We start from the raw sequence: 259,489 nt of genomic DNA on the forward strand, positions 1-259,489 counted from the left end.
AAGCGCAGCCTAGATTGCATTCTTAGGCACTTCTTTTGTGACGAAAAATTCTTAGGTACTTAGATCTAATCATACTATCGCTGAGGACCTATAAGCTCGTTGGCGGCAATGTTATTTACCTTATGGTGGCCATAGACTACTTATTTGTGGACAAGGATGCATATGAATTTGAGGACCTATATGCTTGCATCTATTTGCTGTCTCGGGCTAGAATCAGTAACACGTACTCCCTCTATACCCAAAAAACCTGACGTTTAGGACAACGACACGGTCTCCAAAACACAACTTTGACTTCTTATTCATCTAAAAATATTTATCAAAAAGTGATATATGTATACTTTCATAAAAGTATTTTTCAAGACAAATCTATTCATATAATTTTTACATTTTCAAACTCAACAACTTGAGAGTTATTCATGATTTATATTCTCAAGGTTTGACTCAAACCTTGTCCTAAACGTCAGATTTTTTGGGTATGGAGGGAGTAACGGGAGGAGTAGCTTTCATCCAAAAGAGAGCATCCATGGTTTATGGGGAGCAGATAAGCCTTATAATTACCCAAGATGCTCTTTGTAGGGAATGGTGGAGTACATCAATTTGAACTAAGTGGCCATTATTGTTACGTGTTCTACTTAATTAGCCATTGGTTTTTACGGCGAGAGAGATACGCCCGTCTCCGTGCTTCCCTTTAGAGAGCTGACAACTTGACGCATCTGCAATCAAGCATCCTTCTCGGCAGCAACTGCATCTGCTAGTGTGCACCTCTAGTCACAAATACACTCCATAATAGGTATATATATTTTTAAGATTATATAGTACAACTCAAACACTCACAACGCATACACACTCACCACTATGAATACGCGTACGCAAACCCTACTCCTGTCAGTATCTTTGAAGACTGAGTCAGCAACTCCTCGAGATTGACGAAGGCACCACAAACACCTCACTGTCGACGGAACGTCGATCGTCTACCAATGAAAGCAGGACCTAAGGTAGGTATATATGCTAGCCAAACTTTTGAAACATCTGCTATCAACAACTTCTATTTATTTTTTTTCTTTTGAAAAGGATGCCAGGAGACCTAGCGGTTTTATTAAAAAAGATGTGAAAACAGATAGAAAAAACAAAACATAGCTACGTGAAAAATCTCCTGGGCATCCTCAACCAGATTACATATAGCGTGCACGTTTTCTTTAAATACTTTCATAATTTTATGATTTGATAAGGTTTACAAACATTTCATATTATGCAGTTGGGCCCCCTCCTTTTATTTCGGCAGATATCTACTTTGAAAAATCACAAAGGAAAGATCCTGCAAAATAGACATTCTTATTGTCTTGGCTATAAATATTTGATGCAGTGAACTTGGTTACCTTTTTTTTTTGAAGAAAACTTGGTTACCATTGGCCACTATATATATTTTCTAGTAAATAATTATAATATTTAGTAAATGTTGGGACTTGCTAAATATACTTTTCAAGACAAATCTATGCATATGATTTTTATGTCCACAAGCTAAATATTTTAAAAACTTTGACGATCAAAGTTTCAGGAGCACGATCAGATCTTGGCAAAAAGTGTTAAACTAGCATTCATATCGGGACGTAGTAGTATTTATATCTGTAGTTGTCAACGTGCGAAGGCATGGAGTAAGGAGCACACATAGTAGTAGTGTCGACCATCGTATAATAGATAACTCCATATATATATATATATATTGTCACAGCGGCGACCTGTTTATTACTTCTCTGTAGAGTTCGATTTTAAACAAGGGTTTGATTGGATACAAAGCTGGACTAGCTTAGACAGAATCCCTTAGGCGTTCTCCAACGGCACCCCGTATCCCTCCCCCCACCCTACGTAGGGGGGCTTTGGGGGAGCGAGCCCTCTAACGGCTCCCCCCACAGCTCTCCCTATATACAGGGTGAGTTTCAACTCCCCCTATATCTCTAATCACACCGTTTCTTCGCGATATTAATCTCGTTTGAGCCCCGTAACACGATGATAATGCGTATTATGACAGTACAAATATTGTATGATTTTTTAAATTCAAAAACGTTAAATAAATAGTTAGTTAATGAGTGATAGTATATAGGGGGAATAGATATGAGGGGAATGGTTGGAGAGAAGGAGTTATAGGGGGAGGAATTTTTTAGAGAGAGATAGTAAAATATAGTAAATAGTACGTCTGGGGGGAATTGGATGGGGGAATGGTCGGAGAAAGACTTAAGGCCTTCTCCAACAAGGGGCGATGTCGCCGGCTAAAGCAGTTTTTTATTCAATCAACAGTACGAAAAGGTTCTCGCTAGCGGTGAAGTAATCGTCTATCTCATAGCCCTTTCTCTCTCACGCACACACTTCACGATGCTCTGCCGCGCCAGTTTCTATTCCCTCTCTCCTCCACGTACACCAACGACATCGCCACCCCTTTGGAGGAGGCCTAATATCTGAAATAGAAACGGTTTATCTCTTCTTATGAAACCAAAAATTGATTGGGGGCAACCTCCTCATCCAGTGCACAACACACGCTCTAAATGTCAGATATGAAAAAGACCGGGTGGAACATATAAATTTATCTCCACCGGCCCTGCGGATACGTCAATCCCCTGGTTAATTAGATTTATACCCGTTTGTTTCAACTTTCAAAAGATTTTTTTAGTCCCTGTCACATCAAAAGAAATCTTATCATTTAGAAGTATAAAAAACATGTTTATAAAACTTTTTCTCAGATGAGTGCTAATTCGCGAGATGAATCTAATGAGGGAAATTAATCTATAATTGCTACAGTGATGCTACAGTGATCATCCACTAATCGTGAATTAATATACATCATTACATCCGTCTCGCAGTTTAGCACAGAGGTTATGTAGTTAGTTTTATAATTAATATTTATTTAATACTTCTAAATATCAAAAAAAATTGATGTAACAGGGTCTAAAATTTAATCCGTAGATCCAAACAACCTTTTAGTAGATCGTTATGCAAACCAAACTGTGTGCTGCGATGAGCAAATCAAGCCGCTGTGGCGCTATCAATGGCACGAAGGCAGGAACGTGCTCGATTTATAGTAGGAGACTTGGAATTTCGTACGATGACCTGGGGCAGGAAGCCGCTGTCGACTTATAGTAGGATAGTCGACGCTAGTCCCAGTTAGTTGTAGTTCTCACAATCTTAACACACGAAAGCGCGTCCACTCCCAGGCGATTCCCTGGCCCCTCGTCGCGCCACATCGCCCAAAAAAACAGCGGCCGTCCGATCGGGCCATCCAACGGCCACGGGAGCGAGCGGGGTCGCGAGCTCGCTGCCGCCGCCTTCTTCCTCCAGCTACGGGCCGGCGGCACGCCCCAGCACGGGAGTGGGCGAGGTCGCGACCAGGAGATCCGCCGGCGAGAGGCTGCGGCGCTCGCCACCGGATGCAGCTTCTAGATCGAGCCCTCCGCCTCGCAAGCCGCCGCCGCCGCACCCTCCACCTGCTGCTCCACCCGCGGACCTCCGCCCTTCGCCTCCGACCTCCAGCTCCACGCAGGCATCATGGCCCCCGCACGGGGGAGGCCCAGCCCCGGCATCGCTACCCAAGCTGGGGTCGCCGCGAGCGACTAGAAGTTTCCCGTCCGCCAGAATCCCCTGCGTGCGGCCTCCCCCGGGCTCGGCGCGGGCGGCCTGCAGATTCGGCAGCGCCGCCCTGGCTTGGTCTAGCCACGGCGGTGCATCCTTGGAACAGCCTCGTCGCAGGCGATGTCAAGCCTCTGCGGACCTTGGTAGCGGCAAACCCATCGCCGACCAACCCAGCCGCCTAGTAGCCTACTGCCTACAGCCAAAGCAAGGTCAGTGCCTCTAAATCTCAGTGCCTCTAAATCTCAGTGCCATCACTGTACGCACACAAACTGTTCGATCAAATGTCTCAATGCTCTGCAAGCTTACTTCTTTGACCTTTTGCATAAGAAGAAAATAATAGTTTCCAATGTTCTTCCTAAATTGGATTACAATGATGGCCTTGCTGACAGCAGTGCGCCCAATTTGAGACCTCTGCTTGGCAACTAGACATGTCTTTTGTTTAAAAAAAATTACTGTGATGTCAAGTAATGTGGTGGTTGCTTCTTGCATGATCTTTGTTTTTCAAATGTAAGAGAACAATATGTATAACTGGGTATATGCAACAAGTTATTTGTTGATACTCTGTAGTCCATGAATTAACATATGGTAAAGGGGAAAGTCAACCTTTGGTAAGAATGTCACAATAGATATGACGGACAACGCTAAAATTGTTTGATTAATGTTTTTTGTCAATTCAGTTTCTTCCATTGTATTTATTTCAATTGAAATCATGTTCTTTTGCTCTATAATATGGTATTTGATTGTGCTCGAAGCATTGATCCCTCCTTTACCTTGCCATGGGCTAGAACCTCAGCGGATAACTACCATCAATCTGGGTATTCCTTCTCCTTATTTCATGAAATTTTTTCCTATACTGTGCTATGAACACTTATTTATTTAAGCTGACTTTTCTAACTATTTTTTTAATAGGGGCATTCCAATAAATGAATCTTTTGAAACCTGCTTAAGGGCTGTTCAGATCCTGCCTGTAAGTTTTTTTTTCCCTAGCATGGCTAATGTCTTCACTTGTCAGTATAAGAAGGCCAAGCACTCTACGATTGCACTAATGCAGGCTGGTCTTGCAACTGATGCAGTGCGAGAGTGTGAAGAGCTGAGAACTCAAGGTATTGTTTTTATTTGTTGGAAGAATTCCATTCTCTTAGCTCACCAAGGTTGGCCAGATAACAGAAGCGGTTTATCTATCCGATATTTTCCAAGTGCTATAAAATATGTTACCAATAATCAGACGTACAACAGCCGGGCCAGAGAAGCAGACATTATCATCTGTTCTTGATATTCTATTTTGTACAACAGTTTCTGCTGAAACAATAATTGAATGCAAAAGCAAGTGAAACATGGAAATTTTACATATGCGATGAAGATCATACGTTTCAATTGTTCTATATGATTATACCGAAATATCACCATTATGTATCTGAACTTCCCGAATAAGTGTAGTTTCCAACCAAACAAATCTGAATAGGAATGAGTTTTCCAGCAGAACTATATCTGCAAGCATTATCTAATTACTGCATCTCTGAACAATTACATATTGCTGGACCACGCACATGGCAGTTGTGGACACTGAGATGCACTCGGTCAGTTCAACAATTTGAGCCATGTGAATAAATTTCCTTCTGTAAGTTTTAATAAGCACGGTCACTAATTTTTCTGCCATTTGCAATGCCAGTTCACTTACTTTTGTGGGTACGGTATTTTGAACTGCGACAAATCATGGATAAAGTTTGTGTTAAGGAGTAGGGCTCCTAGCTAAACTTGAATGCTCTATTAGTAGATAAACAAGTCTCAGTAGTGCAATGTTCCTTACATGTAAACCATATTTTACATGATGGAGTTACTGTTTCCATCAGCTTGGGTGCTGTCTTTGATTTTGGTGTTTTTAAGAGTTGTTAGAGTGTCCAATCATGAGGTACATTCTCTTAAGAAACTGCTCAGTCTAAGCATGCTTGCCACTTACATTGTTGAAAGTATGGTGATGTCTCACTAATCATTCAAAATTATAGAAATGATATACAGTCACCTTATGCGTGTATCCAATTTTAGAAAAGAGGACGATGAGAAACACTTGATTTTGAGATACATAGTCACCTTATGCGTGCATCCAATTTTAGAAAAGAGGGCGACGAGGAACACTTGATTTCGACAGTGTGATGCATACTTTGAGAAGTGTTGCTCTGCACCTGTTCCACGACAAGCTTCATAATGTTATGATGCCCAAATGAGTTCCTCAAGTCCTCCAGCAATATTCTCTGTCTCACTAACTACTTTCTCACAAGGAACCTGGAGCAGTTGGATTTCATATTCATGGTATTGAATTCATATAGTGATAACCAATTTTGTAGTGAGAATTGCATGTTTGCATTTACTTCACAGGGTACTAAGCTACTAGCTGCAATGATGTGATGCAGGAAAGCGCACCCCTAGATCTTCCTTTTTTGCTTTTGGCTATGACAAGATATGGTTTTCATCCTTGTATGATCCTTTACTCAAAACCAGCACAAAGCACAAGCTATTCAAAGATAGCAACAACAACTTCAATCGCAAATGACCTGTCACAGGCTCCACGCGGCAATGCCGCGCGCCTTTTCTAGTATATATGAAAACCAACTCGCTTGGTGCTACCTACTACCTCTAGTTGTATGTTTTTGCATCTCGGGATCGTACACGAAACCAATGTGAACGTGAGGACATCAAGTAGATAGCAGTACTGATCGTTGTGGAGTAAGGCCGTGTTTAGTTGCGCGTTGTAAAATTTTTGAAAAGGCATCTTTCTACATTTGAAGTACTAAACATAGACTAATTACAAAAATAATTACAGAACTCGTCTGTAAATCGCGAGACGAATCTAGCGAGCCTAATTAATCCGTCATTAGAGGTTATTTACTGTAACATTACTGTAGCAATTTAGCATCTAATTACAGCCTAATTAGGTTCATTAGATTCGTCTCGCCATTTACAGACAGCAGTCGTAATGTGTTTTTTATTTCGTCTAGATTTAAGTCTCCATGCAGTGCCGGAAAAAAATTTTGATTTTTGATTTTTGTAACTAAACACGGCCTAAGATATACTGGTGCTAGCAGGCTAGCAGTTCGTTACTTAATTTGCAGCTAGTAGGTAGGTAGCCTCTGTCTGGGAGACAACGCAAAGACAGGCAAGCTTAAGCTGGATTAGTCATCGCTACAATAATATAACTACGACGCTGGCTGAGGTCCGGGACGTGGTTACGGGGGACAGGAGCCCCGGCAACGGGCTAATCAGTAGTGGTGTTAGCAGTAAATTAAACAACTCCTAATCCTGATCCTGTACAACATGCTGCGAGCTAGTAGCTGTGCATCAAAAGCTACGTACGTACTCCAAACATTTTTAGAAAAGATGATCTTTTGGACAAGATTTGAGTCAACCATTATGAATATAAATCATAAATAACTTTTAAGTTATTGAGTTTGAAAAAATAAAAATTATATGAATAGATTTGTCTTAAGAAACATTTTTATAAAAATATACATATATCACTTTTTAATAAATATTTTTATAAAAATATACATATATTACTTTTTAATAAATATTTTTATAAAAATAAGTGATTAAAATTATGCTTTAAAGATCGTATCGCTGTTCTAAACGTCATCTATTTTCTATATTTTCTATATGAAGGCTAGCCTTGGCGCATGCACATCATCTGCCGCAGCCTGTCGACCATTTCTTTTAACTTTCCTGTTACATCCGCTTGAAGACTGATTTTTTTTTTTTTGCGAGGAAAGACTGAAGATACTGAGAAAGGCACGCAGGTACTAGCTAGCTGCAGGATGAGCTAGGTGAGTTGGCGGCCGGACGGCATGGATGATGTGGCCGGCCGGGCACAGCTAGCGCCGCCCGTCGAGGTGGTGGTCACCGGACGGCCGCAACTACGGCGACGGTAGCTATCAAATGTAGTATGTACTTGCATTGTCGCGTGTATTTATTAGGAGCATCGTTATTGGGCTGCCGTCGCGGGTGACTGGCTCCGACGAGACGTGGCCTCTGGATGGCCGGCCGGATCTGGACCGGCATCCTCTCCACAGCGGATACGATTGAGCTAGCAGAGAGCTGGTCGACGGAAGGAACGTGCCGTTGATGCATTTGTGCCGCCAGAGACGCAATGCCGCCCGCCGTGGAGATCGGGTGATTAATGGGGTGTGTAGCATGTTGTGGTAGTTGTGGAATACACAGTCAGTGCCTGATGAGACGACGACTCCAGCTTTGCCAGGAATGGCCGGCCGTCTCTGGCACGGCAGTTGATCGGCTACCTGATTTCGGTTACAGCTGGGTCTACTCAGCTGCAGAGCTGGGCACAGGCACGGCATGTCTGCTCCGGGCTCCAGTGTTCCTGCGTGCAATTGTTCTTCAGCAGGTTTTGTTTGAGACGATCTTTCTGAAAAGACTATCTGGATTCAATTCGTCAATAGTAGAGACGCCATTCTTTTCCCGAACGATCGCCTCATCCGAACGAACTCGATCGTCCCCTCAACTTTCACTACGACGACGACGGGCATGTCATCAAGTTGTAAACAATCCACGGGGCTGTGTTTAGTTTCGCGAAAAGTTTTCAAATTTTTTCGCTAACTAACACACGTCACATCGAATTTTACGATACATACATGAAGTATTAAATGTATTTAAAAAATATAATTAATTGCACAGTTTGGTGGTAAATGTCGAGACAAATTTTTTGAGACTAGTTACTCCATGATTAAACAATAGTTGTCAAATAAAATCGAAACATATTACAGTAATTTTTTCGCAAAATTTTCGCGGTCGTATAGGACAAGACAGGCGCATGTGCCTGCCGACCCAGCTGCGGCTGCGAGCTGTACATGCCTTCAGTACGGTGCGGGCGAGGACGTGGACGCCCCCGGCGCCGGCGGGGCTGGCGCGATGTCCCTGCTCACCGTCCCCGGGAACCGCTACTGTTGCCGACCCATCGCCCGGCAGGCGCACGCGCCACCGCGGCACGCAAAGGCCCCCGCCCGCCGTGTCTGCGGGGCGCTGCCGGCGCGCGGCAACCATTTATTTCCAGGTGACCTGCTCGCCTGCCTGCCTCGCGCGCGCCCTCGCCGCCTCCTTCTCCGTTCGTCTACTCCTCCTTGGATTCAGTTCCACCAACCTTGGCTAGCTGCAAAACCCCCGCAAACCCATCGATGCCAGCCGGAGGCCGATTGAGACCAACAGCTTTTTCCTCAATAGAAGGGGCTTCGGCGTGAAGGCACGACCCAGCAGCTATCCGAGGAAGGATAGATACCGATATATCGGCTGGTCCCAAAGCCGGCGAGGCGGCGTTGAACGCAATACAAAATCCCTCCTGCTGTTAGGGCCACCGGAGGCAGGGTGAAAGCCCTGATTTCGTAGCGCCTTCGCAGTATCATACCATCAATATCTTGAATATTTATACATCATCCACGACTTTGGCACTACTGAAACTGTTTTTTTTCTTTCTCTTTGGGCCGATCTATGTATGTAATTTCGTGACTCGTGAGAGGGGGAATTGGACCACGAAGAAATTAATTTAAAAACCTTTACTTTTTTTTGCGAGGATTAAAAACCTTTACCTGTTGGTGCTGATCTCAAGATTTTTGCATCGGACTACAAGGAAAATATTTTTTAAAAAGGAAAAAGTTCGATTTACACTCTCGAACTATTGCAAAAGTTCAATTTTCAACTTTAACTACAAATTCGGACAACTTAGGTCATCCAACTGTCGAAACTGGGCAAATTTTACTCTTGGGAGGTTTGCATTTTTTAAAATAAAAGAAACTAATTATACCTAAAAATAAAAAAACTAATTCATTTTAAATCCAAAAATAAAACTAGTACCAAAATTTTGCTAAAAAAAGTAAACTATCTATTATTGCTCCATTTGAATATTAGTTATTCAAAAATAATAGGTATAGCTACAAGCAACCAAATATTATGAACATAAAAAATTAGATCTGAATAACTAACAAGTATTGTGCCAATAGATAGGTCACATTTATAGAAAACTTTTGATGCCCATTTAGTAATTTCTTGACTTAAAATGAATTGCTTGTGAATTTTTTAGTTTATAATTGAATATTTTTAATTCTCACAAAATGGAAAACAACCTTTAAAACCACCTAAAAGGCTAAATTTGTCCGGTTTAAACAGTTGGACGGTCTCTGTTATCCGGTTTTATAGTCGAAGGTTGAAAATCGGACTTTTGTGGTAGTTTGAGAGTGTAAACTGGACTTTTTTCTTTAAAAATACAAGGAAAATAAATCTTTTTTGGCAACAAAATCATTTTTTTCCTGACCACCGTTGTACTAAAGCAAAACATTTCAAGAAACGTGCACACATCTCACGAATGATATATATACCACACGCACACGCACCACAATCATATGGCATGAAGCGTGCCGCGTAAAACATTTCCAATTTTTTTGTTGTCAGCACTGGCGGTTGGAGTCATGCCTGTACCACCAAATCAAGAGGGGGTTTGCTCGAGCAAATTACTAATTTTCTGGAGCGCTGTTGGTTACCAATTGGGTTAAAAGGGATTGTTGTTATGCAACTCATCGAAATACGCCACCAAGAGAAATTCGGATAATAATACGGATCATCCTTGAGCACGATAAGAATATAATGCACTAGGAACCAAATGATTGGCACCGAGCTGTGGCTGTGGATTTACTGAAAAAATATAAATACATACATCATGGCCATTAATTTCCGTTTTGTGAAAAATTACATCTCAAACTAAAAGGAGAAACAACTGGACTAAATCCGAGGAGAAAAACTTATAAATCAAATCCCGGTAGCACATTTTGCGTTGCCATGTTGTCCCTAACGCATGATCACTAGCAGAGAGGATCACGCACATCGTATGCCGGCTAACCTGAATCGCGCCGAAACGAACCGTTTTGCCACTTGCCGCCGCGCACATCATTTCTGTGACTCAATCATACAAACCACGCCTCTTCCATATACGTCCAAACCAATCGCCATGAAATGAAATCGCTCGAAAACCTCTCGCCATACGGGGACAGAGAGGTGCTCGCAATAAAACCATTTGGTCGATCACTCGTTATTATCCAAAAGAAAAAATACAATCCCAAACTCTTTTTCCCCGAAAGTGATATTCCATTTCGTACGTACGGGACAAGCGCTACAAGACACGAACAGTGCCAGCACGGGGCAGGCACGATGGCATCCGCCCTCCCGAGTGCCCCCCGGCCAGGCCATCTATAAATAGCGCACACCCCACTGGTCTTCCCGTCACACAAGAACACGAGCTTGATCTCACACTAGCTAGCCACTCGAGAGCGACCGAGCGAGCGAGGGGGGGGGGGGGGGGGGGGGGGGGGGCGGGAGAGAGAGGCAGAGCTCGCTCGTCACGGGCTAGCCTAGCTAGACGACACAGCCAGCGGCGCGCGCCAGCAGGGAGAGACGACATGCCGGAGGCGCCGGGCGCCATGCGAGAGGCGGCGGCGGCGGCGGCGCCCGAGGCGCACCGCGAGGCGCTCGAGTACATCGAGCGCGTGACGGCGGGCGCGGGCCAGGTGCAGCGCCGCGTGCTGGCGGAGATCCTGGCGCAGAACGCGCCGGCCGAGTACCTGCGCTGCCTGGGCGTCGCGGGGGACGCGCCGGGCGCCGCCGAGGCGTTCCTCCGCGCCGCGCCGCTCGTCACCTACGAGGACATCCTCCAGGACGTCTTGCGCATCGCCAACGGCGACACCTCGCCCATCCTCTCCGGCAAGCCCATCCGGGAGTTCCTCACCAGGTACGCTGCTGCTCGTCGGCCGGCCCGCCTTCGATCGACGTGGTAGCTAGCGACTGTGACTGATCGTCTCGATCTCGATTCGCGCAGCTCCGGCACGTCGGGAGGGGAGCGGAAGCTGATGCCGTCGATCGCCGACGAGATGGACCGGCGCTCGCTGCTCTACAGTCTGCTGATGCCGGTCATGAGCCAGGCCGTGCCGGGGCTGGACAAGGGCAAGTGCATGTACCTCTACTTCGTCAAGGCGGAGTCGCGCACGCCGGCCGGCCTCCCGGCGCGCCCGGTGCTCACCAGCTTCTACCGGAGTCGCCACTTCCTGGAGCGCCCGCACGACCCCTACACCGTGTACACCAGCCCCGACGAGGCCGTCCTGTGCTTGGACGCGTACCAGAGCATGTACGCGCAGCTGCTCTGCGGCCTCGTGCACCGCGCCGACGTGCTCCGCGTCGGCGCCGTCTTCGCGTCGGGCTTCCTCCGCGCCATCCGCTTCCTGGAGAAGCACTGGCGGCGCCTGTGCCGCGACATCCGCGCCGGCGCGCTCGACGCCGAGATCACCGACCGCTCCGTGCGCGCCGCCGTGGAGCGCGTGCTCCGCGCCGACCCGGCGCTCGCCGACGCGGTGGAGGCCGAGTGCGCCAGGCCGTCGTGGGAGGGCATCATCCGGAGGGTGTGGCCCAACACCAAGTACATCGACGTCATCGTCACCGGCGCCATGGCGCAGTACATCCCCACGCTCGAGTTCTACGGCGGCGGCCTGCCGCTGACGTGCACCATGTACGCCTCCTCCGAGTGCTACTTCGGCATCAACCTCAACCCGATGTGCAAGCCCAGCGAGGTCGCCTACACCCTCATCCCCACCATGTGCTACTTCGAGTTCCTCCCCGTCCGCTCCGACGACGCCGCCGCCGACGCCGAGCCCCACCACCGCGACCTCGTGGACCTCGTCGACGTCAAGCTCGGCCACGAGTACGAGCTCGTCGTCACCACCTACTCCGGTGAGCCGTGAGCGTGCCTGCCTGCCTGCTTCATTCGTTCATACTATATTCTCCGGCTGATGAAACAGCTCCCCATCGAAAAGTGTGCTAACCTAGTGCGTGCGTGGCCGTGACCTCGCTCGCAGGGCTGTATCGCTATCGCGTGGGCGACGTGCTGCGCGTGGTCGGCTTCAAGAACCAGGCGCCCATGTTCAGCTTCGTGCGCCGCAAGAACGTGGTGCTGAGCATCGAGTCCGACAAGACCGACGAGGCGGAGCTGCACGCGGCGGTGGCCGGCGCGGTGCAGCACCTGGCCCCGTTCGGCGCGTCGCTGGTGGAGTACACGAGCTACGCGGACGCGGCCATCATCCCGGGCCACTACGTGCTCTTCTGGGAGCTCCGCGGCGGCGGCGCGACGCCGCCCGTGCCGGCGTCGGTGTTCGAGGACTGCTGCCTCGCCGTCGAGGAGGCCCTGAACAGCGTCTACCGCCAGGGCCGCGCCGCCGACCGCTCCATCGGGCCGCTCGAGATCCGGGTGGTCTCGGAGGGCACGTTCGACAAGCTCATGGACTACGCGCTCGCCCGCGGCGCCTCCATCAACCAGTACAAGGCGCCCCGGTGCGTGCGCCCGGGCCCCCTCGTGGAGCTGCTCGACGCCCGGGTGCAGGCCCGCTACCTGAGCCCCAAGTGCCCCAAGTGGAGCCCCGGCGGCGGCAAGCAATGGAGCAGCAACGCCGCCGTCGCCGCCGTCACGAAGGCGGCCGAAATCAATGCTGGAGGGGCGGTCGTCGCCTGATGATGGATCGGAGCTGCTCGGATTTATTAGCTGGGTAAGCTTGGAAGTCGTTAGTGGGAGAATGTGGCCGATCGATCTGAGCCGTGCATGGCAACGAGTGATTATAGCTAGCTAGCTAATCATCGAGTGCGGTAGCTTCATTATTGTACGCGTCGTTTGTCCATGGTGGCCTTTTGTTTCTTTCTCTTTTCTGTGGTTTTGTAATAAAGCTGTAGCAACCTGTGCCCCTTTTGTTTTTATCAGATCTTGGCATGCTGTGTTAGATGTTGATCGCTGAACACTTATCTGCAGGCCGAAGCATCATGTCATCTATGAGGAATAAGAGCAACTCCAACAGATTGATCTTTTTCTTTCCTCTTTCTCACTATATAGGGAAATCCCCTTTCTCAATTTCAACATATATGGAAGAAGTGCTCCAGCAGATTGATTTTCCCCCCATTCTATATAGAAAGGGAGATGTGATGTCTCCCCTTTCTATTGGGGATTGGAGAGAAATTATTGGGGATTGAGAAAAAATAAAGAGAAAAGAGAGATGGAAAATCAATCTGCTGGAGTAGGTTTTTTCAACATCAATCCTCTATATTGAGAAAAAAGTAGAAAAGAGAAAGAGAAAGATCAATCTGTTGGAGTTGCTCTGAGAGCAGATCAATACGATGCCGTTCCGAGATCTAGTTTTTTTAGGGTGCAATAGTTATTTTTTTAGGGCATGCAGGGTACTACAATAGCTAGCCGTGCTAGGTTGGTGCCCCGAGGGATTCAACGTTCAAGTGTGTTATGGTGTGCGCGCGCCGCATACCGTGCCAGCGCTAGTTTTGTTACCGATTTGGGGCAACGTGCTCTGATTTGCTGGCGCATAATGACAAGCTTAACCGCCGGTTAGTACTTGAGCCGTGCATGCTTGGAAAAGCACAACTTTAATCATAACCTACCAGCTCAGCTTTTGCCACCGGCGATTCTGTCCTTCTCCTATCATCTCTTTGTCCTTGTTGAAATTTTTACACATTAATACATCATCCCTTTGAGACTAGAAAAGGTGCATGCTATATTGCCATAGTTAGGTAGGTATAATGTTTGATACTTAGTACTACTGTTCTTAAATATATGATGTTTTTCTGCAAATTGAGGGGGATTTCATTAACTCAACACAAAGTTACAGTCATCTGTAACAAAAGGGGCCACTACCTCTGGAGTATGTCTAATCCAGATATTGGATGAAAGTCCTTGCAAGCATTATGCGCTAGAGCGCTAAGAAATGTGCTGCTGTATTTTGCTCCCTCCTGAATTGTTGTATATGATTTTTATGACAAGCTAATGAGTTCAAAAAATAAATTTGCTCCCTCCTGAATTTGCTGCTCTATTTTCCTTCACTTTCCAGTTGGCACTTCATGTTTATGGCTCTTGCTCCTCGTCTCTCACTTTGCTTATCACTTCTCACGGTTTCCTAACGTGTCCACCCTTCCTAAACTATGTCCACCCACCTATATTTTCTATCTTAGCTTTTCTATCACAATATTTTAGTATTAACATATTTCATGGGTTCAAAAAGGTTTTAAAAGATTACACTAAATAAAAATAAATATGAAAACCTGGAGGGGTAGGGGGTTGTCCTCTCCTCGGTTCGGTAGGTGACCGTGGAGCCGCATGCATGTGAAGCATCAAATAAACGCACCCGCTTTAGAAAGCGGGGCGACACATTGGCATGTTGCCGCGCCCGGCGAGTGCCGAGCGATAAAAAAGCGGAGCGCGGAGTGGGGAGCAGATTCCTGACAGGCACAGCATCGTCTCTGCTCCGCAAAGCAGATGCTGACCGAGCTCGAGAGCTCGATCCATCGGGCGCATGACTTTCGTTCAAGTGGCCAGTCCAGTCCCCTCCGCTGCGTCGCCGATGAAGCACAAAAGCTGCAGTGCGGGTACAAGGCGTGCCCGTTTTTTCACACGGCTACAGAGCCCTAGCTAGGCCGTGTTCAGTTATAAAATTCCAATTTTTTTCGGCACCTGAATGGAGACTTAAATCTAGACGAAATAAAAAACGCATTGTGACTACTGTCTGTAAATGGCGAGACGAATCTAACGAACCTAATTATTCTGTAATTAGATGCTAAATTGTTACAGTAATGCTACAGTAAATAACCTCTAATGACAGATTAATTAGGCTCATTAGATTCGTCTCGCTATTTACAGACGAGTTCTGTAATTATTTTTGTGATTAATCTATGTTCAGTACTTCAAATATAGAAAGATGTCTTTTCAAAAATTTTACAGTCTGCAACCAAACACGGCCCTAGCTACTCCTAGACTTCAACAGGTCCTCACCACGGCAGGCGCTGCTGGCCTGGACTGACCATGACCAGGACAAGAGAGGAGGAGGCTTATCCAAATGTCCAGTCCAAGGGAGAAGGCATCCGCCAAGGACGACGACGCTGCTGCAGGACTGCGGATCGATCAATGCAGTGCAGCTGGTGCAGGGATGGGAGGCAGGCAAAGGCCTCGAGCTTTTGCTCTCTACGGAGCTAGAGGAGCTATAGCCTATAGGGGCGCTAGCTGCCTAGATCGGACATGCATGATTGTTCCGTTTGCTGCCGTTTTAGCCAACAGTATCTTTCTTGATTTCGCCTAGCCAAAAGGGAGCAGGAGCACTATCTACCTGCCGCTTCGCCTTTTCTTTTGCTCTAGTTCGCTTCCCCCGCCGTGCAATAATTTACTCTTGCATCGCAGTAGAACAAATGTGTTTGTGGTGCACTCTGGATTCTGTGAAAGAACGGATATGTCTCGTCCATTTATTTATTTATTTATTTATTATACGCAATGTGTGTACTGTAGTAGGTGCATCAGGGGAATATATCATGGAATGGCTCGTGCAAACGTTTCAATCCATCTTATACATGTATGTTTTTTTTCTAGAACGTGCATGGCCCTGTATTTTTATTATTGCTGATAGTATTTTAGAAATCAACTGAATAAAAGGGAGCAGTTCGATCAATAGTCTTAGATGAAGCCGATGGAGAATTCTGGTAAAAGCCGACGGAGATATAACAGTTAAAGGTGGTAAAGATGACTGTGCGTATCGGATCCGTAATTTACCCATTTATAAGACGAACATTTGCGAAATACATCATCATGTGAATATCACATATCTATATTACCTTAGTAATTGGCCAACCAAATTAACTTTCACATCTGCTCTCGGAGACTAGAAATTACCGCATTAGTCAGAGAAACACATGCAACTATAATATTTCAAATACACGCGGTGTGGGAGGAGTGCACCCTTTTAATTAGATGTGGGAAAGGGAGAAGCATGTATATCGGTATTTTGGCTAACTTTTCTAATGGCAAAGGTTGATAGTTTATAAACTTGGGTACTTTGGGTTAATTTTGAAATAGAAAGTGGTGGATAATACAGAGGTGGTATTTTTTGTAGAAACCTTAATATTCCCTCACAACACAAAAAAATTAGTCCAATCCGATCCGTCACGGTCACCTTATTTAAGATGCACTCCGTGATGCATGCTTAGGCTGTCTCCAACAGCAGACGCATAACGTGACCCCAACCCAAAAATGGGTTGTACACAGTGTTTTTGGGAGACAAAACACACTCCAACGGAGGAGGCAAACCCATGACCCATTTTGCGTCAGAGCTGAGGCAGAACCCAAATATGCGTCTTCGCTCGGTCCTTCTGCGTCTCCACACAGGACCCACCGCTGGGTGCGGACGACCAGAGCCACTCGCCCACGGCCAACGCCGTCGCCGCCGCCGAACGCGAGCTCCCCAGGCCGCCGGGGTTGAGCTACCCCATGTCTGTGCCAAGGTCGAGCTCGCCCAGGCCGCCGGGGCCGAGCTCGCCATGGCCGTCGCCGCCGCCAACCACGAGGCGGGGAGCTGCTGCCGGCCGGGGTCGAGCTCCCCTATGGCCGGGCCGAGCTCCCCCGTGGCCGCGCCGGGGTCGAGCTCCCCCGTGGCCGCTGGAGTCGAGCTCCCCCATGGCCGCCGGGGCCGAGCTCGACATGGCCGTCGCCGCCGCCAACCGCGAGGCGGGGAGCTGCTGCCGGCCGGGGTCGAGCTCCCCTATGGCCGGGCCGAGCTCCCCCATGGCCGCTGGAGTCGAGCTCCCCCATGGCCGCCGGGGCCGAGCTCGCCATGGCCGTCGCCGCCGCCAACCGCGAGGCGGGGAGCTCCCCCATGGAGGCCGGGGTCGAGCTCCCCCATGGCCGCCGGAGACGAGCTCGCCATGGTCGTCGCCGCCGCCGAACGCCAGGCGGGAGAGGGGGGCCACCGCGCTGGGCAGCTCCTGCGCCGGGCCGCACCCTTGTCCGTCGGCGCCGCCGCGCCAGGCAGGCCCGTGCCCGCCCGCTGTTGGAGAGGATTTTGCGTTCGCTGTTGGAGATGCCGAGATTTTGGGGCGCAATCCATTTACTGTGCATGACCCAAAACATGGAATGGGTCTCGTTTTTGGGTCTTCGTTGTTGGACATAGCCTTAGTAGATGACACGACAGCACGACCGGAGGTCCATGTCATCGACCCGTGCTGCTGGCGTGGATGCACGGGCGGTAGGAGGACGAAGGGCAGCGCCACGCCGTTAGGTGGCGCGCGCATGTCCTTCCCGTTTGTCGCCAACCACACGGCGGCCCATGCGCGTTCCATGGCCCATCCATCCCCGATCCGTCCAGCAGCAGCCAACAGCAATGATCGCGCCCACAGTGTCCTCGACACGCTCCTCGTGCCGGCCCGGGCGCGCGACGACGCGCTGAGGCACGGCAGAAATTGAAGGCACATCGGCAGCAGCCCGCGCGCCGGGGCAGCACCCGATCCGACAGTGCACGACGGCCGGGGGCGCACGCCGCGATGGCATCGCTGTGCGTGCACGGCGGCGGTGTGTGGTAGGAGGGGGTTGCGTCCGGGCCTCCGGGGCCAGGGGCGGAGACAAGGGGGGGCAAGGGCCAGGCCCCCCTAACATTGCTACAACTCCACATAAAATCTTCTAATCTTATTGCTAATGTTGCTCATTAATAAGATGTGGCCCCCTAATCTAAATTGGCCCTCTATGTTTCAATCCTGTCTCTGCCCGTGTCCGATGTTTCAATCCTATCTCTGCCCCTATCCGGGGCGGTGGCTGCCGCCAGCAGCTAGCCGGCGAGCGCGAGCGGTGTCGTCGCTGCACGACGCGCGCGCAGCCCCTCTGGAATCCGCGTGCGACCACGACGGCGACGCGCACGCGCGGGCAAGGGGGCGCTTGGACATTCCGATCCCGCCGGGGGATCCCGGCCGGCCGACCGCCGCCGGGTCGCCGTCCCGCGACAGCGCCCTACTGGCCCGGGCCAGTTGCCGAACGAACAGCTCCGTTCTGCACGCGCGCGGCGGCACTGCCAAAGCTGGCGTTATTCCTGAAGCCGACAGGCGCACGACCGGAGGGCTCTGCAGACGCACGGGCGCCCGGTGGCTCGACCAGCTTTAATTCGCGATGGACTCATTGACAAGATTAGGAATTTCAGATTTTTCGGGCCCTGTTTAGTTGGTAAAAAATTGTTGATTTTGGTATTATAGTATATTTCGTTATTACTTGACAAATAATATTCAATTATAGATTAATTAGACTTAAAAGATTTATCCCGTGCTAATCAGTTAGACTGTGTAATTAGTTATTTTTTTCAACTGTATTTAATGCTCCATATATGTGTCCGGACATTCAATGTGACGGTTACTGTAAAAAAAACTTTTTGGAAACTAAGCAGATAGCGCTTGCGAAAGGAAGTTCTCAAAGTCTCGACTATGTATGTGGACTGTGCTAGTAGTATTTTTTTTGCGAAAATATTTTTATTTAAATAATGGAATAGTCATATTCCAGCTTATATATCGCAAGTTATCCAGTTCTTATTACAAAATAAACACCAGCGCATCCAAACTAGAAAGGCAAATAATTTTAAAAGCAAAGTTTATTTCTAAACTGTCATCCAGCCATCACGAAAATCTCCATAACGGTTGATGAAATGTATGTACTAGTAGTGGTTCCCGATAATGCTGTGCAGATGCAGATGCAGATGCTGATCCGTGAACAAAAGGCCGTGAACTGTTACTGTCTTTCGAGGCGTTCTCTCGCGGTCACTGTTCAAGCGGTGCTGAATTTTCCAACGCAACAGTCTCACCGCTGTTGTTTCTGTCTCCCTCGTGTAAAATTTTCAGCGTGACTGACAGGGCACGAGGATTTATAATGGTGGCGTTGTGTGGGCCTGCCGGTTCGGCAACACTGCACATCCGAATGGACGCACGCTCAAGCAAGCTAGCCTATAGGCCCAAGCAAAATCGCCGGCCGGGCCTGGAGAGTCTTGGGTGTCACGCCCATCAGGCAGGGTTAGGCCGGCAGGAATAAACATTCACCCCAGTTTGTCAATGGTGAATAGTCCACCTGAACTGACCTGAAGTGATGGTAGATAGTGTCATTCACTGATTCGGATGAGGACCAATCATTCTACCGATCCCAAAAAATAAAACCATCCTGTGCACAAATCGTGCAGCCAAGGATTGTTACACCAGAACGTGCAGCTGGTGCCAAGGTGATCCTGAATTTACCTGCAAAACCAACTGTGAAATGCACGGGGCCAACACCAATAGATGGGAGCCACACGAATCGTATCCATCCATAGCTACCTGGGCCTTGTTTGGTTTAGAGGTGGAAAAAAAATTATGCAAATTTTTTCACATGTTTAATTGCAAAGTCAATAATTGCTACATGCACATAACTTTTCCATATATTTGGTTGCATATGACCCCATCTTTTGAGTCCAGTTTTAGAACTGTAGCAACCAAACACATGGTTTTCTTCCGCAAGAAAACTTTCCCCCAACCCAACCAAAAAAGGCCCTGGTATAGTACATCTGTTGTCAATTACTCCCTCTCTCTCCTCTCTGTTCCAAATTGTTAGTCGTTTTGGCGTTCCAAACAATTAGTCGTTCTAACTTTTCTAGGTGCATATATAGAAAAGCCAGATTACTAATTTGGAACAGAGGGAATACCATTGAAGATTCTAAAAGTCATTTAGACAGATAGTTTGTTTGCATCACAAGTAACTCAAACGGCCAAACCATCATCATCGCAGCTAATCTCCAGTAGACCCGAATGAGGGTCGCATGAAAACATGGAGTACACGGGAAGACATTGCAGAAGCTTCAGTCAGTGACATTGAATCTGCATGTCCATAAGATGTCCAAAGAACTGCACTGCCACAATGGTTTTCTGACAAAGCAACGCGAGACCAAGTAATGGTAAATGGAGTCACTGTCCAAAGAACTGCATCTTCAGTAATGATTGTCTGCCCGATGAACGGGTAACTGCTTACACTATGGGCTATAGCGTTTTACAAAGTTAAGAATACATGTTATGCAGCTTCAGTAATGTTTTAAACTGGTGCCTTCTAATTTTCATAATTGACCTTTTCTTCTCTCCTTTGTAATCTAGAATCTGAATATCGAAAGGTGATAGAATAATGTTAAACCAATTGCAATGCACTCATTGAGTACTTGAATGCCATTGCATTAATACCTAGCAACTGCAAGCAGCCATTTTATTAGGCTACAAACATTCAGTTCCCTGCTTAGGAAGCATATGCATGATCAAACTCTAGAAAACTTCATTTTGCTGTGGAGCTAATATACGTCAATCCTAATACCCAGGGGTGTATTGCTTAACTAGAGAGATTCAGCAGAACAGCAGAAGGGTCATGGAGGGGCGTTCAAGCTATCAAAGCCTGAGAGGGCATTCAGTTGTGCTTTGTGCTTTGCAATCTTTCAGGCTGTGTGGATACAGGTGATTTTGGAGCGAGGAGTTCGCAGCAGTGTAATGGAATGCTCAAGAGACACCATGGATGACTGCACATTCATTTGGGCAAAGTATCCCCATGCAACTGACTTACTGACAATGAACAATTTCACCTTTTTTTCTGACCATGATGAATCATACTTCGGGGGAGAATCCATGAAAGAGCACTTGTTTCAAGTGGTGTTCAGAAAATAGCACCTTCCATAAAACAGCACTATAAGCAACCATGCTCTTCATGAAACAGCACCTGTCCTCATTTTCCCTTTAGTTTTAATTTCCCCCCCACAATTTCACCAAAAGACTGACTTTCCCCACAAATTTAACTCCCTAAAATGCATCTGGTTCCAGAGAATGAGCCGACGATCATCACTAGTAAATGACTATAACTTAAGTGAATGATACACGAGTCAGTGTGGGATTGAAGTGGTGCCATTGCTCTGCAAGATGAGCAGCCGAACCTGGGTGCCATCCAAGGTGACATCCTTCACATCCACGATGCGCGATCGCTTGAACAGTGCGGCGACGGCGGCGGTCTCGATCTGCCGGTCGAGCGCGAGCGCGATGCCGCCGCCGCCGCGGACGGCGCGCTCAGCTTCGGCGGCGAGGCGGGACGGGAAGAGCGCGCCGGAGATCGCCGAGGGGTCATCCGAGAAGACGAGGTCGAAGGCGCCTCCGGAGAACGGGAGGCGGTGGGGGTCCGCGCGGCGGACGAGCGGCGGGAAGTCGACGAGGTCGATCCCGGTCACGTCCACCACTCCCGCGGCGCGGAGCGCGTCGCCGGCGCCCGCGGCGAGGCAGAGAACGCGGGAGGGGGAAGGCGGACGCCGCCAGGGCAGCGGTGCGGCGGCGCCAGCGCGGCGAGAGGCGCAGCTTAGCGAGGCGGCGCTCGGGCGGGATCACGCGGCGGGAGGCCGCGTCGCAGGAATTGCGGGGAGATGGGGCGAGCGAGAGGGTCAGCGCGAGGGAGCGCGGCGCGGGGAAGCAGGAGGCGGATTCGTGGCGCAGGAGGTACAGGAGCGAGAGCGTGGCGAGGGCGGCCAGCGCGACAGAGACGCGCGCGACCAGCGCCTGCGCGCGCCGGTCCATCGCCGGCGATGAGCTCGCGGTGGAGGCCTCAGATTGGATCGCCCTTATTAATCGTCACTAGAAACCGCGCTCTTGTCAGAGCTAACCAGCCCCGGGTCGCCGGCGTGTCCTCCGCCGAAGCCGGTGAAGCGCTGGAGGAGTTTAAGCTTTAAGGTGGCTTCCATCCGGACGGGAACCCCGCGGGCTCGCCATCAACGCCGGATGTGTGCCGCCGCCGGGGAGAGGGAGGGTGAGCGGTTTTGCAAATTACCCCAGATTCGAATGGCGACTATTCTTTGCGATCCAATAAGTTAATTGCACCTGCGACCCCGGAACGGAAGTGCAGCGCCTGGTGATTAGTTCAGTTGTCCAAGAAACTACTTGTATCGTCATGACCTTTTATACACACATGTAAAGACCTTGCTTCAGTTTCTTTGCAGAGGATATTTCAAAGCACAAGCTTGACTGCTTCAGCATGCTGTAAGTATTTCCACGGCATTTGTCTCCCTGGCATTCAACTGGCTATTTTAGCTCCATGCCCTTGTTCACTTGGACAACAAACTTTGGTCCACATTGCATAGGCCCTTGCGAATTAGATGATTCTACTCTTGAAGACTTGAAATTCCTAAATGCTTTTAATGCCCTACAATAACAACCTTTCATCCACTTGAGACTCCCAAAACAAATGTTATGAATACTGCAGTCTCTAATTATAGCAATACACTGTGCTGTTTATCTCAAGAATTAGATGTATGACTGGAAATGATGACTAAAACCCGGCCTCAGTGGCGCGGAGCGCGGAGATAACCGGTGAGACAGGATCGAGAGAGTGCAGGCATCCGTTTGAAGGCGGTCCTCGTAGGCAGGGGCGGTGACAACACTGGGTCGAGCCCCCCTAGACCCCAAAAAACCATGCAGCCCCCCCCCCCCCAATTTCTGGATCCGCCACTGCTCGTAGGCCTCTTGGGCCTTCTACGACACGACTGCGGGTAGTCGCAGACTCGCAGTTACATTGCGACTAGCATTGGTCCCCCAAAATCAAATACCTAACCTTACGTGGTGATCAAATCAATTTGCTTTTCAGCCTTTTCATCACAAAATGGGCTCTTACGAAAATACTTTTTATAACTTGATAAGTTGAGTCCATGTCACATGAGGTCTTCAATTCTTTTTTTAATAAAAAAGTCCGTATGCATTGCGTTTAGGACAAATAGGGTTTAAACATTACAGCACAAATGTTCACATAAATCTTCATTCCTTTGAGTCATGAACTCATGATCGTTCTCTCACCGTGATCATGGCCGAATGGAACTGACTATATTACGGAAATCTGTCTGTGTTAAGTCCGTTAGCTTGATTCTTCTTGAGCTAATCGGAAACATAGGCTCCTAGCAGCAGATCAGATAGCTATACTAGCTAGGCGTCCAGGCGCCCGTGTACACGGCGCCATGGCCTTTCCAGGTAAGCACGAGCATGTCCTCCTCCCGCTTCACGCCCCAGCCAGTCGCGTGCTCGCTCAGCAGGCGCCTCACCTCGCCCGCCGCCTCCTCGTCGAACGCTACGCCCGTGAACCCGTTCCGCCGCATCCGCTCGGCGAGCCTCGCGCCGGACTCGGACCGCTCGGCGCCGTCCGCGTCGTCGGCACCCACGACGCCCTCGATTTTCCGGCCCACGGCCGCCTCGTGCTCCACCCGCCGCGGGCTGTCCCTGGGCGCGGACGTGTCCAGGGCGTCGAACAGGATCCAGTGGAAGTTGAAGCACCCCTCGATGCGGGACGCGAGGCTCGGCGAGTCCAGGTCGGCGTCCTCGTCGGTCACCGTGACCAGGCACGGCTTCAGCTCGCGGACGGTGCCGAGGAACGCGTCCCTCGAGCCCTGCGCGACGTGGCGGACCCAGCTCTGGCAGTTGACGACCAGCGCCTCGCCGTCCCGGAGCGCCAGCGACGGCGGGTCCGACAGCACGGACGCCAGGTCCTGCTGGCAGAGCGGCGGCGCCTGCTTCTTCTTTGGAGACGACGTCGGGCTCGTGCTCGTGCCCGTGCCCTTTCTGACGACGTTGAACTCTAGCTGCACGCCTTTGGACTTGGCGAAGTTGGCCAACCGGGCGCCGAGCTCCTCGTCCGGCACGCCGAGCAGAGGCGGCACGGCGGGCCGGGCGGACGGCACGGTGATGCGGAGCGCCGGCGGGCCCCCGGGCCGCTTGGACAGCATGTCGATGAGCGTCGGCCACTGCATGCCTCGCGTGACGCCGAGGTCGACGACGTGCACGGCGGCGCTGCCCGCCACGGCCCGGAGGATGGCGCCGTTGGAGGCCGTGAAGCCGAACCGGTGCCACGGCGTGACGTCGACGTACTCGGCGAGCTCCGTCACGGACATGGCCCGCTCCCGCGGCGCGGGCGCCGCCGCCTGGGGAGCCCCGGCCGCCGGGCCGCACAGGCGGCACGCGCGCGCGACCAGCGCGCGGAGCAGCCACGACGTGAGGCGCTGGTTGGGGTCCCCCTGGGACGACGCGATGTTGTTGAGCACCCACATGGCCTGCTGCGCCAGCGTGACGTCGTTGGACTCCAGCGCGGCGGCGCAGTGGAGGAGCAGCTGCTGGATGCGCGGGCCGTCGATGAGCGCGCCGGAGAAGCACACGGAGGAGCTGTGCGCCCTGACCCTGAGGCCGCCGGTCCTCAGCTCCTGCTCCATCGATCACCCGGCCTAGTCCTCGTACGGACGTGCCAATGTGCTACAGGATTTTTGGACGCCAAAGCCAAATAGTTAGGGCTGGCTAGGATGGCGACACCTGTCGACTTCGCATTGGGTGGCTGCGGATCATTTCGGGAGATATGGAACCAAACAATCCCTAGAAGAATTAGTCTGCTGCCTGCTTCTAGTTCCTATACTAGTTTGGAGATTGGTAGCATGGAATTGCAAGGTGACTTGAGTGAGAGAACTGGCAGGGTTGAGGTGCTTTGTTCGAAGTTTTGGTTTGCTTGTTGGAATGACATGGGCTATTTATAGGAGTTCTGGAAAGATCCTCCCTCATCCCCATGGGGGAGGAAATTAGATAGCAATTTGGACTCTTTCCATTGGGAAAAAAGACAAACTGAATTATCATTTTAACACCTTTGTCTGATTGTGTCTGAATTCTTGTTGTACTACCAACTATATTTGTACTACTCTAGATCGTGGAATCTTTAGTTGGTCCAGAATTCTTCTCGACCGAATTGGTGCTGACTACTCTACTAAACTAAGCAAGAAAACACACTTAAAAGTGAAACAACTCAATATCAAAGCAGAAAAACAGAAGCCTATGTTGAAATACCGAAGTTCAGACAGCATAGTTTCAACCAACGTTTTTCATGTTTCCCTCAGAAGGGGTGGTTCAGCTTAACGACACTGTAATGAGTTTATGGCATGTACAATGTACTATGTCATTAGTGTTTCTACTGTTAATCTAGATTAAAAAACGGCCGGTGAGAAGGCGACGACGGAGCAGCCATAGCCGCCCGGACTCTTTTGGCCGTTGAGAGCAACGGACGAAGAACTCCGAATAAACTTACCTGGCCTTGTCATTCTCTGCACCCCATTTTCTATGCCGGAGGGGGGCGGGCGTCCCTAGAAACGAACAAGCAAGCAGGGCCAATTCTAAATGGGGTACAATCCACACGAGCGGGCATCTCCGGGCGCTGACGAAAGAAGCTGTTGTTCTCGTCACCCTTGAGCCTGATTGAAACACAGTTGGGGCGTGTCCGTGTCGCTGCCTTGTCGTACCTCTGTCCTCTAGCCGTTGATTTCGACGAGCGCGATTGGCTGGCCAAGAGTGCGGAGGAGGAAACGGCACCGAGTTCAGCTCCGGCGATCCTCCGGCGCCACGTGTGCACTGCTCGTACGTGCGTGCCCATTCTTGTCAGTTGTCAGTCAGGATCAGTCAAAGACACCACCATACAGCATCGGGCTACAAATGATGGAAGGGCCAAGGGCAAGGAGGAATTCTGAAGAACACCTGTCGAGTGCTCGTTCACTCGAACTGTAATCGGGTATGATAAGAGCATCACGTAAAGATGCCCGCTCTGAAACAAATGTCTGGTCTTCCTGCCAAGGAGAAGAAACGAATGTCTGTTAGATCTGTTAAACAACCTGGTGCACACTGAAAGATGTTTATTTTATACAGAAGATCTTGATCAAGCACCTGAATGTTCGGCCAATAACTGACGAACAAAAGCGCCGGGCTTCCGTCAGAGCTCTGATGGTCATGCGCTTGATTGTGGAGGATAAAGGGGCGGGGGGGGGGGGGGGGTGATGGAGAGCCTTCATGCCGAAAGAAACGGGAGAATCCGCATCCGCCTTTCGGAAAGCCGCGACCTGTGAATTTATATTCATCTATCCCCGGAACGAATCATGCATAAGGTCTTGATGCCGCGTCTGAACGGTGACCAAAGCGACAGTGACACTGCAGATTAGCTAGTCAATTCCACAGCTGGCACTTAAGAACATATTACATACATCGTCTCAGGGGCATGGATTAACGTTTAACGCACATGCAACATGCGATGATCTTAGTTAGCTCCTTTTTTCTGCCTCCATATCTTGCAAATTTTTTTTATCAGGAAGGAATATGCCGTCGTTTTCCATTTCTGCCTACTGTTCGAAGAATAATGCTCTGCTCCAATGGCGGGGCGGCGAGGTTCGGATTCTCACTCTGCCTCAGGCGGTGGCCTGGTGGGCATCGTCGGCCTTGGGAACCTTTATCTCCAGGGACCCCTCGCCGTCGTCGAAGTAGGCCTCCACTTTCCTCCACTCGGCGTCCTCCGGCAGCTCCACGCGCCGGACGAAGCCGTGCTCCCACCACCGGCCGGCGCGCCAGTCCCGGCCGTCCGCCGGCGGCGCCCGCCACAGCCCGCTGATGTCGATCACCTTCATCGCGTCCCCGCTGCTCACCTCCACGTCGCATTTCCTGCCACCTGAACGAAGACGGGAGAGCCAAATCAATCTTTTGATCCACCTAGAATAACGCAATGCAACGTGACAGATCGCCATGGTTTCTTGGTTCTCGCAATCGTCTCGAACGCTCTGTGCGCGCGCCTGCATGTCTACGCGCACGCCTCAGTGTGCCACACGCAAACGCAAGGTATATTTGAAGAGGAAAAGCATGTTACTATAGTGATAAAGCCAAGGGAAGCAGGTGGGGGAAAAAGAGGCTGCTGCACACATGACTTCGTGAATGTTGCTTTCATCCTATAGCTTCTAGCTGCTGCTTATTGCAAAAGATTTCTCTGGAAAAACTGTAAAGCACCTGAACTCTGAATCGTGGATGGACGGCACACTACCACCGCGATCTGCCCCCGGTCGCAGCTGCCGATATCCCGAGACGACGCAACCGCAGCAGTAACGCTAACTGGCAGGACTACCGAGTTCTAAAGCTCTGAATTTGAACTACTAAATCGAAATCATCCTATGTCGGGTCATCTGAAGTTTGCACGGGGATCCTGATGTCTGTAAGTCTGTTACTGAACACTGTTCTGAACACTGCTACTGAACAGCGTGCTCGAACTACGTGCAAAAACATGATCGAGCTGCGCGTACCTGGTATGTCAGCCCTGAGGTAGTACTCGGCGTCGGTCTCGGCCCAGTCGACGGCGGTCCTGTCGGCGGCGCGCCGGAGCGCGGCGAGCAGCACCTCGGGCTCGAAGTCCCAGAGCGGGAACGCGTCGGCGGGGTCGAAGAAGTTGCCGAACAGGAAGGGGCTGAACAGGGAGCCCTCCGCGAAGACGGCCCGCGCCGCGGCGTCGGCGCCGGCGCCCTGCAGGAACCCCGCGAACGTGTTCTCCAGCAGCGACATGCGCCACCTGGGCGCCGCCGCGGCGCCGTCGCCGGGCTGCAGCCGGACCTCGATCGCCTGCCGCCCCGGCATATCGCCGCCTCAGGATCTCCCGGCCGGGGGGACAAGCGCGCCCAGAGGGACGCCGCGGTTTATAGGAGAGCGGTGGCGCCGTGGCGGAGGGGAGCTGGCCTTTGGGGAAAGCAGAGGATGGGAGCCGCGATTCCGTTCGGCGTGCCCTGGCTAACGCCCTTGCCATCGATGTGATTCCCGCCTTTTTCCTTTTTTTTTTGCTGATGGAAATAAATGGGCCGTGGGTTTCGTCTCTGGGCTGCTGGTAAACGGGCCGATCCGTGGGCCGTGGCGGTGTCGGCCCAAACCGTCATGATCTTCACGGTTCGGCCCACTTTGCTTGGCTCTCACGCCTCTCTCAAACCAAACGGGCCCGGTGTCCGTCGCTGACGATACGCGCAACCCTAACCCAATCTAGTTTTCCACGTCTCTCCCTCTCGTCTCGCGATGGGGCTCTTCTCGTGGTGGCGGGGGGGAGGGCGACGCGGCGGCGGCCCGCCGGAGCAGCCGGGCCAGCAGGGCGCTGCGGGCTCTGGGGCCGGGGGATCCGAGGCGGCGGCGGCTTCCGGGGCGCAGGGGGCGGTGGAGGTGCGGCGGCAGCGGCAGGCGGCGGACGCGACGGTCTTCGAGTTCGGGTCGGCGGCGGAGTCAGGCGCCGCCGTCACGCTCGCGGGGTACTGCCCCGTCTCCGACGACCTCGAGCCGTGCCGCTGGGAGCTGGTGCCGGCCGCCGGGGAGGGCGCGCCGCAGTTCCGGATCGTGTTCTGAGCGCGAGGAGCGCACCCCGTCCGGGACGGTACCAGGTTCTAGAAGAGGTATAAAGGTGTGGGTGCGGTACTTGGGTGTGTACTGGTAACCAGGCATTCAGTGAATAAAACTTGAGGTACGATTGATGAGTTTGATGATTTGGTTTGACCGATCGTGGTTGTCTGTGCTCGATTTGCGTGCTGATGATTTGATTGCTGCTTCTAAGATGAACACATTAGCCACTACAGGCAATCAGTAGCAGAAGATGTCAAATTAGCATGTCAAAGAGACTGTTTTTTAAGGGTTGGTAGCAGCACCGAAATTTGTGGATGAATTTATAACGTGATTGAAAAATCACTGAGGTCGTGTTTGGTTGCAGGCTGTAAAAATTTTGAAAAAACATCTTTCTATATTTGAAGTACTAAATATAGATTAATCACAAAAATAATTACAGAACTCGTCTGTAAAATATTTACTGTAGTATTACTGTAGCAATTTAGCATCTAATTACAGCCTAATTAGGTTCATTAGATTCGTCTCGCCATTTACAGACAGCAGTCGCAATGTGTTTTTTATTTCGTCTAGATTTAAGTCTCCATGCAGGTGCCGGAAATTTTTTTTGGAATTTGGAATTTGGGAACCAAACACGGCCTGAAAATCCTTGTACAAGTTTTCTGTTTCGGCGTCCTTGGCGGCGTGCTCGGTGATGCGCTTTGGAGGTCAGTCTCCTCTGCTTTTGCGAGGTGGCGGAGGATCTCTTCCCCGATGGTGGGATTCACTTCCGGCTTGTCGGCTTCTTCGCCGGTGAGGTTGGAACCCTTTGCTGGGTTGCGTGCTTCCTTCGTTGGAGCAGGCAATCTCGGCCATTTCCTTCTCCGGCATCGACGGGAGGCGGCCGATACTCGTTCAAGGTTCCAGATGCACCATGGGCGGGCCCGTGATGCTGACTTCTGCGGCACATCCAAAGCTTGGCGCTTCCTGACGGGCTGGGGTGAGGAGTTGCTCCCGGTGGCGACGGCGTGTATCACCGGCGCCGGCGGGAGCGGATGGAAGACGACGATGGGTTGCCTCATGGGCTTTCTTGTAATTTTTCTTTTTTCTGAGGACCCATCTGTAATTGGGGTGTGCACTGTGCGTTAATCAATATCCTTTTCCCCTCGCAAAAAAAAAAGAAATGCTCGATTGGAGTTTGATCTGACCGAAAAGAAATGCTCTAAAACGCGCCGCCTAGATTGCACCTTATCTTCTCTCGCACCGACGCATCCCGCGCCAATGGCCCTGAACAACCTCCTGAACCTTCCTCCCTCCAAGGTCGCGCTCAAGCCCCCTCTCCCGCCTCTCCCGACGCGCCCGTCCCTCTCCGCGCAGCCGCGAGGGACCCCTCTCCGTCGCTCCCTCACCTCCCGCAGCGAGCCGACGCGGCGCCTCCACTCGTCGGCGTCGTCCCCTCCGTCGGACGCCGCGCCCTCGCCGACGCCGCCGTCGTCGAGAGAGGACGCCGTCGCGCAGGCGCGGTCCTGCCTCGCCGCGGCGCTGCAGAAGCCGCTCGGCAGCTCGGTCCCGCTCAAGAAGCTCAAGCGGCAGCGGCAGCCCCGGCTCCGCGCCGAGATCCCCGTCGTCGACGACTCGCCGGCCTCCCTCGCGCGCCTCGCGCTCGACGTGTTCTCGGGCGGCGCGGGCGTGTCGAGGAAGGGCGCGCCGGCGAGGCTGCTGCTCGTGTGGCCCTCGGCCGAGGCGCTGGCGGTGGCGCTGCGGGAGTTCGAGAGCTCGGGGGACTCGGCGACGGCGCACGCGCAGCTGGGCTCGGAGGCGCCGGGCGCGCTGAGCGCCTGCGACGCCGCGGTGTTCCTGGCCCCGGTGCTGGCGCAGGTGGAGCAGGTGAAGGCCGCCGCCGCCGCAGTGGACCCCAAGCCGGTGGTCCTGTTCAACCCGGCGTGGAGCTTCGACGAGGAGGAGGGGGAAGCGTTCGGCGCCGGGGCGAGGAGCTTCCTGGGGTCTTTCAGCGTGGTGTACTCCTTCACGGGGCTGGAGGTGCGGGGCCTGCTGAGCAAGAAGAGGGGCGTGCTGCTCCGGTGCGTCGACGGCGGGCGGTTCGGCGGCGAGAGCTGGGTGCTCATGGTGGAGAACGACGGCGGCGCGCCGGTGGGGCAGGAGTTCAGGGTCGTGTCGCGGCTGAAGAAGCGGCCGACGATAGGCGAGGTGGAGACGATGCTGTACAACCTCATGGCCGCCAACTCGCCGGTGACCAAGTCGGCCAGGTTCCTCAGGGAGATGGTGTCCAATGTGACCGGAGGAAAGGCCAAGCAGTGATTCATCCTGCTTGCATGTGAGGCTGATGGTTTGGATGATTTTTTTCACGGTGTCCTCTGAGGCTGTGTTTAGATAGAGGGAAGAGGGATATTAAAAGTCACATCGGATACTGTAGTATTTTTCATTTGTTTGTGGTAAATATTGTCCTACTATGACCTAACTAGGCTCAAAAGATTCATCTTGCAACCTACATCAAAACTATACAATTATTTTTTTATTTACTTATATTTAGTATTATTTGTTATATTTAATGTTTCGATGTGATTTTGATGTGATGGAAAGTTTGGATGTGTGTGTGGGGGGTTTATGGGATCTAAGGCCGTGTTTGGATGAAACCACGAAAATTTTTGCACTAAAAGACAAATATCCGCATGCAGTACTAAATGAAGTCTATTTGCAAAATCTTTTTAGGAATGGGTGTAATTTTTCGAGACGAATCTAGTGAGCCAAGTTTCATCATGATTGGCTACAGTGATACTACAGTAACCACGCTCAATCATCCTCTAATCGTACGGTCAAATGCCTCATTAGCTAGAGCAACTGCTACAGTACCATAGTTGTGAAAGTAATTTTATAATTAGACTTTATTTAATACTCCTAATTAGTGGTCAAAGCATCATTTCTCTCTCATCAAAACATTTTTACCCCTCATCCAAACATGGCCTAAACACACCTGAATTCCATTGTGCCATGCATGCAACTGCTTCCGACACGGATGAGTGGTAGCACACACATGTACCTGTGTTTGGTTAGTGGTTCATGGCGCATTTGCACAAAAAACCTTGGATGAGGGCACTGCAATCCTGGTGATCAGCAAGCAACTTAGGCCCTGTCAGATCTTTAACCGTAAATCCGTAAACACAAAAAAAATCACATCGAATGTTGGAACACATACATAGAGTACTAAATGAAGTTTATTTACAAAATTTTTTATATGGATGGGCTGTAAATCGCGAGACGAATCTAATAAGCCTACTTAATCTATGATTTGCAATAGTGATGCTACAGTAACCATCCGCTAATTATGGATTAATCATAGATTAATTAGCATCATTAGATTCGTCTCGCGATTTACAATCCATCTATGAAAAAAATTTGTAAATAGACTTCATTTAGTACTTCAAATTAGCAAGATTTCAACGCAAAATTTTTACATGTAAAGAACTAAACACGGCCTTAACTGCTTACTGGAACCATTCCATACAAGATTGTTCTGTTCACACATGAACATGGGACTCAGGTTCATCCTCGTGCAACAAAATGGCAACTAAGTTCATTTCCTCGCGTTGTGACTAAGTTGTATGGATAGCATGAAAACTGAATGATCATATCTAACATTTTATATAACTAAGTGGTTACATTCCAATAATTTACAATAAAACAAATATGTATATGATCTAATACAATCTAAAATATAAATATATTCTTAGTATTAATAAGTTTGTTATAAATGTATTGGTTGCAACTCTAGCTTGTTGGGTGGCAGTTATGTATTGCTTACATGACATACATATCAGGTTGCAATCGGTTTGTTTTCTATTGTTGTGACTAAGGTGTGTCCATAGCGTGAACAATAAATGAGCATATGGCAACTTAATTCAGTGATAAGTAAGTAGTAATAAAAATGTGCACCTGACATGACATGCATTACAAATTGTGACAGCATGTTGAAGTAGATCGCAATTAGTATCTACCATGAGTTGCAATTGTTTTTGTGTACCAAAATTAGCTTCTATGCAGTAATAATTTGGGTTAGCAACTGCATACTAAACTAAGTTGTAACTGAGTAGCCTTCCACGTTGCAACTGTAATTCATATAAAAAGTATCACAATTGGTTGTGTACAACATAACAATAACAACTGTGATTTGAACTCGTATTAAACTGATTGTAACTGATTATTGTGATTAGTTGCAACTCACTTTGCATGAATTGTAACTACAAGCTTAATACATTTTGAAAACAAATTCATAAGATAGCTCTCATGGATCTCATTTTATTCGACTTCTTTTTTTTTCCAACAATAAGCTCCAAACTGTTCGTAAATCGGACTTCCAGTTTTAGAGATATTGCATTTTGACGTTTGAATTATGAAAAGATTTGGTTCTGTCAGATGAGAACATCTAGAAAGGTGGGTTTTTAACTTTTTATAGGAACCATTACATGTTGCAATTATGTAATACATTTGGTTGTAACTGAACTTTAGGGCCTGTTTAGTTGCCAAAAAAAAGTTCCTACAAACATGCATGGAGCATTAAATGCAGTTGAAAAAATAATTAATTACACAGTTTAACCGATTTAGACGAGACGAATCTTTTAAGCCTAATTAGTCCATAATTGGACATTAATTGTCAAATAACAACAAAACGTGCTACAGTACTAAAATTCAAACTTTTTCATCATCTAAACACAGCCTAAGCTAGAGTTGCAGCTAACGTCTACTCGCTCCGTTCCTAAATAACTGTCGTTCTTCCTTCTCGAGAAATGACTTTGATTGATTTTATATAAAAATAAATTAATATGTATAATACATAATTGATATTATTAGATAGATCTTTTAATCTATTTTTTAACAATTTTTTAAGATATAAATATTGCACGTATTTTCTACTAATCGAGTTAAAGTTGTGACACGCATACAAAAATGACAAATAAAAAGGGAAAGAGGGAGTACTTTGGTGGGGAGACAAGTAGGGATGGCAACGGGTAAAATCCGCGTGGATAGCTGTTTCATATACCCGTACCCGCGACCCAACATCCATGCCCGTATCCGCGCCCGCCACCCGCAACGGGCACAAAATCATGCCCGAACCCGCTATCCGCGGGTATCTCGTGCCTGCGGGCACACGGTGTGCCCGCAGATGGGTGCCGGGTGGCCAGGGGAATCCGGCGCGAGCACGGTGCCTGGGAGAAGGAAGGGGGACGGCGGCGGCGTGCGGTCTGGAGGAGGGGATGGCGGCGTGCGCGCTTGGAGGCCGGAGGGGGCTCCATCGCCGGCAGGGAGGAAGGTGGCGGCGCCCGCATGGAGGAGGACTGGAGGAGGAGGCGGTGCCCGCATCCCGCAGGGAGGAGGCGGCGGCGGCACCACCCATACCCAGCAGGGAGGAGGGCAGCGGCGCCCGCACCCAGCAGGGAGGAGGAGGAGACGGCGGCACTAGCTGGGCCGCAGAGGAGCCGAGGGGGTGGCGCGCCGCTCACGCAGGCGCCTGGAAGGGGGCAGCGGCGGGGCCTCCTGGGCGCCGCCAGGAGCAGTAGGACTCGGCGGCCAGGAGTGGATCTGAGGAGGAGAGGTGGGTGGGATGGGGAAACCCTAATTCGAGTTTATATATCCTGAAATTTTTTACCCCACATTTCAGCTTCTAAAGCGGGTTGGCGGATTTACGGGTGCGGATATCATTTTTCCATGCCCGCGAGCAGATACCCATCGGGTTTAAAGTCAGACCCGTGCCCGTACCCGCGGGCACAAATTTAAACCCGTACCCGCGCCCGTCGGATTTACTATCCGCGTGCCATCTTTAGAGACAAGTTGCTAGGTGCATGCGTCAGGTGGTTGTGATCGTTGACACTCGGTTTTTATATCTGGCACGAGATAGGCGCGTAAAACGATAGATCTGTGTGATTAAAGTAAGATGATAAGTCCAATCCGGCTCCCCCCAGCCAAGTCCAAAGCACCAAACGATTCCAACCAGCAGGAATTGGCGGGAACAATGGCTTCCCCTTCGCCGCAGCGCAAGAAGCTCCGCATCCTTCTCATCCCCTTCTTCGCCACCAGCCACATCGGCCCCTTCACCGACCTCGCCTTCCACCTCGCCGCGGCCCGCCGGGGCGTCGTCGAGGCCACCGTCGCCGTCACCCCGGCGAACGTCCCGGTCGTCCGGTCAGCGCTCGCGCGGCGGCGCGGCCATGCCGCGGTCGAAGTCGCGACGTACGCATTCCCGCCCGTGGACGGCCTTCCACCGGGGGTGGAGAACCACTCTGCCGCCAGGGCCGCGGACGCGTGGCGCATCGACGCCGCCGCCTTTGACGAGCGGCTGATGCGGCCGGGGCAGGAGAGCCTCATCAGGGACCGCTTGCCCGACGCGGTCGTCTCCGACGTGCATTTCTTCTGGAACGCCGACGTCGCTGCCGGTCTCGGCGTGCCGTGCATCATGTTCCACGCCATAGGGGCGTTCGCGATGCTGGCCATCTTCAATTTGCTAGGTGCTCCCGCGGCGGAGGCCGCCGGCGGCGGCGTGGTGGCTCTTCCCGGGCTTTCGGGCCCGGACATACGGGTCCCGGTTACTGAGCTGCCTGAGTTGGTGAGGAGCCAGCGACCGGACGGGCGCGCCACGGGAGCCCGGGTAAGTTCAGCGCACAAGAGATGCTTTGGACTAGTCGTGAACACTTTCTTCGATTTGGAGGATAGGTACTGCGACATGTACGTGCGCTATGGGTACGTGAAGCGCGCCTACTTCGTCGGGCCCCTGTCGCTGCCGCCACCGCCGCAGCTGGCCGCCGGCGACGACGGCTCACGGTGCATCGACTGGTTGGACAGGAAGCCCGCCCGGTCGGTCGTGTACCTGTGCTTCGGCAGCTTGACTCACGTATCCGAGCCTCAGCTCCGCGAGCTCGCCCTCGGGTTGGAAGCCTCCGGGATGCCGTTCCTGTGGGTGGTCAGGTCGGAGGCGTGGGCGCCGCCGGAAGGGTGGAAGGAGCGCGTCGGGGATAGGGGGATGCTCGTCACGGGGTGGGCCCCACAGAGGGCGATCCTCGCGCACCCGGCGGTGGGGGCGTTCGTGACGCACTGCGGGTGGAACTCGGTCCTGGAGACCGTCGTGGCCGGCGTGCCGGTGCTGACGTGGCCGATGGTGTTCGAGCAGTTCATCACCGAGAGGTTCGTGACGGAGGTGCTGGAGATCGGCGAGCGGCTGTGGCCGGAGGGTGCCGGGGTGAGGAGCACCAGGTCCGAAGAGCACGAGTTGATCCCGGGCGAAGCAGTGGCGCGAGCGGTGGCCAGGTTCATGGAGCCCGGAGGGGCAGGGGACGCCGCGAGGAGCAGGGTCAATGAACTCTCCGCGAAGGCTCTCGCGGCCATGGCGGAAGGTGGGTCCTCGCACTGCGACCTGCGCCGCCTGATTGATGATCTCATCGAAGAAAGAACTGCTGGCGCAGGGACGACGCCATTGCTGCTAGTCTGATACTCAGATTTGAGCGCATGAAGCGTGTCTCATGTATCTATCTGTTTTCGGTTTTAACCATGGCATTCAGGTTCATCCTCGTGCTACTACCAGCACTGGTTTAAACAGCTCTCGCGTCTTCCTTTTCTTTTTAGACAATGTAATGTAATGGCACGAAAAAAATATGCAGCAGTAAACAGTTCTTTAAAATGAGATTTTATTTGTCTCTGGTGATCAGGATATTTGATTACTCTAATTGCCGTGAGGTTGTCACGCTGAAGCATAATTAAAGCTTGAGAGCTCCTGCTGCCCTCTCAACCCAAATCCTCACACCAAAACAGGTTGCGTTTAGTTCGCGAAAAAACTTGAATTTTGGTACTGTAGCACATTTTGTTGTTATTTAATAATTAATATTCAATCATGGACTAATTAGTCTTAAAAGATTCATCTCGTATGAAATAATTATACTGTATAATTAGTTATTTATTCAACTGTATTTAATACTCCATGCATATGTTTGAAGATTCGATGTGACAGATAATGTAGAAAACTTTTTGAAAACTAAACATGCCCTAAACAGTTTGCAATCACCAATCAGCCATGGCTGCAGCTAAGCAGAGCATGAAGCTGCGCGTCCTTCTGATACTGTTCTTGGCCACTCCGGTCGATCCTCGAGCGGTCGAGCCGTCGAGCGGCAGGGCCCCGAGGCGTGCGGTCTGGTGGGATCGCGACGTATCCGTTCCCGCGCGTGGACGGCCACGCTCCGGGCGTGGAGAATCTCTCCGCTGCCGGAGACGACTCGTGTTGCATCGCCGACGCTGCTGTCAACGAGGCGCTCATCCAGCCGGCGCAGGAGGCGCTCACCTGTTTAGATGGGTCAGACTAAGCAGTATCTGGTAGTACTAGTACTTATGCGAACGAGCCGTAGCTCGAGTGGCACGCTCGCCAGGTGCAACGCGAGTGTCGCACGGGAACCGAGCAAGTGGTGTGCGTGTGGGTGTGTGCGCGTGAGTTTGCTCGATAGGCACACCCCCAAGACTGCTCAGACAGCCTAGTCTGTGTTAAGTCTGGTTAGCGTGGGCATCTAATTTTTTATAAGACTCCCCAGTGTTTTTGGGTGTTTTTTTTAAAAAAAGGCTAGTACTTATATTTTTCTTAGATTTTCGCAAAAAATATTTAACGTAACTTATTAGCACTTCTATTTTATATTTGGATCGACTGCTAGACTGTTTTATATCTGGCATAGGACGCGCACGCACGAGTTTTGCTAAGGTACCTCCCATTACCTCCAATTCCTTCGGTCCAAAAATGCAAATCATTCTAGAAATTTAGGATAGATTAACAAGAAAAAAAATAAATATATTTGCTTCTATATATTACTCATATTTAGCAGCAATTAATTCTTACATGCCATCCACTTTTGAAATAGAGCAAAGTGATTTGTTTTTTTTTGATAAATTTTGAATGCTAAACTATCTTATTTTTAGAGAAGCGAGGAGTAGAATGTTACCTCAAATAAATCGCAGCCCATCGATTCTTGAATAAATAAATATAAAAGTAATTAGAGTAATTAATAGAAAAATATAAATCACGGAATCATGCAGCTCCTCGGTACTCAGAGCATCCCTAGCAGTCCCCAATAATCTTTTCCCAATAACTGATACTGAGAGATGTCTCAATAGAAGTTTTAAAATTATTGAGAGAGTTACTTTTGCAGTTTCCCAAAACTTATTCCAATACAACTAATATATTGAGAGAGCATGAGGTGTAACATTGGAACATTCCAATAGCTATTGGGGAAAGAGTGATGTATTGGAAAACTGTTGGAGCATATTATTTTTCTAATATTTGAAGTTTATTGGGGAATGGGGACTGTGTGAGATGCTCTCACGCATAGAGAAACAGAAACGCCGGCGATCTCGGTTCGCAGCAACTAGGTGTACACGCACCTCCTCCTGACGCACTGAGGAAAACGCCACCCCACACGTGTGACCATGATAGCTGTGCATAAGATTGTTCGCACTCATCATACTCTAAAGTTATCCTCTAAATAGAATATTTCATTCTAATCATCGATATTCTCTCCTCAATACCCGGTTCTTCCGCACCCATTCATACTTTATATTCTTACTCTATATCAACTACCAACTGTGGGACCCACACATTAGTTTTCTTCAACCTTTTTTACTAGCCACCCCCCTCTCTCTTCTGGCGGAGGCCAGCGGCGAGGAGGCAGGGCCGCAGCGGTGAGGCGGGGCAGCCACAGTACGGCTGCGGCAGGGCACCCACGGCGAGGCGGCAAGCGGGCCGAGGAAGGGCACCCGCGACGAGGCAAGGCGGCCGCGGCGGGGCCACCAGGGCGGAGTGGAGGCGGCGGGGCGGAGGCAGCTCGGGGTGGGCATTCGGTCTAACCGAGAGGAACCGAAACGAACCGAACCGAGAATTTTGGTTCTCTAAAAACTGGAACCGATCGGTTCTTATGAATTTTGGGAACCGACCAAATTCGGTCTCGGTTAGTTCGGTTTGGTTTTGATACTAACCGAACTCACCGAGCTGCCATGGGAAAGCTATCATCGCCGTCGCGCGCCCACCGGCTGCCGTCGTCTTCGATCCGCCGACGCCTCACCCTCACGCGGCCGCGTGCCGGCGCCGCCCTGCCTGCTGGCTGCCTCCGGGGCTGGGCGCGTCCGAGCGACGGGAGCTGGGCGTGGACGCCGCCCTGCCTGGCTACCCTCCGTGGCCGGACGCATCCAAACGGCGCGCGCCGGGACCTGGGCGCGGCCGCCCGCCCGCCACTAAGACCTGGGCGTGTCGGGGTCGCCGAGGCGGGGAGCTGTCGAGCTAGGCACGTCGGAGGACGTCGGGGGAGGGCAGGAGGCCTGGAGGCGGGGTGGACCGCTGGAGAGGCCAAGAGGGGCATGGGTGGCGGGGTTGGGCGAGACTGGGGAGGAGGGGCGCCGCCGAGATCCTGGATGTGTGGGAGGACGGGGACAGTGCGTGGGGAGTGGGGTGTTGGATGCGCCGAGACATGTGGGCTAGGGTTAGAATTTGTGCTGGATGGGCTGTCGGTTGGGCCACTTGGGCTTGGTGGGGCTAATTTGTATATGGGTTTAGTTCCTCGGTTAATTGGGTGTAAGAAACAAACCGAACCGAAAATTTCGGTTCCTGAAATTTAGGAACCGAATAGAGAACCGAAATTCTCGATTGCGATTCTTTCAGTTTCGATTCTCGATTAGTTCGGTCCGGTTATCGATTCTCAGTTAAATTTGCCCAGTCCGAAAGGCAGCCGCGGCGAGGCGGCCAGGCCGGGCCGCCGCGGCGGGGCGGATGCGGCAAGGCTGCCGCGGTTGCTGCGGCCTCGATGGCAACAACGACGGTGGCGGTGGCAGGGGTGGATCTGGGCGCCTCTAGCTCGTCCCCAGCGCCTCCACGTAGCGCCGCCCCCTCCGTCCTCCCTCCTCCCTCTGCTGCGCCGAGCTAGTCCCATCAGCCTCCTCGCGCGCCTCGCTGGAGGAAGGGACACGCCGGACGCGGCGGAGCCGGCCCGCGCTGGCCACCGCGGAGCTGGGCCGCACCGGTCGTGGGGCTCCAGCACCGATGCCCCCTTCACGTGGCCTCCGCGCACGCCGGTGCTGGAGCTGCTGCTCGCGACCGTGTGGCGCTCCGTTGTGGCAAAGCTTCTTCTGCGGTGGCCGGCGACGGAGCTTCTTCCGCGGCGGCACCGGCGGCGCATCCTCTTAGCGCGTCGTGGTGGTTGGGATGGCGCGCACTCATGCGGGCCCCACGCCCTGTCAGCAGATACCGTAGCCCTGCACCTGCGCTTGGTATAGCGGATCTGGGATGCTACCGTGCGGCCGTGCGGGGGAGCGACCCCTGCTGCAGCATCAAACGCTACCGCGGAAAGGAGGCTTGCTTTACTGTTCTGCCTCCCGTACCTGATGCGGACAGCCTAATGCAACTAGTTTTCCTTTAAGTAATGTGCATAATGCAACTATCAATTCCATAACAAAAATTGTACTTATGGTGTCATTATAATGTCTCGCTGAACGTGCAACAATCACTCATATGAAAATATTGATTGCCTAATGTCTCGTTGCCTCACGTTATTAGAAGAAAAACATATTTTTGCGTTATTATTAGGTAAAACAACAATGTCATGTTGACGGTTTGTCACGTTACCTCACATTCTTAGGCGTTATTTAGATGCATAAAGTTTTGGGTGTAAAGCACTGTAGCACTTTCATTTATATTTGGTAATTATTGTCCCGCTATGGGTTAACTATGTTTAAAAGATTCGTCTCGCAAATTATAGATAAACTGTGTAATTAGTTATTTTGATTAACTACATTTAATACTACATGCATGCGTTAAAAGATTCGATGTGATGGAAAATCTTGTAAAATTTTGGAACTTTAAAGGGAACTAAACAAGGTCTTAGAAAAAACAAAAGGGAAACCATGTCCTGTTACTTGATGAGGGTGGGGTGGGTGGGGTCTGGGGGATTGATTTTGATTTAATAGGAAGATATTTTACCTATTTTCCCCATTTCTTAAAACAAAAGGTATATTCAATATATTATCTACTAAGAAGTACTCCCTCTGTTCCAAAAAATAAGTCACTCTAGAATTCAAAATTTGTTCTAAAAAACAAGTCATCCTACTATATTTAAAAAATACATGTGCATACAAAAATCAATTAGTACCAAATATGAATAATAAATATGGACAAATATGATTATTTTATATTCTTATTAATTTGTTCTAGAATTCTTTGGATGACTTTTTTTGTGACGGAGGGAGTAATATTCAATAATGGCTCTGTTTGGATCCATGTGTTAAAGTTAGATTGGGTTAGATTGGGACTCATCTAACCCAAAAGCATCCAAATAGGTGGATTAGATTGGGCTAGATGCATCTAACTCATCCAAAAAAACTATCCTCTCCAAGGAGTGCTTACTGGAGTTAGATTGGTATGGCACCCACTTTTTCCTCTCTTTCTCTCCCCTCCAAAGAATCCAAATGATTGGAAAAGTATATTTATGGTTAGTCTAACACTTCTATCCAAATGTCTTTTTTGGTTAGAGTTAGTTCAGAGTTAGTCATGAGTTAGAAACTAACTCTAACTTAGTTAGAGTATCAAACAGGACCAATAATCATCCAGATCTATCTAAATGGACGGTCTACAATCGTTTTCATAGTCATGTCGAAGTACAGTAAAACAATAGATCTGTGTGTTTAAAGAGACTAGTTAGGTGCCCGTGCTAACGCCACGGGTAAATTTTAGAGTACACAAAACAACACATGATCTCTAGTCCAAACTGACAAATATATGTTTCACACAGAAGGAGAGTGTTATTATGTTGATTAGACAAACACATCCATAGAGTAAAATTCATTGAGCGGTGAGGAGTAAAATAGACAGAAAGGTAGAAGTTATGGTGGAAAGAGTCACATAAATTCAGTTGACATACATCAGAATTATGTTTGAGATATAAGACATAATTATAGTGGAGCAAGATCATTTCTTCTTTGCACAGATTTGTCTCATCACACTTACAAAACAAATCCAAAAACAAATCCAAACGATGGAGCATATGCCAAAGCTTCCTAGCTGCTTCACTACTAAAAACATGTGAAACCTTTAAAAAAATTGTGCCTGAAAACTTCGAGATGTTATGCACTAAACAGATTAATTGAAAGTATTGTTATAAGCTCATGCTCTCCAATAGAAATATCGATCCTGTAGTTACTTTATTCATGCACTCAAACAGTGGATTGGCAGAATGGCTTTGATTCTGAACTGCCAATGTGGAGGATGTCATGGTTGGAGTGAGGACGCCTGTAGGGTAAGTGCGGTTTGACTCTGCCTTTTTTTCGCGCACGATACTCATGTTGTTTCCTATTAATCTCTTCTCTTTGTTCATCAGACATCTCATATCGCCGTTTGCGTTGTTGCTTATTCCTTTCTTGCCTCCTCGGCGCAGCAGCATCCACGGCACCGGCTTGATCTGCATATGAATTTAAACTCATATAAATGAACTGACGTCAGTTTACTTAGAAATATTGGCCGTTTAAACGCCTGTAAATTACCTGAGGTTGAGGTGTTGGTGATATCGGTAAGTGTCACGCGTGGTTGTCTCGGCATGTCCATAGTACAAGAGATGCCAATAACCCTGAGTGGTGGTGTGATGACACTGAAAGAAGATAAATTATGAGGAAGTGATAATTTTTCCAAAACAAATGAAAGTCTGAATTATATATGTAGAGGAAGATAGCCAATGTAGGATCCATCCCCTAAATTCAGTAACATGCTTTATACATGGATCATCGGTAGTTCAGAATGACACAAAATGTCAGTAACATGGTTTTTGCAGTTAACCAAAACTGAAAGTAAGAACCTGCCATCTTTGGTTCTTTCATAAATTGATTAGTAGTCGCACTAACTAATTTTGAATTGTTTTAGATACAAATAGCAGAGACCATTGCATTATGGAAGTTCAGAAGGAAAGAATACATCAATTTACTTGAAGCAAAGAGAAACAATACATCAATCTACTTGAAGCAAAAGGAAACAATGCAAGGCAACCAATTAGGCTTAATATCTCTTTTTTCATCTCATACAAGGCATTTAGGCAAGAGATATCCATAAACAGCGATCTGAGTTGATGTCTATTTTCATCGATTAAATAAACTTGCAAACACAATTAGCAAAGCAAGTAGTAATAGGACGGCAAGCACAACTATAACAAGAGTATTAACAGAACGAATACACACGTACACGTTGGAGGGCACGGGCATGCCGACGTCCAGACGATGGTTTCTCACCCGACTTGCGTAGTGTCTCTGGCCGGCGAGCGCTGCACGACGGCAGCAGAGGACATCGGCCGAACGGCGAGCAGCGGATCGTGGCGCCGTTGGCCAGGGCGCCGGTGCCATCGACGAACCGGTCGGAGGCAGGGAGGTGGGCGCGCATGCCGGCCGTGGAGTGTCTCGACACTAGTGGTGCTTGTGTCGGATCTACGTGGCGTACGCAAGGGACTTGGTCATGCAGCTGCCGCAATCGGCCGCGAGGGGGCAGGGTGCCTCGACGGCGTCTTGGGGTGGCTTTAGGGTCTTTAGCTTGGCAGCAGCAGCGGACGGGCGCGGTGCAGGCAGCCGCAGGAGCGGGATAGGCGGGCAGCCGCGGCCAGCGCGCGCGGCAGCAGCGGCCGGCGGGGGAACGGCGTGGAGCCACGGCGGCCGGTGCGGGCAGCCACGGCACGTGTGCGGGGCAGCGGCACGCCGGCGCATGTGCGTCCTTCCTCCTGTCAGATCCTGCGACGGCGGCGGCGAGGTGCAGCTCTCCTCCATCTCCTGCACCACTGTAGCGAGGGCGTCCCTGGTCAGTGAGAGCGACGCGTGCGGCGACGGCCTGGTGGGGGAGGATGCTGCGCCCTGACTGGCGGAGAAGGAGGATGCCGCGCCCTGACTGGCGGAGAAGGAGGACGCGCGCGGCGGCGGGCGGGCGAGGGAGGAGGAGAACGCGTGCGACGGGGCGGATCCGCGAGGGACGGAGCAGCTCAGGCGGGTCCTCCTCCAGCCCGAGCGCCACCGCTCGCTATTGCCGGCTGCCGGCAAGGAGGAGCGCCAGATCTGGGGGACCGGTGGCCGGGTTCACAGGGGCGCGGCGAGGGGCGGCCGGATCCCAGCCCGGCCTGCGAACGGCGGCGAGGGGAAGCGGCGGCCGGACCTGGAGGCTAGAGGCGGAGGCGGGCGCCGGACCCGGAAGTGGCGTTGGAGGCTGTCGCGCCGGATTACGCATCTGCGGCCACGGCGGATTTTTTTTGGTGGGAGCCAAAAGAGGGGGGGCAAGGATGGCATCGGGTCGGGTTCGGTTTGGGTGGAGTGCCTGGGCACCCAAAACCGAAACCCGAACTTGAAACCGGAATCCGTCCCGAACTCCAATTCGGGTTAAAATTCACCCCAAAACCGAAACCCGCGGATACCCGAAACCCGACGGATAATCCAAAACCCAATTATTTTTTTACAAACAAGTGTTCTAGCAACAAAGGATAAGGTTCCTCGCTCCACCAAAGCTCCTCCGCACGACCGCACCTGTGTGCGGGGTGTGGCCGGCTTCTGCCCCTCCGCCAGCCATGCGGGGGCTGGGTGCGGGGCAGGCCTGCCGCAGGCGGCTCCCGGTGCCGGCCGACATGCGCGTGGGGGCGGGGCGGCCGGAGCTCGCGCGAGCAGGCGGCGACTTCGGCGAGACGGGGCATGCGGCACCAGCGAGAGCCGACGGCGGGGCTGGGCGAGGAGGGGCAGGGCCGGTGGCGCCGGCGAGCAGGCGGCGAGGCGGGGCAGGGCGGGCGGCGCTGACGGGAGCCGGCGGCAGCCGGCGAGCAGGTGGGGCCGGCGGCGCTCGCGGCAGCCGGCGAGCAGGCGGGGCCAGCGGGCGGGGGCACTGGCGAGCTGGCGGGGCATAGGTGGCCAGATGCGGTGGCGTGCTTGAAGGAGGCGGCTCGAGGATGAGGGTGAGGTGGAGAGGATAAGATTCCAAGTATATATTGCTAGGGTTGCTAGATGGGCTTTTACTGGGCTGAAGATTTCGGGCCCCAAATGGAGCTCCGCGGGTTATTTCTGGGATCCGCTCCAAACCCGAAGGATTCTGGGTACCCGAACCCGCAAATCCGCGGGACTAAACTAAAAACCGAACCCGAAACCCGTGTAAGCATCTAGGCCCTCTAGGTTTGTTTCGGTGATTAATGACAACCATTATTATGACTAATGAGTTTGTGCAGCTTAATAGATCATTATCGCTCATTTGGTCATCTGTCAAAAGAGGCCCCTTAATTTTTCGTTATTCAAAAAGGCGATCTCGGTATTCAACTCAAATATATATCAAGACTAAGGATCTTTCTAGTTCTAAGTGTCGTAAGGTTGAGAAGGACACTTAGGTTAGTATAGGTTTTATAGTTTTGTAGTGATCACACTAGTAAGAAGGGTTAAGGCTAAGTAACTTGAGCATGGACATGGTCAATTAAAATTGGATGCACACTATGGTCACTCAGGTTTCTAGAAGTTCAAATAAGTGATTTTCAACTTATATCTCAAGAATATTTGGATTTCATTCAAGACTCAAATCAGAAAAGGCAAAATCAGAAAAAGTCTATACACCGGTTTAACCGACGCTCCTAATTTTCTATACGTCGGTTAAACGCAGTTATCAGAGTCTGGACAGGTTTTATACACCGGTTAAACCGACGCGTTTGAATTTAACGTCGGTGCATTAGTCCAGAGTTGGTTTTTCCAGGGTATTTCAAATTCTATACACCGGTTAAACCGACGATGTTTGAAATGAAACGTCGGTGCAATTGACCAGTGAGATGGTTTTTCCAGGGATTTCAGAAGTTGTACTCACCGGTTAAACCGACGATGGATTTGAGTTAACGTCGGTTCAGTTGTCCAGAGACTTGGTTTTTCAGCTGATCAATGGACAACTACACTCACCGGTTAAACCGATGATACGTCGGTTAATATGCCCAAGTTGTAACGGCTAGTTTTCAGAAAGGGCAGTTTACTTTCATCGGTTAAACCGACGCTGGCTATTGGAGGATCGTCGGATTAACCGGCGCTACGCAGTTTTCTGGTAGCTTTTCTCCAACGGCTCTATTCGTGTGAGCTGCCTATATATACCCCTCCAATGGGTCATTTTGCACTCTCTTGACACCAGGCAACATTCATACACTCATATATTGTTGAGAGCCATCCTGAGCTTCATCTTCCACACATTTGTTCATTCAATCATTCAAGAAGCAAGACTAAGGACTTGAGTAGAGAGAAGCTTGTGTCAGAGGCTCGTTGCTCATTTGGATCATTACGCTTCACCGCCTAGAGCTATGGCCAAGATGGGAGGTTCGCAGCCTCACTTCGAGGGCAAAAACTTTGCCTATTGGAAAGTTCGTATGGCCGCATACCTTGATGCGATTGCCCCCGAAGTGTGGTTGGCAACAAAGACCGGGTTCACCGGAACTCCCACCTCGGAGTAATTAAAATGGAATGCTAAGGCTAGAAATGCAATTTTCGAAGCCATTAGTGAGGAAGTCTTTGCTAGAGTAAATGGCTTGGACTTAGCAAGTGATATATGGAAAGAGCTAATTGAAATTCATGAAGGCTCTACAAAAGTTCGTGAACAAAAATATCACTTGATTAGAGCTAAGTATGATTCCTTTAAGATGCTAGCTCATGAAAATTGCAATGATATGTATTCTCGCTTAAATGACATTGTCAAGGACATTAACGCTCTTGAAGTTTCTAAAATTGATAGTGGCTCCATCAATCGCAAGATTCTCATGCTCCTTCCGAAACCCAAGTACAACATCATCAATGCTATGCTTCAAAAGGAGAATCTTAATATGATGGAAGTGAGAGAGCTTGTGGGCGAAATTCGCGCTCATGAAATGGGTATCCTTGGTATGTTCGAAGAGCCAACTACAAGCAAGTCAATCGCTCTCAAAACCAAGGCAAACAAGCCCCGCAAGCTCAAGATGATCAAGCAAGAATCAAGCTCAAGCAATGAAGAAGACGATCATCATGAAAGCTCATCCGATGAAGATGATGATGGAGAACTTGCTCTCATGATGGGAAAGTTCACACGCTTGAATGACAAGATCAACAAGAAGGGTTTCAACTTTGACCCTAAAAGAAGAATGTTCCGGCCATGGGGAGATGTCAAGAATAAAAATTGCTACAATTGTGGAGAAAAATGTCACCTTGCTCCAAATTGCCTCAAGCCGGACAATAGAAAGAAGGATAACAAGAGTAAGCATCGCCATGATTCAAGCGATGATGATGAAGATGAAAAGAAGTACAAAAACAAGAAGCTTGGGAAGAAGAAGAGCCATGACAAGAAGACCAAGCTCTTCCCAAAGAAAAAGGGCAACGCCAAGAGAAGCTTCTTGGTAGAAAAACAAGAGTGGGTGACCGATGTCTCATCAAGCGAAGAGTCAAGTGATGAGGAAGAAGATATCGTCACCATCGCCCCCACCAATGAAGAATCATCACTACCTCCACCTCCCATGTGCCTCATGGCAAAAGGTAAAACAAATGTATGTGAGGAGCATAGTGATAGTGATGAAGAGCTTGACCCTTATGAGTTCACTAACCTCATTAATGAGTATACATCCGTTATCAAGAGGGAAAATGGCAAAGTCAAGATTCTTGAGAGCACTCATGCCAAGTTAGAGCTTGCCCACTCCGATTTGCTTGGCAAGTACAATGACTTGCTCAAAAAGCACAATGAGTCACTTGTACTTGCTAAGCAAGTTGAAGAGAGGCACAAAAAGCTTAAACAAGAGCATAGGGAGTTGGCTCACAAATATCAAGAACTTGAATTTGCCTATGAAGCAATTGACCCAAGTCTTGAGAACTTTGTCAATGAAACTATTGAAAAGGTCAATGCTTCTACTTCATGTGATGACCTACTCATTAATGCAAATGCCACTAATATTGTGCCTGAGCTTTCTCCTTCTAGGGAAAAGGAATTGATGGATCAAGTGGCAAGCCTCAAGAGTAGTGTGGAGAAGCTCTCAATAGGAGAATACATCCACAAGAAAATTCTATTCAACAATGCTCGTGACTATGGCAAGAGAGGTCTTGCTTCATTTCCGGAGCCAACTCAAGGCACCACTCTTTCTCTGGAGATCAAGACTAGCTTCATCAAGGAAGTTGGTTCATATTGCCAACATTGTCAAGTCACCGGGCACCACACTAGGGAGTGCACCTTATCATCTCGCCCTCTTCCCACGTTACCAAAGAATTACTCATCAATGTTTCAAAATAACCATTTTCTTTTGAGTAAAGTGAAGGGCAAGGTGAAGGCCAAATTCATTGGCAAAATCGCTAAGGAGTCAAAGAAGAAGCTCCCCAAGCAACTTTGGGTCCCAAAAGCTCTTGTCACACATGTGCAAGGTCCAAAGCTTGTTTGGGTTCCTAAAACTCAAAAGTGAAATTCTCATGTGTGTAGGTGAACTACAAAGCCGGTGGAAAACATTGGGTACTTGATAGCGGTTGCTCTCAACACATGACCGGCAATGATAGCATGTTCACCTCTCTTGAAGACCCCGGCGGTCATGAACATGTCACCTATGGTGATAACTCAAGGGGGAAAGTCTTAGGTTTGGGTAGAATAGCTATTTCAAAAGATTTATCTATTTCTAATGTCTTGTTTGTAGAGGCACTTAGTTTTAATCTTATTTCTATTGCTCAATTATGTGATCTTGGACTAACGTGTACCTTTGACAAGAATGGTGTTGTAGTAACTCTTGAAGAAGACAAGTCATTGGTATTCACGGGGTTTAGGCATGGCGATATTTATTTGGTGGATTTCTCTTCAAAGCAAACAAGCTCCATGACATGCCTCTTCCCCAAGTCATCTCTTGGGTGGCTTCGGCATAGAAGAATTGCTCATATTGGCATGAGCAACCTCAAGAAAGCCCACAAGAGAGGAATGATCACCGGCTTGAAGGACATCACAGTTGACAAGAACAAGTTATGTAAAGCATGCCAAGCCGGGAAGCAAGTTGCAACACATCATCCCATCAAGACGATGTTGTCTACCTCCAAGCTGCTCGAACTACTACATATGGATCTCTTTGGTTCAACTACATACAAGAGCATTGGTGGTAACCTCTATTGCCTAGTAATCGTTGATGATTTTTCACGTTATACTTAGGTCATGTTTCTAGGCGAAAAGGGTGAAACTCCGGAAGTCTTCAAGATATTTGCAAGAAGAGCTCAAAGGGAGTACAACTCCCCAATTGTGAAGATCCGGAGTGACAACGGCACCGAGTTCAAGAATATGAAGATTGAAGAATGGTGCGATGGAGAGGGCATCAAGCATGAGTTTTCCGCCACCTACACGCCTCAACAAAATGGAGTGGTGGAAAGAAAGAACAAGACACTCATCACCCTAGCAAGAGCAATGTTGGATGATTATAGCACGTCCGAGAAGTTTTGGGCGGAAGCAATCAATACGGCTTGCCATGCATCCAACCGAGTATATCCCCACCGACTCCTCAAGAAAACTCCATATAAGCTCATCAACCGGAAGAAACCAAATATATCCTATTTTCGAGTCTTTGGTTGCAAATGCTTCATTTAGAAGAAGAAAAGGCTCGGTAAGTTTGAAAGTAGATGTGATGAAGGTTTCTTTCTTGGTTATGCATCAAACTCTAAAGCATATAGAGTATTCAATCAAACCTCCGGGTTAGTTGAAGAAACATGTGATGTGGAGTTTGATGAATCTAATGGCTCCCAAGAGGAGGTTGTTGGCTATGATAATGTAGGTGATGAGGAGATTGATGAAACTTTGAAGAAGATGTCCATTGGGGATATCAAGCCGGAAGAGGTGTATGAAGGCAATGATCAAGGGGGAGGACCTTCCTCATCTACACCAAGCACCTCCACGGCACCCCAAGTGGATGAAGATCAAGAAAAAGATGATCCACAACCTCAAGAAGATGTACCAGCGCCAACACCCCAAGTCCAAGAACAAGAAGAGCAAAATGTTCCACCACAAGCACAAGTCACCCATGATCCACCCCAACAAGCGTCCACGCAAGTACCGCTAGTGAAGCATGGTCGCATCTCCAAGGATCATCCAATTGGTCAAATCATTGGTAGTCCTTCCAAGGGAGTAAGAACTCGCTCTAAGCATGCTTCATTTTGCGAATATTACTCGTTTGTTTCTTGTATTGAACCCACTAATATAGAGGAAGCACTTGAGGACTCGGATTGGGTGATGGCCATGCAAGAAGAATTGAACAACTTCACCCGCAATGAAGTTTGGGTCCTCGAAGCTCCTCCGAAAGACAAGAACATCATCGGCACTAAGTGGGTCTTTCGGAACAAGCAAGATGAACATGGGGTGGTGATACGCAACAAAGCAAGACTTGTGGCAAAAGGGTTTTCTCAAATCGAAGGTTTCGATTTTGGTGAAACTTTTGCTCCGGTCGCAAGACTTGAAGCTATCCGCATCCTTCTTGCTTACTCTTCACATCATAATATCAAGTTATATCAAATGGATGTGAAAAGTGCTTTCTTAAATGGCGTTATTAACGAACTTGTTTATGTTGAGCAACCTCCCGGGTTTGAAGATCCGAGGAATCCCAACCATGTTTATAGGTTGCACAAAGCACTCTATGGGCTCAAACAAGCTCCAAGGGCTTGGTATGAGAGGCTTCGTGACTTTCTAATCATGCAAGGCTTCAAGATCGGGAGGGTGGACACCACTTTGTTCACAAAAGACGTCAACGGGGATCTTTTCATTTGTCAAATTTATGTTGACGATATTATCTTTGGCTCAACTAATGATTCACTAAGCCATGAGTTTGCTACCATGATGTCTAGGGAATTCGAGATGTCCATGATTGGCGAATTGACCTTCTTCCTTGGTTTTCAAGTCAAACAATTGAAGGAAGGGACATTCATCCATCAAGAAAAGTATACTAAAGATATCTTGAAGAAGTTCAAGATAGATGAGTGCAAACCAATCAAGACACCCCATGGCAACCAATGGGCATCTCGACTTGGATGTGGACGGTAAACCGGTTGATCAATCCCACTATCGTTCTATGATAGGGTCTTTGCTTTACCTTACCGCATCTAGTCTCGATATAATGTTTAGTGTGTGCTTGTGTGCCCGCTTTCAAGCAAACCCAAAGGAATCACACCTCTCGGCTATGAATAGGATCCTTCGGTATCTCAAGCACACCACAAGCATAGGCTTGTGGTACCCCAAAGGCGCTAGCTTAGATCTCTTGGGATACTCGGATTAAGATTTTGCCGGAAGCCGTGTGGATCGTAAGAGTACCTTCGGGGGTTGCCACTTGCTTGGGCGTTCTCTAGTTTCTTGGTCGAGTAAGAAGCAAAATTCTGTGGCTTTGTCCACCGCGGAAGCGGAATATATAGCGGCCGGTGCATGTTGTGCCCAAATCCTTTATATGAAGCAAACCCTTTTGGACTTTGGTGTGAAACTAGATAGGATCTCACTCCTTTGTGACAATGAAAGTGCCGTAAAAATTGCCAAAAATCCAGTTCAACACTCTCGCACAAAGCACATTGATATTCGCCATCACTTCTTGCGTGATCACGAAGCTAAAGGAGACATATCTCTTCAAGGTGTGAGATCCGAGGAGCAATTGGCGGATATTTTCACAAAACCATTAGACGAGAGTACTTTTGTTAGGCTAAGGAATGAGCTTAATGTGTTAGATGCGACAAACGTCATGTAAGTTGCCATGTCATATAGATAAATGCATACATATAGGACACTTGTTTAACCATGTTAAGATAGTGATGAGCAAGGGTTTAGCTAGAGGTGGTGGTCCACTTGTTTTCCTCTAGGCTTGTAGAAAGGCTCATCATGAAGAAGCTTCCCGTGGGTTCAAACTTGACAAGTAGATCTTAATTTCTTATTATGCATTTCTTGTCATATAGATGTGCACTTCATGTTTACTCTCCTTTCGCATGTGGTTGTAGTTTGTATTATCATTGCATGCGTAAGGATCACAAAGGAGATCACTTGGTGAAAATGAGACTTGTTTCATATACAAGATCTTAATTCATGAAAAGTGAAAAGAGCAAAGTGTTAGGTGCGTTATTGCCCAGTGAGTCATGTCATGATGAATTTGAAGCTCTCTATCTTCAATATTCCTATGACAAGGCTCATACATTTTATTTGGCGCTTTGTCTCGCTTTGCGGCTTTTCCTTGTGTTTAAAAAGAAAACTATTTAAGCTAGTGTGCTATCCTATTTATTTTGAGGGGTAAAGTCGCATATGCAAGTCCATTAACTTGGGTTTAGTTGATTTTTATAAGTTTATTGGACTTAGCATAGAAGAGTGAGCTGAGTGAGGGGTTTTTGGGTTCACCGGTTAAACTGACGCTCAATGGATCTATACCCATCGGTATAACCGACGTTACTAAGTTTCTATCTCAGCTCAGTCAAACCAGGCGTTCAACCGGCGTATGCAAAAGTCAGAACATCGGATCAACCGGTGAACGTAACAATGATCTGACCTATCAATCAACCGGTGCTAGCAGCGTTCAATCGGCGAGTTCAAAGTGCATATCGTCGGATCAACCGGCGTTCAGATGAATTTCTGCTGGAGTCTCGGGTGAACTGCACCGATGAAATCAACCGGCGTTCTAAACCTAAGCATCGGTTTAACCGGCGTTAAGGAAATTCGCGGGTCCCACTTATCATATATGTTTCTTGCCCGCGCCGACTGCCCCTGCTTTCTTTCTCCCTTCACGCCGCCGCCACTACACACCCGACTCCAGCCGCCGCCGTGCGCCCCCGCGGCCGCCGCTGCCGTTCCACGCCATCTGCCTGCACTCCGCCGAGCCAAGTCGCCGCCCGCGCCGCCGCTCACCCACGCTGCCCGCGCTCCACGCAGTTGCCGCCGCTCGCGCTCCGCCCGCGCGCTCCTGTGCCGCCCGTGCACCACCGCCGCCTACGCCACCCGCCCGCAGCCGCGCCTCCACGCTTTGCACGCCGACGCCCACGCAGCCGCGCCTCCACGCCACACGCCGCAGCCGTAGCACACCCTCACCCAGTGCTCGCAGGGTGTTCGAGGTATTGCTTGACTGAGATGGGTCGCGAGAAGAGGAAGGAGAGGAGGTTGTTGTGGAGAAGCCCGTCCGCAAGCGGACTCGCGCAGAGAGGGAGGCCGAGAGGGCCGAGATGGTGGCCAAGGCCGCCGAGGAGCAGGCGTCAGCCCGTGCTCGCCCGTTCGCGATCAGAGAGCAGCCAGCCAGGGGCAGGGGCAGAGGCCGAGGTATGGGCAGGGTCAGAGGTGCCAGGGCCACCAGGGCCATTACACAGCAGACCGAGGGTGATTCGTCTGAGGGGGAGCCGACAGCTGCAGAGTCAGATCACTCAGATACAGCTGCAGATTCAGAGGCAGAGCAGTCAGAGCAGACTCAGGGGCAGAGCACACAGGGGTCACCGACTCTACGACGTTCTAGCCGCACTCGGCAGACGTCCCCAGCAGGAGAGTCTTCACCAGCGACCGAGCGTCGCACTGGACCGAGGACGCGAGGAGGTCACCAGCCACAGGAGCCTCGCAGGTCCGCAGCAGCAGCAGCAGCCCGTAGAGCCGAGGCCCTAGAGGCCGAGCGCGCAGTGTTCCGTATGGGCACTGTTGTACGTCTGGAGCCAGGTGTGCTGCTCCAGAACTTGACCAAGGCCAATGCGGCGAAGGTCAAGAGGCTCAGGTGGAGTGTTGGAGAGGAGGACTGGTTCCCCGTGACCCGTGATAGCAGGGACGACCATAGATTCTGGACACTTCTTCAGGCCAGCTTCTACGAGACCTACCAGAGGCGAGGGCACAGGATCTTTCCGCACAGGGTGCTTGACTGGGTCTCTCTGAGGACAGCAGCAGGGGGAGCAGACGTCAGAGAGCATTTTGCTCACTTCAGAGGCCTGCCCAAGTTACTTCAGATAGAGCAGAACAGGTATATCGAGGACTGGGTCAGAGTATTCTACGCCACAGCCTGGATCGCTCCCGAGCGCAGAGCCGTACACTTCGTGTTTGGAGGCCAGGTCTTTGGTCTGTCGAGGGCGACCATTGCAGGGATACTTGGAGTTGATTTGGTTGATGTCTCCCTGCACGAGATGGTATACGGAGACGCAGATCCACCGCGCAGAGCGATGATTGGCGGGATTGCACCTTCTCACGAGGCGATCTCTCAGTGCTTCCGTCAGCCGTTTCTAGCGTCGTATGCCAGAGTCCCTAGCCTGCTGACCCCAGAGGCGTACGCAGTTCACATGGCCCTCCGGAGGACTCTGTTACCGAGGAGTGGCTACCTAGAGGGGTTTACAGGTCTGCAGCAGCTACTGCTTCTTCACATACTCACTCACGAGCCGTTTGACATTGTTGATTTCATTTTGGCTGAGATCGAGGATGTGATCACTGACGGGATGGGTGTAGTACGTTAGTTCCCTTATGCTCACTGGATCAGCTATATCTGTTCTATGATTGTGCCAGCTGAGTCACCTGTTAGTGCAGTTTACCGTCAGGATGAGGCTCCCGGTTCCCAGTTTACCGTCCGACAGCTCCCCAGGACCGGAGGAGGGGCAGACAGGCAGAGAGAGCTGCCATGGCACAGTTGTCACCTGAGGCAAAGGCCAGAGCAGCACAGGAGGACGAGGTACTGCTAGCTGCTGAGGCACAGCTTCCCGGAGGAGATGATGAGATACACTAGTCTGAGCTTGAGTCAGACTCCTCCGAGGACGCCGAGTACTTTCCTGCAGCACCCGCCAGTCACGACCACGAGGCAAAAGGGTCCCGAGAGCCAGTTCCAAAGTCACCGGCAGCTGCTACTGTTACAGAGTCCCAGGTGACTCAGCCGTCCGAGCTTACCTCTCTACTTCAGCAGCTTGTCACTCAGCAGCGAGAGGATCGGATAGCACAGGAGGAGGCCAGGAGAGCCCATGAGGCTTAGCTTGCAGCGATATAGAGGGAGGCCGCCCGAGAGCATGCTGCAGCCGAGGAGCGTTTTGTCGGGCTTATCGACAGAGTCTCTCAGAGGACAGACGCTCAGTTCCAGCAGATGCAGCAGGGCATGACGGCAATGTTCGGGATGATTACACAGCTTTACACTCACACCGGACTCGCCCCGCAGCAGCCAGGACAGCCAGGATTTCACGGTGTTGGAGCACCTCAGCTTGCAGTCACTCCAGCTCCAGCCCCTACTGCAGCTCCAGCTACTACGGCGACACCGGAGACCACGTTCTTGATGTCAGCACTCCTTGGGTCTGCCGGTCGTCCGCTCTTCTCACCACTACCAGCGACCACACTCTTCCAGGACTCTCCGTCGGTAGTTCAGTCAGTCGCCCTCCCAGTTGTACCACAGACACTACCTTCACGGGGAGGAGCAGAGAAGTCTATAGTTCCACAGTCGACACAGCCGGCAGCTTCAGCACTCACTACTTCAGATGCTGACACTTCTTCTGCTGAGCCGGTTACCACCTCTACAGACCCTCTTCCAGGCAGTGCCAGTACGAGAGCCTCCACGACAGTCACACCCCCAGTTAGCTCCGACCAGCAGCTTCCGTCCGTCACCGAGGGCTCTCCGTCCGACGATGACGACGACGACGACGATCCGGACCGCTTCCTCGCCGTGCCACGGCAGCCGGATCAGTAGCTCGCCTTTTTGGTGCCTTGATGCCAAAGGGGGAGAGAGTCAGGGGGAGTTGGAGTCAGGGGGAGGGTAGAGATAGAGAAAGCTCGTAGTTATCAGGACTTTGATGTTATATGTCATTTGGTGTTAGTTCATGGGTATGTACATTTGACGCTTGAGTTTGCTGTGGTTTGAGACATATCTATGGATTTCGTTTGAGCCGTTGAGCTCTTTGGTCCTTTTTCGAGTTTGCTTGTGGTTATCCTATTTTATCTTTCTCACTCTCTCGTTATTTATGTTTGTGTTGTCATCAATCACAAAAAAGAGGGAGATTGTAAGCATCTAGGCCCTCTAGGTTTGTTTCGGTGATTAATGACAACCATTATTGTGACTAATGAGTTTGTGCAGCTTAATAGATCATTATCGCTTATTTGGTCATATGTCAAAAGAGGCCCCTCAATTTCGTTATTCAAAAAGGCGATCTCGGTATTCAACTCAAATATATATCAAGACTAAGGATCTTTCTAGTCCTAAGTGTCGTATGGTTGAGAAGGACACTTAGGTTAGTATATGCTTTATAGTTTTGTAGTGATCGCACTATTAAGAGGGGTTAAGGCCAAGTAACTTGAGCATGGACATGGTCAATTAAAATTGGATGCACACTATGGTCACTCAGGTTTCTAGAAGTTCAAATAAGTGATTTTCAACTTATATCTCAAGAATATTTGGATTTCATTCAAGACTCAAATCAGAAAAGGCAAAATCAGAAAAAGTCTATACACCGGTTTAACCGACGCTCCCAATTTTCTATACGTCGGTTAAACGCAGTTATCAGAGTCTGGACAGATTCTATACACCGGTTAAACCGACCCGTTTGAATTTAACATCGGTGCATTAGTCCAGAGTTGGTTTTTCCAGCGTATTTCAAGTTCTATACACCGGTTAAACCGACGATGTTTGAAATGAAACGTCGGTGCAATTGACCAGTGAGATGGTTTTTCCAGGGATTTCAGAAGTTGTACTCACCGGTTAAACCGACGATGGATTTGAGTTAACGTCGGTGCAGTTGTCCAGAGACTTGGTTTTTCAGTTGATCAGTGGACAACTACACTCACCGGTTAAACCGATGATACGTCGGTTAATATGCCCAAGTTGTAACGCCTAGTTTTCAGAAAGGGCAGTTTACTTTCATCGGTTAAACCGACGCTGGCTATTGGAGGATCGTCAGATTAACCGGCGCTACGCAGTTTTCTGGCAGCTTTTCTCCAACGGCTCTATTCGTGTGAGCTGCCTATATATACCCCTCCAATGGGTCATTTTGCACTCTCTTGACACCAGACAACATTCATACACTCATATATTGTTGAGAGCCATCTTGAGCTTCATCTTCCACACATTTGTTCATTCAATCATTCAAGAAGCAAGACTAAGGACTTGAGTAGAGTGAAGTTTGTGTGCATCCGTTCTTGGTGATCGGTTCTTGCTCAAGTGAAGGCCCTAGCTTGTTACTCTTGGTGATTGGCAGCACCTAGGCGATCTTGGTGATTGAAGGTGTTTCTTCCGGAGCTTGCCAACGATTGTGGGAGCCCGAAGAAGTTTGTACGTGGCTTGAGCTCCACCACGCCGGGATGGTGAACGGAGACTCTTAGTGAGCGCCCTCGTCTCGGTGACTTGGGAGGTGACAAGACTCTTAGTGAGTGTCACAACGTGGATTAGGGGTGTGTCCCAACAAATCGACACCACGGGAAAAAATCCGGTTGTCTCTTGCCCACTCTTTACTTTCAAGCACTTACTTTCATGCAATTATTCATGTGCTTGATCTTAGAGATCATAGCTTAACTCTACCTTACTTAGTTTCTTATCTAGTTGTATCTTTGTAAGCTTATGTAGTTTGCTTAGCTAGCCGGTTGTTGAATTGAGCCTTACTAGTATTACATAGGTTAATGTTGCTTTACTTTGTTTTAGAAATTTGAAAAAAGGCCCAATTCACCCCCCTCTTGGTCCATCGATCCTTACAACCCGCAAACCCGAAACTCGCGGATACCCGCCCCTAACCCGACCCACTGCCAGGGGGCGGACGCGCGGGCGATGGGCTGACGTGGTGCGTTGAAGCCGCGGATCCATATAAGATCAGTCGTCCGATTGAGTTGAAGCCGCTGAAGAGAAGGTCTCACCCGTAGATTTTTATGAGGTTGCTGTCCTGGGTACACTTTATTGGGTACAGATCAAGTTTGTTATCTCAGCGGGGGACTTTTTTTGGGGTGGCTTTAGAGTAATTTGTTTCGTGCTTTATTGGGTAGACAAGATGGCTCCCATCCGGCTTCTCCAGCCAAAAAGCCCAACGCACCAAACCTTTCCAATCGGGAGTGTCTATCCATCACCCGTGTGAAATGCTTGCACTGCTTACTCGATTTTTTTCACCGTTAGATCAAAATCCAACGCCTCTCCCTTCATCTTCTACCTCCCGACATCCTTCTTCCCCAGCGCTCCTGCCGTACTAGCGCCGGCCGCCCCCCCCGCCGCCACCCATCCGGCGCGGGCGGGCTAGGGCGGCGCCGGAGCTCCGGCGTCGCCCTAGCCCGCCCGCGCCGGCCGCCGCGCCGGCCCCTCCCGCTGCCGCCTCCCGCCGCCGCCCCCTGCTGTTGATGCCCCCGCCCCGGCATCGACCCGACCGCCTTCCTCCACCGCCCGGGCCGACGGCGCCACTGCCGCCGGCCTCGCCGCCCAGCGCCCACGACCACCGCCGGGCCGGCCTGCCGCTGCGGGCCCTCCTTCTAAGGCCGGCGGTGGGCAGCGGCACCCCCCAGCAACCCCAAACCCTAATTCGAACCCTAACCTCGTCGGAGTTGCTCGTCGGAGTTGGAGAAGAAAGGGAGGAAGAGAGGATTTGGAGAGAAAAAAATTGTGAGGAGATGGCTCAAATCACTCAGGTGAGTGATAGCTTTCCCTTTCCAATCAGCAAGAATTGGCCGCAACCACGGCTTCTCCTTCGCCGCAGCGCGAGAAGCTCCGCATCCTTCTCATCCCCTACTTCGCCACCAGCCACACACGCCCCTTCACCGACCTCGCCGCGGCCCGCCCGGGCGTCGTCGAGGTCACCGTCGCCGTCACCCCGGCGAACGTCCCGGTCGTCCGGTCAGCGCTCGCGCGGCGGCACGGCCATGCCGCGGTCCAAGTCGCGACGTACGCGTTCCCGCCCGTGGACGGCCTTTCACCAGGGGTGGAGAACCACTCCACCGCCAGGGCCGCGGACGCGTGGCGCATCGAAGCCGCCGCCGTCGACGAGCGGCTGATGCGGCCAGGGCAGGAGAGCCTCATCAGGGACCGCTCGCCCGACGCGATCGTCTCCGACTTGCATTTCATCTGGAACGCCGACATCGCTGCGGGCCTCGGCGTGCCGTGCATCAGCTTCCACGTTATTGGGGCGTTCCCGATGCTGGCCATCTTCAATTAGCTCGGTGCTCGCGCGACGGAGGCTGCCACCGGCGTGGTGGCTCTTCCCGGGCTTCCGGGCCCGGAAATACGCGTCCCGGTTACCGAGCTGCCTGAGATTGTGAGGAACCAGCGACAGGATGACGGCCTCGCCACGGGAGCCCCGGTATCGTACAAGAGTTGGTTCGGACTCGTCGTGAACACTTTCTTCGATTTGGAGGGCAGGTACTGCGACATGTACGTGCGCCATGGGTACGCGAAGCGCGCCTACTTCGTCGGGCCCCTGTCGCTGCCGCCACCGTCCCAGCTGGCCGCCGGCGACGACGGCTCACAGTGCATCGACTGGCTGGACAGGAAGCCCGCCCGGTCGGTCGTGTACTTGTGCTTCGGCAGCTTGACTCACGTATCCCAGCCTCAGCTCCGCGAGCTCGCCCTCGGGTTAGAAGCCTCCGGGAAGCCGTTCCTGTGGGTGGTCAGGTCGGAGGCATGGGCGCCGCCGGAGTGGTGGAAGGAGATCATCGGGAACAGGGGGATGCTCATCACAGGGTCCTCGCGCACCCGGCGGTGGGGGCGTTCGTGACGCAGTGCGAAGGTGGGTCCTCGTACTGCGACCTGCGCCGCCTGATTGATGATCTCATCGAAGAAAGAACTGCTGGCGCAGGGACGACGCCATTGGTGCTAGTCTGATACTCAGATTTGAGCGCATGAAGCGTATCTCTCAAGTATTTGTCTGTTTTCGGTTTTCCTTTTCTACTGTTTGGTTAGTAAGCTCTAGCATATCCGAGCTTGGCATCAGCGCATGGCGTCTGCAGAAGCTAGATGAATCACTAGGTGTGGTGTAAAAAACTCAAGACCCAATTGTGTTTGGTTACAAAGTGTTTTTTTATTTACAGTGAACTGGTTCTGTAACATGTCTGTTGTTCGTGCTGCTGAATGTGTCGTTTGAGAAGCAGGTGCTGTGTGTTTGCTTTATGGTCTGGTCGCTCAGGCAACATCGCCGACGACAACCTGCAGCCACGGCTCACCGGAGAGCGAGACACCTCCAGCAATCCCAGCTCTACACGCCGTCAGCCTTGCCGCTCATTTTCCGGGGGGGGGGGGGGGGGGGGGGGCGGCGAGGTCGTTCCGCCGTCCCCGCCGACAGCAGCTCTCGCTTCGATCAGGCCAACGATGACGCGGTGCCGGTCGCGGTATGACGAGCCGCCCCCGCCCTTCGCGCACGGCCGCGCGCGTGGCGTGGGCCTTCGCCGCCAGCTCCCGCGCTCTGCCCTTCGCCGCCTCCCCCGCGCCGTGGCGAGCTTCTCGACGCCCGGCGGTAGGCCGTTCACGCCCCTTGTCCAGGCCTTCTGGTCCGCAGCGTCCACCGTCGCGCCGCGGCTAGCAGGTTGCCGACTCTGCGAGCGACCGGGATCGGGGAGTGGCGGAGAGGTCAAGTCAAAAAGGTCAAGCAAGTAATCAAGCCACACGGGACGGGACGGGACGGGAAGTTCCACGCTGGGAAGAAAAAAAAAAGCGGTGGATCGGACGGACGAGGCCGCGCCTCTGACGTGGACGACGCTGATCCCAGCCGCTAGCCTCTCCCGGGCCCGCGAGCCAGAATCCCACCCGCACCCACCGAGGGCCGCGCCTGGCTCTAGCTCCCCCGCGCGCCCGCACCAAATCGACGCCCCGGCGCCGCATGATCCGCGCACCTCGACTCCTCGCCGCGCGCTGGCCATCGCCAATCCTTCGCCGCCCCCGCCGCCGCCGCCTCCTCCTCCCTGTCTGCCCGATCCCGCGTGGCTCCCGCCCGCCGGGCGCCTCCTTCCTAGCGGCCCAAACCCTAGCCCCGACTCCGCGCCTCGGCCCGCCGATGGATCCGACCGCGCCCGCCGCCCCCGCCCCGGCAGCCGCCGCGGGCGCCGAGGCCGAGGCCGAGGCCAACGGCTACGAGGACGCCCCTGAGTTCGAGGACGCGGAAGCTGGGGGCGAGGAAGCGGAGGCCATGGCGACGCCGGCGGGCGGTGAAGAGGAGGTGAGGGGGCTGCCCCTGCCCGAGGAGCTCGCCAGGGGGGTGGTGTGCCTCGAGTGCGAGACGTCGCCCGAGGCGGCGGCCGCCGGGGTTGGCGGGACCTGCCGCGTCTACGTCGTCGGCACCGCTCATGTGTCACAGGTGAGCTGCTGTTGTCAGTCGTAGTGCACCGATGTGAATGTGATGTATCAATATGGTCGACGTCGACGATTTTGTGCATGAGCTGTAGATTTCGAATTGGGTAGTCACAATGCAAGTTCTGCCTGTAGGCATTGCATTGGATGTTGAGAACCCTGCATTTTATACTTCTCGAGTTCTCGTGCGCTTGTGCCGTGGTAATGTTACTTGGGAGACAAATTGGTCCGATTGATCTAACAACTGTAAAAATCCTGGTACGAAATCAGAAGAACGAAGCATGGGGAGCTTGTACTGCATAGCTAAGTGAACTAATGCAGTCTGCCTTTTCTAGTGGGATTCTGTAGTTCTGATGTTTTTCCCCTTTTAACTAAGCCACTGTGCGTGGTATCTAGAGGTTTGAGTGTGAATATAGCGAAAGTACAGAATCAGAACAATTCTTGGCTTGGGTATTTGACACTTGATTTTATTGCAGGAATCATGCGAGCAAGTAAAGGCTGTCATCGACTACCTGAAACCTCAGGTTCTTCCTCTATTTGCTCATCATCAGTCAATTTTGCAAGTGTGGATTTGAGCAGGTTTGCTGCCTGCTTTGGGATGTTTCTACGTTAATTGTTTGATATGACAGGATATTCCTCTTATTCCTTTGCATCTCTCTTGCATATGTAGGCTGTTTTCTTGGAGCTCTGTGCCAGCAGGGTTGCAATTTTGGCACCTCAAAACCTTCAGGTATCTCCACTCAACATTTGTAAGATGATGAATAACCAACCATCTTACTGTTAGGGGCATTCTGCTTGATTGTGTAAAGTTGAGACAAACATTAAGCCAGAATGGTATGCCCTGTCTGGATTGTGAACCATCACATATCTAGGACATTTATGCTTGTGTGTTTTTTGTGTAGTAAATATTTTTACTGGACCCTCCTTATAAATCTTTTAAGTGTATAATCATGGAGATATACTATTTACTCGGAAAACTTCGTGCATTACAGCCTTAGTAATGTATGATTCAAATAGAAGATGTTTACTTCTTTTATTTTCTGGTGTATCGCATAGTTTCCTCTAACTGTTCTCGCAGGTTCCTACTATGAATGAAATGATTGACATGTGGAAGAAAAAGAAGATGAACACTTTTGGGATTCTCTACAGCTGGTTTCTTGCAAAGGTATTGGCAGATGTTTGTCTTCACGGTTAGCAGTATTTCAGTCATTTTCTTATCACATGATATCGTCATTGTCTTTGTTATCCAAGGTTGCTAGCCAACTTGAGGTGTTACCTGGAGCTGAGTTTCGAGTGGCATTTGAGGAAGCAATGAGTTATGGTGGCAAAGTAATCCTAGGAGATCGGCCTGTCCAGGTATGCAACTGCCATGGAGTTTGGTTGTAGGTGTATGGAATGATTATGATCATCTTCTGATCTAGTTGTTTTTGTGCATTTGACATAATGATTCAAACAAAATGGTCATAACTTGGTGCATACTCCACTTTTCTGTTTCTGAAAAATATGAAGTTTTCAAAATGATTTTTGTATAGTGCTGCTTTGATTGATTAAAGGACAGTTGTCGCCTCTTGCTTATTTCATAAGTATTCTGCTATTAGCCTGTGCCATTCCACACCTAATAAGGGAACTTATGTTGGCATTTGACTCAAAGGTTGACATACACCTACTAATGTAGGAATAGCCTTTTAGGAATAGAATAGAAGATGATGCAGTTTAGAGGTTCACCCCCATATTTTTGTTCTTGCTGACTGTAGCTACTTGTTGGCACCACAATTCCCCCCCCCCCCCCCTCACATATCAGTCAATGCTTTTTGAAATCATGGCTTCTGAAATGTGCTACATAATAAGTCTAAGTTTGATCAATGGTTCGTTTCAGTTAGCGACTGGCCAACTGAGACCATCTCATCTCTATTCTTTATTTGTTTTGAAGATCACTTTGAGGAGGACCTGGGGAAAGATGTCACTCTGGCACAGAGCAAAATTTCTGTACTATATTATTTTCCAATCCATTTTTTTACCAAGCCCGGAAGAACTTAATCAGATGGTATGCTGTTCTAATGGTTCATTCCCTCCATGCTACTGTGAAATTTCTCAATTCCCTTGTATGACACTTATATCTTGGTGACATGTGGCCCTGGGCCCTCATGTCAGTGAGACATCAAGGAAGTTAATCTATCCTTTGGAATTTTAGACTAATAAATATACAAAAAATCATTGTTATCGCAATCTTGTTGTAACGACAGCCCTCTTTGTCTACAGTTGAAGGACATGGATGATGTTGACATGCTAACACTTGTTATTCAAGAGATGAGCAAGGCATTTCCTAGTCTGATGGAGACGCTTCTACATGAACGTGATATGTGAGTTCCTTTTGCGCAATAATTTTGTATAAAGCAGCTACTTTTGCAAACTCCAGTGTTATACTAATGGTAATCTATAATTATTAAAATTTTGTCCTCAGGTATATGTCTTCAAAATTGTTGAAGGTGGCAAGGGAACATTCTTCAGTAGTTGCAGTTGTGGGGAAAGGGCATGTTTCTGGAATAAAGAAAAATTGGCAACAACCAATTCAGGTTTGTCTTTCTGAAGGAAAATATTACAAACAGCTTGGCATATAACATATAAGTATGTACCATTAGGAATAGGGGAAGTCATCATGATTTATATTGCCTTCTAGGTTGATGTTTGATTAGTTACCAATAATACATGTTTTATAATTAATATGCACACTCTAATCTTCAGTGTTCCTTGCAGGTAAAAGATTTATTAGAACTACCAGTGGCTGACAAAGGTGCCTCGAAGCTGAAAATACTGGCGTCCATTGGAGCACTGAGCAGTGTAATAATAGCATCCGGAATTTATATGTGGGGTAGAAAATAACAAACGCGCGCACAGTGCATTCAGGGTGCCTTAGTCTCCAAAAATGTATTTAGTTTATTTACTCATAATTTGTTTCATTTGTTTCGAATAGATGTAATTTCTGAAACTAGTAGAGTTAAACAAATGAAAGTACAGGACAACACAGGTGCGCCAGATACGAAACGTAGCATTTTTTTTACAAGTCTATATTCTGATATAAATGACTCCTGTTCCAAGCATCAAGCGGCGTACTATGCACCTGACAGCAGACTCAGTCGCACCTCATGCTTATTCATTTGGACAGGTTATATATTAAGCTTGCGTGGACGCTGACGGAATCTTTGGCATTACCAAAATCTCGTGGTCTGGCAAGATTTGGTGACCAAATTGTGGTTGACCAGACCGATCTGTATGTCCATACTTGGTCATACCCTCAACGCTCCGAAGAGTATATAATTTCTATACCTACTACTAGTATATATATCGATAGATGGGAGAGCTCATGGTTGACAATTCATCAGTGAGTCCATGACGGGACTGGCCGTGTGAACAGAAGAGAATTCCCGGATTACGAGTGGAGCTAACAGCGTAGCAGATACTGACAGAAAACCTTACACATTAGCTGCGTGCTCCTGAACCCCTCTAGTCAACAAAAATGCTGCAGGTCGGCCTGATCTCGCCGAGGTCGCCGACGAGCACGTCGGTGCGGCCCATCTTGACCATCGCCGCCGCGAAGTCGGCGTAGTACTCGTCGGGCGACGACGCGTTGGCCACCTTCTCGACGTACCCCCTGGTGACGGGGTCGTGGAGGAGGCTGCCGTCCGACTGGAACAGCCCGCCCGTGGCGAGCACGTGCCGGTAGTAGCTCAGGTCGAAGGTGTAGTTGCTGCCGGGGTCCAGGGGCACCTTGGTCTTCCCTTCGCCGGGGACCCCGCCTCCGCCGGCGTCGTCGTCGCCGCCGCCGGGACGGGGCGGCGGGCAGAGCTTCCTGAGCTCGGCGGCGTAGGCCGGGTCCAGCGACGGGTCCTGGTCCATGTTGCCGGTGAAGTTGTAGAGCCGCTTCTGGATCGGGCCGCAGTGGGAGGTCCCGATGCTGTGGCACCCTGCACGCGTCGGAGGCCACGCGGCCGTTAGCAAGCGGTCGACCGGTCGATCGATCGATCGATCCTGGAGTGGTTGGCTGCGCCGTTGCTGTCGCTCGCGCGAAAAGCGAGCGACGAGGTGTGGTGGAGGCTGGCCGGAGGAGAGGAAAGCGGGAGGAGGAGTAGGCGGGCGGGCAGCTAGGTACCGAAGAGGACGGCGATGTCCTTGGAGTTGAGCGACTTGACGCTGAAGAAGGTCTTCACGTCGACGATGTTGGAGTCCGGCGGCGGCAGGTCGTTCTCGACGTACTCGGCCACGGTGACTTTGCCGTCGCGCCGCCCGGTCTCCACGTCGTACCACGGCCCGTGGCTCTGGACGCATGAACCGCGAGCGATCGCATCCGCAGTTGTGAGCAAGAACGCAAAGCGAACCGAAGGAGAAGCTCGATTCGATGGCGTGTCACTCACCAGGTAGACGGCGTCCCTGGCGGCCATGGCGATGATGTCGGCGCAGGAGACGGTGAGCGGGCAGACGGCCTCGAGCCGGGCCTTGATCCGCTCGATGGCGTCGTACCCTCGCATGCTGCGGTTGGGGAGCGCGTCCCGCTCCGTCTTCTTCCCCTTCCTCGACCGGAGCATGATCGATGCGTCGCAGCCCTTGGCGCATGAACGAACAATCGAGCAGAGGAGCAGAGCAGAGGATCAGGATCGCCGGGCACGGATGAACCTGCTTGAGCTGAAAACGAGAAAGCAGCTGGGCTGGTTGTGCTTACCTGAACGAAGCAGTCATGGTAGTGCATCCGGAGCAGGGACGGCGCGAGCGTGTCGTCCTCCATGAGGATGAGCCGCATCTCCTCAAGCACGACGTCCTCCGCGATGGGGCACGTCGCACGGTAGAACCCGACCCGCAGCGCGGCCTCCTGCGCGCTCGCCGCCACCGCCACGGCCGCCGCCACCACTAGAAGCAGAAGCAGCAGCTCCCGCCGCCGCCGCCTCCGGCGCTCCGTCCACATCAAGAAACGGTACGGTCGCCGGGGATCCGGCCGATCGGAGCGCGCGGCGGCCAAGCCAAGGCAGCAGGACTCGATCGATCACGTGGGAGGAGAGGAATCGGGAGGTGATGCTGGCCACGGGTGCGCGCGAGTTGTACTACTCGCAGGACACGATTCGCGATCGCGCGGCGGGGGAAGTCAGCGCGTCTGGTTGCCCGGTGGCTTTCGGATGGTGCGCGCGACGAGACCGACCGGCCGGCGGGAGATTGAGTTCCGTCGCCTCTCGAGGCTCCGGTGGTGGGGGAGGGCGTTGCGGTTGGTGCGCGCTCGCGCGCGTCTCCACTGGGGATGGAACGCTGCTAGCTCGAGCTCCAGGGGGGGGGGGGGGGGGGGCGGTTTTGTTTGGCCGGGTGCGTTCGACAGTTTCGGCTTTCCGGATGCGTGTTTTCTTGGTTGGTGGATGACGCGTAGCGCTCCAACTCCAAGCAAAAGGTTCCGGACAGCCTTTGGATAGCAGCAGCAGGGCAAGGGAATGCTTCCTCGAGGTTGAGTAGCTTCGTCGCAGGGACACGTCACCCTGAAGTTTTTTTTTTTGAAAAGATACGTCAGCCTGAAGTGAGACCTCCCGTTCAGGAGCCAGGACTGGGACTTCCTTTTCAGTTACCCTCCTGCTTAATGCAGAAAATAAACAACCCTTCTGCAGAAATTTTTGAATGTTTCGCGTTTCAAAGTTATCTTTGCAAAATAAAAATTTCACTACGTTCCTCTTTTTTCTGCGTGTTAAGACTATTTCAAAGGAGACGTGGTATCCCAGGGAACCGTTTTCTGAATAGTTCTGAACCAGCCCACGGATCTGAGCTAGTGAATTTCTATACCAAGATCGGCTGGGGCATTTAACTTTTTGCCACTATTTGATGGTGTGCAATTAACCCCTCTCACAGAATGGCAAAAAGTTAATTATTCCTGTTTTTTATTCTCCTCCAGATCGGACTCGCCTGACCTTGTGCTAAATTTCAGCAACTATTAGTTACAATAATTGAAAATATATATTTTTACCTTTGTTAAAGTTTTAAAGTATGAGCTAAACTTTTTCCCATCCTATAGCGCTATTGTTCGGTTACACTAGTGCTAAAGTTTAACACCCACTCATTAGCGCGGGGATCAAACAGAACCTAAGTCTATAAGTCGTCTTGCGTCCGGCACCTTCGCTCTCCCGCGCACCGCCTCCTAGCTACCCTCGCTGGTCTTTTCTTTTTTGCCGTTGACCAAAGGACTCGTCGCTTTTTCAGTCGACTGAAGTGATGTACAGGTGTTTCAAACTTGTCCGGAAATGGTGTCCAGTAAGCCGGTCATTTGCGACTTGGGCGGCAGGGAGATCATTTAGACTGAGCGCGGCGCGTTGGATCGTGCGCGGGTGTCGCCCGGTGTTAACGGGCCTAAATTCAAATTATTTCCAGGCCAGCCGGACGTGGGCCTCAAACCCCAGCATAAGAAATCCAAATCCTCTAAAAAAAAGAAATCCAAATCTCTCATGCTGCCCATTTTTTTTTCTTCAAGAACGTGCACATATCTGATCTGCTTCTCCGTGCGGGTGCTTCAAGTGAGAGCCTGATCGTTATGCCAGCAAACCTGGAGAAATGGACAATTTCGAGATGGAAGCGGCCTCTGGAGATTGGAAGAGCTCAAGAGCAGCCTGCGCCTGATCATATGGGAGGAGGAGAGCCGAGCCGGTGAAAGAAGACACCATCTACCGGCGCCTGAAAAAGCGAGCTGGAGTCATGTTTTGTTTTTTTTCCTCAATACGAGAGTTATGTATCTTTGTGACTTTGTATTGAGAAGGCAATCAAATTACACTCTCGTAGAAATCGATTTTCAACCTTCAACTATAAATCCGGATAATATAGATCATCCAACTGTCAAAATCGGATAAGTTTGGCCCTTAGGGTGATTTGTATTTTTAAAATTTTTAAAATTCTAATTAGATCTAAAAAGTTAAAACTAATTTATTTTAAATTTAAAAAATATGAAACTAGTACCAATTTTTTTCTAAAAATATAACCTATCTATTATTGCTCTATTTGAATCTTAATTATTCAAAAAATAATAGACCTAACTACAAGCAATCAGATATTATGAAAATAAAAAAATGGATCTGAATAACTGAAAAGTACCTTGTCAATAGATAGGTTACATTTTTAGAAATCTTTTGATACTCATTTTGTATTTTTTTTAATTTAAAATAATTATTTATGATTTTTTTGTTTAAACTTGAATATTTTTAATTCTCACAAAATAGAAAACCACGTTCGAAACCACCTAAGAAGCTAAATTTGCTCGGTTTCAACGGTTTGATGACCTTTGTTATCTTTTTTTAGTAGTTGAACGTTGGAAATCGAATTTTTATGATAGTTTGAAGGCGCAAATCGGGTTTTCCCTCTTTTTTCAGTTTTGACATGTGTCTTGTCTGTTGTATCGATGTGAGAGTTTTAGCAGCCGATGGGTTGTTCTGTCAGGGCGCTGTTGCTGAAATGAACCGACGATACGGCGTTTTGCTTTGCTTAAGGCTGGGGTTTCATGCCCTTGAACTCTTGAAAAAAACAACTCAAACTGGACAACCACTCACGAGCCCACTTGCCGCTGCACTGCAACCCTATTTTGGCCCGTCGCAGCGCTCCGATCCGGCGCATGTGAGCTACCGCTACCCCGTTGCAGACGTTCGGGAGGACTCTCCCGTGCCAGTAAACAAATGGCGCCAGCGTGGTCGTGGGGCAGCGCTGCGAGCTATCCACCACCAAGTATACATATCCATTTCGGGCCGGGCGGCCCGTGGGCCGGGCGGCCCGTGGCCCGGCACGGCGAGGCACGGCCCGAGCACGGCCCGGCACGGCAGGCGACGTGCCCGTGCCGGCCCGGCACGAGGTCCGTGCCGTGCTTGGGCCAGCAGGTCGGCCCACGGTGACGGCCCGAGCACGGCCCGGTAAATGTAGCCGACCCGGCATCGGCCCGGTATATATACCCACCCCTCCCCTCCCCCCCGTAACCCTAGCCATTCGGCCATCCCCCCCCCCCCCGCAGCAGAGCAGCCTGCAGTCTCCCTCGCTCGCCTCGCCTCACCCACCGTAACCCTAGCCATTCGCCGGAGAGTGGAGACGGACGCCGCCGAGCCGCCATTGACGTCTTCTGATCATCTACCCCTCTCTCTCTCCCTCCTCGCTCTATCCTCTTCCCTCTCCTCATCTCTCGCTGCCTCCGTAACCCTAACCCTAACCTCGATCTGGTCAAGTTCTGTGCCAAGCTCCGCTCGTCGTTTTCCCTCGCCGCCGGTGGATCTGGTGCTCCGGCTGCGCAGGTGAGCCGTCCGCCCGTCCCACTCTTCCGCACGAGGTCTCGAACCCTAACCCTAAATCAGTAACCCTAACCTCTATGTTCTTCTTCTTTCTCTTGTGTTGCGGGTCGTTGGCTATGGGTCTTCTTCCATAGATCCGGTGTCGCATGGTCGTGAGGGAGCCGGATACGCCGGCTGAGGAGGCGGCCATGTCCATGGAAGATGATGCCATGGACGACGACTACTATGCTGCCGCCGAGGCCGAGGCCGACGAGGCGGAGCGGGAGCTTGAGGCGCAGAACGAGGCCGAGGATGCTCGACGCTTCATCCTGGGTAGCAGTGCAGATGCTGCCATCGAAGTGGATGGCGCCGGCGTGGGGACGGGGACGGGGACGGGCACGCGCACCGGATCCACGAGCCCGACGGGCACGGCCGCGGCGAGTGCATCTGGTACCCGCACCAGGAGTAGGGGACCATCCTCCAAAGTATGGCTAGACTTTGAGGAGGTGACTGAGATCCAGGGAGGTAAGGAAGTTCGTGTATCTGCCATATGCCACCACTGCAAGAATACCTTGTCTGCTAAATCCTCTTCTGGTACTGGGCACTTGCGCCGTCACCTAGATCTTTGCCCTGCTAAGAAGGAAAAGGATAGACACGGTAGAACTCAGTCTATGTTTAAGTTTAATGCTAATGGTTCTTTTGTGCACTGGGAGTACTCTCCTTCTGTTGCTAGAACAGAGCTTTGCCGTTTGATTGCTAGGCTAGACCTGCCTCTTTGCTTTGGTGAATCTGATGCTTTTCAGGACTACATTACCAATGCTCATAACCCTAGGTTTGTGAAGTCCTCTAGGCAAACTACTGCTAGAGACTTGATTGGTCTTTATAATAACCATGTTGAACAGCTTACTGATGTCCTGAAAAACTTTTCATCTGTTTCTCTTACATCTGACATTTGGTCTGGTAAAACTAAAGAGGACTACATCTCTGTTGTTGCTCACTTTGTTAACCCTGATTGGTGTTTAGAAAAGAGGTTACTTGGTCTAAAACCTATAGAAGTGGCTCATACAGGTGTTAACATTGCTGAGCGTGTTGAAATGGTTGCAAGTGACTATGGTATTACTGATAAAATCTTTGCTATTGTGCTTGACAATGATTCATCTAACAAAATTGCTATAGATGTTCTAAAACCTATATTCTCTGATTACATTGGTAGTTTGATGCCTAAACCTGCTAGGATTGAAGATGATCTAGCTGCTGTATTCTTGCATCAGCGCTGTGCTTGCCATATCATCAATTTGATTGTTAAGAGTTGACTGAAACGTTTGAAACCATATCTTGAAGATTTTAGGACTGCTATTACATTTTTTAATTCTTCCAATCAACGTATTGCTTCTTATAAACAGTATTGCTTGAGTTAAGATGAGGGGGTTTCATAAAGTATTGCAAAATTTAAGTGTTCTTAATGGTCAAGATTATGCTAGATACCCATCATCTATTCGTTGCAAGTTAACTAAGATGTTTCAAGTTTATGAGTCCAAGTTTGGTGATGCTTGCTTGAGGACTTCAGCACTGCCAGCTGTTTCTGGTATGGGAACTGAGGCCTGGGATGATATATATATATGGTGATGAGGAAGCTTTTGCAGGTAATCCTGGTAATGGTGCAGGTACATCAGCTAGTTCAGGTCTATCTGAGCTCTCTTCTTACCTTGATAGTGACACTGAGGTTAAGTTTGGACCTGATTTCAACATTCTAAACTGGTGGCAGCGCCATAATCAGACTTATCCTATCTTATCTATACTTGCTAAGGATGTTTTGACTGTCCCAGTGTCTACTATTTCTTCAGAATCCACTTTCAGCTTAGCTAGCAGGGTCCTCGAGGAGCGGCGGCAGCGGCTAGCACCAGACATGGTGGAGGTCCTCTCATGCATCAAGGACTGGGAGTTGGCGGACTTGCACAAGCAGCACACTGTAGAGAAGGAAACAAAGGACTTTGAAGCAGCCTTTGAAGCTATGTACCTGGACAATGAGGAAGAAACATCACCTAGGAAGAAAGACAAGGGCCCAGCAACTGAACCATCCAGTTCAAGAGGCAAAAGAGCTTGAACTTCAATCTCTCTTTCCATTCTGGCTATCTAATATCTATTCATGTATCTGTAACTGTAATGAACTATGACATTGACTATGAACAATGAACTATGAACTAAGGAGCTGGCTGTACTCTTTTCCTTCCTAGGGTTTTCTCACGAGGTGTGAGTTTTTACCTAGGAAGGTTTTTAATGAGGCAGCATTGCACTAAGTCTCCATTTATATTTTGAGATGCACTGTTCTGTGTTCTGTGATGGTTTGAATGCCTGGATGAACTAGTTTAGTAGATTGAATGATTATGCCTGGTATTTTGGAGTTTGGTCATGAATTGTTGAATGCTTGAGTTTGAACATATGAAATCTGTTTATATTGCATTATTTGGAGTTGATTGAGCTTTTGTGTGTCCTGGGCACGGGCACGGCACGGCACTGCCGGGCTGACCGTGCCCCAGGCACGACACGGCCCGTCTAAACTTAACCGTGCCGTGCCTGGGCAGGAAAGCCGGCACAATGTGCTGGCCCGGCACGGCACGAGGTCTCGCCGTGCCGTGCCTGGGCACGGTGGAACCGTGCCGTGCCCAGGCGTTCCCGTGCCGGGCCGGCACGGCACGCCCAAATGGACATGTATACCACCAAGAACATCGGGGCTCCAGGTGCTCGGAAACACATGCCGTGCGCGCCCCCGATGATCATGAGTGCATTATTGACCGGTGTTCCTCCGGCCGGCCGGCCGCCGCCAGCAGGTCCCGGTCGAGCACGCGTGTCGCCTTGTGTGCCGCGCATGTGCGTGCACAACTGGATCGCCGATGCATGGGCAGTGCTGATCTAAATTAGTAGGTGCCCGGCAGTGGCATCTCGACTGACACGGAGCCGGTAATCGACAGATCAAAAGGGTTTATTAGTATTGTATCATCATCGGATCCTGATCCTGATCCTGATCCTGAAGAGGAGGGAGATTTACATACATACATACATACACGGGCTGTAACAAAAATAATCAATCAATGCAGCGGAAAAAAAAAGAGAGATTAAGAACACGGAGGTAAAACTCGTCGTACATCTTCTGAAACCAAAAGTCTGAAGTCTGAACCCATACTGACTGAGTGACGATGCACCTGCTGCACATACTAACAGTCGTCCATCGATGATCGATCGTCGGTCAGGTCAGTTACTCAGTTCACCACGCTGCACTTCTTCCTGATCTCGCCCTGGGTGCCGGTGAGAACCTCGACGGAGCCCATCTTCACCATGGACGCGGCGAAGTCGGCGAAGAACTCCTCCCTGTAGGCGCCGCCGGCGTGGCGGAGCACGTAGGCGCGGGTGAAGGGGTCGGTGAGCAGCGCGCCGTCCGAGTGGAAGAGGCCCCTGCGCCTGGCCACGTGGCCGTAGTAGCTGAGGTCGAAGGTCTTGAAGCTGCCCGGGTCCATCTCCACCAGCGTGGTGTTGTCGTCGAGGCTGGGGCACTTGCCGCGGAGCCGCGCCATGTAGAGCGGGTCCAGCGTCGGGTCGGTGTCGCGGGCGTTGTCCATGCCCGTGAAGTTGTAGAGCCGGTCCGAGAAGGAGAAGCAGTGCGAAGTGCCGATGGTGTGGCCGGCGGAGAGGACGACGAGGTCCTTGGTGTCGAGGCTCTTGGCGGCGAAGAGCTGGGTGAGCTCGGTGAAGTTGCCCGAGGGCGGCGGCAGCTGGTCGGTCTCGTTGGAGATGGACACCCGGCCGTCGCGCCGGCCGAGGGGCACCGCCCAGAACGGGCCCTTGCTCAGCCACACGGCGTCCCTGGCCATGAGCGCCAGCACGTCGGCGCAGGAGACGGTGTCCGGGCATGCCGCCTCCACGGCGGCCTTGACGCGCTCGATGAGGCCGAAGCCGCGCAGCGTCAGGTTCGGCTTCGCGTCCTTCTCCGCCGTGTTGCCCGGGGTGGAGTCCAGGAGGACCGAGCCGTCGCAGCCCTGAGACGGAGCAATGGTGGTTAGCAACAATTCAAGCCGAGACGCACGGGGCCACGGAGTAGCTAGCGATCGAGCTCCCATGCCTGCGATGCACGTAACGTACCCTGACGAAGCAGTCATGGAAGTGCATCCGGAGGAGCGGGCCGGCGAGGCTGGGCGCAGCGGCGAGTGCGCGCACCATCTCCTTCCGGACGACGTCCTCCACGCTGGGGCACGACCGGCTGTAGAACTTGACGTCCAGCTGCGCCGACGCCGCCGCGGCGAGCGCCGAGAGCAGCAGCGCTAGGACGGCCGCCCTGGACGCCATCTCCGCACAGCAGAAGCTGGAGCTCGCCCGCGCCCAAGAGCTAGCGAGGTCGCTACCTGATGAGGTGGAAGAAGGGAGGCGTCTGCTGCTGCTGCTGAATTGGCGGCCACGACACGGGGCGGAGATTTTATAGAGCCGGCCCAGGGCCCTACGGCCGCATGTGGTAGGCTGGCTCGAGCCTGCTGCATGGTCTAGTGAGTTGTTCTTGTTTCCTGCCTGCGGAATCTTTGCTGTAGCAGGTGCAGCCGCCGGGTTGCAGCAGGAGCAGCGTACGTAGACAGACTGCTGCTGCAGCTGAAGAAGAAGAGCTAGCTAGCCTCACGTTCGACGAGTTGCAAATTAAAGCAAACTCATGTGGAGTTTATTTAGCAGCGGTACCACGCTAACTGACGACGGTGGTTTGCATTACAGTATTAGCACCGGCGAAAATTCACTACCCGTGGGTTTAACTCCCCATTTCGAAACAGGGTTTGTACTCCCGATTGAACACATCTGGAATATCTTTACGGGAAGTTCTTGGCACGGATGCGATCGTGCTAAACCAACTGAATTTTTTGCTGAACCCGTTCCGGAGAAAAAGCACCCGTCTGAATTTACAACTAGCCGGCCGCTGATACTTGTATTTTCTGGTTTGCTAGTGAAGGAGTCATCCAACTGTTGTTGCATGCAGACATCTTTGGCATCACATCGTGACTGGGAATAGAGGACTGAATATATCCAGACACCCAAACGAAGCGCAACGTTGACGATTTCCCATTGCCTGTACTGTACCGTGTTTGATTGGAGCCAAGTGAACCGGAAAAGCGTGCAGAGCACAAGAAAAGGATCGGGAGCCAATCGCAGTACTGTACCACGTTTGGCCATTTGAAAAGCTTCAGTACAGTGTGTCTGTTTTTTTTTTTTTGAAAAGGATCAGTACAGTGTGTTTGTTTGCATGTAGCGATCTTGGAGCTCCCTCTTCCCCGAGCAGAACCGCGAAGCACAGCCTCTGCCTGTATGCAGCAGTAGTATTGATCGGCTCCATGTCCTGCATCGCACGCAAAGGATGATCCCGGCAGCAGGAGCTCGTCGGTTTGGTCAGTCTGAGTCATCAGCCGTCTCCGACATACACTGCCTGAACAAACAGTACACTTTCCGAAAGTGAAATGCATAATGGCACAGTCATCGGAGCATGCGTAACGCCCCAGCTCGGATTTTTTTTTTTTTTGACCTGAAAGCGTTAGCAGCAGGGTTGCAGGACCTGAGGAACATGCATGTACTAGAGGCCCTGGCCCGCTGGTCGGTAAGCATCCCATAATTCCCCGGCATGTGCACGCAAACCGGCCGGGCGCTTACAATACAGGGCGGCTACCTGCAAGGCGCCGAGCCAACGCAGTGAGCGAGCTCCCCATCATTGGGCCGGCGAATCGGCGTTGTCACAGGCGATACGCAGTCGCGTACTCGCGTACTAAATTCATCGACAATCATCAGGCGCCCCCCAAAGAACTGGAAATTCGACGACCCCGAGACGAAGCCCGCATTAGGTAGGGGCAGCCAGGCCAGGCGGGCAGGCGGCAGCGCGGATTGCTTCATGATTCGCGGCCACATGGGGGCCGGCCGGGCAGCTCGAGAGGAAGGGTAGCGAGCTGGAGCTTATGGGCCGGTGAGCTGAGCTGCCCGACCGAGCTAGCTGTCCACTGAACTACCGCGGCCAGGAGGAGCTAGGCAGCTAGCCGCCCGTAGCACCCACTGCTGGCCGCAGGCTGCGGCGGCACAGCTCTGAGCAAACTGTGGCGGCAGCGGCCGGCGTGCATGTGGCCGCTCGTACTTGCCTGGGTTGCGAATGATTGGTGGCGATGACGATGCTTCTCCCGTTTCGTGGCTGTTGGAGGACCGATCGAGCTGCGACAAGGATCCTGTTCAAGGGCCTCTGAGCAGGTCCAACAGAGGGGCGGCTGAGGGTTTCGCTAAAGCTCCGGGGAGATTGTGAATCGCCCGAGATTGTAGGGGAAGGGGACTGAGGATCCTCCTGTCCGCTTGCCACCTGCTTGGAACACGCGAAAACGATGGGTCAGGGACAACAAAAAAGGAAAACGAACTACGTGTCTCTCCCAATTAGCTTGGAGATGGAGGCAGGGGAAGGCAGGGAGGCGCGTCATCATCAAAGGGAAGAGGAACCAAAGAAATTGTTAGTGTGGGAACAAAAGAGAGGAAGGAGTGCTCTAGGTGTACTCTCAGGTCGCACTTTTGCAGTGTTGTAATAATCATGTTACAATCAGTAGCCTAGTTGGTTCCGCACTCTGTAACCAACTAGTTCTTGTACTTCGTTTCTTCTCCTCTTAATGAAAAATATGCTCAGGCACGGTCGCCAAAAAAAAGAGAAAGGAGAGATGAACAATGTTGGATATGTTATGGGCCATTACATTAGGTCGTGTTCAATATCCATCGACTAAGTGTGGGCTATTTTCAGACTTTGAAGAAATGTTCATCGAGCATCATGTAAGCAATTGTCCCTCTGAACTTTGAAGAATAGCGTCGTTTTATTTCGTTCTAAGTTATAACCTTTGGCTAGAAGTTTCGAATCAAGTAACTTTAGCTCAAGATATTGACCCCACAGTGCAGAACTGCAAGAGAAAATTCATCTTGGAAATGTCTGTACTCTCACACAGGACAAAACCGGAGTTATCTTCAATCATGGAATCATGGCTGCAAAATCTATGCGTAGCTCGTTGTTTATTCTGGGTCTTTTTGGTTTCTCTAATGTTTCTTTCTTTTTTTCCTGTAACTTGAACTCTCTTTTTTTCCCATAAATTACTGTAGGGGCAAGCCCCTCCAGTTCATCTTAAAAAAAGTAACTTCAGCTCTTGTACGGTGGCACCACATCTCCATTCACCTAAGACTCATCTAAGGAATTTTAGCCTTTTAAAAAAAATGTGGTTTTTATTTGGGTTAATTGGATCCATGCTATTGCAATTTTCCGAGTTCACTGATCTGCCATTACAATTCGTCATATTGGAACCATGCCATTACAATTTCACAAATTTTCGAACCATGCCACTACATACCCTTTCGCTGTGTTTTTTAAATTTTATGGACCAAAATACCCCCGGTCCTCTTCTTCCTCCTTTCATCTCCCTCTCCTTCCTCTCTATCTCCGTGGGCGGGCGGCACGGCGAAGCAGCACCCACGCTGCCAGCCGTTGGCAGAGGATGGGGACAGGGATCTTTAGATCCCATCCGCCGCCAGCGCCCCGGCCCCCATGGGAGGCCGCAGCAGCTCCGCCGGCGGCACGACGCCTAGGAGGCCCCCGCAGGCGCGGCGGCTGCCATGGCGGATGAGGGACGACGCCGGCGGCAAAGAGGAGCAGGTCCGCAGGATGCAGGCGCTCCAGCAGGACGGCGTGCCCGCGGGGAGGCGACGGGCCCGCGGGACGGCACCCTCCATTGCCAGCACCCTCCCTCACGGCTCCCTACCTTCCTCCCCGGTGCTCCGGCGAGGTGGCCGCGGCGAGTCGGCGGCGGGCTGGCACGAGCTCGACCTCGGCGGGCGATGGGCGGGCAGAGCTGCGGCGGCCCGGATCGCGGTGGCCGGTCAACGGAGGTGCCGAGCCTCGCAGCGGCCTCGACAGCACCGCCTCCCTGCGTCCCCTCCCCCTCTCTCCCTCCTCTGCCGGAGCAGCAGCGCAGCGCGGTGGCATGGCGGTGGTGGAGGCTCGGGGCGGCTCCTCGCGGCGGAGGCCCTCTCTCCTCCCAGGCGGCCTCCCATGGCGGCTCGGTGAGATCCACCCCGGGCAGGCGACGGGCCTCGCGGCGGCACAGGAGCCCCTTCTTGCTCCTTCCTCCGCCGACACCCCTCCTCCTCCTCCTCTCTCTCTCTCTCCGCTGGTTGTTGGGATGGCAGCCGGCGAGGTCGGGGTGGCCACGCTCAGGCGGTCGGCGAACGCGCGGAGGCGGCCGGTGGCGCGCGCGGCAGATGCGCCCAGGTGGCGCTCCGCCAAGGTGTTCGTCGCGGTGGGGATTTGCCTTGGAGAGAAAGGAAAGAGGGAGGGGATAAGAGGAAGAAGAAGGCTGGGGGTATTTTGGTCAATAAATTTTGAGAAACACGTTGAAGGGGTGTGTAATGTCATGTTTCGGAGAGTTTTGAAATTGTAATGACACGGTTCCAATATGATGAATAGTAATGGTAGATCAGTGAACTCGGATAATTGTAATGGCATTGATCCAATTAATCTTTTTTATTTACATTCTTGAATGAGACATTTAGCTTAAATGATGTCAAGTTGGGCCTGAGCATACAGCACTGGTAAACACAGAAATGGAAGCCCACAGGAACACTTCGACAAACTTTGCGAGGCGATGGCATGATTAAGAGAGTTGGACACAGATCTTGGGCCCAAGCTGGGCCTAAATCAGCTAGTCAGTGTAGCAAATGCTAAGCAGCTTGGATTTATTAATGGCCTTTATTAATTGCATCTACTAGTAGATTCTAAGCTCCTTGCAGCAATATCCATTTGCCTGTAAAAATAAACTACAGGACATGATAACGAATTGACGATCATCGAACCAGATATTGAGTTGGCATGCTAAGCAACTTTCTACTTCACCATACATCTTTCGCAAAGTTTGTCAAGTATAAGGTATACCTACCCAAAAGGCGTTTTGGTTTAAACAAAATGCCATTCCTTTTGTTTTGTTTTGTTTTGTCAGACTTCCTCTCCCTTTTATTTACACTTCCCGTGACACCAACCTCGCCACATTCCCAACACCACCCAAAAGCACCAAAAGAAGACAATATGCACATCCACGCCGCGGTGAGCACATAGAAACAAATTAAAGCATTATCCAGTAAACCAGCCTTGTAGGTGAAGTCACAACTCACAAAGGCCACTACCACACCACACTATACACACTAGATACATCCATGTAAATGTTAACGTGACGTGTTACCTTACCAACACGAACAGATACTTTACAAATCTTTCCAAAAAGAATCTGTTTTACAAAGCTCCAAATCATTGCAGTGTTCCTACAAGCTAAGCATCGATCTTTGCAACTAGCAATATGTGTGTTTTTGTTTTCACTCACAAAGTAGCCAAAGCCATGGTCCTCAGCTGGCTTCTATTTCTATAAAGAAACCCAGTCCCATCACCGCCATCTCCTTATCAACAGAGAGCGCAATTAGCAAGATCAAACAACAAGCGATCGAGATTTGCCAGTGATCCGTGCTGAGATGGCCAAGTTCGTCGCCGCCGCGGCGCTGTGCCTGGCGGCGCTAACGGCCGTGGCCGTCGCCCAAGGCGGGTTCGAGCGGCAGAGGTTGAGGGACCTGCGGTGCTATCGGGAGGTCGAGGAGAGCCCGCTGGAGGCGTGCCGGCAGGTCCTCGACCGGCAGCTCACCGGCGGCATGCGCTACGGGGTCGGCCCGTTCCGGTGGGGCGTCGGGCTGCGGATGCGGTGCTGCCAGCAGCTCCAGGACGTGAGCCGCGAGTGCCGCTGCTCCGCTGTGCGGCGCATGGTGCGGGGCTACGAGGAGACCATGCCGCCGCTGGAGGAAGGGTACGCCGGCGACGAGTCGGCCGGCGAAGGTTACTACGGCGGGGAGGGGTACGGCGAGAGTGGCCGCCAGCAGAGGTACCTGCCGTTCCCTTTCGGCACCGGGAGAAGGATCGGCCGCGTGAGGTTGACGAAGGCCCGGCAGTACGCCGCGGGGCTGCCGATGATGTGCCGGCTGGAGCCCCAGGAGTGCAGCGTCTTCTCCGGCGACCAGTACTCCTAGGGGCGGAGTGAGGTGGCGCGGCGGCGTGCGAGGGCACGCATGCACGCGTGGAGGTCCTGAATAAAGTAGCTCCGATCCTGACGTGGATCCTCACATTGTTGTGTGCTACAAATAATAAGATAATGATGATAAGTGATGAATAAGGGAATGTGGCCAGCTAGTACTGGTACGATTCTACCAGTGTAAGAGCAGTTCAGAAAAAATTCCAAATTATTTTCAAAAAAAAGAAAAAGAATTCCAAAGGATATCCCATGGGGATTATACAGTTTCTAGCTAAATTGATACAGCCTGCTGGCTCTAAAAAAATAAAAAGAAATTCTGTAATATTGGGACGATTTAAACTGGACTACTGAGAAAAGTGACAAGTATCATATATAAATCCAAGGTCTAAGTAAAACTGTCTCATTCGACATTATTAATTTGATAATTGCAGGTCTTGCAAAGGCAGTATGCAGCTCCTATTAACACCGTGTTCAGTAATGATGAGTTCCTATTAACATCATGTTAAATAATTACGTAATCACATATTGGAGAGAGTTTTTATATAAATAAAAAATCATGTAAATAGATGGACATTAGAATCATACCAATATTTTGAAGATGCCAGGATCCGTTGCGCAATAAACACACATCATTCCCTATTCCATGGCTAAGCTCAACCAGCAATAATTATGCCTTGACCACAAGTTAACCATCTGATGTCGGTTGCCACTCTAGCTCAGGTTGATCAGGCATCACTTATCAAGAATTCAAGGTGGATTGTATTATTTTCTGTCCAAAGAATATAGATAAAATGATTAAATGTCTTGTAAGGGTTAAAATGTTAGACAGCACATTGTTTGAGTGTTTTCCAAACCATACCCGCGTACACAACAGAATGCGACAGACACATCACAAGTAACTGCGCTGCACACCATACTAATCCGTGTGCCTAGAAGGTATCAGTGCCCACAGATATACAAGACCATCATGTGGGTGCGCCATGCATGATTATACACCCTGAGCTCATCGCCAGCCATTGGGTGAAAACTGAAAACAAACTCCTATTTCTCATGCGAAAGATCAGGGTGTGGCAAGACAATTACTAAAACGAACAGCAACTAAGAGGAGAAACGAGTGGACCACAAATAGCTTCTTGGCCAGAGAACTTTCATCCAAGGATAGCAGCTGCCTCATTCCCAACTTGCCATCCACAGAGAAAGGAGCGCGTGGCAGGAAACTAAGTGGCAGAAAAAAATTAAAGAGGGAAAGGGAATAATATTACCTCGCATCCTCTTGCTGTTCTTCGTTTGCATGCAGGGATCGGCATGAGGGTGCTCGCCCACTCTCGCGTCGATCCGGCAATTCCATGGGTCTACTGAGCTCGGCGAACAGATGCTGCTCCTGCAAGAACCTCCTGAGCTGCAACCTCCTCAGATGTGCATGTTGCTGCTCGTGGATCCGCGGTGTCTGTGGCAGGGCGAACAGGGAGGCGGCACAAGACGCGTCGGGTACCAAGAGGAAAAAGAAGAGGATGTGGTTTCTCGGCTTTTGTGGTGGGGCGGTGCGAGAAAAGGAGGAGCCGGTGGCATCATCAGAGTCGAATAAGAAGAGGAAGAATCCAGCGACAACCCCTGAGCCAGAGAAGGGCAAGTGGACAAAGAAGATATGGAAGACGAAAGAAGAGAACGGGTTGGCAGCCCTGGTCAAAGAAATATCGCTCTCAAGTAACACTCCACCCTTCACTTTTCTTCCCCTTCATGTTTCATCTGCATGCACATATAGAAGAATATATTATAGTAAGAAGTTGGCCATAGTCTTCATCCACCAATTCTTGAAACAGCAAAGTTGCAGAAGAAAAATGAATACATGGTAGTAACAATAAGCATTGGAGGATTGGAAAATTTTGAGGACTCACAGATATCATCACAAAAAGGTTACTACACTTCAGAATGGGCCTCTTGAATTCCACCGTGCATATATCAATCACTGCTAAAAAGATTGAAAAAAATTGTTTAGAAATATGTAATAAACAGCAATTAGCATGTTCATGAAAGTCTCTTTGCCCATTGCCTTATCTTGGACTTATTCACCCTGGAATTCACCATTGCCAAGCTACAAAAGTATGATTAAAACTAATAATAGTATTTTTTTTCCCTTGCAGACAGTGCCAAGCACAGGGCTCAAGCAGGGGAGATATTACGGATCGGCAACCATAACATCCCTAGTAGGGTGTTTACATTCAGTGAATTGGTTGATGCCACCAACTCTTTCAGCCTAGAAAACATGCTGGGTGAAGGCGGCTTTGGAAGGGTGTACAGAGGATACATTCGAGATACTATGGAAGTAAATAAACATTTCTTCTCCACATCCACCCTTTTACGTTCCACTAAACTAAGACATGAAGAAACAATTGTGAATACACTGATAACTTGTTCATGTTAATTATGCCAATGTATAGGTCATAGCCGTTAAGCAGCTTGACAAGGATGGGTTGCAAGGAAACCGCGAGTTTCTTGTCGAGGTGCTGATGCTTAGCCTACTGCATCACCCAAACCTAGTCACCTTGCTCGGCTACAGCACTGATTGTGACCAGAGGATCCTAGTGTACGAGTTCATGCCACTCGGTTCATTGCAAGACCATCTCCTGGGTAATGCAAACTCACAATCGAAGATTTATTTTAAGAAAAATGTATATTTGTGAACTATAGTTGTACCTGTTTGTTCATTGAATTGTACAGATCTCACTCCAAATTCCCAGCCACTATCTTGGAATACAAGGATGAAGATTGCAGTTGGTGCAGCTAGAGGCATTGAGTACTTGCATGAGGTAGCCAACCCGCCAGTGATCTACCGTGATCTCAAGGCATCAAACATTCTCTTAGATGCAAACTTCAATGCCAAGTTATCAGACTTTGGCCTGGCGAAGCTTGGTCCGAGCGGCGACAAAAGCCATGTCAGCACTAGGGTGATGGGCACATATGGCTATTGTGCTCCCGAGTATGCTATGACTGGCAAGCTAACTAAGACGTCAGACATCTATAGCTTTGGTGTAGTTCTCTTGGAGCTCATCACTGGGAGGCGAGCAATCGACACCACAAAGCCTCCTCGTGAGCAGATTCTTGTTCATTGGGTGAGCTTTACGCCTAGCTTCACTTCTCATTCGAGCAAATATGCAGCACTGAGATTTCTTTTGTTAGGAATCATATCTGACTGCACCCAATTAAATGATCAGAAATCCATACTGTTATAATTGCAATGCTGCTCTTCTAAATATTGTTTATCTGCAGGCAGCACCATTCTTCAGAGATAAGAGGAAGTTTGTGAAGATGGCTGATCCATTGCTAGAGAAGAAATTCCCCCTCAAAGGTCTATACCAGGCACTTGCAATCTCATCGATGTGCTTACAAGAAGAAGCAAGCAGTCGGCCACTGATTAGTGATGTGGTGACCGCCCTTGCATTTCTTGCTGATCCAAACTATGATCCTCCAGATGACATCAAAGATCCTCTACCCATAACAGTTCCAAACATAGACATAGAAACTAGACAAAAAGAAACTGAAGGAGGTGAAGAACAGTTACAACAAAAAGAAGAAAGTAGCTGAAACAGCTTCTTAAATTAAGAGATGATAAATCAAGCCAGAGAGGTGTGTACAGGATCCAGATGACTCACATAGGCAGGATGTAACAACAGATCATGTTCTTCAATGAAACTGATGTATGTGGTTTGGTAGGTGTAATCAAATTTTCAACAGTGTGTTCTTCACTATCTCATATACAGGCAGGATGTAACAGCAGACCATTTTCTTGAATGAAACTAACGTATGTGCTTTGGTTAGGCATAATCAATTGTTCAACATCAGAAGAGATTATCCTTGTGCTAGTATTGAGCTTATTATTGATGGAATTCATGGTTATAGGCATTTAATGGCTAGAGCGTTTTTCAGTTCTATGGAGATTATCATAGATACAATTTAGGATTTTTCACATCAAAAGGTTGCATTTGATGAAATGATGTAAGAATCTGAATACAAACCACGAATTCACATAATACTAAATCGTGCATTTTTATTACTGATAAAAGTTTACTTTCCACTGAAGAAGTACTGTAATGCCACACTTCTATACCTAAAAATGGATCTGCAGTTAAAGCTACATGTAGATTTTAGCTTTCCCACTTAAATAATAAAGCTGAAGGAATCCTGAGTGCTATTTGTATCAACAGGATCGAAATCAAAATTCTGGAGAATCCACGACATGAGTTGGAATGTATATTATTCTTTCATTAACATAGGATAAGTATGGCATACAAAGATCAACTGTTGCCCAGCTGCTAGTATCAATATTCAATAGGCTAAGCTAAAAATTAGTGTCCCTAACAAAATCTCATAAGTATGGCTGATTCTTTATTGAGAGCAAAAGACACATATTCTTCGTAAATTGCTTGCTTATTACAACCTAAATAATATATCACGATTACCTGAAATCTTACGGGATATGTAGCATGGAAAGGCAAGTCCATCATAATGTTGGTGTTAACTGAAGTCCTCAGTGACAATAAGAGCCGACGGAGATCAACATGAACTTCAACAGCTGAGGTGTTGGAGGTTTCAGGCTTGTATGCCTAACAGCCTGCAAGCGCAAAGCCAGGGAACTCAAAAACATGTAAACAATACTCCAGCAGTCCAGCTGCAGCAACTACTTCGAAGAATAGAGATCATCTTTCTTGCTACTGAAGTTTGTATCTGAAATGGGTTTGCTAGATCCCGATCAGGTGTTTTTCAGTGACAACCACATTGCCACAAGCCCACAATATTCATAAAAACATATGTAAATAGCATTGTTTCGTTTCAAGGAATTCGTTGAATAATTCTTTTAAGGAAATTAATAATCAGGAAGATGCGTGTTGTTAGAGAAGGTCCATTCTTGCATATCCAATGTCTCCGGGTTGCTGAGCTAAATTTGCATACAAAGTCACACGGCGAGCTAACACCTAACAGGCAAAGATGTAGGAACTAGGAAGTACCAAAGCAAATTAAGTTAATTGTATAAAAAGAAATACACGGAAATTAATCTGGATCTGCAAAAATCCCCACACCGAGCAACTAAGTATGATGAAAACCTCAGCTAACGCCTCGATGCTAATTGAATCAGTTAAATGCACACCAAAAAAGCAAAGAGCTAGCACTACCGGTCGGCGATGAAGAAGGAAGTTCGGATAACCAACCAATGCAGATATAAGTACCGAAGCCGCCGCCAGCGCCACAGCCCCGGATGAGCAGCGACGCGCGCCGGGCCATACCCGGCGAACCTCCCGTCCCCCGCAAGGCGGCAACGGCGCGGCGCTGGGAGAGCAAGGTGGAGCTCTCCTGCGACCGGACAGCGAGCACGGGGCCACCGTGTTCGTGGCGCATGTCCGTATCACGCGGCGGATGAGCGTGCTGAGGTGTCATGTCCGCCCGCCGGCCGCCGGCGCCGGGGCGGCGGGGCCCGGAGGCGGAGGCGGCCGGTGAAGTGAAGGAACCAACTGCGGTTTTGGTTTTTTTAAAAAAAATAAAGGAAAAGAACAGGAAAATAATCTTTTTTTGAGAATAACAGGAAAATAATCTGTTGGAACCGGGGCTGAGTTGGGCCCAGCCCTTGGGCTGCACACGCAAGGCCTGCTTGTCTGATTGGGCCCAGCCTGATTGGTTCACGTGTTTCCACGGCCTGGCTTGCACCGTCCGCATAAGCCCGTGCCGGCCAAGTCTGGATGCAGCACTCTTTTGTTTGGTTGATGTCTGCGCACAACCAGGTAAAGAAGAAATGATGATTGGTTGTCCGCATCTACCAGAGGCGATCCGCTTTTTCTCTCTGCACGCTCGCCCATGCACGCTCAGCGCACCGCACGAGCCTGGCCCGCAGGATACGCTCGAATTCGAGCATTCCTATGGAGCCTGGCCCTGGAGGTTCCCTGCATGTTCAGAGCCTGACCCTGCAGCTACTCCAACCAAACAAAAGTCTCTCTCGTATGCAGAGGGTCTGGTTGAGGGCAGGTGCGGGCAATCAATCAGGCCCTAAGCCCACAATTCACGGGAAAAAAATTCTATGCGGCGGTGCCGCACGGCGCGCGTAGTGGGACACCGCCCAGATGGCCGACGCGTGTCCAGTCCAAGATCTGTGCGGGCCAACCAATCAGCCGAGCCGGCGTAATCTCTGCAAGTAGAATGACCTGGCTTCTGTCCTCATCGGCTCGTCCTTTCCGCTGAATGGTTGAAGTCGCTAGAAGATAAAATCGAATTGCCTCCAAAGACAAATCGAGCCGCGAACGATGGCGAGTGGTGCCTCCACAAGCTCGATGCCGCGGCGCGGATGCACCCGGACTCTCGCTCCTTGGAGTGGGTGCAGATCGATATCGACTTTATCGAGCCCAATATCACCCTGCGGCCTAGGCTGAGAGCGCACATTATTGTGTTCAACCTCGACATCCCTGAGCCCTTGGGCCCTGGCTGGCTCCTTGCTCGATCCTGTTCCTGTCATCGTCCACCACGACGGCGCCCAGACGCCGGCCTTTACTGACCCGCTCCTGCAGCTGCAGGACAAACCGTTGTGGTCTCTCATAGATGCAAATTAAGAGAAAGAAGCAAATCTGAGCCGAGAAGCACTCGACTCCGGCTGGAACTGCAAGCGGAGGAGACGACGGCTCAGCTGCTTAGTTGATTGGTTCACCACCAGGAATAAATCCCGTGGACACGCGTCGGCCATCTGGGCGGTGTCGCACCACGCGCTCGGTGCGGCACCACCAGTGGCGGATGCAGGATGAGAGCCAAGGGGGGCTGAAACAATGAAGATGTTGATTTGTGTGAAGATTTAATAATAATTTGATGTTTTTGCTACAGTGTTTTACGTGTAATCAGGGGAGTCTAGGGGGGCTGGAGCCCCCCTAGCCCCCCCCCCCCCCCCCCCTCCTGGATCCGCCGCTGGGCACCACCGCATATAATTTTTTTCCGACAATTCACAAATCACAATTCACGCGACGAGGCTGTGAAGGGGACAAGATCACCACAATTCACAAGACAACCAAATTTGTTCTTAAAAAAAACTTGTTGAGCTTCAAAGCTGTTGATATCGCCCATGTTTTCCCAACCTCATCTACTTCGATTTTCATGCTTCATGAAGCGCTTGCGGCGCCGGGTCTCGCTGGATTTTACGGCATCACGTGCGCAATGCACTCGTGTACAATCTTTTAATCTGCAAATCGTTTCATTTCATCCCCGTGCGCCAACGTCGTCACCAGTCTCAGTCGTCGTCACGACTCGCAGGCCTCGGGGATGCTCTGCAGCGCGGGCTCCCACCGCCGGCGGCGCCGGCCGTGGGCCACCGCCTCTCCGCCGGCGCTCACGATCTCCGCCAGCACCTTCTCCACCGTCATCCCTCCTCCGACCGCCGCCTCCGCCATCAGCCTCCGCAGCCGCCTCTTGCTGATCCTGACCGTCACCTCGACGCCCGCCCTCTTCCTCTCCTCGCCGCCGCTCTCCCGCCGCTCCGCCCACGCCGGCTCGCCGCCGCCGCCGCCGTCCTCGGCGCCGTGGCGAGACCGAGGCGCCCGGCACGCGCAGTTGCCCATCCGCTCGAGGAGGCCTCTCGCTTCTCTTCGCCTTACTCCAAGAAACGAAGAGCTCGTTCGTGCGAGATCCGAACCAAATGCCGGAGGCCGAGGGAGGGAGGATGGCGGGCTGCATCTGCATATATAGGTTTGGCGGCAGGGTCTGGCAGAAGGGAATGGCGTGGCCACCGATTGTCAGAGACGGAGGCTGCCGGCTGCGGCGACTTCCTTCTGTCATCTGCAGTGTGCAGACTCTGTCTGCAGTCTGCGTGCCAGCTGCGGAGTTCGTCCGCGAATCCGCGGCAGCCGGCAACACACAGACCGTAAATTCTACGAATGTCCGGTGCCGGGTCACGGGGTCAGACATGTTAAAACTTTTTTTTTTGTTTAGAACGTGCCTGAGCGCGTGTTTCGTTAGGAGGAGAAGACATGTTAAAACTGACGCGACGTGATGCGGCCGGACATGCAGGCACAAATGGTACGGGAGAGTACGTCTTCAGGGGCCTTCAGGTTGAAAAAAAAAGCAATCAAACGTTTTAAACGATTGCTTTCCTCAGGTTGCAGTCCGTACGTGGAATGCAGATGAAAACTTGCCCACTTTTTGTTGAACTGGACAGACGCTTTCGCCAAGCACGCAACACAATCATTTGATATTCCAACGGAGCGTGTGATGGGAGCGGAACACGGAATGTCATCGGCGGCGGATTTTGCCCGAATAAATCGTTCTCGTTGAAGAAGACCGCATCACCGCACGTGCGTCTCAGGAATTACAGGAGCTAGGTAGCGTCGTGTCGAAATTTAGTCCTCTTCCTTAATTAGAATCCCTATCTTCGTGCAAAAAGCTTGAAACTTTCATGGCCAAAAAATTGAACATAAGATTGTACGAAAAATGTAAAATGGCCTTATTGGGCCAAAGACAGGTCTGTAAAAAGCCTGAAACTTTCATGGCCAAAAAATTGTGATCAAGCCCACCTAGTAATAATATAAGATTTTTTATTTTGCAAAAAGAATATGTTGGTTTCGAAAGTTTCAGTGGACTCCTCCCGCAAACTCAAATGCCAAGATATTCGCAGTTCAGTGGAAAGTTCATTAAAAATTGCCATCGAAATGAAGAGAAGCTGGGGTCCTACACTACTGCTGCCAAGTATCTTCGTTTGATTGCCACCGATGCAACCCTTGCCTTATTGCGACGGCAAAACAGAATTTTTTCACCAAGGATTAGCCGGAATTCGCTTGGAAGAATGGTTAACTAGCTATTTTTTACAGCTACAAAGCATATCTGTGGCGCAATCAATAATGTAGGGCTACTGGAGTTAACCCAAGAATCCGGGTTAGAACAAAATGCACTAATTGATTAACCAAGCTACTCCTACAGTCCTAGTACTAAAGTAGCATAGCTTAGGCGACTTAAATTCTGCGTTAATTTCATAAGCTGCTGTTCTGTTTTAATCATACCTAGGATGCAATTAGCCACTCCTACCCTACGAGACCACTGCCAATACCATCATCTCAAGCAAATCAAGGTCAAAAAACAACACGCCCGCATGCAGAAAATGAACATCGTCCAAACCTCTTTTCCCCTCCTCCCAATGACACGCTCAACCACTACCCTTAACCTTTAACCCAGAACAATACTTTAATGGATCGGAGCTAGTACGTACTCCTAGCTAGTCGCCTGCCAACGCCCAAAACTCAGACAACGATATGCGCTTCAAGCCTGGAGCCCTGCAAATATAGCACCTCACATTCAGATCCCAGTATACTGCAACATGCATCGAGCCAAGAAGAAGAAACTGGTCATCAACCAAGAACCAAAGAGGTCAGGACTGAACTCTTTCCTGACGAGTGACGATCGATCAATTCGGCAGTCCACATGTGCACATCTCTCGTCAGGTCTGTCATGATAGCCTCCACCGGCGCCTTCAGGAAAAAGAAAAAAAAAGCAATCCCAATGGAACATGCTTGCATGTTTTCAGCAGGCGCCGAGGACCATCTTGCAGTTTCTTAATCAGGGAATGATGGCCGATGGATGATCCCTGCGCGCGTGTGTGTGGCAGTGTGGGTCTGGCCGCCGCACATGACACATGCCCCGCGTGATGCTCGCCTTGACCAAACCAATGCGAACCACCCACACAACACACTTACACACAGCAGCTAGGGTAAGGGGAGGGGAGTAGTGGTCTAGTGGATGCAGACTTGCGAGCACGCACGCAGGGGCGTGCCTGCCCTCGATCGATCGTGCACCACAGCACGCACCACGCCTTTCCATTTCCATCTCCTGGCTTTGCGGCTCAACTGATGCTGCCCTACTGCTGGCTAGTCTGCTGCTAAAAGAAAGCGTCGTCCCAAAAGCTTTGCAGTCCCCGCGCTACGTACGACTAGCGGTAGCAGGCAGGCTAGCAGCTTCTTCTTTTTGCCCCCCTGATGATGACGAGTTGGGGGGCACCTTCCTTCGTGCCATCATGTTACGTTGTTGCAAACAATGTAGAGGAGCTTAGGGAGTGATTGGTTACCTGGGCAGCCTCCTAGCCAGGCTAAGCCCAACCCAGGCTAGCACAACCCAGGCTTCAGCAAAGCAATTGCCGAGTGTTTGGTTTGCCTGTACAAGGTAAGCCTGGCTTTGCATTTCCTTGTTTGGTTGGCTGGCTTGCTAGAGTGTGATCACCACATCTTTGACATGATGAGGTTACCTCACCTACTTCAGAATTCCATCCAAATCACAATAGAAGATTACAAAAACGATGACCTCAAGATGTCTTTCATGTCTATCGCAAGACATAATTAGAACGATTAATGTACTCAAGATGTCTTTCAATTCTGTATCTCCTACTTGCTAATCCTAATGAATTGAACAATGAAGACGAAGAAAAAAAGCTACCGCAAGGCACAGAGGAGCATCCCAAGTTGACTAAACCCCAAATAAATTATCGCTACTTCCACTCCTCCCTGTTCTTTCATTGCTGCGGATCAAGAGTTCAGAGAACTTCGAGGCCGTGGGACCCCTCGAGTCCGGCGGGAAGATTCCTACTCCCCCCTTCCCATCACTTCCTCGAATCGCGAGACACACACAGCTCGTGGCGGCAGCTGCACGAACAACCGCCGAATCCAGCTCCAGTGCCACCCAATCAGCCTCACGCGAGGGCGAGGGTGTGTTTAGTTTATTTTGTAAAAACTTGTAAAGATGTAAACAAGGCATTTGAAATATTAAATGAAGTCTATTTGCAAAACTTTTTGCATAGATGTGTTGTAAATCGCGAGACGAATCTAATGATGCTAATTAATCCATATTTAATCAATAATTAGCGGATGGTTACTGTAGCATCACTATTGCAAATTATGGATTAAGTAGGCTCATTAGATTCGTCTCGCGATTTACAGTCCATCCATGCAAAAAGTTTTGTAAATAGACTTCATTTAGTGCTTCAAATTAGCAAGATTCCGTTTCACTTTAATGCGTTTACGGTTTTTTTGCGTTTAAATATAAAGATCTAAACAGGGCCCGAATCGAGCTCTGGTGCCATCCAATTAACCCTGGCGAGGCCGAATCGAGCTGCGATGCCGCCCAGAGCTGGAGTTTCTGGAGCACATCGTGGCCATCAGAGTGCTGTGCAACATGAGCTTTGAGCTGATGGTGCCCTCTCCACCTAATGATTCAGCATGGACAAGAAGCTACAAGAGCGAGGGAGCGGTCTGGGAGCGGCGGCGTAACGTGCAAGCAGTGGCAGCACCTGCACGAGAGGTCGGGACGCGAGCAGAGGCAGGTGTGTGTTCGAGCGGTGAGCAAATTTCTTCAACTGGGCTACCAATAGCTAGTGCAAGCCTGCATAGCCGGAGATGAGAATGATGCAATCCACACTCATTCTCCTCTATTTTTCAACCCTAAAGGAATATTTCTATCATAGTCATCGAGATTCTCTTCTCTATACCCAATTTCGCTATACACATTTATCATCTAAATCTCTCCTCTATACCAACTACCCTATATTTTATTCAATCATCTCCGACTACCAATTTTTTTCTCCCCTCCTCTTTTCCTTTTCTTTTTTCTCTTCTTTCCTTTTTTTTCCACCTCTCCTAATTTTCTCCGCCGGCTCTCTTCTCCTGCTCCTTCCCTTCTCTCTGCTCTCTCTCTCCCTTCCCCGCAGAGCTCGGCGTCGACGTCGGCGGCGGAGATGGCCGGTGGCGCGCGCCTCCTCCCTTCCCCTCCCTCCCCGGCGAACGCACGAAGGCGGCGGACACGAGCAGGGGCGGAGGCGACCGGAGCTGCGCGTGGCTGCGTCGCGCGCCCGCGCGGGGTGTAACAGCCCATGAGCCAGATGGGCCGGGCCGAATCCCAGGTTACTTTAGCTCGCTACTGTAGCAGCCGTGGCACTGTTCATCCGCGGGAATTGTCCCATACTGAGAGTTGAACGGAAGCCCGGCCAATTTAAATACCAGGCCCTGGGAGGCTAAATAACTTCGGTTGCAACCTTTTGCGCGAAGCGAGGACGAAAGCGCAAGAGAATTATTTACCATGTGTGTTTTACTCAACGTGCAGAGTAGATCTTAACCGTTCTCCCGGGCCGGGTCGTTACAGTGGTATCAGAGCCGACTCTCGCGGTTTCATGCCACATGCGAGCAGAAGTGCGCGTGCATGAGCACAGGCGCGTGGGGCGCAGATGCCAAGGCATGTGGACGGGCGCGTGCGAGGCACAGACGTCGCATAAGGACCATTGGCACTGGACGCACGAACGTGGCACATGAGACCGTTAGCACTAGACGTATGTGACGTGGCCAAGAGAGGAGATCCTGATATTTAGGTTGGTCTGGTACTCGACGGGGACGTCGAGTGCTAAGGGGGGATGATTATAACAGCACATGAGCCAAATGGGCCGGGCCGAATCCCGGGTTACTGTAGCTCGCTACTGTAGCATCCGTGGCACTGTTTATCCGCGGGAATTGTCCCATACTGAGAGTTGAAGGGAAGCCAGACCAATTTAAATACTAGGCCCAGGGAGGCTAAATAACTTCGGTTGCAATCTTTTATACTAAGCGAGGACTGAAGCGCAAGAGAATTATTTAGCAGGTGTGTTTTACTCAACGTGCAGAGTAGATCTTAACCGTTCTCCCGGGCCGGGTCGTTACAGGGGGCCTGGCTGCGGCGAGCGGAGCCGCGCGAGGCCGCGGGGGAGCGCGGAGGGGCGGCGTGTGGCGGCTGCGCGGGGCGCGCCGGGGCCGGCCCGTGGCGAGCCGGCGAGCGCCTCCTCCCTCCTTCCTCCCACACGCACGGCGCCGCTCCTCCTCCTTCCTTCCCTCCACCCGCGCGGTGCCGTCCTCTCCTCCTCCCCCGTCGATTCGGCCCTCGACGACGCAGGGGCGCGCGCCCGGAGTGGCCTGCATGGCGCGCACGCGAGGCTGCCGCAACGGCGCGGTGAGGGCGGATCGCGGGCGTGGCCTGCAGCGAGGCGGCAGCTCCGGCGGCTGGGGTTGGTCTGCAGCGAGGCGGCAGCTCCGGAGGCCGCTACGGCGCGGCCAGGAGGAGGGCGCACGGCGTGCGGCCGGGCAGAGGGCGACGGAGGCGGAGCCCCGCGCAGGTTGTGGCAGCGCGTGGCGAGGCCGGCCCCAGCGCCATCCTTCTCCCTCCCTTCTTGCCGCCACCATCCCCTGTTCTGTCGTGCCCCCTCGCCGCGAGGCCGTCGCGACGGCGTGCACGCGAGGCCATCGCGTGGCGAGATGGCGCGAGGCCGGCCGTGCCAAGGCGGAGCGGCCTCCCTCCCCTGCGGCGGCGGAGCGTGGTGGGGCGGCGGGGTTGGGCGGCCGTGGCGAGGCGAGGCAGACGGAGGAGAGAGGAAGAGAGGTGGGACGTCGCCCCGTGGAGTGGGGCCCGTTGATAGGGAAGCTTCTCTATTTCTCCACGAATGGAGGATGCTAGATGATTGAGAACTTGTAGGGGAGACCGCTGCAGGTGATTTCTCCTCTATGGGCGTCCTCTAGGATCCTTTAGGGGACCCAGTGCAAACCTGTTTCCAGGTATGCAGGCCGTACAGTCCCATTTGCATTGCATAAGCCTAGCTAAGACCCTATACAGGAATCCAATCAGACCAACCCTGCACTATAGAAGCCTGGCTAGACTCTAATACAGGCTACCAAACACGCCCTTATAAACTTGCTCGCAAATGTGAGAGAGAGTCTGATGCATGTGCCTCGCCAGTTTCTGAAACCACGGCAAGAGTCTCAGGTGCAGGAACAGACATGTCTGTGCGGCACCGCCTGAAAATCCAACCGAACTATTTTGTGCCCACAAGTTGACCCTGTAGTTAGTTCTGGGTGGCTGCCTGCCTGCTTGGATCTAAGCCTCCAAAGTCCAAACAGAGGAGTGCAGAGATGAGATAAGGGGCCAAGCATAAGCGGCCAAGCTGCGGCCCCGAGACCGCCGGCCGGACGCCCCCACCGCGCCGAGGATCCGGAGGCCGCCGTGACTGGCCATGCGCCCATGCCCCGGCCCTGTGCGCACACTGTCCTCAGGGAATGGAAGTGGTGGAGCATGGTTTCGACTTTGGAGCTTCATTTCTGCTGAAGTCGAGAAGACCACAAGGCTCGCTCGTGTTCGAGCAAACAAATAATTTTCAAAAGATTCGGGCAAACAATTAATTTTCAAAACGAGACGCCGAGACGGCAGGCTAGCTGTACCGTTAAGGCTCTTAGGCTGCCCGCACTGGGCTCTGTATCCCGCACGGTATGCGCCACGGAGGCTGCATGCAATTCGATTTGCCAATTTTCCCGCTGCAGCGACACACTGTAAAGTGCGTGCTATCTTGGCATTGCTTTTCGGGCTCTCTATTCCGAGCGTAGTAGCGCACGCTCTCCATCCGCCGACGTGGTGCGGGCCCGCCTCCCGGCGTGTGCTCCGCACCTCCTCTCGCCCAGCGCTGCCCGCCTCGCCCCGCCTCGTCGCGTGTCCGCCATGGCCGCCGCCCGCCGCCGCCCCTACTCGAGCTCGCCGCCGCCCGCGCACGGAGGAGCAGGGGAGCAGGGACGCCGGCGCCGCTTGGATCTGGCCGGCGGCGCCTGGATCCGCGCCAGTCGTCCCCCGCCCCGCCACGACGCCGCATGCCGCGGGGCGCCCCGGCCGCGCGGCCGCACACCGCGGGCCGCTGCAGCTCGGCCGCGAGCTAGCGCGGCGAGGTGGTCGCCATGGCCCCGCGAGGAAGGGAGGGAGGCGCCGTTGAGAGGAGGGACGCCGCGCGGCAGGGGAGCAAGGGCCGCGAGGACAGCCGCCGCCGCAGCCATAGGTCGCGCCGGGGCCGGATTTGGCCGCTGCTGCAGGGGAGGAGCCGTGGCCGTGGCCCGCCGCCTTGGCTGCTCCGCCGGGGCCGCTCCGGCTCGCCGTGGCCGCGCCCGCCTGCTTCGGCGCGAGGACGACGGTGGGAGGCCGGAGCTCGAGCCACGTGGGGCCCTGCACGGACACGCCGGGGCATGTCCTGGCCCCCGCCCCGTCCGCTCCTGGACCTCGCAGCCCCCGGCCTTGGGCGCTCGGCGCGCTGGCCGCCTGGAGCCACCCGCTCGCCGCGCGGCCATGGGAGGGGGCGGAGGGCCGAGCCCGTGGCTCACCAGCGAGGAGGCGTGGCCAGACACGCCATGGGCGGCGCCGCCGCCATGGATTCGCCTCCGCGCCGCGCGGGAGGGAGGGAGGCTAGCGGCGGCGGATCGAGAGAGAGAGACAGAGAGCAGGGGAGGGGGCGAAACGGACGAGGGGAAAGAAAAGAAGGGGAGAATAAAAGATATAAAAAAAAGAAAAGGAAAAGAAAATGAGATGTTAGGTGGAGATGATTGAATAAAATATGTGATAGTTGGGATAGAGTAGAGATACAGAGAGTGAACGAGCGCAGCGAAACTGAATATAGAGAGGAGAATCTCGATGACCAGGTAGGAATATTCATTTTAGAGAGTTAATTTAGAGAGTGATGAGTGCGGAGAGCCTTATGAACGATTTCTGCAAACGTATGTGATGGAGAATTGGAGATGTGCAAATTAAATGTAGGTGCTGCGATCTCAGAGAGAGAGAGAGAGAGAGAGAGAGAGAGAGATTTTCAAATTTCGAAATCTCTGAGCGGAGTGACGGCACTCTTCATCAAGTTCGTAGAGGCAGCATCTATTGTGGCACAAAACAGAGTACCACTTGCATCGCCATTGTTAGATGGCGGTACACTACCAACTCATGCTACTACAACTGCCTTTGATTCATTGCAAATCCTGAAATTAGCGGCGCCGGATCCGGATGGGCTCGGCACACCTACGCTGCGCCGCTGCTGGCCCCTTTGCACCCACCCAACAGCAGACTCCGGACCAGTACATTTACGCAAAGCCCTTCATGTGAGCTCTCGCACCTCCTCCTACTCCTCTACTGGCCGCGAGCGAATTGAAGGGACACGCCGCGAACTCCGTGACGGCCAGCGGCGCGGCGCGCGCGGGCGTCCAAAAGCCCAGCCGCCCGCGCTCAACCCCCGTTCCGTGACGATCCGGAGGAGGTTGGTCTGGCAGCGACTCGCTGCGGCCGGCCTGCCCGGCTATCTTCACTCAATGGAGCTTTAAGATTTGTGCGGGGGCTAGAAGGGTTACTGCTAGCTGCTGGTCCAGGAGCTACACATCGTGTGGTGTTGGTGTGTTGCTTGGCATCAGTAGTATCTCTGCAGCTCGATGGAGGACGGAGCACTCGACGCACCACCGCACCCATGTTCTTCCTTGCCTTGCCTCTGTAGGGAGCGGAGGACGACCATGCCCGCAGGCTCTACAGGGAAGAAGAGGGCTTTCCTATCCCCTCCGTATCTGAACTGTCTGTCCATCGGTGATCGATCGAGGCACGTGTGCGCGGTCGCCGTGCCGTTCAGGCGTCGCCGTCCTTTGCTGTGCGCTCGACAGGACGCGCGCGCGCGACGTACGCCCCCCCCCCCCCCCCCCCCAAGTGGGAATGGGTGTGTGGCAAAGCTCTGCGCTGCACCAACGCTCCGGTTGTCTGCTGAGGTAGCGAACTTCGCCGTCGTACCGACGACCTCTCTGTACAGTGAGTGAACAACGTCGGAAGTGCGCGCCGAATGTAGAAACTGACGGCGAGACGCTTTTACCAATCTCATTTCATGAGAACGATGCGGCCATGTGGGTGAGTGCGCTAAATTAGAAATGTAATGGAATCCATACATCCGGATGCTTAGACTTGTTTCATGTATATTAGAGTAACTCCAGCAATAATTTCTAAATCAAACACTCCAAATGTTAATTGGGGAGTGCCTCAACTTTATTAGGACTTTTAAATCTGTTTCGACTCCAACAACAACCTTTAATTCTAATTTATAATAAAGAACACCCTACACATATTCTAGGAATCGAGGGTGGAGCCGTAAAATAGAGGGCCTAAAAGAGAATATGCTTGATTGCATCATTTTTTTTGTTTAACCCTCCAAAATTTGAAAATTATATGTGAAAATTATAATAATTGAAAGGATGTGAAATGTAACTCGTAGCAGTATTTTTGAAAAATTTATTGGACATAATTTTATTGTTACTGTTCTATCGTCGCTTCCTCTAGAACCAGTTCAACAAAATACAACTTTTATTATAATATGGTATTATTAATATATTTCGTACGTATACCATGCTCAGTCAAAATCTAGTCTTAGCACTTCAAACTCCATTATAAATATCGTTCTTGTAAATATATAAACCATTCCAACCTCCCAAAACATTTCACTGCTCACAACCAAATAATCTAGAAGATCTAAAAAACCTAGTAGCAAAAAAATAAGAAAAAAAGGTGAAATATTTCCAGTCCCTTTCCCTTTCCCCCGCCCATGTTCTCCACTCTCCAGCCTCCTCACAGGCCTACAGCTATAGAGGACCCGTCGTCTCGCCGGGCCACCACCACTGCGCGCTACCGCTACTGGTACTAGATCTCGAGCGCAGCCCGCCCGCCCGCGCGCGCTATTCGCGGCAATGCCACTGGCCACGCCGCCGTCTCGCCCCGCGTACCGGTGGTGAGCCGCGGCCGGCATGGCATGCCCTCGACGCCCGCCGACGGTGGCGAGGTCCCCGGCCAGGGCCCAGGGCCCGGCAGCCGCCGCCACCCCGCGCCAGGCGTCCCCCGCCCGGCCCCGCCGCGGCCGCCGGCTGCGCGTCCAGAGCCCCTCCCTCGCCTCCGCCCGCCGCGGCCCCGCCCCGGCGCACGCGCCGCCACCGGCCACCCCGCCGCTCCGGTGGCCCGGGGACGCCGTGGCGCCCCGCCAGAGCGCCGGCTCCGGCGCGGCCGCGTCCGTGAGGAGGATCGCCGCGGCGCTGTGGCGGGCGCACCCGCCGCCTCGGGAGCCGGGGGAAGCGCGTCGACGCCCGGAGGTGAGCCTGCTCTCGACTCGAGATCCGTGCGCGTTGTTGCTCTCTAGGGTCCTGGGTCACCGTTCTGCCGTGTATTCCGCGATAGCGGCAGCGCCTTGGGGCTCGTTTTGGGAGTGTTTTCCGCTGCTGAGCTCGGGATTTCGCGGAGCAGCTGTTTTGACTTTTGAGTAGCATGAAATTGAGTGGCCCGGTGCGCTGCGATCATTTGGTTAAGGCGAGGTGCGCATTTCTTTGTTTTTTTTATCGTTGTTGGGGAAGTGCGGTGTGATGCTAGTAGTGCCTTGGCGTTTCTCTGAATTTTTTGAGCTGAATGCTGAATGTTCTTAAAGCTTGGCAATTTGTGCATCCAAGAGCGAAGGATTGGTTGTTCCTTCTGCAAAATTTCTTCTAAGTTTCATTAACTTACATGGGGTCTTGAAATTTACGGCCATTGTTCCACAAATTCAAGATCGAGCTGAGGCTGAGGATTTCAGCTGGAGGTAGAAATTTTATCCTGAATAAAGTTGGAAGTACTCTCAGCCAATCTGAAGTTCCGCTTTGTGATGCATGATTCCGTGGTGTTCACTATCTTCACATATTTCCATGTCATGCACTGCTTAAATTTCGGCTTTTTGAGGAAGAGCAGTCAATCTGTGTGGACCAATCGTGTTGAGTTTCATGCTAGATTACAGTAAGCTCTTCTTAGTTACTCCAATTGGTGATCCTTGTCGTTCCATATTGCTTTGGGTTCTTTCCATGCATCTCTTTCAATTGGGCCTGAAGATGTGACATCCCAATATTTCCATTTGTGGATCTAAAGGGTTGCTGTTAGGATGTAACCTGTGTGGTCCCCAGATATTAGCTGCTCTTAGTTGTGAAATGAAGACCTCCAGTGCATGGATTTTGACAAGTTTTACTTCATTTGCATGCAAATTCTATATTACCAGCAACACACCTCTTAAATATGTTTCTTAAGTAATAAGTATTAGTGGTGAACTAACAGTAAATGAAATTTGCAGCCTAGCCCAAGGCATCCGCATACTCCTGATTGTTGTAATTACTATAAAGCGTTCCTTGAAGGCAGGACAGGGAGTAAGCCCCTTGGCAATGGCATCATTCGTGAGGTATATATCTTATTCAAAAACTAATATTTCTGGTATAGATTACCACTTTCCATTCGGACCCAGATTTATTTTGATGAAATGCTTATGAACAACAATTAGGTGGGAGCCTATTCTTCGTCACCCCGAATTGAAATGGAAGTCGCAACGAAATGGGACCGTCGTTGCCTGAACACATCTGGTGGTGCTGACTATGATTTCTGTGAACGCCATACAACTGCTGATGATGATGAAGTATCTGTACTTAAAGAAGAGCTCGTGCAGGCTCGCAACCGGATTCAGGAGCTTGAAGCTGAAAGCCGATCTGCTAAAAAGAAGTTTGATCACTTGGTGAGGAAACTCGCTGAGGAAAAAGCTTCCTGGAGGAGCAGGGAGCATGATAAGGTTCGAAGCGTATTAGATACTGTTAAAGGGGATCTGAACCGGGAGAGGAAGAATCGACAAAGGGCAGAATTTATGAACTCCAAGTTAATGGATGAGCTATCTGAGTTGAAGTCGTTGGCAAAACGATATTTACAAGATTATGAAAAGGAAAGAAAGGCCAGAGAACTCATGGAGGAGGTGTGTGATGAATTAGCAAAGGAGATTGCAGACGACAAAGCTGAAGTTGAGGCTTTGAAGCGTGAATCGATGAAGGTAAGAGATGAGGTGGAGGAAGAAAGGAAGATGCTACAGATGGCAGAGGTTTGGCGTGAGGAGAGGGTACAAATGAAGCTTGTTGATGCTAAACTGACACTAGACAGCAAGTATTCACAGCTGACTGAGCTTCAGGCTATCCTTGAGGCCTTCCTCAGTTTCCACCGAGGCAGCAATCTAGACAAAGAAACAGTAAGAGACGGAGAAAGGCTCAGGGAAGCAATTTGCTCAATGAAGTTACATGGTAAAGAGTTCTCATACAAACCACCGCCTCCTTCAGAGGACATTTTTGCTGTGTTTGAGGAACTTAGACAGAGGGAAGATATTAACGAGAAGGAAATTGGACTGTGTAATGGAGATACCCCCGTGAGCCATGCAACAAAGATCCATATGGTGAGTCCTGAAACTGACGTGTTTCTGGAGAAACCAGCAAACAAATATTCCACTCAACCTTGTGCCAGAAATGAGGATGAAGATGATAGCGGATGGGAGACTGTCAGCCATGCAGAGGAGCAAGGCTCTAGCAATTCACAAGATGGAAGCGAGCCATCAGTAAATGGTTTCTGTGGAGGAAATGGTGCATCAGCGAGTGGAACTGATTGGGAGGAAGATAATTGTGAAAACTGCAGGTCAAATAGTGGCATCAGTGGAGTTTGTTCAACGACACGAGAGAAGTACCATAAGAAGGGGTCTTCTTTCTCTAGACTCTGGAGGTCATCAAATGGCAACGGGTGCAGGAAAACAGGATCTGAGTTACTGAACGGTAGGTTCTCAAGCAGCAGGATGTCCAATGCCGATCTTTCTCCCGATCCCAAGAACAGTGAGGTGTGCCAAGTCTCACCAAGTGTTGGGGACTGGAGCCCGGACTTGCTAAACCCTCGCGTGCTCCGTGCCATGAAAGGTTGCGTGGAACGGCCTCAAGGTGCGCAGAGGCACAACCTGAAGTCCAAGCTCCTGGACGCAAGGACTAATGGCCGTAAGGTACAGCTGCGCCAAGCACTCGAACAGAAGATATAGCATGTCGTACTCTCTCTTGATTCTCCACTGTCGAAGGCAACACCATGATCCTTCCTAGCGAGGGCGGCTAGGGTAGGGAGGCCTTCACCTTCAGCTCTAGGAGGCACACCATTATTGTTGTAGTATCGCTGCCTTGGCCCTCGATCGGGTGTTATCACTCGCTGTACCTAATTCTCGTCATTCTTGTCCGTTGAGCCCGCTTAGGAGAAAAAAAATCGAGGGCTCATGTAATCAAATGTAATTGTAGTATTTCTTTTTTTCCGATGCGTTATTCAATAGTGCTATTAGCTTCTTGCAGCATTCTTTCTGTTTGATTTGCCTTTTGAGTGTTCAGATCTATGCAATGCAATGCATACATAGCCTTGGGGACTGTCTTTCAGGAGAAGTTTGAGGCTGAACTGGAGGCTCTGAACCGAAGTCCCTTGGATGCTCGAGTCCATGGGTGACGCGGTGCGTTCTGTTGCTCCGTGTCCAATGTCCAGCAAATGGGATACGCAAGGAAATGATGGCTGTTGTTATTATTACATGACTTGATGGTAGATCTCGAGGACATCGCGGTACTGTAAATGAGACGAGATACAGTAATACCCGGAACATGATATTTTCGACTTTCAACTACGGATATGCGTGGCAATTATTGTAGTTGGGGGAAGGGGAACACTCTCCATGCAAAAGTTACTCTTGCCCAAAGGTCAGTCTGTTGGCCGCATCCAGTCAACAGTATTTTTTCTTTACCAGCCTGCATCTAGTCAATAGTATTTTTTCTCTCACACTAAATCAGTACCAGCCACTAGCAATATTTTTCTCTCATACTTGCCCAAAGGTCAGTCTGTTGGCCGCATCCAGTCAACAGTATTTTTTCTTTACCAGCCTGCATCCAGTCAATAGTATTTTTTCTCTCACACTAAATCAATACCAGCCACTAGCAGTATTTTTCTCTCATAATAAATCAACACCGGTCACCGGCCACATCATAGCGAACAGAGTCGTGAGACGAATCGATGCGATGCGGCGGTACTCGGATCGCGTTGTCGCGAGATCCGTCACGTCTGTCCCAAACGACGTGTCGTCCAGTCGAGTCGCGCGGTGCGCTGCTAGGGTTGGTTGCATTTGCGAGACTGGGCAGCCGGCGTCCGTGAATGTGTGCCGCCGGCAAACGAGCCACAACCCTCCATTAGTCCAGTCCTCCACACCCCAGCCGCCGCCCACACCGGCAGCCTCCGGCAGTCCGGCTGTTGCGAGAGCACCGGGGGATTGGGGTCTCTATTGAGAGTTTTGAGACCGGCATTTGCTGTGGCGGCATGCTGCGCCCGTGCTCCTGCAGCCGACCCCGTGTGCAAGCCGAGCAAAATCCACCGAACAGCTAAAGATGGGCAGTGCACGGAGTCGGAAAGAAAACGTCCCGTGACAACTGACAACCCAGGAAACAGTTCAGTGCTAGATCAGATGCACCATCTGGAGCGGAACCATGTAAAACAGATAGAAGGTCACTGAAATCAAACCCATCGCCGAACAGGAGACAAACATCAAGCATTATAACCAAACAGGGAGTACTTTTATTAAGGTGGCAACAATATTCCATACAAGCCATACCCATATGCTGGTGGCGCATAATGAGGAGAAAACACAACTTGCATCAAGCAAAACACACTGATAATAGCACAATACTTATGTTGTTATAGAAAGCAGTAACTATAATATCACTGCTTCAAGCTTCCGAATAAGCGGTAACGCGCAATAGCGCACACAAGCATTTACAGGTCCCTTAGAACCCGTGAATCTTGATGTTCTCCTTCTTTGCAATCCCAGCCTGCCAAGACAAGTAAACAGACGATGAGCTTTATGTACAAAGATGGACAAGGTCTCCATTATCCCTTACAAGCTACAGCTTTGAGACTCTGGATGTACCTGAACTAGGAAAGTGGCAACATTCTTACGCTGATCGCCTTGAAGCTGAATGACCTGTAGACAGAAAACAAATCATCAGTTACACAACCAGAAGAGAGCATCGTGAACTTGCAAAGTTGGTGTAACGTTGTACCTGGCCTAGCTCTGGATCCTGGACAACAGTACCATTGCAGCAGAATTCCTTCTTGAGATCCTTGAGGATCTTGTTGTAGCTGAACTCTTTCTTCAGTCCCTGAACAGTAGTCAGACTCTTTCTGCCGTTGCGTTGCTGGATGCGCACATGCACATAATCCTTTGTTCCCGGGCCAGCACCAGAGTCCTCAGCATTTGCCTCAGCAAACGGGTCTGCCAGAAATGATGCCATACCATCAGTCAAGCATGGACAAAAATAATACTAGTGTATCAAAACCGAAACAGAAGCATATTCAATATGAACTCGCTCATGCTTTGATCTCAACTCATCATTCACTAATACTGTACAAAAAGCTGCAGCATGCTATGTGAAGCCAAGGCATAAGAAAACATGGACGGGAAGGGAACATACCGAAGGCAGATGGAAGCTGGACGTCGAGATCAGACATGAAACTTGGTTGTTGAGGTTTGATTGGCACCGAGCTGATCACGCTTTGATTTATTGGTCTTTAAGAAGCTGCACACAAAGCATAACATCAATCACAGGCTCTACAAGCACAAAAAATTCAGGAAACAACAAATCACAAGCTAACACATCACCTACGGTAGCAGCAAAGCGCAATAACAAGTAGAAAAGGCTCTAGAATAGAGGACAATCGTTCATAGCTGTCGATCCGTCAAGAAATCTACCACTGAAACTGGGGGGGGGGGGGGGGTTCCAAAATCACCCTCATACATCAGCCTGTATTGTTAGATCCAGAAAGGGGCTAGACGAAAATTCGGAATCGAAGTCCGGAGACTACAAACACGCCTACATCCAAAACAGTAAGCACGACGAATCGGGCCGAAACCCCATGATCCCCCCAGGGCGGCCACAAGGCACAAATATTTCCCCAAAAATCCAGCCGCTCACCCATCCCAAGCGAGTCCAATCGATTCATCAACCGCAACCCAGACACGGAGAACAGCCAACCCTACCAATCATACGAATCATACAAAGGAAACTCGCACACCTCCCGGAGAAGACGATCCGAGATCCGTTCGTCCCCAGAAGCAAATTCGCGGCGAGGCGCGATCGAACCCCTCCAGATCCCCAAATCCTAGGACTAAGAACGAGACGTATTGAATCCAGGGAGAGAGAGGGGGGTGGGGGAAAGGGAAGCGTTTGTTGGGGCTCACCTTTCTCTTCCCTGGCGAGGAGAGGAGGCGTGGAGCGCACGCGGTTGGGGGCGAGAGGCAGATAAGACTTGACCAGAGGCTGTCTCGCCTCGCCGGGCTGGTTGGCTTTATAGGCGCGCGATGCGTATAATTAGGTGGGCGAACCGCCGTTCCTGGGGAGCGCTGGCTAATTATGCATCCCCACACGGCTCTACGGGGGAGGCTCTGGATTCCTGCCGACCTATCGAGACGGAGGCGTTTTTTATTTCTTTTCCTCTCTTATTATTACTCCTATTTTAGGAGTATTTTATTTTATTTTCTCCTATGGAATTGAATAATGGGTTTGGTGAACACTGGATCCACGTCAATTGCCGGTTAACGTTAAGCACTTTGATTGTTAATATGTTGGCTCACTCTTCAGGGCTGAATTTTTTTAATACGTAATTACTAAAATACACAGATATAGAATAGTATAATAGTAGTTTTTAGAGGAAATACACATGTAAAATATACTTTTTAGTGGAATATATGCATGATATAGAATGTTGAGGCCAAATGACGCAGGGCCCAAATCGGTGTGGAAAGGTCAGAAGAGGCCCACTGACCCACATCGGGTAGTCAGCCCATCCAATGAGATCGGGTCCGAAAATCATATACAGATATGGAAGATTTTTTCTTCCCCACATTCCAATATTTGAGATTCATATAAATCATCTCATCCGTTGGATCTTCTCAATTCTATCTTCTTCCTCCTCCTGTCCCCTTTCTCACCATGCGCCGCCGCCCCGTCGATCGCGAGCGCTGCGCCCGCATGTGGGCCGCGCCGCCGCCGCTGCATGCTGCGGTGCTGTTTGGTTTAAAGTAGCACAAAAATTTTGACCAATAATTAGGGGTACTAAATAAAGGTAATTTACAAAACTAACTCCACAACCCTGTGCTACTTCGCGAGACGAACCTAATGAGGCCTTTGACGCACGATTAGAGGATGGTACTGTAGCATCACTGTAGCCAATAGTCGATTAATTACTGTCATTAGATTCGTCGTGAAAAGTTACACCCATCCGTGAAAAGGTTTTGCAAATAAACTTCGTTTAGTACTCCATGCATGTGAGATTCTTTTCTCGGAAATTGTGTATGCTACCCGTGCTACGCAAACCAAACAGGGCCTGCATGCTGCTGCTGCCGCCGCGCATGCTGCTGCCGCGCTGCCACTGCTGCTGCTGCGCTGTCGTGCTGCGTTGCCGCCACTGCTGCTGTGCTGCTGCGCCGCAGGCCGCCGTCGCCGGAGAGGATGGACTGAAAAAAAATGTTGATTTAGATTTTGATTTGTTGAACCTATCTTCTTGAGATGTTGAAATGGTATGTAAAAAATGTTGAATCTACTATTTTCACATGTTGAATTTTTTTTCAAAATATTGAAGTTAATTTGGGTTTAATGAGCTTTATAGATGCATAACTTATACATCTTCCAGAAGTTATATAGGAACCCCTGGTTGGGTCTCCCTCGCTGCATGCGTACCACGGCATCAAAGAATTTTCATTGCACCCCTAAAAGAGAATTTTCATTGTAAGAATCAACGTAGGCCCGTTTGGCATAGCTTCAACTTATTTTGAAACTGCTGGTGAAGCAGCTTTTCTGAAGAAGCTAAAGCTATTTTGAAAAATGTTTGGTAAAAAATTTCTTTCTGGTGAAGTTGAGTGAAGCCACGTTCTTTTTTGGCTTCACCTGCAGTGGAGCACACGAGTAGCTTCATGGATGGCTTTAAGCTTGAAGCTACCCAAGAAGCTATGCCAAACGGGGCAATTAAATTGTTTACAGTAACATTCGTTCCGAATTTGGGCGCTGGCAACTGGCGTCGTAGAAGAAACGTAACCCACCATAGAGGAATATATCGAGCATATTATTATTGCGCGTTGGGTATAAGAAAGTGGAGTAGATTCCAAACCAGGCCATATCCATTTCTCACACCGTTACGCATGCGCAGCTAGGGCTGGATATCGAGCCAGCTCGGCTCGTTAGTGGCTCGGCTCGTTATAGCTCGGCTCGTTATGGCTCGACTCGTTATAGCTCGTTATACAAACGAGCCAGAAAGCTAGCTCGGCTCGGCTCGTTAGTGGCTCGAGCTAGCTCGTTTGGCTCGCGAGCCAGAGTATAAAAATATTTACATAGGGATGATAACCGTAAATCTATAAAAAAACACATCACATGCATATTTAAAGTGAAATAAATAAAATAATGTGAATTTTATAATAAAAAATATAAGTATGTTATCATCCATGACCATGATCAACAATTATTCGTTGATCGTTTCAACTAATTCATACAATATTTGTTATTTATCTTGGCTCGTTATGGCTCGCGAGCAGCTCGCGAGCCAGCTCGAGCTGGCTCATTATAAAGCGAGCTGGCTTGTTATAAAACGAGCTGGCTCATTATAAAACGAGTCGAGCTCGAGCCGAGCTACTAACGAGCGAGTCGAGCGAGCTAGCGAGTTTCGAGTTTTTCGCCCAGCCTTATGCGCAGCCGTGGGTTCACTGGCGCCGATGCTTTGCATGTTGCGTGCAGCATATTCTAATTGAGTGATTTCTGAGCGATATCCACGAATCATCACAGGCGTCACAGAATTATTTGATGTAACAATGTACAGGTGCAAAGAGGTACATAATTGCAGAAAACGAGTAACCTACACTCCTATATACTGTAATATGGACATCTAACCTTATCGTGTCATAATTAATATCGCAAGCGACTAAGGTTCAGATAGTAGCACCATGAACTGTTCAAACTACAAAGATCTTCTGAGCGTTCCATTCATTCGATAGTTTGACGCTTCCGAGTATCAAGACGTGTGTGTGGGTAAATAAACATGCAAGAGAAGTAGGCATGTGAAGCTGCTAACAGTGCAACAGATGAACTGCAGTACTTGCAGCAAATGACATTCCAGCTTTCACTTGTTCCCCCGTGGGTTTCCTATACTAGCGACTAGCGAGATTAAGCCTTGAATCGCAGTGTTACGATTCAGAGGCAAAGAGTTCCTGGAAGAAGCTGTCCAGGTCACCATTTTGTGTGTCGAAGGCCATCAGTTTAGCCACGGCATCCTGAATTTTTTTCACAGACATTACGTTTAGTTAAAAATTAGTTCCCTAGTTTTTATGCAAAATCAACATAGATATTTTTCCCCGTTAAATGTCGTTGTCCAGCAAGTTATGCACCTGGTACTGCTTTTCTGTTGCTTCTAACTTCTCGCTGATCATACGCCTTGTAGGTCTCTTCGAATGGATGTCCTCCAAAATAGTGTCAGCTCTCTGGACAACTTCATTTGGAACACCTGCGAACAAGCAAACACGAGGAATACACATCGCAGCCTAGTGTCATGATAAACATCCAGGTGACAAATTTATGGTTTAAGACAACAACTGAGTTTAATATCGCAATGCGCTTCATCATGTCAATCCCTACACTGCAGTGACAACTTATTTTTGAAGCAAAACAATGACAACTAAAAACAATCTGCACAAAATAGTACAGTGCTTTAATGGTTGCACTAAAAAAGTGCTCATGTTATCACAATATGCCAGGTGAGTAGAAGTTTGTCAACATACATACCAGCAAGCCGTCCACAATGCAGACCTGCAAGGGGGAAAAAAGTTACCTTGTAGCTGATCCACAAGGATCCATACAAATTGTTGGTCAAATGTAGTATGTAAGCTTACCAAAGCTTAAGAGTGCTTGCCCAGGTACGAGTCTTCACCATGTGCATCACAATTCACAGATTAAGCAAGACATTAGTAGAGAGAGAAAACATAAAAGGAACAAGAAAAGGCATGATCGGTTTCTTGGATAGTTACCGATAAAGGAATGTGATATCATCATTGCTTGTTTGTCCATCAGGATTCAGAACACTCATGTTATAGCATTTGATATGTTCAGACTGCAAAATATATCGGATTTCTTAAAGTTCTTCTGAGCAGGGGTAGATAAGATTAACTGTAAAAGAAAACAATCATTTCTATGAATCAGCAAATGGATCTTGACTATTAACCTGTGGTAGGTAATTCTTGGTGAAGATCTCCGTCAGATGTGTTGACAGAAGGACCTGCAATAATTAGACAATATCGCAACATACAGCACTGGTAAATTGTGATGCTAGGCTAGCCAGTTTAAAGCACTGGCAACATATATATATATATATATATATATATATATATATATATATATATATATATATATATATATAGACAAGAGTTAATCAGAAATTACAACAATTTATTTTCGCTTCCATTCAGTATGATAAATGACACAGCGAACAAAATTATTCTATGGTTATTATGTTACAAGGTGTAGGACTGCAGGTGTAACACAGAACCACAAAATCCCTTCCAAAAGACAGAAGGAATACACCATTACCAATTACTCCCACCATTTCAAATTATAGATCGTTTTGGCTTCTCTAAATACATAGGTTTTGCTACGTATCTAGACATAACATATATTTAGGTGCATAGCAAAAGTGATGTACCTAGAAAAGCCAAAATGACCTATAATTTGGAACGGAGGGAGTATGTCTAATTCACAAAATTTTTACTCATGGTACAAACTAATAGTTTTTATTCAGTACGCCAAGCACTTGCATGGATAGTAATACACTCACGCTTGAAAATGTAATGTCAAATTGCTTTTTGTGTGCAAAAGTGTCGTAGATGAAATAAATATGGGAGAGGGTATAGGGGAAAGAATAATATGATTTGAGAATCTGGCGTGACACTTTTTTCCGACCTTGTCTAGACTACAGTCAAACAACTTAGGTTTAATAATGCATTAAGTTGGTCACTGAACAAGGATAATAATTCTTGCAAGAGTTTTCACAACTCTATTCTCTGCTCCAACCGAAGCAAGAAGTTTTCATCAAGTAAGGGCTCTTACAGCAGAAAACAGCATCAAAAATTCTAAACGGGCTGAAAAGAATCACGAGGAAAATAAACTCTGCGTGTTGGGTTGTATCTTTTTTCTTTTGTGTGTTTAATTTGTCTGTTCTTGTAAACTCTATTCTTCTTATCTGGGGAAAACTAAAAGAACTATTAGAATCCAGAAAATCTGAACCAAGCAATCATGAAAAGAAATTCACAGCTTCAAAGCGATTGAAAGGAAGGCTACCAGTCACCAGACCAGACTGGCGAACCTATAAGATTGAATTTCTACAGCAACATTTCCCAAGCTAGCTGTCTAACCTTTGGAGGGAAATCATAGTTTGCAAAATGACCGATAGTCCCTCCAAGAAGACCAATGCCAAAAATCAAAATAAAAAAAATAATAAAAAGCAATCTCAAGTTTGATCAAGATTACAAATGATAATCTCAAGTCTTTTACATCCAAAACCAAAAAAATTGTAAAAAAGTTTTATAAAAAACTTTTGCATCCAAAAATCAAAATAAAAAAATGATAAAACCGCCGCTACCCGGGGAGCTCGTAGCCGCCGAGGGCGAGCGCCCGGGGAGCGCGCTGCTGCGCCGCGTCGCGCGTGGAGCTCACCCCAGGAAGCCTACTACTGTGCCATCTCCCCCAGTCGCGGCACTCCGCTCCGTTCCGTTCCACCTTGCCTTGCCGCCGCCGCGAGCTCATGCGGGGGAGGTCTCTGCCGCTGTTGTCGCCATTATGTGCCATCTTTCCCGCCTACCGTGCTTAGAGAGAGAAAAGAGATACTACATCCGTTCCAAATTATAAGACATCCCAAGAATCTTGAAGAGTCAAAGTAATCTCAAGTTTGATCAAGATTAAAAAAGAAATATAAAGATTTATGATATCAAATTGATGTACTATGAAAATATAACTAATAAAAAAATATAATGATACTTAGTTTATATAATAAATATCATTATTCTATTATATAAATTTGGTCAAATATAAAAAAATTTGACTCTCCAAAATTATTGGAATGTCTTATAATTTGGAAAGAAGGGAGTAGAAAAGAAAGAGGAGCCCGATGGGAAGAAAAGAGAAGAGGCCGAGTGAAAGTGGAAAGGTTTCGGTGGGCCCCACCATGTGCGAACGGTGGGTCGGTAAATTCTGTTGCGTCCGTCCGGCCAACTGTAGAAGCAATATTGGGCACGAACACTCCAGTTTGCTCAAGGTTATGCATAATCTTAGGCATACGGTAATTACAGTAGATGCTAACAGCACTTTGATTTTCTTAAGGTTATGCAATAATCTCAAAAAGAAAACCTGATTCGATGTTAATCTCCGTAGTCCGAAAACCATGAATAGCGGAAGCAAAGACCTCCACCTATGTGCCAATGGTTCGCAGTACAACGTTTAGAAGGTATTACAATGGCTAGCAAGCTCTAGAGGGATTGACATGGGTGACATGTGTCTACTGAAATTGACTCCCGGTGGTGGTGTATGGAAACAACAAGTTGCTATCCTTGACATTTCTAACTTTATATTTTTTTTAAAAAAAGAAGACACTTAAATCTTCGCCTAGTTGCTACAAAAATATCAACACGTGGCTAACTGTCAAGAACGTGCAGCTACAAGGCGGGAGTGCGCACACCTCGCCCAATCCAGCCTATCCGAGCTGTAGCGTCTCCATCCGGGAGAAAAGAAAAGGAAAACTCGAAACCGAACTCGTCGATTCTACAGCGCCACGCCGCCACGAGCAAGCCAACGCCAAGAACTGCAGCTGGCAAGCCCTACTGGCACTGCCCGCAGGGCCCCACCCCGCCGCCCGTCCCAAATCGTCTTGCACTGCGCGCCACGAAGACACGGCTCCTCCTCCTCTTGCCAGCCCTGCCGCAACAGGCAAAAAGACACACACATCCCGTCCTCGTCCCCTGCTCTTTCCCCATCTCCACCGGACCACCGCGAAGCGACGCGCAGGCTGCCGCAGCCGCCCGCGTCGGGGGACGGCAAATGAGAGGCGGGGCGAAGGTGCTCTGGGCGCTGGCCCTGGCGCTGCTCTGCGTGGCCGCGCACTTCCAGGGCGCCTCCTGCCGCGGCGGCGGCGGGAAGGGAGGAGGAGGCGGCGGTGGCGGGAGGGGCGGCGGCGGCGGGTCGGGACGAGGTCGTCCCGGCCGTCCGTTCCTCGGCGGGGTAGGGGCGGGCGCCGCCGTCGGCGTCGGTGCGAGGGCGGCCTCGGGACACTCGCACGGCGACCACCACCACAGCGCCGCGGGTGGCGCGGGCGGGGGTGGCGCGTGGAGGGCGGCCGGAGCCGGCGCAGCACTCGCCGCGGCGGCGCTCACCTGGTGCTGATCGCACGTGCTGATGGCATATCGCGTTCCAGTCTTCAAGATTCAAGGGGTGTTCCTTCTTCTTCATGACTCAATCCCTTCTTTTTTTGGCGTGGAGACTGGATTGGTGTGGCTGGTGGCACGAGTTGCGTAGTAGCATTAGCAGAAGTAGATCGGTTGATGCGTGTGTATGTACTAGTACGCTGTTCTGGAATCAGAATCGAAGATTGTGATTAGCTGTAGGCCTGTAGTTTAGACGAGTTTGCGATTAGTGTTGAGTAATTGTCACGCACGAAAAATACAGAGGGGTTGAAGCCTTGAATGTTTTGCCTGCTTTGCTTTTGCTGTACTGCACATTCAAGTCTGCAAATGCTTTCTGGTTCATGTAACTTGTGGTATGAACATTTGCTTCAGAGCATGTACAAGACTTCACTTCATTAGTACTAGGTTACTAGTTCCGTTTGGTTGAGGATGTTTTGGACAAACCACGTCAAACTGCCACATGTTGAGATTTTAGGCCCTGTTTGCCATAGCTCTTATAGCAGCTTTTAAGCTGAATCTAGGAGAAACTTTGCCAAACAGTTTTTATGAGAGAAGTGATTACGTGTAGCGACTCTCTGAAATGAACTAAAGGATCTGGGAGTTGAAAAAGTACCTTCTGCTGATTCATGGATCTGTTTTTCATAGAGTTTTTCTTAGAGAACCATAGAATCACTTTCAACTAGTGAATTATATCTCTTAGAGAATCAGCTCTTGTATAGAATTAGAATCAGTTGAAACTCTACCAAACAAGCTCGTAGCTTCAAAGACTAATTGAAGTTCGGATTGTGGCAAAACTCTGACGAACTGATTGACGAGATCATAACAAATTCCACTGATACGTGGAAAAAAAGTGTGCTGGTTCTCTTCTTCCACGGGACACCAAAGTTGCTGTACTTTGGAGGTTTTCATTGATTCGCTTGGCGTTGAATAGCAAAGTTTTCACTTAATTTGTATGCAGGAGTGAATTCCATTCCTATAACAAAACGAGAATCTGCTGTTAGAAATGCTGACTTGGGTATACGGAAAGCTCGTCTGTCGTAAATAGTATCAGCCTTTTCCAAATTTGCTGGACTTCGAGCACCGTCGGCCACGCATCGGCTCCAAGCGCCCTCGGCTACACACGTTCCTTCGGCTCTCAGCGCACGTTCCTAATCCCGCAAGCGCAACACATGGGCGCTTTGGCGTGCTGCGCGCTCGACATGGCTCTCCCGTCGCGCGGCCCCAGCGTGCACCTGCAGCTCCTCCTCGTCGGCCTCGCGCTCGCGGCGGCCTTCAGCTGCGCGGACGCAGCCCGAGCCCTCGCGGCCCCTGCGTGGCGCGTGGAAGGCTGCAGGCGCCGGCGCCGGCCTCGCCGCCGCGCTCATCGTCGTCTGGTCAAGAACCGCGGTTGCTGATCGCACCACGCCGCTCATCGTAGTGTAGCTTTATTGGTTTGGTAGAAGTACTAGCAGATTCTCGTGGAGTAGTTGTGACCGCGTAGTGTCGAGTCCCCTTCATCACGTACCAAGAAACTACCAGAGCTCAAGGCTCTATATTGCCTATAAGATGCTGCGTTTGGGGATTGTTGGTAGCTTGTTGCCACGATATATGCCACCATTGTCGTTAATAATGCTTTGTGACCTTTTCTTTTACTAGCAATAGCAAGCATTATATGTTTATTTATAACTTGATCACGAACACTAATGCAACAGCGCCGGTTGCTAGCTGCCAGCCGCGGCCTTGGGAGAAGAAGCTCGAGCTCACGGGGAACTGCTGGATGCTCACTCCAGCAACACCAGTTTACTACTCCCTCAATTTCAAATTATAGATCATTTGATTTTTTTTGACATCAAATTTGATCATTCGGCTTATTCAAAAAAATTTGTGCAAATATAGTTAAATTTAAGTTATTTTTGAAAAACTTATATTAATAAAATAAATCATAACAAAAGAAGTGATATTTTATATAAATTTTTAAATAGAACGAGTGGTCAAGCTTAAGATAAAAAAAATCAAACGACTTATAATTTAGAATGGAGGGAGTACTATATATATATACCAGTCGTCAAATACTCTCCCCCTTCAGCGAGGGCTTTCTTTGGTTCTAGAGGGCTAGAGGTCGCCATAATAGCCATATGCGTCTGCATCCCCACCATGTGAACTCTGGCATGAAAGTAGGCGTAGATGGTGAAGAGTGAAGACGCAGCTCTCCGGACAGTTGGGGGCGTGGCATGGTTTGGGAAGAATAATCGATATTGGCAATGACGCTGATCTGGCACTTGTTGTCACGTGGATGAGATATGCGTATCACGCACCCGTTACCATGCATGTGACTATGGCCCTATTTGATTTGTGTTATACTAGACTGTAGCAATTTTGACCACTAATTAGAGGTATTAAATAAAGACAGTTTGTATTATTGTAGCTAATCATAGATTAATTACCGTCATTTGATTCGTCGCTCAAAATTGCACCCATCTATGAAAAAGTTTGGCAAACAAATTTCGTTTAGTTCTCCATGCATGGTCGTGTTTGGTTTGTGCTATGCTAGGAACTGTAGTAACTTTGACCAATAATTAGGGGTACTAAATAATGACAGTTTACAAAATTAACTCCAGAACCGCATGATTTGAGGATGGTTACTGTAGCATCAATATAGCCAATCATCGATTAATTACCATCATTAGATTTGTCGTGAAAAGTTGCACCCATCCCCGAAGAGATTTTGCAAATAGACTTCATTTAATAATTTATGCATGCAAAAAAAATTGGTGCTAGGAACATAGAAACCAAACCACGCCATGTAAGATTCATTTTGTAGCACTAGCTGTGCTAGCAAACCAAACAACGCCTATGTGAGATCTGATTGAGACTTGCGCTAATGGCGTGCTTTGCTTCTTTATGTTTTCTTAGACTGTCTCCAACAAGAGACCCATCACGCTACTCATACCCATTTTGGGTGCTCCACGGTTAAAAAACCCCCTTCAACAGAGCAGCCAAAGGGAAGACCCATTTTGGGTATTGGGGAAGAGGGCAGCCAAATTTAGCGCGCTCTCTCTCTCCTCGACACAAATTAGCGTCCCGTGGGGAGCAGCGGGCTGCGGTGTGGCAGAACCGCCCGAATTAATCCGGCTCAAGTGCGCTAACCATCACCCTAAAGGTAATTTCGGCTAACACGCACTTCAAACGGAGTAATCCGACAGTCCAGTCGGGTAAAGTCCCAATGAAACCACCTGAGCTGCGATCGAAACCCAAAGCTTTACATGCAACTCACACGAAGGTGAGTCTAGAGAGTACAATATTTCACAAATTCTTACATCACAGAGTCTTAACTTAAATATTACAAACCAAGTTTGAAATCTCAGAGAGGTACTTGAAATTCAAATTTAAAGTAGTTTAGAGTTCAACTGCAGCGGAAATAAAGCGAGCTCTAAACGACGGTACAATATGTCATGATGAAGCCCGTACATGACATCACTCGGCATTGTCATCGTTGGCCGGAGTCGGATCCCACTCCACCGACTAACCAGGAGGTAAAGTACACGGCCAAGTCAAGCTAGCTATCTGATCTTCAAATGTATCACCTGAAATTAAAGTTGAGCCACAAGCAAGACTGAGCATACTAATACTCAGGAAGGCTTCCCCGACTATGTGTATATTTAGCCTACTACCTAGACATCCAAGGCTTTTGGCTGGAGGGATTTGTTTCACCGAAAAGCAACTAAGAGTAAATCCTTAATTTTCGATTTTAGCTTCAAAAATTCTAGTTCAATTAACCCTTCTAAGTGAGCATCTATCCAATAGCATACATGGTGGAAAACAATTATTTTTTATCATTCAACTATATTCATCATCATCATTGTTCCACTTCTTACTCTATGTGGCAAAAGGGTTAAGCAGTCTCAATAACCGCGAGAAACAAATGATTCGAATCGAATTTGTTAACCTGGCCAGGCAGACCTAAACACACGCATGGGAACCGAGTCACCCATGCAACATTTCCTCTTTCTTTTCGGCTCGTGGATCAGGGGCACCATCCTCGACTACAGAGTACGCAGACTCTGTACCCGCATGTGCGCGCATGAGAACAAGTTCAAAGAGGGTGAGGGAAAAGTCCACTCTCCGGTCCGATCAGGTACTTAAGCTTACCGATTACCATATTTGTCGACATGTGGTTAGTATGTTCAAACGCTTAACCACCACTACCACACACTGCGGCTTTAACATTTTCACTAAACAGATGGGGCATCAACAAATACCATAGACCCGACCATGGACCTTATGATTGCAGCATGTAGTAGACATTCAACTTCTATAAACTCACGAGTGACAGGAAATCACTCGACTTCTACCGAATCATTAGCTTAGCTGTCTAGCGACCTAAACCTACTAGTGTTCAAACATAGGTACCTAGGATCATGCAACTAAGGTTTCAATCAACTCCTGTAAACTTAAATGCACAAGTATATAGAAACAATAAGTGGCATAAAGTTAAAAGTAATAGGTCATGCTCCGGGGCTTGCCTTCCTGAGCGTAGTTAGCCTTGGGCTCTTCCGAAACTTGGTTCGGGTCTTCAGTGTCTTCAGTTAGATTCACTTGAGCTTCATGCTGCTCACTCTCGGACTCCGGCACCAGCTTGTACGTACCGTCGGCGAGAGTAGTCATATCTATATGAAATGCCCATGCATGAGTGTGATGATGGCAAAAGATAAACAAGTACAATTCACCATAAAGTTGTAATCCAACAAAACTCAAGATGATTTGCAAAATATTCTGTTACATCATTTTGGGCAATCATTTATAGAGTAGTAATCAGTATATCTGACTTCACAAAGTAACTAGGGTGAATTTTACATTTTATCCCTATGCAGCAAAAACGTTTTTCTCATTTATTATTAGGTTAAGCATGTCCTTATCATAATTAGGGTTACACAGAGATCCTAGGTTTTAAATTTTTATACAACAATGAAAAGCCTAAAAACATGCTACTTTGAATTTATCAGATTTTATTGAGCACTGTGCAGAGCATGAAAAAATAGGAAAATTTAATTTTGTATGCAACAATATTTATTTATACAGATAGTTATACTATGTTTCTGTTCCTCAAATTTTTACAGAATGATTATGTGAACATAGTAGACCTATGGTCAAAATATCATATTTTTCCAGGCATAGGAACTATTTTCCTTGATTTAATGTATTTCTCCTTACCAAAAATCATTTGGTCCAGTTGGGTTTAACTAAAAATTCTCAAACTTTTTTTGTAAAAACTGGGAACCAAAATAAAGGTACTGTAAAAGTTTCAACTCATGAATAATATCAGAACAACTTGGATAAATAAAACTATTTATCCAAGGCATACATCAAGTCCTAAATCAAACCTATATCTAGGAGTGTCAACTGGCCATGAAAATTTGACACAAGACTATTCTGCTAGCATCTACTTCACTGACCAAAAATGGTGTACAAGCGTATATATAACTTGATATACAATAAAGGCAACCTATTCTTTGTATTTTAAATAAAGCAAAAAATTATTGAGCAAAAGAAAAGTGCATGTAATGAAAGTTGTATATCTAGTAACAAGGAGCTCATATCAATTGATTTTGTATTTTTCCAATTTTTCTACGAATTTATATCGATTTTACAAGTTCGCTGTTTTTGAAAACAAAAAGAAAATAAGGATTTGTGGCTAGGCCCCTAGAATCCCTAAACTATTTGAGGAGAGACCCCTGGCCGGAGTACAGAGCAGGGGCGGGCTCGGCCGGCCGGAATCCGGCGATTCCGATCGCCGGCGGCGAGGGCCCCGTGGGGGAGAGGCAAGAGGGGGGCGAGGGGGACCTGGGGATGTGCTTGGGTGGGGTCGGGGTGGCTTGTGGAGGGCCGGCCACGGAGCAATGGCGGCGGCGGCCGTCGGGACCGGTGGCGACGGCACTCCGGCGGCGAGCGGGCGGCGGCGTGGAGCTGGGGAGGCTCGATGGGGGTGAGGAAGCGGTTCCCCGGGCCGGCTCGGGCAGAGGGAGGCCAGAGGAGCGGCTCCGCGTGTTGCTCGAGCTGGCGAGGCAATGGCGGGGCGGCGGGGCCGTGGGCGTGCGCCGGGTCTTGGGCGCGGCAATGGAGGGCCGCAGACCCTTTTATAGGCGAGCCAGGGAGGGGAGGAGGGGTTGGGGAGGGCCGGGGCAGGCGCATGGCGGCCGTGGCGCTCGGCCGGACGCGGCTGTCGCCGAGCGGCCGTCGTCGCGTCGCTCCATTGATGCCGGGCAGGGGCGCAGCGAGGAGGAGGTGTGCTGCTGCGGCAGCGGGATGGGAGGGAGGGTCAGCGGGGGAGGTACTCATGGCCGGGGCAGCGAGCAAGCGCGCGTGTGCGGTAGGGGCCAGGGTTAAATAGACCGACCGGTCCGGTCAAACCGACGCGGTCCGGTAGCGGTTTACCGGACTGGTTTGACCGGAAACAGGTGGAAACCGGTCAAATTCAAAATTAAATTCAAAATCGCATGTTCAATCGGTTCCGACCGGCTTACCGGCCGGTTTTACCGGTTTTACCGGTCGGTTTGACTGGTAACCGGCCAAATTCAATTTTTTTTCTTTTTTGGGTTAAATTCAAATGCCCGCAAAGTATACTAAATAAATGTTTGTATAATATATTTTAGCCTAAATGAACCCTCCAACCCTCTTTTATACTACTTTTACATTGTATTTGTATACTTTTGTATGCACGCTTTTTTTTGTTTAACTTCAAATCCCCGCAAACTATAATAAATGAACGAATTTTTGAGAAAATTTGACACCATTAGATTCGTCGCACCTTGAAGTATTTTTAGGAATTATTTTGAGAATTTTTCATTTTTTTGAATTCAAATTTAAATTTTGAATTTGGGCCGGTTTGGTACCGGCCCAAACCGGAACCGGGCCGGACCGGTTTGACCGGTAACCGGTCAAACCGGACCGGTTACCACCGGTTTGGTGAACCCTGGTAGGGGCAATGATGCCCTGTTCGGCCCTGCGCTCGGGAAGCTGGGAAACAGAGTAGAGGGAGAAAGGAGGGAGAGAGAGTAGAGAGAAAAAGAGATGTGACCGAGTCGAATTTGAATTTTTCTCAAAAATTTTCATATGAACTCGAAAATCTCCAAAAACAAAAGTTGTTCAAAATTTGAAATCCTACAACTTTCGTTTCAGGCACAAACTCATTTGAAGCGTATTTAAAGAATTAAATTTAAATTCTTGAGGAATGTACATTATTGCCCTATTCAAGTTTGAACTCAAAAATTTCTTCAATTTTTGCATAGCAACTTGAAAAATTTTGAACATGAAAGTTGTTCATCATTTCAAACCCTAAATCTTTCCTTTCAGGCCAAATTTCATTCGAGCAATGGTTTGAAAGTTATTTAAAATTTTCAAAAACTATGATTCAAATTATTTGTCATTTTATGTGGAGTCATCATTATTTTGATCATGATGTCAACTAGACTTTTGTAGAACATATGAATAGGGATGTGTAGATGCATTTTACTAGCCATTTTTGAGTTATTTATGAAAGTTCCAAAGGCACCCTATACTTGCACACATACATATGTACACATACATACATACACATGCCTTTGTAAACCTACAAGAAATGCATTATCTGATTTAATCTTGATGATTATACATGATGCTATGTTTAACATTTCATGTTTAGTATTTTACGGACTTGAGGTGTCACATGCGGCCAGGCGGTGGGGAGCGGCGGCGAGGCGGGGGCGGCCGCCGCCGCTGACGGCGGCGAGGCGCGGAGCTGCGGGGACGCGGGCTCCCCCAGGCCGCCGGGGTCGAGCTCCCCCATGTCCGCGCCAAGGTCGAGCTCGCCCAGGCCGCCGGGGCCGAGCTCGCCATGGCCGGCGCCGCCGCCAACCGCGAGGCGGGGAGCTGCTGCCGGCCGAGGTTGAGCTCCCTCATGGTGGCCGGGGTCGAGCTCCCCCCATGGCTGCGCCAAGGTCGAGCTCCTCCAGGCCGCCGGGGCCGAGCACGCCATGGCCGTCGTCGCCGCTGACCACGAGGCTGCTGCCGGCCGGCATTGAGCTCCCCCATGGCGGCCGGGGTCGAGCTCCCCCAGGCCGCCGGGGTCGAGCTCCCCGATGGCCGGGCCGAGCTCCCCCGTGGCCGCGCCGGGGTCGAGCTCCCCTATGGCCGCTGGAGACGAGCTCGCCATGGCCGTCGCCGCAGCCGAACGCGAGGAGGGAGAGGGGGTCACCGCGCTGGGCAGCTCCTGCGCCAGGCAGCGCCCTTGTCCGCTCGTGCTCGCCCGCGCCGCACGTAGGAGGAGGGAGGGAGCGGAGGGAGAGGCATTCGTTGTTGGAGATGTCGAGATTTTGGGGCGCAACCCGTTTACTCTGCATGACTCAAAACATAGAATGGGTCTCGTTTTTTGGTCTTCATTGTTGGAGATAGCCTTAGGTATGCACACAAGCACAATCAGTAATTATTAAAACCGGCCCAAGGCATGCACAATCGTTCCAGAATCAACACCAGTAATAAACCTTACATATGACATCTGGAGAAGAGGAGGATGAACCATGCCTGTGCATACATTGTACTGTACAACACCACCAAACCGATAAGCCGCTAACGACGACCCGAGTCAGCCGCGACCCCACCTACCGACAGCAGGAGCCGTAGAGCTAACAGCCCGTGCCGCGCGCAACAGTTTCCCGGTTCGTGCACGTCCAATCCGCATGAAACGTGCAGGACCAGTACGTGTCGTGCGCCATTGCCGAAGACCCCCGTCCTCACCATTCACCTCCACACATTCTGATCTCGTCGGGGCTTTGATCGGCGGCGGCGCGCCGGCGACCATGGATGCAGGGTGAGGCTGCTCTGCGTGGCCACGCGCCTCCGGGGCGCCCGCTGCGTTGGCGGCAGCGAGATGTATGCGGTAGGAGGCGGGAGGGGTGCCGGCGGGTACAGAGGCGGCGGCGGCCGCCGCCGCCCGTACTAGTAGCCGTAGTTCAGCAGTCAGCAGTGGCAGATCGGTTGGTGACTTCGTGTAACGGGTGAGTATCACGCTCTCGCCTGATTGTTAGGAGTGGCTGGCTAATGGATCATTTTTGGGGAGTAGATCGGTCGAATGCAGGCGGCTTCAGATCAGTTTTCTCCATCTGGAATCGTCGGGAAATGGAAGTAGGAGTATAGAGCTAAATCGTGTTCGTGTGTGCCGTGATTAAGCTCTTCGATGCATGTATTGTTTCTTTCCGCCAAAAGTCGTCACAAACTTTCCAATGTGACAATGTGTGATACTGTGATCTCCACTTGGGTAAAAGGTCAATACATCCCCTGATCCCCAGCGACTTCACTTCATACAGAGTTATAGACATACACGAATTCAATCAAAGCTCATAGCTACTGACTATATCACCATAATATCGAAATTACCGCATCAACAACCAAACTTCTACCCTGCTCAATCTCTGGCTCTCTGCAGATATCTTCCTACGTCTCTTCACAAACGGTTACCACAACCAAGATCAGCTTAAAAGAATATAATTCTGAGTATATCCAAGGTCTCAACATCACCTCACATCACGGAGGATCACGTACTGTTGTTCATTGGAGAGCCAAACCATTGCACAACCAACCATTCAGATTGAAATCACCAAATGCAAGTAAAGTAATCACACCAATGTAAACTCATCAACTATGTGCTGACTGCTGACCTGCCTCAAATTATCAAGCGTCATTTTTTGATATACAAGGACGAGATCCAATGTCAAACTAATCATGCAATCAATATGTAGGTAGGGCAAGCAAAAACTAGACCGCGAAAAGGGATTAATCAAATCAAAAAATGCAGGGATTAATCAAATCAAAAAATGCAGACACAGATATAGATGTCCCAAACTTCCCAGATATCAGCAGCACCGAATTGAAAGTACAACCAGTTAGAACGACAGTCAGTCAATTGTGGTTCTTTATTTTAATTCTTATTAGTTTATTATTAGTTCGTTAGACGCTGGATAAACACCAAAAAATTATCTGAGTTATTCGTTGCAGGCACAAAATCTATAGATAAACACCAGAACCGGCACCTGATGCGCACGCAGCGCGTCAAAATGATTTCAGTTATTGCCCTAAGAAAATGATTTCAGTTATTTTGCAAACACAAAACGCAGGAAATATACGTTCATCTCTCGCCCCCTCTCACCGTATAAAATGCCAACAACCAGCCCAGGACGACACGGGGACGCGATCCAGGGCTACTGCGAGACATCATCTATAGTTCTATACATTGATCTGAGTGTGACGAGAGACGACGACCGTGGCGGCCATGGAAGGCAGGAGGAGGACGAGGCTGGTCTGCGCAGCGCTGCTACTGCTGCTCTGCGTGGCCGCGCACTTCCAGGGTGTTGTCTGCGGCGGTGCTGGCGCTGGTGAAGGTGGAGAGGAGGGTTTGGCGGAGGAGGCTCTGGTGAAGAGGAAGGGAGCGGAGGCGGGCTCTCCGGAGATACCGTTGGAGTGGCCGCCGCCGCCGGACCGGTATCTGGTGGGAGCGAACCGCGTGGCCGTGGCGCCTGGAGGACCACAGGCACCGCCGCCGCCGCCATTGCGGCCGCCGCTGCCCTCGTTTACTGATGATCTAGGTCAATTATAGGATAGAACCGAGTAAATTAGCTGCCATTACTCGGTTCTATCCTATAATTGACCCTAAAACCCTAAATATTCTCTGAATCCAGAGGACAGTATGAACGGCTTCTATCAGAGCATGATCACTTGCTCCGCGAGAGGAATCATGCTGTCGGGGAGGTTCAAGAGTTGCGTCAAAAAAGCGCTGTAGTAGATGGGCTCTTGGGTGACCGATCGAATAAGCAAGTGAAACTGTGTTTTAGCAAATTTTGCCTCCCTTTCTGCTAGGCACGTACTCTTTGTCTTGGGTCGAACTCTTTTTCACCTTAATGAATTTCTCGCGGAGATAAGTTTTCAAAAAGAGATTGAATAAGCATGTGAGGCTATGTTTAATTTTAGCAATATGAATGGTTGGGTGCAGCAGACAGCAGTGGGCATCTACGATATATACGGTTTCATGTTGCTTCTACTTTCGATCTGGAAGTGTCACGCAGGTAACGAAATGAGAGTGTTTGACTGAGCATTGCCCGCCAGTGCAAGCTAGTTCTCGTCCTAGATGCATGTTTCGTTCCCCATTTTGGATCACCGTTTCAGTGATTGATTTTGTTTAAGGTGCTTGTCTGCTTGACCACTTATTACCTAATCTAATCTAATCAAATCAGGTGTCTCGTCGTTCTGTCTTCTGAGAGATGTTCGTGTGTTAACAATTTGACATCATCATTAGTATATCCCTTCCCTATCCACGCGCCTGTCAAGGCAGTAGACTTGCCGCGCACGGTGCACCTTCCCAGTTAGTAGGGAGCCACAGTTCGGGCGACTGGGCGAGATCTGAAAAAGTATGCCATCGCGCTGTGTCAATCTTTTTTTTTTTAAATAAAGCGCTGTGTCAATCTGTCACGCGCCCACAATGTTAGGTCTCGTGTAGCCTGATTGCGAATCCTGGTTGGGATCGTGCACGGACGACGGACGAAAGCACACGCAGCTCACTATCACATTGCTCTCTCTCTCTCTCTCTGCGAAGATTAAGGTTCTCTTTCTATCCAAATAATGGGTGAAAGGGCTAAAATTAATCTATCCAAATAGAAGTACTAATGAAATAAGCTAAACTTTAATTAAAATATTAGTAAAGATATTATTAATGCTAATAACAGGTGCTAAAGTTTAGCACTGTCCGGTGAAACGGGCTGGCCGTACAAGACCCTCACATTTTTTGGGGTCCAAATATTATGCCTAATACAGTCCCAAATGGCCAATGACCACACCAGACCTCCATAATTGGCTAGCATTTTATAAACATTAATGATTCAATTATTTATTCGCAATACTAAACTGCACTTTATGTTGTCAATTTTTTCTACTGATCACGTCATCTTTTATTTCTATTATGAATGCTTCAGGTAACATTACATGGTGAGGTCATTTAAATATTTGATGGTTATCTACATTTTCGATATATAATACTCCCTCTGTTGCAAATTATAATTCGTTTGATTTTTTAACTTCATATTTGACTACTCGTCTTATTCAAAATATCTGTGCAAGCATGATCAAATTTAAATCACCCTTAAAGAACTTTTATTAATAAAGCAAGTCATAACAAAAAATAATATTTTGCATAAATTTTTGAATAAGACAAGTCATCAAATTTAGAATAAAAAAGATTATAGTTTGGAACATAAGCAGTATTTTGCAACAAAACCTGTGAAACTTAGGTACGGGAATGCAATCAACTTTAGCCTATCCAAATAGCTATTGATCCGAGTGGCGTGTGCCACTAAGATGCAATGTAGTCTAGTATTCTTCTATTAGATCCTGTTTGGATCCTAGCGCTAACCTTTAGCACTAGTTTATCCAAGCAGAGCAGTTCATCCAAACAGAGTTAAGGAGATAGGCTAACGTTAGCATCATTTGGAATGATGGGAATTTGAGGCCATGTTTGGTTCGCTAGAACACCTAGTACTACAAAAAGAATTTTGTATGCATGAAGTACTAAATGAAATTTATTTGTAAAATCTTTTCACGGATGGGTACAACTTTGCGCGACGAATCTAATGATAATAATTAATTCGTGATTGGCTACATTAATACTACAGTAACTATCCTCTAATTGTGCGGCCAAAAACTTCTTAGATTCATCTCGCGGAATAGCGCAGGATTGTGGAGTTAGTTTTACAAACTGCTTTTATTTAATACTAGTAATTAATAGTCAAAGCTCTCTAGTACAACTATTACTATTACTAGGGACCAAACAGGACCTAACGACGACTTGCCTACGCAGCTAAGGGCAGTCCCAACGCAGACTCTACGGTAGAGTCTAAATCTATTAATTGCACTGCCACGTAGGCATTTTGATGACGTGGCAGCAGATTTATTGAGGAGGGAGGGAGAGGAGGGAGGAAACGGCGTCTAAATAGGACGCCGAGTCTGCGCTCGCCCCGATGCCGCAAGACTCCGGAAGACTCGCGATGGGGAGGACCGCATCGAGTCCATGGATCTCGTACTCCGCCGCCGCTCCCCTTCCGCTTCCGCGCCAGCTCCCGCCTCCGCCCCGCGCGTTCCCTCTCCCGCGCTCATCCTGCTCCCGCGCGCGCTCATCTCCAGCGCGCGCCAGGGACCGTCGCCTCAAAAAAATTGAGGTCCGCCCCCCTCCAGGGCAGGTAAATAAATCTCCCTTCCTTTGTTGCCCATCTCCCGTTCTCCCTTCGCTCCCATCTTCTCCTCCCATCCACTCTGACCAAAAAGATCCCCAAATCTCAGATATGAATCCATTAACAAAGACTGATGGACGGCGAGGCAAAGGCGGCCCTAGAACCCATCCTCCATCTGTCCGTGCCGCTGGGACCTGTGGTTCGGTCGCCGGAGCTGCTGGAACCCGTTCTCAAGCTGGAGCCATCGGTGTTCCTCAAGCCGATGCTGGTATTCGTTGAGTTGGTGGTTCTCCTGTCGGTGGATGGTGGCCAACGTCATCTCCTACAGAAGGGTAAGTCTTCAAAGAAGTACATCTGTAGGTTATAGATTGTTTAGCTAAGTCTAATTAGATTTGCAACGATAGTTTGTTGTATCAGTTTGATTAACGCAGCTGTTCAGTTAAGGTAATTGGCTGGGGGGGAAATGTTGTGTTTTGCCAATAAAAATGATTGGGGTACCACATCCTGTATTGGGGTAACGCAGTTGTTCAGTCTAATTATATTGGTTGTTTGTGGAAAGCTAGCTTGCTGTTTGTAATTGATTTCAAGACCTTCAGATATCTGTCACCTTTGCTAAAAGTTAGTACAATTTAAAAGAAAAACTGGTTGCAAATACCTTTACTACAATTCACTGTCTGTTGCGACTTCAATGGAAAGATGCATAGCTTTTGTTTTTGGACAGTTATCTCAGCTCTGAGTTAAGAATCTAAAAGTTTTTTTGTCTAAGCAATTTTAGTGAACAAATAATTGATTAGAGCTTGGAAATTCATATGGTTGCAGGTTATACCCACCAGGAGGGTTCTCAAATATGCTGGAGTCAAACCCATTTGCTAACCATCCTAATGCAACTGAAAATTTACACTTCGTTGGTGCTGGAATGAGTCGATCTCCAGTTTCGCCGCAATACACGAGTGCTACAGGAACTCCCTCTCCAGCACAACAAACTGATCATATGGTGGATGATTTAGATGCAGAAGAAAATGAAACAAACAACATCCCTGATGATTCTAGAACTGACAAACGTTTGAATTGGTCCGTCCCTGAAGACATACGATTGGTAGGTTCTAACCATATGATGACAAGGTGGCAAAGTGGGATGAGTGATGACCAATTGATTGACAAGGCATTAGAGATGTGGTCGAGCCGAAATAATAATAAGGCCTTCCACCTGCTGCATATGTGGAAGGTAGTACGTGGTGAGCAGAAGTGGTCTGCATATCTAGCAAGGTTGAAGAAGGAAAATGAAAAGAGTGCAAAGGATAATCCAGCTCAAGTGGTAAATTTGGCATTAGATGGGGAAAAGCGACCTATGGGACATAAGAACGCAAAAAAAAAGAACTCAAGGGCAAAAGGAAGTCATCTGATGCTTTGGCTGATTTTAGTGAAAAATTTGACAAGTTCATTGAAACAAGCACCAAGAATAGGGAAGATAGAGAGAAGATGGCTGAAGTTCAGAAAAGTTTGGCTGATAAAAAAATTGAAGCAGCTAGGATTAATCATGAAGCAGCCCATGAACAAACTAAGTGCAAAATGCTAGAAACTTACACACAGCTCCTGCTTGTGCCTACTGGTCAGCTCAGTGCAGATGCTTTGGCTGAAAGAAACTTGGCACTAGAGAGCTTGAGACTTACTTTATTTCCCAAGGTATGTCACTGCCAACTTTTTTTCAATTGCTCATTTAGTTGCTTGGAACTGTTAACTGACAATCTATAATTTCCTGGAATTTATGCAGTAGCAAGTATGTGCAAAGAAATGCGACCATGGAAGCAATTTCTATAAGGTATTTTAATTCTTGTGACATAGTGCTATTTGAATTCTCAGTGCTGCTGTAATTTTAATGCTATGATCAGTGCTATTTTAGTGCTATTTTAATTCCTAGGACTTGTGACTAGTGCTATTTTAATACTAGTGTGAATACATACAGCCACAATAAGTCTGAATACTAAAGCCACAAGTATGAATGCAAACAACCACAATAAGTCTGAATGGAAATCTGAATACAAACAGCCACGGCAATTGTGACTATATATAGCACAGCCACGGCTGCTATCCCTTTGCTGTGCCCCTTTCTACTATCCTCTACTATCCACAATTCTGCCGAGATCCTTTGTTGCCATGGATGGAGATGGCAGCATCGATCCTGCTGATCTGTACTCCATGGATGACTATCTTCAAGAGCAAGAAATTCTAGATGAGTTTGGTGATCATCTAGTATCTGAAATGCAGTCTGTTGTTGATGTCATACATGGTGGAATAACTCGACGTGGTCCTAGGCGATATGTGGATAGGCCTCGTGAACAAGCCCAACAGGAACTACTAGATGACTACTTCACTCCTAATCTAGTCTATGATGAGAAAGATTTTCGTAGAAGATATAGGATGAGGAAACCCCTCTTTCTGAAGATTGTTGAGGCCTTGAGTGGGTGGTCTGAGTATTTCACCTTAAGGTTGGATGCTCTGAATCGTCCCGGGTTCACACCAATTCATAAGTGTATTGTAGCAATGCGTCAGTTAGCATTTGGCGGTCCTGCAGAACAGTATGATGAGCATTTGAAGATGGCAGAAAGTACTAGTGTGGAATGCTTGAAGAAGTTTGTTCAGGGTATCATTGAAGTATACGGTGAAGAGTACTTGAGACGCCCAACAGTACAAGATGTACAACGATTGTTGGATATCGGTGAGCGTCGTGGTTTTCCAGGCATGATAGGGAGCATTGACTGTACGCATTGGCACTGGGAAAAATGTCCCTATGCATGGAAGGGACAGTATACTCGTGGTGATCATGGTGTGCCAACCATCATTCTAGAGGCTGTTGCTTCACATGACAGATGGATATGGCATGGTTTCTTTGGAGTGGCGGGGTCCAACAATGACATCAATGTGCTAAATCAATCTACTTTGTTCGTCGATCAGTTAAGAGGAGAAGCTCCCCAGGTGCAGTACTTTGTGAATGGAAGGCAATATAGCAAACCTTATTATCTTGCAGATGGAATATACACAAAGTGGGCTGTTTTTGTCAAGTCCATACGTGCACCACAATCAGCTGAGCACAAGCTGTTTTCAGAACATCAAGAGGGGGCAAGAAAAGATGTTGAATGTGCATTTGGGATTTTACAACCTCGTTTTCGCATTTTACGTAATCCGGCACGTCTATATGACCAAGGGGATCTTCAGAATATCATGTTAGCTTGTATAATTATTCACAACATGATAATCGAGGACGAGAAGGATATAGAGAACGATTCATTTGACTTGAACGAAGAAGCAACCACGTCTACTGTTCAGGCCGCTACAATTACTCATGGACATGATCCGGTGATGGAGGATGTTCTACAGAGGGATACCGAGATTCGTGATCGTGAAGCTCATAGGCAACTACAATCTGATTTGATTGATCACATTTGGCAAAAGTTTGGGAATCGAACTAATTAGGTAGCATTGTGATTTTTTATATACATATAAACTGCCTTCATGTTCAAGATACATTAAGATTTTGTTTTTGAAACTGAAGCATTGAGATTTTGTTAATTTAACCTCCTGTATAGTTTTGCCAACTTAACTAACCCATTCTCATTTCTTCACAGATTTGCTTGGAGGACTATGGACATGAAGTTCTGAGGAGGATGACGGAAGGCTTATCATTATCTAAATACTATTATCATCTATTTAGTTTGCAATTCATATCTATGTCACTATTGTTATATATTGTGATGGATGACTCGTGGCTGTTCTAAACTACCATCGAAGTTCTGTTTAGTATGTTTGGGTTCTGTGACCGGTACTATGCACTGTTGTGTTTTCGTTTTTTAAATCTTAAGTGCTTGTTTGGTGTACAGTAGATCACATGGTATTGTGCCACAGCTGATCAGCTTTGTTTGTGCTGCACAATAAATGGTTTTATGTATGGAAACTACTATTACATACTTTGCATTGGGAAGTATAATTTCTTGTGATGGAGTCTTTGAGACTTAGACTCTATGAGTGGAGTTTGCATTGGGACTGCCCTAAGGGCGAGCAGAAGCTAAAACGACACGTCTGAATCTATCTGAACTCTGATTCACCGTCAGCTCAAATTCGCTTCTTCATCCCCAGAAACAGAGCAACTGCAAGGAGGGGGAAGCAAAGCAACCGAAGCTGTCGGCTATTCAGCTCCCCGGGCGGTCTCCGCGTCGCCTCCTCGGCTCCTCGCCTCCCGACGCGCGCCATGGAGACGCAGGAGATCGCCGCGGCGGCGCGCCACTTCGCCGCCATGGCCCGAATCGTCGGCCCGGTCAGTCCCCGACTCTGCACCACCACAACCTCCTCTTCAATCAGCAACCAACTCCTCCGAATTACCTCGCTAACCACCGTGCTTCTCCCCCTCTCCGGCGCCTCCGCTTCCAGGACCCCAAGGCCGTGAAGATGCGCCGCCACGCCTTCCACCTCCACCTCCACCAGTGCGTCCCCCGCCCCCAATTCGTCAGTTCGCTCGCTGAATTCGAGCTTTCCTGAATCCCTGTGCTGACTTGGTGCTGGGTTTGGTTTGGGTCCCAGGTCGGGGTCCACCACGCTCTCGGCGTCGGCCCTGCTCCTGCCTCGGGGCGCCCTGGCCGAGCCGCCGCCGCTGCTCGACCGTGTCTGCGCGGCCCACGGGCACGTGGGGGACGTTGCGCTCACGGCGGCATCGCTCGTCGAGCCGTTCCTGGTCGCGGAGCAGCGAGATGATCCCGGCGAGGTTAGTAGGTTACAGGACTCTGTAATCACTCGTTCTAGTGCTAAGCTTTTGCTTGCTTGTTTACTTGTTTGGATGCCTGCAGGAATTTAAGCCGAGGCTGGTACCGGAGGCACGTATTGATGTGCTTGTTGAGGTATAAGGAACTAAGGATAATAAGCGTTTGTGTGGAATTTGGCATCCTAGAACCTAGATCACGTCGTGCTTAGCATTCCATCACCGTTCACTAATACTCAGTTATTTGCAAAGAAAACTTAAACGGACTCACACTGATGATTGATGGAAATGATTCAATTACATAATACATATAGAACTCAAATATGTAGCTAATGCATGATATACTATCCGGATACTTGCACTGTTTGTAGGAATGTCTTTCCAAAATACCAGTTTTTAAAAACTTTTACCTGAATTCCTGAACATGCTATGCTGTGTGCAGCATGAGGAGTTGGGGAACATTCAAGATGGAAAGTGTTATGGTCGGAAGAGTATATGAACGTAGACGCCGTGGCTGAGAGAAAGAAGGGAGCGTATGCACGTTCTGGTAGTTCCTCTTATGTATTTTGAATTTGCATCCATGGTTAGTTGTAACTCGTATCTGTGGTCAGTTGTAATTGGTACCATATATGTTCAGTACTGGATATCTAATAGAAGTTACGTTTGGAGATCACTCTGATCTCTGGACGCCTCTGTTTTCCTAACCGCTGTCTTCCACCTTCGCACCGTTCAAGCCCGACGCCGGCCGTCAGGACGGCGTCGCGCACGCGCCGCCGCCGGGAGCCCAGTCCCCGGCCGCTGGCCTCTCACGCTTACTTCCTCCGGAGATCAGGCCCTGACAATCTGGTATCAGACGCCATGTCTGGGCCATCCACCACCCCCAATTCTACCGCCACCGCAGCCCCTGTCACTTCCGCCAGTGCTCCACCGCCCAACGCCCCACCGCCTCTGCCCGTTCCATCTGCTGCCGCCGACACCCAAGCAGCAGCGCTCAGCACTCTCACGACGGCAATTTATGGTCTCCAACGGCAGATGCATAACTTTGCCTCTCGCCTCTCAGATGTGGAACTCCGCCCGGGCCCGTCAGTTGCGCCGCCGCCGCTCGACACGAATTCCGGCGCCCCTGCAGTTCCCTTTCCACCTGGGATCGACCCGTCGCGCCTCCTTTCTACCTCTCATGGTACCAGATCATCCTTTCCCCAATCCCTTTCCTTCTCCACTGGCCTGCCGGGATTTGGCGGCATCCCTGTCGTGCAATCGACCACCTCCAGTGTCACCAACACCACCGCAGTTTCAGCCATCCCAATTACGCACATCCCTTTCCCCCACTCGCCATCACCTATTCCCTTCGCCTTTCCACCTCCATCCCACCCACATCACCATTCTCGAGGGTTCGCCGATGATCATGAGGACGACCTCGGCGTTCCCCGTTACTACAAACTTTCCTTTCCTACATTTGATGGCAAAGAGGATCCCCTTGGCTGGCTGAACCGCTGTGAACATTTCTTTCGAGCCCAGCACACACACGACACTCACAAAGTCAGCCTTGCCTCGTTTCACATGCTGGGTGTCGCCCAACATTGGTTTTACATGCTCCAACGTGATGCCGGCGACATCAATGCTATCTCCTGGCCACTGTTCAAATCCCTTTGCCAGCAGCGTTTTGGACCGCCCCTCGGTGCTAACCATCTTGCTGATTTGGCTCGACTACCCTTCCGTGGATCAGTAGCTGAGTACCAAGAAGCGTTCCAAGCGCGCATGGCGCATGCCGGCTACCTCTCACCAGTCCAACAGGTCCAATTGTTCACTGGTGGTCTTCCTGATCCGATACGCACAGATGTCGAGCTCCAAGCGCCCGCTGATCTGCAGCAAGCCATGTCGCTGGCAAGAGCATATGAACGACGTGCAGCAGCATTAACAGTCACTCAAGGCCGTCAGCAACGATTTCCGGCGCGATCAGTACCAACTCTGCCACCAGTTTCAGCAGCGGCACCATCATCCAACCTTACATCATCAGCACAAGCAACCCAAGTGCCATCTGCTCCAGGCCGTTCTTTTCGCCGCCTCACTCCAACTGAGATGGCTGAACGCCGTCGACAAGGCTTGTGCTACAACTGTGATGAACAATATGTGCGAGGTCACAAATGCCCACGTCTCTTCTATCTAGAAGTGACAGATTTCGATGAAGAAGATACAGAGATTTCAGACGACAGCCACCAGGAAGAACAGCCCCCACTCATCTCCTTACACGCCATTGCAGGTCTAACCACTAATGACACAATGCGCGTTCGTGTGAAAATTGGGGAACATGAGCTCACAACCCTCCTGGACTCTGGATCAACTTCCAATTTCATCAACCAAGCTGTGGCTCAACAAATTGGTCTTCACTTTCATGACAGTGCAGGTGCTAGTGTAATTGTAGCCAATGGGGACCGTGTCTATTGTCAAGGTCTGGCCCGTGATGTTGCAGCCAAAATTGGCAACGATTTCTTCACTTTAAATTGCTTTGCAATCCCACTGGACTGTTTCGACATGGTGCTCGGCATTGCATTCCTCAAGACTTTAGGCCCCATCATTTGGGATTTCGATGAGCTCTGCATGTCCTTTTGGCATCGTGGACATAAAGTAATATGGCAAGGCATTGGTTCTCCGCAGCGACAATTGGCACCAGCAGGACAAGTTTACCCACCCATAATTCAAAGACACTCAGTATTTGATCGCCTCAGCTTTATAGGCAACTATGACAATGACACTCCTTTGCTAGATGAGTTGCTGGCCTCCTTTGCAGATGTCTTTGAACCTCCAACTGGTTTACCACCTCAACGCCTTTGTGATCACAGAATTCACTTACTGCCGGACTCCCAACCTGCAGCAGTTCGTCCTTACAGATATCCCCAAATTCAGAAAGATGAGCTGGAATCACAATGTGCCACAATGCTCCAGCAAGGCATTATCAGACCTAGCACCTCTCCATTTTCAGCACCTGTCCTACTAGTCAAGAAACATGATGGCTCATGGAGATTTTGTGTAGATTACCGTGCCTTGAACAACATCACAATCAAAGACAAATTTCCTATACCCATTGTTGAGGAACTAATTGACGAACTACACGGTGCCAAATTCTTCACCAAGTTGGACCTCCGTGCTGGTTATCACCAAATCCGTGTGCACCCAAATGACATTGAGAAAACAGCGTTCAGAACACATGAAGGACATTTTGAATTCCTGGTTATGCCATTTGGCCTTACAAATGCCCCAAGTACATTCCAAGCTCTCATGAATTCAGTGCTCAAACCTTTTCTACGCAAATTTGTGTTGGTGTTCTTTGATGACATCTTAATATATAGCTCGTCTTGGTCTGAGCACTTACAGCATTTGCGTGCTGTCCTAACAGCACTTCGAGCCAATAATTTACATGTCAAGAAGTCCAAGTGTGAATTTGGGACACAATCAGTTGCTTATCTTGGGCACAAAATTTCTGCAAGTGGTGTTGCTATGGACAGCGATAAAGTGTCAGCAGTCACTACTTGGCCGCAGCCACAATCTGCACGTAATCTCCGGGGATTTTTGGGCTTAGCCGGGTATTACCGCCGTTTCATCAAGAACTTTGGTACAATAGCTGCTCCTTTGACACAACTTCTACGCAAAGACTCTTTTCAGTGGTCTGATTCAGCAATGCAAGCATTCAATACTCTAAAAGATGCTCTAACTACTGCCCCTGTACTTCATTTACCGAACTTCAGTCAGCCTTTCATTGTCGACTGTGACGCATCCGGCAATGGGTTTGGTGCAGTACTTCACCAGGGCGCTGGTCCTTTGGCTTTCTTTAGCAAACCTCCACGGTGGCTTTCAGCTCAATTGCTTGCCATGGTAAGTACTGTCATTTCTTCAGTCAGGTTATATTGCTGCTAATAGATGCGTGAGAAATCAGCAGGCATTAGCATGTATCGGATAAAAGGCTATTGTTTTCTAAGTTCATTTAGATTTTGATGGTGTTCTGAGTTCAGAAACAGCGGTGATGCACAAGTGGATTTTCGAATTAATTTTTTTATGCACCATGTGCATTTACTTTCAGTTTAAGGGGGTATGCAACTCTGCATTGCAGCAGCCCCTTATTGGTTTTAATTAAACCTCTGTCAGCATTGTGTTTTATGCAGTGTTCTACTAAATATTTTAATCTTTATTAGCTGCTGGTGATTAATTTTTTAGTTAAGGACTAGTTGGCTTGGCTTTCCACTGAAATGTCCTGTCATCCTACCAATGACCTACAATAAGAACTTAAGAATGGCCTTGGCTGCTCATTTGGAATAAACTGAATCAGTAAGAAAAGAGTAATTTCGTTTAAATGTCCTTGTTACATCTTATAAATATTATTTTTTCTATTATTTTGCTTGGCTATGACTGAAATATGTTTACCCCTAGTTATGTTTTTTTATCTACATTGCTCTTAATGGGAGAAAGGTTGCTTCTATTGAATAGTAAGAGAAAAGTTTGTAGGTTTTGATTAGTCTTCACCCTCGATGCTTATGCTTAAAAGTTTGATCAGCAGCATGATTTCTTCATTAGGTTGATGCCCCTACAGCTGCTGACTCTGTTTTATCCTTGCTAAAACATGACGACTCATTCATTGGAAGACCATCATGGGATGTAGGCTGGTCATTGGCCGATGTTAATCAGAAACAGGTCTCTTTGTTCATCAAATTAAATTGCTGTGCCTCTTTGTCTTGCTCTAAAATTGACTGACATTAGTGTTTCTCAGGTTGAAAATGATATCAGATCTTCCCTGAAGTCTAACAGGAATAATGCATCTGTAGAGGCAATGGGCACATTGATGTTGGCCAAGTCTGCCACAAGAATTGCTATTCTAGGAATTTCAACCATCAATTCAAATGTAAGGCACAGGTTGACATTTTCCTTTCCTGGACATTTAGCACCTTGAAAATTGCAAGCTATAGTTTTTTCATGTACTTAAAACTCTAGGTCATTTGTGATCAGAATGCAAGACGAATCAATGTTTCAGAGATGCATTCCCGAGGAGACTCTTTGCTGGTAGTAGGATCTCCATTCGGCCTACTGTCACCCTTCCATTTCTTCAACAGGTATTATTTTATTCTACTGGTTTTAGCAGGATGTCTATTAGTTGCACCAGAACTTAGCCCATGCAACCCGTCAAATCTCTGGATTTGATAACAAGAAAATAGGCATTCATTATTTTGACTTATGTAATGGTAAACTCCAGATTTTGCAAAACCTGATACTATTCCATATGCTATATGTAATGGCGATAATGTAAAACTGATTCTATCTACTCCCTCCGTTCTAAATTGTAGTCGTTTTGGCAAATCTAGATGCATATTTTTTTTGCTATGTATTTAGACATAATGTATATCTAGGTGCATAGTAAAATTTATGTATCTAGATTTGCCAAAACAACCTACAATTTGGAACGGAGGGAGCAGCATTTTATTAACTCTTTGCTTTTCATGTCATCGCTATAGCTTCTAAAGCATATACAATCGTAGTTTTTTTCAAGTATGTTCATTGACCTTGAAGGCATATTCACTGTAACTAGATGCTGATTTTCTGAAACTAGATCAGCATGACATTCTATTATTCAGTATTTTTCTTATGCCACCATTATCCTAAAACAGAGTAAGAGTGTATTCATTTGTACACATGTGCGTTCTTTAAGCATCATATCAGTTGGTGCTGTTGCGAATTGCCTTCCTCCATACTCTGTGAGGAGCTCGTTGCTGATGGCTGACATCCACTGTCTCCCTGGTAAATATCAATCCATTTTTCTTTTCTCATACTATGACATTAGCTCTTGATAATGTCTTAATGGACCAAGGGATGGAAGGTGCTCCAGTGTTTGACAAAAATTCTTGCCTTGTGGGGTTGCTGATGCCCCCATTAAGACAGAAAGGCAGCAACATAGAAGTTCAGGTCAGTTCACTGGTTTCAACAAGATACAATTGCACACTGAATAAATGTAAACTTAGCTATCTTAAAATCTGCAAACCAGCTCGTGATTCCATGGGATGCAATATGCACTGGATGGAACAACAAGAAACTGGAGGGAATTGGAGGAGACCCAAGTGAGCTACCTGACAAAAATGCTGATACTAAAACAATGGAATTAAGGAGGTTTGTCTCTTCTAAGGTCAACAAAATTAACCAGTATTGCATCTCACCCTCTTCAATAAGAGAGGCTATATCCGCAGTTGTTCTTGTTACGGTTGGTGAGTCATCTTGGGCTTCAGGAATTATTCTGAACAAGAGGGGTTTAGTTCTGACCAATGCTCATCTCTTGGAACCTTGGAGATTTGGAAGAACTTCACCTTCAGGTGTACAAACCTCATTTGCTGGAGAATATCTCAATGCCAGAGAAAACAAATCATTGCAGCCGCAACAATGCAAATTTTCTAATGAAGATGCTGTCAAACATGAGGTTTCATTGTTTAACTTGGGTTTCAAAAGAGAGAAGAGAATATCAGTTCGTTTGGACCATGCGGAGAGACAGATGTGGTGCAATGCTTGTGTGGCTTTTATCTCGAAGGGTCCGCTTGATGTTGCATTGCTTCAAATGGAAAAGGTTCCAATTGAATTAAATACAATCAGACCAGAATTTGTTTGCCCAACAGCCGGATCATCTGTATATGTTGTTGGACATGGCCTTTTTGGACCTCGATCAGGTGACAGATCTTCCAATCTGGTGCTTGGAGCAGTTTGATGCTTCTTTTGATCAATGTGCATGCCCTTTCAGCTGTTTTGACCTTTGAGTTTTGATATTATGGAACTGATATTTGAATTGAGTATAGGCCTATGCTCGTCTCTATCCTCTGGGGTTGTGTCAAAGGTTGTCCAAATCCCATCAACTCAACTTTCTGGTACTGTGGAGGCTGACAATATGGACATGCCAGTAATGCTGCAGACAACAGCAGCAGTTCATCCAGGGGCCAGTGGCGGTATTCTTGTTAATCCGCATGGGCTAATGGTTGGGATAATAACAAGGTATATGATAAGACCTTTGAAGCACTCCTTCAGAAAGTAATAAGGACTTTATTAAGTTCATCAAGTTATTTCGCCATTTCGTCGACACTATCAACTTGCTATACTTTATGTTGGACATGTTCTACTTGCGAAATATATTTAAAACCATCCTATGTTCCTGCTACTCGCAAGCTAACTTGCCAAAACTATTTCATTCATTTTAGTGGCTAGAAGAATTGTATATCTTTTCTAAAAACCTCTTTTTTCCCCCACCACTTATTCCTTCTGTTCCTATATCCAGTAATGCTAAGCATGGTGCCGGAAGCACAATACCTCATCTGAATTTCAGCATCCCATGCAAATCACTCGAAACAATCTTCACGTATTCAGGTACTAATTAAGTATGCCTGTATTATTTTCCTCTCTCAACTTTAGCCAACATTGATGATACCAAAACCCTTTTGAGTACATATGAATAAGAATTAAAAAATGCATTCGATTTTCTCCTTTCTTGGCAGAAATTGGAGAGCCTGCGATTCTGGAGCAGTTGGACAAACTGAATGAAGTGCTCTCATCGGTTTGGGCTCTGGCACCATCATCATCCCCATTTATCGACAACCCCCCTGAAAAGACCAAAGAGGAAAAGGTTCTGGAGTTCTCAAAGTTTCTTAGTGATAAGCAAGCAACTCTGAAATCTAGCACAGATCTAAAGGAACTCTTTAAGCACAAGATGCCCAGCAAGATATAGATTTTTAGCGAGAAATGGAAGTAGGATTGTAGGGATAAAATTTTGATGTCTTTTTTTAGAACGAAGATTTCAAGTTCTTGGTCATGGGCAAAGTGCAAAGGTTGCATTGTCAGGGAAAACATTGGTTGAGGGATTCAGATTACCTATCAAAATGCCAGACTGTCACATGCCACTCTACTATGGTGTTTTGGGCAAAGCCTTGTTAAGGAGAAACACTGTGTGCCAGTAATACACAGTTGACAGTTTGCTCCCGAATTTCAGCAGAAATGTGTTGTTAGAGAATAATGGGGCTTACTTCCATAAGTTCAAGACATGTTGCCTACGAGAATATCAAAAATCGAATTTGCATAAGAACAGAGATTTTTTTAAAAACTAGTTGAGAACTAATATCTCTGTCATTTGTTGCACTAACTGAAAAGGTATTTTTCAGACATTTCTTGTAATCCTACTTCCAGTGTACTAAAAGTGTTCGTTCATCTAGGCTGATACAGCCTAACAAAGAAAATTAAGCTGTGATGTTGATATTTTGCTACAATGAGCATGTGATCTGTTCATCACTTCATATACCTTTTGCTTACCACGGAGAAGCATGTGATTTGTTCATCATTACAGGCATTCTCAAGCCCAGAAATTGATTGATGTCAGTCAGTCAAATACGGTAAAAAATATAGGACTTCTGAAGCCCAGGAATTGATATATCAGTCAGTCTAATACAGTAAGATAGGACTTCTCAAACCCAGAAATTAATATACCAGTCAGTCAAATACAGTAGAATAGGACTTCTCAAGCCCCGAAAGTGATACATCAGTCAGTCAAATACAGTAAAATAGGACTTCTCAAACATCGAGGTTTCAACCAAACTTACAATCTCAATAGCTGGTGTGGCAATTCAAAAATCAACAATGTTTAAACATGCAATGACCAATGACTAGTGAAGGTTGTATGATTATCACTTCAAACATATTTAATCCGTCACAGGGAACATATACTCAACAGGCTATTATCGTCCAAAACATTCACTCTCTGATATTCAAGTAATCCTACCAAAAAGTGTCAAGAAGTTAGGATAAAGTTTCTAATTCTGGAGGAAAGACTCGTGATGGTCAGAAAAATTGTATGCTCAAAGATACTTTGACTGTGGCGGAGAAAAAAAATTGCCACTACACCCTCCTCATTCCCTGAAGACAGGCCCATCCATCCATTTCAGATACCGATATGCTGTCCAAGTATGATGAGTAAACGTCTTTGACTTTTGGCACCTGAATTATGAGACAGAAAGTACAAAAAAAAAACATATAAATAAGCAAATAAACTCTGGGAGTGGGAGGCATGAAAATGTTAGAAAAATAATGTTGAATTCCTTTACATGCTCCTCTAAAATTCCAGAAATGGCAACTACTCCACCAGGTTTTGCATAACCAACTATGTCCTCAACCAGCTCCAGTAAGGGATTCAGAAGTATGTTTGCTGCAACTACATCGTATGTTCCTCTTGAAGACTTCAAGTCAGGGTTATTGATTAGTTTGTTCTCTTCTGATTTGTCAACGGCATTTCGGAAAGATGAAGGCTGGGCATTCATTGGTACCAAGAAAACAGGCATTTGGTTGGAATGCAAACCTTTCAGTAACAAGTTTTCAGAAGCAGAGGTTATAGCTTGAGGGTCTATGTCTATCCCAGTAGCTAGAGCAGCACCCATCTGCATTAATAGGAGAACATTGAGCGAATGAAATAGGGAAACATTGCCTTCTTATCATGACACGGTCCAGCAATGAACGACAAACGCACAAAGACATGGTACCTTCAGAGCCGCAATCCCCAAAACTCCAGTGCCTGTTCCATAATCCAAGACATGTTCACCCCCTTTAATAACTTCTCGTAGAAGTAGAAGGCACAACTTAGTTGTCGGGCGCTCCCCCGTCCCAAAAGCCAAACCTGGATTGACGATTATATTTGTGGCCTGCGGATCCTGTGGATGGAAAAGGGTGAGAACAAATCTCTCAGTTCAACAAAATTATCAGCATACAGAAAGAAAAAACAAGAAGCATCCTTAGAATTTCTTTTAAAAAATAAATGAAAACAGCATGATGTGAATACATACAGGGGGGGTTCTCCATTTAGGAACAACTCATAGACCATCAGCCACTTCAGTGGACTCGCATGTTTCCTGCAGCAACCACAATAGTAATCTTTTCAAGTATTTGACAAGCAAAAACCGTGCACCCAAGTCAAGGTTATAGAACAGGATCCCATAAACAGTATGCCATTGGCTAACCCCAGTCTACTGATGACTGAATAGTTTCCATTTTTTGTCGACTGTGTGTGAAAATTAAGGAAAGGAACAGAAAGAGCAACACTGACATTTAAAGGCCATGTACAGGAAAATTGTACAAACATCCAGTCCGAACCTGCACAGTTGCCACCCAATCGCACTGTTTCCCAACAGAGGTTTCATACACTGGGCTGTAGTTCAAACCAGCCGAGCTAGTGGCACTTGAAACGCTCGAGTCCACGTCTTCCCCATCGGCATATATGGAGATTATGGAGATCTGCATAATTAACATTTCTTTTGGACTCAAATTATCCCAAACAATTGCCGGAAATTCATCTGAACAGGCGAACAGCATATGGTCAAGGAAATTACAAATTACGTGCACAAGAAAGTACTCACTCACTTCATCGAGATTTCCAGCATCGGCAATGTCATCCACAGTCACAGAACTAGCACCGAAGCACAAGAGCGCATCGGAGAGCACTTCCTGGTTCGCAATGTCATACAGGAAACAATTGCATGAGACACTGAAGCTATTCGAGGCAGGTGAAGGAATCGAAGTGTCTACGAAGTGCGGAGAGAGCGTGATGTACTGACCGCGTCCTGCTTGCGGCATCGGATGCGGACGGAGAGGTAAGGCGCGGAGAGGTCGGAGCCCGCGGCGGCGGAGCTGGAGGGTGTCTCGTCCCCGACGTCCACCGCGCGGGCGCAGAAGCTCATTCCTCGCCGGGCGCCGGGCGCCGGGCCGCATGCGCCGTCGCGAGACGGCGAGGAGCAAGCATAGAGCGGGAGGAGGAGAGGCGGGAGGTTACCGCCGCCGCCGCTGCTGATGGCGTACGGGACGCGAGGCGATAGGACTCGGGGAGAGGAGGTGGTGGAGACGAGGCGGCGGAGAGGGGCCCGGCCGGCGCGCGCCAGCGACGGCAACATCCCGGCGCCGGCGGCACATTCGCACGCCGCACAGATGATGGTGCTCCGCTCCTGGCGGCTAGCGCAGCGGGAGGCGGATTTAGTGACGTACGGTACGTGGCTTAAAGTCACTGACGTGTGGGCCCGAAATCGGTGGGGCGCACATGTTACGCCACTGAATCTCAATCCAGCGCAGCTGGCAGTGGAATTCACAGTTCAGAAATTCAGAATATTAAAAGGACTTAGCTAATGTAGGCCGGCCGTACTTAAATTTTGTCCACTTTCTGTTTTTGGAAGACACGCCCAATAGAAAATGCACAGAAATTACAGCTAGACATATTCTTCGACCAAACTGTTTTCCTTTTTAATCATTAGCCCACGTGAGTGTCGGGAAAAAAAAGAAAAAGTAGATAGGTTTGGATCTCCGATCAACCAATTTGCTAGCTTTTGAACATAAATGCAAATAAATCATACAGCGAGCACACGACACAAAAAATTACCCAGAACTAAAAATAATGCACAGTACAGAATGACAGATCTCGTCGTGTGCAAATACAGGAACCTAGTTTACCAAAATTGGTGTTCACAGCAGGCTAAATTACGCAAACAAATTTGCCACGCACCCACCCCTGAACCTAAATATACATCATGAGCGAAATTGAATGTGAAGATTCATACTGCACAGGCATCTCATAGAAGAGTTACTACCTACATAAACAAATGAGCTTCTTTCTGACCTACAATATAACAAGGAGAAAAGCACCAAATCAGTTAGTATGCAGCACATAATAAAAGGATAAACTAAGAAAAAATTAGTTGGATGAGGTGAATAACTAGCTTATGTATCATGATAATCAACAAATGCACTAGAAGAAAACTAAGGCAACAAAAATTACCTTGGCAAATTATTGTTTTGCTTGTTCGTAAACAAAAAAAATGCCTAACTAAAAGTATTACTTTGCCCAACTGAAAACAGTACTTTCCCTAGCCCACACAAAATCATGCTATCATTATCATTATCTATCATGAACTCCAGCTTTGGAAAAGAAAAGCAAATAGTCTACATATCTAACTTGATACTATAAACCAAATGACAAGTCTAATCTAAATATACACAAAACAACTCATAACCCCTCATCCTCTAGCACAAAAAAAAAGACATGGATTCGCTGCATCATTGGCTTCGTGCGAGCCTGATCTAGCACAAGCACCGATTAGGAGTTAAAATCAATAGAAAATGGCAGATCATCATAGCATACAAAATTGCTAAAGATCACAAACACTAAAAAATTGTTTGTGTAAACATGAGAGAAAATTCAAACAGATTGTGGCAGTATGGTACCACTACTAATTTATTGTATATAAGAACTTTTATTACCTAATAAAATATATTATTTTACCTATTTCAGAACTATATTATTGCCTAATTGGAACTATATTATTGCCTAACCAGTAATACCGATGCAGAACTCCCAAAAGTGATAGTATACCGACTACTTGAGAGAGAGCCAGGGAGCTTGCCCCCCAGGTGCAGCACAACGCAGGCAGCGCGGCTGCAAATCCCTTGCCTGAAGCCGTCGCCATGCACATCCAAGTAGGAGGGCCACTGCCGTGGGCCCTGGAGGCAAACGAGCAGGCCTCTGCAGGGGTTGCCGCTGCGCAGGCTTTCGCCGGGGGCCGCCGCCGCGAGCCTTCGCCGGGGGCCGCCGCCGCGAGCGCCTTGGCCAAAGCTAGCTGAGTTACAATCTCCAAAGGAATGAAGCCATAAAATTCAGGAATTCAAGCTTGAACTGTATAAAATGAAGTGAATAATCATGTTATATGTGCTTATATACATTAGAGAACAGAGCACCAGTGCGAAAATTAACTAGAGCAGTTCACCTCTATTAGTTGCAGTTTTGTATGACAGTAGCCTAACTCATGTCCAAGCAGCATGTAAAGATCCATTACCACTCAAATTGCCAAGCCTGCAAGATAGCGACAAGATATGAAGTACCATCATCTCAATGAGCTGTTGAATTCAACTTTTGATGGCTTGAAATTGGACAGCTGCATCAAAGTGCCACCAAAAGAACACATATGTCAGGCATCATAATACTGCAAAAAATAACTTCCTATATTACTACGCTAAGAAAAATCCGTAAGCTATGTGCCATATGCATTGTTCAGGGATGTTCATTGGGTTATTCCCTGCTGCTAAAAAAATCCATCCAAACCTACAACCTACAACAGTCTTGTTCGGTTGGCACGCTTGGGGCCAAAACGGGCACCTACAGCAACAAATTTCCCTCCCTCCCTCCTTTTTGAGATAGTACTTTGCCTAATTAATAGCAAATTATTGCCTATCTAAAATCAGATTAATGTGTGTTTGTAATAAAAAAATTGCTTAGAGCAGTGATGTAGTTGGGGTATCAATGTATTTAATTGCAAAAAACCTAACTATATTACGACGCCAAGAAAAATCCATAGCTATGTGTGCATTGTTCAGGGATGTTCATTGGGTTATTCCCTTGCTAAAAAATCCATCCAAACCTACAACAGTCTTGTTCGGTTGGCATGCTTGGGGCCAACCCGGGCAACTACAGCAACAAATCTCCCTTCCTCCCTCCCTTTCTCTGACCAGGTCTGCACTTTCATCTTACAAAAAGAAATGGGAGGAAACAGGTGATGTTGTAGAAAGTAAAAGCAACATGCTAAAGAATCTAAACATTCACCATTGCTTTTAGATATTAAAACTTTCAAATTTCAAAAGTGAAGATACCAACTGCTGAACTGAACTTCAAGTATAATGAGCATGATTTGTGCTCTAGCTGATTACTTAGTTATCAACGAACCAATCACCATTTTTAAGTCAGGAAATTGCAATCGTCTCTGAGAACCATATTAGCTAGCTAAACATAAAACACCCTCAGATGTGGAAATACTGAACCAGGTCGAGCACCAAAGATAAACATGAAACCATAATAACAGATTAGATTGAATCCATCATCACATTCCAATCGAAAAAGCTCACAAGGTGGAGTTTATCTAAATGGGAACAGGTAATACGGGGTGTGATCAATGTAACAAATATAATTCCCAATCCCCAGTGTAAGGATCACCGGGGTGTCCGACCCTAGAGCGGGGGTGAATAGGGTCGCTAATCGCTTTCTATCCTAAGGCTCAATCTATTTGCATGAGATAAACCTAACACGTCCTACACATGCTAGTTATGACTAAGGTTTATCTATGCTACTCTCTACTTACCCCTAAAAGACTTGCAACCTATAGCCAATTCTAATCAAACTAACTAGGAAAGTAAAGGTACGCAAGATAGAGTAAATGCAGAAACGTAATACGGTAAGTAAAGAGGTAAAGGAGAGAATATGCAAACTCACGTGAAGACACCAAGACACACGATTTAACGTGGTTCGGTTAGGACACCAAGTCCCTCCCTACGTCCACGGCCACTTGTCCAACAAGAACAAGTGTGATGCCAAGTCTCTTCGCTTGATCACCGTCTTGTGTTCGCCACCAAGGCTTCCGGCAAGCAAAGGCTAAGTGGCGTCAAGTCACCAAGACACAGCCACCGCCACTGTCTCTCTCAAAGCGTCACCAACGACACCGTCTTCACTATTGGAGCTTCTCACCAAGAGGGGTCTCCTTCTCCGCACAAAGTGTCGTTGCCTCTCCACACCAAGTCGGAGGGTCACACGACGAGTACACAAGATGGTTGCCGCAGCAAGGCTTTCACTCAAGCTTTACTCTCTCAAGAGCTAAGCCTAACCAAGCACTAAGCACTCTCACAAGTGTGCTTAAGCCTATATGATGTACAATGAAGCTCTATGGTGGTTGGAGGTGTTCTTCAAGTGTAGTAAGCTTCAGCAACTCCAGCACACACCAAATGAGGTGTGGGGTGGGATATATATAGCACAACCCCTCAAACTAGCTGTTGGAGGAAAGCTGACAGAAAAAGCTCGTAACGCCGGTTAATCCGACGCTCCTCCAATAGCCATCGTCGGTTCAACCGGTGAATGTAATCTGCCCACTTGAGAAACTAGCCGTTAGTTGTACGGGAAAATTAACCGACTTATCGTCAGTTTAACTGGTGAATGTAACTGTCCCGTGATTCCTAAAAAAACTAACTCTCTGGACAATTACACCGACGTTCACTTTGCCTTCATCGCCGGTTTAACCGGTGCCTGTAAAACTCCTGCTGCTTCTTTGGCCTCCAAGTCCATTACACTGGTGAGTGTAAAACACCCAACGCCGGTTAATCCGATGCCAAACCCTAGCTCGCAGCTTCTGTGTTCATTGCACCGATGAGTGCAATTTGCTCATTATCAGTTTAACCGGTGATAATAAATTATCTTCGTCTTGATCTTTTCAACTTGGATTTCTTCACGGTCTCTTCAATTCTTGTCCTTTGGACCGAAGAGGTTTCAGGGCGCTGCCCTGAGACCCGCGAGGGGTGGCTCCCCCTCCACCCCCGTCTACTAATCGGTTAGCGGAACCACCGTAGGTGCGGCCCTTCGGGCCTAGCTACGCCTATCTTCTCTTTGTCATCACTTGAACCTAAAAGCCTGAGAATGGTCATCTTAACAATCATATTAGTCCAAGTATTGTGTTGTCTATATCAATCACCAAAACATTATATTGAAATATGGCATGAGAGGTCATTTTCGCTACACCCAGCATTTAAAACCTAAAAAGTTGTAAATGTGATCTCCACTCACCTTTCCACCTTGCTCTGCACAAGATTTATCAGGCATAGTTCTAGAGTTCTGAGGTTGTCTTTTGGACATTGGATCCAGCGCCATCCAGAGATTGGGCAGAGGATGCATTGATGAACTGATCTACTGCAAGGAGAACGCATGCATCAATTAGATATGGATTAGCTCAGTAATTTGACATAAAATTGCCTGGACAAAAATTGCTTAAACAAATATATTGTTATGCCTAGATATAACAATAAAATTGCTTATTAGGAATCAATATTATTGCCTTCGTAGAACAGTTTTATTGAGAATCAATATTAAAATGCCTATACAAGACAGTCACGCAGTGTTGTTGTGATTTCACAAGGTAAAAGGGCTACTACCGGTGGCTGTAAAAGCTGGATGCTGATGCTACTATACCATATGCGATGCGCATGTCGGACCACAGAAACGCAAATGGCCTCTCTGCCTGCTCACATCCACGCTCAATCTTCTCGAGTGGTGAACAGTCGATGGGATCCTAGTTGGATCTCGAATGTGTAGCTACTGGATGACTATCATTTCTCCGACTCCCAACCACACCAGAACACAATCAGTGTAGGAGAGAGGGGGAAGGAAGCAAGGGAGGATAGCGCACACCTAGCAGATCGAGCGCCAATAGGGGGAGGGAGCCGCGGCGGAGGCCCGGCCTCCGGGAGAGGTGGCACCCCACGCCAAAGGGCCCCACCCTGACCCCCGCGCCGGGAGGACAGCAGCCGCACCCCTAGCCTCCGTGCCAGTGCGAGAGAGGGAAAGAGAGAGAAGGAGGGAGGGAGAGCGCGCACCTAGCAGATCGAGCGCCGATGGCGGGAGCCGCGGTGGAGACCCGGCCTCCGGGAGCAGCGGCGCCCCGCGCCAAAAGGGGTGCCGCACTGAGCCCCGCCGGAGGACAGCGGCCGCGCCCCCAGCCTCCGCGCCGGGCCGAGCTTCGGTGGCCTATCCGTCCCTAGCCCCCGCACCTGCACGGGCCTGCTGCTTTGAGAGGGAGGGAGCAGCGATTGGGGGAGAGCAGGGAAGAGGAATATATATATATATATATATATATATATATATATATATATATATATATATATATATATATATATAGAGAGAGAGAGAGAGAGAAAGGCTGGTGAAATGAACCGGCAGATGGTGGCTGCGGGAACGGAGGTTCGGATGGAAGATGGACCACAGATGGAGGCGGCCGTAAGAACGTGCGAACTTACGGCTAGCTGTAAGTAAGTCATTACCATATTAAAATATTTATATTTCAAATTTTTTGCATTCCAAGTAAAAACAATAGGTAAATAGTTTTAATATCACCTACCCTATCTCTGTAAAAAATTTCATATTTTTTAGACCATGTAACTTTTTTTTGCTATGAAAGTTGAAGGGAGAAAACAAGAAAAGACCCTCTGGTGTGGCGAAAAACAGGATGATTTTGGTACTAGGGGTAAATCAAACGGTTTCAAGAGTTCGGGGTGTAAGATGTCTGATTTTATAGTTCGGGAGGGGGGTAGACTCCTTGACAAGTTCAGGAGGTAATATGGACTTATTCCTTTATAGTTTATACTACCCTTGTCAATAAATATTCACAACTCATGGATAAGTTGTTTGAAGTAAAAGATTAGATTGATAGGGCTCTCCTCATAAAATGGCTTCGGCTTTGGCGGTGAAGCAACTTTTTCGATAGAGCTAAAGCCATTTGCATAAATATTTGGTAAAATATTTTCTCGACAGTTAATTGGGTAACTTTATGGACAAATGTACTTGAAAAGCGAAGACAAGCCGGAGTTTAAGCTAACTTTTGGTTTTATAAGAACTTGTGTGGACTCAGAGCATCTCTAATAGTTCCCAATCTCCTATCCCCATCTTTATTTTTTTGGGAAAAAGAAAAAAGTCATCTCCAATAGTTTTCTATTCAAGTTTTCCATCTCCTAACAATTGGCAAACTAGACTCTCTTATGTGTAAATTTACGCACGCCTCCGTCCTTTCCCATCCGCTCTTTTTTCCTGCCGCCGTCTTCTTCTCGCTTTGTCGTGCTCTCCATGACTACTACCCTGCACCGCACCCACTGCTGTGCCGGACCTCATCCAGCATGCATGTCCTGACGTCCCCCGTGGATGTGCCCAGCGCTGGTTCCAAGAGATTGCTGCGAAACAGATCACCGCCACCGTGGTCTCGCAGGAACACACCACCGCCGCAGCGTTCTTTCCGGCGAGATTCCGATTGCTACGATGCATCCCCGGTGCAAGTAAGATGTAAAACGAAATCCCCTCACCGTCTTCTTTCTTTTTCTCTAAATTTCAAGCCCTCTTGTGTCCTAAATCGTCGGCGATTTGACTTGCAAGAATCTTATGTCCGCCGGCCATGGAGTTTCTCGTGGAATTAAAACCTTGTTTGACCACAATTTTTTTTATTTTTGGGAGTAAAAATGGGTAACTCTTGGAGATGAATTCTTTTTTGCCTCTCTATATCTATTTGGGGAGTTGGTAAATAATAAAATTTGGGGAGAAAAAATTAGAAACTATTAGAGATGCTCTCATTTTCTTCTTACTACCCGTTTGGTAGGATTTTATTAAAAAAAACACCAGAGAAATCGGTGGAGAACCCTTACCAAATTGGATATAAATCTTACAACAAAGTAAATAGATCCCTAGCAATATAATTCAATGGATGAAGCCGTTGGTCCGCCGCTGTTAAATATAAATTGAGAACTAGAAGTAACTACTGATTTATAATTTGTGTTACTCATTGAAATCCCGGGTGGTCAGAGAGAGAATACGAGAATTTGCTAACATTATTTTTTACTAAAGAAGAAGATAAAAATATGGGGATTAAATGCCAAAGTGACCTTTATACCCCTCGCGACCTCGAGCGGAAAGGAGTCAGCTAGAAGTTCGCTGTCACCGCGAACAGACCTGTGCGATACTGGCCCCACTTGACAGTTTGAACTCGAGGGGTCTTGTTGCTGAGTGCTGACCGAAACGAAGTGGGCGCCACACAAACGCCACCACTGAAGGAACGCTAGTGGACTGCGCGAGCAACGTCACGGGTACTCTTTCAGCTTTGCACAGGTCAAGATCTGGCTACTCTACTGTCCCTTCGACTTTAAGGATATTTTACAACACTTCTTGTACTATTGATACATATTATAAAATTTAATGTCTACGACATTTCCATTCAGATTGACATGAGACCCCCGCCCCCCTACACACAAAGGTGTCAGATATTACGAGCTAATACCTCAATCTGTGTATTTTAGCATTTGTCAACTTAGGCCGTGTTTAGTTTCGGCGCAATATTTTTTACGTTGGAATCTTGCTAATTTGAAATACTAAATGAAGTCTGTTTACAAATTTTTTTGCACAGATGGGTTGTAAATCGCGAGACGAATCTAATGATGCTAATTAATTCATGATTAATCAATAATTAGTGGATGGTTACTATAGCATCACTGTTGCAAATCATGAATTAAGTAGGCTCATTAGATTCGTCTCGCGATTTACAACCCATCCATGCAAAAAATTTTGTAAATAGACATTATTTATTACTCCATGCATGTGTCGAAACATTCGATGTGATATTTTTTTTGCATTTAGGAGATTTATGAGGTGTGATCTAAATAGGGCCTTAACAGCTGATGATTCTGATCCACTGACACGTGCAGTGACAGCATGATTACGCGAACGCAGCCCGCAAGATGACGACAGCAAACCAAACATCAGTTGGGAACAGAGTTGATTCTGATCCACTGACACGTGCAGTGACAGCATGATTACGCGAACGCAGCCGGCAAGATGACGACAGCAAACCAAACATCAGTTGGGAACAGAGTTGCTCGCGCCCTGTTTAGTTGTAAAATTTAAAATTCCAAATTTATCATATCAAAAAAGAATCTTACATGCACTAATTACATAGTTTGCTTGTAAATTCCGAGACGAATCTAATGAGCCTAATTAAATAATAATTAATCACTAAATTACTACAATAACCATACTCTAATGACGGATTAATTAAGCTCATTAGATTTGTCTCGTAATTTACAGACGAGTTCTGTAATTAGTTTTGCGATTAATCTATATTTAATACTTCAAATACGAAAAGATTTCATTTCAAAATTTTTACGCCGGCAACTAAACAAGGCCTCGATTACTTAAATCAGTTCCGATGGGGGCACAATCAATACTCAAGGCACATGTTTGGCTTGTTCAGGAACTTCGGATTGCCACTACTCAGTTCCATACATTTTTTAACCAATGAACCGGGTACATATCTCACAATATTTCAGAGCAAGTTTAAAACAAGCAACGGTAAATAAAAGGCTATTTTGCGCCCTTTTTCTATATCGAATGCTTTATGTACAAATCTTTCACCAGGTGAAGATCGTGGCAGACCATGGTGTTCAAGGTGATGGATCGGAGTTGATAGTGCAGGAAAACTTGTGAAGAAATTTGATCTACACTTGTTCTTTCAAAGAGTATAGCAATTCCTGGGGTAGGGTAGACAGGAAAACAATGCGGCAGGGTTAGAACAGAAGCAGCAATGAATAGCTACAAGAGTGGTTGGGCAGTAGTAATTTGGAGATTGAAAATACCAGATTTCCTTGACAGGTGGTGAGTGAAGGGTACAGCTCCGAAAGAGACTTCTCTTCCCACAATCTTTCCAAACCATTAGATTGATCTGGTTTTATCTCATCTTTACAGGTGTTATTGGCTGACAAAGATACATCCATGGAGTTTTTCCTAATGTATATCTCGACTTCTTTGGGTTGCCGAGACAACTGAAGAGCAACAAACTGCAAAGATCCAGAAGCAGAGCCTTTGCTTATTCATCTGGTAAACTAAAATTGTTCAGGACCAACAAGTTTCTGGAAGAAAATGATTACCTGGCAGAGATGCTGAACAGATAGTGTTGGCTGACAACTAAGGTAGGGCTTTTCCAGTTTAGGCATACTTTGTCTATCAAGTGGAAGCAGGACAATATACAAGCTCAACTGCAAGAACGAAGCACAGTATTGAGCAAACCAAGTCATGGACTTCTCGTACAAGTTATGCTACATCAGCTACCCTTTCTAGCCAACCTTTTTGTCAGTCCATTAGTATTATGAACATTCTGAAGCATAATTAGGAAATTGCAACAGAAAATTTAGAAGCTTGTGCGTGCATTGTATGTTCTTTTTACCTTACTATCAAAGTCATCAGTATTACGGAGCTGATCCACCAACTTAGCAACACGGCCACCCTTGGCCATCCTTCCACTGGAGCCACTGGCATTTCCATGCCGGGTTTGGCTGCGAGTGCCATTTTTCCCCCATGCAAGCATCTCTCCCAGCAGCTGAGAAGCAGTCACTATGACTCTAGCACCTCCTGAGTCATCATTGTCCTCAATGCTATTGTCGATACTCCCAGTAGTCTGAGAAGGGGAATGCCGTGCCACGGGCCACATCCGAGCTCTTTTCGGCCTTACATCGGAGCGGTCATCAACAGATGATGACTCCTTGCTTCCATCATTACCATTTTCTTCTCTATCCTCATCTTCAAAATCAGTTGGGACAATATCAGGAGAACTAGTTCGCCCTATCCTCCTTGATCGCATGTTCCGTCGAGTCTTTCTTGTTGAAGCTGCATCTGTTGCTTTTGCAGTGGAGCGCTTCTTCACAAGTGCTTCTGTCTGTCTCCGAAATGTCTCAGCAATGGATTCTTGAATCTTCCATTAGAAATGAAGCCAATGTCAATAACAACCAGCAAGAACAAAATACCAAGCAACAAAGCAAAATCGTTTCCCTTCAACCTCAAATGAATTGTTCATTGACAGACAGATAGACTTACCTTTTTGTTACGGGTTCTTTCTTCTTCACTGAAAGCAAGTTCCTGTAGTATTGAACAAATTTAGAAGCACTGCAACAGAATAACCAAAGAAAGCAAAGTACGGTTTCTGGAGAACTTATACACCACCTCTTCCTCATACTTATCAATATCTGGATACAAAGCCAGAATTAATGCGTCATAGTTAGGATCATCCCTCAAGGAACGCCTACTTGCACAGTGAGTGCGGCATGCTGGGCATTCATTATTTCTGCAAACAAAAGCAGCACTTGCATTGTCATAGAAATAAAGTGTATTTTTAGGTTTGACACTGAAGCCAGGTTAGGCCTCCACTTTTTAACAAATGACACTGGCACAAGACATTTTTGACAGATAATATATGGGACCCTACCCAAGTCGCATGGATTTATCTATGCAGTCCCTACAAAAGCGGTGCAAACACTCCATGACTGTCCTTGTCTTCCGAATAATGCCTGCAAAATAGGACCATATGAGGGACAGATGGTCAGGTATGCATATGTTGCACACAGATGCTATTTACAATTTCACAAATGAAATTCCAAATGTAAACCAGCTAGGTGCCACTTATTGAAGAAAATCATAAAATGCTAAGATCAAGAGGTCGACTTTCTGGCTTTTTCTGAAAGTTTCAAATAAGCAGTTCCACTTTCACATACATCTCCTTATTTATCAGAAGACAATGACAATTTACATACTTACATACTTGTAATATGTGGAATTCACTAGTATCATCTTTGTAGCAAACACTAATAATAACCTCACATCTAGGTAACAGCAACATCTATCAAAAATTGTAAGTAAAGTTATCGGAAGAACTGTAGAAACAACAAAGTAAAGAGGAACTCTGAATCTGAAAGCAAGTTGACAAGCATATGGTTACCTAAGCATATAGGGCACTGCACTTCCTTCCGAACATCCATTAATTTCACAAGTATAAACCTGTATGAAGAAAAAAAACATTTAGATACCAGTATGAAGCTTTTGACCATAATGAGGATAAATATTTTATTATCCATCTTTCACATCAATTATTTATCTGAAATTTACGCAACCCAAAGTCCACGAAAAGATCATTTTAAACAGCTAGGGCATGAAGAAGGTGATGTTCACAATTTGATAAGAGAACAGGACAGGATGAAAAGAGCATGAAATTATTAGCACTTCTTTCTTTGCAGGCAATTGAAACTATTAGCAGGTAACCACTAATTGGACCTCAGAGAAGGCTCTTAAGCTTGGCATAATTCACAGGCAGAAGAAGAAAATGTGTTCCGGCATATATTTTCGCGGACTAAATAAACCAATATTATCCGAAAGCCATCTGCCCATCCACAATAATAGGATATCTACCAGAATTATCTGGCCTGAATAATGTGTAACAAAAGAGATTCTCTAGTGACTAAACTGTATTGATCTGACAGAAACTGAGGAGCTGATTTGCACCTTATAACAAATAATCAAGTATCAAATGCAGGAAACACAAATGCAGGGTACAAAAAGGAAAAATCATTAAGAAAAGATATAAGAACTCTGATACAGTTAACTTTATGAAATTTGGCTGCAAGAAAATACATGAAAACAGCTGATGCAGAGGAGGTCATAGATATAAATCAAAAGAAGAAGAAAAGCTTATGCACCAAACTGAGTTAAGGCACGGCCCCTAAACAGGGTAAGTTTTATGGCAGTCATGGGGGTCAGGATAGCGATAGCAATAGTAGAACAGATATACCATATATCTGATTGAGAAACAAAAGAACATGTAATGGATATTCAGAGCTTGACGCCACAATCTATGATTGAAAAAAAAATGAAACCCTTACAAGGAACAGCTGGAAACTGACGAGCTGAGAGATGAAGGTGGCGAGTGTGATACAATTGATAACCCCCACGGGAAGATCTTTACATGGGATGAATGAGCTTGAATGCCACTCCAGAACAAGTTGTTAAGAGAACGGCGTCTCCACGAACCCCATTCAATACGATGAACACGGGTGCACGGGTGGCAGACTGGCGAGGAGGCTCACACGGTCGTCTACGCATGGCAAGACCACTGCGATCCTGGAGGTCAGGCTAGCTGCAGGGAACGGGGCACGGGAAAGAGTTCGCCGTAGCCGTACAGGATTCAGGAGCAAGAATAGAGGAGCTGTTCCAGTTGGCGGCTGAACCACGATGAACAGGAGTGCCGATTCAGCTGTGGCTGGCGGCTCCGGCAGAACAACTTGGGCAAGCGACGATCCACCCTGGATGCGCCCCCCGGCATTTGCCATCACGAGCACGGCGCCTCCGGAGCCGTGCGACATGACGAAAGCATGCATGCTACGGAAAGATCCCAGGCCGTGGCGGTGCCGGTGATGGGAGCGCTTGCGCCGCCGCCGCACGGACGAAGCGTCCACCGCCTGCGCCGCCGGCACGACCGGACGAGAACAACTCAGGGTGGCCCGCCGCCGCCGCCACGACGAACCCGATGCGGCACGCAAGTCGCGGCACCACGAAGATCCCACGCAGCGGAGGCGAAGGGAGCGCTCGAGCCGACGTCGTACGAAGGAAGCGACCGCCGCCAGGCGCCAGCGCTGGCGAGCTGGCCAGACATGACATCTCCCGGCGGCGGCCTGAGCCATGACCCCGCACGGGGACGTGACGACACGACGACGCCGAATCGCAGCGGGAGGCAGAGCAGTAGACGACGGCGGAGGAGGGAGATGTGGGGAGAGCGGAGGAGAGGGAAGGGAGGGGGCGAGTTCGCGCCTCGCGGTCCACTCACTCGTCCATCTCGCCGTCGCTCTGCGACGACTGGCTGTCGCAGTCGTCGTCGTCGCCGCCGCCGCCGCCGCCGCCGCCGTCTCCTTCCTCCTCCTCGTCGTCAGCGTCGGAATCTGACAAGGCCCAGCAGACAAGCACGCGCTCAGCGACTCCCGTACAGAGGGCAGCAAGCAGCGCCGCGCGATGCGTGCGCGCATCGCGCGGGGACGGCCCGCGTCGGCGGGCCACCGCGCGCGGCGGCGAGGAGAGCCCAGCACCCAGCGGGCAGTACCATGGCGCCGGTCCGTGGCCTGCCGCGGCCCGCCGCCGCGCTCCTCCGGCGCCCCGTTCAGCGTCAGCTTCGAGGACCTCCGGCCTCCCCCGCCGTCCGCGTCAGCGCCAGGAGCTCCCCCGACGTGGGCGTCGGGGCCTGGCGCGGCGGGCGGCGGGAGCGGGCGCTTCTGCGCGGGCATTCCGGCCGCTGGCCCGGCTCGGCGCTTGGCGTTCGTGCCGGAGCGAGGAGGAGGAGGTCGGGTGGTGGGTGGAACCGTGGAAGGAAGCGGCTCGAGTCGAGGAGGAGGCGGAGAGCGAGAGGAGAAAAAGAAAGGCAAGGGAACGCGGACGCGAACGAGAACGCGAGGCAGGGGAGGGAGGGGGAGGCCAAGCAGGGGAGGGGAAGGGAGACGGGGGCGCGCCCCTGCTGCCCCTGTGTCGTGTAACTTTGGGTTGGTGCCGATGCGCGTGGCCGCGTGCGGCGACCGCTGCTCGGCCTCGGCCGGCTCGGGCGCTCGGCTCGACCCGGCGGTGGCTGGCGCTGCCGCCCGCCGCTCCCGGGCGGCTTCTTCCTTGGCCCGTTTCGCGTTCGCCAAGCACGGGGGCCCCCGGCCGCCGCCGTCTCGGTTCGGTCTGGCGCGCGCGACGCCGACCCCGACCCCCGTAACCGTCGGATGGGCCTTTGAAGCGAGATCCAGCGGGCGGCTCGCCGGTTTTGCATTTTTCGTTCCCGAGGTCCCGGCGCGGAGGCGGAGGCCGTCGGGGTCTCTTCGCCTCGTCGGATGGGACCAACCGTCAACCCGGATGGCTAGCCAGCGACCGGGCGGCGGCGCCCTGAGCTCCGGGAGTTCCACGGAGAGAGAGGAATGGCACACATGACACTGTCAGGGGATTTTGTGAGTTTTTTTATACGTGCTTCGATCACTTGGTTTGCAGCAGCTTATTCTACCCGTTATGTTCATGGATTTTGCTTATTAGTACGGTAACAGTACCTAGCGAAATAGTAAGTACGAAAGACGAGTTGATGAGAACTCTGGCATAAATTTGGAACCCTCCTATTTTGCTATACAATCTCGATCCTACTGTGACTTCTGCTTAATCTTTAGAAAAAAGATAAGTAGTAATAAATTATTTTACCCAAGGTCATATATCGTGAGAAGATCGCTTTAGTAACCGGCGCTAGCTACCAAAAATAAAGGGTGGATGTTGCGGCTGCAACGCGCCGCCGCCCCTCCTTCGTGGCATAAATTTGGAACCCTCCTATTTTGCTATACAATCCCGATCTTACCGTGACTTCTGCTTAATCTTTAGGAAAAAAAAGATAAGTAGTCATAAATTGTTTCAACCAAGGTCATATATCGTAAGAAGATCGCTTTAGTGACTGACGCTAGCTACCAAAAATAAAGGGTGGATGTTGCGGCTGCACCGCACCACCGCCCCCTCCTGCGGCCCCGCGGAAACGGTAGCCTCGCCCCCTGCTTGTGTCACGTTCCTTGTTGAGCAGTTACTCAATCCGTCGTCCTATGATCTAGCATGCCTTTAAAGCAATCCAACCCTCCGCCCCCATCCTTCCCACGCATTATTCGTAGTTTCAACCTACTTTATTTGTTATTTATTAAGGTGGAATAAAAAATCGAATGGATTGCGTGGTCTAGTTTGTATTTGGCTTATATTCAATACGGTAGACATAAGTGCGCTCTGCCACAGCATAGCCCGAGGCGGCTTTTGCCAGGCTGAACTATTGACCGCGCGTTACCAAGGCGCGCGGTGCAGCCTCTGGCACCGCCCACGCCACGCACGCCAGTTAGACACGACAACTCGACGACGGAGTATCATAACGCCTACGCGGTAGACCCAACAGTCTACGCCGCAACCTACACTACCTCAACGGGCGCCTCGCCGATGAGACAGGAGAAGACCCCCCACGGTCAGAGAGTCTACAAGACGATGAAGTGTATCCGGCAAGAGATTCTCCATCACTGTAGCTCCATTAGTGTCTATTTAGTATAGTATACATCCTTATTGGACCCACCTGTCGGGGTTCAACACCTGTGTACGCGCCCTCCTTGCTCTATAAAAGGGAGACGCCCGTTAGAGAAAGGCTCAGGTCCAAAAGAGGACTGGAAGGCAGAGGATAGACTCATCCACCGACACTAGAGCAATACTACTCTCAAGTGGACGTAGGGTATTACGCTCCGGCGGCCCGAACCACTCTAAAATCCTCGAGTGTTCTTGCGTTCTTGCCCCCAAGCTAGATAGGCCTAATCGCTTAGCGCAATCCCGAGTACACCCCCTCTGGGATTAGGCGGGTGCGTTCCGCCACCCGGCTGTGGGTACCCTAAAAAGCCCACAACATCTGGCGCCGTCCGTGGGGATGCGCGCAAGCATTGGCTAGATCTCCGCTCACCTCCTAGTTTTCTGAGGTTGAGTTCATCCTCTGCAACGGCGACGAGAAGATGAAGAGAGGCACGGCGCCACCCGCGACGCATGCCCCAACACCGAAGCGGCAGAATCCTCGGTGCGATGGCGCACGGCAGCAGCGCCTGCTGTGCGTCGCCATTACGACACCTCAGAGCCAGCATGGTGGTGCGCAAGAGCGACGCCCGCTATGCGTCGCCCTGCGCCATCCCAGTGTCGGCTCAAGGTTTTCTCTCAAGCAACCACCGGGAGCCCCCTCCGACGACACGACGTCGGCTCAAGGTTTCCTCTTAAGATGGAGCTGGAGCCAACGGCTGTGGCTCGGGAAGGATGCCTGTCACCTTCTTCCTCACCTAGCTCAAGCCTCTCTCGGTGCTGCTGCATACAGGCCTTGGCCTCACCGAGAGGCTCGGGGGCCCTGCGCCAGCACCAAGGTGGAGCCGGCGAACGACCACCATTCTCCACACTCCGTGCTCGTCCAAACGAGCACCCGTCCTTCGCTGCGCCTAGGGGCCAAGCTGGCTTCACCTCACTATGAGCGGTCATCGGGCTGGCTTCCGACGGCAGCCAGCAACTGCAGGGCCACTCCCATTCAAAGCCAAAGAAATTGTTCTCATGCAAACTAAGCATGAAACAGTTCTTATGCTGGGAAGGGCCCCGCAAGCTCCCGAGGTGATGCTGGATGATGCTGTGAAGGCACGTCCAGGGCGCTTTCGCCCCTAACAACTGATAGGAACCTCCAAGGCGACAGCTCCACTACGGCCAGCAACGTGCACGCCTTATAGGGCAGCGGCTGTAGGTTATCACTAGATAGGATTGAGTGTGTTTCTCCTTTATAATAATTTGGTGCCTACGTGTGGTCCAGAGCGGTAAAGGTCCGCCCTTGTAAACCCGACCTCTGGCTTCATCGCACAAACAGGCGACACCAGCAAGTGGTCCAGAGCGGTAGAGGTCCGCCCTCGTAATCCCGACCTCTGATGTACACCACGAGTCAAGCAATAAAGGAGATTTGTTTCCTCAGTCCTATCCACTGTGTGCTGATAGCACTTGTCCGTTCAGCTTGCATGTTTTCTTTCTTCCGAACGGAGTCTTTTCTTTTGTTGCTAACAATCCAAAGTCGAGTTACTGGCTTGTGGTCAGGTGGGGACACCCCTTCTAACTGGAAGGTAGTTCGGACCTCTAGGGACCTGCTCCGGAGAAGTGGTGCCCGTATCCTAGGGTAGAGAAGCTCCGCGTAGCTTATCCTGGTAATGTACCCTAAGCCTACGTACTTCACTACCTTGTTACGAGTCCCCTAGTATCCGAGACTGCTGTCCCTAGAGGTCCGGGGCTCCTTTCTAGTATAGGACATGTTTCCCTACACCTCACTGCAAGGTTCGGTGGCGTATTTCATGGGATCGGCAGCAACGCTCCAAGTCCACTCCGGTGGCCCGCTCCGGCGGAGACGGCTCGCCACGGTCGCTCCAAGTCCACTCCGGTGGCCCGCTCCGGCGGAGACCGCTCGCCACGGTCGCTCCAAGTCCACTCCGGTGGCCCGCCCCGGCGGAGACCGCTCGCCACGGTCGCTCCAAGTCCACTCCGATGGCCCGCCCCGGCGGAGACCGCTCGCCACGGTCGCTCCAAGTCCACTCCGGTGGCCCGCTCCGGCGGAGACCGCTCGCCACGGTCGTTCCAAGTCCACTCCGGTGGCCCGCTCCGGTGGAGACCGCTTGCCACGGTCGCCTGAAGCCGGGTCCGGGGAAGTGGTGCTCGCTCCCTGAGCGGTTCGAGGTCCGTGCAGCCGCTTAGCTTGGTTCCATACCCTAAGCCTGTACGTTCACCGCCCCACGAAGAACACACTAGTACCAGAACCTGGCAACAGGTGTTCCGGCCTCCAAGGGGTCCGGAGCACCCGCTCTCGACATGAGCACACCGACATAGCCAAGTTGCGTGGAAATACGTCACGATGGTGGCCCCACCCACGGGTTCGTACCTCTCCCGAGGTGGGCCCGGGGGCCACTGTCGGTACCACAGGATTGGGGTACCCCCTCTTGCTGTGCCTAGGCAAGAGTCTCATAGTTATCCTTAACTACGCCTCGACGGCTAAGCGGCCGGACCCCTGTAGTCCGGAGCCCTACTCTCCCGGCAAACGGACCCGGACTCGCTCCCCGCTTGGGGAGGGTCCGGTGATGCCACGTGTCCCGGAGAAAGGAGCGCTCGGCTAGGGGGCCCGGACCTCCCACCAGGTCCCGGACCCCCAAATACTATCCGAACCCCTCAACGGGGGGAGTACAGACACCCCGCCTGTCGGGGTCCGAAGCCGCCTGAGGGGGGTCCGAAGCCGCCACGCGCCCGCAGATGCGGGCACGCGTAGGGGCGCGGCGCTCCCCGGGAAGACACGCCCACCTACCGCATTCAATACGGTAGACGTAAGTGCGCTCTGCCACAGCAGAGCCCGAGGCGGCTTTTGCCAGGCTGAACTATTGACCGCGCGTTACCAAGGCGCGCGGTGTAGCCTCTGGCACCGCCCACGCCACGCACGCCAGTTAGACACGACAACTCGACGACGGAGTATCATAACGCCTACGCAGTTGACCCAACAGTCTACGCCGCAACCTACACTACCTCAACGGGCGCCTCGCCGATGAGACAGGAGAAGACCCCCCCCCCCACGGTCAGAGAGTCTACAAGACGATGAAGTGTATCTAGCAAGATATTCTCCATCACTGTAGCTCCATTAGTGTCCATTTAGTATAGTATACATCCTTGTTGGACCCACCTGTCGGGGTTCAACACCTGTGTACGCGCCCTCCTTACTCTATAAAAGGGAGACGCCCGTTAGAGAAAGGCTCAGGTCCAAAAGAGGACTGGAAGGCAGAGGATAGGCTCATCCACCGACACTAGAGCAATACTACTCTCAAGTGGACGTAGGGTATTACGCTCCGGCAGCCCGAACCACTCTAAAATCCTCGAGTGTTCTTGCGTTTTTGCCCCCAAGCTAGATAGGCCTAATCGCTTAGCGCAATCCCGAGTACACCCCCTCTGAGATTAGGCGGGTGCGTTCCGCCACCCGACTGTGGATACCCTAAAAAGCCCACAACAATATTTCTCTTCTTATCCCATATTTCTTTCCTCTTTTCAAGATTGTTCTTAAATTACCGCCCTTTACAAGTGGCATGTCTACCTGTATGGTTGTATGATGTCTAGTTGATTTTATCTAGGACAATACTAGTCTCTAGTCTCTGTAGTTGGTTCATCACAAGAGATTGCCTACAGGTGTTATATCGCAAGAGATTGCCTACAGGTGTTATATCGCAAGAGATTGCTCTAGAAGACAGAAGTGATTGCTACAATAGTACCCACATACCGGCTCTATTTAGGTAGTTCTTTTATGGAACGTGTCAAAAATCCTCAACTTAGAACCAAGCTGCTGCGTCAAACATGAGCCTTTGTGCGCATAGTGTCAACGCGATCTCATAATGATGGACCTCTACCTTGAATTATGTAATTATTAGTTGGCAGTGATGGAATGTGATCCAATTGAGGTGCCCCGGGTGAAGATATTTGCTTCTCATCCACCCGTATATATAACTCAACTAACGTGGAATACATGCACATGCACATGCGTCCAGCCTAACAGGCAACAAAGACAAAAGGAGATTCCGCTAAGAAACCATAGGGTATTAGTCCGTAATAAGAAGAGAAAAAACAGACAAAAATCTATCACGTAAATCGGATATTTTCAGATCAATCTCGTGTTTGAAAAACTGTTAGCATCATCAGAAAGGAGACTTTCAGAAGGTACTAGTTTCTTGAAATTCTATAGAGCTGGTTTTTGAACATTTATTTACGGGCGGTTTTTTATTTTTATATTTTTTATTTTAGTTTTTTACAAAAATATATTTTCGATTTGGAAATTTACAGAAATATACCCTGGCCGCCCCGCTGCCGGGCGGCCGGGACCTGGCCGCCCGGCTGCCGGGCGGCAGGGATTTAAACGCAAAAAAAGAAGAAAAAAATTGCAGACAGGTTCCTGGGGCCAGTCGCCCAGCAGCGGGGCGGCCGGCCCCCCTGGCCGCCCGGCAGCTGGGCGGCCGGCTCTACCACCCCTATATAAGGGTTGGCTGGTCCCCCACCCCTCATTTGCATCACTATAATTCCAGAAACAAAGAAAAAAGAGAGAGGGAGGGAGAGAGGCGAAGCCCTGCCGGATTTTCGAGCCGGCGACTGCAGGTAACCAAAAATCTTCTATGCTTTATAAATAGCATGATTGTGTGTTCAGATATGTCGAGCAATTATTTTTGTTGTAATTATTTTTGTTGAAACCGTAGATTAGCAATCAATTTAATATCATGATTCTGTGTCCAGATATGTCGAGCAAGCTTCGTTTTCAAGTTCATTATGGTGACAGATATATTTCTCATGATGCGTATGGAGTACATCTATCAGCTTTTGAACAAAGAGAGTGCGGAATAGATAAACCCTTAGAGAGGAGTTTTGGTTCCATACACAAATGGCTTCACGAGATATTCAATGTGAATCCAAAGACTCATTTCCTAACCGTTCAGACTGTGACAAATTGGGGAACTGAATGGGATTTCTGAGAGTTGATGCTTATAGCAAACACCGAAGAATGGCGGACTTACATGCAAGCCGCTCTTGACCGCGGGTGACCTCTTGCAATGCTAATTCAGATTCACCAGAAGACATGCCATTTCAGTGAAGGATCAACAAATACATCATCTCATATGAACCAAGCAGTGGAACAAGAAAATGAAGATCAGAACATGCATGTCACAGAACCTGAGCCGCAAGGTATAGCTGATCAGGTAGGAGAAAAAAAAGATCGGAACGTGCATGTCATTCAACCTGAGCCGCAAGGTTTAGCTGATGAGGGTGAGCGGATACCTGGAATTGTGGAAGCTGTACAGAATGAAGACCAAGAGGCTCGAATGATGGAAGAATGTGGGGACTCATCAGACGATGAGCACTACCCGTTGCTAGGTGAATGGAGAGGCAAGGGTTTTGGAAATCCAGTGATACAGGATATTAGGAGTAATGAGTACGAATACAGAGAGAATGAGGTCGTGCAGGGGGCAAAGTATCCTAGCATTGAAGCTGTGAAAGATGCTGTGAAGCTTTGGGCTATATCGTTGAGGAAGAAATTCAGAGTTGTCAAGTCTAGCAGCAAAGAATATGAGGTGAAGTGTGTCAATGGAGATTGTACATGGCGAGTACATGCCTACAAGGGCAAGTACAAGACACACTGGGAGTGTTCAATTGTTACACCACATACATGTAGATTAACTGATGTTGCTCAAACTCACCGTAACATCACATCCACTTTTGTTGCAAAGAAGATGTATAGGGTGATTCTGAACAAAATTGATTATGAGCCAAAATTGATAATTAGGGACATCGACGACCGTTTTCAATACAAAATTAGCTATGCAAAGGCTTGGCGGGCAAAACAAAAGGTGTTTGAGATGAGATTTGGCACATATGAGGCATCATATGATAACTTGCCTCACATGCTGTCAGCAATTGTACAGAGAAATCCTGGAAGCGCAGCTGATACCTACATTGTACCGAGTTTAGATGGGGGACTTGGGTTTCTGCTTCGTGCTTTCTTCTGCCTTGGTGCATGTGTGAGGGCATTTATGTATTGTCTTCCTGTTCTATGTATTGACGGCACATTCTTGACAGGAAGATATAAGGGGACAATACTGACAGCAATTGAAGTTGACTGCAATAAGCAGATGGTTTCCATCGCCTTTGCTTTTGTTGAGAATGAGAACACAGAGAGCTGGTACTGGTTCCTTGAACGTGTGAAGATTCACGTTGTTGCTGGAAGGCCTGATGTTTGCCTCATCAGTGATAGACATGCTGGTCTTCTAGCAGAAATAAGGCAACTACATGAAGGAAGTCGAGGACAGCCTCCTCTATGGCCAGATGTTGTGAGTAGGTGTTGCAGAAGACATATGGGTGCAAATTTTTTTGAGTGCTTCAAGAATAAGGAACTTATGAATTTGTTCAAGAGATTGTGCACTCAGAATCAGCAGCGGAAGTTTGATGCATTGTGGCAGGTACTAGATAACATGTGCGCCGAGCTGCTAAAGGAACAGACCTCAACTTCCAGCCGGAGACGTTCTGGCGGCGGACCTTTCACACAGTGGATTAAGGATGCACCTAAGGAGAAGTGGTCAATTCTATACGACACTGGTGGTCGTCGATATGAGATCGAGACAACCAACCACGCAGAGTGTTACAATATGGTAATGCGTCATGTTCGTGGATTTCCTCTTGTTGGCATAGTTGAATTCATCATATACGGATGCACAATGTACTTCAGAGAGTGGTACCAGGCAGCTGCTGTCTTACTTAATGATCTAGGTGTGACTTTTTGTAATAGGGTCACTAACTACATGAAAGAAAAGATTGAAAAGGCTCAATATCACAGAGTGGTCTCTATGGGCACAAAGGATCAAAGGTTTGAGGTTTCATGCAAGGACAGGACAGGGCAGGGTGTCCGCAGACAAAGGGTCGTTCAGGATTGCTTGATAACGCCAGAAGGCAAGGTTTTTTGCAGATGCAAGAAGCCACAGCTTCTTCACTTACCATGCTCCCATGTCATTGCGGCATGTTCAGAATCTGGGTTGGATCCTGCGGTTTTTGTTTCACAATATTACAGAAAAGAAACCGATGTGCACATTTGGGGCCATGAGATATATGGCATAGGCAGTCTGGGATCATTCACTACACCAAATATCTCTCCAATGTACATTCTCAATCCAGATGCTAGGAGAGGGGTAGGTCGACAGCAGACACTTCGTATCCGTAACGGAATGGATGAGTCTGAGGCAGAAAAGAAGAAAAAAGATGCAACCTGTGTGGAGCAGATGGTCACACTTACAAAACATGCCCTAAAATGCAAGAAGATAATGCTGGTGCTGAAGTTGGACCTTCTGGAAATCCCACCGATGGATTGCCTCCGGAGTTTGGAGCCCGTCGCGTCTAGATTTCGTTATGTGTGCATATGTATTTGAACCAGATGTATGGATATGTATTCCGACATGTATGTGATAATTACATTTCGTTATATATGGATATGTATTTGCACCAGATTGTAGCATGTAATATTACGAAGGTATTGTTCTGTGTTTGAATTATTCTGTGTTTTGCTTGATTTGAATTGTTCTGTGTTTTGCTTTATTTGAATTGTTATGTGTTTTGTTTTATTTCAGTTGTTCTGTACTTTTCAACTCTCCTTGAATTATGAAAAGAAAAATCAAAGACTCCGCTTTTACAAGATGAGAAGTGTTCATACATTTAATAGAGTTTCCACTGTACGATCCCTGATTATATATATATATGATGGTTGGAAGAACAATCCAAGAACACAGAAGAGAGTGGTAACTCAAAGTTCATATCTCACTGGAAAAACTGGAAATTGTACTGAAAATAGAAGGGTAGTTACGAATCATAAATTTTTGGTTTGCAATACATTTTGTAAACAATGCTACGATTACAAAGCAGAGGCCTAAGGCGTTCGTACTACTAGATACTTGAACAATGAAAACCATGACATGTGCAACACGATAACCTCGTGTTGTGAGTAAATCTAACATGCCTTAGGAAATGTAAAATGCCGGGATTACATGGTAGTGCTTTACTGAGTGCACCGGGGATATTTTCCCTTCCTAATAGCTTCAGACCCTGCTTCCTTAGCACCGCGGGCCCAATCTTGCTTCCTCTCCCTGTCAGCTTCACGTTCCTCTGCCTTCTGACGTTCCACTTCTGCAATCGTCTTCTGAATGTCTTCCTGGTTTTTCTTGCACTTCTCCTCCATCTGTTCTTCATGTAGCATTCGTTGCCACATTTGTGCAGCCCACCTTGCTTGACGCTCCACGTGGTCCTTATCCTGCTGAGATTGCTCGGTGTCTAACCACTGCACGAAATCACATAGAGGCGGTGGAGTCTTTCCCCAAATCATGTTAGAAGTCATTACTAGATCAGAAAGTGACAAACTCTGAAAGTGTTTTGTAGTACCTTTGCTCGGTCATTGCCGTAATGCTTGGGCGGGCCGTACTCGTAATTCTCGCACATGAAGAATCTCTTGCCAAAGTCGTCCCCCAAAACCCTTGATTTCATTAGTTTGCACAAGGATCCGCAAAAACACATAGCCACCTAGACTCCTTGGGGGACTGTTTCCGTCACCTTATTCCATGGAATGTACGTGGATCCTGAGGATGCCATGGTGTTGAGCCCTGGCAATCACAAGTGAGCAATCAGATTGCTAATATACTATATCAACGCTAATCATTATCAGTAACTACACCTAAATATACCACTAATCACTCTTAATAATAATTAAACTGATTGCTAAACTATTTTCTAACATTTTCTAAAAAAAATTCCAACATTTTCTATATTTTTCTACAATTTTCTCACATTTTCTATAATTTTCTAATATTATCTTGCATTTTTTTTATTTTCTAATACTTCTCTAACAATTTTCTAGTATTTTCTAATACTAAATCTAACACTAAATGTACTATATCAACGCTAATCACTATAAGTAACTGCATCTAAATGTACCACTAATCACTCATAACAATAATTGAACTGATTGCTAATCTACTGTTTCAAAAAAAATTACAACATAATCTATTTATAAAATGTAGAAAATTTTAGTTACCTAAAGTCGCCGCCTTGAAAATTCGACAGGGCTTCGCCGCTTTGCCTCTCCCTCACCCCTCCTCTCCCTCCCTCCCTCTCTTTTCTTCTTTTTTGGATTTTTAGTAAGCCAAATGGGGGTGAGGGGGGCCAACACCTTATATAGGGCTGGGGGCCGACCGCCCAGCTGCCGGGCGACCGGCCCCAGGGACCTGTCTGCAATTTTTTTTCTTTTTTTTTGCGTTTAAGTCCCTGCCGCCCGGCAGCCGGGCGGCCAGGTCCTGGCCGCCCAGCAGCGGGGCGGCCGGGTATATTTCTGTAAATTTCCAAATTGAAAATATATTTTTGTAAAAAACGGAAATAAAAAATATAAAAATAAAAAACCGCTATTTACGGGCCCGTGAATGTGATCGGATTTAGTTTTTAATATAATATTAATCGAGATAGATGGGCCCATAGGCCAACTCTGTTTCTTGGTCCCATCCCTATTTAATCAACATGGGCTATTTGAGATAATATCGAACAGATGCGCCATATGATGGGCCAACTCCGGTGTTAGGGACCAAGATGGGCCAACTCGACTAAGATCGTATCAGTTACAGTATAAATGTATAATGCTAGACCCAATATCAAAATGGGCTGCATGTGCAGGCCCAATAAACAATTCAGCCCAAACTTCTTTTCAGCTAAGTAATATTTGTTAAAAACTTAAAATTAAAATAGAGAAGGTCTAGCGTATTTACACGATCGAACATTAAAACAATCATACACGTTCGCGGAATAGAAAGGCTAAAATTTACATATAAAAATATCACAACGAATGTTTAAACACATGCATAGAGTATTAAATAAAATTTATTTACAAAATTTTTGTACGAATAGGTTGTAAATCACGAAACGAATCTAATGAGTTTATTTAATTCATGATTTGCAACAGTGATGCTACAGTACCATCCACTAATCATGAATTAATTATAAATTAATTAGGCTCATTAGATTCATCTCGCGATTTACAATCAATCGGTGTAAAAAGTTTTACAAATAGATTTTATTTAGTACTACAAAATAGTAAAGATTTCGTTTCAAAAAATTTTACACCTAAACATCTAAACACGACCAAAGTATTATAGGGCATGTCCAATTGATCGCTGGATAGGACACATGCCTAAGTCCTTAATCTAAATTCATCATTTAAAAGAATATTCTCGTCTTGGTCATCAAAATTCTCTCCTCTATCCTCATTTCTGTTGCACTCATCATACTCTATATCTCATCTTTTATATCCCAATCACATACATTTCCTACTCAAATCTACTCAAATTCACTGCGGGTGGGACCCACCTTATCTCTCTCGCATCTCCCCTCTCTTTTTATCTCTCTCTCCCTGCTCCCTCCGTCCTCCCTCTCTCCCCGGCGGTGGTGGCGAGCTGCTGCTCGAGCCCCGCCACGGTCGAGTGGCGAGCCGAGCTCGGCTGGCCCGCGAAGAGGCGGCCCTCGACGTCGCAATGGCGGGATGGAGGTGGGGCAGCGCCGCGGCGAGGCGGTGGTGGGGTGGAGCCACGGCGAGGTGCGGAGGCGCGGCGGGGGCGGTGGTGGGATGGTGCCGCGGCGAGGTGCGGAGGCGCGACGAAGGCAGTGGCAGCGACGTTGCGTGGCAGAGTCGGTGGCAGGGCGGCCAGCGTGAGGCGCGCACGGAGGCCTTGGGCGCACGGGTCCCGTGCCACGTGAGCCGATAGCGGCTCCCTCTGCACCTGCCAGATTTGGAGGACGTCGAGCTTTCCGCTTACATACTAGAGGCCACCCAGTACCCCGCTGTACGAGTATTTCCGCTATACTACTCCTGCACGAAGCGAAACCAAGTGTCGTTGCGGATAGTCTAACACCGGAGAGTCTGAACTCCAACGGAGCATACACTATCATGTCATCTCAAGATTATAATTTTTAGTATCTATTTGTTTGAGCTGCAGCTTTTAAGCGGTGCTGGCTTTTTAGTTCTGAAAATCCAATATTAGCTTTAGAAGATGTGTTTAGTTTTCTGATCTCTACTAAAACTTATAAAATTAAGTTTTTCAGCTTTTCATATAAACTTTGTTTTTTTTTGGCCTTCAGTTTTCCGTGAGTTGTATGAGAAGTTCGCTATTTGTTTGAGAATCTAATTTTTCAGGCGAAGCTGGCAGGAAGTTTTTTTAGAAAAACCTTACTATATATATATATATGCTTCTAGCCAAATACTCGTAAAAGGTGGAGAATATCTTAGTATCTCTCTCGAAACATATAGAGGTGAAGGTGTAGCCGTATATTGCTGGGAAGGTGTTGCCTAACCAATTAAATCATAGACTGCCATGCATATTTTTATCATTACCAAGTTATAAACATCATATAGTCACTGTGTTTTTGTTTTGGAAAAGTCTGTCACTGTGTTTATTGATGTACTCGGGCACCTGGTATTACGTAGCACCGAGACACACAGACCGGTGCGGATACGTGGCGGCGGGCCGTTGCGGCAGTGGGGCGCCCCCGCTATAACTAGCGCGACCGGGCGGCGGGAGGGCGACATCGCCGGCGTGGCAAAGGCGAGGGGCCGAGGGGGGAAAAGAGAGCGTAGAAAGTGGGGGAGAGAAACTGAAGCGACCGGGGTTGAAGGTTTTTGCTCCCAATCCCCCCTCTCTCCTGGACTCCTCCGCCGCATCCTCCCATCCCTCCTCCCCCCCAAACCCTTCTTCTCGCCGCCGCCGCAGCGTTGCATCCATCCGGATGGGCAGCGCCGGCGGTAGGGTTGGGGCGACAGACCAGATCCCGGAGGTTGAAATGGACGTCGTCGAGGGCGCTCCGGAGGAGCCGGGGCGGGTCGGGTCGAAGAGGGTCAGGGATTCGCCCAGCGCCCTGGGTTCCCACGGTATGGCTCTATGCTCACTCTCTGCTTCTGCATGCATGCATGCTCTACTTGTTCATCTGTTGCTTATGGTGATGATTGCGATTGGACCTGTGCGAGCATGGATTGGATTGCTTATGGTTAGATTGCCTTAGACTCGCGTGAGCATGATGCGGATGGGACGGGATGTGTGAATGGAAGAAGTTTGCTTCTTTTTTTTTGTTGTGTGTGTGTGTGGGGGGGGGGGGGGGGGGTGCATCGATTCGGTTCTAGGACTGTGGTACGAGTGATTGTAGGTGTTTTGTGGATTTGTGGATTTGCTGGTTTCGGACCTGTGGAGTATACCTAGCGGTAGGGTCTAGAATTCCTGCATGCATCTGTCTAGGGTTTTCCTGCTGACCTGAGTTGCGCAGCCGATCCATTCATTGTGTGCTATATTTGTCTTGATAGGTGGATCTGGGTAAAGTTTTGCAGCTAGCAGTAATAGCTAGATTTCTTGATTCACTGTCCACCTGTGATGCTGTCGGTATAACTAGTACCATAATGGTAGTGGAGCTGGAGGCTGTTCTAGTAACCCGGAGAGTAGGCTTGGTAGTATCTGTGTGCCGTGTGTGGATGAAGCAATGTGGCGTGTTTGAGGCATGTAGTTGTCAGTTTCCAGTTATTATGCAGATTATGCCAGTTTTGTCGCCATGTCAGTTTTGGCTAGTTGGTCTATGCTAAGCGACGATCAGACACGAGATGCATGATTGATTGTTTTAAAACCATACCTTCCCTCGGGGGTCTTTACAATTATCGAATATACATTGTTTGATTACCTTTGTTGTTTTAGTTTCCTAAATAACGAACCGACTTTTCTTGATTAAATCAACCAGCTGTTTTTCATATAAAAAATGTAGGAAAACCTTCTGTTCCTTTTTTTGAAGGAGCGTCATCATGATAATCAAATGATCCTGATATACTGGTATGAGTGAAGATGTTGTTTGCGTTCCTTACTTCGTACTCGGCAGGAAAATAGGCATTTCCCCTGCCTTTTTTTGATAAGATCCCCTGACTTAGTTACAGAGGGGCAGTAGACTAACAAATTAAGTTCCTGAATCCTGAGTCATTGTTCCCGCATCAGAAGTTGATTTGGTTCTGTAATTATGTTTGATTAGCTCACTTCGTTGACCCATTGTGTTTCACAAATGTGAGGATGAAATGGAGAAATCTAATAATCTCTATTTCATTACAGCAAGAAAGAAAAGTTGCCTTGATCTTGTGGGAACTGTAAGATTGAAATGCATAATTAGTATTATGGCAAGTACTATTATGACATCAAATTTGGCATGTTATTATAACTACTGAAGCCTTTACTATTATCCATCCTTTAACTTTAATCCTTCTTTTCCAGATCATTGGTATCACAGACTGAATGAATAATCTACATTGTTTTTTTTAATCTTGGCCATTATATCCATAATCCTTCTGTGCTTAATCAAGACATGTTTCATTCCCCGTTTTGTATGCTATTGGATTGGAGGGGGCTGGGGAGCGTAACACCCAGCAAAGTTCGAAATAAAAAGTGAAACCACCAAGTTCAAATCTAAGTGTGCCTGTGAGATCTTATGATGAAATCTTCATTATGTGATTTCATGGATGATATAGGTACTCTATTCGCAATCTTATGAAAAAAAATCTTTTAGCTGAGATGCCAGCTGCGTGGTACATATTATGGGAGTGGTTTGAAAAATTGATAGAATAAGCCATTGTGGGACTAAGGTGACTTTAGGTGCAAATCTTCACCAAAGTTTTCTCAGTGTAATGTTTTCTAGTATTGAAATTTGGATCTTTGTTGACTATACATCATCTAGGTTTTTATGGAGTGACTACTGCAGAGAAGAAACCAATGCTTCAACCTCATAATGTTGATAAAAGTTTGAGCAAAGCTGGCAACAGTAACCTTCTGCACATGAATTCTGATGGTGCTTCTAAAATGGGGGGTCGATACCTGCGTGGTGCAGATGGCTTGGGGACTCCAGATTCTATTGCTCTGAGGTATGTTATTAATAACCCCGTCCGCTGTAATAAGTAGGAGTTTCAGCCGTTGAATAATCTTTTGGTGATTGTATTGCTTGGTGAACAACATATTGTTTTTTTTTTCTGTTGCATACTTAAAACGACCAGGTTTGTATCTAACTCACTTTATTCATTTCATAACATAGATTGAATATCTCATCTCCTTGTGAAAACCTGGAGAATGAAACCAAATGGGCCACCAAAATATGTACCTTTTACACTCAAGGTTGGTGCAATAAAGGAAACAGTTGCGCATTTCTTCATGAAAGAGAGGGGGGTTTTGCAAAGGCTGGTCTGCTTGCACCACCTGGTTTTGAAAATCATAGAGGTATGGGCTTCCTAACTAGGAAAATATATGGGCAACAACTTGCTATCACAAACTTCCCTCCCAACTTCTTATTACTCCCTGCTGTGCTTAGGTTCCGAAGAAGGGTCTCAAGTACAACATCAATCCAACTTGAAGGTGCTGCAATTCAAAGATGCAGAGGGTTCATCAAAAGATGAGCGGTATCGGAGACTTATACATGCATATGGCGAAGATAATGTGAGGCTGGCACATATTGCTGATAAACGAAACTCTACCACTCCAGGGATTTCACAAGGGCTCCATGGCACTGGCAGTATGGAGCACAGTCTAGTAGTTCATGAGAAAACCAACAAACCTTTCATGAGACACCATACTGGTTTGTCACCTGAAACCTATTTGGATGGCAGACATATCTTGCTAGATGGAGGGGACTTTGAATCTGGTATGGACAGGAGAAACGACTTCAGTAATGCCCATGTTGCAAGAACTTATCTTGACGTGAACACCTTAAACTCAGGCCATCAGTTTCGATCATCTGGCCTTTCTATTTCATCTGATCCTTTCCAACTCAGTGAGAAGTTGTCAGCTTATGGTGCAACAACAGATAATCTTTCTAACACACATCAGAAAGAACATCATTCAAGCCTTGCCTCATATAGTTCACATGGCTTAACAGGATTTAGAAATCCAGGCTATGCTGCATCTGAAACTTCTAGACCTGCATTACTCTCAAGCAGTTCATCTGAACCTTATATTATGTCAGCTGGACCCCTTTCTCCAATCAAGGATGAGGTCTGGGTGACGTCAGTGCCTTTTGTACCTTCTTTTAGTTTTCCGGATAGTACAACACCCCCAGGGAGTCAGTATGACCCATTCGTTGACTGTATTGAACCTCCTAAAGTTGGAGATACGGATAATCTGAAGTCCTCCAATGTGTCCTTCAGTACTTCAAGTCAGCATACAAATCAGTATGTAATTACTGATGAATCACTGAATCCTGATGACAAGCTAACCAGGAATATGTCTGCCAAAGGAGCAAATGGATCTGCGTACCTGATTTCAGCTGATAGAGTACGCAGCTCTAGCCTGGATGATTATAATAGGTTGAAAGCTCATGACAGAAAAATCTGTGCAGCTAGTAACGAAGAGAAAGCAAGAGATTTCCGTTTTCATTTGGCAGAACATATAAAGGAGTTGGTCAAACCAATATGGAAGGAAGGTAATCTGAGTAAAGATGCTCATAAACTGGTAGTGAAAAAATCTGTTGAAAAAATTGTTGATTCGATTAGGCCAAATCAAATGCCAACTAGTGAAGAGTTGATTGCCAAATATATTACTACCTCTGGATCAAAGATAGAAAAACTTGTGAAGGTAAATATCTTGAAGTTCCACCTCAATGCAAATCTAGCCATTAACCCTCATACTTATGTCTTTTTCATCACAGGCGTATGTTGATAGGCATCGTACAACGTGAGATCCAAGCTTCTCAATGTTGAATTACAGCAAAGATTGGAGCTTGGACTTGATGCTGATGGGAGCTTGAGCCTTATGTCCCATCAGTCTGGTTAACCTACATTTGTAGGTGCAAGAAGTTCTTATTGGTATGGTAGTTGTTTCTGTTCCTTGAACCTGGTTGGTTTTGTATATTTCAATCTGAAAACCCTAATAGTATCTGGACATGGTAGTTATCTAGTTTGTGTTTGCATGTTAACTAAGATTGCATCTGATGCAACCATCCAAGGATAACCTTATCGCATGTCTATTTAATCCATGGAATATGTGTCATGAATGGTGTTTTCTCTTCTTGCCACTATGTGGCGTACCAACTCCAATTTTTTTGTTTGGCATGAGTGTTCTCGTGCATTTGGTGTTAATAGGATCTGAAGAGAAGGCATGTTCTTCAAGTATCTTTACATGATTTATTGTTTGCTAGAGTTACTAGACATCATGTAGTTTAATATGGTGGTAAGAAATGATGTTAGTACGAGGCCATTTTTTCATTCTCTTAACTTGTACGACTAATCAAATAGAGTGGAGGGGGGGGGGGTATCGAACTTCGGCATGGAGCACTAATGCAAATGAGGATGTAAAAATAGGAGGATGTGACTATGCAATAACCTACCTTGTAGAAAGAGAGTGAGCATACATTATTAATATGTATCCGACATCATTGTGGAACCTAACTAAACATAAGATTGTGACCTAGTTAGTCATGATGAAGTTTTTGTTGCATAGATTTTTATGTGCCATCATAATTAGGTCTAGTATAAGATTACTAATGATCTATGTCCTTGAACTTGCTAGTGCTCAAGCCAATTTGTTCGAGCGGCATCTATTACTTTTTAGTCTAGCGTTGCATGACATTGGTGGTAATGGCATGTGCACCACCACTAGAAACCCCTTAGCCCTTGTACTCAAGATCCCCACATTGCCATTTGATTCACTGCAAATGTTAGCTCAACTTAGTCGATGGCGAAAGAATGGAGATGAGGAGAAACGAATGAAGAAAGAGCAAGTGGATAGCGAGGAATTTGCATGCATTCTCTATTTTTATTTGTGTTAGGAGCTCCTTATTTACTTGAGGAGGGAAGAACCTAGGTTGAAGCTAAGGTGGGGAAAACACTAGAAGGCGTATGCTACCAACCAAATTTGTGTTTTCTTCTCCAACCGAGTACAAAGGTAACCCTCAGAAACTCCCAAGCTATATCGGGTTGGCTACTGGCTTACTTAGCGATGCTAGCCATTCGAGCTTTGCTTGATCCACGATACATGTAGAAGTTAATGAAGATACATGTAGAAATTAATGAAGTGTGCCAACGTCTTTTTGGCGAGGAGGATTAACATGTGATTATTGGTGTACCATCCGCATTGGTGGAAGCTTTCGAATGGTTCGAGCTAGTATTTTGCATGGTGGCATTGCTCTACCCATTTTCCCACTTAATAAGCATAGGCCAATATTACAATACCTTGTACTAGAGATACCTCTCCGGGCTATGTAGACCTCAAGTTGAGCTTCAAGGATTCGATCAACAGACACGACATTCGAACAACTTGACTTCTGGCTCTTGCATACAAGACTTTGGGGGTCTAAAGAATCATATCCGCGATCATGAAGACATGCTACTTTAAAGGACTTGATTAGGAATCCAAAGACCTAGACTTCAAAGCTCCCAACCTTGGAGGATCACGAAGAGATACCATGAAGATCTTGAAGCCATGACACTCAAATGGACCTAAAGGCTTGGGACTAGCTTTGTGGAAAGGATGCATGTCTATTGTGGTATGTGAGTCTCAGTCTTGATGAAGACATTCGATTGGGTTTGTTTTAATTACACAAGGCCTAGCTATATATGCTTTTCAAAATGGACATCCTCGGGGAAAGCCTTACGGCTCTTGCCAAGCAAGCATCGCACTCGTTATCCTAACTGTTATGTCGTGGACCAATGTACAACGAACCTGGCAAATTGATGCGAGAAGTTATTATGGCGCTAGATTTGTTGACCGTTTTATCCTTTATTAACCTTGATGACACACATGACTAAACTATCTTTGTACAAGGTCATATTGCGCCTCATGGTTCGAACCAAAATAAATTATACGTCTTATTTCAGATGGTGGAGTGGTGCTCATAAATCAGCCACACTTTGTCGCTTTATTTGACTCTGATGTGCTTCACTCCTATCCTCGTCGCACGGACTCCAATTGTCGTCGCGCGAATGTTTGTACCATTGTTTCCTTGTTACGACATTCTTAAATCTCTCACCCAAGACTTTTACGGATTTGGTGCGAAAATAATCATGTGAAAGGGATTGTATATGCAGTGTAATCATTACTCTAGGTGGCACAAGCAAACCTCTGTGTTGTCTGTCTGATATTACCATCATATGTAGTCCATGCAATGATGTTTCAAATGATCATCTTGTGATGTATCTCGATAAGTTTATGCCTTATTGTACCTTGGGTGGATGTTGTAATGAAGGAATCTCTTTCGATGGTGATAGTACAAGCCCTCGATGGTGATAGTACAAGCCCACCAACTGCCATTGCCAGTGGATGTTGTAATCAAGGAATCTCTTTCGATATATGGTATCTACAATCTTTTCAAATCGCTCAATGTATTGATTTGGTGAATCGATGTCATTATGATGTCGTCTAGCTGGCTGATCATTCGATTACTCATTGACTAGTCATGACACGCAAGGAGTCGGACACGTTAGCTGAACAATTAGGTATTGTACTTTAATTTGGGATTTAGCCAATTGTATTCAAGGTCCAACCCATAATAGCTTGGTTTATATATACTAACACACAACACACATATCATGTCGCTTCAAGATCCAAACAGCATAAATCCACTCATACATTGGTTCGAAGACAATCATATGGTGAACCACACACTCAATATACCTCAAAAGGGCCAGACATCTTCGTTAGCCCAACACATCCACAACCGAGCAAATCACTAGGAATGTTACCTCTTGGCACACATTCGTGCATCCTTGCCGACACGTGCATTGCCATGCTCCTCCCTAGCCTACACGCTATTGACCAATGCGCACCCTTGTAATCGCGAAGGTGGCTCTGATACCATCGTAACACTCCTCCCTAGCCTACACGCTATTGACCAACGCACGCCCTTGTAATCGCAAAGGTGGCTCTGATACCATCGTAACACCTTGAACATGCTATTGACCCACGCACGCCCTTGTAATCATGAAGGTGGCTCAGATAACACCTTGAGTTCGGATTCAAATCTACTCACAAGCTAGTGGACTGCCTAACTCTCTTATGCTTCTGTCCTCCTTTTGCGTAAAAGGGTACCTGAGATTGGTGACATGAATTCTAGAGACCTTATGGCCCTCTTTGGGAGGGCTTTAGCTCCGGCTCCAAAACCGGCTCCTGCTGGAGCCCCCCAAACGGTGTTTTCGGCAATAGGTCCAACCTTGGAGGCTGGAGCACTTTGGAGTCCTTGAAATCGCGCTCACTGGAGCGGATTGGACGAGGCGGAGCCAGGAAATCGTGGCTCCGTCCGGCTCCAGCATGCCCATTGCTAGCCCTGCCCCCGAGTGGGCATGCGGCCGACGGCCGCCACAAGGGCCGCCAACAGGTGAAGCCTTTTTGCAAAACGTTTTTCAAAACGACTCTTGCTCCAACAGGTGAAGCTGTTTTGCCAAACGTTTTTCAAAACGACTCCAGCTCCATCAGAGAAGACGTTCCACCAGAGGAGCCGGAGCCCTGCCAAACAAGCCCTATATGTTAGTCTAACTCACTCTCCATTAGTAAGGTAGTCTTAAATCCTCAGAATCTCACATGCGCAAGCCCGTACACATAGGCCATTGGATCCTAATTCAAATAGGGCCAAGGTGTCGGAACAACAACTCTGCTTTTTCAAGCAAACAAACAAAGAATGGTTACATGTTGGTCCAGAACCAGTAAAGACTTGTGTTCTACTTGTTGGAGTATATTGAGCCCATGTGTATAGAGGTCCATGTATAGGTATTATATAAACCCACTCTTCTAGGGTTTGAGGAATACAAGCCATTATTCTCTCCATCATGGTATCATAGCCTAGGGTTTTGGATCCCCATCCCGCCGTCGCCGGCGAGCCGCCGGCGAGCTGCCGGTGAGCCTCCACCACCGGCCGGCGAAGCAGCTCCACTCCCTCTTCTTCAACCTCCGCGCCGCTTTCCCCTGTTTCCGCGCGACCATCCTGCTCGACGCCCCTGCGCGGTCCCGACGTCCGCGCGCCCCTGCGCGGCCCCGCCCCGCCGCCGGCCTGCCCCCGCGCCCTCCGCGGGCCTGCACCGGCGTGGCCCCGCGCGCCAGCCCCCGCGTAGCCCCGTGTGCCCGTTCCCCTGGGCGGCCCCCGCCCCGCAGCGCCCCTGCGCGGGCTCGAGCTGCGCGCGCTCCAGCTCTGCGCGGTCCTCTGCTCTGCTTGCCTCCGCTCTACTCTGCTTTGCCTCCGCTCCGCCCTTTGCTTAGGTCTTTTCTCCTCCCATGGCAGTAGCCGCCGCCGCCGCCATGGCACTGTGGACCTCGGCCTGGTGCTTTACCGCTCGTCCTCTGCTGAGCTGGTGGTCTACACCGACGCTGACTGGGCTGGCTGCCCGGACACTCGTCGCTCCACTTCCGGCTACGCCGTCTTCCTGGGCGCCAACCTGGTCTCCTGGTCGTCCAAGCGGCAGCCGGTTGTCTCCCGCTCTAGTGCTGAGGCGGAGTACCGGGCTGTCGCTAACGGCATGGCGGAGGCGTCCTGGTTACGACAGCTTTTGGCGGAGCTCCACAGCCCACTCGTCAAGAGCACGCTCGTCTACTGCGACAAGTTCACCGCCGTGTATCTCTCCACCAACCCCGTCCAGCATCAGCAGACGAAGCACGTGGAGATCGACCTACACTTCATGCGCGACAGTCGCAATCGGCGATGTTCGGGTACTCCATGTCCCGACTACCTCCCAGTTTGCTGGCATCTTCACCAAGAGACTGCCCTCCTCGATCTTCTCGGAGTTTCGATCCAGCCTCAATGTAGCCGGTGGCTAGTTGTGGCTGCGGCGGGAGTATTTGCCCTTTGTACTCTATTTGTACTCTCTTCTTGTCCAGTCTTGAACACCGCTACGTCGGTAGTTCAGACTGCGGGGGTGTTAGCTTTCTTGTTGTCCAGTCTTGAACACCGCTGCGCCGGTAGTTCAGACTGCGGGGGGGGGGGGGTGTTGGAGTATATTGAGCCCATTGTATAGAGGCCCATGTATATGTATTATATAAATCCACCCTTCTAGGGTTGGAGGAATACAAGCCATTATTCTCTCCAACACTACTTTATCAAGTTTTTATTCCATGCTTTGCAAGATGTTAATGAACGTCAGGGATAGCCAACCGACAAGGCAATAACCTCTGGGCCAACTGATCTGTACTAATCGCAACTACTTGGATAGTCGGTGCCCAAACGGCTAGACTCAAATTAAAATATTACACATGTATATGCTGATATTAGGATTTAAAGGGCACCAAGATTGAACATGTACAAATTATTCCAAATTCGAAGTAATTTGCTTGGTGATATTGTGCACTAACCCTGTGTTTTAAAAAACGTTTAATCTTGATTAAACAACTTTGGCCTAGCGTTGCGTTTAATCACAGTGTCGTTTAATCACAAAAGACGTTTAATCTACTTTTAATCACAAAAAACTCTAAACCATAGGCTATCGTTCACCTAGCGTCTAGCGTTTTTTAAAACCTTGCACTAACCTCACCACTAGACATCTAATAAGTTATCTTGCAACATCACCGTATCATCATTAAGGAAAATGCTGCATATCATCTGCAAGATAATCAAGGGGTTTTGTCTGGTTTTATTTGTCATGCATCGTATTTGTCATCATGTTGGTCATCTGTTGCTATCTTAACACGAGTTATTATTATATGTTGAATGCTTTTACTTGAAAAAGGTTAGTTATATGATCTATCTTCAATCGATACGAATTGAGAATTAATTATAAGAATATTTTGTGGGTAAAATGTCACTTGGTCTTGCGAACAAGCTTCTTGGTGGTGGGACAGTAGATAGTTACATACTGCTACATAACATGTTGCTAAAAGTAAGAAATTATCATTCTTCTATAGCTTCTCACCCTACCAAGGCGAGTTCCCTGGTCACTAGAAAGGCATTGTGATGGATCGTTTAGGCTATCGTCTATCACTCTATTGAGTTTCAATAGCCAGGTTGAATGTTGGACTTTCCAATGTCACTAAAGTGCTGGTTTGGAGCATATTGTTGTCTCTTGATGATCATATAAGTCATGAGATTATAGCGGAGCATATATGGTTGTCCTGATTTGTTCTTTCTAACTGACAGGTTGTTACCCTCTTTGTTTTTTTTTTCAGCGAGTGGTTTGTTGTTGTTGTTTGTATTTCCAATTCATGTTAAACCCAGGAAAATACATTTTGGATGGAGGAGTATTAGTGATAACCAGGAACAAGAAAGAGTAGATATATTGCGCAAATAAGGAAAGAATGACACTAGATTTTTACCCTTCATTGAAGTCCCACCTCTTCTATTTAATTCTGCTTAATTATTTTGCATATAGCATTTAATGTTCATTTTTTCCTCCAAAAAGGAAACAATGCAGAGGACAGCCATTAGAACTTGTCTTTTCACATTTCAGTTTCTTGATTACTTCCTTATCTAGGCTAACTGTCATACATTCATGAGTCAGCGCCGCAGCGGCTCGCCTTTCATAATTGTGCTTTCATTGACGGGCGAATAAGATCATAATCAGAGCATTATAGGCACGTGTTGTTTGTTTGTGAGCCTTAGGCAAGTAAAAGATTCTGACACTGAAGTTCCACTATGAAGATTTGCCCATTTTTTGTTGCCTGGAGCTCATTTCCAGATTACCTTTCAGCTTTGAGAAACCTAAACCATTTTTTGAGGAAGCTAATAATAGTAGCAATTTTTATAAGCAATCATGGACAATTCATGTCATATAACTTCACATTCTATCGAATTTTTCCACTATCCAGCCTCTGATGAATTTGTATGAGCTTCTGATGGGCCTTTTACTATGTGCCTTCTATCTACCAAAATCAATTGTACTATTAGCAAATTTAGTGGACCTTGGCCTTCAATGTATATTGCAACACATTTGATTGTTTCCCTACAAATCTCCATTTATTTATTGATTGTTGGACCTATCATGTCATTTATATTCCACCTACTATTTTACAGTCTCATTCTATCACAGTTTATCATCTACATCATATGCTAGTGTCAATTCATATAGAAAAAAAACTGTAATCTAATGTGCTTGTTTTCTCGCAGGGTAAAAATGGACATTCAACCTCCCCCCCCCCCCCCACCAAAAAAAAAAAAAACTCAGGCGAGCTGCCAGAGCAAAGAAGAGCGATTGATATAAAGTGTAAGAAGTGACTGATTGTCTCAATACCCCCTTCAATAATGGTACTCCTGTTCATTTTACCTGGTATGCTAGCCTTTGCCCGACAATTACTCTATTATATTCTGTGACACAAAGCTGGTGTCAGTAAATTCGCATTAAAATACACTTACGACTGTAATTTTGTATCCTGTAAGTGATTTATTAATACAGCAAATACAGTTGAGGCCTTGTTGTGATGAAACGAAATATGCATTATTATAAACATGAACTGATGGAGTATTGAAGATAAATTTGCCTCGTGCCCAGTTTCCAGCGATAATGTAAACAAATTTAATTGTCATGGTGCTCTACTGCTCATTGATCTGGATGGTATGTACAGGCATACAAGGCTAGAAGAGGATAGCTTGCCAAAGATTTCATTTTCAATGTGGCAATGGAAAGAACTTCAGAATCATGTGATTCAGATGGATATTGCATATAAAGTGGTTGCTCCCAGAATGCTCACCTGAAGTAATCTTTGTTCACACTCTCTCATGTGATGCATTTCTCCTGTAGTGACAGGGTTTTGATTGAATTGTTAGATAATTGAATACCCACTTTTATTAAATGCATCAGGTACATAATTTGCTTATTGGTAGGATGCATGAACTTTTAGTCAGTATACAACTATAGGTTGCATGTATTTAGTACCTAAGGTAGTTACTTTGCCCTATTGTTTGCACAAGATGAAGAACGGGTAAGGAATAATCAAATTCTGTTGTGTATGTGAACCTGTTTAGGGCTAGCCATTAAGAATATTCTTCTTCCTATGTGCATTCTGTTTAGGCCTAGCCATTAAGAATATTCTTCCTCCTTAGTCGCACAAGGTCATGACAACTCATTCATAATGTTACAACTTCCTCCAGGAATACTGCCTGGATTAAATTGATGGTTTTCTTTGACTAGATGATATAGCTTTGCATGGTATGTCAATTAATTCTTGTGTAATCTTGACCTTATTTTTAGTAAAGCATCTCTTCTTCAATAATCAAATTCTTTGCTTGAAAAAGAAAATCCTTTTGGTAAAACCTTTACTAAGGCTCCAGTTAGCTCAGGTAAAAGACACATTTTCATTGGGAGTCCTTTTTTCTGACTCGACTTATCTCATACATGTAAATTTGATTCATAGATCAACTTTCTGACTTAGAACTCTACAAGCTCTACAAGATGTTGACGTGGCATATTTACTGCTTTTTTACTTAATACTTTTTTTAATGCTCCAGGATGTTATTTTTGTCATTGTGATTGAGCTACACTGATGACCCTAGAAGCATATGTTGCTCGCAGAATTGAAAAGGTCGGAATTCTACTATTATTTCAATCTTTTTTTAGTAATTTAATCAGCTTGTGGCCTGGTGGAAAGTCAGGTTTAATTACTGGAGGTGGTAATTAGCCAATTGCAGATTGGAGACACCAGTAAAGAACTAGGAAGTCTCTGGCTGATTTAGGGTCATCCTCTCTTTTGGTCATTTCCTTGGCTGTTTTGAGTTTGTCGGATTTTGTTTTCGGCTTAGGGGGGCCTTCGTGGGTTTGGACTTGGACCACCTTTTTTCTCAATCATGAATACAAACATGTACATCTCTCCTGCGTTGTCTGGAAAAGAACTAAAAAGGAGAGAAGTTGAGAAGAGTTCTAGTTACCAAATCACCCAATGCTTACCACGACAGTTAGCTGATAACGTATTCCTTTGACGAGGTTGAGATTGTCTGCAGTGACAGAGCAAGGGTCTTCCTGCTACAGTACAGGTTTTAAGATGGTATATACTTGTGGTCTGTCACATTTCCATTGGCGCATCAGATGGTAATCTAGTGCTGAAATTATGTGGCTAGAAATAGTTACGTGAGATTAAAATTGACCAAATTGGCTATGCATCCCCTGTGGTACTTAAATGTATACTTTGTTTGTTTCTGTTAGAATATGTCCCCCCCCCCCACCTTCTCAAAGTTCGTACTATAATTATTGTGTTAATGGTATTGGATATTTCATTACCACTATCTGACTAAACCAATCACGTTGGTTTGAATGAGTAGACTGTAATTACTATTTGATAGCTTCTTATGTTGTATGAAACTTGCACTACAAACGGAATGCAGCATCGCCATGCTACCTTCAGGGGCCACGGTAACCCTTTTCATTCCTCGAGGTTGTTTGTCCTTTCTTTCCCCCTTAAATTTCATCTTATGACACCATCAATTCCAATTACTTGAAGGCTGTGGAATCTGATTGACGTATTGGCATATCGCCTTCATAGCGACATACGAGATGATGGCTGCACTGGGGATTCTTTTTCACCAAAATTGATTACTGTCGTTGAGCGAAGTCGTTCTCGCTGCAAGACATGCTATGGAGGTATCAGATTGTGTTCCGGGGTGCTAACCATTCCTCCGTCCACAGTATGGGCTCTGACGAGGTACAGGGACAAGTCCCACTAGTGATTTGAATTTGTATCTCGTATTGGTAGAGGTAGAGATCAGTGTTTAGTGGGTTCTGTTGTGGCATCAAGCTGGTCTTTTTAGTGACGTAGGTGTAGTGTATATGCTGCTTTTACATCCGGGTCGTGTTGAACCTGTTACCTGTAGCTACGGCCGGCCTGTTATCTCTTGTCGGGTTTCCATAGCTGGCTCGCCATTAGTTTTGTTAGGTCGCTCGTCCAGCTTCCAGAATCCAGAGCATGAGCATCCGGATGCGTTGTCGGGTGTTGCTTCACCACTTGATTTGCCAGTGCGTCCGGCTGGAGCAACGTTTGTGCGGGGGCTAAAGCGCCGGTGCCCGAGTGCTTTCCTGCATCCATCCATGATCCATCCGTCAAGCAGCATGAGGCCCAGCCCGTTTGTGAAGTGCGCGAGGCACGGCATCATGGGCCATCCGAGAGCCCAGCATCCTTCCTGCGCAGACCAAGGCCGCACATGTTTTCAGGCAGGCTCCCCATTTCTCAAGGCAAGAAGCAACCATTCCGAACCACTGCCGGTGAGAGGTGAGGGTGGCCGCATTCTTTAAAAAAAAAATCGTGGGCCGCGTTCTGATATCAGCTCCCTGCGGTCGTGCGTGCGTCCCCGCACCCCATCTCGCCGCCGCCGTCGTCACGGCCTCCACTCCCTCCCTCCAGTTGGCGGGCGCCACCAGCTCGGCCGATCGCTGGACTCCCCGGGTTCACACGATCGCAGTCGCAGGCACCTACAACGCGGAGCAGACCACAGCCCACAGTCAACACGGGTCGCCCCAGAGGCTACTGCCACTATAGTAAACTGCTGCACCCCTGGTTGCGATCCGAGCCCGGAACGTTCCCGGCGACACAGTACGGTGACGGCCTGCAGGGCCGGCCACGCACGGCGGCGCGTCCACGTTCGCTGATGCTCTTCGCCCGCGGGTCCAGTTGAAAGCGGTCAGCAAGTTGGCGCGGGTCGGGTGCGCGGACCTGAAGCGTGACTTGCCGCCATTTTTTCCACGGGTGACCCGCCGAATCCGGAGGTCTGAATCCTGAGAACTCAGGGACGGACGGAGACTCCTCGGCGCGACCGGGTCCGCAGCTGCGGCGTCCGGGTTTCAGACGCCGCGCCCGCCAGCCCAAGCAGAAAACGCCGGCCGGCGCGGCGCGCGACGACCCGCGCGGGTCGATTGGACGCGAGGGGCGCGGCCGGCGGCGACCTGGCGCCGGACACGGCAGCGAGCGGCGACCCACTCACACCACTTCGCCACCAGGACGACCACACTGACTCGGCGCCGCTCGCGCCCTGGCCCGTAGCCGTCACCAGCAGCAGGAAGGCGGGCGCGGGGCCCGACGGCGACGAAAAAGGCGGGCACGGGGCCCGCGCCGTCGCCGTCGCCCGTCGGGCCCGACGCGAGATTTTGACGGGGTCTGTTCGATGGGGGCGGGCGGGCGGCACCGGCAGGCGGGCGCGCGCGGGCCGTCGCTGTCTCCCCCTCCTCGCTCCAGGTCCATGGTCCCCGGTCCTCACCCCACCCGCGCCTTTCTCTTTTCCGCGGCGCGGGCGGCAAGCCGAGCCGCGCGAATCATTCCCGGATCCGTCCGGCGTGATCCGCCAACCATGCCGCCGCGCCGCCGGGGCCCGCGCGCGCTCCGTGGCCGCACGGCGCGCGGTCCTCTCCGCCCCCCCTCGTCCCGGGGCGCGCCGGTCCGGGTTGGTCACACCTGGCGTCGTACGGGGGGCCGTCGCGATTTCTTTAGGCGCAAGTGTGTCGGCCGGGGGGGTTTAATTAGCGTCCACTAATCCAGATCCGGCGCCGCGCCGCGCGCCGTGCGCGGTCCGTGGGGCGCAGGGCGGGCGCGGCAGGCGGCCAACGGCCGGCCAGACACGCCCCGCCTCCTCACGAAAGTTCCACGCTGCGGCAGCGGCCAGCGGGTGCCGGCTTTTGCGCTGTGCCGTGCCGTGTGAGCGTGTCTATCTCGCGGCTGTAGTCTGTACTAAAATTGCGTACGGAGGCTGTTAAGGCAAAACAATCATTGCATGTTAAAGCAAAGCAGAGTACGGTAAACGCATGTTTCTTGCAACGGCTCTACGGTAAAATAAGTTCTGTGGTAGTAGTACTAGTCCATTTTGAATGTACTCCTGTTTCGTGTACGCAGAGGAAAGCGAACGGCGGAATGGCAGGAAAAACTGAATATTTTCAGAGAAGATGGAGAAATTGGAACGTACATGGGAAAAAAAGGCACTTAGGAACTGAAGAACCGTATGATAATTTTGGAGGCTCGTGCCTTTGTGAAATTCCTCTACAGATCCGATTCAGGGGGTGTTTAGATTGAGGGACTTCAAAAAAGTCCTAGGGACTTTTTAGTATTTAGAAGTATTAAATAAATATTAATTATAAAACTAACTGCAGAACCCTGGGGCTAAACTGCGAGACGAATCTAATGATGTATCTTAATCTATGATTAGCGAATGGTTACTGTAGCATCACTGTAGCCAATCATCGATTAATTAGGCTCATTAGATTCGTCTCGCGAAAAAGCACTCAGCTGTCAAAAAACATTTATAAACAGATTTTATTTAATAATATAAAATAGTAAGATTCCTTTTGATGTGATAGGGACTTTTGGAAAAAGTCCTGGAGCCAAACAGGCCCTCAGGATCATTCGCTGGACCATCCCTAGCAGCAGCTAGCGCAGTATGGGTTGCAAGCCTGAGCTCTCGGTTCATGCACCACTGTGCCACGCCACTGAAGCGCCGGCAACAGAAGGGAGTGTTTAGAAACAGGGACTTTAAAAAAGTCCTAGAGACTTTTTAGTATTTAGAAGTATTAAATAAATATTAATTATAAAACTAACTGCAGAACTCTGGGGCTAAACTGCGAGACGAATCTAATGAGGTATCTTAATCTATGATTAGCGAATGGTTACTGTAGCATCACTGTAGCAAATTATGAATTAATTAGGCTCGTTAGATTCGTCTCGCGAAAAAACACTCAGCTGTCAAAAAACATTTATAAACAGATTTTATTTAATACTATAAAATAGTAAGATTCCTTTTGATGTGATAGGGACTTCTGAAAAAAATCATGGAGCCAAACAAGGCCGAAGTTCAGCGGTTGAATCGGTCAGATCAGATCGCCTTCTGTAGCTACGTACACCTGTGCGGGTACAGGAGCAAGGACGTCTACACCAGGCTCCGAGCGGCAACTCCAACGCAAACCCCGACGGCGACGGCGACCCGGACCGGAGAGAGCGCTGGCTCCGCGCCGCGCGCCGAACGAACACGCCGCCCGATTTCTACACGCACCTGATGACCTGACTACCCGAGGACACGAGCTCGGCTTCCCGCCGCCCGAGGTCCAGATCGACGCTCCCGCCTCGCAAACGGACAGGGACAAGGGTGTGCGGTGCCGCGCCCGTGCCCGCCCGGTACTGCGCCGGATCGGCGATGGGAACCGGTGGTCCTCCTCGGCCGCGGAAGAGCGGCAGCAGCGTCGCGTCGCGAGCGTGCGGTGGCGGCGAGGGTGGTGGGCGGGGGCGTCGTCACGCGCGCGCTGGCCCCGCCCGCGCCCACGGGGCGCACGTCGCGGCCGGCCGGCGCGTGGCGGTGCGCGAGGCTGTCGCCTGTCGGTCCACGCGCGCGCGCGCCTCCCACCGCTTTCAATGCGGTGCCGCGGGCGAGGGCGGAGGGAGCGGTTGGTGGAGGTGGTGGCGACGCGATCCAGGCACGGCGGGCGCGGAGCCGGGGGCCGGGCCGATGCCGACACTTGGCCGGCGTGGGCCCCGCCTCCGCACGCGCCTCGGACGGCCCGTTACCGCTGGCCGCCTGCCGCCGCCTAACGTGCCGTCGTCAGCTGTCCCACTCGGCGGCGCTCTTACTTTTTTATCGCCCAGCCCAGCAGCCCCCGGCGGCCGGCTAAGCGGCGGGGGGGCGGCTTTATCGGCTTGCGCAGCTGTGCCCAGCCGCAGCCACCGGACGTCACGCGCGCCGCGCCGACGATGCGGTTGGAGATACGATCCGGGTGACGACGACGCGAGGGCGAGGGCGACGGCGAGGCGCGGTGCGGGAGACAGCCAGGAGGTGCCGTGCCGTGACGTGCCGCGCCGAGCGGAAAGGGAGGTGGCGTCCAGTCAGTCCGCGGCCGGCCAGCGCTCACCCTCCCTCCGTGCCCCGGCCGGCGGGTGGTCCACGTGCCTGTGCGCGCACTCGGGCGGCGAGGGCGAGGGAGTGTGCGAGAGCGGGGGGGTTGGTTGGTTGGTTGCCCCCACGGCTGCGAGTGCCGCGCAGACCGCGGCTCGGGACGCACGGATCGTGATGCGTCCTCGCGCGCGGGGCCCACGCCGCCCGTGACGTGCTCCCGCATCGTGCCGCCCTACGCACCCGCGGTGGGCCAGCCCAGCGGCGGCTTTGATGCCTTTTGTTTATGGGGATGGGATCACGCTCATTTTGCGCCCCGGTACGTCGGTCCGGCGATAATTGTATTGAACTCCAGGATCGGAGCAGTTTCGCCAGGGCACCGAGCTTGGAGCGGTGGACCTTTGGGATTCCGAACTTTGATTTTTGTGAGCTGCTATTTTAACATAAACGTAGTACAGTATAGCTGAATTTTGAAAAAAAATAGATTTCTAAGACCACTTTACTCGTGCGTAGCAAGAGGATTGTTAATAAAAGAACTGCATTAAAGTTTAGACTTTGACCATAGAGCTGAATGGAGTTAGAAGTAGACAAAAAAAAGAACATAATTGTGGAATGGGAGGCCATGCATGCTCTAATGTATAGTACCTATGTGTGTAGAAACAATCGTATAAAAGTTCTGGTAAAACAAATATCGATACCATAGCCATACCATTCCTAGTTAGAGATACCAAAGTGAAAATGCGTACATGAGCAACAAGAAATCCTATGAATAAGACGATCGCCCGCCAGCGGAAGGGTTGGGCAAAGGACTCCATTAGAATGTATAAATGTTCACTATCAATAAGGTCAAGGACCCCTCGTACTTCAATCCAAGCTCCATGACTCACAACATGACAAAAGCAAGAGGTTTAGAACATACTGTATGAATTGCTTGAGGGAAGTGCCTGCTTTCTAGCTAACCAAATTTGATGCATCAGCAACATCACGACTGAAGGGCTGTCTTTGGATCACTTTGGTCATTTGACTTCAAACTTACATCTGACCGTGAGTCATGACGCTACGAGCTGCCTGGGAGTAACACATGAGCCCTCCAGGGCACAAACTTGTATTTACCAATCTATTATAAAGCAGTTCCGTGTTACAAGTAAGCAGCAAAGCATTCTTTTCAGTGTACATTTGTAGGGTGGCAGATAATTGTATATTCACCTAAATGCAACTCCACATAAATAGTTTGAAGAGAAACACTTGACGGACATAAAAATTAACTTTTACATTTTAATGCAAAAGTATTATGTTTTGGGGCTGTTATACTTGAAGTATTATGTTACGATTTGTTTGCCGATGGAAATAAATAAGAAAAATACTCAATCTAGTTATCCTAGTACAATGTCTTTCTTAGTTTGTCTAGTAAATCTATCATTGTGGAATTGTCATGGGACAGAAATGGAAATCACAACGTCCATGAACACACCAGCAAGTTATTTGACTCATTTCCAAAACAGAGCCTATATGTAAGGACCTACCATGATTAATTTTTACCATCGGAGTGGCCAACACAACAAGAAGTTTTGTTACATGATCTTGCGGAATTGTAACGAGATAATCTTCATGCATGCTTTGAACAAACCATAGTCACTGCATGATCTCCGACGAAAAAAAACTCGTACTACATGTTTGGAAGACGAAATTACTTTGCACCTTTTCTTATTTGAATTACTGGGCCATACCGAGTTTTGTTTGATTTTGAATCTTATAATCACCCTTAGCACTTAGCAGCGGGCCGCCTTTATTGAGACAAGGTTCTTCCGCGCCTAGCCGCCTACGAGCGGAATGCCGCGCCCGCTCCTGCTCCTGCACCCACGCCGTGGCCGTGAAGCATTTCATTCCCCTTCTTTTCAAATAGAGGCCGCTCCTCGTGGCTGTGCGCAATTTACTACTCCTCCGGGGGTGCAGATCGCAAAATCGCCCTGCCGAATCGTAATGCCGCCACGCTAAAGATGAGGGGCGGCGGCGCGGACAGTCAAAGCGCTCTCCCTGACTGCGCCGAGTTTTATTCCTTCTTGCCGCTCCACCACCCGCTCTCCGGCATCGCCTCCCTTCCTTTTTAACCCCCTCCTCCCCCCCAGCTATAAGTCTCCCTCCCTCCCCTCGCCTCTCCCACCTCAATCCTAGACGCCACCACACCCATCCATACACACACGCCGCAGGCGCGCGCCTCCCGCACAAAGGAAAAGAACGAGGCCATGGCGCCGAGAACGTCGGAGAAAACGATGGCACCGGCGGCGGCGGCGCCGGGGCTCGCGCTCGGCGTCGGCCCGCACTTCCGCGGCGTCAGGAAGCGCCCGTGGGGCCGGTACGCGGCGGAGATCCGCGACCCGGCCAAGAAGAGCCGCGTGTGGCTCGGCACGTACGACACGGCCGAGGAGGCCGCGCGGGCCTACGACGCCGCCGCGCGCGAGTACCGCGGCGCCAAGGCCAAGACCAACTTCCCCTACTCTTCGTCGTCGCCCATGCCCCCGGCAGCCACCGCCGGCACCGGCGGCAGCCGGAGCGGCGACAGCAGCACCGTGGAGTCCTTCGGCGGCGACGTGCAGGCGCCCATGCAGGCCATGCCGCTGCCGCCGTCGCTCGAGCTGGACCTGTTCCACAGCGCGGCGGCCGCGGGCGCCGGCGCCGGCGCCGGCGTGCGCTTCCCGTTCGGCAGCTACCCCGTGACGCACCCCTACTATTTCTTCGGCCAGGCCGCCGCGGGGTGCCACATGCAGCTGAAGCTGCCGCCGCCGACGGTGACCGTGGCGGCCGTGGCGCCGTGCGACTCCGACTCCTCGTCGGTGGTGGACCTGTCGCCGCCGCCGCTCGCCGGCGCCGTGTCGGCGAAGAAGGCCTCCGCGTTCGATCTCGACCTGAACTGCCCGCCGCCGGCGGAGGCGGAGGCGTAGTCGCCGGAGTTCAGCTGATGACTGGCACTAGTTTCTTCCTTTCTTTGCCTTTTTCCCCCCGTAGTAGAAGAAACTTCGCTGTATGTTTACGCTTAGGCCCTCTCGCTTACCAGAGGGGGAGGACATTTTTGTAAATAGTTTTTCCGCCGGGGACCTAAGCTCTAGCTGATGATTAAAAAGCTGTATTGTCACCCAAGGCAGGTCCTGCCGGCGTTGTCATGGGCCGGATTATATTAATTAATTAAGTGTTTTTTATACCCAAAGGCTTCCATCCATTTGCTTCTTGTTCTCTCAGAAAACTGAACTGTGACGAGATCCGTTCTCCCAAAAGGCATCAGCGAGGCCTCCCTTTCATTTATGGGTTACAAGCCTCGCCTCGTAGGCGCTTGCTTGCGATCCATGCAACGTCGCCTTTATTGGTCGGTTAAAGATCATCAAAGCGAGCGGCCAGGACAACGAGCACGGAGGAGCACTGCTAGTACTCCAGGATCCACAGGATCACAAAAAATAGATAAATAATCCGCATCATTGTGCTCCCAACTTTTTACCCCCCGGGTAGTTGGCGCGGCCAGGCCGGAGGCGGCGTCGCTGTCGATTTCACGCGTGCGACACGAGAGGACCCCGCTACAGCGGCCGTGCCGACGGAGAATATCATCTCGCGCTCGCCGTGCCCTTTTCTTTCCGAGTCGTTTTCCTTTCCCCGGCGCAGGCGGCAGGCGCGCCGCGAGCGTTATCGATCTTCACAGTGTCAGGCGCGGTCCAATTTTTTTTAAAAAAAGCAAAAAAAACTAATGGCCGCCACCACCAGCTGTTGGGCACTGTGCAGAGGAGAAGAGATCCAGGCTCCAGCGAGGTGCCGCCACTGGTACAAGGTGACGCATGTGGATAACGAACGGGTAAACATAGGGATTATTTTAATAATATAAGGCTGGAATAATTTAAGCCGGAGCGGCGGCACGGCGGCGGCAGCGTGGGTGACCGTGGCCCCGGTGGGGCGGGTGGATCTTTCGGCCCCGTCGGTGTGCGCGTACGGCGGGATCGTCCTGTCCCGGCGGCCTGTGCGGACTGCGGACGTGCGCCGGGCTGGCGGGGGGTCGCGTCGCGCCGCGCGCGCTCCCTTTCCGCTCGTGATCTCGGGAGTAACGTGAGCGTGTGGGCGACCGCCCCCACGGGCCACGTGTGCGCGGCGCTGACGGCCACTCAGGCCCTGTTTTAATTCAAGCGCAATTTTTTTTTGGAATTTAACTAATTTGAAATACTAAATAAAATCTATTTAGAAATTTTTTGCACGATGGGTTGTAAATCGCGAGACGAATCTAATGATGCTAATTATTCCATGATTAATCAATAATTAGTGGATGATTACTGTATTATTACTATTGTAAATCATGGATTAAGTAGGATCATTAGATTCGTCTCACGATTAACAGTCCATCTATAAAAAAATTTTATAAATAAATTTTATTTAGTACTTCATACATATATCGAAATATTCGATGTGATTATTTTTTTTACATGTTTTATGTGGTGGGAACCGGGCCTCACTCCCTCTCCCCGCCTCGCCCCCTTTGCCGCGGCCGCCTGCCGTCCCCGGGCGGGGAGGATCCGCGGCTCCGCGCGCCAGCGCCGGCCCGTCCGCGCCCGCGCGGGGTCGCGCGGGAGGCGGCCGCCCATTGGCTGGCGCCCGTGGTGCGTGGTCGCGGCTGCGCGCGGGTTTGGGGAGGAGGGGAGGAGGACCTGGCGTGCGTGGTCCGCGGCGGACAGGCGCGGGGTGGGGGCGCGGCATCGGGGCGCAGTGATTCGCGCGCGGCGGCGGCCGTTTCGCCCTCGCTCTCGGGGGCGGGGCCCACCAGCGGGAGGAGGGTCGCCGCTTTCCCGTCGCGCACGGCGCCACCGGGCTGGGCGTGCGTTTTCTATTGTTTTCGCGGCGGCGACCGCTTTCTCGTCGTCGCTGTACGTGTTGGCCACAGAGGGGATCCGTGGAAATCCGCTGCGCTGCCGCCACCAACTCGCTGCTCCTTCTGACACCGTCGTTCCGTGGAGTGTACTACTAGTACTTGCGGATCCGTTCGAGAACGGCAGCACAAAAAATGCAACTGCTACCGTTTGGTTCTTCTTCTTTTTTTTTTTGCAAACACCACCTAAGCTTGTTTGTCGACAGGGAAAATACCAAAAAAAATTCAATATCAAGGTGTTTGACATATCTACTGCAGCCTTGCAGCTGTGCACTTCTGTTCTGAAGGTGAAGGAGAAAGAAAGTGAGCTGTGGCCTTGGAAATTTGGAATACTAGAGCGGTGGAGTTGTGGCCTGCGGAGGTGTGGGGCCCAACAAACAACTAGAGCGGCCTTGTTTGTATACGGTTACGCTAGAGCCAGCAACACGTGAAAGGGCACGCCATGCGCACCAAAAAGTTGGAGGTGCCCTACATTGTTACAGGTCCCGTAGCAGGGAGTAGTACAGGCCTTAGCACATGAACTTAACTGGGCCGTGGATCCCAAGAAGACCAAAGAAAAGCCGGACATGCGGTCAAAAGTTTTTGCCGCTGCCGCAGGGCAAAAAAAGGGTCTTGTTGGTCCATCCACGCTGATTACGGAGCCATCCTGTATTCTAGTGGTTGTTTTTTATGAAAAAAATCTAAATTACTCTCCTCAACTATAGCCAAAGTCCGGATAACCACTAAATTATAATTTAGTCCAATTTACCCCTAACTATGTCATTTAATTCATTCTATCCCATAATACAATTTGTTCTTTTTATTTCTCCATACACAAATTGAATTTTAACCTCAAATTTTACAGGGTGGTAGTGGACATCAGAATGCATATTTAGAAAAATTTTATATTTTTTCAACTTTATTTTTCATATAATTTTGAAATCCAATGTTTAATTTTTGTTAAATATTCTAACATTTCACAATAATGATAAAAAATTATGATATATTTTTCTAACATGTGTTATGATGTGTACTATCATCTTATAAAATTTCAACTTAAAACTCCACCTATACACGGAGAAATAAAAAAGATAAATTATATTAGGGGGTAATTTGAACCAAATAGCATAATTTGTGGGGCAAAATAAATCAAAAGATAGTTTAGGGGTTATCCAGACTTTAGCTATAATTGAGAGTAGTAATTTAGACTTTTTATTTTTTTTATATACTCCTATTAAATATCCAGTGGTTGTTTTAACTCTGGTACAGAATGGCACGAAGCTCATTTTATTTACACTGATGCCAAGGTCCTGATTAGTCCAATTAAAAAGGGTCTTGATTAAGGAATCAAACGTCGTCTGCCCTATGCCTCGACCATCGTGTCTTTTTTGTCAGAAGGCACTATATAATCATTCTACATAAAAAAAAAGGTTGCAGTCACCTGCAAGAAAAGATTACAAACGGAAATGATCTCAATCGACTTCATGGATTTTCCACTGAATTGCGAAATGGGAACTCCAGGTCTAGGCCTTGATCGTGCCTTTCATGGCCGCCGTGTGCTATAGCAAGATGCACAGGGCATCTACTCCTGGAGGCCACTAGCAAGCCTATCATCAGCCTACTGCCTACGCCTTTCAAAATGGCTTGCTAGTATTGAGTACTGACAGTGCATAGTGCTAGAGTCTAGTGGGTTAGCGTCATCTTTAACTAAACATGTCTACACCCCGTCCGCGAGGCAGCGCGCCGCAGCCGCCTCCCACATCGCACGGGCACGAACGGGAGACACCTACCCATGCGCACGCTCTGGTCTTCGCGGTCCCCGCCTCCCCCTTCCCCGTTCCCACGGCACGCAAGGGCAGGCACCAAGCGCTGAGCTCAGCCGGGCCGCTAGGTCAGGCCGCTAGCCGGCGGCTAGGTCGTAGTGGGCGCCACCATGACCGTCTGACCGATGCCTTTCCCACGGGCCACGGTCGTGTGCACACAACCGCACCGGCACGGCGCCGTCCACGTCCGGCGAGCGGCGGAGCCTACTCCTACGCTACGCGCGGGCGCTGCACCCTCACTCCCTTTCCCTTTCCCGGTGGCGCTGCCCCCTCCCGCCCCTGTCCTGTCGCGTCCGCTTTCGTCACGTCGTCAGTCGTCTAGGCTCTGGCTCGCCGGTCCGTGGCGGCGACTGCGGGCGTCTGCACACGGCAAGAAGGCTCGCTGCAGAGAGAGAGAGAGGCAGCGGCTAGGCTCGCGCAAGCTGATGTCAAGCTAGCCATCATGCACCCCCCATTCCCCCATGTGGTCGTGTCACGCGGCGGCAGGGGCTAGTAGGCTACCAGCTTTGGCGGACGAATCGCCCCCGCGAAAATATGCCGCAGTCGTGAGCGAGCGCAGCCTGCTGCCACGGCCCACAGGTAGGGGAAGAAACAACCAGCGTGATACTACTACAGTACTACGATTATACTTGTCCAAATACGAGATACTAATCCTTCTAAAAAAAATACTAATCCACTGTTACACGGCAAGATGCATCGTACGGCTCGGTGAACGGCGGACACGGACCCCATAATGATGTATAAAGTTTTGGGTGTAAAGCACTGTAATATTTTTGTTTGTATTTTATAATTATTATTTTGCCATAAATTATTTAGGCTCAAAAGATTCATCTCGCAAATTATAAAAAACTGTGTAATTAGTTATTTTATTTAGTTACATTTAATATTTATACATGTGTTAAAAATTTTTATGTGATAGAATTTTATAAAATTTTGGAATTTTAAAGAAAACTAAACAAGGCGTAGGGCTCGCTCCCGCCATGGAATGGAGCCCGTCGTCTTCCCCATGCGTTTCACTTTCACCACTCGCTCCCGAAAAGCGAGGGCGCTCGCGTCCGTGTTTGTCCTCTCACCTTTCGTGCATGTGTCGCTCGCCATAAAGCTTTTGCACGAGTAGGACACTGTGGGGGTAGTTTGTTTCCTGTTCCTCTGCCCCCTCACTGTGCGCTCCCGTCGTCCTCGTCCTGGCGTGGCGTGTGCGGCAGGCGCGCCGCCCCGGCGCGGAATACGGCAAAGCGGCTTTGATCCCTCGGTGAAGGCGCCGCTGCCCGGATTCGGGCTACCCCGCTGGCTCTAGCGTCCAGCGCAGCTACGGCTAGCCGTGTGGTAACATGACATCAGGGACCCCGGCTGGCACCTGGCAGGATCACGTGAGGCAGCGGCAGCCGGCGGCGACCTGACGCCCCACGCCCGGGGCCACGCAGCGGCCGCGCGCACGGCGCCTGCGCCTGCGCTGCTGCTACCCTCGTTTCCTCTCGCCAGCGGCCGCAGCGGCCGGCCGGGCGCCTGCGCCTGAGCCCGATACGGCATGGGGGAAGTTATGGCCCGCGATCGGACGGCGGCCGGCCGGACCGATCCGTCCTCCCGCCGCGCGCCCCGCTGCCGCCGCTACCGTGCGGCCAGTGGTGGCGGGAGCGGCGGGTGGCGCGTACGACGCGTGGGGGACTGGCCGGCGTCATCGGACAGGACGGGTCGGGGAGAGTGCCGTCCCGTACGCGGCTGCTGGCACCCGGCAGGCGCGCCAGGACGGTACGGCCCGCGGCGAGGGTTTCCGCCCCGGCCGCTGCGGTTGCGTGCGGGGCAGGTGATTGGGGCGGTTTTATTCGAGCCGTGTGCGGCTGCGGCGGGCCTACGCGCGGATACGGCTCCAAAGCTGTTAGTCATTTTTTAATTCAAAATTTATCTAAAAAATAAGTCATCTTATCTGATTTAAAAAAATATTGTTATTAAGTCCAACGCCGCCAAAAGTTTCATACGTACTCAAAAAATCAGATCACTCTAGGATTCAAAATATGTAAAAAATAAGTTATCTTACTATATTTAAAAAGTGCATGTGCATTAGTGTGTGCAAGAATTTGTGCAAGAATTTTTAGAATGATTTACTCAAAAAGAAGTCATGTTTTGGGCACGATATTTTACACCATTGAAATAAACCGTGGATATATGGTGCCAAGAACATTGGCGCAATATACATGTAGGGTTTAGGAGGATGATTCTATCTTCAATATTAATATTTGAGGAAAGTGAATCATGTTTAGTAGATTATATCTTCAATATTAATAGTTGAGTGAGATTACGCCGAACCATTTTTTATAGCACAATGTTGGTGTTTTTTTCCCTTTTTGCGGTGTGTGCAATAGGCAATAGCTTATCACCCCATGCTATTTCCCCATCCTTTTGCATGGAGTGACATGATACCCTGATGTCGGTGTCCTGACCCGGCGGTCCGGACCCAACCAGTGATGATGCTGCGTATTCCTCGTCCCAGATGTTGATGCAAGAGGCAACACAGTAACGCACGGGTTTATCCTAGTTCCGGCCGTGGGGTCGTACGTCCAGCAAAGGGGTGTGCGAGAGCACTGTACTTGTCGGGTACCACAATTACGGACACCCTAATTGGGGTACTCAGACCGCTTTAAAAACGCAAACACATGTTAAGCGACTGAGCCCACGAAGGCCCATGGCCCCCTTCCAAATCTGGAAGAAAAGAAAGGGACTCAAAGAAGCCCAGCGTGCGGCCCATTCGCATCCCCCCAGGCCCGCCGGACAATCTCCGCCTCGCTCGAGGGTAGCGAATCTACCCTCGAGCAGGTAACGCATCTCCGCCTCGCTCGAGGGCTCCCCTCGGGACCCTCGATCGCGCAACGCATCACCGCCTCGCTCGAGGATAACGAACTACCCTCGAGCGGGAAGCTCCTCTCCGCCTCGCTCGAGGCTACCCCTCGGCACAAGGGACGAACGGCCCCGCCGCCCAACCGCTCGCCGTACGAAGGCATTTAATGCCCATCGCTTCTTCCACAGTGCTCAGGACAGGCGGCGTCAGTCCGCCATCCCCACAGTAGCAGTGACCGAAATCCCATCCTTCACCTTCGGTCACTGCTCCGCCATCCCAGACACTGTGGCGGCAATGTGGAACCTGCGACGCGGGACAAGATAGGCTCAGCACTGTTCCCGTCACTATTCTGCCAACTCCGGCCGTCCGGACTCTACCTCATCATACGCATGGCCCCGGGCCCACCTCCTGCTCGGGAGGGGGTCCGGTGTCGCCACGGGCCCCTCGAAGAGGGATGCCCATCTCCACAAGACCAATGACGATATCCACGACAGCTGCCACGCCCAACCCCATGCCCCACAGTGTACTTTCTACAGTATCCGACCACTGTACCATGCGATTCGGGGGAAAAGGACGACTTCCACGCCCCACTCATGTGCACCGCCCCTCCTTGAGACTATAAAAGGAGGAGGCGGGCCTCCTTTAAACGGGACGCTTCCAGACGAAATCCATCATCACTTACATTCCGGCATCCCTATTCGCCACGTTCAACCCCCTTCTAGCAGAGACTTGGGAGCCTTCCTCCCTCTCTCGCCTTGCTCGTACCCCCTACTACAAGCACTCCGGGTGCAAGATAATACAGTGCCCTCGCACACCCCCGTTGCTGGACGTACGGGTCAATCATACCCTCGAGCAGTGCAAAATGCTCAAGAAGTATTACAACCGCATCGCGCATCGCGACGAAGACAAGAAGAAGGATGCGGGCGACAAAGGTGGAGATGATGAGTTCCCCCAGTAGAGAACGCCTTCTTCATCTTTGGAGGAGCAACGACGAACATGACTTCTCGGCAGCGCAAGCGCGAGCGCCGGGAAGTTTTCTCCGTCACCAAGGCCACGCCATCCTACCTCGATTGGTCGAAGGATACCATTTCCTTTGACCGCGAGGACCACCCCGACTACGTCCCACACACGGGACGGTATCCGCTCATTGTTGACCCCATCATCGGCAACACCCGCTTCTCCAAGGTGCTCATGGACGGAGGCAGCAGCCTCAACATCATGTACGCCCACACCCTGGAGCTCATGGGGATCGGACTGGACAAGCTTCGCCCCAGCAAGTCACCATTCCATAGCGTTGCGCCGGGGAAGCGAGTCCAACCCCTCGGCCAAATCGATCTGCGTGTCTGTTTCGGCACGGCAGCTAACTTCCGCAAGGAGGTACTCACTTTTTAGGTGGTGGGGTTTCGAGGATCCTATCATGCCATCCTTGCTCGTCCTTGCTACGCCAAGTTCATGGCCGTCCCCAACTACACCTACCTCAAGCTCAAGATGCCGGGTCCAAAGGGCATCATCACCATCGGCTCTTCGTTCGAGCACGCCTACGAGTGCGACGTCGAGTGCGTCGAGCGCGCGGAGGCTCAAGCGGAGGACGAGGCCCTCACGGCCACCCTCGACAAAATGGCAAGCGAGGCCTTGGACTCCGCGCACCGACACGCCGGGAGCTTCGAACCCGCCGAGGGTATCAAGAAGGTGCCCCTTGACCCGAGCCACCCCAACGACAAGGCATTGCAGGTCAGCACCACCCTCGACGGAAAATAGGAAGTGGTGCTCGTCGATTTTCTCCGCGCCAACACTGACATCTTCGCGTGGAGCCCCTCGGATATGCCTAGCATACCGAGGGAGATCACCGAGCACTCCCTTGATGTCCGACTCAATTCCAAGCCGGTGAAGCAGCGCCTGCGCCACTTCGACGAGCTCAAGCACCGGGCAATCGGCGAGGAGTTGTAGAAACTTCTGGCAGCCGGATTCATCAAGGAGGTATTTCATCCCGAGTGGCTAGCTAATCCAGTATTAGTGAAGAAAAAGAATGGAAACTGGAGGATGTGCGTAGATTATACTAGTCTAAATAAGACATGTCCGAAGATTCCTTTTCCTTTGCCACGAATTGATCAGATTGTAGATTCTACTGCGGGGTGTGAACTTTTATCCTTCCTTGATGCTTACTCCAGTTACCACCAAATCAAGATGAAAGAGTCTGACCAGCTCGTGACTTCTTTTATCACACCTTTCGGCATGTACTGCTACGTTACGATGCCCTTTGGCCTCAGAAACGCCGGAGCCACATACCAGCGGTGTATGCTCCACGTTTTCGGGGACCATCTCGGGTGCAACGTAGAGGCATATGTCGACGATATCGTTGTAAAATCCAGGAAGGCGAACGACCTGGTTGCCGATCTCCGGATCGCATTCGATTGCCTACGGGCCAAAGGGGTGAAACTCAACCCTGAGAAGTGCGTGTTCGGGGTACCTCGAGGCATGCTTTTGGGCTTCATTGTCTCCCAGCGGGGCATCGAACCCAACCCTAACAAAGTCTCGGCCATCACTCGGATGGGACCTATCCGAGACCTAAATGGGGGTGCAGAGGGTCATGGGATGCCTAGCGTCCCTCAGCCGATTCATCTCACGCCTCGGCGAGAAAGGCTTACCCCAGTATCGACTCTTGAGGAAGACCGAGCGCTTCACGTGGACCCCCGAAGCTCAAGAAGCCCTCGAAAGGCTGAAGGCAACGCGCACTCATGCCCCCATTCTCACCCCACCCACGGACGGCGAGCCCCTCTATCTGTACGTAGCTGCGACAACCCAAGTGGTCAGCGCGGTGATCGTGGTCAAAAGACAAGAGGAGGGCCACGCTCTGCCCATCCAACGGCCGGTATACTACATCAGCGAGGTGTTGTCTGAAACTAAGACACGCTATCCGCAGATTCAGAAGCTGCTCTACGCAGTGGTTTTCGCTCGGCGCAAGTTGCGCCACTACTTCGAGGCCCATCCCGTCACCATGGTCTCATCTTTCCCTTTGGGAGAGATAGCCCGCAACCGGGAAGCTGAGGGTAGAATCGCCAAATGGTCTGTGGAGCTGATGGGAGAGACTCTCACCTACGCCCCCTGCAAGGCTATCAAGTCACAAATCTTGGCCGACTTCGTAGCTGAATGGACGGACATTCAGCTACCCTCACCACAAATCCAGAGCGAATGCTGGACTATGTACTTCGACGGGTCGGTTATGAAAACCGGTGCCGGTGCCGGTCTCCTCTTCATCTCACCCCTCGGAGAACACATACGGTACGTGATACGCTTGCATTTCCCTGCTTCGAACAACATGGCGGAGTACGAGGCCCTCCTCAGTGGCCTCCGCATCGCTATCGAGCTCGGCGTCAAGCACCTCGAAGTGCGCGGTGACTCTCAACTCGTCGTCGATCAAGTCAAGAAGGAGTCTAGCTGTCACGACCCGAAGATGGAGGCGTACTGCAATGCAGGCGCCGCCTCGAAGACAAATTCGACGGCCTAGATCTCAATCGTGTCCCGTGCAAGTACAATGAGGACGCCGATGAACTGGCCAAGATCGCTTCGGGGCGAACCACCGTCCCTCCGAATATCTTCGCCCGCGACATCACCAAGACCTCCGTTGAATTCACGGATCCGACGGAGAAGGGCCCCTCGTCTGCCGGGCCCTCCAATAAGAACCCCCCGGCGGACAAGGCCAAGGCCATGGACATTGACTTCGGGACCACCTCCGCGGACGAGGCCGAACCAATGGAAGTCGACAAGGCCCTCACTTCACATGATTGGCACGTCCAGTATCTCGACTGGATGATTCGAGGGGTCCTACCCTCGAACCGTGCTCAGGCGCGGCGCCTCGCCAGGAGGGCCAAGTCCTTCGTTCTAATCGACGACGTGCTATACAAGCGCAGCCCCTCGGGCGTCATGCAGCGATGCATCCCTGTCCCCGAGGGCAAGGAGCTGATCCGCGACATCCACGCCGGCATCTGTGGCCATCACGCTGCGCCTCGCACCCTCGTGGGTAACGCGTTTCGGCAAGGTTTCTATTGGCCCACCGCGGTCGCCGACGCCACTGGCGTCGTGCGGACCTGCGAGGGTTGCCAGTTCTACGCTCGTAAGATACACCTCCCGGCCCATGCTCTGCAGACAATCCCCATCACGTGGCAGTTTGCCGTGTGGGGACTAGACCTCGTCGGTCCGCTGCAAAAAGCGCCCTTGGGCTTTACCCACTTGCTGGTGGCAGTCGACAAATTCTCCAAGTGGATCGAGGCTCGACCAATCGACAAGATTAAGTCCGAGCAAGCAGTTCTATTCTTCACCGACATCGTCTTTAGGTTCGAGGTCCCGAACTCGATCATTACCGACAACGGCACGCAGTTCACAGGAAGAAGTTCTTGGCGTTCTGCGACAGTTTCCACATACGTGTGGACTGGTCGGCTGTGGCACACCCACAGACAAACGGGCAAGTGGAGCGTGCCATTGGCATGATCCTCCAAGGACTGAAGCCAAGGATCTTCAACAAGCTGAACAAATTCGGCCGGAGGTGGCTCACGGAGCTACCCTCGGTCATCTAGAGCCTGAGGACGACCCCAAGCAGAGCCACAGGCTTTTCCCCGTTCTTCCTCGTCTATGGCGCCGAGGCCATACTCCCCACTAACTTGGAGTACGGATCTCCAAGGCTCAAGGCATACCAAGAGCAACAAAACCAGCGAGCTCGTGAAGACTCGCTGGACCAAGTGGACGAGGCTCGAGACGTGGCGCTCCTCCACTCTGCGCGCTACCAGCAGTCCTTACGAAGGTATCAAGCGCAGAGAGTCCGGCGCCGAGACCTCAACGAAGGGGACTTGGTGCTGAGGCTTCGACAGGACAACAGGGGCCGCCACAAGCTCTCACATCCATGGGAAGGACCGTACATAATCGCCGAGGTGCTCAAACCCGGCACGTACAAGCTGGCGAACGACAACGGCGAAGTGCTCATCAACGCTTGGAACATACAACAGCTACGTCGCTTCTATCCTTAGCATTCCAAGCTATTTGTACATCGTTTGTACTCGCAGTTTAATTTTCCCGAAATAATAAAGAAGTACACATTACTTGTTTATTTTTGGGAACCTTCCAGACCCTCAAAGGCTCGGATGCGCGCTAACACTGAGGTACGCTCGGCTTTACCCTCGGCAAAGCCGAGCCGCCCTCGGGGGCTACTACGGGGGGAACCCCCGAACGTCCCCAAAAAGCCGCCAATGTTTTTTGAAATATTTCCGTCTCGCCTCTAAGCTTCTCGTATCCCTGGAAAAAATGGACGTGAGGCGTAAGCAACTACGGTACGGGGCCGGCCAAGTCGTGGGGCCGCCTACGCCTCCGGGATACGGCACCCCCTCACCACCCTACGCCTACGTTGCTTATGAACGCGAAATTCCTCGCAGACGTTTATCTAAGTCGCATACGAGAACACGGAAATAAAGTAAGGAAACATAGGCTCAAACACACAAGGCCTCGATGGGCCACACAGTCGATTTAACGAAAATAAATCTCTTATATTCATAAGATGGGATTACAAAGCATGACTATGATATATTCACTAATCTATTACATGGGCTTCGAGGCCCAGATTTCCTACAGGCTACCATCGCCCCTTGCGGGTCTTCAGTAGCGTCGAATTCGGCGATGGGAGGGATGTCGGCTTCGAGCTTCTCAGCAAGTACGGTGGCGAACTCCTCTGCGGCTGCGTCGGCTTCGTCCATAATGGCCGACGCGTCGTCCGCATCAACGTCATCGGGAACGACGTACCCCGACGGCACCCTCTGGAGATCCATGAGGTAGTGTGTCGAGGCCACGGCGAGAGGCCGCAGGACACCGAGGCGGAAGGTGCTCTTGGCGTGTTCGGCGATATGACCCGCTAATAGCTCACCGAAGCAGCCATTGCTCGCGGCCCGGGCATGGGTAGCATGGTGCCTTTCACCCCTACTCCCTGCGGAAGGGCGACGAGGGTCGTAGTCAAAGTCGAGGCTTCCCCTGAACGCCTTCACACGGGCCTGGGCTCGGGGGCTCCTCGCACACCACGGTTCCGATCGCACCCTCGAATAAGTCGACGACCGACAACTATGAAGCTCCACGTGTGTAACCAAATCCTCCGCTATTTACGTGCACTCTCCCGACGGTTAAGCTGAACGCCGGGTCGTTGTACCAGCGCGGAGAATGCCGAGGGCGGCTGAAAGAGTGCCGTTGCCGGATGAAAAAACGCTGGACGACCATCCTGGTGAGGCAACCCAGTGGGACAATGTTCATAGCCCTTGGACGAGTACAAACTCTCCACCAAGGCCTCGGGGGCTACACCCGTGGGTGCGCTGACGCGCCCCCGCGAAGGAGACTTCACACATATTCAAGGCCTGTGACCCTCTGTATGCCCCTATACCCTCGATCATACTTCCCGTAAAAAAGAAAGGGGAACTTTATTGCTCAACGCAAATAAAGATTCCAAAGGGTTACCGGCGCGAGGCCGTCGAAAGATACAAACATGTTGCCACCTACGTGGCAATTTTCCCTGTCTTGGGGAGGAGCGAGCGACGAAGAAAGGCACGGAGCCCCTGGCTGACGCAACGACCAGGCTGCTAGGGATGCGAGGAGCAGCCCCCAGGCCGCACGGGTCTAGCGGGATGCTCTCCTCGCAAGCCTTCTTCTAGCGTCTCCTCCACCAAAGACCACGCGGGGGGTCGAGCTGGCGGACAGCGCCCTCCGCACCGCCTCCCCGAGAGCAACCTTGTTGCCTGGGGGGACGATGTGAAAAACAGCCGCCAGACCTGGCGCCAGCGCCACGGTCAGGCGTCTCCATCCCCCTTCTGGCTAGGGGACATCGCAGGAGCAGGACCCGACGGGCCCAATGCTCTTCGGCTGATCCCACTTAAACTGAGGGATGGTGCGCACGCCCACTCCGGTCTTCCCCCACCCCTCGCAAGCATTCTTCTAGCGCCAAAGCCTAAAAAATCCAGGCCACCCCATCTGGGGGCCAGTCACAAAAGGCAAAGGAAAATATTACAAGATTTAGGCGATGCTGGAAGAAAGAGCTGGGAGGTTGGAGAGGAAAGGGAACCCCACGATCCCTATTTATAGCTGCGCCGGGCACCAAGCTTCAAGCCTGTCGAAAGGCGGGGGCTTGGATCGCCCGTGATGGCGCGGCACTCCACGAGCAAAGGATGCCCTCGGTCACCGCGCTGAGACGCGACTGAATGAAATAAAGCGAAGCTGAGCCCTTGGACGCTAGGCGGCACAGCATCGGCTCAGGCCGACCGCCCTCGAACGGCGCGCCGCAAGGCAACCAGGGAAGGCAGGGCCAAGGCCCTAAGTGCGGGACAGTGCGACGAAAGCGCCAGCTGCCAAGCAGCGGGAGACATCGTCACCCTGGCCCCCCTCAGCGCGCGGACACGTCTTGTCCTTGGAACAAACAAACAAAGAGGCGCGCGCCTCGAAGTATCCTCACCGCAGGCGCACTACACCGACCGACGAGTTGTCACATCCGCCGGGCCTGCGCTCAGGCGCGCCCAGCAGGTGTACGACTTTAACCAATCACGCCAAGCGAGAAATCGCCGAATTACTCTTTGGCCGAATCCCTTGAATCGACCAAAGCCTCGGGGGCTACTGTCGGGTACCACAATTAGGGACACCCTAATTGGGGTACTCAGACCGCTTCAAAAATGCAAACACATGTTAAGCGACTGAACCCACGAAGGCCCACGGCCCACTTCCAAATCTGGAAGAAAAGAAAGGGACTCAAACAAGCCCAGCGTGCGGCCCATTCGCATCCCCCAGGCCCGCCGGACAATCTCCGCCTCGCTCGAGGGCTCCCCTCGGGACCCTCGATCGCGCAACGCATCTCTGCCTCGCTCGAGGGTAACGAACTACCCTCGAGCGGGAAGCTCATCTCCGCCTCGCTCGAGGCAACCCCTCGGCACAAGGAACGAACGGCCCCGCCGCCCAACCGCTCGCTGTACGAAGGCATTGAATGCCCATCGCTTCTTCCACAGTGCTCAGGACAGACGGCGTCAGTTCGCCATCCCCACAGTAGCAGTGACCGGAATCCCATCCATCACCTCCGGTCACTGCTCCGCCATCCCAGACACTGTGGCGGCACTGTGGAACCTGCGACGCGGGACAAGATAGGCTCAGCACTGTGCCGTCACTATTCTGCCAACTCTGGCCGTCCGGACTCTACCTCATCATACGCATGGCCCCGGGCCCACCTCCTGCTCGGGAGGGGGTCCGCTGTCGCCACGGGCCCCTTGAAGAGGGATGCCCATCACCCGCAGCTGGAGTCCCGGACCCCCCCTCGAAGGGTCCGGGACCTCCACGTGTCTCCCAGACTTCCTGCTGCGCGCGCCTGCACTCCGTCCAGGGGGTTCGGGACGGCCGCGTGCCCCACCCCCGTTGGTGCACGCAATACTTTGACCTGCGGGGCCCACCGAACGCCACCGCGCCATATACGGAAGACCGTACGTCCAACAGTGACGACCACGCCGCCCGCAAGGACTGGCAGGACGCCGGCACGATCTCCACAAGACCAAGGACGATATCCACGACTGCTGCCACGCCCAACCCCATGCCCCACAGTGTACTTTCTACAGTATCCGACCACTGTACCCCACGATTCGGGGGAAAACGACGACTTCCACGCCCCCACTCATGTGCACCGCCCCTCCTTGTGACTATAAAAGGAGGAGGCGGGCCTCCTTTAGACGGGACGCTTCCTGACGAAATCCATCATCACTTACATTCCGATATCCCTATTTGCAACATTCAACCCCTCTTCTAGCAGAGACTTGGGAGCCTTCCTCCCTCTCTCGCCTTGCTTGTGCCCCCTACTACAAGCACTCCGAGTGCAAGATAATACAGTGCCCTCGCACACCCCCTTTGCTGGACGTACGGCAGCGCGGCCGGAACCAGGATAAACCGTGCGTTACAGTGTTGTCTCCTGCATCATCATCTGGGACGAGGAAACACACAACATTTACAAGTTGTGATCCGGCCCCAGGGTCGGGACACCGACAGTACTGTTAAGCGAGGCGAAAGAGGGAGGGAAACTCCCAAGTCTCTGCTAGAGGGGGAGTTGATTAAGGCGAGTGCCAATATCGGGGCCCAGAATAGCGTATGTGCTCTGTGAGTAGTGTTGAGCGTTATGTTCTACCGAATGGGCCGACCCCCTTAAGGGAAAGCCCGCCTCCTCCTTTTATAGACACAAGGAGGGATGGTGTACATGCATAGGGGATCGTGGAAGTCGTCGTCTTCTCCCCGAATCGCGGGGGTGCAGTGGTCGAGCACTGTGGGTAGTACACTGTGGGGTATGGCGCCGGGCGCGTCCTGGGCATCGTCCTGGCGGCTCTAGCGGGCGGCGTGGTCGTTGCTGGGGGGGTACCGTCCTCCAGGCGTGGCGTGGCGTGGCGGCATTTCGAGGGTACTACAGGCCAGGGTCTTGTCCTGGTCAAGGCCGAGGCCGATTCCGAGGGTCGTGCCCATGCCGTTCGTGGGCTCCGCGGAAGGGAAAGTACGAAGGAGGTATGGGGAGTTGGCAGTATAGTTGTAGGGTCGAGATGGCGGACTAGAGGGGGGTGAATAGTCCTTTCTAAAACTAATTACGCCGGCTAACCGAAACTTATGCGGAATTGAAACTATTTGCTTAGCCAAGATTTCACCCCTCTAACTATGACTCTAAGGCACCTCCAAAAAGGATCCTACACAAAACAAATGGAGTGCCAAGCTAGTAAGAGCTCTCCTAACAATTCTAATGCCAAGTTACACAAGCCTAAGCACTAGTACTTCACAAACCGGGGGAGCTCCTAAACAATTCTAATGAGCAAAAGCACAAAGCCAAACCTAAGCTCACTAGATGCTCAAGGACAAGGATACACAGTCCAAATCCAAGTGCTCAACTTGCTTAGCTACACAATCTAAGCAAGAGCAACTAATTAAGCTACACAAGCTAACTAGTTACACTAGGAGCAACTACACAAGCACAAGAAATAGAAGAAAGTAAATACAATGCTTGTGATTTGGAGAATGCAAACCACCGAGAAGAGTAGACAAAGTTGACACGGTGATTTTTATCCCGAGGTTCACTTGGTTGCCACCAAGCTAATCCCCGTTGAGACAAGCTCCAAGGTTGTCGCCGATCCTCTTGCTAGTGGTGACTCTCAAGTCACACTCTCCCACGTGGAGTGCTCACACCGAGCTCTAGCACATGATCCGGCCGGACCACTTGTTGCTCTTCACGTCTCGCTCAACTAGAGTTGCTCTTCGCGGCTCCCGCGGGGTGAGCACAATACCCCTCACAAACTCTTCTCCGGAGCACCGCACAAACTTCTTGCGGGCTTCAACGGAGTCTCTTGCCACCAAGCCGTCTAGGAGGTGGCAACCTCCAAGAGTAACAAGCACACCGGCTTGCAACACGATCACCTAGTGCCACTCGATGCAATCTCTCAAAGCAATCGCACTAGAATCGCTCTCTCACTCGATCGGATGATTACTATCAAGTTAGAGTGAGTAGAGGGCTCTCAAGCACTCTCACACATGGACACCAAGTCCCCAAGGTGCTCAGCAATCTCAAATGGCCGGCCACACCCTCTATTTATAGAGGGAGGCCCCAAACTAGCCGTTACACTCAAATCCCGTGAAAACAGAGTTTTCGCGGACTGTCCGCCTCACAAAAACCGGACTGTCCGCCATTCAAAACCAACGGCTAGAACTGCAATGATTATGTGTCAGAGTCGACCGTTAGAGCCCCGGGCGGACTGTCCGCGGTTCAAAACTTCGAACCAACCGATTTGCAAACGTCTCTGACTAAATCTGGAAGTTACCGGCGGACTGTCCGCTCCCCAGGGGCGGACTGTCCGCAGTTCAAAAGGTGAGCACACACAGAAACCGCAGTGTTTCTGTCCCAGTAATTTCAGTAGGAGGCGGACCGTCCGCCCCCAGGGACCGGACGGTCCGCAGGTCATTTTGGGCACCCAAGACAGAACAACCAAGTTTCTGCGCCCGTTTCAGCTTTTAAAGGCGGACCGTCCGCCCCCATGGACCGGACGGTCCGCAGGTCATTTTGGACCACCCACAGAGCCAAAAACGGTTCTGTTTGAGCTCAACCGAGATAACGGAGGACCGTCCGCCCCTCAAGGGCGGACCGTCCGCAGGTCTAGGGCGGACCGTCCGCAGGTCTATTTCCAGCAGAAATGTACCTCGGTAAAACGGCCATAACTCTTAGCTCCGATGTCCAAATTAGGTGATCTTGGACTCTATGGAAAGCTAATTCGGAGGGCTACACAACCCAACTGAATTCTTGATCCAAAACACAATGGATCAAAGCAGTATTCCACTCCAAGAGACAACCTAATTTCCGGAGAAAACCAAAAGACCTTCCTTGCTTCCCAAAGTTGATCAACATCAACTCCAACTCTTTCACCTTTGCAAATGTGCCAACACCACCACGTGAACAACACCATGTGCATGTGTGTTGGCATTTCACAATCATTTTCAAAGGATTTTCACTTGATCTCACCACGCCACTCGATCCTAGCAACATCGCAATGTTAGATCGCTCAAGTGGCACTAGATGACCGATATGCAAACAAGTTTGCCCCTCTTGATAGTACGGCCATCTATCCTAAATCCGGTCATGCACTTCTCTACACAACCTTTGACCGGTGAAATGAAATGCCCTACAAGTCATACCTTTGCCTTGCGCATTCCATTTCATCTTCCCAAATATTGATGCCACACAAGCACCAAACTCCATCAAGCCTTTTGATCATCATCATGAGTCAACACTTGGCTTGATCTTTCTTAAATGATATGATCCACTCCATATCATCACATGACCTCTTTGGTCCATTGATCTTGACCTTGCTCGCTCTTCACCGTTGCCTCGGTCCATCGGCGCCAAATCTTGCCCAAGCTTCACCGCCTCGCGGTCCCTCGCTTCAAAGCCTTGACTTGCCCTTCTCCATTGCAACCGGTCCATCAAGCCAAGCCTTGTCTTGATCTTCTCCACTTTGGTCACATAACTCCATATCATGTCTCATATGCAATGAGCTCCTCGATCACACTATATGAGCATAGCATCAACCCTTAGCCATTTCTCCTTCATGGCATATGTCGCTCATACTAGTGTCTTTGTGTGGACTAATGAAGCGTCCCCTCATAAGAGAAGACTTAAATGTGATACAAAACATCAGTCCCAGGAGGCTGATGCCACATTTATTACATCAGATGGTTCAAAACCTTACAAACCTTGGCGGACACTCGATACAGATGATAATAATAATTAACCAGGCTACGACATAACACCAAACCGCGAACCACATAGGGTCTACTACGGGCCCAGAGTACTGCGACAGCGGAGGCATCTCAACAGGGCCGGTTCCACAGGCAAGGTTGGGTGTAGAACGATAACCCTACTCGGCGTCGTCTGGTACGAAGTCCGGGTCTTCTTCTGTAAAAAGTAAGAGTGGGGTGAGTACAAACGTACTCAGCAAGTCCAACCACACCCACGGAGGGGGTTATAACAGAATAATATGCATAGGTAAATCAAGGATAAGGTTACGGTTTAATTTGCAGAAAAACGACATTTTATGCAGGGGTTTATTTTACGAAAAACCTTTTTGAAATCAGTTTTTGCAGTAACACAGAGTTCAGGTTTTAAAACTGCTACCGGACTCCCCGTCCGTCGTAGCACACGGCACAACTGCCGGAACCAATTCCAAAACAACTCACACCAGCCCATCCCAAAGAAACACTAGTTATGTGACCACACCATAACTCGCCCAATACCGTGGGCACGGACTATTCGAATAGATTCTTAACTCTGCAGAGGTGTGCAACTTTACCCACAAGTAGGATACCACAACTCGAACACCGTCGTGTCGGTGTAGATCCCAACATAGCCATTACCCACCATAGCTAAGCCTGACTAGCCATCACGGGATGCACCAAGGGGTCATTGACCGTTCACTTAGGTATAACCGGGCATAAGTCACTCGGGGCTTATCCCTTTTCCTTAGTTACCCGTTGCTCTCAGCTCTCCTGATGGCTACCACACCAACTAGTGGGATTTATGCTACGCCGTTGCCCATTCAACGGTCGAGTGGTTTGCACGATAATGGAGTTAGGTGAGATGACACACCAACTCGGTCCTTAGACACGACCAGATGGATATCTCCCTCCTTGCTCTGCCACACAGGCACAAGCACACCAATCGGCAAATCACACAGAAATGCCGTCCATCTCGTCCATACTCATCTTTCGAAATCCACATTTTATCCCTTCCCACACGCACACATTTTCTTTATCAAATAAATCATATTAAGAGTAAAGTCCTAAGCGTTCTAATATCGATTAACGTCCAAGCAAAATCAGACATTAATCTAGGTGGTCAAGGAATGGTCATCACAAATCAAGGGGTGGCTATCCAACCGTGTTTTCATGCAAGTAAAACATATGCGACTTTATAAAACAGGCCATTGGGTTGTGTTTATAAAAACTAGGACAGAAACATGCATCAAAGGATGGGATTGAACTTGCCGTCTTCAAAGCCTTCGGGGCAGTCCTGTCCTTCGGGCTCGGGGTCGCGGAACGGGTCCTCGTCCACCTGCTCACAGCACTGCTCGTCAACGGGTTCTCCTTCGTTCACTCCGTGGTCTACAGCGCACACAAACAAACATTCAATCAAAACAAAGATTTGTCGTCGAGCTCGAAACGGGAACACATGAAATATAGAGCATAGATTGTTATTTTTTTGAATGGTTTCTGAATGGTATGGCCAAAACTGAGTTAGGAGAGGCGGGGTAAAATTTTAGGTTAAGCCGGGGTCGTTAGGCACATAAAATGATAGGTCAGGGGAGCGTTTAGGCCCTAAACAGGGGTCCAGGGACCTAATTGTAATTAAGATTAAGTAGGCAGGGGCTTGGTTTATATTTTAGAAGTTTCTTGGGTTAATCTAAAAGAGTCAGGGGCTTATTTATAACTAAGTTTATATGGTGAGGGTTTGTTTTGAGAATATAGCAGAAGAGGGGGTTCTAATTGCAAAAATATCAAGAGGTGGAAGGGTTCTTAAGGAAATAGGAGAAAGGGAGGGGGTTCTGGGCGAAATCGCCCTTCTTCTTCCCCCTTCTCGCGTCCTGAACAGGGGAGGGTGGAGGCGGCGCTTGGCGCCGGCGATTCGGCGGCTCTGAGCCTCGCCGGCAGCCCGGGGTAGAGGGGAAAGGAGGTGGGGGCCCTGCGGGGTCGATCCCCGGCCTCACCTTGTGCCGGGGTGGGGCGTGGCGGCCTGGCCACTGCGGCCAGCGGCGGCGGAGCTACAAGGTAGGCGGCGGCGGCGCTAGGGGAGCAAGGAGTGGCTAGGGCGGCGGCTGCGGCTCTTGGTAGTGGATGTTGCACTCGGGGACGCTCCGCGGCCCTTTTTATAGGCGGCCAAGGCGGTGGAGAGGGGTGAGAACGGGGTGGCCGGCGGGGCTCGCGACGCGACTCCTCGGCGGCGTTAATGGTGTGGGGCGGACGCTGCCGGAGCGGTCTTGTCGCCGTGGCGGTGCTGCGTCGAGCGCGTGGTGGCCCGGCGTCAACCCGAACAGCGGCGGCCTGTTGCTGAGGCGACGGCGGCGTTGAAAAGGCAGCAGCGGGGCGGGTTCGGCCGGCGGAAGGCTGTGGCGAGGCAGGAGTTTGGCGAGGGCGGCACGGCGGCGTGCTGGGCGTTTGCGTGTGGCAGGCGGCGGCGGTGTGCGGCCGTCAACGGCGGTGTGCGCGGGCGGCAGGGCGAGCGGGACCGGCGATGTGGCGTGCAGAGGCGGTCTGGGCGGGCGAGCTCACGCCGGTGGTGCGGGGCCGAGGTGGGGCTTGGCGCGCGGTCGAGCGGGCGAAGGCCGAGTGCACGCGCGGGAAGGCGGCCGGGCGACGTCGCGGCGCGGCGCGACGAGCGCCGGGTGCGCGAGCGCGCGGCCGGTCAGGGGCGGCGCGCGTGCACACAGTCGAGCGGGCCGAGCAGAAGGCGCGGAGCGGGGCGGCCGAGCAGGGAGGGCGACGCGGTGGGGTCGCGCGGCAGAGGGGAGCGGGCGAGCGGGCGGCGCTCGGGAGCGGGCAGAGTAGAGAGGGAGGGAGCCGAGCGCGCGGGTAGGAGAGAGAGGGAGAGGGAAGGAGAGGAAAAAGAAAAAAAAAGAATGGGAAAAAGAAAATGGGAAAAAGAAAAGAAAAAAAAGGAGGGGAGAGAAATAAAGAGGGAAAGAGAGAGAGGGGGCGAGCGCGTCGGCGCTGATCGCGGCCGCGGTCGGCCACGCGTGTGTCGGCCGCGTGCGACGCGCAGGCCGAGGGCCAAACAGAGATGGGACAGCGGAAGATTTGGGTGCCGGCCCGGTTCCTCGGGGTATCGGGAAGTCAGGCGGAAGATGAACAAGAAGGGATCGAGCTCAACGACAAAACAAGGATTAGCGCGTGATTTATTTTTGTTAGATTTTTGGGATGTTACAACTAATCTCCTATGTATCTCAACATAAACACTTATTAGTCCACCTAAGTTGTCACTCAATTACCAAAACCAAACTAGGGCCTTTCAATCTCCCCCTTTTTGGTAATTGATGACAACTCTACAAAGATATGGAAATTAAGCAAATTCCAAGCTAGCACTTCACACATGTGTAAATAGCTAACTTGGTTTGGATTTTATGTTTCTTATCCACCAATAAGACCACTTGTGAAAGATAGGATAAGCACCATAAAAATCCGACTTGGTAGTGATAACTCCCCCTACATGTGTGCTCAAGAGATTTGGTTTTAAACTCACACACATGCATAAATAAGAAATTTGTGGGATTGTTATCACTACTAAGTGATGCTAAGGTATATAGGATAAACCTTTGAAGCGTGATACCAATTTGAGTTGATTCCTTGAAGTTCATTCCATAGCATCAATGAGTAACTAGACATTCGTCAAAAACTCAAGATACCTCATGAGATCAACAAAATTAGCAAGGCTCTTGATTTACTTGTAAAAAAAAATGTCTAGCTACAAACTATGCATGCTAGTTATCAAATCATCAATCAAGTTCTATGACTAGCATACATCACACACAAGCAATGCATATAAGCTTATGCAAATGCAAGCAAGCACATGAATATGCACATATCAAATGCAAACAACTAAGTTAATGAGCTTGCTCCCCCTACTTGTGTGCTCCTCTTGTCTAAGAATATTGATCCTCCTCAATATTGGTCCTCTTCATCCATGTCCATGATCGCACTCTCATCTCATTTGTCATCCAAGGATAATTCATATCTTTGTTCATTTCTCTCCCCCTTTGTCATCAATGACCATAAAAAGGGCCGAAACCACATAAAATTTGCCATGTGAAGATCAATGGCTACCACTTGAAGTTGTACCTCTTGTACTAGTAGGGTTACCACTTGAATACCCCTTGTAGGTAATCATATGAAGCGCTTGTGGTTTGATACAAAGAGTTGGACTTGGGTAGATGGTTGAGTCTTGAATCTTCATTTTTGATGGACACTTTCAATTTGATTAAAATTGACACCACTTGTAACAACAACATGTGAAAGCATGAAGACCACATTGAAATGCCACATGTAATATACTAGTAGGATTCTTGACCTTGATACCTTGTAGTGGGGCTCCTCCCCCTATGTCAAAGTGTTTGTCAATCTACTTGAATCTTGAGCTCTTCTTGATGAGGGTAGCTTTGTTGATTTGAATTGATCACTTAAAGTTGAGGATCACTTGTGGAACCACCATTGTTGCACTAGATCTACTTGAATGAATACCACTTGTATGACCATGTATATCACTTGTAGAGATACAATGATATACCTTTTGTTGAATCTAGTATCACTTGTAAAATCATGATGGACCACTTTGTTGAATTTGACATTGATAATCATTTCTTGAACTAGATTGTTTCCATGAGCTTCTTTCTCTTTGACTTGATCTAGACTACTTGCCCAAATAATTTAACTCGGTTTGAACCAATGACAAGCTTCTTCACACCTCATTCTAAGGGTTATCTTGACAATGTTGAGTTAAACACTTGAAAGCTCATTTTCTAGATCAACTACTTGGGTTTACTAGCTCATGAACATGTCATATGTTACCACTAGATCATATCAATCATAGAAGCAATAGTGGCATCATAAAACATTTAAAATTATTTATTTTTCATGAATGATCACTATATATGACTATATGCACTAATCTTGTCCTTAGCATAGTATGAATGCATATGTCAATCAATTTCACCTTACTATGTTGGAGTAGAGGATAGTCATTAGATTCCAATTTAGCTCTCCAACTAGCATCATGAAGTCCAATTATAATAGCTTGGTGAAGACAATGAATACCAATATGAAAACCATTCTTCACCCATATGAAATGAATACCACTTATCATGAAATGCACTATTTTGTTGTGGTTGGCTTGCTTCATCTCTTTGATCCTTGCTTTCATGAGAGAATACCATTTGAATATCACTTGAATTATCATGAATCTCTCTATGTTGGGTGTTGCTTGCTTTTCTTGATCTTCCAATTTAAGTACCAAAAATATGATAAGTACACACTACAATCAAATGGCTTTGTACTTAATACTTGTCATGCTTCTTGTCATGCTTATAGCTCCTCTAAAAACCAAACCTAGGTTCCTCAACCACTTGTAACGATGATTTCAACTTGAGGACCTTTCAATTTAAGTGACTCAAGATCAATCCAATATTTGTCACTTTTCTGGCAGATTTTGTACCTCTCAAAGAATATGTCAAATCTCTCAAAGTACAAGTTGAATTGCCACGAAATTTTGTGGAGATGTGTGACACTAAGTCATATAGCAGCCATAAAAATTTGAGCTTCAATGCATTTCTAGATTGCTACCAGATTTCACATCTTCCTCATAGGTGTATGCTGAAAAACTGCTGCACATGCATTGACAAGATCAACTCCAAAACCGAAGTATCCCTCATCATATTCTCATGAAACTTGTACATCAGCTAGTATCATAAGTGTAGGGCATGCATACCATATTTCAAGCCAGTCCAAATAGATTTGATCATCCAACTATGGCTATCTTCTCAGCTTACTCAGATTTTCAATAAAGGACAGATTTTGAGCAATTGAGCTATACTTCATAGAATTGAATCAAACTTGATGTTAACTTATTTGAATGAACTCACAAGACATATATCTAATCATATCCCATAATGAAAGTCATCTCATGATCATATCCATTCAAACTAACTCAATTTTGATTACTAACCATTTAATCCATTCAATCATCTTGTAGCAAGCAACACGAGCATATATATCCAATTCAAACATCTCATATGCACCCAAATGAATGTGATCAACTAGTGATATACCTTTGTAGCTCATGATAAGTTCAGCTGTCAGGATCCTCCTTTTTGTCCATTAGCGGACTGTCCGCGATATCCTAGCGGACCGTCCGCCTTTGAATTTTCACACTGCCGCTCGACTGAAACTGCCTCTGGCAAATACTGCCCAACACAGGCGAACCGTCCGCGGTCCTTTGGCGGACTGTCCGCAGTGTATTTTTGCGATTGAGAACTTCTCTGGTGAACAAGTCCCATGAACGGCGGACTGTCCGCCTCTTACCAGCGGACTGTCCGCACTACCAAAATTCAGACAGCCCAGAATTTTGCCAACTTTCACAATTTCAATTTTGAATTTGTATCATTGCTCATATAAAAATCTAAAAATCTCAAATCTTGCATGAAAACCTTCCAAAGAGTCATATGAACAAGTTACAATAAGAATTCAAAAATAAAACGAGTAAAATCATGAAAACTCATAAATGGCTCAAAATTGCTTCAAAAAATCAGAAAAATGAAACAAAGAGTATACATAAGAACCAAATGTCATATGTACTAGTTTTCAAATCATTTTTGAGAAGTCAATGACATTTAACTCATTTTCCAATATGCAAAATGATTTTTCATCCAAAACAAGATTCAACTCAAATAAATTTGCAAGCCATCAAATATTTCCAATAAATCATCGCAACTAGAAAAAGATACTTGTATGTTGTAGTACTTGGACTTCATTGTTTTGACTTGACATTGGGATGAGAATAGCACTAGGCTTCAATTACTTGACTCAATCACATGATGAACAAGATAAAACCAATTGAGTCAAGCCTCCAATGTCATTGGTACCTACACACATTTATCCACGTTTTGATGGTACCCAAACTAGGTTGGGTCCTCTCAAGTTAGGAGCAACATACTTTGGCAAAGCCTTAGTATGAATAGCGGGATGTTTTGCAATAGTAACAAATGAGGTACCATTACCATCCTTTCTAAGCATAATATTTGCATCAATTGAAATAAGCTTAGAATTGTTACCTAAGGGACATGAATAAGCCATGTGTCCCCTTTCCCGGCATAAGTAGCATCTTCTCTTTTGTTGCGCCTTTTCTTTCTTACTCATTTGATGCTTCTCATTGCCTTGCTTCTCATAGTTTGCTTGAGCCTTCTTCTCAAGCTTGTTTGGGCAACACGAAGCTAGGTGACCCAATATTGCACAACTATAGCACTTGATGTGAGCATGTGGATTCTTATCTTGAATCTTGTTCTTGCTTAACATCTTGGCATCTTGAATATGAGTTGGATGCCTTGCTCTTGCCTTGCCACCTCTTCTTGTTCTCTTTTTCATCATCTTCAAGTCATCAACTTGATCATCATGGTTGATCTTGACTTGAGGTTGGGGTGCCTTCTCTTGCTCAACTTGTGGCTTTGGTTGAGGTTCTTGTTGCTTCACCAATTGCTTGGTTGGGCACATTGAGGTGAGGTGACCCCAAGTGCGGCACTTGAAGCATTTGTTATGTTTAAGCTTCTCTTCTTCCTTCTTCAACTTTAGCTTTTCTTTGTTGGGGCAACCATTTGCAAGATGTCCCATCTCATGGCATTGAAAGCACATGAAATGAGATAGCTTCATTTCTTCTTGCTTCTTCATCTTTCTATTATATTTATTTTTGCCCCATTTCTTGCCTTTGGCTTTGCTCTTGATGGAACCAATTCCGCTCATGTCACCGAAGCTTCTTTGATTTTTTATTATGCTTTCAAGGGTGACTTTTGATTTTGTCCATCTCTCTATCTTGTTGCTCAAATACTTCACTTGACTTTGGAGCTCTTTGTTTTCTTCTACAAGGTTAGTCTCATATTGCATAGTAGAAGAAGAACAAGCATCTATATGTGAAGTACATGGCATAGACAATAAATCATCACATGAGGTGGATACATGTTTTTTGCCTACATCACAAGGGTTAGCAACATTTTGCAATAGATCCTTTGACCCATGTGATGAGCTCTCACTAGTTTTAATTTCTTTATTAGAAAGCTTGCTAGTGAGTAAAGTATGATCTAGTACCAAGTTCTCATGAGCAACACTAAGCTCCTCATGAGTCAATTTTAACTCCTCATGTGAACAACTCATGACATAAAGTAGATGCTTTTGTTGTTCACATGTGTCTTTGAGAAAAGAGTTTTCTTTTTCAAATTTGATTGTTTTGGCTAACACTTCCTCAAATAATTTGGTCAAGCTAGCATATCTACTGAAGAGCTCATCATATGAATTAAGATCAATCACATTGCAATTTGATACCTTTGCGTCACCTTGTGACATGAAGCAATGTGGAGATGGAGATGAGCTTGTCATAGCAATACCATCCGTACATGAGCCAACTTGATCATCAAGTATGCTTGGAGTAGAATCATAATTTGCAACACTTGAATCATCATCAATCATGTCAAGTGAACTTGTTGTAGATTGATTATCATTGTCATCACTTGACCATGAGGTGGAGCAATCTTCCACAACCACCATGTCATGGATGTGCTCATCATCCTCATGCACTTCCTCCTTAGTCTTATAATCATCATGATCATCGGAAGCCGCCCCATATTTCTCATTTAGATAACTCCAAATCTCATGGGCGGTTTCCTTGTCCATGATCTCACCAAGAATGCAATTATGCAAAGATCTAAACAAGATGTTAGTAGCTTGGATGTCTAGATCTAGGCATTTCTCTTGTGTTGGAGTTAGATTTCCTTCATCTAACACATGAGAAAAACCTACATCCACCATCCACCACATTTGAGGGCAAATAAATTTAAAATTGCATATCATCCAATTTTTCCACCGTGTAAAGTGTGTGCCATCAAAAATGTGTGGACACTCAACATCTAACCCATAAGTCGCCATCCTCTCGGGTCGGTAAGGACCACAAATGAGAGACCTCGGCTCTGATACCACTTGTAGGGTCGAGATGGCGGACTAGAGGGGGGGTGAATAGTCCTTTCTAAAACTAATTACGCCGGCTAACCGAAACTTATGCGGAATTGAAACTATTTGCTTAGCCAAGATTTCACCCCTCTAACTATGACTCTAAGGCACCTCCAAAAAGGATCCTACACAAAGCAAATGGAGTGCCAAGCTAGTAAGAGCTCTCCTAACAATTCTAATGCCAAGTCACACAAGCCTAAGCACTAGTACTTCACAAACCGGGGGAGCTCCTAAACAATTCTAATGAGCAAAAGCACAAAGCCAAACCTAAGCTCACTAGATGCTCAAGGACAAGGATACACAGTCCAAATCCAAGTGCTCAACTTGCTTAGCTACACAATCTAAGCAAGAGCAACTAATTAAGCTACACAAGCTAACTAGTTACACTAGGAGCAACTACACAAGCACAAGAAATAGAAGAAAGTAAATACAATGCTTGTGATTTGGAGAATGCAAACCACCGAGAAGAGTAGACAAAGTTGACACGGTGATTTTTATCCCGAGGTTCACTTGGTTGCCACCAAGCTAATCCCCGTTGAGACAAGCTCCAAGGTTGCCGCCGATCCTCTTGCTAGTGGTGACTCTCAAGTCACACTCTCCCACGTGGAGTGCTCACACCGAGCTCTAGCACATGATCCGGCCGGACCACTTGTTGCTCTTCACGTCTCGCTCAACTAGAGTTGCTCTTCGCGGCTCCCGCGGGGTGAGCACAATACCCCTCACAAACTCTTCTCCGGAGCACCGCACAAACTTCTTGCGGGCTTCAACGGAGTCTCTTGCCACCAAGCCGTCTAGGAGGTGGCAACCTCCAAGAGTAACAAGCACACCGGCTTGCAACACGATCACCTAGTGCCACTCGATGCAATCTCTCAAAGCAATCGCACTAGAATCGCTCTCTCACTCGATCGGATGATTACTATCAAGTTAGAGTGAGTAGAGGGCTCTCAAGCACTCACACATGGACACCAAGTCCCCAAGGTGCTCAGCAATCTCAAATGGCCGGCCACACCCTCTATTTATAGAGGGAGGCCCCAAACTAGCCGTTACACTCAAATCCCGTGAAAACAGAGTTTTCGCGGACTGTCCGCCTCACAAAAACCGGACTGTCCGCCATTCAAAACCAACGGCTAGAACTGCAATGATTATGTGTCAGAGTCGACCGTTAGAGCCCCGGGCGGACTGTCCGCGGTTCAAAACTTCGAACCAACCGATTTGCAAACGTCTCTGACTAAATCTGGAAGTTACCGGCGGACTGTCCGCTCCCCAGGGGCGGACTGTCCGCAGTTCAAAAGGTGAGCACACACAGAAACCGCAGTGTTTCTGTCCCAGTAATTTCAGTAGGAGGCGGACCGTCCGCCCACAAGGACCGGACGGTCCGCAGGTCATTTTGGGCACCCAAGACAGAACAACCAAGTTTCTGCGCCCGTTTCAGCTTTTAAAGGCGGACCGTCCGCCCCCATGGACCAGACGGTCCGCAGGTCATTTTGGACCACCCACAGAGCCAAAAACGGTTCTGTTTGAGCTCAACCGAGATAACGGCGGACCGTCCGCCCCTCAAGGGCGGACCGTCCGCAGGTCTAGGGCGGACCGTCCGCAGGTCTATTTCCAGCAGAAATGTACCTCGGTAAAACGGCCATAACTCTTAGCTCCGATGTCCAAATTAGGTGATCTTGGACTCTATGGAAAGCTAATTCGGAGGGCTACACAACCCAACTGAATTCTTGATCCAAAACACAATGGATCAAAGCAGTATTCCACTCCAAGAGACAACCTAATTTCCGGAGAAAACCAAAAGACCTTCCTTGCTTCCCAAAGTTGATCAACATCAACTCCAACTCTTTCACCTTTGCAAATGTGCCAACACCACCACGTGAACAACACCATGTGCATGTGTGTTGGCATTTCACAATCATTTTCAAAGGATTTTCACTTGATCTCACCACGCCACTCGATCCTAGCAACATCGCAATGTTAGATCGCTCAAGTGGCACTAGATGACCGATATGCAAACAAGTTTGCCCCTCTTGATAGTACGGCCATCTATCCTAAATCCGGTCATGCACTTCTCTACACAACCTTTGACCGGTGAAATGAAATGCCCTACAAGTCATACCTTTGCCTTGCGCATTCCATTTCATCTTCCCAAATATTGATGCCACACAAGCACCAAACTCCATCAAGCCTTTTGATCATCATCATGAGTCAACACTTGGCTTGATCTTTCTTAAATGATATGATCCACTCCATATCATCACATGACCTCTTTGGTCCATCGATCTTGACCTTGCTCGCTCTTCACCGTTGCCTCGGTCCATCGGCGCCAAATCTTTCCCAAGCTTCACCGCCTCGCGGTCCCTCGCTTCAAAGCCTTGACTTGCCCTTCTCCATTGCAACCGGTCCATCAAGCCAAGCCTTGTCTTGATCTTCTCCACTTTGGTCACATAACTCCATATCATGTCTCATATGCAATGAGCTCCTCGATCACACTATATGAGCATAGCATCAACCCTTAGCCATTTCTCCTTCATGGCATATGTCGCTCATACTAGTGTCTTTGTGTGGACTAATGAAGCGTCCCCTCATAAGAGAAGACTTAAATGTGATACAAAACATCAGTCCCAGGAGGCTGATGCCACATTTATTACATCAGATGGTTCAAAACCTTACAAACCTTGGCGGACACTCGATACAGATGATAATAATAATTAACCAGGCTACGACATAACACCAAACCGCGAACCACATAGGGTCTACTACGGGCTCAGAGTACTGCGACAGCGGAGGCATCTCAACAGGGCCGGTTCCACAGGCAAGGTTGGGTGTAGAACGATAACCCTACTCGGCGTCGTCTGGTACGAAGTCCGGGTCTTCTTCTGTAAAAAGTAAGAGTGGGGTGAGTACAAACGTACTCAGCAAGTCCAACCACACCTACAAACGTACTCAGTCTCCATACGGCAGGCGGGTGAGCGGAAGGGACGTTTGTTCTTTCCGTCGAGGGGTGGCCTCGAGCGAGGCGGAGACGTTCTGCTTTCTCGAGGGCAGGCTCGCTACCCTCGAGCGAGGCGGAGATGATCCACGTCCCCGAGGGTGGGCTCGCTACCCTCGAACGAGGCGGAGGCGCGGGACGCGGTCGAAGGCTTTGGCGGGGAGCCCTCGAGCGAGGCGGAGATCACCCCGCGGGTCCGAGGAGAGTGCGGATGGGCCGCACTGCGTACGTGGGCCACGTGATGGGCTTCTTTCCTTTCTTCCAGATTGGAAGGAGGCTGTAGGACTTCGTGGGCCCGGTTGCCGAACATGTGTTTGCATTTTTAAGACGATTTTAGTCCCCTGATTAGAGTGTCCCTAATCATGGTACCCGACACTGCAGTACTCTTACCCTGCACTACTCTTAGCCTAAAAGGGTCGAGGATCAATTAGGACTCGTTTCATTAGTCCAGCTACCAACATCGTCTCATCCCGTCATTGTTTAGTTAATATTTTCAATGAAAACAGGCATGAAGGGCCTTAGTAAATGACCAATAACCCCTTGCTTTGTAATTCACTGAAAGCATCACGAAAACAGCTAGAATACAAGGAAATTTAGCTCCATTTCCCATTTTCGCTGCCGATGTCACATGTACCACAGGACCGGACCGGACCAAACCAGTCGCTGCTCCCGCCGCACTGCACGCGACGCAGGGCCCGGGGCTGCGTATCGCATGCATGGCATGGCCGGCGTACAGGCGTAGCGTAGCGCTGCACAGCCACAGCATAGGCGCCACCCGCTGAACGGCGCGGCGCGGCGCCTCTTCCCAACGCGGCGCGGCAGGCCCCGCCCGTTGCTGCCTTGCCTGCCCTCCTCATCCTGACCGGCTGACCCTCCCCACCCCAGCTGGGGTGTGTTTAGTTCCTCAGGAATTCACTGTAGCGCCAGGGAAAAACAATGTAGCACACTGTAGCACGTTTCGTTTGTTTGTGGTAGATATTGTCATACCATGACCTAACTAGGCTCAAAAGATTCGTCTCGCAACGTACATCAAAACTGTGCAATTAGTTTTTTTATTTATTTACATTTAATACTCCATACATGGGTCATTTGCTATATTTAATATTTCGATGTGATGGAGATGTGATGAAAAGTGATGTTTTTGTGAGGGTTTTTGTTGGAACTAAACACACCCCAGGAAGGCAGGATGGCAGTCAAGGCCTCGCGCCTTCCCAAGGCCAGGCCACCACACCACCTCCCTCCTCGGCTCCCTCCTGCCGCGGCGCAGGTCTCGCCATGCCCGTTCCCGAAAATATTTGAGAATTTCTCCCCGCTATCAATGCTCTCCTCTGCCTGCCCCCCCGAGATTTGTACGCCTCGGCCGCGGCTGCCAGCACCCCCTCGCCGGGCAGCCAGCAGGCACCCGACGACGAGCTCGGGCTCCGCCGGGCTCGCTCGCCGCCGCGGGCCGGGGCCCACCCAGCGGATAGGCCCGTGGCGCCGTCTTCATGGCGCCGCCCAGGGCCCCACGACCGCCCCCGTCGAGCGGCGCGCGCGCCCTCTCCCTCCCACCGCAACCGTGCTGCCCCCCAGCACACGACACGCCTCCCCCCACGTGAACCGCGCCCCGCCGAATCGTGCCCCGGCACGTCGCCACCCCCCGCCGCGGCTTCTCCGCGAGGAGCCCGCCGCTGACAGGCCGGGGCACCGGAGACCAGCCCCACCTGTCATGCGGCGCACGATCGGGTTCCCCGGACGCCGAGGAGCGGAGCGCGCGTGCGCGGCGTCAGACCCCCCCCCCCCCCCCCCCCCCCCCCCCCCCACCCCACCCACCCGTTCACGTACACCGCATGAGCACAGGAGGTGAGCGCGCCCACCGCCCAGGACCGTACGTACGCTCGCTCCTAACCGGCAGACCGGTGGGCCCAGCGCGCGGGTGCGGGTGCGGCCGCGCGTGCCGCAGGCTCGCGGCGCGCGGGGGTGACAGGACGACCTGGACGAGGCGTCCGTCCGTGCTCCTGGGCCCTGGCTCTGGCTCGGTGCGGTAGGGCTGGCGTCACGCGGCGCCTGCAGGTGCAGGAGGCAGGGGAGGGGGGTAGACGAGACGAGACGAGCGAGACCAGTCGCGGCGCCGGGCGCGGGGGCCCCGCAAGGCGTCGAATCGCGCGGCGGCTGGGCTGATTCAATGACGCCGTGCGCCCAGGCGGGGTGCGGTCAGCGACAGCCTCAAAGCCAGCCGCAGCAGCAGCCCCAGGCCCGGAGACCTACCCCTCCCCGTTTCACGAGGCGCGGCCATTAGTAAGCGCAGCCGCGGCCAGCCAGCCACCGCGCCCACGGCCACCGCGGCACCGCCCGGCAGTATAAGAGCTGCCCCTGCCGTGCTGCTGCCGAGACCACGGAGCAAGCGAGCTGCTGCTGCTGCTGCTGCGCGGCCAACCTCGGAGTGGGTGAGAAAGACTGTGTGTGCTAGGGACCGTGGCGGTGGGTATGCAGATGGAGTGGGACATGAGAGGAGGCGGCGGCGGCGGCGGTGTCGGGGTCGGGGTCGCGGTCGGTGGTGGGGCGAGGGCGGGCGGCCTCGCTGCTGCCGGAGGCGTTGTCGTCGGGGGAGGGGACCAGCACCATCACCAGCAGCAGCACCACCACCAGCAGCGCGTGGAGGCGCACTACCGCGGGGTGCGGAAGCGGCCGTGGGGCCGATACGCGGCGGAGATCCGCGACCCGTGGCGGAAGACGCGTGTGTGGCTCGGCACCTACGACTCGCCCGTCGAGGCTGCCATGGCCTACGACCGCGCCGCCGCCGCGCTGCGGGGCCCCAAGGCGAGGCTCAACTTCGGCGGCGGCGGTGGCTGCGGGCGCGCCCGCGACGGCGCGCCGGCCTACCACCCGCGCGTGCCGCTGCAGGCGCGCTGCCAGCTGTTCGCCGCCGGCCTCGACGCGGGCCGCCCGTCCCCCTCCCCCTGGCCGCACGTCGTCTGCTTCCCGCCGCCCGTGCTGCACCAGACCGCGGCGCCGCCGGCGTGGCAGCCCCTCCTCGCCGCGGACGTCGCCGCCGCGCAGCCGTCGACGGCGCTGGAGCTCCGGACGGGGCCCCCGGCCCTCCCGTTCGACCTCAACGAGCCGCCGTCGAACGGGAGCTAGCAGCGGAGGTCGTCGTCTCCATGGACGCGCGTGGAGCTAGCAGTAGAGGTAGATCGGTACTGTGCCAAGCGCGGGATCATGGTCGTGGATCGTGGGACGCGGTCGTTAGGAAGGATCGGTGAGGCTAATCAACAAGGAGGGGCGGGCGAGGGGAGACCAATGGGTCCGGTCCGGTTGTACATATACCTATTTAAGGCTGCCCGCAGCGGGGCTTTGTATGTGGTACTCCTCTGTGTATCGTTGCGGGCGCTATTCCGCTCGCCAAATCGAGCGCAGGTTGCGCTTGTCCGCACGCACCGACGTGGCGCGGGCCACGGCACCTCGCGCCATTTCTTCCAACCACCACGGCTGCTCCTCCATGGCGTCGTGCCCCTCGTCCCTGTCGGGGCTGTCCCTCGTGCGCGCCGCCGCAGCTTGAGGGCGCCGCCGCGGCCCGAGCTCAAGGCCCGCCATGGCCTCCGAGCTCGAGCAGGCCCGCCTTGCCACGCGCGCAGCCGTTTTGCTCGGCCCGCCCGCCGCCGCAGCTCATGCACACCACGGCCGTTCCGCCCGCAGTGGCCCCTCCACCGGCGGCGCCTAGATCTGGTCGCCGGAGCGGGAGGGGGAGGAGGAGCGCCGGAGATGGCCCCGCCTCGTCGGGGCTGCTTGGCGAGGGAGGCCGGGCTGCTCACCGGCCATGGGAGGCGAGGGAGGCCGGGCCGCTCGCCGGGGTAGGGTCGCTCCCCTGTGCCCACGCGGTGCTCGCGGCCACGGCCTCCGCCGCCACTGCTGGGATCTGGGAAGAGGGGGAAGGAGGAGGTGCCGGCGTGAGCGGAGGGAGCCGGGGCGGCGGCCGCCGCGCGCTCCCGCCCCTGCTCGCCAGCGGGCCGGAGCAGGAGACCGCCCCGCCGCCAGGGGCCCGCCTCGACGCCGCAGCGCGCGCCCCCGCGCACGGCCTCTGCTTGCGCGCTCCTATAGGCGCGCGGCCCCCGGCGCACGGCGCGCCCGGCCGCCGCGGCCTCCGCCTGGTAGAGCAGGGGAGGAGTGGCGCCAGGGAGCAGGCGAGGACCGCCACTGGGGTGGAGGGGTCGAAGAGCAAGGGATCCGCTGGGCTGCCCCCACTCGCGAGCTCCGCCGCGGTCGCGCGAGGGAGTTCGAGCTCCGCCGCGTCCGGCGCGACCCTGTGAGGGCGGAGGGGTGCGCCCATGGTCGGCGCGGGGAGGGGGCAGGGGGAGGGAGGAGGGGCGCGGGAAAGGAGCAGGTGGGGGAGATAGGCGGGGAGTGGAGGGACGGAAGGGGAGAGAGAGAGGAAGAAGGGGAAAGGAAAAAAATAAAATAATCTTGACAAGTGGGTCCCGTGTTGGTAGTTGATATAGAGTAGAGATATAGAGAGTGAACGGGTGCAACGAAACTGGATATAGAGAATAGAATCTCGATGAGCGGACAAAAATATTCTATTTAGAGAGTGAATTTAGAGAACGACGAGAATAGAATCTCGATGAGCGGACAAAAATATTCTATTTAGAGAGTGAATTTAGAAAACGACGAGTGCGGAGAGCCTAAAGAAATCTCGCCTTCCTCGTCTTTTTCTTGTTCTTGTTTTTCTCATCATCTTTATTTCCCTTGTTCGGCGTCTCGTCGGCGGCGCGCTTTCCGCTGGGGTCCTCTTTCGCGAAAGAAAGGAGTCGCTTTTGTATTTTTTCCAAAAAGAACGCAGCTTCGTCACGTGATGGGACTCCAGCCGAACCGGCGGATCACGTGGTTGGGTGCGTGCTGCTGTGGTTGAATCGTGTCGTGACGTTTTTTTAAAGCACCTACGATCACTGGGGAGTCATATGTAAGATTTATGGCCGTTTATGTTGAACGGACTCAGTGCAGACGAAACTGCCTAAAAACACCTCGTTCGGCTGGTGGACAGCCTCCAACTTCTACAGTATTTCCTTCTCACACAACTCCAGCCTCCAGCCACCAGCCAGGCAACAGTGTTTTTCTCTCACACAACTCCAGCTCCAGCCTGCCGAACGGGGTGAGAGTCTCTAAACGTGTTATACCGAGACATGCACACCACCACACACGCACACACGCCTCAGCATTACCGCTGGGCCACTGGCCCATCCGCCGTGTCGTGACGTTTTACTATTATTATCACTTATCAGTCTAGTCTTGGTCACTTGACGATCGTAAGGAGCGGGGCGGGCGGGAAATATAGGCACCACACGACCGATGATGGCAGCTTCTAGTAAACATCAGTTGTCTGAATCGGGCGTCTAGAAGTTTTAATTTTTCTACTAGTCATGCATGGTCTACTATGGGTCAAGGAAAACTGTTGATGTAACCATTTCTTCCGAATCAATATCCAAAACATGTGCGCAAGGCATGAGCCGGAGACTTCTTGCGGAATCAAGTTTCAGCAGCTTCATACATCCATTATCCTCACGAGTTATGACAAACTAGGCGACATTACATGGATTTTTGTCCATACCACCAATTAATGTGCGCATTTCATTTTATAATACCACAAAGTAGTTAGGACACGTAGTTTTTTTTCCCGAAAAATGGTGCTGAGATTGAACAAATTTACCTCATGCATCTCGCTATCAACTGGTATGTCACCTCCCACTAAAAGATAAACGCTTATAAAATTCTATAATAAATTTAGAAAAATAAAAGCACCCCATGCCAAATTGAGGACTTGAATCTAAATGGAAAAATTCCATCACAAGAAACCTTGCCAACTAGCCTACACTCCGTTTGCAATCTAACATATGTAAATGGCACAGGCTAATGTATAAATGGAATGAGCACGTCCAGTTGGAGATCATTTAAAGACATACTACAACAAAGGCTTTAGTTAAAGTTTCAAAGTCGCGGCTACAAGGCAACAGCTCACAAACAGTATTATTATAAGCAAAACAGCCGAGCATCATCTGAACTATGCTCAAACCCAGGTGTCGAGATTTCATAAATATAAGGAGCAAACTAACGTGGGAGAAAACGAGCTGTGGGAAAAGCGAAATGCTTGAATAGGATAGCAACTTAGCTCATAGCTATTCCACTCCCAAATCCCGTTTCGAGCTTACGAAAACATATATACACATATATAGTCACATCTCAGGCGATCGAAAAGTCTGGATCATAACTTTACATAGCATTGTACTTCGCAAACCGCACGCCCTGTCACAATGCCGAAGGAACCTCGGTTCCACGAGGGCACTGGAAGGTGAAGCTCGCATAGCACGACATTACACACTACACTACGTCGGTACCTCCATGCTCTCGGCAAAGCTCCCAGGGTTGATTGTTATACTCTTGGTGCAATTGTCTGTCTTGTAAATACCAACCAACCTGTCAGCTAGCTCAAACATGTTGTTTCTCAGACTGCAAAATAGAGTTTCAGATATTACATGTGAGTTAACACTACCGGTAGCGAATCGTGCAAATGTAAGTTTCACTTGCATTCGTGCTGCCTACCTGTATCAGATACAGATGAACGTTGTACAACTACTTTTCTAGAAGCAGTGTGAAACATTTGCAAGAGAAAAAAATTAATTGAGAACTGAGCTTGTGGGTAAGTACCTTATAATGATGAACTGGGCATCTTTGGTCCTATCTTTCACATAGTGTCCCACAATTGATACATTCTTAAAGTCTACGGAGACAAATGCATCAGTCACTCGGAATAACAGACAGTATTGGTAAAGAGAAGGGTTGCAAAGATTTACCCAACGCAGCATCAATCTCATCCATAACATATAAGGGGGTAGGTTTATAGTGGTGAAGGGCAAACACCAGGGCCAGCGAACTAAGTGTCTGCAAAACGATAGGGACTTCAAAAACGGTACTACTCCAGACATTGTGTTTGAAATTCAAGTAATAGACATGACAAAAATTGGAAGTAAAGAGGTTCAGGCTGCTTAGTTATTAGGTTGGTAGAAGTGAATGGCCCAATTGACACATCCAGTGCTATGTTACATGTCAATTAGTTCTTAAAAATTTCGGATGGAATGGAAAAGGTGGATGCAAAGGATTTACCTTTATACTTGACATTAAATCAAGTATGCATACAGATTAAAATAACATGCAACTAACATGAATAATTGTTGACAAGGCAATTATCAGTGATGGCGAACCAGTCCGCGGAAATGGGATGTTTATATCTGGGCATAGCCGTACCTAATGTGTTACATTATAAATAGCTCATTACAGATAGTATTAGTTTTCCTATAATTAAGTATAAACACTGATTTTTTAGTCGTGATGTTATTTCAAATATAAAGAATGGTACTGCCATTTTAAGTATTAACAAATACCAATACAGATGTTAGTAGATAGTATTTGCCTAGAAGAATTAAGGTTGGCATTATCCTAGAATGGGACTATCAGTTTCTAGGCTCCAAAGCAAGGACTGCAGTTATTCGCTTGTATCTGGAATTTATAGACAGTGATTCACTATAAGAAAATAGACAGAACATTCTGACAGAGCTACAATAATTGAAAATACCTTCTCACCACCAGATAGATTGGCAATATTTTTCCAGCTTTTCTTTGGAGGCCTCACACTGAAAACAACACCTTCTGAGAATGGGTCCAAGGAATCAACAAGTTCCAATTCAGCATCACCACCAAGAGTAATCATCTGAAAGTGAAAGGAGTTGGGAGTTATTTTGACACCATATTGTTGCAAAAAATTCATTTCAACAAGTGCAACACCCCCATAAGATAAAATCAATACAACTAGCACAGCCTTGTCGAAATTGTCTGCTGAAGTCACCAGGCTCTTTTATCCTCTCCCCTTTGATCACCTCAGTGTAGATTTCTTTTGTTCAGAATTGTTGTTTCAGACATATGGCAAATGATATTATGAATTCAAGATTTGATTCTTTTCCCACCCCATCCCTTAATATTAAAAACAATGAAAAAGTTGTTAGATTTAATTGAAAAGGGCTGAGCAAAGCTTAATCTCATTACATTAGTTTTGTCTGTACCTTCTTGTATGTGCGCGCATAAAGTAAAACAGAGGTGCAGGTGCTACACTATAGGTATTCAGTACCTGGTACATCTCCTTCAGTTTCAAAGATATTATGTTGAATCCAGCCATGAACTCATCTAACCTGAAATAATATACAATGCAGGTAAAAGACACAAATCGGCAAACATAACTAATGAAATTTAAGGGCCCTCAAAGTAAAATTAAGGGGGAAATGCATGCCTTCTCTTCCTTAACCCATCGTACAGTTTTTTAAGATCATCCCGTTCCTTAGTGGTAGCATTTAGCTCATCAACACGTTCACTGTACAAGTGAGCCTTTGTGCGGTACCTGGTTCAGCAAGGAGAAATAATGGAATCATTGATAAAAAAATGTTTTGTCAACAGTATCTCATGCATTCATACTCTGCTATGGAATCCAGGTTTGGGCTCAAGTCTTTAAGCTGAGCTTCCAACAACGCCACCATCTCCATTGCCCTTTTCATGTCACATGTATCATTGAGTTGCTCATCACCTAGAGTCACTTTAAGTTTCTCAGGATCAATAGCATCCTTTTGGATCCTGAAAAGGCAAAAATTAGTACAGAGAACATACAAGTCACAAGTTACAGAAAACAATAGCATTTGCACATACTGATCCATGTGTTTAGCAAGATTTGTCTGAATCTCATCAAGCCTTTTCCTGAATGCTTTCACCTTCATTTCCCATTCCTTGGCAAGTTTTTTTGTATCTTGCAATTTGTACTCAGCATCAACCTGTTTTATGGTGAAACAAATAAGGTTGTTGAAAGAAACAATCAAACTGTTCTACTGCAACCAGCCAACAGTGTTTCTCTCACACCAAATCAGCACCAACCACAGCACCAGCCAGTCAACAGTACTTTTTTCTCACAACAAATCAGCATCAGCCACCAGCCACAGCCAGCCGAACAGAGTGAATACAGCAGAATTAATTGAGACCCTAACACTTGACTGGGTGTCTGGGTGTAAATTACATACCTCTGAGGCTCTCAGTTCATCCAGTGCTTTCTTTAGTTTGGTGTATTCTTTCTTCGTTTTGTCAAGCTCATCCTTATGGTTGTCTATCATCTAAAAGATAAAAGAAAAAAAATTGTGATCAGAAAGTGCAAATACATTCTCAGACCCCAGCCTAAATACAACTGAACAAATACCTCCTGTGTTTTCTTATACTCTTCCTGAACAACAAAAGCTTTCTTCTCAATTTCTTTGAAAATAGACATCATCTTCTCCTTTTCAGCAAGAAGTTTTTCTGTGTCTATCTTGGACTCCTCAATAGTCTTGGCTAACTTTTTCACCAATTTCTCACCTGAAGTTATTTTAACTTTGTGCCGGTTGATTTCTGAGCTTGTTTTGTCAAGTTCCTGATATTTGGAAAATGAAACCATAAATGCAGACTACCAAAACAAGGAAAAGGATACAAGCAGAAAACCACATGCTTACAGATTGGATGTTGGCAACTTTTGTCTTCTGGTCCTTCAGCACCAGCCCCCCAGCATTTTCAATTTTCTGTTGGAGTTCTGAAGCCTGATATAATTGTGGCAACAAAGTTAAGGTGGGAAAGCAAGATTCCATCAGCAAGTTCAGGTGAGTACAAAAATATCAGTAGATAAATTATCAAAGATTTCAAAAAAAAGTTCTAACTTGGACAGTTGGCTTCATTTAGTGTATGATCACACTAGAGCAAAGTTCATGCAAATGACAGGGAAATATGGTCTGGAAGTAGAAATAATACTATAAGCTATGTATAGGCACTTGCCTGATCTTTAAGTTTGCTCGAACACTTTGTGAGTCTATTTAGTTCAACTTGCTCACTAGATATGATGTCATCCAGCTCCTTCATTCTGCAAACCTCATCAGCTTTGGGTTGTGAAGCAGCTTTCAGGGAATCTAGTCGCATTTCATTGTAAACATACTGTTCATTCATACTCTCAACCTATTTCAAAAGAGAAAATATATGATATAAAATAATCAGACCAAGGCTCCAGACACAACCAACTTGAAGGCAGGCAGAACACTGCTCGTTTGCATACCTCCTTTTTAGCTTTTGCCAGTTCCATTTCAAGACGGGATTTAGCTTCTTCCATGGACCGACAGTGTTTTCTGGCATCATTCATTTTTTCACGCAACATGTTGAGTTTATCAACTAGGTTGTTAAGTTCATTTTCAGCTTTTTTAATAGCATCTTCCGAAATGCTTTCTTGGATAGCTGTTCCCATCATGCCACGTTGTACCTTTTTACCCCCACCACTCATGGTACCAGACTTCTCAAAAACTTCACCAACCAGGGTAACTACCCGACGGAACTCCTTTTGTGCACCATAAGCAATTCGTGAAGCCTGACAAACACAGGTATTTATTGTCGCTGTTGTTGTGAAAGATAGCAGCGAATAACAATTACAAGCATCTACTTGAGGTGAAATAGCAGAATTATAAAAATTCAAGGACCAACCTGATCAATATCATTTGCAACAACAGTATTCCCCAAGACATGGAAGAAAGCTAACTTCATCTTCTCATCTTTAACCTTTACCAGATCAAAGAGGCGTGGAACTCCTTCAGGTGTTTTTACTTTCTCTTTTATTTTTTGGAGAAGGTGTGTTTGTTTTTCCTGTAAAATATAGGGGTTCAATTACAACAATGAATCAAAATGTTAAAATTTGAATCAAAATAACACATAAATGAAAAAGAAATTGAGTCTTACCAGGATCAAACAAGTTACAGTTTCCTGGCGGTTCCTTCGGCGTAGCAACTCAATACAAGCTTGGGCCGAATTTATTGTTTCAACAACAATATAGTTAAGCCCAGCTGGAGCTGCTGTTGATATGGCCACATCATATTTTGCTGCAGAGCACAGTTGCTAATAAATCAAGACACTGTACAATTACATAATGACACTATCGGATTATAGGAAATACAATTATCTCCTAGATCTTGGTGGCTGTGATTTTATGAACTCATGATAAAACTGACATTGGGACTTAAGTAAGTCCGGAAGACATAAGTGTGGGCTTACTACATTCAAAGAAAAGACATAAGTGTGTGGTTACTGCACTGATATCAAGAAACAAACAAGCACTGGCCTTGGCACTGTAAAAACTTTTACCAAAATCAGTGTCATCTAGAATACTGTAGAAGTGTGGATCAAAAACCATACATAACATATTTATCTTGGAGTAAAAGCATTCCACCACTGGGGTCCGTTTGGATGCAAGGCATTGGGTCAAAAGCCCATTCCGTCTCGTTTTAAACAGGGATAAGCAAATTTTACACACAGATTCATAAAATGAAGCAGAGATTGGTCAAAATTGAAGAGCGAGACATTACATTTTACCATGTATGGAAAGAACTTATAAAATTTAAATTTTACAGAAATTATTATTTATTACAAATTTGCTGATAATAGTAGTCATCAAACCTATAGATGTCACGCGAAGCACACTATAGGACATCATTTATTTTGTGGAGAGAGACAGAGGGAGGGAGGGGGGAGGGAGAGAGAGAGAGAGAGAGAGAGTACATCTTACCATCAATCGCACCAAGATCACCTAGTCGGCTATAAATGCCTTGTATTTCATTTGATTCCTTGGCTTGCAAAATTGCTTTCAGAGCAGTGCTTTGATTCTTCTCAGAATCCCTTGTAGTTTTCATCTCTGCAACTTTCTGTCTTGCTGCTTGTTCCATAGGGATCAGTGAATCCTCCTGATGTTGGCATTCCTGCAATAAAATTTGCGAGCAATACATACAGGAGACTCAGCACACACCATAAATAAGTGATGACCAAACTTAATGGTTCCAGGAGAGAATAAATGGCTCAAATTAAGCTGGAAGTGACTTACCTGTTCAATTTTGCGAGCTTCAGATGCTTCAGCTTGGTGTTTCTCTATTTTCTCTTGAAGCTCCACGATGTATGCATCCTTTGTTTTAACTTTCTCTTTTATACTTTCCATCTGGTTTTGAGCATCAGTTAATTCTGTTTGAGCTCCATCATGCTGAAAACAGGCGATAAAATTCAAATGTAGTGGAGCCAAAACTGGAAAATCACATCTAATTAATGACTCAAGGAAACAAGCTAAAAGGCTAAGTAGATTTGTTTCTTCTTATTGGGCTCCAACAAGGTAAGTCCAGGTTGGAATGGCAAAAATAATTAGGAATCCAATATCTGTGAACTGGCAGCCAAGTGGCTTAACAATAGGTGAAGCTCATTTAAGGACTTGACAATGGTCGTCTTGTTTCCAATTAGAAAAAAGATTGTACAGGGTGTATAGAAGGCTAACCTTTTGTTTCATCAACTCTTTCTCGGCAGATGCAACATCTAACCTTCCCTTATGCTCAATAATTTGATTTTCCCATGGTTCAAGTTCAGTTCTTACTTGAGTAAGTTCAGCACGGAGTTTCTCAGTTTCCTCTGTAATTACAAAAGGGACAGGATTGGTTATTGTTAGGAATGAATGGAGGCTGAAATGTTAGATTGTATTAACCAGCCCCGATGGGGTTATATATAGTACATGAGAGCACCCAAACCCTAGAATAGGGAAAGACAAAACTACCCTTGACTATTATACCCTTAACACCCCCTCTCAAATACAACGTGAATGCAACGGAATGGATGGCGGCCGCGCGACGGGCACGGCAGAAGGGCGCGGATGAGGGCCCGCGGCAACGTCCGCGACAGGTGGACGGACGCACGGATGGAGGCCTGCGGCCGCACGACAGGCGGCCGGGAAGAGCAGATCCACCCGCTATGGCTGCGGAGGGGACGACGGCGTGGACGGGCACACACGGCGCGGACGGAGATGCTGCTGGACGGGCGGCGCTGGACGAGATGCTGCTGCTGCTATGACGAAGATGGCGCCGTGACGGGCGACACTGGAAGGGATCTTGCTGCTGCTGCTGCTGCTATGACTCAAAGGAAAAAAAATGGATTTGGAGCTTGAGGAGATGCCAGCCCCAAGGAGCAGATCGATGCTCCTAGGGGAAGTGCTGGGGAAGACGGTGGTGTCTACAGGATTTGAGATTTCAACCTTAGTTGTGATACCATGTTAGGAATGAATGGAGGCAGAAATGTTAGATTGTATTGACCAGCCCCAGTGGGGGTATATATAGTACATGAGAGCACCCAAACCCTATAATAGGAAAAGACTAAACTACCCTTGACTATTATACCCTTAACAGTTATCACACATAATAATTCAATGAGCAGGGAAAACATAGGCTAACTTCACCTCGAGAGGATTCTTTTATCTGCTCTAACAACTTCTCTTCTTCATTAAGTTGCTCCTGCAATTTCGGTATCTTTCCCTCCAGCTGCGGAATGAGATTGGATGATTCCTCCATCTCTTTTGTCGATTCATCACATTTTGACATGTCCTGTATTGAAATGTAAGTGAAACAATAGTCTTTCTTGCTTCAATTCCATTAATTATAACTGAAACCATCTATTGTATTACCTTTTGAACTTTGTCCTCCAGCTTCTTGATCTTCTGCTTAAGATGCTTTAAATCTTCCCTGTATTTTACATCTTTCCTCTCAAACTCTTTAAACTGATTCTTGCAGGACTTCATGTTATTCTCAAGGTCCTAAAGACATAAAAGGAACAAATAAAAATAAAGGCACCTTCGTGTAGAAAAATAACATGTTTTCTCTAACCTTCAAATATAGGAAATAAATGAACTTCATTCAATCATTGTTCAGGTTACAGAAACTCTATGTTGAGACCATACCTCTTGCCTTTTGACATGTTTATTATAAATAGACTCCATTTCCTTCACAGTCTGAGAATTCTGATGAATCTTCTCCCTGGATTATAATATATGCTTAGTTTCTTACTAAGAAAACATGTACTGTAAAAGGAAAAATCACTGTCCATCTGTAACAAATAACCTTTCAGAGGCAAGATTCTTTTCCAGATCTTCCACATTCTCTTGACACTGAGCAACACGTGATTCAGCATCATCACAAGCCAGCTTGGTTGCCTTTTCTCGCCATTTCAAAAGTGAAAATTCCTTCAGCATGTATGTTTCAGCTTCATTTTTTGCACTCTACAGGAAATAACTCCATTAGCAGTGTTCAACTGTTAAATGACAAAGATAGTGAATAATAACACTCAGATCAGCACCTCTAAACTGTCTCTTTCCTTCTCAGCCAATTTTAGCATCTGCACTGATGCAGTTCGTTTTTCATTGAGCACCTCAAGTCTAATAGATTCATAACAAAGTAAGCAATTAAAACATTGAAAAATAGATAGAAATCGCTAGTTACGACAAGAAGCGTTAATAATCTGTTACAAAACTCACTCCTTGTTAGCTTCTTCAATTTTCTCAACGTACTGGTTCGTCCCTATTATGTCTTCAAGATATTCTAGAAAACCCTCATCATGCGGACCTTGAGCTTTTGGTTTCATTAGGGAAATTTGCTCAACCTCACCCTGTACAGTGCCCAATCAGAAGTTATGCAATTATAAAAAGCAGAAAATGTAATTGGAATTGTGCATTATAGTTGCTTAATAAATTCATGCAAACTTAAACAAAGATGCTATGTGACACATGATAAGTGATGAAACCAAATCTCACAGTAACCTCTAAAGTATACTTGAAGTGTTTTGTGGTATTCATTTGTACATGTGAAAAACACACAAAACCTGGAGGATGAGGAAGCGATTATTATCAAGGTCAACTCCTTTGCCCTTCAACAATTTAGTAACTTCAGTAAAATTGCTTGCACGGTCATTTATGTAGTATTTAGAAGTGTTGTCCCGGAAAGCAACTCTTGAGATGATAAAGTCGCTACCATCTACAGCTCTGTAGTTTCCATCATCCTGTTTGTTACAGAAAAAAAAAGGATAATGTCACTACAAATAAGAAATGCCGAATACTCAATTCAAGCCTCAAACCATACCAGGTCAATGATTTCTTGAAAATGGACAGAAACACCAGCACTATCCAGGTTCTGATGATTGGAAGAATTGTGTATGAGCTCCGAGACCTTGTTTAAGCGCATCTGCAGTTAATGGAATAACTAGTCAGGAATGAAATATGTCAACTAGTCAGAAATGAAATATGTAACTGGAAGTAGTCTGGAACTAAGGAAATGGATAGGACGATAGGTTAATCCAAGTTATAATAATAGCTAAATATGAATTAGATAACTGCAGAGCAAATATGTAAATTTGCACTGTTTATGTAAACTTCAAAGAGAAAACAGGTAACAGCCAATGAGAAAGCATTGAACATACTTTCTATAGACAAGGACCCTAAAGTGTCAACTACAAAAACACAGACTACTTTCCAACCAGAGGATTAATACTTTTGAAGTATCAACATGCTGGGTTCTAGAATAATACTTAAGAAGATAATTTTTATCTCATGTACAAAGTTACAAACCCATAGAAAATGCCAGGATATCACTGTCAACATTTTAAATTGCTGTGGTAAATTAGATTGGCATGCTCAAATCAACAATTGGATAGGCAACAAACAATATAATTTGTTGACATAGAACAAGTAACATAAAATCTGCTAGTGAGATCTACTTCATAAATAATAAATGTAGTTGTTGGTCCAGTGATAAAGCCCCCCCCCCCTCTCCCCCACTCTAACACCTGGGTTTTAGGGTCGGAGTGGCTAGAGGGGGTGGTCTAAGTTTTAGGGTCGGCTCTGGGTTTTAGGGCTGTTGCTAACGGCGTAGCGGAGGCGTCCTGTCTACGACAGCTCTTGGCGGAGCTCCACAGCCCGCTCGCCAAGAGCACGCTCGTCTACTGCGACAACGTCAGCGCCGTGTATCTCTCCACCAACCCCGTCCAGCATCAGCGGACGAAACACGTGGAGATCGACCTACACTTTGTGCGCGACAGAGTCGCAATCGGCGATGTTCGGGTACTCCATGTTCCGACTACCTCCCAGTTTGCTGACATCTTCACCAAGGGGCTGCCCTCCTCGACTTTCTCGGAGTTTCGATCCAGCCTCAACGTAGCCGGTGGCTAGTTGTGGCTGCGGGGGGTATTTGCCCTTTGTACTCTATTTGTACTCTCTTCTTGTCCAGTCTTGAACACCGCTGCGTCGGTAGTTCAGACTGCGGGGGGGTGTTAGTTTTCTTGTTGTCCAGTCTTGAACACCGCTGCGCCGGTAGTTCAGACTGCGCGGGGGGGGGGGGGTGTTGAAGTATATTGAGCCCATGTGTATAGAGGCCCATCTAGAGGCCCATGTATAGGTATTATATATACCCACCCTTCTAGGGTTGGAGGAATACAAGCATTATTCTCTCCTACAGTAGTGGTAACCATCAAATAAAATAAAAGGTCAACATCAAGCAACAACGCCAACCTGCTTTGCACGCTTCCCAAACACAAAGAGCATTGCATCAATGACATTACTCTTTCCACTGCCATTGGGCCCAACAACAGCTGAGAAGCTCTGCAACCAAGAAAAGAAATTATCTTCAGTTGGTTATGTCTCTAATCACTGTTTAATAAGCAAACTTCGACGAAGAAAAGGAATAATGTTGATCCTATTGAACGTGAGCACTAATCCATGATGCTAGCAAACAATTTTTGTATCTGGAAGAGCTACTGGTAGTTTGTGGTTTGACTATACAACTGTTTCTATTGTGTTTTTTCCCTCGAACACACAGGAGAGCTGTGTATTCATTGCATTAATTGAAGAAAGGAGCCTTACAAACACACCCTAGAAATATTTTACTTACATGTTTGTCTAAAAGAATCAAATGGCCCGACCCAAAGTCTAGAACTTCTCACTAGTGGACATGATCAGGGACCCAATCATATTAAGATTGAGAACCAAAATATTATGTCTCAGAAAAAGTTTTTTTAGTGAACCTACATTTAGATCCTGTTTGCAATTTTAGGATTTTTATATGCACTGTTATAGTTTTGTGCAGGGACTAAGGATACATTGCTAAGTTGAGCGTCGTAGCTTTCAAAAGGTAAAGGCACTAAGTGAAAGCAAAACCATGAGTTTGGTCATAACAACTTAAAATAGACTTTCTCAGATACAGGATTAATAGTAACAAGATTAAAACTCTCCATCACGTACAGATGCTATTTTAGTGGTAGAAAAATAATATGAGTAAACAATAAAATGTGATTAGTGGTAAAAAAATAATACAAGTAAAACAGAGTTTGATAGAGTGGCAACACTGTCAGCAGTACACTAGGGTTTGGAATTGAAGCCACACACGCAAACACACACGTAAACTGATCCTAGCTACAGATATTTGACAGAGATTTCTGGGATTCGCCGGTTGATCACCATTCAGCAACCATAAGCAACTACCATGTTATAATTTATTTGAAAACAATGACATAAATTGGCATGGGAGCAGGACAGCAAACTGAATCTATAACAGATAGGGCACAAGTAACTTAGGTCTCCATATGCACAGATTGGTGTAAATTTATTACAGCGATACAAAGTTTGCTCCTATATTTTCCAAATCTAAAATAAAATATGCCGTGGGAGCGAGAGACATACCTTGTGGAAAGGGCCGATGCGCTGCTCTCCGGCGTAGGACTTGAAGTTGCGGAGGACCATCTCCTTGATGAACAGCCGCGGCCTCGCCGCCCTACCCGGCGTCCGCGCCGGCGACTGCGGCGGGGAGATCTCCATGGCCATCTCGCTGTTCGAAAATGCAGCGGCGAGGGAGGTTCCCGAGCGCCGCCCGCCGCCGCGGGCCAGCAGCGAGGTCCGAGGTCACCCGCCCAGCTGTCGGCGCCCGCCCAACGCTCCGCCGCTCTCCCTCGGCGAGCGCGGAGGCGGAACCGAGGCGGCGAAGAAGAGGGCACGGCCGGGGCGGTGCGGGGAAAGTTGAAGTGGCTGCGAGGGGGCGCGGATTTGGATATCTGGGGGAAGTTTGGGAGGGAAATTGAAACGGTGCGAGAATTCCGCGTAATTCCGTTCCGTCCTCGGCGGCTCGGCTCGCTGCGGAATTCAAAGGTGTCAGTCTGTCAGACCCAAATAAAAACTGGAGGATATCAAGTTGGGCTGGGCTTGAGTGAAGTTGGGCTAGTTTTAGTTTGGGCTTATGTGTGGCCCATATTTGGGGTGTGGTATGCTCTGGTCCGGGCCGCGCATCAACTGCTGCATGTGATGGGCTTACGGACCAAAACTTCTTACGGCCCATGGGCTCTTTGTAGTATGTTTTACAGGAGATGGAAAAAAAAGGGACGCTATTGGGCTACTTGTGTAATCCAGTCAAATTCGTTATAAAATAAAAAAATATTTATTTCAGAATAATTTTTTAATTGTTCCATCAATATAAAAATTTTGTTGGAAAACAAAAAATATATTTCGAAACAAAAGATAGTTATTGGACTTTATGTGATGATTTGACTGTCGACTCTTAATATTTGCCGAAAAAATATGCGCAGCGACTGTGCAGTATACAAGTATTCCAAGCTCTTCCTAAAAAAAACAAGTATTCCGATCTAACTGCCATTAGCTACTCACTAAACAAGCCGCACGCGCGTAAGCCACATGCCAGCAAAACAAATGACCGGATGAGCCGGCAGAGAGAAGTGCATCCAGCTCATAATGAGTGTGTCACCAATAACACCCAAGTCGTGTTCTTGTTTAAGCTCCTTCGTCATACCCAAAGGCCAGCCCACTGCAGCACTGCTCGTCATTTGTCGCAAAACAATGACTGGTTGATGATACAATCATTTACCAGTGGAGCTGTGTTGGAGGGCGACTTGTTCGGACCAGAATATATGTACTTATATATATACACTGCATCAATGATAATCAGAATCAATTTTCCGTCCAGAGAAGATAATCAAATCGAACCAGACTAGAATTACGCAAGTTTTGACTATAAGCATTCGTTCTGGTTCTGGAACACTCACCGAAGCTTTCCCTTTCTGCATGCTGCAACGGTAGAACGATGTAGAAATGGACTGTGGAATACGAATTAGTTCGTAGTATAGTTAGGGGTGGTAATGGAACATGACCCTAATGGTGTAACAGCCCTATGTTATTTAACTAGTTAAACATGTCATCATGTGTATCTTAAAGTATTAAGTATAATTAGCTCGCAATTAAGGAGAGAATTAAACCTTAGGCTAATCCACTGTTTTGGTAGTAGCGGGCAGTCCGCCCCTATACGGCGGACGGTCCGCGACCTTGCCACGTGGCTGACCACGGTTCACCTCGGGCACATCGAATTCACTGTCACGTCACCCTACCCGCGGACAGTTCGCGTCTCACTCGCGGATAGTCCGCTAGCGCATCTTCGATGCGTGTCACGCGCGCAGAGTCTGGGCGCCACGTCCCACCCTCGGGCCCACACGTCAGCCACGCCCCCTCTTCCACCAGAGCACCCCGTGCTCTCTCTCCCTCATCCCATTCACTCAAACTACTCTCTCTCTCTCTCTAACCCCAAGCCATGGAGGAGCTTCACCCTCTCCTCCATTGAAGCCTCTTCTCCTCGCCGGAACCTCACCGGAGGACGCCCTGAGCTGCACCACCCCGATCTCCTCTTACCGGTGACCCACTCGACGCCGGTGAGTGTTTCCCCTCCCCGATCCATCCGCATTGCCCTAGGATTCGAAGCCAAGAACACACCTAGAGCACAAATCACCATTGATGACCTAGAGCTTCGAAACCCTAATGCATGTGCGATTTAGTTACCAAAGTTAACTCCCTAGACTCCCAGGCACCTCTAGGAACAAACCCCACCCCAACCCGTGGCTGGAATCGCCGGCGGCGAACTCGCCGGTGAGCCTCGACCGTGTCGCGGACGGTCCGCTCGACATGGCCGGACGGTCCTACAGCTCCTGACCAAAACCAACAGAGCCTCTGCATGAGTTTTGGCCTTTCAAGATTTGAAAGGCGGACAGTCCGCTCAACCCACGCGGACGGTCCGCGATTTAGTCAGAGAGCATGTTTTCCACCCAACACGGTCCGCGACTAACCAGCGGACGGTCCGCCACTCGGTCCGCCATTCAGACCGGACGGTCCGCTCAACCCACGAGGACGGTCCGCGATTTAGTCAGAGAGCATGTTTTCCACCCAACACGGTCCGCGACTGACCAGCGGATGGTCCGCCACTCGGTCCGCCGTTCAGACCGGACGGTCCGCTTCCCTAACCCGGACGGTCTGCAATTACCTATCAGCACCCTTTCACTCATTCATGTACCACCCACCTTTGTACCTTACGTCCAGTCTCTATACCATAGTTTAGCCTTGTTAAAGCATGCATTCTCCTGTCATTAGCAATCATTGCACGCATTCATAGCATCCTCATTTCTCAAATATCATTTGCATTCATGTAGAGACCGTGACACTGGAGCAAGAGGAGGGTGAGCCGGAACCTGTGGGAGACGACGCTTCTTTTGAGACTCAAGGCAGGCCCCTAAGCATTTCTTACACCCTATTTTGGATCAATGAAGTATATGTGTCTTGTTTGCGCATGAGTTACTATATATATATATATATATATATATATATATATATATATATATATATATATATATATATATATATATATATATCATTGATTGCTTAGAACCTATTTGATGCATTATCAACCTTGATTAGGATATCATCCTTAGATGAGTATGCTTGTTAGGTGTCACGAACTACATGCTTAGCCTTGCATAGTTTCGGTAGAAGTCGAGAGGTGGCAAGGTCACCACCGCTCGCGAGTTATAGGATATAATGTTTGATTCTACTTAGTTAGACAATGGTGAATAAAGATTGAGCAACAATGAATGATGATTCGGACTTGGGCAAGTAGGGTAGAGTCATGTCGAGAATGGAGCTCACATGGTTAGTCTTGCTTGAGTTGATTAAGGACCGATGCGTAATCGCTTTGATACTTGAGCACCTTTCCGTACAAACCACATACTTTATAATGGGACGGTAAGCCAATTAGCATGAGTCACACCTTGCCTTGATCGGATTTGGTGCAAGTTGTGATGGAGTGTGATCGGCATTTCCGGTGCACTTGTCCTTCTCGACCGTTCGCTCATAGTCGGTTGTGTTTATGTGAAAGGTTGAGGCATGAATCAACACTTATCCTTGGCCGTGGGTATGGTCGTTGGTCTTGTTCTCGTGTGGGAAAAGTTGTACACCCCTGCAGGATTTTTGATCTATTGCAATAGCCGCGCTCTCGGACATTGAGCACGCTCTTGTACTTTGACTTTAACGTAGAGTTACCGATGAAGTTCATGAAAGATTGAGCTTATGATACATGAACACTTTACTTATTTAATTGTTTGATGCATGCTTTAGAGATCATAGATGCTCTGTCCTTTGCTTATTACAACTTGATCAAAGTTAGATGCTTTTATGCAAAAGTTAAATACCATACCCTATCCTTGCTACTAACCAAATGCATTCTCCTTGAGGTCGGGATATTATATACCCATATCGGATAAGCCCTGCGAGTACCCTTTGTACTCATGGTGCTATCGTTAAGTTGATGCAGGTGATGCGCAGTCGGAGGCCGTGTTCGGCTACTTCTATCCCGCGGATGGAGGTGCGGGTGAGGAGTAGATGGCCGATGGATATATGAAGGGCACTATCGGCATATAGTGTTACTTTTTTATTTTGCGATATGTATGGAGTGCTATTAGTAGAACTTTCAGCTGCAAAAACTCTGAAGACTTGTTGTATTAAACTTCGAACCGCTTTGTAATATAATCTCATGTGTTGGATGTGCCTATGTAATGGTATTACTGTTATGCTCGTGGAGTGTGTTTAAATTCTGGGCGGTGCTCATGACACATTCCAAGGACTACTGGGGTTGGTTTCCTCTAATCAAGTTGATCAATGGACGATGACTCGATTAGGCGGGATCAACTTGGGCTGGTTCCTCACAGCGTGGAACCAGAGCTAAGGTTGCATTCCATGCATGATTACTACTAAAACTTGATGTGAGGCACGCATATAAACCTAATGGTAATCACTAATTATGCAGTACTTATAAAAATGTGATTTTTCTAAGGTTATATTTCTTATATGGTGTATATAACTCGTACCTTTCCTAGAGCTGATTTTCTTATCTTATGGCTGCGCATTAAGTATTCCTAATATGTTCACTAACTCATCTTGTCTTGCTCATGATAGATGAACGGAAACTTGGGCCATTTGGTCATGGTGACTCGTGCCGAGGAGGCGGAAGGCTTTCCTCCCCTCCTTGCCGAGATGCTTTGGAGAGGCAACTTCTCGCGGAGGCCGGAGTATTCGGTCTATGCGAGGGGACTTGGGCCGGGCATGGTAGACTATGTTGCCACCGTGTTCATCCCAAGACGCTTTGTTGAAGAAGTCACGGAAGCTCACAATATTTCAGCTCATGGAACTTCAATTGAGATGGCAATTCAAGAAGTGGCATACAAGGCTATGGCAATTCTCCGCCAAGAAGTGATCGAGTTGGAGCGTCACCCATTCACTCACTTCCCAATTCAAGGACCATTGCAAGGTGTGAATGTGTTTGAGATGGGAATGGGAGGTGCTAGCTTGTATGAAAGGCGTACGTCCGAGTTGGTGGCGGCACAAGACCGAAGCCTCCGTTGCATCCGAGTGGAGTTAAGGGAGACAAGACGTCGGTTCAATGAGTTGCAACGCACCATGGATATGTATGTTCGCACGGGCCGCGTGCCTCAAGACGTGTTGTATGGACCCAATGATTACACCCCACATGAGGCGGCACCATTGGAGCTTCGCTTTCCTTTAGTTCAAGGCATATATCTTCCTCAAAATGTGGTGGGGCAAGCACGTATGTCTAATGGGCTGCGTGTGCACCGCTTTGCCCCCACAACTTTGACTAGAGAGATCATCTTTGGTGGTGAATATGCACCCCTCACTCACCCGGAGAACCCCGAAGACACCGGATCCCCTCAATATCACCTTCTTGATGACTTCCCACCATACTTCGCGAGAGGTCCCTATGGTCCCTTCTAAATATTTATGTAATCCTATGGCAGTTATGAGACTCCTCGAGTTATATAACTTATTGTAATGTATCGCCTATTTTATGTAATCGAATAGTTAATTGGTGAGACCGTGTGAGACACTAGTTAGCTATATGTCTATGTAATATACTACTATATATTATCTATGTGGACCTCTATTATGTTAGTTGTGTGCCGTGTTATTTGTGCGTATGGCTGCGACATGTCATCATTTATCATCATTCATACATGTTTCTTTTAGAATGTGGGGTACTAGATATTTGATTATGGTTACTTTCTATGGGTGATCATTAGTGCTGTCCAAAATCCTTTAGTCTCATTGTTCCTTGATCCATCCTATCTATGATGTTAAATTTTATTCTCACACATTTGTGGTTGATATCCTACATAGTTGTGCAATTTTCTTTGTGCAATGGTACTATATCAATTTTCCTTTCTCCCGGTCGCTAACTTCCTTTGTGGTTGGCGGCAGGATGGTTGAAAACTCTGGTGTCGGTGGTGGTGGTGGTGGTGGTGGTGGTGGTGGTGATCCGCCTCTCCCTCCTCCTCCTCCATTGCACCCAACCCTTGTGGAGATCCTTAGAAGGTCGGAGGAGAGCCGACAAACGCAAAATCGGATTATGCAAGTCATTGTGCAACATTTGGGTGGGCAGGGACATGGTGGTCAACGCCATGGTCATTCCGCTTTCATGGCCACTGACCCTCCTATCTTCCGTGGATCAAAGGAGCCCTTGGATGCTGATTTTTTGCTGCATGCCATAGAGCAAAAATTTGGTCTTATTCAATGCAATGATCAAGAGAAGGTCAATTATGCGGCTCATCAATTTCATGATGCCGCAGGAGCTTGGTGGCATGGATACATGGCACAAGTTGGCGAAGGACACCAAGTGACTTGGGCTGAATTTCGTGAAGCTTTTCGTGACTATCACATCCCCAAGAGTGTGCTCAACATCAAGAGAGATGAATTCCGGAGGTTGCGCCAAGGCAACAAATCTGTGATGGAGTATGTCAACACTTTCAATTATCTTGCCCAATATGTTTTGGAGGATATCAACACGGATGTGAAGAAGCAAGAACGCTTCATGGATGGGTTATCTTTGAAGGTTCAATCTCACCTCTACTACCGATTTTTAGAGTTTCAATGACATGGTTAGCAAGGCAATCAAGGCCGAGTACAAGATGAATGCCCTTGAGAATGAGAACTGAAGAATTGATGTTGAGAACCGCAAGCGGGCTGCTTCTTCTTCCTCAACCGGCGGTGGCTCGCAACGCCCACGCATGGGACCTCCACCACCTCCCTGTGCGCCCGGTTTTGGAGCCCCTCAAGCTATTTGGATGCCACGCCGTCCTCCGGCTCCCCAAGGTCAACCTCCTTGCGCTCCGGGGTAGCCGGGAGGCGGTGGTGGAAATGCCTCTCGAGGGTCGTGCTTCAATTGTGGAGGTCAAGGCCACTATTCTAGGGAATGTCCCTCACCAAAGAAGAATGGAGCCGGCAATGTTCCAAACTCTCAAGCTCCTACTCCTCCTCGTCAAGCCGTAAAGGATGGGCAAACTTCCAAGCGTGGCAAGCTCAACCATATCACGGCGGAAGGAGCTAGGGAGGATGAACAAGTTCTTGTTGGTATGGTTTCCATAAATTCTAAACCTACTCAGGCATTATTTGATTCCGGTGCATCTCATTCATTCATAAGTAGAAAATTTGCCCTTGAGCATAGTTTTTCTATTCGGGTAGTGCCTACTCCTTTTGTCATTGATGTTCCTGGAGCCACGCTAGTATCCAAAGAAGTGGTCAATCTAGCTCAACTTGAAGTCTCGGGGCTGATTTTCATGGTAAATCTTATAGTCATTGATTTAGAAGACTTGGATGTCATAGTTGGGATGAATTGGATGACTAAACATGATGGGATTATTTGGTGCAATTCTCGCTCTATTGAACTCAGGCACCCTTCCGGAAAGCGGGTTTCTCTTTATCTTCATGAGAAATTGGGCTCTCAGCTTCATGCTCTTAATGCCACCATTGTACCGGAGTTAGAGGCGATTCCGGTGGTGTGCGAATTTCCGGATGTTTTTCCCGAAGAATTATCGGGGATGCCTCCCGACCGGGAAGTCGAGTTTGTTATTGAGCTACTCCCTGGAACGGCCCCGGTATCTAAGAGACCATATCGTATGCCCCTAAATGAATTAGGAGTTGAAGAAGCAGTTGAAAATTCTTCTTGATAAGGGATTTATTCGACCGAGCTCCTCACCTTGGGGATGTCCGGTTCTATTTGTCAACAAGAAGGATGGTAGCCTCAGGATGTGTGTGGATTATCGGCAGTTGAATGAAGTGGCCGTGAAGAACAAATATCCTCTTCCTAGGATTGATATCTTATTTGACCAACCAGTGGGTGCTAAATTCTTCTCCAAGATTGATCTTCGCTTGGGATATCATCAAATTAAAATTCGAGTGAAGGATATTCCCAAGACGGCTTTCTCTACTCGATATGGTCTTTATGAGTACACGGTTATGTCCTTCAGGTTAACCAATGCCCCCCGCATATTTCATGTATCTCATGAATTCTATTTTCTTTGAAGAGCTTGATGTCTTTGTGGTGATTTTCATCGATGACATTCTTATCTTCTCCAAGACCGAGGAAGAGCAAGCCGAGCATATTCGCATTGTTCTTCAAAAGCTTCATGATCATCGTCTCTATGCCAAGTTTAGCAAGTGCGAGTTTTGGCTCAAGGAAGTGGCTTTTCTTGGGCATATCCTTTCGGAGAATGGTGTGGCGGTGGATCCAAGCAAGGTGAAGGATGTGCTTGATTGGAAGCAACCCCAAAATGTTAGTGAGATCCGGAGTTTTTTTGGGCTTGCGGGTTATTACCGTAGGTTCATTGAGAACTTCTCCAAGATTTCCAAGCCTATGACCGAGTTGACGAAGAAAGGTGTAGAATTCAAGTGGACCGATGCTTGCGAGAATGCTTTTCAAACCCTCAAGATCAAGCTTACCACTGCTCTGGTTCTTGCTCAACCGGATATCACCAAGGGATTTGATGTATATTGTGATGCATCTAGAATCGGACTCGGGTGTATTATTATGCAAGAAGGCCGAGTCATCTCTTATGCTTCGCGCCAATTGAAGCGTCACGAAGAAAACTATCCTACCCATGATCTTGAACTTGCGGCCGTTGTTCATGCTCTCAAGTTGTGGCGTCATTATCTTCTTGGAAATTCCTGCAATATCTATACCGATCATCAAAGTCTTAAATATATCTTCACTCAAGCGGAACTCAATATGAGGCAAAGAAGGTGGCTGGAATTAATCAAGGACTACAAACTAGAAGTTCACTATCATCCCGGCAAGGCCAATGTAGTTGCCGATGCTTTGAGCCGAAAGGTCCATTGCCATTGCTTGCGCACTCGATCTGGAGTCAACACTCTTTGTGGAGATTTTCGGAAGCTAAATCTCTCTATGGTAGAGCATGGGTCACTTGCTTCTTTAGTTATCACTTCCAATCTCATTGATGAAATCAAGAAGGCTCAACTTGAAGACAAAGGCATGATGAAGCTTAGAGCTAGAATCAATGAAGACAAGCTCAAGTGTTTCAAACTCGATGATCAAAGAATCCTTTGGTTTGGAAAACGATTGGTGGTTCCAAAGAATTTTGAGCTTAGAAAGAAAATTCTGGATGAAGCTCATGAATCTCAATTCTCTATCCATCCCGGTAGCAACAAGATGTACCAAGACTTGAAGAAGAAATTTTGGTGAACTCGCATGAAGAGGGAAATTGCAAACTATGTAGCCGAATGCGACGTTTGCCAAAGAGTGAAGGCTGAACATCTCAAGCCGGCCGGAACTCTCCAACCTCTTCATATTCCTTCTTGGAAGTGGGAGAATATATCCATAGATTTTATTACCGGGCTTCCTTGACTCTCCATGGATACAATGTTATTTGGGTCATTGTGGATCGACTCACAAAATCCACTCACTTTCTTCCGGTGAAAGCTAACTACTGAGTTGAGAAATATGCGGAGCTTTATATCACCAAGATTGTGTGTCTTCATGGAGTTCATATATCCATAGTCTCCGATAGAGGTCCTCAATTCACCGCTCGATTTTGGAAAAGTCTCCATGATGCTATGGGCACCGATGTCACTTTTAGCACAGCTTATCATCCTCAAACTGGTGGACAAACTGAGCGAGTTAATCAAATTCTTGAAGATATGCTCAGATCGTGTGCAATCATTTATGGGAAAGGTTGGGATGAATGTTTGCCCTTTGCTGAGTTTTCCTACAACAATAGTTACCAAGCAAGCATTGTGATGTCTCCATTTGAAGCTTTGTATGGGCGGAGTTGTAGAACTCCTCTCAATTGGTCGGAATCCGGAGAGCGAGTATACTTTGGCCCGGACATTGTTATGGAGGCCGAGGAAAAAGTGAAAACCATTCAAGAGCGATTACGAGCAGCTCAATCTCACCAAAAGCGATATGCAGATCGTGGAAGGCGGGAGCTATATTTTAAAATTGGTGATTATGTCTATCTCAAGATTACACCTTTCAAGGGGACACAACGATTTCAAGAGAAAGGCAAGCTTGTCCCTCGCTATGTTGGTCCATTCCGGATTTTGGCAAGGCGTGGGGCTGTCGCCTACCAATTGGAGTTGCCACAATCTCTATCAACAATCCACAATGTATTTCATATTTCACAATTGAGGAAATGCCTACGAGTCCCTATAGAAGCCACCAATTATGAAGATATCGATATCCAACAAAATCTCTCTTACAAAGAGCATCCTATTCAAATTCTTGATTAAGCGGAGCGCAAAACTAGAAACAAGACCACCAAGTTTGTGAAAGTCCAATGGAGTCGCCATTCCGAGCGTGAGGCGACATTGGAGAAAGAAGACTAATTTCGGCAATCTTATCTCGAATTATTTGGAATCGAGTATGTGCACTCACAACCCTCCCATTTATCTTGTTCAATATCTTCTTGTTGATTCTAGGTTGATGGTCACGAACTCTAGAAAATTTATGTTGTTGTATGTTTCATGTCTTAAGTAAATCCATTCTCAGCTGTGCCGTTTCTGGGCATTTTTCGTGACTCGCAGATGGTCCGGCCTTTTGCCGCGGACAGTCCGCCGTACAAATCCAAAATTCCATTAGAGCTTGTAATCTGTGTTCCTCAGCCGAAATCACTTACGGACGGTCCAGCTTTTGCCGCAGATAGGACGTCGTAGCCCCAAAAATTATAACAGAACCCTTCCAGAAACTTGTCGTTTCGTTGGTTTAGCCGGCGGACAGTCCGCCAATATGTCGCGGACGGTCCGCAGTGGACTCGCCAAATTTACACAGAACCAACCCGAAAACTTAGAGTTTCCAGCCTTTCAACTGTGGACGGTCCACATATCTGGACCGGACAGTCCACCCTCTCTTTAGGTCCTTAGCCAAATCTCGGGATGAGATTTTTCCAACGGGGGGGAGAATTTGTAACAGCCCTATGTTGTTTAACTAGTTAAACATGTCATCATGTGCATCTTAAAGAATTAAGCATAATTAGCTCGCAATGAATGAGAGAATTAAACCTTAAGCTAATCCACTGTTTTGGTAGTGGCGGACAGTCCGCCCCTATACGGCGGACGGTCCGCGACCTTGCCACGTGGCCGACCACGGTTCACCTCGGGCACATCGAATTCACTGCCATGTCACCCTACTCGCGGACAGTCCACGCCTCACTCGCGGATGGTCCGCTAGCGCATCTCCGATGCGTGTCACGCACGCAGAGTCTGGGCGCCATGTCCCACCCTCGGGCCCACGCGTTAGCCACGCCCCCTCTTCCACTAGAGCACCCCTGTGCTCTCTCTCCCTCATCCTATTCACTCAAACTACTCTCTCTCTAACCCCAAGCCATGGAGGAGCTTCACCCTCTCCTCCACCATTGAAGCCTCTTCTCCTCGCCGGAGCCTCACCGGAGGACACCGGAGAACGACACCACGAGCTGCACCACCCCAATCTCCTCTTCTTCCTTGGGGAGGAGCTTCCCCAACAAGCTTCTTCCTCTACTTCATCCTCTTCCTCAAGCCCAAGCAAAGGAGAATGACCTCGAGCTACTCCAAGCCTTCCCCGACGACTTGAAGCCCTTACCGGTGACCCACTCGACGCCGATGAGTATTTCCCCTCCCCGATCCATCCGCATTGCCCTAGGATTTGAAGCCAAGAACACACCTAGAGCACAAATCACCATTGATGACCTAGAGCTTCGAAACCCTAATGCATGTGTGATTTAGTTACTAAAGTGAACTCCCTAGACTTCCAGGCACCTCTAGGAACAAACCCCACCCCAACCCGTGGCTGAAATTGCCGGCGGCGAACTCGCCGGTGAGCCTCGGCCGTGTCGCGGACGGTCCGCCCGACATGGCCGGACAGTCCACCAGCTCCTGACCAAAACCAACAGAGCCTCTGCACGAGTTCTAGCCTTTCAAGATTTGAAAGGCGGACAGTCCGATCAACCCACGAGGACGGTCCGCGATTTAGTCAGAGAGCATGTTTTCCACCCAACACGGTCCGCGACTGACCAGCGGACGGTCCGCCACTCGGTCCGCCGTTCAGACCGGACGGTCCGCTTCCCTAACCCGGACGGTCCGCAATTACCTATCAGCACCCTTTCACTCATTCATGTACCACCCACCTTTGTACCTTACATCCAGTCTCTATACCATAGTTTAGCCTTGCTAAAGCATGCATTCTCCTGTCATTAGCAATCATTGCATGCATTCATAGCATGCTCATTTCTCAAATATCATTTGCATTCGTGTAGAGATCGTGACACTGGAGCAAGAGGAGGGTGAGCCGGAACCCGTGGGAGACGACGCTTCTTTTGAGATTCAAGGTAGGCCCCTAAGCATTTCTTACACCCTATTTTGGATCAATGAAGTATATATGTCTTGTTTGCGCATGAGTTACTATATATATCATTGATTGCTTAGAACCTATTTGATGCATTATCAACCTTGATTAGGATATCATCCTTATATGAGTATGCTTGTTAGGTGTCACGAACTACATGCTTAGTCTTGCATAGTTTCGGTAGAAGTCGAGAGGTGGCAAGGTCACCACCGCTCGCGAGTTATAGGATATAATGTTTGATTCTACTTAGTTAGACAATGGTGAATAAAGATTGAGCAACAATGAATGATGATTCAGACTTGGGCAAGTAGGGTAGAGCCATGTTGAGAATGGAGCTCACATGGTTAGTCTTGCTTGAGTTGATTAAGGATCGATGCGTAATCGCTTTGATACTTGAGCACCTTTCCATACAAACCACATACTTTATAATGGGACGGTAAGCCAATTAGCATGAGTCACACCTTGCCTTGATCGGATTCGGTGCAAGTTGTGATGGAGTGTGATTGACATTTCTGGTGCACTTGTCCTTCTCGACCGTTCGCTCATAGTCGGTTGTGTTTATGTGAAAGGTTGAGGCATGAATCAACACTTATCCTTGGCCGTGGGTATGGTCGTTGGTCTTGTTCTCGTGTGGGAAAAGTTGTACACCCCTACCGGGTTTTTGATCTATTGCAATAGCCGCGCTCTCGGACATTGAGCACGCTCTTGTACTTTGACTTTAACATAGAGTTACCGATGAAGTTGATGGAAGATTGAGCTTATGATACATGAACACTTTACTTATGTAATTGTTTGATGCATGCTTTAGAGATCATAGATGCTCTGTCCTTTGCTTATTACAACTTGATCAAAGTTATATGCTTTTATGCAAAAGTTAAATACCATACCCTATCCTTGCTACTAACCAAATGCAATCTCCTTGAGGTCGGGATATTATATACCCATATCGGATAAGCCCTGCGAGTACCCTTTGTACTCATGGTGCTATCGTTAAGTTGATGCAGGTGATGTGCAGTCGGAGGCCGTGTTCGGCTACTTCTACCCCGCGAACGGAGGTGCGGGTGAGGAGTAGATGGCCGATGGCTATGTGAAGGGCACTATCGGCATATAGTGTTACCTTTTTATTTTGCGATATGTATGGAGTGCTAATAGTAGAACTTTCCGCTGCATAAACTTTCCGCTACAAAAACTCTGAAGACTTATTGTATTAAACTTCGAACCGCTTTGTAATATAATATCGTGTGTTGGACGTGCCTATGTAATGGTATTACTGTTGTGCTCGTGGAGTGTGTTTAAATCCTGGGCGGTGTTCATAACATATTCCAAGAACTACCGGGGTTGGTTTCCTCTAATCAAGTTGATCAATGGACGATGACTCGATTAGGCGGGATCAACTTGGGCTGGTTCCTCACAAATGTTCTCTTCACAGTCCACCATGGCCCTTAAATGTTTAGCTCGAAATATATAGAATTAGAGCCCGACCCTTTTAAGGCCCGGCCTTTAGATTTTCTATGCCAAATTGCAAGGCCCTTTACCACTCCTAGGTATAGTAGAAATTTGCAAGGAAACAAAACTTTGATATATATAACCAACTAGGACAGTAGCGCGCTCCGCCGCGCCCAGTTCGAAATGTGAAAAAAAATCTGTCTCCCTTATCCTCTTCGTCCTCCCCTCTCCCCGGAACCGCCGCCGTCGCCAACCCTCACCCGGGCATCGCCGCCCTGCTCGCCTTCTCCCGGCGACCCTCCGCCGTGCCCCGCCTCGTCGCCCGGGCGCCACCGCCCCGCTTTCCCTCTCCTCATCTCCTCGCGAACCTCCGCCATGCCTCGCCTCCTCGCCCGGGTTAGGCCGCCGCCGCCCCTCCGCCCCGCCCCGCTTCCTTGCCCGGGTGAGGCCGCCGCTATCCCTCCACGATGCCCCGCCTCCTCGCCCGGGCGGCGCCGCCACCGCCGTCCCAGACGCCACCACCGACGGCCGGATCCGCCACTCGCGCGCTTCCTCCTCCACGCCGCCGCCCAGATCCACCACCTGCATGTCGGGATCCACCAGGGCGGAGGCCGGCGGCGACCGGGATGGAGCGGGAGGGGGAAGGGGGCAAGGGCCTCGGCGGACGACGGCGCTGGAGGGCGGAGCAGGCCAAATCCGCTGCCGGGACGTCGGTGGTCGGATCCCCCGCCGGCGGCGGGGCGGAGCAGATGACGAGGGTCGAGAGGTGGGGAGCCCGGGAGGCACGCGGTGGCCGACCGGCGGCGGGGGAGGAGGGCGAGGAGCAGAGGACGGCGACCGGCGGCGGGGGAGGAGGGCGAAGGGCAGAGGGCGGCGCGCGGGGCACGCTAGGTTTAGGGGGGGCGGGGGAGGCAGGGGAGGGGAGGCTGTGCCGGGGCGGGGGGCGGGGGCGGATGGGGATGTGGGGAGGGTGGTGCGGGGGGTGTTTCGCAAAAAAACATGGACAGCGGGTTTGAATAAAAAACTGAAGGGTCTATTTGCAAAAGAACCGAGGAACGGCGCGGATCAACCTCCCGCGATGGATCGGACGGCCCGCGTCGGGCTATCTCACGGAGGGGGCACATGGCAGTTCGGGGAGCACCGGCTGCTCACAGGCCGCCCTCCCCACGCCGGATAGAAGTAAGAGTATTATCTCGTTGGTGTGCTGAAGAGACGTGAGAGGATTCGGGCGCAGCTGGGTTTCTTGATGGAAGAAGTCTTGGAGTGGGGCGATAAGCTCCCGGAGTGGAAGATAATCCACACGAAGAGAGAGCGGAATGGCGTAGCACATGAGCTCGCACAATTGGCACGGCGAACGCGACACTCGGTGGTTTGGCGGTTCGCGGCACCTACTTGTGTAGAGCATATAATTGCTCAGGATTGTAACTCACTCTCTGAGTAATATAAGCCTCTCTTTTCCTTGCAAAAAAAAAAGATCGTGTGAACACTAAAGAGTCGCAAAATGTGCGCCTTCACAGGATTTAGAACAAAGATCTTTGCGACGTCGATTGGGTAAGTAACTTTTGGCAATTGGGCTGCTCATTTCAACAGCACGGGAAATCTCCATGTGTATTATAGGCGAAAAATGTTACAAATGCTGGAAACGCTGCAAATTTATGGGAACTCTACACGTATTTAGCTAGGGCATGCTCTACAGGTAGGGGTGGTAAAGGGTCCAAGATTTTAAACTAGAAAATCTAAGAACCGGACCTTAATTAAAAGGGTTGTGCTCTAATCTTATACAATTTTGAGCTAAAAAATTTAAGTGTTTTGTTGAGCTGTGAAGAGGCCACTAGGGTCATAGCCCGTTACCACCCTTATCTAAGGGCAAGAAATTTTTGAAATGCAAATTCAATCAATTTTAAAAGCTTGAAAAGGGTGAATTCAGGTTCAGTTAATTATTGCACATTGTGACAAAAAAAACTATTTCCTCCTTTTTTTCATTTTTATATATCTTTTCAATTTGGTCGAGTTTGAACTTGAACTTGAAATGAATGTAGAGCACAACCTGATTTGTCCTGTAAAAATTTTAATCATTTTCCGATGAAGCTTTCATTTCTAACATTTCCGCTTCATGGTTTCCAGCTTCCGGGGGTCCTATGCATGCCGGCCACTTCCTAGCTAGCTAGACGACAATGGAGCATGCTAAACCATTCAGGTGCTGAATATTTTGCCTAAAAAAAGCAAAGACACGGTCACACGAAGAAGAGCTCCGGTGCTCTCGTAAAAGAGAGGAAACACATCTATAATTCTCTTTATATAAGCCTCACCAAGATTTAATTTGTGAGAACACCCCTTCGCGTTCCTTCGGTTAAGCCCACCGTGTGCTCAATGACCTCTGCCAAAGAAAATGTTCCTCTGGCGCCCCAGCCACTGCCTCGGCAAACCAGCAACGCGCGTCCCCCACCGCCGCGGCGGCCTAAGGTGGCGAAAGGCGCCACCGAGCCGGCGTCGGGCGGCGGCGTCCTCAAGTGCACGTGCTTCCGCCTGCCCAGCCGCTCCAAGAAGAAGCCGCCGCCGCCGCCGCCGCCGCCTGCGCTGAAGATCAGCAGCGCCAGCCGCAGGAGCACGGTGGCGCCCGATGACGTGCCTCGGGCCTCAGCGTCCCAGTCCCAGCGCGTCACCTTCCGGGCCTCGGCGTCCCTCGCCACGTGGTGGCCGGCGTCCCCGTCCGCCGCGGCCTCTGCCGGCGCCGGCTGGAGCGCCGCGCCGCCGAGGAGGGCATCGTCGGCGTCGTCGGCACCTCGGCTGAACGCCGCGGCCGGCGCCGGCGCCCCGAGGGCATCGTCCTCGTCCTTCTCGCACTGGCGCCGGTCGCTGTCGCCCCGGGTGATGCCGCACGGCGGGCGCGCGTCCTTCTCCTTCCCCGCGTCGCCGGCGTCCGCGTCGTCCAGCTGCATGAGCACGCCCAAGATACCGCAGGGCTGGCAGAAGCAGGGGTAGGGTGGCGCTGGTGGCGCTCGGCCGATCTGCGCGGGCGCGACGCCCCGTGAATCGCCGTGTGTAACCTTGTCATTGGTTTGATGGTTAGATTCAAATGTCGATGCGCATCGTGCGTGATAGAATCTGATGATGAGTTAATTTTTCTTCACGGATATCGTCATCAGCAACTTACCATATCTACCTACAGGGAAAAAAACTTATCTATTCATCTTTGAAATCGGATAGGATTCGTTTTGCTATATTTTCAATTAACAGTGTATGAAACGTACAGGAATTTGCTGTCTTAGTTGGTGTCAGGATCGATCGTGAGTTTACTTTTTTCTTCTTTTCCTATGAAACTCGACCAGTCCATCGTGAGTTCATGAGTTTTTTGTTTAAGATATCATCCTGGGTGCCCTTATTTCCACATTTTTCTTTTGTTTGACCCAGATCCAGTAGATGCACGCACGCAGAATGGCCCAATCTATCGACGTGATCTAACATGGACGCCTGCTCTTCCGTTCCAGTATAAATCAACGAAGATAATAAGCTGGCAGTATATAATCTGAATCCAGTCGCGTTGCGCGCGGGCACGAACCGTGGGCCCAACCGTTTGATTGAGTAGCGCTAAGTTACTGTAGCAAACTTTGACCATCAATTAGAGATATGAAATAAAAACAGTTTACAAAACTAACTGCATAATCTTTGCGCTACTTCACGAGACGAATCCTCTGACTGCGTGATTAGAGGATGATTATTATAGCTAATCATAAATCAATTAGGCTAATTAGATTAGTCGCGCAAAGTTGCACCCATTTATGAAAAGGTTTGCAAATAAACTTCATTTAGTACTCCATGCATGTAAATAGGGGTGGTAAAGGGCTCTCTAATTTAACTTAGATAATTTAAGGGCCGAGAAAAAGGCCGGGATCTAATCTTATACAATTTTGAGTTAAAAATTAAAGGGCCTAAAAGTGACCACTAGGGCATGACCCATTACCACCCCTGCATGTAAGATTTTCTTGTAGCGCTAGGTGTGCTATATGAACCAAATAGGCATATATACCAAGGAAGTGGTTAATCACCGTGTAAACCTCTCTCCGGCGCATTGTTTTTTTTCCCTATGCGATTAATTGTTGCATCGGTTTCTCCCTTGCATGCAGCCCGCACGCAGAACAATCTGTTAGGTCATGTTTAGTCCCCCAAAAAATTTATACAGTACCCGTCGCGTGAATTTTTTGAATACATACGTAGAGTATTAAATGTAGTTGAAAAATAACTAATTGCACAATATATCTGTTTCATACAAGATGAATCTTTTAAGTCTAATTAATTCACGATTAGACATTAATAGTCAAATAATAATAAAATGTGCTCCAATATAAAAACTCAAATTTTTCGGCGAACTAAAGACAGCCTTAGCCTCCCTTGCGATCAAGTATATGTATTTCCGACGTTTTTCAAAACGAAATACGACATCTAAAAAATAGAGGGAGTACAACCTGAGTCACTACGTGTAGCCTCAGGTCCACGCGTTAGGGACGCGGCAGTACACAGAAACCTCCTCCGAACTGCCGTGTGGTCTGTAATGTTCAAGAGCGTTTTGAACAATGCGGAACCGAAAGAATCCGTCTTATCATGTTTTGTCTATCTGGGCCGGCCGTTTATCCGGTGGCGCCCTGCTCTGCTAGCTACTGGGCTCTGTCCAAACCAGACTTGTGCAAGTGGCTGAATTGTGTGTTTTTTTATTTTTGTATTTTTCAAAAAAAAAAATTTACAGAAATATATTTTTGGTTTCAGATTTTACAGTTCTATACCCCTACCGCCCGGCAGGGGGGCGGCAGGGGGCCTACCGCCCGGCAGGGAGGCGGTAGGGACCTATATGTAAATAAAAATAAATTTATTTTGCGCAGAGGTCCTTGGAGGGAGCATGCCGCCCCACCAGTTGGCGGCAGGGGGCGGCAGGCTCCCTCCTCAAATATAAAACTCCGCCCCTTCCCTCTGCGCCCTCATTTTCTGCCCACGAGATCCAGAGAGGGGAGAGGGAGAGAGGAGGGGTGAGGGAGGTAAAAAACCGGCGAAGCCCTGCAAGATTTTGGATCCGAACCGCAGGTAACCAATATTTCTCAACTATTATAGACTTGTTTCTAAAATAATTTTGAGCTATTCGAGCGTGTAGTCATCATCATCGTCGGCAGGATCTCGGCCGCTAACTCCTACCGCACCTAACTTGTCCTTCATTAAACCACATAACATATTACATTGAAGGTTTCATTCGTTACAACCAAATTCGAGACAAATACATAATATAATTAGTTTCGTACACACAAATACATTGCAAGCTGTTACGTGCACAACTAGATGCGGCGAATTCTTGTAGGTGGAGCCAATCCATCCATCGGATTCCCGGAAGGTCCAGCCTCGGCAGCAGTAGTGGGTACTGAAAGCTGTGGGCACTTCTTGTAAGTGTGACCGTCCGCTCCACACAAGTTGCAACGTTTTTTCTTCTTTCCAGCCTCGGACTCGTCCATTCCGTTCCGGATCCGACGTGTTTGCCGTCGGCCTATGCCCTGCTTCGTAGCTGCATCAGGGATAAGCATTGGATGGGGATTTTTTTTGAGTGAATGGGCTTAGAATACCGATGCCGTATATCTCATGATACCAAGTCTGTGCTGCGGCTTCTTTTGTGAAATATTGAGAAACATAGGACGCAGCATCTAACCCAGATACAAAACAAGCCGCGATGACATGTGAGCATGGTAAGTGATGCACCTTTGGCTTCTGACATCGGCAGAATACCCTCCCGTCAATGGTTATCAAAACTTCTTGAATTACCCTTTGTCTGCGGACACCCTGTCCGGTCCTGTCCCTGCATGATACCTCAAATCTTTGCTCCTTTGTGCCCATCGATATGACTGAGTGAAATCGAGCCTTTTCAATTTTTTTTCTCCATGTACTCATTGACCCTTCTGCAAAAATGCACTCCTGGATCATTAAGTAAGGGAGCGGCTGATGCGTATCGCTCCCGAAAATACCTTATACATCCATACATGATGAACTCAACAATGCCAACAAGAGGAAATCCACGAACACGACGCATTACCATATTGTAACATTCAGCATGGTTGGTCGTCTCGATCCCATAACGTCTCCCATCTATCATACAGAAGTGACCACTTCTCTTTAGGCGCACCATCAATCCACTGTGAAAATGGCTTAGCATGTCCAACTAATGAATCTGTAGAACGTCTCCTGCTGGATGATGAGGCCTGGCTCTTAAGCAATTCAGTGCTCATGTCATCAATTATACCCCACAAAGCATCAAACTTCCTTTGCTGATTCTGAGTGCACAATCGCTTGAACAAATTCATCATATCCTTATTCCTGAACCGCTCATAAAAGTTAGCAGCCATATGCCTCACACACCACCTATTGACAACATCTGGCCATATAGGAGGTGAAGATTGACTACCTTCTTGGAGCTCCCTTATAGCTGCAAGTAGACCTGCATGCCTATCACCGATAAGGCAAACATTAGGCCTTCCAGCAACAACGTGAATCTTCAGACGTTCAAGAAGCCAGTACCAGCTTTCTATGTTCTCATTCTCAACAAAGGCAAAGGCGATGGGAACTATCTGCTTGTTGCAATCAATTCCGATTGTCGTCAATATTGTTCCCTTATATTTCCCTGTCAGGAAAGTGCCGTCAATACACAGAACAGGAAGGCAGTAAATAAATGCCCTCACACATGCTCCAATGCAGAAGAAAGCTCGTAGCAGAATGCTTGGCCCCCCTGACAAGCTCGGTACACTGTATGTATCAAAAGCACTTCTAGGATTTCTGTGCACAATAGCTTCAAGCATACGAGGTAGGTTGTCATATGATGCTTCATAAGTGCCAAACCTCATCTCAAATACTTTTTGTTTAGCCCGCCAAACCTTTGCATAGCTGATCAGATATTGAAAATTCTGTTCAATGTCCCTAATTATTAATGCAGGCTCATAATCCATTTTGTCAAGAATCACCCCATACATCTTCTTAGCCACGAAAGTTGATGTGATATTACGATGATGTCCCACAACACCTGTCAATCTATAAGTATGTGGTGTAACAATTGAACATTCCCAGTGTGTCTTGAACTTTCCCTTATATGCATGCACTCGCCATGTACAGTCTCTATCTGCACACCTCACCTCGTATTCTTTGCTGCTAGACTTCAGTACTCTGAATTCCTTCCTCAGAGATACAGCCCAGAGCTTCACAGCATCCTTCACATCCTCAATGGTACGATACTTTGCCCCTTGTATGACCTCATTCACTCTGTATTCAAACTCCGGACATCTAATATCTTGTACCACTGGATTACCAAAACCCTCTTTACGTCATTCACCTAACACTGGGAAGTGCTCATTGTCCGATGAGTCCCCACATTGCTCTATTATTTGTGCATCCTGGTCTTCTTTCTCCATGTCCTCCACAATTCCAGGTATCCGCTCGCCTTCATCTGCTAAACCTTGTGGTTCTGGTTCTGGTTCTGGAGCTTGCATGTTCTCTTCTTCTTTATCCTCTTCCATCTCTTCATTGCAGTCAGATGTTGTGTGTGTTGACCCTTCACCTAAATCAGCGGTCTTCTAGTGAATCTGAATTACCATTGCGAGAGACCACCCACTTTCAAGAGCTGCGTGCATGTAATGTTGCTATTCTTCCGTACTACTTATATGCGCCAACTCCCAGAAATCCCCATTAGCTTCCCAGGAAGTCAAGGTATGAACCGTAGTCAAATGGGTCTTTGGATTCACATTGAACATCTTGTGAAGACATTTCCGTATGGACTCAAACTCCTCTCTAGGGGTTTATCTAGACTGCACTGTCTTCTTTCCAATGCTGATGGATTTACTCCATAGGAATCATGAGTAATTCTATAGAAGTCACCGTAATGAACTTGAAATACCACTTTGCTCAACATATCTGGCTATGCAAAGACTTCATTTTAATTAATCTAATATCTACAAATATACTATGCCTTCAATTATAACCACTAATCCGAACCCTAAGTGCTTACAATAATAAAAAATACTAATCATAAAATTAAACATACAAAAAAATCGAAAATGATAAAGTTGAGAAATATTGGTTACCTGCGGTTCGGATCCAAAATCCTGCAGGGCTTCGCCTGTTTTTTACCTCCCTCACCCCTCCTCTCTCCCTCTCCCCTCTCTGGATCTCGTGGGCAGAAAATGAGGGCACAGAGGGAAGGGGCGGAGTTTTATATTTGAGGAGGGAGCCTGCCGCCCCCCTGCCGCCAACTGGTGGGGCGGCAGGCTCCCTCCAAGAACCTCTACGCAAAATAAATTTATTTTTATTTACATATAGGTCCCTACCGCCTCCCTGCCGGGCGGTAGGGGTATAGAACTGTAAAACCTGAAACTAAAAATATATTTCTATAATTTTTTTTTTGAAAAATAAAATAATAAAAAAAACGCCTGAATTGTTGTAGGATTGCCACTGAGGCAATGCAATCCAGCACGCTAAGGGTTGCGGTGATGGTTTCAACAGAAGCCGAGACCAAAAGGTCTAAGCCTATCAATTCTACTATAGCATAGGGACCAAATTCTCGAATCCGTTGAGAAACTGTTAGCCCAAGCTTTATTTTCATGGTCTGTTGTAGAAAAAATGTTTGGATAAAAAGTTACAGATCTATCTATATTTATATAAATAACCGTTTCATTTGGCAAAATCTCCCTACCACCAACTGAATAATTGGTAGCATGACTTTTGTCTACTCCAAGCATCTTAAATATATCATATTTTTTTATTAGAACTCGGATTATTAAGATAAAATTTACACAAAAACGGTAGAGCTTGACAGCATCTAGAACATTATAATTGATAACCTTTCTAATATGCAAATACTCATCTGAACATTGTAACAATTATTTTGAAACCAAGATGTCATCCAACAAAAACGCTCTAAGCTACAACATTGGTGATGTCCTCGAGATCAACAACTTCTACATAAAAATTTATCTTCGTACAAGGTGCTCCACTGTTCCTACTTGTAAACTTTTGAAGCCCGCCGCTTGAAACTGCCTTCACTGCGAAGTAACACAAACAAGCAGACAAAACAGATTTACTAGTGGCTGAAAACCGCGGACAGCGACGATAGCACAATGTCCCCTCTATAAAAATTATATTTGCAAAATATAGCCTGGAAGATAGTGTATTAGAGCTTTGAATTTCAGCACCGTTTCATAGCAACTTCTTGAATTTCTAGATGTCACACATTCTATCCGATTCAACTATATTTTTTTGTGGTTGTCCCTTGTGTGCTCCAGATTCCAAGAAAAAACAGAAACATAACAAAACATTGTGCAATTTATGGATTAGACGCTTAGAATAGGCAGTGAAAATATGATTATCATCGCTAGTTCGTGTTACAAACCAGTGGTGATAATAGTTTTCATCACTAGCTCGTGTAACAAACTGGTGGTGATGATAGTTTTCATCACCAGCACATTGCACAAATAGACGATGAAAATGACTCTGATTTTCACCACTAGCACTATTTCAGACCGGCGGTGAAAATCAACACCGCCAGTTTTTTGATGAACCATTGGTGATTGGCATTGGTGATGATGTTATCAGTAGCATTAAGAGAAGAGAGATTGGTGAATTGTTTCTGTGAAAAAAAAAATTACCT

The 259,489-nt window shown here is 48.8% G+C and overlaps 23 protein-coding genes, 3 long non-coding RNA genes and 3 pseudogenes across 37 annotated transcripts; 17 read left to right on the forward strand and 12 right to left on the reverse strand.

Annotated features, from left to right (window-relative positions):
• Positions 1–3,720: 3,720 nt before the first annotated feature.
• Positions 3,721–4,966, forward strand: LOC120701303. 2 transcript variants are annotated; one of them, XR_005686031.1, is made up of 4 exons: positions 3,721–3,827; positions 4,371–4,433; positions 4,528–4,585; positions 4,670–4,966. It is a non-coding gene; the product is annotated as an uncharacterized LOC120701303 (long non-coding RNA). The 2 variants fall into 2 exon arrangements; XR_005686032.1 differs by having other exon boundaries at positions 4,692–4,966.
• A 6,007-nt stretch (positions 4,967–10,973) lies between these two features.
• On the forward strand, positions 10,974–13,427 carry LOC120698226 (probable indole-3-acetic acid-amido synthetase GH3.4). Its single transcript, XM_039981755.1, has 3 exons — positions 10,974–11,392; positions 11,480–12,384; positions 12,510–13,427. Exons 1-3 carry the CDS (start codon positions 11,064–11,066, stop codon positions 13,157–13,159), a joined length of 1,884 nt encoding a protein of 627 aa, XP_039837689.1. The 5' UTR covers positions 10,974–11,063; the 3' UTR covers positions 13,160–13,427.
• Positions 13,428–20,418: 6,991 nt separating this feature from the next.
• LOC120698227 lies at positions 20,419–22,395 on the reverse strand (annotated as a pseudogene).
• An 856-nt stretch (positions 22,396–23,251) lies between these two features.
• LOC120698228 (scarecrow-like protein 32) lies at positions 23,252–26,313 on the reverse strand. Its single transcript, XM_039981756.1, has 2 exons — positions 26,212–26,313; positions 23,252–26,114 (listed from the first exon to the last, which is right to left on the reverse strand). The coding sequence occupies exon 2, from the start codon at positions 24,723–24,725 to the stop codon at positions 23,448–23,450; it is 1,278 nt and encodes a 425-aa protein (XP_039837690.1). The 5' UTR covers positions 24,726–26,114; positions 26,212–26,313; the 3' UTR covers positions 23,252–23,447.
• Positions 26,314–26,467: 154 nt separating this feature from the next.
• Positions 26,468–28,078, reverse strand: LOC120698230 (22.3 kDa class VI heat shock protein-like). The gene is made up of 2 exons (XM_039981758.1): positions 27,606–28,078; positions 26,468–26,983 (listed from the first exon to the last, which is right to left on the reverse strand). Exons 1-2 carry the CDS (start codon positions 27,931–27,933, stop codon positions 26,727–26,729), a joined length of 585 nt encoding a protein of 194 aa, XP_039837692.1. The 5' UTR covers positions 27,934–28,078; the 3' UTR covers positions 26,468–26,726.
• Positions 28,079–28,297: 219 nt separating this feature from the next.
• LOC120698231 lies at positions 28,298–28,829 on the forward strand. The gene has a single exon (XM_039981759.1). It carries the CDS (start codon positions 28,360–28,362, stop codon positions 28,678–28,680), a length of 321 nt encoding a protein of 106 aa, XP_039837693.1. The 5' UTR covers positions 28,298–28,359; the 3' UTR covers positions 28,681–28,829.
• A 405-nt stretch (positions 28,830–29,234) lies between these two features.
• Positions 29,235–31,797, forward strand: LOC120698229. Its single transcript, XM_039981757.1, has 2 exons — positions 29,235–31,025; positions 31,643–31,797. The coding sequence occupies exon 1, from the start codon at positions 29,932–29,934 to the stop codon at positions 30,967–30,969; it is 1,038 nt and encodes a 345-aa protein (XP_039837691.1). The 5' UTR covers positions 29,235–29,931; the 3' UTR covers positions 30,970–31,025; positions 31,643–31,797.
• Positions 31,798–34,629: 2,832 nt separating this feature from the next.
• Positions 34,630–36,337, forward strand: LOC120698233 (UDP-glycosyltransferase 73C4-like). Its single transcript, XM_039981760.1, has one exon. The coding sequence runs from the start codon at positions 34,676–34,678 to the stop codon at positions 36,143–36,145; it is 1,470 nt and encodes a 489-aa protein (XP_039837694.1). The 5' UTR covers positions 34,630–34,675; the 3' UTR covers positions 36,146–36,337.
• Positions 36,338–41,698: 5,361 nt separating this feature from the next.
• Positions 41,699–43,234, reverse strand: LOC120698234. Its single transcript, XM_039981761.1, has 3 exons — positions 42,902–43,234; positions 42,214–42,317; positions 41,699–42,131 (listed from the first exon to the last, which is right to left on the reverse strand). The coding sequence occupies exons 1-3, from the start codon at positions 43,094–43,096 to the stop codon at positions 42,080–42,082; spliced, it is 351 nt and encodes a 116-aa protein (XP_039837695.1). The 5' UTR covers positions 43,097–43,234; the 3' UTR covers positions 41,699–42,079.
• Positions 43,235–54,266: 11,032 nt separating this feature from the next.
• On the forward strand, positions 54,267–59,648 carry LOC120700702 (annotated as a pseudogene).
• A 717-nt stretch (positions 59,649–60,365) lies between these two features.
• LOC120698235 (traB domain-containing protein-like) lies at positions 60,366–63,927 on the forward strand. Its single transcript, XM_039981762.1, has 9 exons — positions 60,366–60,873; positions 61,343–61,390; positions 61,537–61,596; positions 61,945–62,031; positions 62,118–62,222; positions 62,797–62,910; positions 63,126–63,226; positions 63,328–63,439; positions 63,621–63,927. Exons 1-9 carry the CDS (start codon positions 60,400–60,402, stop codon positions 63,744–63,746), a joined length of 1,227 nt encoding a protein of 408 aa, XP_039837696.1. The 5' UTR covers positions 60,366–60,399; the 3' UTR covers positions 63,747–63,927.
• Positions 63,928–64,013: 86 nt separating this feature from the next.
• On the reverse strand, positions 64,014–66,174 carry LOC120698236 (peroxidase 1-like). Its single transcript, XM_039981764.1, has 4 exons — positions 65,581–66,174; positions 65,276–65,464; positions 65,014–65,179; positions 64,014–64,828 (listed from the first exon to the last, which is right to left on the reverse strand). Exons 1-4 carry the CDS (start codon positions 65,818–65,820, stop codon positions 64,368–64,370), a joined length of 1,056 nt encoding a protein of 351 aa, XP_039837698.1. The 5' UTR covers positions 65,821–66,174; the 3' UTR covers positions 64,014–64,367.
• Positions 66,175–72,192: 6,018 nt separating this feature from the next.
• LOC120698237 (peroxidase 1-like) lies at positions 72,193–73,552 on the reverse strand. Its single transcript, XM_039981765.1, has 2 exons — positions 73,259–73,552; positions 72,193–73,155 (listed from the first exon to the last, which is right to left on the reverse strand). The coding sequence occupies exons 1-2, from the start codon at positions 73,460–73,462 to the stop codon at positions 72,382–72,384; spliced, it is 978 nt and encodes a 325-aa protein (XP_039837699.1). The 5' UTR covers positions 73,463–73,552; the 3' UTR covers positions 72,193–72,381.
• A 4,932-nt stretch (positions 73,553–78,484) lies between these two features.
• LOC120698239 (19 kDa globulin-like) lies at positions 78,485–79,448 on the forward strand. The gene has a single exon (XM_039981767.1). The coding sequence runs from the start codon at positions 78,671–78,673 to the stop codon at positions 79,214–79,216; it is 546 nt and encodes a 181-aa protein (XP_039837701.1). The 5' UTR covers positions 78,485–78,670; the 3' UTR covers positions 79,217–79,448.
• Positions 79,449–80,107: 659 nt separating this feature from the next.
• On the forward strand, positions 80,108–83,057 carry LOC120698238 (probable serine/threonine-protein kinase PBL7). The gene is made up of 5 exons (XM_039981766.1): positions 80,108–80,922; positions 81,360–81,541; positions 81,657–81,846; positions 81,937–82,328; positions 82,486–83,057. The coding sequence occupies exons 1-5, from the start codon at positions 80,565–80,567 to the stop codon at positions 82,798–82,800; spliced, it is 1,437 nt and encodes a 478-aa protein (XP_039837700.1). The 5' UTR covers positions 80,108–80,564; the 3' UTR covers positions 82,801–83,057.
• LOC120698240 lies at positions 82,136–84,727 on the reverse strand. Its single transcript, XR_005684776.1, has 3 exons — positions 84,423–84,727; positions 83,676–83,827; positions 82,136–82,738 (listed from the first exon to the last, which is right to left on the reverse strand). It is a non-coding gene; the product is annotated as an uncharacterized LOC120698240 (long non-coding RNA).
• Positions 84,728–96,652: 11,925 nt separating this feature from the next.
• On the forward strand, positions 96,653–100,195 carry LOC120698241. Its single transcript, XM_039981768.1, has 3 exons — positions 96,653–97,142; positions 98,141–98,245; positions 98,345–100,195. The coding sequence occupies exons 1-3, from the start codon at positions 96,804–96,806 to the stop codon at positions 99,893–99,895; spliced, it is 1,995 nt and encodes a 664-aa protein (XP_039837702.1). The 5' UTR covers positions 96,653–96,803; the 3' UTR covers positions 99,896–100,195.
• A 1,233-nt stretch (positions 100,196–101,428) lies between these two features.
• Positions 101,429–103,307, reverse strand: LOC120698242 (protein translation factor SUI1 homolog). Of its 2 annotated transcripts, none has more exons than XM_039981769.1 (5): positions 103,115–103,307; positions 102,348–102,452; positions 101,937–102,148; positions 101,804–101,857; positions 101,429–101,705 (listed from the first exon to the last, which is right to left on the reverse strand). In XM_039981769.1, the coding sequence occupies exons 2-5, from the start codon at positions 102,382–102,384 to the stop codon at positions 101,661–101,663; spliced, it is 348 nt and encodes a 115-aa protein (XP_039837703.1). In that variant the 5' UTR covers positions 102,385–102,452; positions 103,115–103,307; the 3' UTR covers positions 101,429–101,660. The 2 variants fall into 2 exon arrangements, with proteins under 2 accessions (XP_039837703.1, XP_039837704.1); XM_039981770.1 differs by having other exon boundaries at positions 102,949–103,179.
• Positions 103,308–105,871: 2,564 nt separating this feature from the next.
• On the reverse strand, positions 105,872–108,377 carry LOC120701304 (DNA mismatch repair protein MSH5-like). Its single transcript, XM_039985413.1, has 7 exons — positions 108,323–108,377; positions 107,137–107,190; positions 106,943–107,025; positions 106,808–106,839; positions 106,701–106,724; positions 106,307–106,422; positions 105,872–106,192 (listed from the first exon to the last, which is right to left on the reverse strand). Exons 3-7 carry the CDS (start codon positions 106,999–107,001, stop codon positions 106,106–106,108), a joined length of 318 nt encoding a protein of 105 aa, XP_039841347.1. The 5' UTR covers positions 107,002–107,025; positions 107,137–107,190; positions 108,323–108,377; the 3' UTR covers positions 105,872–106,105.
• Positions 108,378–124,773: 16,396 nt separating this feature from the next.
• LOC120701306 lies at positions 124,774–127,554 on the forward strand. Its single transcript, XR_005686033.1, has 3 exons — positions 124,774–125,268; positions 125,357–125,404; positions 127,209–127,554. It is a non-coding gene; the product is annotated as an uncharacterized LOC120701306 (long non-coding RNA).
• Positions 126,004–127,169, forward strand: LOC120701305. The gene has a single exon (XM_039985414.1). The coding sequence runs from the start codon at positions 126,004–126,006 to the stop codon at positions 127,054–127,056; it is 1,053 nt and encodes a 350-aa protein (XP_039841348.1). The 3' UTR covers positions 127,057–127,169.
• A 131-nt stretch (positions 127,555–127,685) lies between the features above and the next one.
• On the forward strand, positions 127,686–136,608 carry LOC120698243 (glyoxysomal processing protease, glyoxysomal-like). Of its 3 annotated transcripts, XM_039981773.1 has the most exons (16): positions 127,686–127,894; positions 128,008–128,060; positions 128,158–128,338; positions 128,421–128,471; positions 128,775–128,808; positions 131,910–131,913; positions 132,163–132,202; positions 132,899–133,015; positions 133,092–133,223; positions 133,328–133,431; positions 134,028–134,113; positions 134,184–134,278; positions 134,358–135,027; positions 135,154–135,346; positions 135,627–135,715; positions 135,844–136,608. In XM_039981773.1, exons 1-16 carry the CDS (start codon positions 127,829–127,831, stop codon positions 136,071–136,073), a joined length of 2,145 nt encoding a protein of 714 aa, XP_039837707.1. In that variant the 5' UTR covers positions 127,686–127,828; the 3' UTR covers positions 136,074–136,608. The 3 variants fall into 3 exon arrangements, with proteins under 3 accessions (XP_039837707.1, XP_039837706.1, XP_039837705.1); XM_039981772.1 differs by lacking the exon at positions 131,910–131,913 and having other exon boundaries at positions 127,704–127,894; XM_039981771.1 differs by lacking the exons at positions 127,686–127,894; positions 128,008–128,060; positions 131,910–131,913 and having other exon boundaries at positions 128,294–128,338; positions 133,313–133,431.
• Positions 136,609–136,763: 155 nt separating this feature from the next.
• LOC120698245 lies at positions 136,764–139,336 on the reverse strand (annotated as a pseudogene). Its single transcript, XR_005684778.1, has 7 exons — positions 138,940–139,336; positions 138,746–138,829; positions 138,479–138,619; positions 138,172–138,237; positions 137,872–138,039; positions 137,440–137,769; positions 136,764–137,332 (listed from the first exon to the last, which is right to left on the reverse strand). The product of XR_005684778.1 is annotated as a ribosomal protein L11 methyltransferase-like (transcript).
• Positions 139,337–148,104: 8,768 nt separating this feature from the next.
• LOC120698246 (putative E3 ubiquitin-protein ligase RING1a) lies at positions 148,105–153,194 on the reverse strand. Its single transcript, XM_039981774.1, has 10 exons — positions 152,845–153,194; positions 152,575–152,686; positions 150,697–150,755; positions 150,187–150,268; positions 149,925–150,045; positions 149,799–149,840; positions 149,152–149,676; positions 148,856–148,963; positions 148,565–148,765; positions 148,105–148,459 (listed from the first exon to the last, which is right to left on the reverse strand). Exons 1-10 carry the CDS (start codon positions 153,023–153,025, stop codon positions 148,427–148,429), a joined length of 1,464 nt encoding a protein of 487 aa, XP_039837708.1. The 5' UTR covers positions 153,026–153,194; the 3' UTR covers positions 148,105–148,426.
• Positions 153,195–166,452: 13,258 nt separating this feature from the next.
• On the forward strand, positions 166,453–180,681 carry LOC120698247 (zinc finger CCCH domain-containing protein 36-like). Of its 7 annotated transcripts, XM_039981779.1 has the most exons (9): positions 166,460–166,794; positions 168,624–168,807; positions 168,975–169,156; positions 169,248–170,506; positions 170,580–170,736; positions 177,951–178,110; positions 178,406–178,536; positions 179,289–180,186; positions 180,275–180,681. In XM_039981779.1, the coding sequence occupies exons 1-5, from the start codon at positions 166,653–166,655 to the stop codon at positions 170,607–170,609; spliced, it is 1,797 nt and encodes a 598-aa protein (XP_039837713.1). In that variant the 5' UTR covers positions 166,460–166,652; the 3' UTR covers positions 170,610–170,736; positions 177,951–178,110; positions 178,406–178,536; positions 179,289–180,186; positions 180,275–180,681. The 7 variants fall into 7 exon arrangements, with proteins under 7 accessions (XP_039837710.1, XP_039837715.1, XP_039837713.1 ...); XM_039981778.1 differs by having other exon boundaries at positions 177,951–178,536; positions 180,275–180,677; XM_039981776.1 differs by having other exon boundaries at positions 166,453–166,794; positions 177,951–180,186; positions 180,275–180,677.
• A 5,989-nt stretch (positions 180,682–186,670) lies between these two features.
• LOC120698248 (ethylene-responsive transcription factor 4-like) lies at positions 186,671–187,827 on the forward strand. Its single transcript, XM_039981783.1, has one exon. The coding sequence runs from the start codon at positions 186,875–186,877 to the stop codon at positions 187,568–187,570; it is 696 nt and encodes a 231-aa protein (XP_039837717.1). The 5' UTR covers positions 186,671–186,874; the 3' UTR covers positions 187,571–187,827.
• Positions 187,828–220,296: 32,469 nt separating this feature from the next.
• LOC120698249 (protein PPLZ02-like) lies at positions 220,297–221,812 on the forward strand. Its single transcript, XM_039981784.1, has one exon. The coding sequence runs from the start codon at positions 220,934–220,936 to the stop codon at positions 221,585–221,587; it is 654 nt and encodes a 217-aa protein (XP_039837718.1). The 5' UTR covers positions 220,297–220,933; the 3' UTR covers positions 221,588–221,812.
• Positions 221,813–224,566: 2,754 nt separating this feature from the next.
• Positions 224,567–236,416, reverse strand: LOC120698251 (structural maintenance of chromosomes protein 4-like). The gene is made up of 28 exons (XM_039981785.1): positions 236,058–236,416; positions 234,891–234,980; positions 233,467–233,568; positions 233,210–233,386; positions 232,866–232,996; positions 232,688–232,766; positions 232,453–232,610; positions 232,293–232,368; positions 232,020–232,148; positions 231,795–231,939; positions 230,847–230,977; positions 230,409–230,561; positions 230,097–230,286; positions 229,274–229,413; positions 229,022–229,180; positions 228,603–228,908; positions 228,329–228,505; positions 228,013–228,096; positions 227,724–227,933; positions 227,551–227,640; positions 227,186–227,307; positions 226,958–227,113; positions 226,776–226,883; positions 226,617–226,677; positions 226,068–226,202; positions 225,289–225,376; positions 225,143–225,215; positions 224,567–224,944 (listed from the first exon to the last, which is right to left on the reverse strand). Exons 1-28 carry the CDS (start codon positions 236,196–236,198, stop codon positions 224,821–224,823), a joined length of 3,735 nt encoding a protein of 1,244 aa, XP_039837719.1. The 5' UTR covers positions 236,199–236,416; the 3' UTR covers positions 224,567–224,820.
• A 15,782-nt stretch (positions 236,417–252,198) lies between these two features.
• On the forward strand, positions 252,199–252,810 carry LOC120700703 (zinc finger and BTB domain-containing protein 4-like). Its single transcript, XM_039984943.1, has one exon. It carries the CDS (start codon positions 252,199–252,201, stop codon positions 252,808–252,810), a length of 612 nt encoding a protein of 203 aa, XP_039840877.1.
• Positions 252,811–259,489: the final 6,679 nt, after the last annotated feature.

The sequence above is a fragment of the Panicum virgatum genome, chromosome 3K, assembly GCF_016808335.1.
Source record: "Panicum virgatum strain AP13 chromosome 3K, P.virgatum_v5, whole genome shotgun sequence".
NCBI classification, from domain to species: Eukaryota; Viridiplantae; Streptophyta; class Magnoliopsida; order Poales; family Poaceae; genus Panicum; species Panicum virgatum.

Bases quoted from the DNA above. Each gene is read 5' to 3' on its own strand.
- LOC120698226 (XM_039981755.1), top strand. From the start codon at position 11,064: ATGCCGGAGGCGCCGGGCGCCATGCGAGAGGCGGCGGCGGCGGCGGCG. The intron at 11,393-11,479 runs GTACGCTGCTGC...CGATTCGCGCAG, and splicing joins ATCCGGGAGTTCCTCACCAG to CTCCGGCACGTCGGGAGGGG. The intron at 12,385-12,509 runs GTGAGCCGTGAG...CCTCGCTCGCAG, and splicing joins CGTCGTCACCACCTACTCCG to GGCTGTATCGCTATCGCGTG.
- LOC120698228 (XM_039981756.1), bottom strand. From the start codon at position 24,725: ATGGAGCAGGAGCTGAGGACCGGCGGCCTCAGGGTCAGGGCGCACAGC.
- LOC120698230 (XM_039981758.1), bottom strand. From the start codon at position 27,933: ATGCCGGGGCGGCAGGCGATCGAGGTCCGGCTGCAGCCCGGCGACGGC. The intron at 26,984-27,605 runs GTACGCGCAGCT...GTCTTCGTTCAG, and splicing joins CCTCAGGGCTGACATACCAG to GTGGCAGGAAATGCGACGTG.
- LOC120698231 (XM_039981759.1), top strand. From the start codon at position 28,360: ATGGGGCTCTTCTCGTGGTGGCGGGGGGGAGGGCGACGCGGCGGCGGC.
- LOC120698229 (XM_039981757.1), top strand. From the start codon at position 29,932: ATGGCCCTGAACAACCTCCTGAACCTTCCTCCCTCCAAGGTCGCGCTC.
- LOC120698233 (XM_039981760.1), top strand. From the start codon at position 34,676: ATGGCTTCCCCTTCGCCGCAGCGCAAGAAGCTCCGCATCCTTCTCATC.
- LOC120698234 (XM_039981761.1), bottom strand. From the start codon at position 43,096: ATGCGCGCCCACCTCCCTGCCTCCGACCGGTTCGTCGATGGCACCGGC. The intron at 42,318-42,901 runs GTACGTGTGTAT...ATCTTCTTTCAG, and splicing joins ATGCCCGTGCCCTCCAACGT to TGTCATCACACCACCACTCA. The intron at 42,132-42,213 runs GTAATTTACAGG...ATTCATATGCAG, and splicing joins CACCAACACCTCAACCTCAG to ATCAAGCCGGTGCCGTGGAT.
- LOC120698235 (XM_039981762.1), top strand. From the start codon at position 60,400: ATGATCCGCGCACCTCGACTCCTCGCCGCGCGCTGGCCATCGCCAATC. The intron at 60,874-61,342 runs GTGAGCTGCTGT...ATTTTATTGCAG, and splicing joins GCACCGCTCATGTGTCACAG to GAATCATGCGAGCAAGTAAA. The intron at 63,227-63,327 runs GTGAGTTCCTTT...TTTTGTCCTCAG, and splicing joins CTTCTACATGAACGTGATAT to GTATATGTCTTCAAAATTGT.
- LOC120698236 (XM_039981764.1), bottom strand. From the start codon at position 65,820: ATGTGGACGGAGCGCCGGAGGCGGCGGCGGCGGGAGCTGCTGCTTCTG. The intron at 65,180-65,275 runs GTGAGTGACACG...TCATGCGTCCAG, and splicing joins CCAGGGACGCCGTCTACCTG to AGCCACGGGCCGTGGTACGA. The intron at 64,829-65,013 runs GTACCTAGCTGC...CGACGCGTGCAG, and splicing joins GGACATCGCCGTCCTCTTCG to GGTGCCACAGCATCGGGACC.
- LOC120698237 (XM_039981765.1), bottom strand. From the start codon at position 73,462: ATGGCGTCCAGGGCGGCCGTCCTAGCGCTGCTGCTCTCGGCGCTCGCC. The intron at 73,156-73,258 runs GTACGTTACGTG...GCTCCGTCTCAG, and splicing joins TCCATGACTGCTTCGTCAGG to GGCTGCGACGGCTCGGTCCT.
- LOC120698239 (XM_039981767.1), top strand. From the start codon at position 78,671: ATGGCCAAGTTCGTCGCCGCCGCGGCGCTGTGCCTGGCGGCGCTAACG.
- LOC120698238 (XM_039981766.1), top strand. From the start codon at position 80,565: ATGGGTCTACTGAGCTCGGCGAACAGATGCTGCTCCTGCAAGAACCTC. The intron at 80,923-81,359 runs GTAACACTCCAC...TTTCCCTTGCAG, and splicing joins CAAAGAAATATCGCTCTCAA to ACAGTGCCAAGCACAGGGCT. The intron at 82,329-82,485 runs GTGAGCTTTACG...GTTTATCTGCAG, and splicing joins AGCAGATTCTTGTTCATTGG to GCAGCACCATTCTTCAGAGA.
- LOC120698241 (XM_039981768.1), top strand. From the start codon at position 96,804: ATGGCATGCCCTCGACGCCCGCCGACGGTGGCGAGGTCCCCGGCCAGG. The intron at 97,143-98,140 runs GTGAGCCTGCTC...TGAAATTTGCAG, and splicing joins AAGCGCGTCGACGCCCGGAG to CCTAGCCCAAGGCATCCGCA. The intron at 98,246-98,344 runs GTATATATCTTA...AACAACAATTAG, and splicing joins GCAATGGCATCATTCGTGAG to GTGGGAGCCTATTCTTCGTC.
- LOC120698242 (XM_039981769.1), bottom strand. From the start codon at position 102,384: ATGTCTGATCTCGACGTCCAGCTTCCATCTGCCTTCG. The intron at 102,149-102,347 runs GTATGTTCCCTT...CATTTCTGGCAG, and splicing joins CCAGCTTCCATCTGCCTTCG to ACCCGTTTGCTGAGGCAAAT. The intron at 101,858-101,936 runs GTACAACGTTAC...TTCTGTCTACAG, and splicing joins AGGATCCAGAGCTAGGCCAG to GTCATTCAGCTTCAAGGCGA.
- LOC120701304 (XM_039985413.1), bottom strand. From the start codon at position 107,001: ATGAGTGTTCTGAATCCTGATGGACAAACAAGCAATGATGATATCACA. The intron at 106,840-106,942 runs GTAACTATCCAA...CACATGGTGAAG, and splicing joins GATATCACATTCCTTTATCG to ACTCGTACCTGGGCAAGCAC. The intron at 106,423-106,700 runs GTATGTATGTTG...GCTTGTTCGCAG, and splicing joins GCATTGTGGACGGCTTGCTG to GTGTTCCAAATGAAGTTGTC.
- LOC120701305 (XM_039985414.1), top strand. From the start codon at position 126,004: ATGAGGAAACCCCTCTTTCTGAAGATTGTTGAGGCCTTGAGTGGGTGG.
- LOC120698243 (XM_039981773.1), top strand. From the start codon at position 127,829: ATGGAGACGCAGGAGATCGCCGCGGCGGCGCGCCACTTCGCCGCCATG. The intron at 128,061-128,157 runs GTGCGTCCCCCG...TTTGGGTCCCAG, and splicing joins TTCCACCTCCACCTCCACCA to GTCGGGGTCCACCACGCTCT. The intron at 135,716-135,843 runs GTACTAATTAAG...CTTTCTTGGCAG, and splicing joins AACAATCTTCACGTATTCAG to AAATTGGAGAGCCTGCGATT.
- LOC120698246 (XM_039981774.1), bottom strand. From the start codon at position 153,025: ATGCCCGCGCAGAAGCGCCCGCTCCCGCCGCCCGCCGCGCCAGGCCCC. The intron at 150,756-152,574 runs GTGAGTGGACCG...TTCTTCATACAG, and splicing joins AGCGACGGCGAGATGGACGA to GTTTATACTTGTGAAATTAA. The intron at 148,964-149,151 runs GTAAAAAGAACA...TCGTTCTTGCAG, and splicing joins CTGATGACTTTGATAGTAAG to TTGAGCTTGTATATTGTCCT.
- LOC120698247 (XM_039981776.1), top strand. From the start codon at position 166,653: ATGGGCAGCGCCGGCGGTAGGGTTGGGGCGACAGACCAGATCCCGGAG. The intron at 169,157-169,247 runs GTATGGGCTTCC...TGCTGTGCTTAG, and splicing joins TGGTTTTGAAAATCATAGAG to GTTCCGAAGAAGGGTCTCAA. The intron at 170,507-170,579 runs GTAAATATCTTG...TTTTCATCACAG, and splicing joins AGATAGAAAAACTTGTGAAG to GCGTATGTTGATAGGCATCG.
- LOC120698248 (XM_039981783.1), top strand. From the start codon at position 186,875: ATGGCGCCGAGAACGTCGGAGAAAACGATGGCACCGGCGGCGGCGGCG.
- LOC120698249 (XM_039981784.1), top strand. From the start codon at position 220,934: ATGCAGATGGAGTGGGACATGAGAGGAGGCGGCGGCGGCGGCGGTGTC.
- LOC120698251 (XM_039981785.1), bottom strand. From the start codon at position 236,198: ATGGCCATGGAGATCTCCCCGCCGCAGTCGCCGGCGCGGACGCCGGGT. The intron at 234,981-236,057 runs GTATGTCTCTCG...TCTTGGTTGCAG, and splicing joins GCATCGGCCCTTTCCACAAG to AGCTTCTCAGCTGTTGTTGG. The intron at 232,767-232,865 runs GTGAGTTTTGTA...TGAATCTATTAG, and splicing joins ATTGAAGAAGCTAACAAGGA to ACTTGAGGTGCTCAATGAAA.
- LOC120700703 (XM_039984943.1), top strand. From the start codon at position 252,199: ATGACCTCTGCCAAAGAAAATGTTCCTCTGGCGCCCCAGCCACTGCCT.